The following is a 221,537-nucleotide window of genomic DNA, read 5'->3' as shown; positions in this document are numbered from 1 at the left end:
TTCAGAGATATGGGCCAAATGCAGGCAAGTGGTACTAGCCAGAGAAGGCACCATGCTCTGGATGGATGAATTGGCCTAAGTTTGCACCAATGATCAAGTGCCCATTTATACCAACTCTACACTAATCTATTTTATTCTCCCCACTATTCCATTAACTAACTTCAAATTATACCACACTGGGCAGATTTTACAGTGGGCAATTAACCTACCAAATGGCTGGTCTTTGGGATGTGGGAGGAAACTGGAGCATATGGGGAAATTCCCTGGATGGGTTGCAGGAATAAAGTATAAACTTCCCTCAGACAGTGCCCCGTCACTGAAGTTGTGAGGCAGCAATTCTGCCTCTGCGATACCAAGTGGTTCAAAGGGCCTACAAAAGACGGTGACACCACTAAATTGTGAACATTAGTAATAGAGAGCAAAAGTGCAAAATGGCTTTGAATTCTCCTGGGTGCTGACTGCAATTAAAGCACTGAGATCACATGGTCCCCGCAGTGGTATTAGTACAGAAGAGTTGCGTTCTTACCATTTGTGCCCAGATGAGCTCAGATGTACAAAAGGCAGCTCCTTCAACACTTAGTGAATAAGAACTCTTTGGGGCTGGCAGAAATCAGGAAGGCAGATTGTTAAATTTAGCTTTGATACCCATCTGTCAGGTTCTACATATTTTCTTTTTAAGCCTATTGCAGAGAACTGGGTAGCTGTATTTGCTCACATCACATCAATTTTGTGACACAAAGTGACTGCAACCAATTACCTCAATATTTAACATTGCCCTACTTGGTCACATCCCTCAGCTCAGAACCACAGCAATGAAAATGGTTCTCTTTTAGCCATGACTTCAGATATGGAGGGAGGTGGTCTTTTACCACTCTCCAGTGTTTGACAGGCAACTGAGTGGAGATCATGGCACAGAAGCTAGATCAATCTCTCACTGCTGTACAGAAGGGGGTTTATAATCTCATCACACAGTTAAAATCAGACCTCATTCTAACAGGCATGTCAACTGCTCATTGCAACTTGGGTGCATGGTTAGCATTAGAGGCTCTGACAATCAATTGAGGAAGAGTAGGATAGGACAGGATTTCTTTTGTTTCCCTGGAATGTAGGAGACCGAGGGGTGACTTTATAGATGGTGGTGCATATATGGAATGTTTTCAGAGGAAATGGCAGAGGTATGATGTTTAAAAGACATTGGGACAGAGAAATGGATAGAAAAGGCTTAGAGGAAAATGTGACAAATGGAACTACACCAGTTTGGTGATTTGGTTGGCATGGAAGATTTGAACTGAACAACCTGCTTCTGTGCTGTATAACTCTCAGAATTCAAGCTGAAGGATTGCTTACCTACCTTAAAAACCAGTCATGATCTGTGGCCAGACCCAGGCATAGAAATCAAATGTTTAGTACATGATTGTACAATGTTGTTTATTGAACATCTTTAAACATTTTGCAAGTTCCACAGATGGCTAAGCAGCAGTGAGCCAGCACCAAAATTGGAAATCTGATACACCAGAAGAAAAATTCTGATCAATGTAGAGGCTAAGTTTAACTGTCCCCTAATTGTAATTCCTTGAAATTCAAAGACTGGGCATATTTTAATTATTTTGCAGTGCATATCGGTTGTATATGGAAAAAGGTCCAACACATGTCTGTTATACTCCATGTGCAAGTTGATAAAAATCATAAACACTAGTCCTAATCTGATGAGCTAAATTTACAAGCTGGTGAAAATCTCAAATTTTCAAGTAGCTAAAAACTGCAAGGTATTTATTATAATTGGCAACTCTTTCAAGATACGAGCAAGTCAGTAGCTTATCACCAAAACTATAAAATTATCCTTGAGGAACATATGAAAATTCTAAAACTAGTAAATTTGAGAGAAGTGGAAAATGTAACAGTATGACACTACAAGAACTGATTTGTACACATTGCCCAATATACTAAATTATAAACATTTAGCTATAGATTATTATATTGCTCAAGTATAGTTACAGCTTGAATTGTAAATGCAAAGAGCTGACTGTTGTGGACTGTTAGAATGAATATTATTTGACAATGGCAATAGGCAAACAAAAGATGCTTTTTACCACTTACATTGGTAGCAGTTTAGACTGGAACCGATATTCATTCCATTTGGTTTGTCTCAACCACAGGTCAAGCCAACTGATTTGTTTTAGCTTTATAGTTCTTAATCAATAATTCAGTTATCGTAACACACAAGGAGTTGGATGAAGGTTCATTTTTTTCACCTTGACAATGCACCCAATGGTAGGATTTAGAGTTATCTCCTCTTTTGGTCCTCTCTGCAAGACTATATGTGGAGATGAATTCCGGTCATCCTGTGAAAACAGTCTGCAGCTCATATAACAGTGTGATATATACAGTGAGAAATAGTTTCTGGGAGCATAGAAAAATTAGTGGATGATCATCAGTCATCTGCAGAAACACTGCACATCACCTACACTGGAGTTGGTAGCCCATCCAACACACAAAGAACTTGCAAGCCTTGGCGAGGAGGCACAACGACAGGTAGGCCAAGCAAACAGATAACACATTTCAAACTAGCAATACAAAAAAATACTAGGTGCACATGCAACACAAGGGGAAAGCTTGCAGGTCCATGGGTCAGTACACTTACACAATTTGGGAGTATTGATGGAGACCTTGGAATCGCCATGATGGTTTACTTTTTCTCTTGTGCTTGGAGAGTACCCAAGGATTTCTCCTTGGCATAGCTCATAATGAATATGAGCAGGTGTATCAACCACACATCTTATATTTGCTGCTACGGCATAGATAGTGTAAATGCAAGGCGGCTTTTTCCACTTTGGTTGGGTGAGACTACAACTAGAGTCATGGGGTAAGGTTGAAAGGTGAAATGTTTATGGGAAGCACAAGGGGGAACTGCTTCTCTTAGAGGGTGGTGAGAGTCTGGAATAAGCTGCCAGCGCAAGCAGTGGATGCAGGCTTGACTTCAACATTTAGGAGGAATTTAGATAGATAAATGATGGGAGGGGTACGGAGGACTATGGTCAGGATGTAGGTCGATGGAACTAGGTAGATTAATGGTTCGGCACAGACTAGATGGGCTGGAGGGCCTGTTTGTGTGCTGAGTTGTATGGGAAATAGTCTAGCCCAATGAACTGGTTGTTTTCCCAATGAGTCCTTGTGCAAGTGGAAATAACAAACCACGCCTTCTTCCACAACTCTTTCCAACATCCAACTCCACAGACCGGTTGTAGTTGGTAACTGTGCAGTACTTGTGAGCAACAATCTGCTAATCTGCAAACATTTATAAAGCCACATGAATGTGACGCAGTATTACAACATTGAAATGACAGCACGAAGAAAGTGATGCCACTCATCTAAAGCACAAGGTGTCATCCTATCATTAGATCTGTAAGGCGACACAACCAAATCTAAAGACACTGCATTACGCAATGAAAGCACAACTGTGTCTGCTATAGTTCAGATTTACTGCATCAGATTCTCCAAAACCCTGGTTGAAAAGAACAGGTAATATGTATTGACAACTGCTAACTGTAACTGTAATTGTAACTTACACGTACATCCACATTATAAAGAATACAGCAGGGATAGAAGGGGAGTATCAAATTCATATTTTCTCCCATGTTTCAGGAAGACATGCAACAAGATACAGAGTTAGTCCTTTTATTAGAAAACAATTGGCAAATAATTTACATGCAGTTACACAAAATATTATGTAAACTTGCCTTCACAGTGACTCTGATAGGAAATGCTGATGCTTTACTTTCATCTTTACATAACAGTAATTCAAAGGGAGTTGGTCAAAGATTGGTATGTTTTGCATTCTAAACCATCTGAATATCAAGATTTCACAATCAGTGCAGTATCTTGGATAAAGATTTAATGTGCAAATTTTCACTAAGCTTCTTAAGAAAAATGCAATTTAATCTCATTAGCCAAGTTTTCTCCACTTGATCATACTAACTCCTACACAATCACTGGCTTCTGTCACTTTGATTTCACATTGCTGTTGCAAGATTCCATATTGATATATTTTGTTACCGTCTTTTCCTACCTGACAGCAACTTCCTTCAAAATAATCAACTGTTCAAAGAGTAATTTGACAGGAATGAGTGGGTAGGAAATGCTTGAACCAACAAGATCAGAGTTGGGAGTTCCTTAGTCCATTAGGACTTCCATCTTCAAAATGGACATTCAACTGTTTGAGGTTGTATCTCCAATGGGTACAAGGCAACAAAAGTACAATCAAATCTACTAATATGATACATAGTAAATTACAAAGTTAAATGCTATCCATCAACCTTTTGGAATTATAGCCATAATGGCCAGTAGCCAATGACTTATTTGTAACCAACACCTTAAAGCTATGGTTTTAAAGAAGAGGCTGATACACATCAACTTCCTTGACTACAACTGGAGCCTTGATATGGCAACTAGTCACTTGATGCTAACAATAGCAAGTGTAATCATTTAGGAACAGCTCCCCCACCCCTCAAATCCAGCCACTGTTCATTGATCAAATAGTTTAGAATGATGACCAGCTTGTTTTTGAAATCATATAATTAGCACATTATATGGGCTGGCTTTGTTCTTTGTTCAAAGGACTCAAAACATCGCCTTGTTACCAGCCCAAGTTGGATTCACCAGATAGATGAAAAACACATGGCAAGTGTGAAATTGCCCCATAGTGCTCATTCTAACTGGATAACCCTTGCTACATTTTCACTATCCCACCCTTACGATTTCTTTTAAGTATACAAATTAATCTCAGTGCCTAAAATTATTTACCTAGGTTTTATTAGCAACACAGGGAGAGATACTGGTAAACAATGAAAGAGAGGGAGGGAGGGAGGGAGAGAGACATACAAGCATGGAGGGACAGTTTAGGTAACAAACAAATGGCCTTTAATCACTGTGACACTTTGTCCCATTAACTACCATATGAACAGCACCATCTTAACGTATTCTGGATTTGGCTGCCTGGAGGATCTCTTTTGACAAGTTATCAAAGCTGAGCTTGAAAGCTGGTATTGTCTCACTTTCTGAGCATTGTGAACAGTTTTGGGTCCCTTGAACCAAAGAAGGATGTGCTGACATTGGACAAGCTTCAGAGGAGGTTCACGAGAATGATTCTGGGAATGAGAGGGTTACCATATGACGACTCATTGATGGCTCTGGGCCTCTACTCACTGGAATTCAGAAGAATGAAGGGACGACCTCATTGAAACCTGTCGAATGTTGAAAGGTCTCGATAGAGTAGATGTGGAAAGGATGATTCCTACAGTGGGAGAGTTTAAGACCAGAGGACACAGCCTCAGTAGAAGGGTATCCTTTCAGAATGAAGAGGAGGAGGAATTCCTTTAGCTGGAGAGTGATCAATCTATGGAGTTCTCTGCCACAGATGGCTATAGAGGCCAAGTTATTGGGTACATTAAGACAGAGGTTGATAAGATTCCTGATTAGTCAGGCCATGAAGGGATACCGGGAGAAGGCAGGAGATTGGGGCTGGCCAAGAAATGGATCAGTATGATGAAATGGCAGAGAATCTTGACGGCCAAATCGCCTAATTCTGCTCCTATGTCTTACCTTTGCCTTGAAGCAGCTGCAGAAGAGAGGAGCAGGACGGGGAGAGGGAATGGAAATGGGTAAGAAAATTAACAGCAAATAGTAAAACCAAACATAAAAGCAAAAGTCATCAAATTTATCAACAACTGATGAGTTGAAATAGAAATCCACATCGGGATGGTAGTGTAGTGGTTAGCTCAACGCTTTACAGTAAAGGCAACCCAGGTTCAATTCAGGCCACTGCCTTTAAGGAATTTGTACGTTCTCCCTGTGATCACGTGGGTTTCGTCTGGGTGCTCTGGTTTCCTCATACAGTCCAGAGATGTACCGACTGGTAGTTAATTGGTCATTTTAAATTGTAACATGATTAGGCTAGGGTTACGTCGGGGGCATTGCTGGCAGTGTGGTTTGAAGGGCTGGAAGGCCTATTCCACACATGCAGCTCAATAAATACAGTTTACATCATTTCACAGCAAGTCTTTGAATGACAATGCTCTGACCTGAGATTAGTTACACTTTCTAAAGATTAATTAGAAAGAGTGGGTTAGTAACTAAATATAAAATGGGGGTAAGAAGACGGACTACAAGTAAGAATTGACACTACAGGTAAATTATGTCTTACTTGATGAACAAGGGAAATTTCCTAACATTTCACGTGAGCTTGATAAAATATTACCTTAAGCTCACCCCAGAAACACATAGTTACAGGGTTCAGCAACTCTCAAGTAACACTTTTCATATCAATCAGAATAATTCTAAGGAATTTTACTGGGGTAATACGAGCATATTGGTGTATTTTCAATAGACACCTTTATGAATTCCAAACTTCCAGTGAGTGCCCACCAAATCACATGATATCTATTTGACCCCATACTGTTCTAAAAGCTTCCTTGGCTGTATAACAAGTGTTCAATAAGTATTCCTCTGGTATTTTAAATGCTGAATTATGATAATTACATTTATGCATTAGAATGAAAACACTGTGAACTAAATGGGATTTGTGATTTAGTCAAGAACAGATCACAATAAAGGAATCAATTAGAGCCATTCTTTTTGTGCTTTATAATCAGCATTAACTTCATTCACTAGGGACAAGTGGCATCCAGTTCAGCTCCCTACACATGAAAGGGCAACACTGTCTATAAAAAAAATCAAAATGAAATATCAGTTCCTTACATTGACAATAACATACTATGTGCTAATTTGAAATGGAAATCAAACAACAATAAATTTACAGTATGCTGTAATTGTTTATACACTTTTAAAGTTTTGGATGATTGTTTTGTACCCAGATTAAGCATTTCAAGTCAGGCATTGTAAGGATTAATTAAAAGGTCCATCAAGCTCATTTTAATTACCTGAATCTCACAGTGACTTCATTCCCAATATTAGCATCAGCCAGATTTCTTGAGTACACACCAACACAATTCCTTGCCCACTTCATTTCCAGCGTAGCTCCGTTGTTCCAAGCCAATTCTATCTATCTCATGGGAACTGATTGGAGATTTAGGTTTAAATTCTGTCTCTTCAAGAGTTCAATGCCCAAGGAACAATGCATGTAGAAGGCATATGCTCTTAGATGAATTACCATTTTTTATGCAAATGACTATTGATAGAGAGCTTCAAACAATAATATCTATTAATAATTTATGACTACTACATCACCACTTGCACTACAGGACAGATGTGAAATAATTTGCTGATATATATTGATTATATATACACAATATTTGCACTTTAGTACATTCAGCTATATACATGTAACCCCATCCAAGCACGATTCAAACACACATTAAAGAACTCATGTTGCACTCTTATTTATCAACAAGTGTGAAACCTCACAAGTGTCAGAAGTTAACAGCATTTATATTAATTTTATATTAATAAAAGTTAACAGCAGTAACGTTGTTCCCATCAATGATTTTCAGATGCTAATCCCAATGATACCAAATCCAAAACTCAAGAGTAGTAATTGTTGGGGGGAGAAAAGGCATGCTGGTCAGTGTTAAAGTTGCTCGATAAATGCAGTGAGTAGAATTCTGGTTAGACACCTACACAAGGCTGTAATGGAGCAAAACCATTTCCTAATAATTCCCATTATATTGAATTTATTGTGTGCTGTGCTATATTTGAAAGAACATTGCTTTACTGTAATAAATAGAATGCCAATTTTCCCTAGAATCAGTTACATAGATGGCAAAATAGCCTTTGACAGTCCAATAGTTCCCAGTCATTGTTACTTGGTGCCATTTTCTTATCTAGAGTGCACAGAAGTCCTAAAGTGTGAGGTGCCTTGGCAAAATGGGTTCTGTATTTAATTAGGATTCCACTAAAACAATGCAACACACCATTCAAGTTACCCACACAGCTACTGCATTTTGGTCATCAATAAAGAGGCAGCAAGTCTGAAAATAACACTGAACATTGCGTAACACGCAGCTTCTTCAGCTTTCTGAAAGCAAACTACCAATCTTTGACCCCAAGCATACTGAAAACTGTACAAGTGCAATGGAGAAACAAGTTTAATTTTCTACTCACAAACCTAAGACCCTGTGTGCCAAAGACTAATTATTATACATTCAAGAATGCAAACTTAGTCCAACAATATCTACTTCCTTCAAGTCCAAATTGCAAATGAAGTTTTAACAGAAAAGTAGAATAATTGTGATTAAAGGAATGCTTCATTTTCCAATGTGATAAATCACAGCCAGACATACTAAATATGTTTTTACTTTCTCTCTCTCTCTCCCCATCATCTGTTGAAGGAAAGAAAATTCTTAATAGTGTCAGCAAACTGAGACTTCAATAAAACATCACCATATCAAAATGGGTGATACAATTCCTGGCTAGTTGATGTGTAGGAAGATACTAATATCACTGCATAAAGGTCTTTTTATTGCATCTGCAATCCAATCATTAAGGAGAGAAAAGGAAGACAGGCATTCTATATCAATTCTGACTGCTCTTTAGCTGCAACTTATACCATCACTATTAATAATTGTGATTCCAACTTGGAAATCCTTTCACTATTAGTAAGGGCGTCTTCTACCCTTCCCAAGACTAGCTACAGCTGAACCTTAACATGCAGTGATTCAATCCAGGTGGTGCTGCTGGTTATATTTTTAATAAACTGAAGTATAACAGCGTCTTTAAGGATTTTTGGATGATGTGACCACTTTTTACATCCAATGTGGAAGGAAGGTGTGGGCGGGGAAACAAATAAAAAAACATACTGGACCTTCACCATGTCCTTGTGTAATACATCTGCAAGTTCCGTAAGTTTAATGCATGATTATTTCAATTGATTATCCAGCTACCTCTTTCTAAAACCAATGATTACAAAAGGTGGCAGATACAGATTTGCTACATCTTCTATTTTTAAGAAACTTTAGGGTTCTTCATTTGCTTTACCATTTGAACACCAAGGTAAATAAGAATATTTAACTATCCTATTCTGTCCCCAAAGATCATCTTCCTCTTGAACTTGAAAGGTATTCATGATAAATGTGTTCAACTCTTAACCAACAGTACTCACTGCACATGGGCAAAACCTTCGGAGAAGAGAGGAAACGTTGAGGTATAGCCCATTGGGAATTTCAGCCTGTGATCCTCTGGGCAATTTCCAGCTCAGCCCAGCTGGTTGACTAAATGGAACTAATGCTGGTCATTTTCTTTTCAGCCTGTGGTACTCTCTGTTTCGTGCTTATCTAACTTTACAATTGTTTTCAGATGTATGGTAACTGAATTTGTCTGTGATTGCATTCTTATGTATAGGAAACACCAAGTACAGTCAGAACCAAGAACTTGCTGGATTTCCACTCTTCTACGTAGCTAAGAAACAATCACACAGGCACTGAAAACTTTTAAATTTGCTGGGGAAACAGCAACAAAAACACTGGACCACTTTTCTTTAAACTCTAAGTTTAACCACATACTTACAAATACCTGTACAATGTTAACATACTTATTTCTTCACATGATCTGAATGAATAGGAAAGGTATGCTAATTTCCCCCCCCAGGAATTTTTGAATAATGATTCTTTTTCATCACGAAGGATTAAAAAACATACAATGTCCACCTTTCTCTTTCTTGATTTCTCTCTCACACACACATCCCTACCCAGCAGCAATACATGTGCTTATGTAACCAGGCTCGACTGCTCATTTCCCATTCTGGTGGCAGCATTGTTTTCTTGGACTAATGTTAAAGATGCAACTAAGATAAATGGACATGGCGGCATACGTTTGGCCAGACAGGTAAAATGATTAGCTATTTTCTTTCCTTCCAGCTTCACCCATTTACATTCCAGTTCTATAGTGTTCCTCCCATCAGCAGAACAAATACAAGTTTAGCAATTTGTATTGTATTGGTATAGGCTACACAGTACCCAGGACGATTAATTACAGTCTGGAGTTTCACTGAACCTGTGGTGTCCTGGTTCCTGGTCCTAAACTGTGCACTTATGTTTGTTTTTTAAAAAAAGGCTCCTCTTGATTTTCCACTAATGATGAACCTCGTTTTCAATAAGACTGTCTTCACAGGACTGGAACTCTCCTTCATTAATCACTTCCTTGGTGTCCTTCTGTTCATCATCATCTCCCGAGGCCTCTGACTGAGGATCCTGCAATACCTGGGCAATGTATCTCTGCAGACAGAAGGATTAGCCAGTTAGCACTGAAGCATTTCACAGAATACCACAACTGCAAGCTTACCTTGCCATTTTTCTCTCTGACTGACTGTCCAAGTCTTCCAGTAGTCTAATGTTTTGCTCTAAATTGTCACAGCACAGTTGACTTTTCCACTGACTTGGATCTAAATCGCATTCTTTAAAAAAATAATTTCTGCCAACTTGGCAACTGTGGCAAGTCCAGCGTTTATTTCTCATCTCTAACAGGTCAAGGTGATGGTGGTTGTGAGCTGCTTTCCTGAAACACTTAAGTCCTTCAGGTGAAAGTGCTCCCACATCACTGCAGGGACAGGGGATCTAGGATTTAGATGTAGTGACAATGAAGGACTGGCAATACAATTCCAGTTTAGCATGGCGCCTAATGGAGGGTAGTACTGCTGCCCTGAATATGATGTGCTTGTCTTTCTTGATGCTAGAAGTCATGGGTTTTGGGAGGTATTGTCAGAATAGCCTTGGTGTCGTGCAACTTGTAGATGGTGCACACAATCACTGTGGGCTGGTGGTGGAGGGAGTGAATGTTTAAGGAGATAGATGGGGTGCCCAACAAATGGACTGCTGTGTCCTGGATGGTGTTGAGTTACTTCAGTAGCTGGCATGACACTCATCCAGACAAGTGCAGCGTATTCAATCATACTAGTGACACGTGGTGTAGATGGTGGAAATGCCTTGGACCGTTACGAGAGTTAGTTGCTGTACATCCATCCACAGATTTTTTGACTTGCTTATGCAACCACTGTATTTGGTCCAGTTCAGTCTGTGATCAATAGACGCATTTCAAAAAAAGGGTAAGAGCAATTCAAGCTGAGCCCACATAGCAAATGTGTGAGAGGAAAAAAACGACAGCCAAAGAGAATGAGAAAGGAGTTGTTGTTTAAAGAACCGTAACTGATAGAATAATACACATATGAGCAGGAGAATGATAGGAATTAGACTGGACGCAAAGACACAATGAAAGAAGAACAGTTAATTCTGATACATGTTAAAAGAACAGCTTGAAAAGTAGTGTAAGAGTTTTGGGACAATTGTTGCACAATGCTTTAAAGTTATCAGTCATTTTAAACTAGTGCAATGATATTGTGCAACCACGTGTTAGCCTGTTCTTGGGGTTCTGACTAAACTCCCACAGAAACACCAAATTACACAAACACTACGATAACATTAGGAGCATAAACCCACATCACAATTCAAAAGCAAGGGCCCACAAATAAACTTGACTAAGCAGGTAAAACTGGATTCTTTCCCTGCTGAAAGAGGCAGAGCAATGCAATAACACTGTCGGTGATGAAAGACAACTTACTGTAACCTTTGGTGGGGATGAAGTGCCGTCCCTCTGCCCGTTTGCTTCAGCAGTCCCATCCACTTCACTACGATCAATCTGAAAGTGAGACCAACACCATCTTAATGTATGTCTACCCCACATTCGAAATGAGCAAAGACCGATCAAATCCAGGCACTACTGAAAGCGCGTACATCCCTATTGCTTTGTTTGCTGATCTATAAATATTCAATTGAATGTTCCTTGATCCCCAAGAGAAAATTCAACCATAATATCTACAGATCCTTTCATGCCCCTTCCCACCTCTGTTATTTCAAAGTGAGCTCAGGTGTAAATATTCTCAGTGGGTTAAATGTGGATAGTTATTTAATTATTATATAAATGTGGTTAAAATTGCTAAAAGAAGAAATTATTTTGAGTGTTCAGAGTTGTGCATAATTAATGATCAAATATATTCATGACAGATTAATAATGGCAATAAAGGAATCAAGTGATAAGGAAATGTGTCATGCAACAACAGATTCAAGGAGCTGCATGAACTGCTGATTCTTTTTTGGACATTCTATTGATCTAGGGGAAGTACTCCAACAACTTCAATCGGATGGAAGTGTCAAAGAACACGACTGGAGATCAGCAATCTGCTTTCATAGCTAGGGCAGAGTTTCAACAACAGGGTTGGGTTACATTTATTTTCAATCCCCTTTTGCTTCCTGAAGCTTTGTGGTCTTTGTGCTCTGACAATAGTGCTAGATAAAGAATGCCAGGATATTAAGGAGTGGGGGCGGGGGTGTACCGGTGTCATGATTGTGCAGCAGTTAGCATGAATGTATCAGCTCCAGGTAACCCAGGTTTGATCTTGTATGGTGGTGGGAGAATATGCTGTCAATGGAAATGGTCCTCACTCTTCTCTCATATAAAATATTTAAAATCATGATGAGAAAGTTTAACCATAGGAGGACATTTGTCCCATATACATGCTGCCTCAAAAATGGAACAATTTAATCCCATTTCTCAGCAATGGCAGTGCAGAAAACGCCTGGAGTTATAATAGCATCCTGACAGTCTGATAGGATAAAGGTATCCGGAAGACAGCTGGAAGATTTCTCTAGAGAACATAACCATCTCCTTCTGACCAACAATTAATATCCTTTCTTTCAGGCATGACTTCAACCTTTTTTTTCTTTAAAAGGCATTAAAGATAGTTGTTTACTTTTTTCCTACATTTCAGTCCAACTAATTTATCTCTGGTTCCGCATTCAACACATGTCCATGTCTCAATCAGGCTTGTGATGAACTCTGGTTCATCATTCTTAACCAAGCCTATGCTGGACAGGTATGACAAGTAACTGGTGCTTGACTACTGACATTATTTTAAAAGAGAAATGTGTTGGGATCTAAATTTGCATTATATTTGCTATTGGACCAACGAGAAGTGATTATGGAATAGTATTAACAAGGATGGGCCATGACCTTAATTAATGCTGGAGCAGGACTAAAGGGCCAAATGGCTGTCTATTGTTATATATATTACACACACACACACACACACACACACACGTAGGAAATAAGGGTGCCCAAATTTCGTAAACAGAAATACCAGTGCTTGTGTGCTGCATACAGCTCCTTTAATCTGCACAACTCAACTAAATGTAAGTTAGCTCGTTTCTGGGAAGACCTGGCAGCATAATAGAGAGCAATTTGAAAGAAACTTTTCCTATAAGAATTCCCCATGTGAAATGGAATGATAGGAGAAAGACCCAACATGCAAAAATCAAGTCAAGGTTTCAAGTTTGATTGTTATGTATCATCATAAGCTGCAAGAATGATTTGGTAGAATTAGTCAGAGTTAATACCCAAACACTGTGGTGAGAATTACCAGTGTCCTGTAACAGGAATCATCCTTGGTACTTATTGCATCTCCTCGAGTGGAGGTTTGCTGAAAATCAATAGGGAAGGTTAAATTATCTGCAATTGGAAAGAAGTTCTACTAAGGGTCATTTTAATATTAGTACCAAGAAACTTAGATCCCTCTTCTATTAAAAAAATGATTTCAATCCTGGCTCTTTTACTAGAATACAGATCAGCACAGTACAGCACAAGAACAGGACCTACAGCCAACCACATCTGACATCAATACAAACTAATCCCATCTGCTGGCATGTAGCTAATACCCTTCCATTCCCAGCCTGCTCACATGCCTGTCTAAATGCTGCTGTATTTCACATCAGTTGTGTTCTGGGAAAAAGATAAAACACGCCAGTGTTTCCACTCCAGTTACCGTTACTCAGTGGAAAGTGAGGTTGAGCCTTATTGCAGAAGGACATGCCACAGACATCTTCCTTGGTTGAATGTAGAGCCTGATGGTACCCTCACCCTTTGAGATCAGAGTCAGTGAGCATTGGGGTGCTGTCCCAGATGGTAGATAGATGGATCAAGAAGTGCACAAGATGCAATTCTTTCAGAGGGAGGTAAATATTGCCGCAGAAGTTTCAATTACTTGAAACCAAGGAGAGAAACAACCAAAATAATATATATGTTAGGAGTGGTAATATGATAGTAACAAAAATTAACAGCAACTCCAGAGAGTACTTGAGGAGTGGATAAATCTCTATGGTAGAGTGCCCCTGATCTATATAGAAAGATAGAAAACCTATAGCACAATACAGGCCCTTCGACTCACAAAGCTGTGCTGAACATGTTCTTACCTTAGAAATTACCTAGGGTTACCCATAGCCCTCTATATTTCTGAGCTCTATGCACCTGTCCAGGAGTTTAAGACTCTACCGCATCCGCCTCCACCACTGCTGCCGGCAGCCCATTCCACACACTCACCACTCTCTGCGTAAAAAACTTACACCTAATATCTCCTCTATACCTACTTCCAAGCACTTTAAAACTGTGCCCTCTCATGTCAGCCATTTAAGCTCTGGGGAAAAGCCTCTGACTATCCACACGATCAATGCCTCTCATCATCTTATACACCTCTATCAGGTCACCTCTCATCCTCCATCGCTTCAAGGAAAAAAGACCAAGTTCACTCAACCTATTCTCATAAGGCATGCTCCCCAATCCAGGCAACATCCTTGTAAATCTCCTCTGCACCCTTTCTATGGTTTCCATATCCTTCATATAGTGAGGCGACCAGAACTACACATAGTACTCCAAGTGGGGTCTGACTAGGGTCCTATATAGCTGCAACATTACTTCTCGGCTCCTAAATTCAATTCCATGATTGATGAAGGCCAATGCACCGTATGCTTTCTTAGCCATTGAGTCAACCTGCGCAGCAGCTTTGAGTGTCCTATGGACTCGGATCCCAAGATCCCTCTGATCCTCCACACTGCCAAAAGTCTTACCGTTAATACTATGTCATCATATTTGATCTACCAAAATGAACCATCTCACACTTAAGTGGGTTGAACTCCATCAGTTACTTCTCAGCCCAGTTTTGCAACCTATCAATGTCCCGCTGTAACCTCTGACAGCCCTCCACACAATCCCAACCTTTGTGTCATCATATATATTGCAGACTTGAACTTTATGAATTAACATGTTCCACTGGAGAACAAGTAGATTCAAGTGGCCTCAACATATCCAGGGTAGAGAAGCTCAAACAGCTCCTCCAATGATTGACATGGCCAATTGTCCATGGATCCTCACCAACTCATGTGAAACAAAGGAAGGCAAGGTTACCTATAGAATTCTAGCCCAACCCTGAATCATTCTATGAAAAGGATCAGGAGAAAGAAATGATCCTAACAAATGGAAGATGATCCAGCTTCCCTTGACCATCTCCTGCAGACCCTCTAAAGATGTGGAGGTCAATGCTAGCTGAACTATTGACTGGGCACTAATACCAGATGAGAAGGGGAAAATCAAAGTCTCCATTGGCTAACTTCAACAGCATTTTAGTGTACATTATGTACTGAATGATGCATTATTCTATTATTGAGGCAAGTCTGCCTTTAAGGTTATTTACATGCCGGTGCAGTAAACATGTACATTTGTGCTAAAACACAGCAGCACGTTTGGCTCATCATCAAACACTAACTAACTTGTACAGATGTCGAAGGTATCCTGACTGGTTGCATCAGGGCTATTCAAATATGCAGGAATGTGAAAAGCTGAAGAGAGTAATGGACTCTGCCCATGCACTACAGGCACATCCCTCCACACCACTGGTAGTACCTACATTAGGCACTACCTCAAGAAGGCCACAGCTAATAAAGATCCACACTATCTGGGCCATGCCATCTTTGTGCAGCTACTATTGGCCAGATGGTACAGAAGCCTGAGGTCCCACACCACCAGGTTCAAGAAAAGCAAATTCCAGAAAAACATGTGACATGGGAGCAGAATTAGGCCATTCAGCCCATCAATCCTGCTCTGCCATTTCATTATAGCTGACCCATTTCCCTTTCAACCACATTTTCCTGCCTTCTCATAACTTATCATGTCCTGACTAATCAAGAACCCATCAACCTTTGGCCTTAAATGCACCCAGTATTTCAGCCTCCCCAGGCACGCATGGCAACAAAAACTCCACAGATTCACCACCCTCTGGCTAAAGAAATTGCTCCTCATCTCTATTCTAAATGGACACTCCTCTATTAAGGCTGTGCCCTCTATTCCATCTGCCACCTCTTTGCCTATTCTCCTAATCTGTTTACGATCTGCTGCTACTTCTCTGCTTCCTCAACACTACCTGCCTTTTCATCTATCTTCCCTTCAACCACTTAGTTCTTAAACCAAATGACAAAAACCCAATCACCACAATTTAGCAACACTATGAACACTGAAATACTTTGTGTTCTAATTGCGTTTTCTTACAAAAAATTGTGCATAATTTATATTGTTTTTCTTGTGAATGCTGCTTATATGATGCTATGTGCCAATGATGCTTCTGAAATTATGTTTTTCATTGCACCTGTACTTGTGCACATGACAATAAACACCACTTTAATTTTGAACTCCAGAGCAAGGATGTTGTCAACTATAATTAGCATAGTTTTCCTGTTTAGCCTACTTAATGAGTGTGAAGTGAATTTAAAACATACAGCCAGATCAGTAACTGAACATCAGTATCAAGGTTACCAAACATTCAAGCCAGATGAAAAGTTGCTTACCTTATAGTTATGAGCACTGAGATATTTGAAATGGCCAAAACAGACGTGAGAGAGGCAGATAACGATAGTGACCACCAGCACAACAAATGTAAACATGGACGTAGCAGCCAAGAATCCTGAAAATAATGATAAATTATTTAAGGTTATTATAGCGACATAGTGTATCTTCAATAGTGGCACCCTCAACAACAAAGTACTCCAAGTGAAGTCACTGCTGCAATAGGGAGAGGCAAATACTTGTAGGGATTTTAAGACAAGGATTCAAATTTTTAAAACATCAAAGCAATCAGTGATTAACCAGCTAGGTCAGAGCCCATGGGAAAGATGAGAAATAAAGATACAAGTGCACTTGGTTATGCTGGAAGCAGATGTTAAACTTTACAACTGCAGTCTTAGTTGAGGAAATAACTTGAGCAATTAACAAATTGTTAGTCAGTGCACTTCAGTCTAACAAATTGATTTGTTAGACTTAATTACACTGTACTTGATATCTGTGGCAGTGTTCAGCTATTGCTAGTTAGCTCTGAGATGTGTGAACAAGCAATCCAAGCTGTACGCCAAAATGCACAGAACCACTACTCAGACTTAGCATTACAAGTGCAGGAACAAGAATGAAAGTGACAAGTTACACTAAACTACATTATGTACAATGTAGAAGTATGGAAAAGATAGACTGAATTCTTAACACAATGGATTTGTAGCCACAATCTACTAACTGCATGGACACTCTTACTGATGATGTTCTCATATATGAATGCAAGCCTCATTCAAATTTGCAAAGTCCAGTCTTCTGAAAACATCCATCCACTCAGAAAGATGAGGTCAAGCATGCAAACAGGCCCTTCAGCCCAACTCATCCAAGCTAACCAAGATGCCCATCTAAGCTAGTCCTATTTACCCAAGTTTGGCCCACATCTCCCTAAATTTATGTTTTACCTGTCCAAATGTCTATTAAATGGTGTTATATCCTCCTTAGCCAATTCCTCTGGCAGCTCATTCCATTTACTCACTACCCTCTGTGTGGAGAAGGTGCTCCTCAGGTCCCTTTTAAATCTCTCTCCTCTCATCTTAAAATTTTGCTCTCAAGTTTTTAACTCTCTTTTACTGGGAATGAGACTGCATTCTCACATTCAATCTCACGTTTATTTGACCCAGAATTAATTGTGGTTTGCGGAAGAGGGCTTCAAATGTTTGCTACCATTCATTTGGTAAGATACTGCCTACTTCATGCCTAAAAGGGCAGGCTTCAATCTGTAAACTTTGCCCCAGGTCCTCTTCTTCTTAAACTGCAGAGATTGTGTTGCTATCTCTTCTATCAATTCCTTTTTGGCATCTGGAAAGCATTAATATCAAACTTCTGAATTCTAGACAACATAAAATGGCAGATTTCTGGGAAATGTAATAATAAGTGGCTGACTGAGGATTGTAGTGGTTTATCATCCAGTCATGAAGACAGGAGATGGGGTTTAAATAAAAAGAGGAGGGAAGAGTTTAAGTTTTTGTTGAGTTTTGACCTGTTTCTGGTATCAATCCAATTAGACTAACCAAGGATTTGGGAAAAAAAAGCATTAGGAGATATTGTGGATGCAAAACCTTTGAGACGGTCACTCTTATTATTTTGTAAAGATGGTCAGCAATTTGAGAAATCTTGGAGGTTAGAAGCTGTGGGAGGAAGGAAAGTACAGTAATTCCAATATAGACAATTCTTAGAAAAATAGAGGGCTATGGGTAACCCTAGGTAATTTCTAAGGCAAGGACATGTTCGGCACAGCTTTGTGGGCCGAAGGGCCTGCATTGTGCTGTAGGTTTTCTATGTTTCTATAACTCCTTCTTTCCCCCACACCCTCTGGTAAATGTACATTGTACTCCCTCTAAAGCCATCCTGTCGGTCTCCATGTCACAATTCTTTTGTTGCTTCTTATTTCTTAACATCCATGTTTCTCTCTGGCTCTCTATCCGAGCAGGGTGGAAATTGATTTGGCATAAAATTACATGCTTCTTTGAGCACCTTCTATTGCTTTACATCATTTAAAGAAATTTGTCCAGTTTACCACTGCCAGTCTCATCCCATAAAATGTTGCCTGATAATTCTATAATTTGACTATATTTCATTGACCCTTTGGAAACTATGACATTAAGAGATTTCTACACGTATCATAGATTTCAATGGGTGGCAGAGCAGTTAGCACTACTGTCTTATGGCTCCAGAGATCTGCATTAGATCATGACCTCTGATGCTGTCTGTGTGGGGTTAGCACACTCTGTGACTACCAGATTTCCCTGGTTGGCTCGGTTATCCTCCCATGTTCCAAGGTAGTGCTGCTAGATTAATTAACTATTGTAGATGACCCTCAGTAACCATATAACAATTACAGCATGGAAACAGGCCATCTCGGCCCTTCTAGTCCGTGCCGAACGCTTACTCTCACCTAATCCCACTGACCTGCACTCAGCCCATAACCCTCCATTCCTTTCCTGTCCATATACCTATTCAATTTTGCTTGAAATGACAATACTGAACCTGCCTTTACCACTTCTACTGGAAGCTCATTCTACACAGCTACCACTCTCTGAGTAAAGAAATTCCCTCTCATGTTACCCTTAAACTTTTGCCTCCCAAGTCTTAACTCATGTCCTCTTGTTTGAATCTCCACTACTCTCAATGGAAAAGGCCTCTGATGTCAACTCTATCTATCCCCCTCATAATTTTAAATACCTCTATCAAGTCCCCCCTCAACCTTCTATGCTCCAAAGAATAAAGACCTAACTTGTTCAATCTTTCCCTGTAACTTACCGGTAGGTGCTGAAACCCGGGTAACATTCTAGTAAACCTTCTCAGTGAAGGAAAAGATTCAAAAACAATTTAAAGGACATGCAAGATTAAGTACATTGCAAGGGTACAGAGAAAAGATGAGGGAAATTTTTTCCTCGGGGTTGCTAGGCTGGAGCCAACACAATTCCAATGGCTTGTTTATGTAAAGAAGTATGTTTTTTAAAAACTAAACCTGGTTCATTATTTATTATTAAACCTCAAATTAACTGTTTTATTATTAACTCTGCACTAGCTTCTTTGAAGAGCAACCCAATTATTTACATAACTGAAAAGCCACTGTCCCTAGAATAATTTTACTTGAAATTTAAACATTTATAAACAAGGTAATCATTTTAACACAGTGAACTAATTACAGTGCCTGTCATGTTGGAGGTTAACATGTCTTAGCCATTAGTACAATAGATAAAGTACTTATCTATTCAAGAGCAGACAGACTCCTAAGTGAAGAATTCACAATAACCACTATCGTTTAAGGGTGTAAATACAAACACAGGTCCTCCCAGGTTACTGACTATGTACAGTCTGTGCATACAAATGAGAACTTGGGACGATGGGTGGGATGGATTTGCTGGCTGCTGCTGGGCTGCAGATATCTTTTGCCATGTGGGAAACCAGGTTAAGAACAGTTCACAGGAATGGAACCCTTCTGTAGCCTGGTGAGGACATGTATCAAGAACACAACCTTAACTATATAAGTCACTTCTTTGTCAATTATAAGAACACCTAGCTATTTCTGAAAAATAAACAGGGGTGGCACAGTGGTTAGTTCTGCTCCAGTGACGAGGATTTGACCCCGATTTCCAGTGCTGTGTGGAATTTGCATTTTGTCCCTGTGATCATGTGGGCTTCTCTGGGTGTTCCAGTTCCCAAAAATGTATGGATTGGTAAGCTAACTGGCCTCTGGAGTAAGTGAGCAGTAGAACATGGAGGGTGTTGATGAATTTGGGACAATACAATAGACTGGTGCAATGTGATGATTGGTTAGCCAAGGGGTACTTTGTGCCTTTGACTTCAAGATTTCATATTCTGATACACCTAATGACCAGTATGAAAGGAAGTTCATGTCTTTCAAGCTAGAAAGCACAGTTTATCAGCAATTTATCAGAGGCAAGATGGCACTGATAAGTGCGACTCTTTGAATGCAGCTCAGATGGGAATCATCAAATATTCCCCTCTTAGAACTACTACAGCTGAAATCCAGTCACAGCCATGGGAACTTCAGTAAGAAGCGTCATTTTAAGATGTCTAAAAAAAAATCTATTGATACTCAAAAATCAGCGGATACCCAACTGCTGACTGGGGTCACGAGTACAGCTCCCCTTTAAGGAAAAGGAAGTGTGGAAGAAACAATTGAAATGCAGATGCCTTAGACTCCCCAAATCCTGACTATCCTGCTGGTGAATGTACAGTCTCTGGAAAACAAAATTGAAGACCTCAGAGCAATTTTGTAGTATGACAGAGACTGCTGTGTATTTTGCTTCAAGAAACTTGCTGAACTAGAATGCAGTTGTGCTTGGAAGTGAGAATGAGGCACAGTGTAAGTGGCAAGCAGCAGCTTTGGTATTTGTAAGAAGGGGAGGACCTGTACTTTTATTTGCACCTTAGCATTGAAAGCATAGTGGTCAAGTGTGCTTGCTATTGTAGATACTTTTGTTTCTGGCTGGTGATGCGTGACAATCATCTCACCTGTTCTTACAGTGGAGAAGAAAAGCAGACACAGCAGGCAGAGAATGGGAGCCGCCACCACCTGATTCACTGCACCGGAATGGATCTTCTTATCCAGTTTAGCAGGCAGGTAGGCATAGTACAGATTGTAACGATCCACCAAATGTTTCAGAAGCATGTACATTAAACCTGATGGCAAAAAAAACACACCTTTGAACATACTATAAAATGAAAAATATATAGTCAGTACAACATTACCTTGGTTCTGTGTTGTTCTTGCATACAAATCTTTAGTACATAGAAACATAGAAAACCTACAGCACAATACAGGCCCTTCGGCCCACAAAGCTGTGCTGAACATGTCCTTACCTTAGAAATTACCTGGGGTTACCCATAGCCCTCTATATTTTTCTGAGCTCCATGTACCTGACCAGGAGTCTCTTAAAAGTCCCTATCCTACCCGCCTCCACCACCGTCACCGGCAGCCCATTCTATGCACTCACCACTCCCAGCGTAAAAAACTTACTCTTGATATCTCTCGTGCTAGTCATTTCAGCCCTGGGAGAAAGCCTCTGACTATCCACACGATCAATGCCTCTCATCATCTTGTACACCCAGCAATGAGGGAATACCTTTTAACAATGAGGGAATATTAAAAGTAGGGAGGCCGGGCAAAGTCTTAGGCATTGGGAGAGCTTAGCAGAGACAGGGGTAAAGATTTTTAGACTTTCGGCAAATGAAAGACAGACAGATACAGGTGGGAAAAGAGAGGACTGAGAAAACAGGCATGGTGAAGACGTGGCGATGAAATGCTCTGTAGGCAAACACAGCAGTGAAATATAACATCAGGAAAAGACCACCATTTGGCACTTCGAGCTTGCTTTGCTATTTCAATAAGTCCATGGCTGACCATACAACAGCTTTTTCCTTTCAAGCTTCCATGTCCCATAATTGCTCCAAAGTCCAAATTCAAATTGATCTCAGTTTTAGATGAACAGCTGCTGGGTGGGAAAATTCCAAAGATACAGTACGAGAGTGAAGAAATTTTTCTCCATCTCTGCCTTATAGGGCCTATCCCATTATCTGTGACCCTGGCTCTGGCACCTCATTTAAGGGAAACATCCTCCCTATATTTATCCTACCGAGTACTCTAGATTTTTAAAAAAAAACTCCAGTGGCTACCTGGCTATCTCGATCTCTCCTCAGATGACAGGCCTACTGTCCTAGGAGCCAATCTGGCTGAATGTTCACTGCACTCATGCTAAGCACATTTAATTTTGTTTCAGTAAAACCATAAATAATACACCAGGTTTACAATTACAAAGTCCTCTGTAATTGAACGAAGGCATCCCTAGTCTCTTATCTAATTCCTCCAGCAAAATTGCAACGTATCATTGCTTTTCTGAATGCCCTACCTGTTGGCATTTAGTGACCTGTGTACAAGGACACTGAGCTCTTTGAACCTTAAGACTTCCCAGTACTCTATCTGATTTTTAAAAAAATCTGAATATTCAGAATTCAAGATTAAAAAGCCAGGATGGGACTGGACTTGGAGGTGAAGTTCTTGGAGTACTCACTATCTTTTAGGTGGCAGAGGTCACAGGTTTGGGATACGCTGACCACATACTCTGTCTGCCAAGATAAGTGGGTGCTTCCTGCACTACAGGAATGCTCCAGTCCACCCTTGCACTAGCAGCAGCTTACTAATGTTAAGCTGACTGGAGATTTGTTGGAGGATTATAACATTATAGGAGGCATAGGTAGAGTAGACAGCCAGTATCTATTTCCTAGGATTGATGTGTAGTACCAGAGGTGAGAAGAGTAAAGTACAAGGGATAAGGTTGAGGCAAGTTCTTCCTTTAAAAAACGGAGTGACAGAGGCCTGAAATGCACTTCCAAAGGTGGTGGTAGGCCAGGTACCACACAAGGCTCTTAGATAGGCACATGAAAATGTAGAAAAGGGAGAGATATTTATTTACTACTGAGATACAGTGTTGAGTAGGCCCTTTGAGCCACACCGGTCAGAAATCCTCCAACTTAATGCTAGCCTAATTACGAGACAATTTACAATGACTAATCAACCTACCAACCGGCATGTCTTTGGACTGCAGGAAGAAACTGGAGCACCAAAAGGAAACCTATGCGGTCATGGTGAGAACATACAAACTCCTTGCAGGCAGCAGTGGGAATTGAAGCTAGGTTACCTGTATTGTGAAGCGTTGTGCTAACCTCTACGTTACCATGCTGTTCTATGGTCAAAGGTCAATGTGAAGGGAGTACAATGGAAAAGAGGAACCTCGAAGTTCAAGTGCATAGTTCGTTGAAAGCAGCGTCACAAGTAGTCAGAGTGGCCTTACGCTTTGAAGACTAAATAATAATTCTGTTTCACCCACAGTTGTCAGAGCACTGAGTATAGGAGTTGTGACATTATGTTGCTATTGTACGAGTTGCTGATGAGTGCGGAAAGAGGGATTAGATTAATTAGGAGTCACCTGTTGAATTAGTTTGGCACAACAACAAAGGCTGAAAGGCCTGCCAGGTGCTGTACTGCTCTAGGTTTTATGTTATCTGACAAGTGGTAGAATAAATGTGAACCTGAGGGACTGATCACGTGTAGACTAACAGAATAACACTGCAGGCAGAAGGGGTTGGCTTCTCCTATTTCTATGACTTATAGGCCACTTAAACTAAGGCATTACTCACATTTCATTAAAGCAATTTTATTTGGTCTCCCAAAAGAGATCTAGAAGATTATAAGGCTAGCAGAAATAAGAAGAAAATTAGGAAAGCCAGAAGGGGCCATGAGAAGGCCTTGATGGGCAGGATTAAGGAAAATCCCAAAGGCATTCTACAAGAATGTGAAGAGCAAGAGGATAAAACGTGAGAGAATAGGACCAATCAAGTGTGACAGTGGAAAAGTCTGTATGGAACTGGAGGAGATAGCAGAGGTACTTAACAAATACTTTGCTTCAGTATTCACTACGGAAAAGGATCTTGGTGATTGTAGGGACGACTTACAGTGGACTCAAAAGGTTGAGCATGTAGATATTAAGGAAGAGGATGTGCTGGAGCTTTTGGAGAGCATCAAGTTGGATAAGTCACTGGGACCGGACAAAATGCATCCCAGGCTACTGTGGGAGATGAGGGAGGAGATTGCTGAGCCTCTGGCGATGATCTTTGCATCATCAATGGGGATGGGAGAGGTTTCGGAGGATTGGAGGGTTGTGGATGTTGTTCCCTTATTCAAGAGAGGGAGTAGAGATAGCCCAGGAAATTATAGACCAATGAGTCTTACCTCAGTGGTTGGTAAGTTGATGGAGAAGATCCTGAGAGGCAGGATTTATGAACATTTGGAGAGGTATAATATGATTAGGAACAGTAGCAGATGTAGTGTTTATGGATTTCAGCAAGGCATTTGATAAGGTACCCCATGCAAAGCTTATTGAGAAAGTAAGGAGGCATGGGATCCAAGGGAACATTGCTTTGTGGATTCAGAACTGGCTTGCCCACAGGAGCCAAAGAGAGGTGGTATACAGGTCATATTCTGCATGGAGGTTGGTGACCAGTGGAGTGCCTCAGGGATCTGTTCTGGGACCTCTACTTTTCATGATTTTTATAAATGACCAGGATGAGGAAGTGGAGGGATGGGTTAGTAACTTTGCTGATGACACAAAGGTTGGGAATGTTGTGGATAGTGCGGAGGGCTGTCGGAGGTTAGAGCAGGACATCAATAGGATGCAAAACTGGGCTGAGAAGTAGCAGATGCAGTTCAACCCAGATAAGTGTGAGGTGGTTCATTTTGGTAGGTCAAATATGATGGTAGAATATAGCACTAACAGTAAGACTGTCAGCAGTGCAGAGGATCAGAGGGATTTGGGGTCCAGATCCATAGGACACTCAAAGCTGCTGCGTAGGTTGACTCTATGGTTAAGAAGGCATACGGTGTATTGGCCGTCATCAATTGTGGGATTGAATTTAAGAGTTGAGAGATAATATTGCAACTCTATAGGACCCTGGTCAGACCTCACTTGGAGTACTGTGCTCAGTTCTGGTCGCCTCACTATAGGAAGCCATAGAAAGGGTGCAGAGGAGATTTACAAGGAGTTGCCTGGATTAGTGAACGTGCTTTATGAGAATAGGTTGAGTGAACTCGGCCTTTCTCCTTGGAGCGACGGAGGATGAGAGGTGACCTGATAGATGTGTACAAGATGATGAGAGGCATTGATCGTGTGGATAGTTAGAGGCTTTTTTCCCCAGGGCTGAAACGGCTAGCACGAGAGGTCATAGTTTCAAGGTGCTTGGAATTAGATACAGAGAAGATGTCAAGGGTAAGTTTTATACACAGAGAGTGGTGAGTGCGTGGAATGGGCTGCTGGTGACGGTGATGCAGGCCAATATGATAGGGTCTTTTAAGAGACTCCTGGATAGGTACATGGAGCTTACAAAAATAAAGGACTATGGGTCACCCTAGGTAATTTCTAAGGTAAGGACATGTTCGGCACAGCTTTGTGGGCTGAAGGGCCTGTATTGTGCTGTAGGTTTTCTATGTTTTTATGTTCCACCATACTATCTAAACAGAGCCCAAGATGCAATGAATGCATAGGGAGAAGCAGAAATAGTTTGAGATGATTTCCACAACTTAAAGTCAAAACGGCTTCTATAGGGACTTTCTATAGGGGCACAATTATACACAGGTTGGGGCACCCTGGTTGGTATAGGGGCACCCTGGTTGGTATAGGGGCACCCTGACTGGCTGTATCACTGCCTGGTACGGGAACTGTACTTCCCTCAATTGAAGGACTCTGCAGAGAGTGGTGCGGACAGCACAGCGCATCTGTAATGTGAACTTCCTACTATTCAGGATATTTACGAAGACTGGTGTGTAAAAAAGGCTTGAAGGATCACTGGGGGCCCAAGTCACCTCAACCATAAACTGTTCCAGCTGCTACCAAGGTACCACAGGATAAAAGCCAGGACCAACCAGGACAGCTTCTTCCACCAGGCCATCAGACTGATTAATTCATGCTGACGCAACTGTATTTCTATGTTATATTGACTAAGCTGTTGTACATAATATTTATTATAAACTGCACACTGCACATTTAGACAGAAATGTAAAGATTTTTACACCTCACATATATGAAAGATGTAAGTAATAAAGGAAATTCAATTCTGGTTATAAATGACAAGAAGATATTGTAATTGGCATTTCTATAAACACATAATCATAGGTTACCATTGATGGGGATTTGCTTGAAATATCTCGATCCAATTAGAAAATGAGAGTTTTAATGAGAAATTTAACAACATGAAATGACAATTATTTTATAAATGCTGAAAAAAGTCTAGTTTCTTTTATGAGGCATCATTGCTACTTATGTATTTCAAAATTAAATAGAACCAATTACTATTGATAATAAAGTTGGAACATCTCCAGTGTGCATCACAGGTGTTCTTCCTGTGGTTGCTGAACTTGCATTATAAACTCTTCACCCCAGAAGAATCACCTCCCAAGCATGTTTTTACCCTCCAGCACTCAGCTTCCTGTTTATACTTAACATCTGAACAGCTGGACCTTCAAGCAGCATGAGAATTAAAATCCACTAGCAATGATCCAGATGCAAAATGACCTCTCTGGTGAGCAGAATCATTGTTTAGTCTTCACTTAGGAATGCTGCATGTTAGGAAAATGTGCTTTCAATCTCTAATCCAGAGAATGTAGGCTGTCATTTCAAATGAGATTACAGGTTGTTGAGAATATGGGAAAAATTTTTTAAAAAGGGATTAATGCAGGATTAGTGTAAATGGGTGTTTGACGGTTGGCATAGACTTGGTAGGTTGAATGGCCTGCTCCGATGCTGTACGATGCTGTGGTAAATACAAATTACTGTTCAGCTTTCACCACAGGCTACTTGAACTACTTGACAATACTAGACTCCATATACTGGTACCAATGCACATTAAACGAGCTCTGGTTTAAAATCGCGCTGGTGAAGCACAGCGACGACTTGTTGGAAGCAAACAAAACTACTAGCTACTTTATTAATTGTACACTTTCTTAAAAACAATCACTACAATTAATAGCCTGTAACTTCCCTTTTGGAGTTGAGCTTTTGAACTGCCTGTTCAGCAGTGTGAATTGAAGTCTTAACGGTGTGGGACAGTTGCAGTGTGGTGTGTACAGGTCGAATTGAGGTCTGAGAGTGGGGAATGAGCCAATGTTTGGAGTGGACAGCAGAACTGAGGCAATGCAGAGTTGAGACAGCGGGGCCCAGGCCCAAGAGTGAGGAACAAGCTGTTGTTTGACCGATTTAAGTGCAGGGGAAGAATGGAAAGGTCAGCATGGGCCAAATCGAGGCAGGAGGTCCCAGGTCTGAGAGCATATCAAAGTAGCAGCATTCCTTTAAATAGTACAGTAACACAGCAAAAAGAGCGTCAAAAAGCACATTGTACAACTGTTTCTAAAGGCCTGGAGAAGATTAGAGAAGTGCAGAGGGACAAGACGAAAAAGGGAATAGAAACTAAATTGAAAAGTTATGATTATATTTAACCAGCGGGATTGCATGCCTATGTATATGGGGCTGACAGGTGAATGGAACAGTGAGAGTCCGGACATGTAGCTGCTCTGTACACTTCAACTATTGAGCCTTGCCCACTGAAGAGATCACGCTGCCCTATAACCCTCTTTGAAAGCTGTCCAGTTACTTGGATCCCTTCTGCCACAAGGGATCTGCAAGAATTTCAAACATAACACACTTACTTATAAACTCCAATCCCAATGAAATATTTGCAGCATTAGTGAAACTGCTGATAGGCACCAAGGGACAACAAGTTCAGTGGTGAAACAATGCGTCTCTCGCACGGAGGGATGAAGAATTTCAGTGCTCTTATCATGAGGGTTATTAAGTTGAGGGAGGGTTTGACATTCAATCATCTAGTGGTGTTTCCCTTCTGCCTCCTAGAGTTTTCCCAGCACCTGATACGAGGTGCTGACACCTGGATAATATTCTGGTACAGCTCTACAAGTGAACAAGTGTCACCAAGCCAACTAATCAATGAGTGCATTATAACTGGGCAGGATCTTTTGTTCATCTTATTTTCCAGGAGATCCTTTGGGACACCTAGCCAATTCTTCGCTTCCTCGCGTAGAAGTACAGTAGCCATTTTAAGCTTGGTTGAGGTCAGCTTCTTTAGCAGTGCAGCATTCGCAGTTTCCATTCTCAATAACAGACCACGTTGTAGGAAGCTTGCAAGTATAAAAAAAATGAAGTGGAGGATGCTATTATGTCAAAGCAACCTCCACTGCCTGCACCACAAAGTGCCTTTAATTAAATGGGGCCACTAATGCTCTGCAACTAATACACTTTATTGTAGCTCACATGCATTCTGTTGAGAGACATTGTGATTAGCTGTAAACTAATAACTGAAAAATTATTTCATTTATAGTTACAATATTGGGAAACTAATCACGCTCATTACAAGAACCATGTCCTCACTGCATTGACGGTAATATTCCAGGAGAGGTCACTGTGAACCACATGAAAGCATCAAATGGGAATTGACGCTGAAATATTGGTTTATTATGGGCACAAGTATCGAGATATGACAGTCTCCAACCTGACTGCATCAACTTCCATTACTGTAGCTTCCAGTAGTTTCTCTCCCCACCTCCCCTTTTACCTCTGCTCTTCTCCTCACCTGTCACCTCCTGCCCTCCTTCCCTTTCTCCCACGGTCCACTGTCCTCTCCTATTAGATTCCTTCTTCTTCGGTCCTCTACCTTATCCACCTAACACCTCCCAGCTTCTTACTTCCCCCTTCCTCAGCTTCACCTGTCCATGGCCAACTTGTACTCCTTCCACTACCCCCACCACCTTAGTCTGGCTCACCCCACTTCTTTTCAAGTCGCGATGAAAGGTTTCACCTAACATTGTAAATCAGTGAGTTGTTTGTTATGTTTCTCCTCTCACTGTGAAATGGCGACACCTCTTTTTCCCTTATCAGGGAGAGAGGGAGCCTGTGGTATGTCAAATACCAGGTGAATGAGTAGTCTTTGAGGTGCTGCACGTCTGTGTCTTTACTGATGCTTTGTTGCACACTTGAGTGTTCGGTGAGGGGTGCCGATGCTTTTTTGCTGGTGGGGGTTAGGGGTTGTTGCTTTGTTGCTGCTTATGCGTGGAAGGGGGAGCTGGGGGGGGGCTTTGGGGTTCTAACATTTAACTGTCATTCATTCTTTGGGGCACTCTTCTATTTTTGTGGACGGTTGCGAAGAAAAAGTATTTCAGGGTGTATATTGTATACATTCCTCTGACATTAAATGTACCTCTGAAACCTTCGATACTGTGGATTTCCAGCTTTGGTAGAATTTCTGAAATATAGTGAAAAGCTTTTGTGTTGTCATCCAGACAGCACCAGCCATAATTATTTTTGAGGTAGTGAAAAGAAACCAGAACGTGGAAAAGAATGGAGGAGTTAGAGAAGAGAAATAAAGAACAAGGGCCACAACAAGGTACTTTGGGAAATCAAGGGCTCATTCTGTTCTAGAGTCTGTTAAGTGGGATAGAAGCTGTCCTTGAACCTGGTGGTTCATGCCCTTAGGCTTCTATATCTTTAGCCTGTCAGGAGGGGGAGGAGAGGGAATGACCAGGGTGGGAGAGGGCCTTGATTATGTTGCCTACTTTTCTGAAACGGTGACAAGTGTAGACAGAGTGGAGACTGGTATGTGTAACGGACTGGGTTGTACTCACAACTCAGCAATTTCTTGTGGTCTTAGGCAGACATTAGCTTTTCTGTTATCCTGCTCTGTACACAGGCCTTTCCTTCCTTTTTTAAAAAGCAAAGGCAATTGCATCTGGGATAACCTACCCACTAGATGTGTGAAACTGGGGCAACCCACTGTTCAAAGGGAGGGTGCATGCACCAGGGAAACCCATCGTCCATATCAGACAAAGTCCCCAAATACTGGAAAACCACATGAGAAGTCCAAAAACTCAGATGGGGATTTGACATTGAGATTGCTTAAACCAAGGGTCACATCTGAAATAAAACACTGAGCAGTTCTAGCACAATCGCAGCATCCAGTATAATGCACAGATGAATGTCAGGAACTGCATTTTAGACTATTATTATTCTGTATTTATTATTAATTAAGCACACTGTTAAATATGTTTTAAATGTTGCTGCTGTAATGCAAGAAATTCCCACTCATGATCAATAAAGTATTATTATTTATGGAAGGGGCTGCACTTTTGGGATAAACCAATCTTGTCCATTAAGCACTCACCAAATGGAACGATAATGGGACACGTGATGCTGTAGGTCATAACAACAGTGAAGACACACATCATCCACCCATAAGCTGCTCCAAACTGGAACTCGTACGCTTGATGCTGGAAGAACAAACAATGTACAGAATTACAAACAACAAAGAAAGGGTAGGCAATGAGTTAACTTCTCCCCCATAGTAGAGGTGCCCTTAACCAGAGAGTACAGGTTCAAAGTCCAGAATAAGAAGCTTAAATAGGATAAAAAGGAAGGCTTTTTTCCATGCAGAGGGTGGTTTAATTTTGGAACCTACTGCTGAAACAGTGGTGGAGGGAGACTCACAATATTAATTATCTAATTAAACATGTGAATCACAAGAAGCAAGATGTAATAAACTAGCTGGTGATCAATGGAATTCATATATATTGATACTCGATGGTTGCATGGACAGGGTGGGATGAAGGGCCTAGTTTTTAGTTTGTACTTCTATGGCTTTAAGAATCCCGCAGACAGACACATCAAACCAAACTTCAAAGCTCAGCAGTAATGCCTGCTAATCTTAAACTCTACAGACCAGCTGGATAGAAAGCAGCTAAAGAAGCAACGGCATTAAAGAGAGGCTTCTGTATGCAATTTGAGCTTAGCTCACGTTATTGAGTTGAAGTCAGTTCACTAACAGAACAAATATTGGCCTGAATTTAAAAAAAGCAGTCATAGTTACACAGACTGGAAACAGGATCTTCTGCCAAACTGAACCACGCTGACCAAGGTGCTTTCCTGAGCTAGTCCCATTTCCCACCAAAATCTTTCCTATCTGTCCAATTGTCTTTTAATCATAATTGTACCAATCTCTACAAATTCCTCTGGCAGCTTGCTCTATATACTTACTAATCTCGTGTGAAAACCTGTCTCTTAGGCCTTCTTTGGAACTTTCTCTTCTCACCTTAAACCTTTGCCCTCTAACCTGGAAAAAAACCGGTGACCATCCACTTTATCTATGCCCCTTATGATCTTATAAACCTCCATAAGGTCACTCCTTAGTCCCTTCCCTCCAGCGTTAACAGTCCCAGACTACCCAGTCTCTCCAAATAACTCATTTTTGAGCATCCTAGAGAATCTTATCTGCACCATTTCTAGTTCATCTTATATTTTCTATAGTATGGCAACCAGAATGGCACACAATATTCCAGGTGTGGTTTTACCAATATTTAGTGTAGCTGTAACATGATATCCCAAATCTTCTCAAGATTGTGTACACTGAAAACAAGGGTGCCATTTGCCTTCTTCACTACTTTGTCTACAAGTGTCACCACTTTCAGGAATCAATGTACCCACCCCTGGATCGTTGTTCTACTATGTTCCCCAAGGCACGATCACTTACTGAGCATGTCCTTCCCTAGTTTAGCTTCCCAAAATGCATCTGACAAATTTGCATTAGTCAGAGGTAAATACTGTCAGCACTTACTTAGCTCATTCTCTCAGCTGATCTAGATCTTGTTTGTAACCTTAGATAACATTCGCGCTTTCCTTCACACAACCCATTTTCGTGTCACTCTCAAATTTAATCAGGCCACCTACATTGTCATCCAAATGGGTAATATAAATGACAAGTAACAGGGAACCCAGAATAGATCCCTGTGCTATAACAAGAGACGACACAAACTTGGGTTGTTTTCTCAGAATGGTGGAGGCTGAGGGGAGATCTGGTAGAGGCATAGATAAAGTAGGCAGACAATATCTTTCTCCAAGGGTTGAAATGTCTAATACCAGAGGGTATGCATTTAAGGTGAGAGGGGTAATTTCAAAGGAGATGTGAGGGGCAAGATTTTTTTTTTAAAACACATAGTGTTGGGTACCTGGAATGTGCTACGTGGGGCGGTGGTAGAGGCAGAGACTTTTAAGAGGCGTTTAGATAGATGAATGTGAGGAACATGCAAGGATATGGACATTGTGTAGGCAGAACAGATCAGTATAGATTACTAATTTGTTTGGTACAACATTGTGGACCAAAAGGCCTGTTTCTCTGCTATGGTGTTGTAGGCACCACTGGGCACAGGCCATCAGTCTGAAAAACAACCATCCTCTATCCCATGACTCCCACATCAAGCCAATTTGTGACGAAGTTAATAGCTCACTGATCCCATGACATCTCATCTTCTAGACCAGTCTACCATGTGCGATTTTGTCAAGTCTTACTAAAGTCCACGTAGACCATGTCTGCTGTCCTACTCACCAATTCTTTTGGTTACCTCTTCAAAACGAAAAATCAAAGTTTGTGCATGGTGAATTCCCATAGACAAAATTATGACGTCTATTCCTAGTCAGCCCTTGCCTTACCAAATGCTGATAGATCCCATCTCTATGAGTCCCTTCCAGTAACTTACCCACCACTAGCGTCAGAATCACTGGTCTGCAGTTTCCTAACTTCTTACTGAAGCTCTTAGATTTAGACACAACATTAGCCACACTTCAGTCTTCTGGTAACTCACTAGAGCTAGGGAAGATACAGAAAACTCTGACAGAGCCCTTACATCTTACCTAACCTCCCACAATATCCGAGGATACACTTGGTCAGATCTCAGGCATTTAATCAGCTATGTGCTGAAAATTAAATCATCTTCTCTTCTGCAATTTTGTAAAACACCAGCATGTGAGAACAGAATAATCCACAGTGTTTTCACACCTCAACCTAGTTGCAGCCTAATCCACTAGGTTGATCTTTTCTGAGTATTTCCACCTGTCCTTTAACCATGGATGGTTACTCAGCACAAATCAACTCTCTGACACAAGGCACAAGTAATGTACAGATCACAAAAACATCAACGGCTCAAGCAGCGGACATTTTTCTAGGGCTAAGTATGCTGTACAGAGGAGAACAACAACTAGTCTACAATTTGTGATGTTTTGTTTGATGTTAAAACTGTCTCTTTGAAGTGGAAATATCCTGCCTATACCAGAATCCCACAAAAGGAAATAAAAAGCAAACAGAAAATATTAAACTGCACTTCACTGGTGCTTTTCAATTGATTTCAGTAAAACTGATTCAAAAACTATTTATTCATTGTTTTGTTATCTTATTTAGCTGCAGAAGCCAAATTAGTTCTTTCATAGAAACATAGAAAACCTATAGCCCAATACAGGCCCTTCAACCCACAATGCTGTGCTGAACATGTACTTACTTTAGAAATTACTTAGGGTTACCCATAGCCCTCCATTTAAAAGTCCCTATCATATTCGCCTCCATCACCATCGCCAGAAGCCCATTCCACGCACTCAACACTCTCTGCATAAAAAACTTACCCCTGACATCTCCGCTGTACCTGCTTCCAAGAACCTTAAAACTGTGCCCTCTCGTGTTAGCCATTTCAGCCTTGGGAAAGCCTCTGACTATCCACACAATCAATGCCTCTCATTATCTAATACACCTCTATCAGATCACCTCCCCTCCCCCGCCACTTCAAGGTGAAAAGGCTGAGTTCACTCAACCTATTCTCATAAGGTATGCTCCCCAATCCAGGCAACATCTTCGTAAATCTCCTCTGCATCCTTTCTATAGTTTCCACATCTTTCCGTGAAGTGACCAGAACTGAGCACAGTTATCCAAGCAGGGTCTGACAGGGTCCTTTATAGCTGTAACATTACCTCTCGGCTCCTAAACTCAGTCCCACGGTTGATGATGGGCAAGGCACTGTATGCCTTTTTAACCACAGAGTCAACCTGCGTAGCAGCTTTGTGTGTCCTATGGACTCGGACCCCAAGATCCTTCTGATCCTCTACACTGCCGAGAGTCTTACCATTAATACTATATTCTGCCATCATATTTGACCTACCAAAATGTACTACATCACACTTCCCTTGCAACACACAGAAAATTCTGGAGCAACTCAGCAAGCATCTATGGAAAACAGTATAGTCGAAGCTTCAGGCTGAGGCCCTTCATAAGACCCTTTGCCCTGATGAAGTGTCTCAGCTCGAAGTGTCGACTAAACTCTTTACCATAGATGCTGCTTGACCTGCTGAGTTCCTCCAACATTTTGTGCATGTTGCTTTTATTTCTAGCATCTGCAGATTTACTGTTTTTAGCTCTTTCTTGAGCTGTTGGGGATGGGGGGGGGGGGGGGGAGGAGGATAAAAGCTGGGGGTTAGGAAAGTTCTTTCAGACTGGGGTTCCAGAATTCTCAGAAATCAAGAGGCACATTAAGGGGATTCAAAGGCATAGCTCAGAAGATCAGATTTCCATGGGCTATATACAGTTGTCCCCCACTTTACGAATATTTGTTTTACGCCACTTCGCTTTTACAAAATACCTACATTAGTAACCTGTTTTCGCATTACAAAGAGGATTTTCACTTTTACAATATTTTTTCCCATATAAATTAATGGTTCTTTGCTTTACGCCATTTCGGCTTAAGAAAGGTTTCATAGGAATGCTCTATCTTTGTAAAAGTGGGGGGGAGAAGACACCTGTATATATAATTTTCAGGAAATTCCATCAGAAAAAAATGGATTTAAAGCTTTTTGTACTGTTGGCAATGGTGAAATCAGAATTTTACCTTGTATTTGGCACATGTGACAACCAAGTCCTGTATATTGAATGCTGATACTGGTTCCAAAGATGGGACGTATTTCACTCCTGGCACTTATACCCAGCTTCATATTTGAAACAAGACTCCATTATACTTCAAAAACTCAGATGTGCTGCTCTTTCTCACTCTCAATTGTTGTGGGTACACCAGTCTTGAGAAGAAATTCACATACTAATTCCATTTATGCACAAGTTATTTAAAGTGAACTTGTAAACAATTGTGCAACATAACTAAGGCAGTTTGCATCTGACACTTTAGCCCTGTTTGCCTTTTATTTATTGAGCTTTTAATCATCTGTTTTTCCCCTCTTAATGTACAGTTTACTCCACTTCTACTTATCTGTTCTTGCTTTCCTCCTGTTTCATTTAAATTTTCTCCTGTTGGCTGCTTTTCATTTCCTTTCTCACTTCCTAGGGATTTTGAGTAACGAACAGGCTGTGGTATTGCAGACTACCGGTGACTGGGCGCTCTGCTGGTGCAAAGTTGCACTATAAACAGGTATCATGCAGTGGTGAATCTATTCTTCTATCCATTTGTAATCAGTTTTCAGCATATACACGATAATCTGAGAGGGAAAGAACTAAACAAAAATATCACAACTGTAAATCTCTCAAACTTAGAAAATGGCTGGATGATATTTATTAATATTGATCATTATTGGTTTCTCAAGATCAAATGTGCTTAAACTTGTGCCTGGTCTTCCTTCAAGTTTCATCTTAATCCTGAATGTGACACTGTTTCCCAGTCATACTCCATGGTTAATGGCCATTTTTCAAAGTTTCAATGACTACACCAACATTTCTGCTGCATGATAACACTATCTTCTGTCGGACATTAGGTGCAAACAAGTGCACAAAGTAGGAGAAAAATGCTTTGTCACTGAGAAAATGGTGGGAAAAAAGTGAGGAAGTTTGGACTGCTGGAAGGAAGAGGGAGAAAAAGAAATGCTGGCTTAAGCCTGAGGTGAGAGGACGTGTTGAAAATCTTTTTCTTTTTTATTCCTTCAGGCAGTGGAGTAGAGACCTGCTTCCTGCACTCTTGGACATCAGCAGGTTAGCCTCAGCCTTCAGACTTGCACCTCAGCTCAATGCATGTGGTGGAATGATGCTTTGGGCTTCCTGTGGTGGTGTGGTTGGGGGAAGCTAGCTCAGAGGTCACACTGAACTAAAGATGTGTATAATCCATAGTTGAAGAACCAATGGTTGGGACCATTGTTCTGTTCTACAAGGTACAAGTGCTTCTCAACTCGCAGACAGCTCATCCCCATCTCAGATATCAATTGAATTTAGTTATGTTCTCAATGGAGACAGACATTGGTTAACCATCCAATAGAACAGATATCAAAACTAACCCAAGCAAAACTTTACTCTGCTTACCAGAGTGGAGGTGGCATTGATTTAACCAAGACTGGTCTATTTAGCCCAATCCAGGTGATTGAAATGATGAACATCTAGCATGCAACTCTCAGCCATAGCTTGGCTTATCAAATAGGTTTTAAATGAAGACTTGAAATCATTATTGCTACCAAATAACTTGTGAATATAAGGGATAAAACTGCATGATGCACTTTGGGATACTTACAGGTCTCAGGAGGAGATGCATGAAAACATGAAAAGATTTAACACATCTGAACTGTGTTTAAGCCTAAACCTTGCATTTACTCAATGTTAAGAGAAAGGGAAGGAGCTCAAATATGTGGAAATATCAGACATAAACCCATGTCAAATACTCTAAAGCCCAAGGGTCAGAGAGGAAGTAGTTTACATTTGAGAGGGATGTCTTAAATCCTGAAGGCATTACAGAGAGTGAAGAAACTATCTTCAAAGGCTGAAGCCTAGATAACCAGAGGGGACTGAAGTAAATAGATAAATAGTTGAAAAAAATGCAAGGATTTGGAAAAAGATGGAAAAGGAAGTATTGGTACAGACATGATGGCCAAAACAGACTCTTGTACCAGTTTAAAAATTCTACAACATGAAGTGCAAACACTACCACATCATGCTCTGCCTTTGAATTCAGTAAAATTGCAGTTGCATATGAAAATGTGTATTCATATACAGACTGCACTGGCAGCAGCTCCCAAGTACAAGGAAGATGGCCCACAACAGCCAGTTAAATAGAGAACACTTTATAAATTATGGCTGGAATATCAGCACTTGATTAAAGAGAAGTTTCTTCCTCTAGTTCTTTTGAAATAGTCACTCTTCAAATTCAAATTTTAATACCAGTCATCGGATAATTCTATCTTTATGCTATAATAGCTACATCAAAGCACTGCTTGGCTCCAAACCGCAGGGTTGGAGATGAAGGCAGAAAAGTTTTAGTCACTAAATCTGAGTGGGCTTTCCCCTTTCTGAACTGCAACATCCCCTCTATCATAATACAGGCAGTCCCTGGGTTACGTACGAGTTCCGTCCCGAGTCCGTCTTTAAGTCGGATTTGTACGGAAGTCGGAACAAGTACATCCGGTATTATTTAGCATCAGTTAGTCAAACGTTTGCCTTAGTATACAGTATATATTTTACCTTTCTATGCATATAAAACACTTAAGAAACGTATGTATTCCAATAATTAAACCACTGCGTTGCTTAGTAATAATTGTAGCTTTCATCGGGGCAGCGCCTTTCACATGCACCATTATTCTCACTTTATCCGTTATCCTTTAAAATTGTTCCGATCGTTGACCGACTGTAGCCTAACGCTTTTCCAATGACCGATGGCGTTTCAGCTCTTTCCAAATGCTTTATTATTTCCACATTATTTTCAATCGTGATCACTTCCCGTCAATGGAACAGAAACACTGCGGGTGGTGGGTCCTGAGTTGAGCCGGCTCCCGAGGTCCACTGGGTCCTAAAGAGCACCACACTGAGACAGGCTAAATAGGACAAGTGGGGGCTGTGCTGGGTGTGGGTATTTGATCCTCCACAATATTCCGCGTGGGAATTTAAACTGGAGGTGGCAGTTTTTTTTAACGAGGTCGAGTTTCAAGCTCAACATCAACCCGGCACGGATGGTACGGCAGTCACTGGATTGACATCAACCTGGCACAGGAGTGGTCTGTCACTGGATCGAACTCGAGCCCGACGCTGATCTCACTGCGCCACCAGCCGACAGGAACGGGGCGGCGGGGTCAGGGTGAATCTTACTAAGAAAAATTTAAGCCAAATACAAAGTTAAACACTCAACACAGTGTCAATGGCAACGATTTAAAATGGCGGACGGCATCATGATCGGACTTAAAATGGCAGACGGCGTTCTCCTTGCTCGGTTCGTAAGAACGAGTTGTCTGTAAGTCAGACATTCGTAACTCGGGGACTACCTGTATATGGTGCCCGTGCCTGCATCCCATCCATTTCCTGAGCCTCAGCACTAGCATATGTAGGTAGGCCAAGTGCACAAACACCTGACAAATAGAATATAGTGCGAAAAACTTCTGATTTTGGCAGGAAAATAAAAAGATGCTTTTTCTAAATGGAGTGAAGTTGCAGAGCTGAAATGCAGAGGGATCTGGGTGTCCCAGTGCATGTTCACAACAGCTATTACGCAGATACAAGTATTTATTGTAAGGGTATTGCTCTCCTTATTCAAGGAGGATGTTAACATGTGGATCAGAGGAGGATTATTTGACAATATGTGGAATGGACAGGTTGTCATTTGAGAAAGAGCTGGCCAGGTTAGGATCATCACACATCCATTGGAGCCTGGAATAATGAGTTACCTGAAACATACACATTCATGTGGGCTTGATAGAGAGGATACCTACTTGTGGGAGAATGTAGAACTATGGTCACTTTTTCTAAAAAAAGGGGATGCCCTATTTAAGAGCAATGAGAAAAAAATTCACTGAGGATTGAGAATGTTCTTCCTCAAAGGACAGTGGAAGCAGTGTCATTGAATAATGTCAAGACAGCAGTAGATAGATTTTTTGGAAGCAAGGAACTGAAAGGTTACCAAGGGCAGGCAGCAATACAGAAGTGAAGTTGCAATCAGATCAGCTAGGATTTCACTGAATAGTAGTGTACGCTTGAAAGACTATGGATTTACAATGTTCCTAATTTTGGGGTAAAATAGCATTGGGGTATGGATGGGGGAAAATGAACCCAGAACAAAAATATATGAAATAAGACAGCAAATATTCCCCATGGCCTACTGTGGCTCAGTTCTATATTGGAACCTTTTCATACCAAGTACAAACAGAACAGCATTTTGCCTGTAAATCCCTAAAAGTACAGAGATTAGGGCAAATCCAAAGTGCAAAAGGACGGTTTACAATCTAAAATAATGCAGCTCATAAGTGAGGTTGCCCAACTAGCATCTGACTTTTGAGATTATCTGTACGTATACAAGTGGAATTCCAATTAGTGGGGATTGGCTTGCTGATCCACAGGTGAATAATAAGGGCTGCCTTCATGGGAGCAGACTCTTCCATTGTGGGTAGCAGCATAGGATTGATAACCAGGAGAAAAGGATAAGTCAGTGAGACCTACACGTTTGACATTTTTCCTCTCGGCTGCCGATTTGGCCAAAGAGAGGCGGATCATGTACATCAGCAGGCCAGGGATGCGCAGCAAGTCCATGGCGTTTCCAATGAAGGCTGAAGCAATCACATAGTTCACAAAAAAAGCACCGTTATCAGGGAGAAAGACACACCTAAAATGGAAAAAAATGAACAGAGTAAGAACTAGTAGCTCACCACTTTATATAATATGCAAACTCATTCCAAGGCACATATGCAAAGCTGGGTTAATGAATGCAGATTACTGAGGAAGTGATGGTTATGGGGACTTGACGCAGCAGAGGCTAGTACAAATCACCATGATTGTATTGAATGCTGGGCAGATTTCCGAGAGCTGGTGGCTCATTCTGGCTCTTGTGATCTGGCATTAAATAAACTGGAGAGATAATTCTTCTTGAATAAATTTTCACTTGTATTGAGGGTCAATGTTGCATGCAGAGTACAGCACACATCTCGACAAGCATTCACATCAACAGTTATTTCTGCTTTTTACTGCATTCATTTATAGTAGACCATCTCTGATGAAAACATTTACCATTGTTTCTTGTGACACAGGATGGTATTTCATTCCACTCAGTCTGTGCCAGCTCACAGATATCACCTCCACCTCCACCAACCCCAATTATCCCGTCAACTCCTCCAGATTCTGCCAGCTGCCTATCCGTTAGAGGATAATTTACACTGGACAATTAACCTAGAAACTCGCGCATCTTTGGGATGTGGGAGGGAACCAATGTGCCCAGAAGAAACATAGTCACAGGGTGAACGTGCAAACTCCACCCAAACAGCATCCAAGGTCAGAATTGAACCCTGGTTACTGAAGCAATGAGGCAGCAGGTCCACCGGCTGGATCACTCTGCAAAAGTATAAAGCAACATTCCTGCTAAATCGTTCATCTGTTTCTCTCATTCCATTAGTCATTTAGTGAAAGACTATAATTGCAGGTTTCACTCTGAGCTGTTTGTAGACACAGATGCACCAAACCAATTATGCTAATTCATCCCAATAATTACTGCATATTAAAATATGGAGAACATTCAAATATTCCTGAACTTAATTGCCGGCTATATATGGTAACAATGTATAACCAGCCAAAGAGGAGATGACAGGGTAATTTCCTTGTGAATCCAGTCTGAGAATAAACTCCCAATAAATCCCCACAGTCAGACCAACCCACAGGACATTCAAGGAAGTTTGGAAAAAGTAGGAACTGGAAAAATTCCACAAATATTGGTCAATAAAGGAGCTTTGTTGTCAGATACTCACTCAAACCGTACACTGGCTTCTTCCAGGAACTTTTTGTCAAACAGCCAACGGAAAAACAGATCCAGACTAGAACCGAAATAAGCAGAGTCTTAGAGATTTATATATAGTTTACATTCTGGTTTGCTGCAAATTCATTTGGACTGGATCTGTTGAGTAACTATGTCACTATAGCAACTTCATTCTTAATGCACTTCTTTATCCATTTTCTTCCACCCCACCTTCAGACAACTGGTTTCAGAAAGGGCTCCTTCAGCAGCCCTTGCTGGATCATGGTGACTATGTTTTGGGAAGCAATCAATTATCGGTCTCAGTCTGTTACATAACTTCTGAAATGCATAACAGAAGCTTCATCAGGATTTCATCATGGCAAGTTTCACATTTGGATTTAGATTCTAATCTCAATACTCCAGATGGGCTGTCAAAAAAAATCCCCAAAACTAACAATTGTGAACCTTTTTGCAGTAAAAAAAAAATACACAGGCATTCCAGGGAAGATCAATGCAATAACAAATCCACAAATTGGAAATATAGTGAATACCATCTTCACAAACCAATTCATGGCAGCAATCTATTACTTCACCATTGGGTCCAATGGGTTGGGGAAACACTCAAGGATACAGAGAATTACAAAGTACATGGACAGCAGAGGTTTCTGATCCATTGGATACCGTAGTAAACATAGAAACACAGAAATCTGCAGCATATTACAGGTCCTTTGGCCCAGAATTTTGTGCTGACCATGTAATGTACTCTGGAAACTACCTAGAATTACCCTACCATATAACCCTCTATTTTTCTAAGTTCCATGTACCTAAGAGGCTTTTAAAAGACCCTATTGTATTCGCCTCTACCATCTTCACTGGCAGTGCATTCCATGTACCCACTACTCCCTGTGTAGAAAAACTTACTTTTGCCAATCCCCTTGTACCTACTTTCAACCCTCTAGCGCCTTAAAAATATGCCCCCTCACATTAACCATTTCAGTCCTCAGAAAAAGCCTACGACTATCCACACGATCGATGCTTCTCATGACCTTATACTCCTCTATCAGGTCACCTCTCATCCTCTGTCGCTCCAAGGAGAAAAGGCCAAGTTCACTTAACCTGCTCTCATAAGAACACTATCAGACTATACAAACGTGAGAGGGGATTGGGAAAGAAAGTATTTGAACAGTTGATGTGTTTGCACAGCCTGATATCTTCTGCAATGTATAATCTGAAAGTCCTATGCTGGGTGTCACTAATACGTTTTACTCTCAAATCAATACACTGCACTAATTATCTACTTACTTTCTACAAAAGATTAGCACAGCTTTTCAGTGGCATAGGACACACGCTTGCAGACTGAATTATCTATGTCCTTAAATTTAGCCAACTCACCTGCTGAGACCCAGTGACGGCAGAATTAAGACCATAAAGATAAGGAAAGTGTAGCATTTGTGCATTGTTGTTCGATTTTCCCCCGACCTGTAAGAGATGGAACAGGGATTACACTTTGAACCACCAATGGAACTTGTAGATCCTCGCAACTCCAAATGCCAAGGCTTCAAGTGATTTTTGTAGAAACCTATAATCAGGGCTTAAAAAAAAGAGAGCAGAGTGTGTTTTCTTTTGAATAAGATACATTCTAAACCAAAAGATGGTATTGACAACATTGAAAAAGAATTCTGCAGATACTAGTAATCTAAAACAAAAACAGAAAACACTGGAAACACTCAGGTTAGGCTGCATCTGTGGGAACAGTAACAGAGATATTGTTTTAGGTTGATGATCTATTAAAAGCTCTTTGACTTGAAACATTAACGCTGTTTGTCTTCTGACAGGTGCAGCCTGACCAGCTGCGTATTTCAGCATTTTCAGTTTTTCCAGAAGGTGGCATTGATCGGCTCAACACAAAAGTAGAGAAGCAAGTAGAGTACATATCCTTGAACCAAGATGACCCTGAATTAATAGTTTGAAAAGATTAATCTTATTGCTATTTCTCAAGCTTGTTATTCATAAATTGTCTACCATTCCACAGTGATGACAGCTTGAAATAATGTGACCTTCATTGGTGCTATCACATTCAAATAGCTAACAGGTTTAACATTTATATGGTTTTATTCCCAGTGGTAGTGGGGCAGGAGTGGAAGAGAGGAAATACCTTAAGTATATTCACCCCTATATCCCCACTCTTTTACTTGGTCAGCTTAGTCAACATATATATTTCTGTGAGGGACTCAAATCACATATGACTTTGTTGTGCTAGTTGTGGTTGTATCAAGCCAAGGGTTGGGGAGATGTCCATGAAAAGCTTAGTGGCTGCAATGAATGGGAGAGGAGAGAATGTCGGAGGCTTTGGATGGGTTAGATGAAGATGTAATGAACATAGCTGATATGCTTAGAAAGTATGCAAAATGGTAGCTTTATTGATAGTGAAGTGGCTCATCTTTGGCTACAGGTGACACTGATGAGTTGGGATGTTGGACAGAGAAAAGACAGGAAGTGTACAAGATTGAGAGGAATGGATTGGTTAGATCATGACAAATATTGCCACTGCAGCAAAGGGTGTCTTTTCATAATATTATTTAAATCCCTCTTGCTGAATTAGTGACTCAACACAAATGGAAATGTGAGAAAGTTGGAAAGGTGGGCATGGATTTGGGAGGCAAATTAAAGAGAAGGATACTGGAGATAGGATGATAGTTTATAGAGAAAGATGTGGGATTATATTTTTTGTAACAGGATGTAATTAAGGTGAAAGGAATTAATGCAGAAAGACAAAAACCCAATTGCAGTAGCACCTAGCATGGAAACCAGGAAGAAGAGAGAGAGAGGGGGGGGGGGGGGAAAGAGTAAAGGATTGAAAGAGGTCAATTCAGTGGTTAGGAAACAGTGAGGTTCTGTTTAATGGGCAAAATGAAGAGTGAAGTTTCAACAGAGCTGAATGGATAGCTTTAATTTCTGTGCAGAAGCAACACTCTGTAAAATCTCCAGTGTTTACAATAAAATGACTGCACTTGTTTAAGGTGAAAGAAGAGAAATTTAATCAGTAGAGAGGAGATTCTCCACAGGGAGTACTGAAGAACAGAGAACCAGAATACAAGGCTATAGATAATTGAAGTTTGCAAGTCAGGTAGACAATATGGTGAGGAAGACATGCAGAATACTGGCCTTCATTAGTTAGGGTCTGAATGCAGAAGCAGGGAGGATATGCTCTAATAATCTTGGTCAGATCTCAGCAGAAGAACCGTGTGCAATTTGGGTGAGCAAGTTAAAGGAAGGATGTGATAGTGCTGAGGGTGCAGAGGAGATTCATCAGGATGTTACCTGAGATGGAGCAATTCAGTTACAAGGAGACTGGAAAGACGAGGATTGTTTGCCTTAGAGTGGAGAAGGTTAAGGAAAATGATAGAAGGATACAAAATTATGAAAGGTATAGACATTCAGAATATTTTCCCCAAGACAGAAATATCAAATACTACATTTAAGATGAGAGGGGGTGAGATTAAAGGAGATGCGCAGGGGAAGTACACAGAAACTGAAACGAGCTGACAGTGGTACTGGTGGTAGCAGTTTTAATAATGTGTTTCAGAGGGTGTTCGGTAAACAAGAGAATATGCAGGGAATGGATGGCTATGGATCACATATAGCAACCTTTAATTTAATTCAGCATCTTGATCAACACAAGAGCTTGCTCCTATGCTAAATTGTTCTATTTTCTATAATACTCCAAATGTGTCTTAATCAAAGTTTTATACATCTGCACCAAGATTTCCCAACCTTTATTCTCAACAGTCTAACCAATGAAGGCAACTATGCCGTACACCACTTTTTCTACTTGTGTTGCCAGGAGCTATGGACTTGAACTGCAAGATGCCTTTTACATCAATGCTCCCAAGGATACTTTTCTCTTAAATATGACTTTCTGGTGTGCAACACCTCACACTATCTGGATTAAATTCCAACTATCATTTCTCTCCCCACAAATCCTATGGGTCTATATCCTGTGGTATACTTTGTCAACAGCTGGGTAAGCAAAATTACACACTAACTAGTGACACACAAAGCAACCTCATAGGTGAACAGAGAAATAAGTGAATGCAACAAGTTGCAGAAGGGCCATTAGCAGATAACTTCTGCCTCCTCCTCCTCCTCTCTTTCAGTGCCAACTGTGTTAGTTCATTTCACACTCAATCTCACTCAATGGGGCAAATAATGACAATCTGATGATACAAGATCAGAAAGAGATCAGTGAACCAGAAACCTAAGTGAACTTCCTAGAAGACGGATAGTGGAGAGTTTTATTCTGGATCTTGTACACTAATTGCATTCTGACATATCAGAAGCTTAGTACATCGAGTTTCTCAGCATTACTTTATATACAACTTCCCTGTGCTCTACGTTTGAACGTTATGAAGTGTACCATCTTTTCAGAAGCACTCATTATGTGCTTAGCAAAATCACACAAGAAGTACTTGGATGAATGGCCTGCTCTTTTGTTGATATTCAGTACATCTTGCTGTAGTGCTTCTTTGGACACTGATATGACGCTGTGTATTTTAAAGAATTATTCCTACAATCCAAATTGTTGGAAACTTAAATTAAGATATTATTGATTGTAAACCTAAAGAACATTTTGTATCCTGGCTCAAAATTTGTGACGACAAAGCACTGCTCTACACTCAAATCGGTCATTGTTAAATCCATGTTCAGAGAGTTAGCCAGCAAGTATTGGTGTACAAATAAACAGTACTTGTAAAGAAAATCAACAAACTTCAAAACAGATATATACAAACAAAAATACCTTGTCCAATGTGCTTCAAAAAATCCTGAGTAGTAAACTATGGTTGGGAGAAGAGCTGAGAAACTCCACAGCAGGAGTGTTGGGAAAAACTGTGTTATAATGGGGTTCTGGCAAGAAAAGAATGGAAAAGAAAATTAGATTTGTTGCTTGGTATTAAAGAAGGTGAAACACCACAATTCAGAACTGTCAAGTTGCAAATAAGGTAAGTGTAAATTCTGATGCCAATTACAAATCCCAAGGCATGATTCCTGTAAGCAGATGAACCAAAGAGGAATATTTGCTTCAACTGCACTTAGATAATTCTTTCCTGTGTACCCGATTAGGGATTGGGGTTCATTTGATTAATAGCTACTTGCTGACTGTAGTTGTCTTGGGAATTGCAGTTGGAAGGCATTAAGGTATTAAAGAGCTTCATTTCAATACACACAATTGGCTGAACAGCCCTAAAGTATTACGTAACTTCTAGTTTGCTTGAGTGTCATGATCCTCCTGTGTGAAGAGGGGAGATTTTAAAAAGTTGATAATCGAAAAACATTATGCTTGATATAAAAAATGGACTTAGTCTCATAGGACAATTTGCTTTGAACATTTACAGATTTCATGGACCTGTGAATGAAGTTTAATGAAAATTTGCACTTTTGTGCTCATGCAACAGTGAAAATTCTAAGCGGACAATCACAAAGATATTGACCAAATAAACTACATCACAGGGTTCCGAAAGAGGTAGCTGAAGAGATTGTGAAGGCATTAGTGGTGATCTTTCAAGACAAGGTCATACGACAAGTTTTTTTGATAGCTTGTGATAAGCATTTGTACACTTATGGGCATTCATAAAATGGGACTGGCAAATGTTCTATTCTTGTTCTTTCTGAATATTTGACTGACAGCCAGCTTTGCAGACTCCAGTGGGATTAATTTCCCCTGCCATAGATGAGAAGCTTCTTTATCCTGTCTAAGAGTAGTGTGGAAACACATTTGCTGTGCACTTTCATGAGAAAATGATAGATTTTGGGATACTTTTATTGGAACAAATATATGGGGGCAAATCAAAGAAAATGGTGCTGAGTTAAAATGTCGACCATGACCTTAGCAAATGAGAGCACACGGTAGCCTTCTCCTTATATTCTTATTAATTAAATTACATTCTTATTATTTTTCTCTCATTGGCAAGGGGATGGTGAAGCAAAATAAAAACGATGTTCCTTTTAAAGAGTTGAAATAGCACCACTCACGTTTAAATACTCAACAGGTTTTGTAACATTGAACTTGTCCATCGTTGTAATGATAATGGCCGGGGTGGTCAAGAAGAAGAGTAGAATGAAAAGGATACAGTTGATGATGAAGCAGCGTAGCCACCATGAAATTCCCCTCACTGACAAGTGCTCCCTGTGCAAATAATAAAGTTCCATTTATCATAATGATTCTATAATACTCAACTACCCAGTCCAGTAAATGCCCAGGCAAAGAAAGAATGTTGGACAAGATTCATCCACATTATATCCCAGCACACTAAGTGACCAGCAGCATATTAGATTCTAGCAACAAGCCCAGCCCAACTGTGGCAAAAGGAACTGTGTCAATTTGAATATCACCATTTCTGGTACCTTCAACCTGCTAAAGATGCTCTAAACCTCTCACATGGAAGGTCAACAGTACTGTGTCTCGGTCAACTGGGATTGGACATATCTCTATTGATGCAAAATAATAATCTTAACTCCAGTATCAACATCTGTTTTTCACCAACTGGAAACTGTTTTACAGGACATAGTGGCTTTCATTTTCATAGTAATTTTGCTTGTCAAGCTATGGTGCTCCTCTTGGCTGAATACACATCATCTTGCTCCCAAGATATTCAACATAACTCAGGGAAAATGTTGTACGAAAACACAGGGGTAACAATAGATTGACAAACACACAGATGCTGCTGTGCTTTATTTCACACTCATCTACTTATCTTTAACTTATGTTTCAGTGACTGACTGGATGTGAATTTGCACCTGTACCTAGTACACTGCCTGAGGTTCAGCTATGGCAGAACAGGGTTCTCCAAAGCATCAACAATACAGCAACTTTGAGTCAGAGTCATAGAAAAATACAGCACAGAAATAGGCACTTCGGCCTATCTAGTCTGTGCCAAACTATTTAAACTGTATATTCCCATCAACCTGAACTGGGATCATAGCCCTCCATACCCCTACCATCTATGTACCTATCCAAACTTCACTTAGATGTTGAAATTGAGCTCACTTGCATCACTTGCACTGGCAGCTCGTTCTCCACTCTCATGACCCTCTGAGTGAAGAAGCTTCCCCTTATGTTTCCCTTAAACTTTTCACCTTCCACCCTTAATCCACGACCTCTAGTTATAGCCCCGCTCAATCTCAGTTAGAAAAGCCAGCTTGCATTTACCCCATCTATATCTCTCATAATTTTGTATACCTCTACCTTAATCTTCTACATTCCAAGGAATAAAATCCTAACGAATTGAATCTTTCTTTATAACTCAGATCCTGCAATCCTTGTAAAATTTCTCTGTACTCTTTCAACTTTATTTACATCTTTCCTGTAGGTATGATATTGTCATTTAAAGTAAAATTGGATAGGTATATGGACAGGAAAGGAATGGAGGGTTATGGGCTGAGTGCAGGTCGGTGGGACTAGGTGAGAGTAAGCGTTCGGCACAGACTAGAAGGGCCAAGATGGCCTGTTTCCATGCTGTAATTGTTATATGCTTATAGGTAGGTGACCAAAACTGCACACAATACTCCAAATTAGCCTGTAGCAGCGTCTTATACAACTTCAACATAACATCCCATCTCCTGTACTCAATACAACCAACATGCACAAAATGCTGGAGGATCTTAGCAAGCCAGGCTATGGAAAAAAGTACAGTTGACGTTTCAGGGCCCAAAACATCAAATGTACTCTTTTCCATAGACGCTGTCTGGCCTGCTGAGTTCCTCCATCATTTTGTTTGTGTTGATTAGATTTCCAGCATCTGCAGATTTTCTCTTGTTTATGATCCTGTACTCAAAACTTTGATTTATGAAGGCCAATTTTCCAAAAGTTTCCCTTATGACCCTACCTACCTGTGATGCCACTTTCAACAGACTATGTACCTGTATTCCCAGATCCCTTTGTTCTTCTGCACTCCTCGGTGTCTTACTGTTCACTGTGCAAGGCCTACCCTGGTTGGTCCTGGCAAAGCGCAAACCCTCACACTGACTGTATTAAATTCCATCTGCCATTTTTCCAGCTGGTCCAGATCCTGCTGCAAGCCATGAAAGTCTCCCTTGCTTTCCACTACACCACCTCGCCCCCAGTCTTGGTGTCATCTGCAAATTTGCTGATCCAGATATCCAAATTATTACGCTGATCATTTTTATAGATGACAAGCCACAAAGGATCCAGCACCGATTCCCGTGGCAGTCAGTCACAGGCCCCCAGGCAGACACAACCATCAACTACCACATTCTGGTTTCTCCTCTAAAGCCAGTCTAATCCAATATACCACATCATCCTGAATGCTGTGCGACCGAATCTTTCCACATCTACTCTGTCCAGGCCTTTCAACGTTCAAAGGGTTCAATGAGAAATTCACTCAATCTAGACCTTTCAGTATTCAATAAGTTTCCGTGAGATTCCCCCACCCCCGCTCAACCTTTTAATTTCTAGTGAGTACAGACCCAGAGCCATCAAACATTCCTCGTATGATAACTCTTTCATTCCTGGAATTATCCTTGTAAATCTCCGCTGGACTCTCTCCAATGCCAGCACAGCTGTTCTAAGATGAGGAGCCCAAAACTGTACAAAATACTCAAGGTAAGGCCTCACCAGTGCCTTATAAAGCCTCAACATCACATCCCTGCTCTTGTACTCTAGACCTCTTGAAATGAATACTAACATTGCATTTGCCTTCCTCATCACTGACTCAACCTGCAAGTTAACCTTTAGGGTGTTTTGCACAAGGACTTCCAAGTCCGTTTGCATCTCAGATTTTTGGATTTTCTCCGTTTAGAAAATAGCCTGCACATTTATTTCTACTACCAAAGTGCATGACCATGCATTTTCCAATACTGTATTTCATTTGACAGTTTCTTGCCCATTCTCCTAATCTGTCCAAGTCCTTCTGCATCCTACCTATTTCCTCAACACTACCTGCCCCTCCACTAATCTTCGTAGATCAAATATTGCACACTGTCTCATTGGGACTTCTATGTACTAATGAAGGAAAATTTCCTGAACACATTTGGCAAACTCTATCCCATCTAGTCCTTTTACAGTATGGGAGTCCCAGTCAATACTTGGAAAGTTAAAATGATCTACTATAACAATGTTATTGTTCTTGCAATAGTCTGTGATCTCTCTACAAATTTGTTCCTCTAAATCCCCCAGACTGTTGCATGGTCTGTAATATAGCTCCACTAATGTGGTCATACTTTTCTTATTCCTCAGTTCCACCCATAACACCTCACTAGAAGAGTTCTCCTGTCTGTCCTGACTGAGCACTGCCGTGACATTTTCCCTGACTAGTAATGTCATCCCTCCTCCTTTAATCCCTCCCACCGTCAGGTCTGAAACAATGGAATCCTGGACTATTGAGCTGCCAGTCCTGCTCCTCCTGAAACCGTCCACTAATGGCTACAATGTCGTAATTCCATGTGTTGAGGCACGAGCAGATGAAGGAGCCAAACTGGAGACTCCAAGTCATTAGTCCTAGTCTTACCAAGAAACTGTGGAGGTCAATAAAATCTTGCGATTTTGATCCTTATTATCAGAAAACTCACCATGGAAAGTTAACTACTGAAGACCATTGAAGAAGGGAATCTACCATCCTTGCACAGTCTAATCAACACCTAATAACAGCCCAGAAGATGTAATTGCTTCTTCATAGCCTTCAAGATATCTTAAAAAGACATGAAATCAGCCAGAACAGAATTGAAGAAAAATACAAGATGGATGTTCTGCTAATGGCTCAGGCATCTGAAGGATACTTGGTTCTTCTGGCTCATTTCATCCTTATAAATCCTTAATTGAAAAACCAAAGTATCATTAACAATTTGCCAATTGGAATCCCAGCTCTATGTTATCAATTTGTAGCAATAAGGATGAAAGCATCAATATTATGTAAACATCAGCTTCAATTTTTCCTACTTGTCACAAAATAGTTCATGAATGGTATGTCAAGTGTTGTACAATCACTTATCTAATGAAAATGCTACATGTTATCTGCTGGTTCTGAACTGTTTGATCACCCAGTGATGATTTCTGATTAAGGATCTTTGATCTGAAGTACTAACTGTTTCTCTTTGCACGGATGTGGTCTGACCACTTGAGTATATCAGGCAGTTTTTGGTTTTTACCCTGTGGTGAATTTGGTTTACAATTCAGGATTATAAAGAGGTCCATTAGATAATGAACAGAACAGAGCAGCAGCTTACCAGTAAATGTTGTGGGGATCAGGGGCATAGCTCACAGTCCAGCTTGAAACATGAAGAAACCCACTGTTTGAAGACTGCTGTGGCTCTCCCCTGAATATGCAGCCCTGACACTTACAGGCATTGAAGTCTCTGAGAACTCTGTGGGAACAAAATTTAAAATCATTCCTGTAAAAAAATCTGTAAAAGAAAAAGTGTGTTCCAGTTAACTGAGCCATCTGTTAATCAGGGCAGCCACTTACTTGAGACAACTCAAAGAAAAACTAATCGAGAAAATAATCAGGATTCCTTTTGTTTATTTGGGACACTATGCCACTAAGTTGGAACAGGGGACTTGGACATTACACAGTGTTTAGAACGAAGTTTTAAAATAGTATCAGTTGCATGTGTTTGTGTTCAAAAAGTAGTAATTATTGTCTTGATAGCTGGCGATAAATTAGCAGTAAGACAATTCAGAATCGTTTTGTTTACCGCAGTTTCAAATATTCAGGCTTGGAGATGCCAGAAACGACCGAGAGTAAAAATAAAACAATTTCACTACTTCAACAAATTAAAAATTATGGAGAATTTGAAGGTAATGACAAACATCTTGAATATTACAATAAAAATGAAAATTCGGAGGATACAATCATCAAAAGTATTGCATGAAGGCAGTCCATTATCTTCTCAAAGTGTCTGCACTAGTTTTGTTCATTAAGTCAATCAAAAGAACAAGGCAGCGTATACTGGATGAATTCCTTCATCGACAACTATTAGGAACTAATACAGTTTTATAGTACTTTTTTTTACTAGCATTCTAATTTGTTCTACATTTCATTTAATTACATTATTTGTCAGTCAGTTTGCCTTTTTAACTACTTACATGAAATTTCAGCTAATTGGGGCAGTTGCTTCATTGGGCCAAAATGTATTGGCCCCAGTGTGTCCCAATTAACCAACCCCACTGTAATTTATTTTTCTTGTGAAAACTTATTTTTCATGCTTATTAAATTGGCTTACTATTATTTCATATGTACTGGGGTACGGTGAAAAATTGCTATATGCCATTTATACAGATCATTTCATTACAACAGTGCTTTGAGGTCATACAAGGGAAGATGAGAACAGAATAGACAATAAAGTGTTAGTCACCGAGAAAGTGCAGTGCAGGCAGACACCAAGGTGGAAAGCCATTGCTAGATCCGAAAGAAGATTTAAAAGAATTTTATTACTAATCCCAATTCATAAAATTTAGATGTAAAAAGCATAATGATTATAATAGAGGTAATGAGTAAATCTTCAGAGAGCAGCTTGCAGTGAGTTGCCACACTTTGAAGCCATCTTGCAAATATGTGTCTGTGATGCTGCTGTACGTTGTTCATTGAACCTATGAATACATGTAGTTTTGCACAGGATAACTGAAAACTATTCAACTTTGACTTTGTTAAACATGAAGTTAAATCTCCCCATTATGAGCAGCCAAAGAAATTAGACAGTATATTCTGTAAGTATACAGTATATTCTTTTAAGTTTAGAAGAGCATAAGCTAATCACTTGGAAAGATAAGATCCTGAAGTGGCACAACTGTATAAACATCAAGATATTTCCATTAGTGGAAATATTGCAAATGAGAGGACGTAGTTACAACCTTATTTTATGTATTTATTTTTTTATTTAGCAATACAGCACGGATTAGCCCCTTTGAGCCCTGCCACCCGAGCAACCCCCTGACAAACCTGATTATCCCTAACCAAATCATGGGACAATTTACCATGACCAATTAATCTACCCAGTACGTCTGTGGACTGTGGGAGGAAACCTGAGCACCTGGAGTAAACTCACATGTTCCATGGGGAGGATGTACAGGGAATCCTTAAAGATGGTGCAGGAATAGAATTATGAATTCTGAAATGCCCTGGGCAGTAATAGCATTATGCTAACCACTACACAAGGGGGTGGGTCACTTAAAACTGAAGCACAGAGGAACTTTTCACAGGAGTTAGTGAGTCTCCAGAATCATTGGAGATGTTTGTAGTAGGGAATAGGTTTTGTATTCAGAGTAACGGGGGACAGAAAAAGCTCATGGCAGATCAGCTATGATCATATTCAAGAGCTGGGCAGGTTTGTGGAGTTGAGCAGCCTACTGTTGCTATTTTCATACGTTCTTACAGCTAGCCTACTCCAGTTTACAACTGCAAAATTTAAAAAATGACTCACCTCAGTTCCTTAGACTTGTGTGCTTGGATTTCCAACTCTTTAGCCACTAGATAAACCTTCTCATTAGATACTCTATCATGTTGAAGGCTTTTATTAAATATTCATAATCTTCAAAGCTTGAGATACATGCTGTTCATGAAAATGAATACCCTGACTCCTGGAACGATTCCAGTAAATCTCCTCTGCACCCACTCCAATGCTCTGGCGTCCTTTCTCTTTGTGGCACACATAATTTGGTATACTATTTCAACTGTTTTATAAAGTTTTAGCAGAAATTTCTTGCTTTTGTAATTTGTATCCATTTATAAAGCTGGTCTGAAACTATCAATGTATTATCACTTTCAAAAGCTGCGTTTCTGTACATCAGGGAGGCTGTGGTCCTGGAGTTCCTTTTAAGTTAAATTTACTTTATATTACTGCTCATACTTAAAATGTATGACTTAACTCCTTGTGACTAAACTAGACAGAATTAGTATAATTTATCACAGGAACAAGCCCTTCGGTCCACCTAGTCCACCACGACCATCAAGAAGGCATTTACACTGATCTCATTTTATTCTCCCCGAGTTCCCATCAACTCTCCCAGATTCTAAAATCTACTTACACAGTAGGGACAATTTACCTTAACCAATAAACCTACTATTCTGCACCCTTCTGAACATGTGAGGAGTATCCAAAAGAAACGCAGGTATGCATAGACAGAATGTGAACTTCACACAGACAGTACCAGAGGCCAGGCTTGAACATGAGTCACTGCTGCTGTGAAGCACCAATTTTAGTAGTTGCGCTGTCTCTGTCTTCCTGAAGGGTGCAGTTGTTCTCTGCACAGGCTTATAAACCTCCTAATATCATATGATCTGTAATCTTCAAAAATATCACCTGGATACTCAAGCCCAAATCGCAGAAGTACATGTAACTTATACTTGAGTATCCAGGGCGTAATTTCAATTTGTTTGTAGCCATGAGACAAATGGAAAAATACAGTCAGCCCTCCTTATCCGCGGGGGATTGGTTCCGGGACCCCCTGCGGATACCAAAAAACACGGATGCTCAAGTCCCTTACTTAGCCTGACCAGTGAGGTGGTCTTTAGGACCCAGCGGAACCCCGGACTTTATTTAACCTGTCTCAGTGTGGTGAACTTTAGGAGCAGGTGCAGCTCTGAATCCACAGTGTTTCTGTTCACGAAAATAATCACAGTCACAATTGAAAATAAAGTGGAAATAATAAAACGATTGGAAAGAGGTGAAACACCACCAGTCATTGGAAAAGCGTTAGGCTACAGTCAGTCAACGATCGGAACAATTTTAATGAAGCATGTGAAAGGCTCTGCCCCGATGAAAGCTACAATTATTACTAAGCAACACAGTGGTTTAATTATTGAAATACATATGTTTCTTCAGTGTTTTATATGCATAGGAAGGTAAAATGTATACTATATACTAAGAAATGTTTGACTAACTGACGCTAAATAATACCGGATGTACCTGTTCCGACTTCAAATCCGACCTAAAGACAGACTCAGGAATAGAACTCGTTCATAACCCAGAGACTGCCTGTACTTTTAAATCATCTCTAGATTACTAATAGTACCTAATACAATGTAAATCTATGTAAATAGCTGTTATACTGTATTGTTTAGGGAATAATGACAAGAAAAAATAGTCTGTAGATGCTCAAGCAACAAGTGCTGGAGAGAGAACTTCCAGGTTTTCCCGATCCGCGGTTGGTTGAATCCGCACACGTGGAACCCACGGATAAGGAGGGCCGACTGTAAATCTAGTTTTTAAAAAAAATTATCCACATCAACTTGCCTTACTTCTGTTAAAATAACTTTACTATATTCATCCAACTCCCTTGTTCTCCACTGCTTGGCTTGCTGGTTGCATCTCAGTAATCCATCCTACTAGTCTCTGGGTTATTTCTACAGATGTTGAATTATGCAGTCGTGGACTGAATCAAAGGTGACGATGAATCAGCATATAGAAGGGAGATTGAAAATCTGGCTGAGTGGTGCCACAACAACAACCTCATACTCATCAGCAAGACAAAGAAGCTGATTACTGACTCCAGGAGAAGGAAACCAGAGGTCCATGAACCAGTCCTCATTGCAGGATCAGCGGTAGAGAGTGGCAGCAACTTTAAATGTTTTAATGTTATCATTTTGAAGGACCTGTTCAGGGCCCAGCACGCAAGAGCAATTACGAAGAAAGCATGACAGCGCCTATACTTCTTTAGGAATTTTTGAAGATTTGGCTTGACATCTAAAACTGTGACAAAATTCTACAGACGTACAGAGGAGCATACAATGGCATGCAAAAGTTTGGGCGTGCCTGGTCAAAATTTCTGTTACTGTGAATAGTTAAGTGAATAGATGAACTGATCTCCAAAAGTCATAAAGTTAAAGATGAAACATTCTTTTCAACATTTTAAGCAAGATTAGTGTATTATTTTTGTTTTGCACAATTTTAGAGTGAAAAAAGGAAAGCACTATGCAAAAGTTTGGGCACCCCAAGAGGCTTAAACTCTCAGATAACTTTTACCAAGGTCTCAGACCTTAATTAGCTTGTTAGGACTATGGCTTATTCACAGTCATCGTTAGGAAAGGCCAGGTGATGCAAATTTCAAAGCTTTATAAATACCCTGATTCCTCAAACCTTATCCCAACAATCACAGCCATGGGCTCCTCTGAGCAGCTGCCTAGCACTCTGAAAATTAAAATAAATGATGCCCACAAAGCAGGAGAAGGCTATAAGAAGATCGCAAAGCATTTTCAGGTAGCCGTTTCCTCAGTTCATAATGTAATTAAGAAATGGCAGTTAACAGGAACAGTGGAGGTCAAGTTGAGGTCTGGAAGACCAAGCAAACTTTCTGAGAGAACTGCTCGTAGGATTGCTAGAAAGGCAAATCAAAACCCCCGTTTGACTGCAAAAGACCTTCAGGAAGATTTAGCAGACTCTGCAGTGGTGGTGCACTGTTCTACTGTGCAGTGACACCTGCACAAATATGACCTTCATGGAAGAGTCATCAGAAAACCTTTCCTGCATCCTCACTAAAAAATTCAGCATCAGAAGTTTGCAGAGGAATATCTAAACAAGCATTTTGGAAACAAGTCCTGTGGACCGATGAAGTTAAAATAGAACTTTTTGGTCACAATGAACAAAGCTATGTTTGGAGACAAAAGGGCGCAGAATTTCATGAAAAGAACATCTCTCCAACTGTTAAGCACAGGGGTGGATCGATCATGCTTTGGGCTTGTGTTGCAGCCAGTGGCACAGGGAACATTTCACTGGTAGAGGGAAGAATAAATTCAATTAAATACCAGCAAATTCTGGAAGCAAGCATCACACCATCTGTAAGAAAGCTGAAGATGAAAAGAGGATAGCTTCTACAACAGGATAATGATCCTAAACACACCTCAAAATCCACAATGGACAACCTCAAGAGGCGCAAGCTGAAGGTTTTGCCTTGACCCTTACAGTCCCCTGACCTAAACATCATCGAAAAACTGTGGATAGACCTCAAAAGAGCAGTGCCTGCAAGACAGCCCAAGAATCTAACAGAACTAGAAGTCTTTTGCAAGGAAGAATGGGTGAAAACCCCCCAAACAAGAATTGAAAGACTCTTAGCGGCTACAAAAAGCATTTACAAGCTGTGATACTTGCCAAGGGGGTGTTACTAAGTACTGACCATGCAGGGTGCCTAAATTTTTGCTTCGGGCCCTTTTCCTGTTTTGTTATTTTGAAACTATAAAAGATGGAAATAAAAAAGTAATCATGCTTAAAATATTAAAGAAATGTGTCATCTTTAACTTTATGCCTTTTGGAAATCAGGTCATCTTTTACTCGCTTAGCTATCACAGTAACATAAATTCTGACCGGGGTGCCCAAACTTTTGCATGCCACTGTATATTGACTGGCTGCATCACAGCCTGGTAATGGAAACATCAAAGCCCTTGAGATAAGGCCCAGTCCATCAAGGGTAAAGCTCTCCCCACCACTGAGTACATTTACACAAAATGTTGTCGCAGGAAAGCAACATCCATAATCACCGGCCTCCACCACCCAGGACATGCTTTCTTTTTGCTGCTGCCATCAGGAAGAAGATACAGGAACCTCAGGGCCCACACCACTAGGTTCAGGAACAGTTATTACTCTTCAACCATTAATCTCTTGAACCAAAGGGGATAACTTTACTCAATTTCACTTGCCCCAACATTGAAATGTTCCCACAACTTATGGACATACTTTCAAGGATGTATCATCTCATGTTCTTGATATTTATTGGTTATTTACTTATTATTATTTCTTTCTTTTTGCATTTGCACAGTTTGTTGTCTTTTACACACAGGATGAATGCCTGGTGCTGTCTTTCATTGATTCTGTTATGGTTATTATTATTCTACTATGGATTTATTGAGTATGCCTGCAAGAAAAACAATCTCAGGATTGTATATGGTGACAAATGTGTACTTTGAAAATAAATTTAAGTTGAACTTTGATCATAATATCATAGAATTCACCCTACAGTTGAGAGGGAGAAGCTGAAGTCAGATGTATCAATATTAGCGTGGTGTAAAGGGAATTAGAGGCATGAGAGAGGAGCCAGCCAAAGTTGATTGGAAGGGGACACAAGTAGGGATGACAGCAAAACAGCAATGGCTGGGGTTCCTAGGAGCAATTCGGAAGGCAGAGGATAGATACATCCCAAAGGAGTATTCTAAAAGGAGGATGACACAACTGTGGTTGACAAGGGATGTCAAAGACAGCAAAAAAGCAAAAAGAGTGGACATATAATAGAGCAAAAAATAGTGGGAAGCTAGAGGACTGGGAAGCTTTTCAAAACCAACAAAAGGCAATTAAAAAAAGTCCTAAGGGGAGAAAAGATTAAACATGAAGGTAAGCTAGCCAATAATATAAAAGAGGGTACCAAATATTTTTTCAGATACATAAAGAGCAACAGAGAGTCAAGACTGGATATTGGACCACTAGAAAATGATGCTGGAGAGGTAGTAATTATGGACAAAGACATGCCATATGAATTTATTAAGTATTTTGTGTAGGTCTTCACAATGAAAGACACTAGCAGAGCGCCAGAAATTTGAGCATGTCAAGGGGCAGAAGTGAGTGTAATTGCTAATTCTAAACAGAAGGTGCTTGGGAAACTGAATAATCTGAAGGTGCATAAGTCACCTGGACCAGATGGATGACACTCCAGGGATCTGAAAGAGGTAGCTGAAGGGATTGTGCAGGCATTAGAAATGCTCTTTCCAGAATAGTTAACTTCTGGAGGACTGGAAAATGCGTATGTCACTTCATTGGTTGGGAAGATGTTGGAGTCCATTATTAAGGATGAGGTTTTGGGGTACTTGAAAAAATAGGCCAAAGTCAGCATGGCTTCCTTGTGGGGTAATCTTGCCTGACAAATCTGTTGGAATTCTTTGAAGAAATACAGACAGGATAAACAAAGGAAAGTCAGTGGATGCTTGCTTGAAGTTTAAGAAGGCCTTTGACAAGGTACCACACATGAAGCCACATAACAAGACAAGAGTCCGTGATGTTACAGGAAGGATACTAGCACCGAGCTTTTACTGGTTGGCTGCCGTTGACTACTGGTGTTCCACAGGGGTCAGCACTTCTTTTTATGTTATATCTTAATGATTTCGATGATGGAATTGATGGCTTTGTGGCTAAATTTGTGGCTGATATGAAGATAGGTGGAGGGGCAGGTAGTGTTGAGGAAGCAGGGAGTCTGCAGACGGTCTTAGATAGATTGGGTGAATGAGCAAAGAAGTGCCAGATGGAATCCCATGTAGGAAATGGTATGGTCATATGGTAGAAGGAATAAAAGGTGTAGACTATTTCCTAAGTGGATGGTATCCCTTATCTAAGAAAAGATATGCTGGCATTGGAGAGGGTCCAGAGGAGGTTCACGAGAATAATTCCAGGAATGAATAGGTTAACTTATAAGGAGAGTTTGATGGCTCTGGGCCTGTACTCACCGAACTTTAGAAGAGTTGGGGGGGGGGGGGGGGGTGTTTGGATCTCACGCAAACTGAATGTGTAGAGGACATTTCTTATAGTGTAGGAGTCTATGACCTGAGGTCATAGCCTCAGAATTGTGGGACGTCTATTTAGAATCGAGATGAGAAGGAATTTCTTTAGCTAGAAGGTGGGGAATCTGTGGAATTCATTGCCACATATGGTTATGGAGTCCAAGTCACTGAGTACATTTAAAGTGCAAGTTGATAGGTTCTTGATTTGCAAGCGTGTCAAAGGTTACAGGGTGAAGGCAGGAGAATGAGGACGAGAGGAACAATAAATCAGCTATGATTGAATCGCAGAGCAGACTCAATGGGCCAAATTTTGCTAGTTTGCGAAAATTAGCTAATTTTGCTCCTGTGTGTTATGGTTTAATTATTCTTGCCACGTGCTATCATTTGTTTCCATGTGACATTTACATTTGAACAGCTCATATTTGCAAAGTACCCGGAATGTCCCTACAGATGCAAAGGTGGGCTCTGCACATTCATAAAGTTGAGATCTATAAGACTGACTTACCGAGCTGCTGCTGCTTCATCATGGAACGTTACAAAAGCCATGCCGAGTGGTTTCTCGTACACTTTTCCCTTCTCTTTTATGTATTCCTCATTCAGTTTCTGTTCCAATTTGGTGTAATATTCCACTGCATTTTCCTGTAGAAAGAAAATGTTTGCCTTAACTACAGACAAGAAATTACTGTTGGAAACAAGTTCCTGAATACTTTGCTGAATGTAAGTTCATTGGCTTTGCATTCACATATTAGTAATGCCATTAATTCATACAAGGAACACCAAGGTCTCCTATTTCACGAAGGTTATCGACAGTGAAAAAGAGCAGCAGGGATTAAATGCAATTTGGAGGGAGTATCCCTTCTTATAAGTAAAAAGGCACTTAAATAGGCAGTACTTTCAGACATTCATAGCACAGATCAGCCCAATATAAACACACACACATTGTCATCTGTTGGTCAGTTAATATTTTATCATCAGAAAATGCAAGTTCCACTCAAGTTATTCAAATGTAGAAATCCATGCAGATATATTGGTTAAATATAGCTGTCTGTGCTCAGATGGATGCAACGGGTCCCGTGGAACTCTTAGAAAGGAAAGCAGACATTTTGCCTCGAGTACCCCAGAAAAAAATGAGCCCAACTTCTTATGTGCAAATTGGCTAACGAAGTTCCTTAAGTACATGGAGCAAATTTATGATGGCACTGGAGAGGGTTCAGAGGAGACTCACCAGGAGGTTGTCTGGGATGGAGCACGTCAGTTTGAGGAGACTGGATAACTTGGGTTTGTTTCGCTTGGAGCAAAGGAGGCTGGGGTGGGTTGTGTGGGAGGATGGTGATATGCAAACTGATAGCAGGCGGTTTGTGTTCCATTTCCAAGAAAGTGGTTATAGAAGACGCCATGTGGTGAAAAGCCAACTATCTTTCAAGGAGAGGAAACAATCAATTCACTTTGAAGCTATTACTGTTCAACAAGATCTGACAAAGGTCAGCAGCTTGCCTAGAAATGCATACACAATTTTTGGGAGGTATCACTGGACAGTTATAAGGTGCAGAAAACCTGGTTGCTTTCTCTTCCACATGGCAACAGGATCACATTCTATACTGATGCAACATGAGGCCAGTCTTTCTAGAAGAGTTTGCAGAGAAAGAACATTTACAAGCAACAAATAATGTGCCAGAGGAATTCAGAAGGTTGAGCAGCACTTGTGTGAGGAAAGGGTTAGGACAATTCCTCTCTTCCACACCCCCCCCCCCCCCCCACCACAAGTGCTGCTTGTCCAGCTGAGTCCTTCCAGTACATTGTTTGTTGTTCCAAATTCCAGCATCAGCAGTCTTGTGTGGCCCTCTCTAACAAATTTACAAAGTAGTTATTGACTCTTGCCTAATGCCAGCACCAGCCCATTTTCCTATAGAGTACGACTGAGATTCTTCTCAAAATACATCAGTTCAGTAAGAACTGGCTTCTTGTCAAAACTAGTTCACCTACCTGCTCACAGCCTTTGACAACACAACAGCATAGTTGTCCACAGGGCTTGGGATTAATCATGACTGGTGTTTCCTCTTTAGAATAGTACACTCTGCTACGCTCAGCTTTTTTCCTGAAGTGCAGAGTAGAACAAACAAAATGAATAAAGTGAGAGTGTACATACAATGGCATAGTAGGACACACCACCATAACTTAGAATATTCGCAACATTAACATCTGTCCATCAACTGCTAACCCTCGTTGTGCAATGCATTGGGATCTACAATTCATGGAATTTGCTCCACAGAAGCAGAGTAAACCTTCAGAAGCATGGGGCCTGCACAAAAAAAAAATCAATTATGTTGGACTGGTCACCAAGGCAGAATTCAAATTCCACCATGCAAGTTGGGAAAGTCATTATAAGAAGCAGGCGGTTTGTGTCCCATTTCCAAGAAAGTAGTTATAGAAGTTGCCATGTGGTAAAAAGCCAATTATCTTTCAAGGAGAGGAAACAATCAATTCACTTTGAAGCTATTACTGCATAATAAGATCTGACAAAGGTCAGCAGCTTGCTTGGAAATGCTGGATGTCCCCGACAAAATGGCTGGCACTTCTCAATCCAAACGCCACAGTTTTAAGACTCAAGGCTACCACATCGAACATGGCAAATACATAATACAATTGAACCTTTGTATTAAATTGGCTCATTCATATCTTGACATCTGATGGCATTTCCAAATACTATGGCTCAGGAAGATCGTTACTTGACTGATTAGACATGTAAACTACAAGGTCTGCTACACAAGATGTTTCCTTAAATCTGAACTATTCATAAATGGCATTAATGACTTGCACCTAAAGAAACCGTTTACATCAGATTTCTTAGTCTTATTAGGTTTAAGGATGACTTGCTTCAACTCTGACCTTTTAGCTTCTGAGGTAGCTAATGAAGACAATGTGGGGATTTCCAGAGGACAAGCGGGTAGGTTTGTGAGGTGGAGTCTTCCTTCTGCCTCTTCTACATGGCTTCTGTGTTCTTCTGCATGGCCCATCATGGGCCCTGATACCACACAGAACACTGACTTGTTACTGTGCACTTCAAGTTCAAACACACGAGGTAATTACCCCCACTGTACTTTAAAAATGTGATCCAGAAGCAATGCAAGGCTGGCCATGAGAGAGTGTTAGGTGGGCCTTGTCGCTTGGTACAATGAGTTCAGGCACTGCTGGGGACTAGCAGCAGCTGTTCTGTGTTGCCAGACTGCCCATCCCACTGGTCTCTCCAATCTCCTCCTGTTTTATGTGACAATAGATCTTGTCTCATCCTCTGTTTTGCTTTATAGCTCTCTCTTAGGAATACTTTGCTGAAACACACTCTCAAAAGCTAGTAAATATTGTTGAACATGCCACTACAGGGAAATCTCCAGGCTGGGAAGAGCCGTGCAGCCATGTAGAGGAGATGGCAGGTCCCATCACATCCCACAAGTGGTGATCAGAGAGTCTGTTGGATCCGGATGGCCTATTGACAAATAACTGGGTGCTGTCAATTCCAAAAATGGTCCACACTCAGTGCTGCCCAGGGTCCAATGTTGAGTCCTGTATTTCTTTACTAAATGGCTGCATTGCTGACCATAATGCTTAACAGCAGCCCTAAACAGGTAACCTCTCTCCACACAAAGCACCGGAGTAACTTATTACAGCTGTAGGGTGGGGTGTTGTGCTAGGCTGCCTGCAGAAAAGCATACAGAAAGGGGAAGCACAGGGGCTTGCACCAGATCCCATACGCAGTAACACCATCTGTAGCAACATCTGTATTTGGGGCGGCATGGTAGTGCACTGTCTGTAAGGAGCTTCTTTGTTTTCTTCTTGACTGTGTGGGTTTCTTCTTGCTGCTCTGGTTTCCTCCAACATTCCAAAGATGTATGGGTTAGTAGGTTAATTGGCAAACCCTGTGTATATTACTACAATAACTCCCTTTAACCCTCATGCTGTTAGTGCTCCCATGCCAGAGCATGCATCCTGAGTGCAAAGCAAGGTGCCAGTATACCACGGCCACCAAGTGACAACTGGATGTTTTTAGATTAATTTAAATGGTAACATGTGATCTGGCACATAGCAAAGTAACAGATATCTAAATATATCTTCAGAAACCAACAAGTTTATAGTTCAAATAAACATATCAAATAGTAATTAATACAAGAGCAAGGCAGAGAATTAACTACTGTACTATCAGAAGAGAAAGATGATAAGTCACTTACCGGTCTGCATTGAGACGCATTAGCTTTGCCACATTATAACAGAGACGGACTTCATAAACTGGACAGTTTGGGTAAGCTTCCCTGAAATACAACACAGCATCAAATCATCTGAGGCAAAGATCATTGTCCAATTTATTGTTTTAAATTTCAAACCAACTATCTGCACCAACTTTTACACTCCTGATTCATGAACTAAAATAATTAGTTCAATCTCTCATTCATTTCCATTTGATTGGGAAATCTTTTAGACTGAATCAACCCGAGAAAATGAACGGTCTACACCTATAGTGAAGGTTATATCAGGTCTGATCAGATTATTTTTGTATGATGAGACAGAGAGGGTAGCTGCCAGCAATGCCATTCACGCATGTATGGATTTTCATAAAACATTTCATTTATCACTTAAGCTCATCAATAGTAACAGTTGAAATTGTACTTACTGAAAATGTTGTTTTATTTTCTCAGGTTCAGCATATTTTGATAATCCATTTATAAATAAAGTGCGTTTTACCTACAAAAAAAGACACTTAAAATGTCACTTTTTTCAATTCTATTGGTCATTTCAAACAGCAGTTTAAAACTACATTTCTTTGACCTCTGATTTAGACGTGGCACATCACAAACTGTAATGGCAATTGTGAAACCATGGATCTCCTTTCTCTGGGAGAATCAGATTACTGCACATTCTTATAACGTTTACAGCCCTCTGGAGGTGTGGGTGCCCTCCAGTTTTCAGCTGTTCAGGCTTCAGGCAGTGGAATTCCTCCCTAAATCACTTACTGCCTTTCCTAAAAAGGGGTACTTAAATGGCCTCATGCAACTAGCCCTTTTCCATCAGGGTCAAATATGATCACTCCATATTAAAAACACTTTGTAAATGATAGCTGTTGGCGCTAGATGAAGGAAAAGAACAGAAGTTATACATTTTCCATAAATGAAGAGTTCAGAAGGGAGGCAGGCTGAGTAACTATTTGCAATTTTAGAACATTGAACAGTGCACCAAAAGAACAGACTTCTTGATCTACAAGACTGTGCTGAACTAACTAAACATATTGCAATGTTCTAACTAATCTCTTCTGCATACATAATGTCCATATCCCTCCATTCTCTGCACATCCATGTGCTTAAACACCTCTATTATATTTGCCTCCACTATTACCTCTGGCAGAACATTCCTGGCACCCACCTCTATGTAAAAGTCTCCTTTGAACTTACTCCCTCTCAGTTTTATTGCATGCATTCTAGTGTTAGACATTTGACCTTGGGAAAAAGTTACTGGCTATCTACTCTATGCATGCCTCTCATAATCAATACCGTCGTTGATGTACAGTCCAAGGGTCGCACATATTAATATTTAGTTTAACTAATAAAGCTATGGTCAGGAAGAAACCAAATATTTCAGCTTCTGCTTATTATGTTCAAATGTTTGAAACAGCAATGGAGCCCAAGGTTATCTCTCGAAAAGTGCTCCAATTAACTCACAGAGTCTGTAACCAACCAGTGAAGGCTCAAGACTTTATATTTCGTAAATTTGAGAGACGTGCTATGGTAGCACTTCAAGGATTTGGGCCCGATTCTGATCTTAGATGCAGCGTGGAGCTGACATGTCCTTTATGTGTAGGTTTCAAACGGATGTTCTGGTTTCCTCCCACAGCCCATCAGCTGATAGGTTAGGAGGCTACTGTGGTCTGCTTCTTAGTGTAGGTAGATGGCAGGAGAAGAGAGAGGGAGGGAGAATGAGAGGGGGAGGGATACATATACATGTTGGAGGACTAAGGGAAAAGGGATTGATGGGACACAATGGAAGAGGGCCTCCTATGTTGTTACAAACTTGTTATGTGTCAAGTTAGACAGCAGGATGTGCCGCTGAACACATATTTAGACTACCCACAAGAATCTGTACCTAATTGCTTGCCTGGAGGAAGCAGGTTAATTTATAATTTCTCATACTTTCAGCCTTTTTATCTTTTATCAAATATTTTCAGGAAAAAAAATCTGTCTATTTGCAACTCTGCTGAACCTGCCTGAGAGCATTTCCTCCTGGACCCTTCCCAAGCCATAAACAACACCTGCCCTTCAAATTAACGACTCCCCTTGATTTGCACTGGATACTGTAGGAAGCATAACAGTTGGGCAATTGACTTCAGTTGTCAAATGGAGACTCAGTTGCAGCTATTGATTTTTTAATGTACTGGAGAAACCAATAATGCAACAGAACCTGACCAACCAGATCTCAATCAATTGGCTAATAGCAACTGGCCCATTGCAAAAGTCTAATGGTTTCAAGAATACTTCATCACAATTCTTACCAAATCATCCTCTCTGTAGTGCATTTTTGAAGTGTGTCGCCTCATGCTATAGACAGTGAGAAGCAGATACACAAAAGAGAAGACGGTATGGAGCCAGAGCAAATTATTCCTTTATTAAAAAACAAAATAGATTACAGGGATGAGTCAAAGGAACATGCAATGCCAAATAAACTGATTGAAATACCATTCAAACTCAAAACAAAATCCATAATAACCGAACAGGTCAAGGTAGCAAAGCTATTTTTAAATCCATATCCTCACCTTGACATTGTGGTTGTTCATTAATTTTTTTAATTTTAAATAGAAAATTTATTTGTATTTTCCCCAAATACCAGGCTGCCTCTTTCCCAAGATGTTTCGGTTCATTCTGTACTTTAATTAACCCCTGATCCCAATTTTAAATCAATGTTGGGAGGTTGCACCTGAAGTAGGTGGCTGGGATGGATGTCTAATGTTTTATTCTCAAGGCTGGAGCAGTTAATTGAATTGAATCAATCAACTTTATTTCTTAAGTTCTTCACATACATGAGTAAAAATCTTTATGTTACATCTCCATTTAAATGTGGAATGTGCAATCATAGCAATTTATGATAAATAGAACAGTCAATGTAATATGGAGTACAGTCAAGTCAGCTTGAGTTCATCAGTCTGATGGCCTGGTGGAAGAAGCTGTCCCAGAGCCTGTTGGTCCTGTCTTTTATGCTGTGGTACTGCTTCCCGGATGGTAGCAGCTGGAATAGATTGTGGTTGGGATGGTTTGGGTCCCCAGTGATCCTACTATCAGCTAACCTATCAGCTTTTTACACAGCTGTCCTTGTAAATGTCCTGAATCATGGAAAGTTCACAACTACAGATGCGCTGGGCTGTCCGCACCACACTTTGCATAGCCCTGCGATTAAGGGAGGTACAGTTCCCAAAGTGATGCAGCCAGTCAGGATGCTCTCAATTGTGCCTCTGTAGAAAGTTCTTAAGATTTGGGGGCCCATACCAAACTTCTTCAATTGTCTGAGGTAAAAGAGGTGCTGTTGTGCATTTTTCCCCAGCTGGTGTGTACAGACCACGTGAGGTCTTTGGTGATGTGGATGCCTAGGAACTTGAAGCTTTTACCCTCTCCACCCCAGATCCATTGATCTCAATACGGGTTAGCCAGTCTTCATTCCTCCTGCAGCCCATAACCAGCTCCTTTGTTTTTGCAACATTAAGAGAGAGGTTGTTTTCTTGACACCACTGTGTCAGAGACGACCTCTTCCCTGTAGGCCACCTCGTTATTGTTTGAGATAAGGCCAATCAATGTAGCGTTGTTGGCAAATTTAATTAGCATATTGGAGCTGTGGGTGGTGATACAGTCATAGGTGTACAGGAAGTAAAGGAAGGGACTCAGTACACAGCCCTGAGGGGCTCCTGTACTGAAAGTCAGAGGGTTGGAGGTGAGGGAGCCCACTCTTACAACTTGCTGGTGATCTGACAGTAAGTCCAGCATCCAGCTGCACGAGGCAGGGTCAAGGCTGAGGTCTCTGAGCTTCTTGTCGAGCCCGGATGGAATTATGGTGTTGAATGCTGAACTGTAGTCCAAGAACAGCATTCTCACATAAGCATCCTTCTTCTCCAGATGTGTAAGGACAGTATGTAGATTAGTGGCTATTCCGTCATCTGTCGATCGGTTGTGTCGGTATGCGAATTGTAGGGGGTCCAGTTTGGGTGGTAGCAAGTTGCAGATGTAATCCTTGACCAGCCTCTCAAAGAATTCACTTATTATTGAGGTCAGTGCGACAGGATGCCAGTCGTTCAGGCATGTTACCTTGTTTTTTTTTTGGTACAGGGACAATGGTGGATGATTTGAAGCAGGAGGACACTACACTGGGTGATGGAGTGATTAAAAATGTCTGTAAACACACCTGCCAGTTGTGCTGTGCACGTCCCAAGTAACGGCAACAGTTAACACGAGAACAGGGCCATTACTGGATCCAACAACATTAATAGCTCATTGAGTTATAACGTAACTCATGGGGAGGATAGACTTGTAAGGCACGACTGTCAGAAGTATAACTGAACTTTACTCCTTTTTATTCAGTATAACAATCCCCAGATACATGAACTCAAACCTAGCTCTTCTTTTCAGGAACACCTCCTCCCCAACTACGGTAGCACACCTATAACCTGCTATTCAGCTGTATGGAAATCCCAGATGATTGGCATCCAACTCACCAGGGCACCATTCCCATGCCATTGGAGCTCTGCTGAGTTTAGAAATGAGTGTGGGGAATGGGTGGGGGGTGCTGGTGATCTTACATCTCCCAGATTTCTCTCGTTCTACCTTTAACACACTGGGTTCATGTATTAAGACAAGGTATTAAGACAAGGTATACAAGGTAGTTTAATAAAAAAGGATTGGTCAATTAATCAGAGTAACATCCAACAGGCATGAAAATTTGTTTGCAGGAAACCCCTGAAGATTCCAGATTTTTATTATACTGGGTGTCCCTTTCCTTGGTGTTAATAATGATGAGAAAAATGTTATTGCTTTACAGTGAGTTTTTAAAAAAATGTTATGCGTGTTCTCATTCCTTCCCAAGCAAACTGCTTATAGAAGGACTAATAGAAACCTCTTGTGCAAGTCTAGGTTACTCCAGTGGCTTGTGAATTTGCAGGGCAAGTAATACTACAAACTCTACTATGGACAGGAAGGTTTAGAAGGGTTAGCTTAGATGAGCATGTTGGTCAGCATGGACCAGTTGGACCAAAGACCCAGCTTCTGTGTTGTATGACTCTATGATGATCTCCAGGCTTCAAAGAGGGAGGTAAGTGGTAGGTAAAATCAGCCTAGGCAATCACTCAAAAAATGGCAGTTAACCCTCTGTGTAAAGTGGACAAGCTGACAAGGACAATGCAACTAAACAGCTCAGTTAGCACACTGTGACTCTGAACTACGTATGCTCATGAAACATTAAATCTACGATACTTACCCAGAATTCAGGTTTCCTATAGTTGTCCGGCCAAAGCTGTATGCATTATTTTCTGAAAGAGGCAGAATTTTTATTGGTTACATCATGGTCCAAGAGTAAAAGTTGTCACCAGAAACATTATAATAGAAACTAAGAACGATAAGCTTATATGACAGTATCTCAGAGACAGTTTATATTCTATCTCTACTCAATATATCATTTCAGGCACAGACTGATTAATTCTGACAAAGCGTACACCCTCTCCTCACCCAAACAATATCAATTAGCTCCTGTATTTTCTCTCTTCTTACTGCTCCCTTTAGGCAGAAGATACAAAAGCCTGAAAGCATGTGCCAGCAGGCTCAGGGGTAGCTTCTATCCTACTGTTACAAGACGTGAATGGCTCCCTGGTATGTCAAAATGGAGTTTTGACCTCAAATTGACTTTGTTATGGACTTGTACCTTCTTGTATGACTGCACTGCAACTTCCTCTAACTGTTACACTTCGCTTTGCATCCTGTTTACTACCTCAGTGCACTATTGTACTGAAGTGATCTATATAGATGGTGTTTGCTCTGGATTTCCAGAACCTTGCAGAACCTTGTGTCTATGACAAAACCTGTGCTTTTATTTGCTCACTGAGATTACTCAAGTCTACAGCCAAATCCACTGGTACGTTCTATGTACACAGTTGTATTATGGGGATTAGGCAAGAGGCCAATGACAAGATGAGCCAACAGAAATGCAAATGAAAACAAAACAATAGCATTCATAAATTCAAGTTTAATTGTCATTCAACCCATACACGAATACCCATGAATACAGCCAAATGAAACAGAGTTACTCCAGGGTGCAAAAACACAATACCAACAGTCACACACAACACAAGGCGAATATAGCACATAAGATATCAGTAAAATACAGTCACACAAAAAAAATATAGTCCGAGACCCTGAGTCCTTGAATGTTGTGGCAGTCTGCAGTCAAACTGCAAACTGCATGTCTTCCGCTGAGCGAACACTGGGGGCAGCACCAACTTCAGCATGGACGCTGCACCACCCCATCTCTAGTGGAGTGCACTGATTCTGATGTCTCTCTCCTGGCCAGTTGTAAACAGGCAATATCATGGCTTGAGGCCTAATCCTCTTTAAATCTGAGGCCATGCAACTCCCCCCACTGTCTGCCAATAATCAGTGAATCGGACTTGCAGCATTCCACATTAACAACGTCCAAAAGGGTCTTCCAATTACAAGAAAGGTGACTAAGACGGTCTTCTGCTATTAAGATGCACACTGCCTTTGTGCACAGACTCCTCTGATGCCTCTCTGACACAGGCAGCACCACAATCTTTAAAAAGGACAGTAACATCTTTGGTTGACCCCATAGAAGTTGCTGTGATTGAACATGCTGCCATCTTACCAGAAGTCAGTGAGTAAGCATTAGTGATAGAATGGTCAACTTGCTCGTTTTCATTTGATGCTAACACACTCATTCAGACACAGGTCTTGGCAATCAACCATTCTGGGTCTGGTACAAATTGCACCCTTTAAAATCCATGGAACCATCTTTTAAATTTGAATTGCAATTGGTTTATTATTGTCACATGTACTGAGACAGAGTGAAAAGCTCATCCTTTATACTGTTCAAATCATTACACAGTGCATTGAGGTAAAACAATAACAGAATGCAGAATAAAGTGTAACAGCTACAGAGGAAGTGCAATGCATGTAAATAATAAAATGTAAGATCATAAAGAGGTAGATTGTAAGGTCAAGAGTCCATTTCATCTAATCTCGATTATGCTGATCTTGGATTTTTTTTGCCCAAGTATATCCATTCTTAATTGAGGAAAACGTGGTGTTGGGTCCATGTTTCTAAGTAAGCAGTTATTGTGGCCAACAACCTAGAAGAACACTACAGTTTTGCTCTCATTCATTTACATTAATTATTAGCTTATTTCTCAAGCCTCTCAAATGGGAAAAAAAAGCCAAAGCTATATTGAATGGTCAAATGGTAACCAAGGTTTTGAACCCAAATCAGATCTACCACCCATTATGATTTAAATACTGTACACTAAAAAATGTATAGAATGGAACTGCTCAGATTGTATTCAACTAATAGGCTCAATTACATCAATCCAGTCCAAACTTTACTTTCTGTAACCTGGCTACTGAATGGTGCTACTAGAGTCAGTGATTTAAATTTGGCCCATTACACTTTCTTTGTAAGAACATACAGCCCAAGGTTTGGTTTAGTTTCCTTCCTTGCCATTATCTCAAATTGGTATAAAGTTGAAATGACCATTCTTCTCTAGCTTTAGCCCAAACATGACTAAGTCTTAGCTGTTGTCCTTTATTTACATCGCCGAAAGCAAACTGCCTTCTATTTTAGCTCTTCATGAGGTGTAAGAGACCAGCTCAATGAAGCTCAAGTCAGCAAAATGAAATGAATCTATACTCTTCTGTACTGACTGATAAGATGCACTGCTTTAAAATTAGGGAGTCACTTTAACAAAACGTTGGTTTAAAGTATTGTGTGCAACTATGGTTGCCTAGGTTGGAGAGAATGGACAGGCTGGGTCTGCATTCCCTTGAGAGATGAGCTTGAAAGGTGACATGACAGGAGGTATATAAAATTCAGAGCTGCATAAGGGAGATGACCAGTGTTCATTTCCCATAGTACAGGTGTCTAAATCTGGAGAACACAGGTTTAAGGGAAGATAGAAGAGGATAAAAGGAGATCTGAAATCTATATTTATCACAAATAATAGCTGGATTCTAGAATGAGCTGCCTGAATGACCAGAGCAAAGAGGGATATAGAATTAACGCAGGCAAGTGAGATTGGTATAGAGAGGCATGATGATTTGCATAGATGCTATGGGCCAAAGGGCCTGTTTCTACAAACACAACTCTATGACTAAGGTACAGCAAAGTGAAGAACTTACCAAGCAGATCTCCTGAGAAGTTCACAGGCAAGATTATACCCACAGAGAGAATACCAATGACTACCAGCAGCCCAATGATGTGACGCTGAAAGGATAAATAATGGACGGCATCCTCGCCACATTTCTCTCTGATCTCTTCATCTCTGAGAAATGGAAACAAGTGAAATCATGCATCATATTTTATTACTTCCTCTATTTCTTCCTCAAGTACTGTTGAAATAAAGGAACTTTAAATATTTAAAGGGCACTAAATTAATTGGAGTGGTCATAGGAATTCATCAGTTGTAGCAAAAGTGCTTCAGGGAGGGTTATTCATATTTTTTTAAAGCACAGTTAGGATTTCTCTTGTCACCTTTCAAAAAAAATTTAAATAAAAGCACAGAACACCCCCCAAAAAAAAGATTTAGACAAATTTTGGATAAATGTACTGATAGGAGAGTTTCAGAGGGATACGGGTCAAGCACAGGCAAATGAGATTGGCATGGATGAGTGGGCAAATGGCTTGCTTCCATACTGTATTTATCTCTGACTCTATAAAACCAATACACTGCAAAATGAATTACAACTCTCAGAATGTATCAGTAAAGCAGATAAAAAGTGACACAGTGGCAGGGCAGTAGTGCTGTGGCTGTACATCTCCTGCAAATTGGATTCTATCAATGGACCAAGTGGAGTTTGTACATTCTCCTTTTGATTGTGTGGAATTTGTTCAGCTGCTCCAGTTTCCTCAGGCATGCCAGAGACATGCTGGTAATTTACTGCTGTACATTAGGTGGCAAGAGAATTGGTGGACATGAGAGGGAAAGGGATTTTCAAGGGAATGGGATTGGTCAGCACTTCACAAACTTAGTCCCAGACAATCTTACAGAAAGAAAACAGGCCCTTCAACCCAACCTATTCATGCTGATCATGTTACCCAGCGAACTAGTCCCATCTGCCTGTGCTTGCCCCACAGCCTCTAAGCCTCTCTTAAGAAAGTCTTTGAGGCTTAGTGTAGCTCACATTCTCAGAGGGGAGGTTTGACCACTGAAATACCTGCAGGGTTGATCATCCATATGGATAACAACACTCTGAGGGAGCAGTTTTGGGTTAGAGACTCCCCCAAGATACTTGTACACAGTATTTAAGCCATACTAAGGGAGGTTGTACTGTCAGGATGAGATCTCAAAAATTAGGGACACTAAAACAGAAACAGAACACTTAATACCCCCCCTCCACAAATCACATCCTATGAGATGGGAAAATATGAAATAAGAAATTATATTTCAAAACTGTTTTAGGAAGCAGGTTAGCAAGAGAACAAAACATGGGTACAAAGTAAGTGGTGCATCTCACAAATATACTACTTCAATGTGTCGGCATTCAAATGGAAAACATGGTCAAATGACTGCTCTCAGCACATCAGTTTTCCATATTTGTTTACTAACTGGCAACCTACTAAATGGGTTTTATTGTAACAGCACAGCTTACATTCCAATAACTGGTACATTCCATGTCAAGGTAGGCTAATGTACAGTAATCACATCTATACAATTGCCCAAGGTCAGAAAACATTAACATTTTTAGTGGGACACTGCAGTGCCAAATCTCAGCTTGGAATTGATAAAATTATCAATGGTTCTTGGAAGCACATGCCACTCTGCAGAGACTCTCCACACTCATTTGAAAATCATCAAGTTAGCAACACTGGGGGTGGGGGGAAGTGAGACAACAGGGTCTGCACAATGACTTTACTATTTGTCAGTCCTGCCTGGTTGTGATTAAATCCACCACCAGACATTCATCATAAATGTCATGCCACATGACTAGGTATCAAATGAAGTATAAAATGTGATATGGGGCTTTTGTCCATGCCCAAGGAATGTCAACTGGTTTACATATCATGTCACGAGGATATTCTCAATTTCACTCATCACGTTAAAGATGCACTAAAATTCTTAAGGTAATTACAAAAGGAGCTTGGTTCATGTGACATGTTCACAACTACAGTACTTGGCTTCACCTTAAGTCTTGAATATCTATCATTCAATATAAATTATGGATTTGTTTTTAGGATGAGAATACTCACTTTATTCTAAATATAGCAGTCAACCATGAACAGAAGCCCTGTAAACAAACATTAGGATGTTAGAATAGTATAAATTAGTAAATTATCGCTGTTGTTTCCCATATTCAATTAACAAACATTTTTTAAATGGACATCACATCAGAGAATCAGAGAGACTTCTGAAACCAACTCCAGAATCCTTTCATTATTGAGGAAATCTTCAAGAGGCAGTGCTTCAAGAAGAGGACTTTCATTGCTAAGGGCTTACAACATCCAGAACATACCTCTCATTACTACCATCAGGGAGGAAGTGCAGAAGCCTAAAGAACCAAACTCAATAATTCAGAAAAAGATTCTTCCCTTCCACCAACTGTACTGCTGTTGTAAACAAATTTCATATCATCCAAGTCAGTGATAATAAATCTGATTCTGATAAAGCTACCTGATGGCTAGAGTACACAATTAGATTGTGAGCTAATATGACAAAACTGAAGGGGAAATACCAAGAGAACTAGCTAATGTGGAGGTTTGAGCTGAGGATGTAAATGTAAATTTGGGTAAGAAAAGAATCTCAAGATGAATGAAGGCTTAGGTGCAGCATTCCATGTATTAAATTTTATGCATGAACCCTTTAATACTATTCATGATTTATAATACTAAAAAAACTGAGTTCCTCTTTGCATCTTAAAATGCAAGGAAAACCTAATACACCATATCCTCGTTATATGCGTCTTCAGACTATAAGGATTCACGGTTATGCGAGGAACCTATTTCTACCAACGTCTCCTTATATGCGTCCAAAACTCACAGTTATGCGAGGAGCACTGCTTTCCCACCAATTCAAGACGCATGCTCACGCCTCACAGTCTCACTCCTGCGAGTCTCGCATTGTTTTTGGCAAGGTATGGATGTGCGATCTTGCGCTCTTATACTTTTGTTGGTTTTACCTACGGTGCAGTGATTTTGTGCTTGAAATATTTAACTATGCCTCCTAAGTGTCTGATATCATGTCCTGGGCCATCAGCCGAGCGACAGAGAACTGCTTTAACACTTGAAAAAAAGTTGGAAATTATAAACAGCGCAGCATCAGGTGAAGGGAACACAGCTCTGGGATGCTACTGCCAGGAACAGAATCTTGCCTTTAAAGTTCTTTTGTTGCTTGACAATGCGCCAGCCCATCCTAAGCATTTGGACAGCATTCCTCCTAACATAAACAGTGCGTTTCCTGCCACCTAGCACAACATCACTGATTCAGCCACTCGACCAAGGTGTGATCCACATTTCAAGGTGTTTTTTTTATGGTGAACTATCTCTCAGATGCTGCAACAGACGATTTTGAAATTCCCGGGAGTTTACCAACGGTGAGGGAATGGTGGAAGTTGGAACACTTGGCACAAATGGCGATGGACATGGACTCAAGTTTAGAACGGAGTCAGCATTTCAGTCGTTCCCTGCCATCAACCCTTCTTCCCTACAAGTAAATTTATGCCGAAAAACAAAATGCTGCCAAGCAAACAACCCTCACCACTTTCTTCAAACCAGTGTCATCGCCTGCTACCATTCTGTGAGTCTTCCTTCACCCCTATGATCCCAACACCACAACAACCACTCATCTCCCGGAGCGAACACACTTGCCACTGTTGGTGAGTACTGTACACCCTAGTATGCTAACTTTCTATGATTTATTACTTTGAATATTACCTTAAATTGATGAAATATAATACGAATGTTGCCTTTGTGGTACAGCTTTTGTGTCGTATTGATATGAAAATGTGAATAAATTACAGATAAAACATATTTAGGAAGCCCTCTGGAATGCATCCCTATTTTCTCCATTTAAATAATTATTCATATTATGCGTTGACTGCGAGGAACATATCCCCCGCATATAACAAGGATAGGGTGTATTTTGTGGATGGGACCCAAGTCTAAACATAAAGTCCATTTACATTACATACACAGCTTATATATATATATTCAGAAGGTAGCTTTATGTATATTTTTAATAATTTTGTACATGAACCATCAGAAAGGTAGGCTATCTATACCTTAGCTGCCCAGGTGGACAGTCACCAGCTGTTTGGCACCGCCATCATTCCTAACTCTGAATTTATGTATGTGCTACTGGTAAGCAGTCTGTCTTACACTGCTCATCACATACATATACTGACACAGCCATTCAACATGTTAGATTTTCATTAGTGATGATCAATTAATTTCTCTGCTGCTTCGTGATCACCACAAATTTTTCAAAATATAATTCCATTCCTTTTCTTAAATTTCTGCAACCAGAATATTCAGTTACCTTTCATTTTCAGCTCGCCATGATAGATCTTTCTTTGTTTCGTGATCAGCATACTGTTAAGCAGCATGTTCACTCTGGTGCTGACGAGTCCACTCTCTCAATTCACGATCAAGATCTTCATTTTTCACTTAATGCAGTGTTTTTCCATTTTGTATTAACTCAATACATATGTGAGGTAATTTTTCAGAACCGCCTGTGGTGTAGAGACCTGCGCATCACCTGGAAGCCTTCCCAGTGCCTTGCAGAATTTTTCATTTGTGATATTTGGTCATCACTCAGAAAAAAAAACTGGATTTCAGAGGTGTTTGGACTTTGGAATTTTGGATAAAGGGTGCTCAACCTGAATAATACTTCTTTTCTAAAGATGTGTGGTTATAGGCTATAGACAAAATGCAAGTGCAGCAATGTGAGTGTATGGACATGGAAAGACAGACAGGTAGGAGCTTAAAGAAAGTCACTGAGTCACTGACTACAAGCAGAGATAAAAAAATTAATCAAATGTGAACAAAAGCACACAGGAAGAATAACGTTAGTTAGTCAGGAACACTGCGAACAACCCTTTTTTGAACAGATGGATTGTTGCCAATTTTATATGGTATGGCCAAGTGCTGATCTCGTATGGATAGCCTATCCAAAACTTTATCTCATTTTGAGACACAGAGGCGCATGACAAGATTTCACATGAAGTCCAATGACTAGTAAACAAGTAAGTGGCAATTCTTTGAAGCCATATTATGCTAAACTGTTAGAGCTATTAAAAACAAAATCCTTTTTTCATTCTTCAACTTTCTGGCATTCCATTCCATTGAAATTGACAGTAAGATGTAAATTCAGTCACTGCCTTACAGGAGAAGAATTTCACAGCTTACTGCCAGCAATCATCAGTCACCTCATGGTGGGATGCTTCAACTGTGCACTGGGAAGGCATGTTTGCAATGCCATCACTAAATAATTGTTGTGCTGCCCTGACATTCACAAAGGCGAACATTTACTTTTTTGCAAATGAGGGAAGGCTTGGAAAACAAAATTCAGAAGATGAATTGGGTTTAATTCTAATGGATTTGTCACTGAATCTGCTGTTTATCTGCCACATTGCTAACATACTTTTAAACATTAAACAGAATCTTGGTGTTCAGTTCCCTGGAAACAGTACCTTCCCCAAGGTTTCCATTACACAATAAATGCATACAACTACTAAATTTCCAGAAAGCCCTATGTCTACTTTGTTAGTCATGTGGAACTCTGCTATATCTGTTATGTAATCTTTAGACACAAGTTCTGGAAGTTATTTGCAAATTCACACAATTTCAGAATTGCCTAGCATTATAATGTTCTAACTAAGAGTCAGCAATGTAAAATGCTAATATTCTATGCTTCTCATCAAGCAATTAGAGCTTCTATTTGTATCATATGACCATGATCTTAAACCGGCAGGTATAACTACTGTGCTAAGATCCTTTATCTCATTTGCTAAGATCACATGCTCCTCAGCTGTTACCAATACCAAGAGAACAAAGATCAGCTTGTGTTCACAGAAACAGAAATATGTACCTTATAGGAAGAGGCTATTTGACCCAGTGTGTTCTCACTAGTGAGAAAGAGCTAATCAGCTCAATCCCAATTTTCACAAGTCCATAGCTCTTTAAAGGTACATTCAGGTGATGTTTTTAAAATGTACAGAGGATGTTTTTGCTTCTTTCAATTTTCAGGCAATGAGATTTAAGCACTTTCTACTAGTTAGAGTCAATGTCATACAGCACAGGAACAGGTTCCGTGGCTCCTCATGTTCAATCCAACAACTATACCCATCTAAACTAATCACATTTGTCCACATCAGCTCCAAATCCTCTAAATTACTTTAAATACATGTCCTTTGGGATAAGGTTCTTCTAACAGCCTCTACATAGGACCCTCAGTTTTATACCTTACAATAAAGTCTCCATTCAAACTCCACTGTTACAATAAGGGCAACACCATCCATTCTTTCTACATTGCAACAGTGTTTCGGTCCTTATAAATCTCTGCACCATCAACAATTCAGTGACATCGTTATTCTAATATAGTGGTTCCAAAAGAGGGTGATATCATCCCCCCCCCCCCAGTGTTTCCAAGGGCCCCATAAAGATAAAGGAGGTTGGGGGGTAGTAAGGGAGGCAGTTGAGGGATTACAAGCTTAATTTAAGAATTGAATTAGGTAATACTGATCATGTAATCATCTCATCTCTTGCTCACCCACCATTCTCTTAGACTTTGTTCAAAGTGTGTTATCGATGCTGATAAGCAATGTGACACTTCTGTATTTGGCATGTTATGAGAAATCTGGACTGAAGCAATTGTGTTATTTCCGACTCTGACCTATGCATTATTGCCATTTACTACAGTGCTAGCCAGTACAATCCCCAAACGTTATTCATGCAGTGATGCAATTCCTGTGAATTAGGGTATGATATTCAATGGGGGTAATGTTCAAAGTCTGCCCTTTTGGATGGTCTTGACAGCACTTCCCTAGCCCACAGCCCAACCAAGATATCGCTGCCCCGCTTTATGTACCTTCCAGCAGACAGTCAGATTTTGCCTGTGCTATGACATCAGAACTTTCCCCTTTATAGATAGATAGATAGATAGATACTTTATTCATCCCCATGGGGAAATTCAACATTTTTTCCAATGTCCCATACACTTATTGTAGCAAAACTAATTACATACAATACTTAACTCAGTAAAAATATGATATGCATCTAAAATCACCCTCTCAAAAAGCATTAATAATAGCTTTTAAAAAGTACTTAAGTAGTTTACTTAAATACATTGAGTCCTAACCCTGGCACTTTAACATATCTTACTCCTGGCGGTTGAATTGTAAAGCCGAATGGCATTGGGGAGTATTGATCTCTTCATCCTGTCTGAGGAGCATTGCATCGATAGCAACCTGTCGCTGAAACTGCTTCTCTGTCTCTGGATGGTGCTATGTAGAGGATGTTCAGGGTTTTCCATAATTGATCGTAGCCTACTCAGCGCCCTTCGCTCTGCTACCGATGTTATACTCTCCAGTACTTTGCCCACGACAGAGCCCGCCTTCCTTACCAGCTTATTAAGACGTGAGGCGTCCCTCTTCTTAATGCTGCCTCCCCAACACGCCACCACAAAGAAGAGGGCGCTCTCCACAACTGACCTATAGAACATCTTCAGCATCTCACTACAAACATTGAATGACGCCAACCTTCTAAGGAAGTACAGTCGACTCTGTGCCTTCCTGCACAAGGCATCTGTGTTGGCAGTCCAGTCTAGTTTCTCGTCTAACTGTACTCCCAGATACTTGTAGGTCTTAACCTGCTCCACACATTCTCCATTAATGATCACTGGCTCCATGAGGCCTAGATCTCCTAAAGTCCACCACCATCTCCTTGGTCTTGGTGATATTGAGACGCAGGTAGTTTGAGTTGCACCATATCACAAAGTCCTGTATCAGTTTCCTATACTCTTCCTCCTGTCCATTCCTGACACACCCCACTATGGCCGTGTCATCAGTGAACTTCTGCACATGGCAGGACTCCGAGTAATATTGGAAGTCTGATGATGAAGTCTTATTGATCGCAGCGCTAGAGGTTGGATTTAAACAGTCAGTGACTGACCTTGGTTGTTAATCCTTTGCAAAAATGGCAGAAGCAGACCAAATAAAAAAGTGTCGCCAGTACAGTGTGGAGTACAGGTAGTCCCCGAGTTACGAACGTCCGACTTACGAACAACTCGTACTTACAAACCAAGGAAGGAGAACGCCGTCCACCATTTTAAGTCGGATCGTGACGCCGTCCGCCATTTTAAGTCGTTGCCATTGATACTGTGTTCAGTGTGTAACTTTGTATTTGGCTTAAATTTTTCTTAGCAAGATTCATCCTGACCCCCCTCCCCTTTTCCGGTCGGCTGCTGGCGCAGTGAGATCAGCGCCGGGCTCGAGAACGGAGGTTCCTGAGTTCGATCCAGTGACAGACCGCTCCCGAGCGCGCCGGGTTGATGTCAAGCTCACAACTCAACCTTATAAAAAAAAACACTGCCACCTCCAGTTAAATTCCCACACGGAATATTGAGGAGGATCAAATACCCAAACCCAGCACAGCTCCCACTTGACCCATTTAACCTGTCTCAGTGCAGTGGACTTTAGGGCCTGGGGAATTCAGTGTGGTGGTCCTTAGGACCCAGCGGAGCTCGGGAGCCGTTGGAGGTTGGAACCTGCCGCCCGCAGTGTTTCTGTTCCATTGATGGGAAGCGATCACGATTGAAAATAAAGTGGAGATAATAAAGCGTTTGGAAAGGGGTGAAACGTCATCGGTCATTGGAAAAGTGTCGGTCAACGATCGGAACAATTTTAAAGGGTAAAGGATAAAGTGAGAATAATGGAGCATGTGAAAGGCCCTGCCCCGATGAAAGCTACAATTATTACTAAGCAATGCAGTGGTTTAATTATTATTATAATACATACGTTTCTAAGTGTTTTATATGCATAGAAAGGTACAATATATACTATATACTAAGACAAACTTTTGACTAACTGACGCTAAATAATACCGGATGTTCTTGTTCTGACTTACGTACAACTCCGACTTAAAGGAGGACTCAGGAATGGACCTCGTTCGTAACCCAGGGACTGCCTGTATCTGAAAAATGGATTTATACCAGCACGGAGCAACCTGCAGGAGGCCAATGTGTTTGATATGTGAAAAAGATCTTTTCAAATGAGGAAAATAAACCATTCAGGCTCCTTGAACATTTGGAGAGAATACACAAGAACTTGACTTCTTTTCAGTCACTTTATGAAAACTTTCAGAAACAGAAAACACTTCAAACATGTTTGCCAGCACTTCACAAAATTGTGATAGTATGCATACTTTGTTTAACATTTCATTGCTCATCGCTAATTCTGGAAATCTCCATTCAATTGGAGGAGAACTGATTCTGTCTCCAGTAAGGGAATTTCTGAGTATGGCTTTCCACAAGTCACCACACCAAATAATCAGAGCAATTCCACTCAGAGACAAACCTTATTCAAAAATGAACAGGTGAAATGTCTGAGAATGTGGAAGACACATTGTGCAACATACTTCAAATAACAGAATTTGCTCTGCAGTTGGATCAGTCAACTTTGCCAGGCAGCAAAGCTTTGCTTCTTAGACAATAGACAATAGGTGCAGAAGTAGACCATTCGGCCCTTCGAGCCTGCACCGCCATTCTGAGATCATGGCTGATCATCTACTATCAATACCCGGTTCCTGCCTTGTCCCCATATCCCTTGATTCCCCTATCCATAAGATACCTATCTAGCTCCTTCTTGAAAGCATCCAGAGAATTGGCCTTCACTGCCTTCCGAGGTAGTGCATTCCAGACCCCCACAATTCTCTGGGAGAAGTTGTTTTTCCTTAACTCTGTCCTAAATGACCTAACCCTGTATTCTCAAACCATGCCCTCTGGTACTGGACTCTCCCAGCATCACCTCCTAAGTGTGTAAGATCAACAAAACCCCTTCATTTCTGGTTCTCCTGTGATCAGCACTGGAATGTTCTGGGCTGCCAATGACTCCCCCTGCCCCCCCCCCCCCCCCCATCCCCAGATCATCCACTGAACAAGAAGCAAAGCAAAAAGTAAATGCTATTATTGAGTCAGTGAGCTGGGTCATCCAAAGTCCTGTAATTGAGGGCCTGCTTGCCCAATGATCTGGCATTTGTTCCAGCCTGACCCTGCTATGGCTCCAGCACAAGGGCTGTCTTTGAATGGTTTTGGCATCCAATGAGGCCTATTGCTTGTTCTGGGCAGTCACAGTTGTCAGTGTGAGGGTAGCCACTGAATGTTTGTGAACATTGTGACATTTACAAGTACTGTATACAGCAAAACAACTGAACCCAAGTTATTGTCTAAGTGTCTTGAAAATAGTTATTGTTCATGGAGTCACAGAACTGAAGACAGAAACAGGTCAATAGACAATAGACAATAGGTGCAGAAGTAGACCATTTGGCCCTTCGAGCCTGCACCGCCATTTTGAGATCATGGCTGATCAATTCCTTATCAATACCCAGTTCCTGCCTTGTCCCCATATCCCTTGATTCCCCTATCCATAAGATACCTATCTAGCTCCTTCTTGAAAGCATCCAGAGGATTGGCCTCCACTACCTTCCGAGGCAGTGCATTCCAGACCCCCACAACTCTCTGGGAGAAGAAGTTTTTGCTTAACTCTGTCCTAAATGACCTACCCCTTATTCTCAAACCATGCCCTCTGGTACTGGACTCTCCCAGCATCTGGAACATATTTCCTGCCTCTATCTTGTCCAATCCCTTAATAATCTTATATGTTTCAATCAGATCCCCTCTCAATCTCCTTAATTCCAGCGTGTACAAGCCCAGTCTCTCTAACCTCTCTGCGTAAGACAGTCCAGACATCCCAGGAATTAACCTCGTGAATCTACGCTGCACTTCCTCTACAGCCAGGATGTCCTTCCTTAACCCTGGAGACCAAAACTGTACACAATACTCCAGGTGTGGTCTCACCAGGGCCCTGTACAAATGCAAAAGGATTTGCTTGCTCTTGTACTCAATTCCCTTTGTAATAAAGGCCAACATTCCATTAGCCTTCTTCACTGCCTGCTGCACTTGCTCATTCACCTTCAGTGACTGATGAACAAGGACTCTTAGATCTCTTTGTATTTCTCCCTTACCTAACTCTACACCATTCAGATAATAATCTGCCTTCCTGTTCTTACTCCCAAAGTGGATAACCTCACACTTATTCACATTAAACGTCATCTGCCAAGTATCTGCCCACTCACCCAGCCTATCCAAGTCACCCTGAATTCTCCTAACATCCTCATCACATGTCACACTGCCACCCAGTTTATTATCATCAGCAAACTTGCTGATGTTATTCTCAATGCCTTCATCTAAATCGTTGATGTAAATTGTAAGCAGCTGTGGTCCCTGTGGCACCCCACTAGTCACCACCTGCCATTCCGTGAAACACCCATTCACCATTACCCTTTGCTTTCTATCTGCCAACCAGTTTTCTATCCATGTCAATATCTTCCCCCCAATGCCATGAGCTCTGATTTTACCCACCAATCTCCTATGTGGGACCTTATCAAATGCCTTCTGAAAATCAAGGTACACTACATCCACTGGATATCCCTTGTCTAACTTCCTGGTTACATCCTCGAAAAACTCCAATAGATTGGTCAAGCATGATTTGCCCTTGGTAAATCCATGCTGGCTCAGCCCAATCCTATCACTGCTATCTAGATATGCCACTATTTCATCTTTAATAATGGACTCTAGCATCTTCCCCACTACTGATGTTAGGCTGACAGGACGATAGTTCTCTGTTTTCTCCCTCCCTCCTTTCTTAAAAAGTGGGATAACATTAGCCATTCTCCAATCCTCAGGAACTGATCCTGAATCTAAGGAACATTGGAAAATGATTACCAATGCATCCATAATTTCCAGAGCCACCTCCTTTAGTACCCTAGGATACAGACCATCTGGACCTGGGGATTTGTTAGCCTTCAGTCCCATCAGTCTACTCATCACCGTTTCCTTCCCAATGTCAATCTGTTTCATTTCCTCTGTTATCCTATGTCCTTGGCCCATCCATACATCTGGGAGATTGCTTGTGTCTTCCCTAGTGAAGACAGATCTAAAGTACTTATTAAATTCTTCCGCCATTTCTCTGTTTCCCATAACAATTTCACCCAATTCATTCTTCAAGGACCCAACATTGTTCTTAACTATCTTCTTTCTCTTCACATACCTAAAAAAGCTTTTGCTATCCTCCTTTATATTCCTGGCTAGCTTGTGTTCGTACCTCATTTTTTCTTCCCATATTGCCTTTTTAGTTAAGTTCTGTTGTTTCTTAAAAATTTCCCAATCATCTGTCCTCCCACTCACCTTAGCTCTGTCATACTTCCTTTTTTTTAATGCTATGCTGGGAATGTTCGCTTCATAAAGGATAAAAGCATGATTCAAGAGTTATTATTTGCAAGGGAACTATAAACAGATACACTATTTCAGGTTGTTGAGCTCCTTTTCCAAAGAGAATGATATTCTGCTCATCAGCATTCCTGCTTGTGCAATATATGGGGGGGGGGGGCATCAATTATAGAACATCACCGTGGGTTATTACTTTCTTGAAAAAAGCTGTAGCTAACATATTTTCCATTGCAATTCTTGTTGCAAAAAAAAAACAAAGTGATGATCAGCTACACACATTATTAAATACTGTTACTCTGTACTCTGATACTCTCCGTCTAACGCCATGGCCTTTTACATTTTTAAACTAGCCTGCCACGTGGGACCCTGTCAGAAGCCTTGGCAACATCAATATTGAATACACCCTATCCGCGTTACATGCAGGGGATACATTCCTCACAGTTGACGCACAATGTGAATAATTATTTAAATGGAGAAAATACAGATGCATTCCAGAGGGCTTCCTAAATATGTTTTATCTGTAATTTATACACATTTTCATACCAATACGACACAAAAGCTGTACCACAAGGCAATATTCGTATTATATTTAATCAATTTAAGGTAATATTCAATATAATAAATCATAGAAAGTTAACATACTAGGGTGTACAGTACTCACCAACAGTGGCAGGTGTGTTCGCTCCGGGAGATGAGTGGTTGTTGTGGTGTTGGGCAGCTTTACATGGATAAGGTGGACATCGAGCACAGCAAAGGGTGAAGGAAGACTCACAGAACGGCAGCAGGAGATGACACCGGTTTGAAGAAAGTGGTGAGGGTTGATTGCTTGGCAGCATTTTGTTTTTCAGCATAAATTTGCTTGTAGGGAACAAGGGCTGACAGCAGGGAATGACTGAAATGCTGACTCCATTCTAAACTTGGGTCCATGTCCATCGCCATTTGTGCCAAGTGTTCCGACTTCCACCATTCCCTCACCGTTGGTAAACTCCCGGGATTTTCAAAATCATCTGTTGTTTGCAGCATTTGAGAGATAGTTCACCGTAAAAAAAAAACAAAAACGCCTTGAATGTGGATCACCCCTTGGTGGAGTACTCATCCCACGACTGATGAAGGCCAATGCATCATATACCTTCTTAACCACAGAGTCAACCTGCGCAACAGCTTTGAGTGTCCTATGGACTCAGACCCCAAGATCCCTCTGTCTTGCCATTAATATTATATTCTGTCATCAATATTTGACCTACCACAATGAACCAGCTCGCATTATCTGGGTTGAACTCCATCTGCCACTTCTCAGCCCAGTTTTGTATCCTATCAATGTCCCGTTGTAACCTCTGACAGCCCTCCACACTATACCCAGCACCCCCAACCTTTGTGTCATCAGCAAATTTACTAACCCATCCCTCCACTCTCTCATCCACATCATTTATAAAAATCAAGAAGAGTAGGGGTCCCAGAACAGACCACTGACCTCCAGGCAGAATATGACCCGTCTACAACCACTCTTTGCCTTCTGTGGGCAAGCCAGTTCTGGATCCACAAAGCTATGTCCCATTGGATCCCATGTCTCCTTACTTTCTCAATAAGCCTTGCATGGGATACCTTGTCAAATGCCTTGCTGAAATCCATATACACTACATCTACTGCTCTACCTTCATTGTGCTTAGTCACATCCTCAAAACATTCAATCAAGCTTGTAAGGCACGACCTGCCTTTGACAAATCCATGCTGACTATTCCTAATTATATTATACCTCTCCAAATGTTCATGAATCCTGCCTCTCAGGATCTTCTCCATCAACTTACCAACCACTGAGATAAGACTCACTGGTCTATAATTTCCTGGGCTATCTCTACTCCCTCTCTTGAATAAGGGAACAATATCCACAACCCTCCAATCCTCTGGAACCTCTCCCGTCCTCATTGGTGATGCAAAGATTATCGTTGAAGCTCAGCAATTTCCTCCCTTGCCTCCCACAGTAGCCTGGGGCACATCCCAACTGGTCCAGGTGACTTATCCAACTTGATGTTTTCCAAAAGCTCCTGCACATTCTCTTTCTTAATACCTACATGTTCAAGCTTTTCAGTTCGCTGTAAGTCATCCCTACAATCACCAAGATCCTTTACTGTAGTGAATACTGAAGCAAAGTACTCATTAAGTACCTCTGCTATCTCCTCCGGCTCCATACACACTTTTCCACTGTCACACTTGATTGGTCCTATTCTCTCACGTCTTATCCTTTTGCTCTTCACATGTTTGTAGAATGCCTTGGGGTTTTCCTTAATCCTCTCCGCAAAATCTCCTCATGGCCCCTTTAACTCTCCTAGTTTCTTTTGTCAGCTCCTTCCTGCTAGCCTTATAATTTTCTAGACCTCTATCATTACCTAGTTTTTTGAACCTTTCATAAGCTCTTCTTTTCTTCTTGACTAGATTTACAACAGCCTTTTTACACCACGGTTCCTGTACCCTACCATCCTTTCCCTCTCATTGGAACGTACCTATGCAGAACTCTTCGCAAATATCCCCTGAACATTTGCCACATTTCTTTCATAACATTTCCCTGAGAACATTTGTTCCCAAATTATGCTTCCAAGTTCCTGCCTGATAGCCTCATATCTCCCCTTACTCCAATTAAACGTTTTCCTAACTTCTCTGTTCCTATCCCTCTCCAATACTATGGTAATTGAGATGGCATTGTGATCACTATCTCCAAAATGGTCTCCCACTGAGAAATCTGACGCCTGACCAGGTTCATTTCCCAATACCAAATCAAGTACAGCCTCTCCTCTTGTAGGCTTATCTACATATTGTGTCAAGAAACCTTTCTGAGCACACCTAACAAACTCCACCCCATCTAAACCCCTCGCTCTAGGGACATGCTAATTGATATTTGGTAAATTAAAATCTCCCACCACGACAACCCTGTTATTATTACACCTTTCCAGAATCTGTCTCCGTATCTGCTCCTTGATATCCCTGTTACTATTGGGTGGTCTTTAAAAAACACCCAGTAGAGTTACTGACCACTTCCTGTTCCTAACTTTCATCCACAGAGACTCCATAGACAATCCCTCCAGGTCTTCCTCCTTTTCTGCAGCCGTGACACTATCTCTAATCAACAGTGCCATGCCTCCACCTCTTTTGCCTCCCTCCCTGTCCTTTCTGAAACATCTAAAGCCTGGCACTCGAAGTAACCATTCCTGCCCCTGAGCCATCCAAGTCTCTGTAATGGCCAGAACATCATAGCTTGAAGTCCTGATTCACGCTCCAAGCTCATCCGCTTTGTTCATAATACTCCTTGAATTAAAATAGACACATCTCAAACCATCGGTCTGAGTGTGTCCCTTCTTTATCACCTGCCTATCCTTCCTCTCACACTGTCTCCAAGCTTTCTCTATTTGTGAGCCACCCACCTCTTCCTCCGTCTCTTCAGTTTGGTTCCCACCCCCCAGCAATCCTAGTTTAAACTCTCCCCAGTAGCCTTACCAAACCTCCCCACCAGGATATTGGCCCCTCTGGGATTCAAGTGCAACCCGTCCTTTTTGTACAGGTCACTCCTGCCCCAAAAGAGGTCCCAATGATCCAGAAATCTGAATCCCTGCCCCCACTCCAACCCCTCAGTCACACATTTATGCTCCACCTCACTCTATTCCTATACTCACTGTCACGTGGCACAGGCAGTAACCCCGAGATGACTACCTTTGTGGTCCTGCTTCTCAACTTCCTTCCTAACTCCCTGTAGTCCCCTACCTGCACTGCAGCCCCTCCCACTACTTGCCAGTTAGCTGACAACATCATGGTGCTGGTAGAGTTTAAATGTAGCATGGGGTAAGCAGAAGATTTCTTTTCGCTTTCTAAGTTATCACAGACAGATGGTACTGTGGAAACAGTAAACAGTGGAGGTGTGCTGCAGTAAAGACGGCCTGGGTGCACATTCTAGATTAAGTATTTGCCACAGTGTGTACATGTAGTATCTGTTTTGTCCTGCCACTTCAGGCACAGGAGGATGGGGAGGATGAGGAGGATGGGACAGATGAGGAGGATGGGGAGGATGGGGATGGGGAGGATGGGGAGGATGGGGATGGGGAGGATGGGGAGGATGGGGATGGGGAGGATGGGGATGGGGATGGGGAGGATGGGGATGGGGATGGGGAGGATGGGGATGGGGATGGGGAGGATGGGGATGGGGAGGATGGGGATGGGGAGGAGGAGGATGGGGAGGAGGAGGATGGGGTGGAGGAGGATGGGGAGGAAGAGGAGGAGTCCCTGTGCCGAAGAAGTCTTCAATGTTCTGCCTCAATGACTACCGTCCCGTTGCACTCACATTCGTCATCATGAAGTATTTCGAGAAGCTCATCATGAGGCACATCAAGACCCTGCTGTCCCACTCACTGGACCCCCTGCAGTTCGCGTACCGTCCCAACTGTTCAACAGATGACACCATTGTCATCACCCTCCACCTGGCCCTAACCCACCTGGACAAAAAAAGATACATATGCTCGACTGCTGTTCATAGACTTCAGTTCAGCATTCAACACAATCATTCCTCAGAAACTGATTGGAAAGCTGAGCCTACTGAGCCTGAACACCTCCCTCTGCTAAGGAACCAGTGGGTTGGGAGACAGGTATAGGCAGAAGTCAGGGGAGCCTCTGCCCACATAGTTGCTGAGTATCTGGGATACGGAGAATGCTAGAATGAGTTTGTTCAATAGGGAGATGGGTGAACTGAAGGGTGGGTGTCTATTATCCCATCATGGGATTAACGATGCTCTAACACTCTGAGATTGCCACCTACCTCTGATGGGGGTGATGAAACTCTGTGGGGCAGACTGATAGCGTCAGTTACGGTAAGGTATACTTCACTCTTCAAGTGGGATTTATAGTCTTGGGAAGGGTGCTGCACAGTGGAGGAAGGGACCAAAGCCCTTCACCAGAGGGCCTTGGACACAGGTGCATACGATGGTGGTGGTGACTTATCAGAGGGTCATACGTTAACCTTGACTAGGGGGCTATGCTTACAGAGATTATACTAGCCTGCAGACTGAACACCACAGTCTTGTGTCTCTCGAGGGATGAAATGCAGCCAGAAGTGTCAAACTGAACCACTCATCAAAAGACTCTTCCCCAGTAAGAGGCAGGAATTGGCCCATGTAAGAAGCATTACAGACCCTCCCATCAGCTGTTCATTCTCCTACACTCCAGGGAATAAAGTTCTAACTTACTGAACCTTTACATAAAACTCAGGTCCTCAAGTCTTAGCAATATCTTTGTAAATTTTCTCTGCACTCTTTCAATTTATTGATATTCCTGTACGTATGTAACCAGAACTGCACAGAATACACTAAATACGGCCTCACCAATATCTTATACAACTCCAACATAACATCCCAACTCCTGTACTTATAAAGGACAATGTGCCAAAAACTCTCTTTACAACCTTACTTACACCTGTGACACCACTTCCAAGGAATTATGGAAGATAATTCCCAGATCCCTCTGTTTTAATCATTGCCCTACCATTCATTGTGCATTTTCTATCTTGTGCAATACCCAACACTTGTCTGCCTTAGATTCCATCTACCATTTTTCCAGCTGGTCCAGATCCTGAAAGCTTTGATAGCCTTCCTTACGGTCCACTATGCCCCCAATCTTGGTGTGTCTGCAAATCTGCTGATGCTGTTTATCACATTGTCATCCAAATCAGTAACATAGATGACAAACAACAACATGCAGGACTAATCTCTGCGGCACTCCATAGTCACGTACTATGCCTCACATTGTCAGTGAGGCAACTATTTAATACCACTCTCTGGTTTCTCCTGCACAGCCAATGTTGAATCCAATTTACTACTTCATCCTGAACTGTGATTGAACTCTCTGGACCAGTCTCCCAAGCAGGACTTTCTCAAAGGATTGTTGGTTCAGTGATGATGAACGGTAAGGCCTCTGTCACAGGACATTAGTATGACTTTACAATAACAATTTAATATTGGTTCCTCGTATTTCTTGAGGATACATTCCCAGCTTTTACTCTGTGGTTGCCAACATTGAGTGCACTGTCAGTAAATTGTAGTAAGGAAGGTTGACTGGCTAGCAGACATTTCAGCATCCTCACCAGTGATAGGTTAATATAAAGGGATCAAATATAGTCTGGTTAGGTTCCCAGGAATAATGAACATGTTAGCTTCTTTCCTTTAATGATCACTTCTCTTAAAACTACTAACTTTCAAAAAAGGAAGCGAACATGCACTTTAAAAGATTACAGGCCCATGGGGAGGAAAATAGGCACAATATAGCTCAGCTGTAGGTAGAGCACTTTAGCCTTAAAAGGTGAATGAGAAACAACACTGGGGGAGTTAATCAAATGACCATTAACAAAGACAAATGCACACCAGCATTACACGGCAAGCTAAATCAATTTGAACTCAATACAAACTGATGAATCAGTTTGTCAAATGCCAAGAGGAATAAAACAATAACAAATAAATTGTTCTGCGATTAGGCTAGGATTAAACAGATGGATTGTTGGACTTGTTCGACAAGAAGGGCCTGTTCTGTGCTGTATCCTTAAGTAAATAATGTTGCACTATTTCATAAGACCATGAGATGGAGGAGCAGAGTTAGGCCATTCAGCACATCGAGTCTGCTCTGCCATTCGATCATGAATGATTTATTATACCTCTCAACCCCATTCGCCTGCCTTCTCCCTGTAATCTTTCATACCATTACTAATCAAGAACCTGTTAAGCACCACTTTAAATATACCCAATTACATTAGCCTCCATACACTTTCTTACACTATATTCCATTTGCCACTTCTTTATCCATTCTACCAATCTGTCCAAGTCCTCCTGCAGACTCTCCGCTTCCTCATCATTACCTGTCCCTCCACCTATTTTTGTATAGTCTCCAAATTTGGCCGCAAAACCATCAATTTTGTCATCCAGATTACTGACACATAATGTGAAAAAAAAGCTATCCCAACACCAACCCCTGTAGAACACCACTAATCATTAGCAGCCAACCAGAAAAGGCCAACTTTTTTCTGATTCTTTGCCTCCTGCCAGTCAGCCAATCTTTTGTCCATACTAGTATATCTCCTCTAATGCTAAGGGCTCTTATAAGACCAGAAGACACAAGATATAGGAGCAGAATTAGGCTATTTGGACCATCAAGTTTGCTCCACCATTTCATCATTTTCCTCTCAGCCCCAATCTCCTGCCTTCTCTATGTCTCCCAATCAAGAATCTGTCAACCTCTGCCTTAATTATACATAATGACTTGGCCTCCACAGCCAACTGTGGCAAAGAATTCCACAGATTCACCACTCTCTGGCTGAAGAATTTCCTTCTCACCTCTATGCTATAAGGACACCCCTCTATTCTGAGGCTGTGTCCTCTGGTCTTAGAGTCTCCCACCATAGGAAACATCCTCTCCACATCCACTCTATCAAGGCTTTTCACCCCTCATTGTGAATTCCAGTGAATACAGGCCCAGAGCCATCAAATTATCTTCATATGACAAGCATTCAATCCTGGAATCATTTTCGTGAACCTCCTTTGAATGCTCTCCAGTTTCAGCACATCCTTTCTAAGATAAAGGGCCCAAACTGCTCACAATAGTCCAAGTGAGGCCTTGCCAGTGCTTTATAAAGTCTCAACATTACGTTCTTCCTTTTATATTCTAGTCCTTTTGAAATCAATGCTAACACTGAATGTGCCTTCCTCACCACAGACTCAATCTGCAAATTAACCTTTAGGGAATCCTACAAAAGGACTTACAAGTCCCTTTGTGCCTCCGTTATTTTGTATTTTCTCTCCATTTAGAAAGTATTCAACCTCTTTTCTTCTACTGAAGGACATGACCATACACTTCCCGACACTGTATTCCATCTGCCATTTCTTTGCCCATTCTCCTAATTTGTCCAAGTTCTTTTGTAGCCTCGCTACTTCCTCAAAGCTACCTGCTCCTCCACCTATCATCATACTGTCTGCAAACCTTGCAACAAAGCCAGCAATTCCATCATCCAAGTCATTGATGTATAATGTAAAAAGCTGTCCCAACGCAGACCCCTGTGGAACACCACTAGACACAAGCAGTCAACCAGTAAAGCTGGTTTAGTCTCTTTAGTCTCACTCTTTGCTCCTGCAAATAAGCCATTGCTTTATCCACACTAGTATTTTTCCGGTAAAACCATGGGCTCGTAGCTTGTTAAGCAGCCTAATGTGTGGCATTTTGTCAAAAGGCTTCTGAAAATCCAAGTACACAACATCAACCATCTCCTTTGTCTATCTTGCTTGTTACTTCTTCAAAGAATTCAAACAGATTTGTCAGGCAAGATTTTCTGTCGAGGAAACCATGTTGACTATGGCCTAATTTATCATGTGCCTCCAAGTATCCTGAGACCTGATCCTTAACAATTGACTCCAACATCTTCCCAACCACTGAGATCAGACTAACTGGTCTATAGTTTCCTTTCTTCTGCCTCTCTTCCTTCTTGGAGTGAAATTTGCAAATTTCCAGTCTTCTGAAATCATTCTAGAATCTACTGCTTCTTGAAAGATCATTACTAACGCTTCCACGATCTCTTCAGCCACCTCTTTCAGAACCCTTGGTTGTACATCATCTGGTCCAGGTGATTTATCTAATTCAGGTCTTTCAGTTTCCTGAGAATCTCTTCCCAGTTATGATAATTTCACACTTACCTTGTTAAGCAGCCCAAGGTGTGGCACCTTGATAAAGGCCTTCTGAAGATGCAGTTAAAACATCCATATTTCAAAACTTGAAAGGACAGAATAAATAGCAAAAATCTTTGTAATCATTCAAAATATAGTTGCATTATACAAGCAGGATGAAGACTACTCATTATTTGGATGGACAAGCCAAGAGGGCTTAGAAGAATCTTTCATGTGCTTCTACCCTGCAAAGTGAATGATTAATCATACCCTCAGTTCCAATCAACAAGATCCAAAACCTGGGCTTCTAACTCCCTCTGCAACTGGATCCTGATTTCCTCACTGGAAGATCACAGTCTGTGCAGATCAGAATTATCATCTCCTCCTTACTGACAATCAACACTAGTGAACCTCAAAGATGTGTCCTTAGCCCACCACTCTGTTCTCTTTACACCCACAGTTGTGGGGCTAGGCACAGCTGAAGCACATTCTATAAATCTGCTGACAATGCAAATATTGTTGGCAGAATTTCAGATCATGACAAGGTAGTGTACTGGGGCAAGATACATCAGCTAGTCGAGCAGTGTCGCGGAAACAACCTTGCACTTAACTTCATTAAGACCAAGGAATTGATTGTGGACTTCTGGAAGGGGAAGTCAAGGGAACATGCACCAGTCGTTATCGAGGGATCAGAAGTGGAAAGGGTGAGCTGTTTCAAGTTTCTGGGTGTCAACATATGAGAATCTATCCTGGGCCCAACATACTGATGCAATTACAAAGATTGTGGCTATATTTCATTAGGAGTTTGAGGAGATTTGCTTTGTTACCAAAGACACTTTCAAATTTCGACTGCACTGTGGTGAGCATTCTAGTGATTGCATCACTGTATGGTATAGAGGCCACTGCACAGAATTAGAAAAAGTTGCAGAAAGTTGTAAGCTCAGCCAGCTCCATCATGGGCACCAGCCTCCCCAACATCCAGCACAGCATCAGAAGGCAGCATCCATCATAATGACCTGCATCATCAGGACACACCCTCTTCTCATTGTTACTACCAAGGAGGTGGTATAGGAGCTTGAAAACTCAACATTTCAGGAACAAGATCTTCCTCTCCACTAACAAATTTCTGAATGGACAATGAACCCATGAACATTACCTCAGTATCTTCCCCTCCCCTCTTTTTTTACACTACTTCTATAACTTTAAAAAATGTATAATTATTGTAATTTAGTTTTAATCATTATGTATTACAATGTATTGCTGCCACTAAATAACAAATTTCATGACATGCCAGTGATACTAAACCCGATTCTGAACTACTAAATGACTTTCAAATGCTTGCCAATGTAGCCCAGTGGAGACACTCATACTGCTCAGGATTAAAGTGTTAGAAGTTAAGACAGGACATGTTTATCATGATTCATACCATTTAACAGCTATCCAAATGGTACCGGACATTTGATGACTGGGTGCATGTAGAGTCTGTAATGAGGGTGTGGCTCTCCAGTAATCTTTAATCTACATTGTTGAGCTACATTTAAAGCATAGATAATGTAGGAGAATCACTTGTGATACAGGAAGATTACAATAAAACAGATTTACAAATAGAACATAGAACAGTACAGCACATTACAGGCCCTTCGGCCCACAATGTTGTGCTGACCCTCAAACCCTGCCTCCCATATAAACCCCCCACCTTAAATTCCTCCATATACCTGTCTAGTAGTCTCTTAAACTTCACTAGTGTACCTGCCTCCACCACTGACTCAGGCAGTGCATTCCACACACCAACCACTCTCTGAGTGAAAAACCTTCCTCTAATATCCCCCTTGAACTTCCTTCCCCTTACCTTAAAGCCACGTCCTCTTGTACTGAGCAGTGGTGCCCTGGGGAAGAGACGCTGGCTGTCCACTCTGTCTATTCCTCTTAATATCTTGTACACCTCTATCATGTCTCCTCTCAAAAGAGTAAAGCCCTAGCTCCCTTAATCTCTGATCATAATCCATACTCTCTAAACCAGGCAGCATCCTGGTAAATCTCCTCTGTACCCTTTCCAATGCTTCCACATCCTTCCTATACTGAGGCGATCAGAACTAGACACAGTACTCCAAGTGTGGCCTAACTGGAGTTTTATACAGCTGCATCATTACCTCACGACTCTTAAACTCTATCCCTCGACTTATGAAAGCTAACACCCCTTAAGCTTTCTTAACTACCCTATCTACCTGTGAGACAACTTTCAGGGATCTGTGGACATGTACCCCCAGATCCCTCTGCTCCTCCACACTACCAAGTATCCTGCCATTTACTTTGTACTCTGCCTTGGAGTTTGTCCTTCCAAAGTGTACCACCTCACACTTCTCCGGGTTGAACTCCATCTGCCACTTCTCAGCCCACTTCTGCATCCTATCAATGTCTCTCTGCAATCTTCGACAATCCTCTACACTATCTACAACACCACCAACCTTTGTGTTGTCTGCGAACTTGCCAACCCACCCTTCTACCCCCACATCCAGGTCGTTAATAAAAATCACAAAAAGTAGACGTCCCAGAACAGATCCTTGTGGGACACCACTCATCACAACCCTCCAATCTGAATGTACTCCCTCCACCATAACCCTCTGCCTTCTGCAGGCAAGCCAATTCTGAATCCACCTTGCCAAACTTCCCTGGATCCCATGCCTTCTAATAGCAGACAGCATTTGTAGAATCAAATCTATTAATGGGCAGCAGGCCTTTTTGCCAATAGCAATTCCAAATAGTCTCTTTCCTTTCTCTTGCTTCCCATTCCTCAAAATATTTCAAATTTTTAATCCAACTGAAGACTGGGCTTTCCATTGTCCTGATAGGCAGCAATTTCAAACCCTAACTATTAACACTATAACTGAACTATAACCCTAACATACAGCATGCTGGCCTTCATCAGTCAGGGCATTGGGTATAGGAGTTGGAATTGTAAAAGTTGTAGGTTAGGTCACACCTGGAAAAGTCTGTGCAGCTTTGGTCATGTTTTTATAGTTAAAAGGCAAATAAGATTTGAGGATGCTATCGGGGCTAGAGGGCTGAATTGTAGTGAGAAGGGCATCAAAGGGAGTGGGGTGAAGGCAGGGGAGTAAGGATGACTGGAAGAATTGGATCAGCTCATGATTGAATGGTGGAGCAGACTTGATGGGCTGAATGGCCTACTTCTGCTCCTCTATCTTATGGTCTAAGTTGGCAAGTTGGCAAAGCTAGGTCTTTATTAACGTAGGAGAATGAGGGGCGAACTTACAGTAAATTTTAAGACTAAGGGAGGCATATGTAAGGTTGATGTTAACAGTATTTTCTCCAGAGTAAGTAGGGGCATAGATTAAGGGTACAGTGAAAGGTTTAAAAGGGACCTGAGGGTAACGTTTTCCATGCAGAGGGTGGTGAGTATATAGAATGATCTGCCAAAGGAAGTAGTTGAGGCAGGTACAATAGTACCATTTAAGGATTATTTGGATTGGTGCATGGAGAAGAGGGATTGCTAAAGGATATAAATGCCTGTTCACTTCTACTTAAACCAACTATGCCCTTGTACACCTCTACCAAACCTACTACTGCCGCATAAATGGAAGGGCAGAACTGGTACTCGCACTGTTAATCACCATAAGGTCATTAATGTTTGGATAACGTTAAATGATGGTTAGATGCCAAGGAATTAAAACTAGAAGGGAGGAAGGGGTTGGGATCGGGAGAGTTTAAAATTCCCACAAAAATACTGAAGATATTGTTCAATGTAAAAACAAAAAAAAAGGACCTTACAGAATAGGAGGATGTCACTCAGCTCCGCCTGGATTTCATGGCTGATCTGCCCTATATATTTCTTGTGTTCTGGTTCCCCTCAATTCTTCGATCTTTCAAATGTATTATTTCCTCTTTAAATACTCCCAACAATCCTGCCTCCCAACACTCAATCATTTCCATTACTGAACAATGCAAATTTAAAGAGAAATATTCTGATTCCTTTAACGTTCTCTCCAAGAAGCATTCTACCTAATACTTAAGATTGATTAATAATATACCTACATGATACTTAGATTAATCTTTGTACTCTTGGAAAACAAAATGTGATTGCAGATGGTGCATGTGGTGACCTATGTAGATCTATAAAAGGAATCTAGACTTTTCATCATCAAGTAGCTATCATGCATTTGAGCCAAATAATGGAGTTCAATGACCCAGTAACACGCCTTTATTATGGTTTGAAAAGAAAATTATAACTAATGTTTTAGAATTACTGCGTTATTAAAATAGCTAACAGCACTTAGTCTTGTATCAAGGTCATTTCCTAGAACAGGAGGCTGGGGAGGGCAGAACACTAATAAGTTACAAAGTCAGCGTCATGCAACACAGAGATAGGCCATTCAGCCCACCATGCTTACCACCAACTACCTACATTAACCTCATTTACCAGCTTTCTATGCCTCAACAGTTCAAGTGTGCGTCCAAACACTTTGAATGTTGTGAGATTCCCTGCCTCCACCACTATATCAGTACATTTCTAGATTTCAACACCCTCTAACTGAAAAATAAAATTTTCCTTAGATCCCCTCTAAATCTCCTGCACCTTACCATAAACCTACATTTTGCATTTTTAGAAAACTCTGCTATGGGCAGAAGTTTTCTTCTATCTACTTTATGTTTTGTGCACATCAGGTCCCTCTTCAAGGAAACAAACCCCAACCTATCTAATCTTTCCATCCAAGTGAATCTTCTGTGCACGTTCTCCAATGGATTCAAGGATAAAGGAGAGAATTTGCGCTTGGAGTCAGTATGGGGGTGATACAAGTACTTTGCATCAGTATTCACCAAGAAGGTTATAGAGATTAGTGAGAAGTGTGGAGCATGCTAATTTGCTAGGGCATTTTGAGATCAGGGAGGTGCAGGGTCTCTTGAAGAGGATTAAAGTGGTTTCGTTCCTAGGGCCTGATGGTATATATCCTAGGTTACTGAAAGAGGCAAGACAGAAGACTGCTCGGGCCTTGATCAAGATCTTTGTACCTTTATTAGCAACTGACAAGTCTCTGGGGAATGGAGGATACCCAATGTAGTTCCTCTGCTTGAGGAAAATAGGAATAATCTATGAAACTATAGGCGAGTGAGCCTCACCAGAATGGTAGGGAAGCTATTAAAGAGAATTATTAGGGAATGTGTGCATTTGGAAAGGCATAGCCTGATTAGGGGCAGTCAACATGACTTGCAGGTCATGTCATAAAAAACTTGATCAAAAATTTTGAGGACGTGACAAAGCTGATGAGGATAGGGCACAGGATGTCGAATGCATGGACTTTCAGACACTTGACAAAGTTCCTCTTGGTCACCTGATTCAGAAGATTAAGATGCATTGCAACTTCAGGATTAACAATCAGCTTATCCATAGAAGACAGAAGTGGTAGAAGGGTGTGATTCTATCTGGAGGTCTGTGACCAATGGTGTTCCAAAGAGATCAGTGCCAGGACCTCTGTTGTTTGCAATTATTTATACATTACTGTATGAAAATGTAGATTGTTGGGTTAGGATTTTTGCAGATGACAAAGAAGGAGAAATTGTGGATAGTGAAGGTTGTAAAAGGATATAGCAGAATACAAATCAGTTCCAGAGAACGGTGGTAAAATAGCAGATGGAATTTAATCTGGGCAAGTGTCACATGTTGCAATTTGGGAGGTCAAATGTAAGATGAAAGCATAGAGTTAATGGCAGGACTATAACAGCAGTGATGTAGAGGCATCTTGTGGCCCAAGCTCATAGAAAGAAAGAAAAAACGATTAGCTTCGTCACAAGTACATTGAAACGTACAGTGGAATGTGTCGTTTGCATCAAATCAAATCAAGGATTGTGCTGGACATCCTGTAAGTGTCACTGCACTTCCAGTGTCAACAAAGTACGTATACAACTTACTAACCCTAACCATACATCTTTGAAATGTGGGAGGAAACTGAAACACCTGAACTCATGGGGAGAAAATATGAACTCCTAACAACTGCAACGAGAACTAAATTCTGATCTTACTACTGGCACTGTAATAACATACTAAACGCTGTGCTACAGTGCCAATCTTTCAGCTCCCTGAAAGTAGTCACACAAGTAGATAGGGTGGGACAGGTGCTTGGCATGCTTGTCTTCATTGGATGAGGCATTAAGTATAAGAGTGTATAAGTAAGGAAGTTATGTTGCAGCTGCTTTGAAATCTAACACTGTCATCCTGCAACATAATATCCTTAATCCAATTTTCAGCAGACCCCTATCAACCTTGTCATTACTCCTGACTTTGTAAAGACAAACAGAAAATGAAAATTAAGGTATCCACATCAGTATATTGTATATACCTTTCCTTAAATCATGCTCGTATAACATACAAGATTATCTCAGTAGAGTCTACTGAAGTACTGGCCATCCCAACCTATTACTACAATATACTATGTGCATTCAAAGAGTACAACAAAGGAACACAGGTACAGAATGGAGACAGGTAAGGTGACAGAGCTTAAAGCAGAAGAGGCCTTGGAAACTGAGCTGCCATGTGAATATCAATGCCATTTTATTTAAAGCAGACTCCTAACTTTTCCCTTCTGCACATTTGGCTTTACTTTAGAATTCAAGGCTGGTGATTAGACGTTTGGGAAATGCTGATCAGGACATCAAAAGTTCACTGTCCTTTCATTTTCTACTTCATCTGTGAGTCAGCGTTATTATACCATTTGAAAAAGTTAATGATTTTCAATGAATCATTCTATAAATAATCTTAAAAGCAGAAGATTTATTCTCTTTTCAATCAGCAGTATGCTAAATGCATTCATCAATTTTCCTCAAAATAACTTTCTAAACAAAGAACAGTTGGAACCAGTTGGTTCCAAACACATCACAAATACATCCTGGATATAAGCAAACCAAATTCATTTTAGTCTTCTTCAAACATTTGATTAGTTAAGGCACTAACAAGGATCTTCAGCAAAACTTTGGCCAATACAGCAAACCCTTTTGCTTTGTTAAAATGTGATAAACTGGCTGGAACAACAAAAATCCTTGCAATAAAAGGAAACATCCTTTGTTAAACTTCTCCAGACATTCAGGCAAAGTTACTCACCTTGTCCCTCTGATCATAGTCAACTGAACTCGACACTGAAGTCAGACGTTCATATCTGTCATGGTTCTCCGAATGCAGAGCCGAAACCACACTAAAGGACAAAACAAAAGAGTAGAGGCTATATCAGCACACAAGCGCTCTACTAATCCCAAGTAAACTGGTATCAGTGGCATTAAATCAGTGCAGAAGGCCTCACTGAAATGTTTGTGCTTTAACCAGTATTTGCTTCAGTGCCATTTGTTAAATTTCGATGAGTGGAATTCGACAGGGTTGTCTACTTGCAAACAGTAATTTGCACTTTGTTCAGTAAACACACTGTAGAAACATATAATGGTGTATTTTCTGTTTTGGTATTGAAATACATTTTGATTATGTAGTTTTAAAGATTTACTTGTTTTATCACCTCATCAGAAAGTGATGAACTACAACAGGAAATTCAGCAGTGTGTTCTCTTCATTGGCCTATTCATATATTAAACAAGTAAGGCCCACGGACACTTGAGATACTGCCACTTTAGCACAAAATTACTTTCCCAATCACCACCACCAACTCCAGTAGTTTCATCTGCCAGCAGCATATACAACTTGTAAAGGAAGAGAAAGGTTAAATAGTGGTTAAGATTCATGGACCTTTGCAAATAGTCATCAAAGAGAGAATGGAAAGAAAAGGTGATGTTCAGCTGGTCCTTCCTAACAAAATAAACAAGCAACATTCTGCATCTCAAGGCTTGGTAATATTGGAAGAATTTGCTACAATGTCCAATAATTGAGAAATTCCTGATAACAGTTGTGTCTAGAAATACTAGGACGACTGTTAGATCATATTTAATTCCAGCAGATAATTTATATTCCTTAAGCAGAGAATCCAATATCTCATTGACCAGGATGGCCATTGATATTTAATTGTTATATCCTGGGTCTATGGTGGTGTGCCCACCATTACAATCAGTACGATTGTTTTATGCCTTTCCAGGTCCTGGTATGCAATTCTTCATTGCAATACCAAAGGATTGTTGCAACTGAGGTACTCTCTATCAGAGGATTCATTGAACTGTCAGCTTTTATGCAGTAGGACATAAACATGGCTAAAAACAGGGTGGCCAATTATCTATAACTACACTGTTGTGGAAGCTTTTCCTTCATTGTCCTGCATTAAAAACAGTGGCTGCATTTTCAATGCATTTAATTAGCTGTGAGGTGATTTGGGATATCAGCAGGACAATGATAAAATCTCACAAATGAGGACACTTCCTTTAATCATTTTCATGCTCACTGCAACCAGAACCAGGTCCTTTCTTCCTCAGGGAGAAACCAATTTTAATGGACTGATTTTGATGGAACAGTTCTCTGTCATGTGATGAATCTGCCAAAAGTCAGGGAACCACAGAAATCTCAAGGATAAACGATGGAATCCACCTATTTATAGTTGAAGTGCAGCTATTATGTAAAGTCAGATGTACATACAGAACATAAAAAGGTATCTGAAGGAGTCCCACAACAGAATCTCAGTTAACTCATGAGATTTATAGCTTACAGTAAGTGACTGGAGGCCAACTAGGAAAAGGTTATGCACACGAAGCTTCTCAGTCTGATATGGATATGATAGAATTTAGTTCCTCTCAAGCTGAGTAGGAGCAGAGGTAATACTGCCATTGTTCCATTTTGGAGTAATGTTTACATGTATGGGGTATGAGCCTAGTTTGGATTGAAAAGGACTTGCATTTATGCATAATCTCAATTTCAGGATTATCTGATGCAATCTATAACAAAATTAATTTTCCCTCCAAAATTAAATAGAACTACAATTTGTACATAGCAAGATGCCACAAACAGCACCAGGAAATGAGGTTTTGTTTGACGTTAGCTGACGGCAAGTATCAAGCAGGGTGCTGGGCAAGTTTTTCTGTTCTTGTTTGAAAGTGGCATGCAGCATCCATGGAAGGAGGACGGGCAGGGCCTGTTTCTTTTGAGAGATGGCACCCCCCCACCCTCAGCAGTCTGCACTGAACTGTGAGGCCAGACAAGATATTGTGCTGAAGACTCTAGACTTGAAACCAGCACACAATCCAACTAAAGAGGTGACAATGCCACCATTCAAACCAGATCCAAAGTCTTAAGTATTAAACGAGGGCAACAGTGGGCTGGGATTTATATTCATCATGTGGGCCTATTTTACTGCTGTAATACTGTACCCAGAAGACAAATGATTCTAATTTCTTAGCTGAGGTGGCTGCACAGAGCTAATTCAACCAATTCATATTCAATAATTACATCTAGCCTTGCTGTTAAATTGCAGGAAGTCCAAGTGAACATCATTGACTAAGATCATTTAACATGTTTCAATAACAGAAGGCCATGCAATGTTTGCACCATGTGAGAAACTTGAACTTCGCACACAAATCCAGGATTATTCAGTAAATTTAAAGACAAGCACAGTGACTGAATAGATATTTCCAGTGGCAATGCTTGTATGGTCTGATAACAGCACAAAATCCCCTGTGCCTTCATTGCAGCTTTTATTGTCCTCCTCTTTCCCTCACTATTTTTAGCCAGTCACAGCTTTGCTTCTCTTTCACCCACTGTATTTCTTATCTCTTCCACTATTTCCCTTAAGCTCAGCTTTTCCGCAAGACTCACCTCTTCCATTTATGGATGAAATAACCTTTCATCCCTCCTTCCAAAGCCTATTCTTAATCCACCCATCTTTCTTGAATTTCATTTTACACTATGCCCTTTAATCAGTCTGATTCCTGTGTCCCATCTATTTAACCAAATAATCAAGTGCTTCTGCCATCTTCACTACAGCAATACAGCAATGGTGGTGGACTTTAGGAGATCTAGGCCTCATATGGAGCCAGTGATCATTAATGGAGAATGTGTGGAGCAGGTTAAGACCTACAAGTATCTGGGAGTACAGTTAGACGAGAAGCTAGACTGGACTGCCATCACAGATGCCTTGTGCAGGAAGGCACAGAGTCGACTGTACTTCCTTAGAAGGTTGGCGTCATTCAATGTCTGTAGTGAGATGCTGAAGATGTTCTATAGGTCAGTTGTGGAGAGTGCCCTCTTCTTTGTGGTGGTGTGTTGGGGAGGAAGCATTAAGAAGAGGGACGCCTCACGTCTTAATAAGCTGGTAAGGAAGGCGGGCTCTGTCGTGGGCAAAGTACTGGAGAGTTTAACATCGGTAGCTGAGCGAAGGGCGCTGAGTAGGCTACGGTCAATTATGGAAAACTCTGAACATCCTCTACATAGCACCATCCAGAGACAGAGAAGCAGTTTCAGCGACAGGTTACTATCGATGCAATGCTCCTCAGACAGGATGAAGAGGACAATACTCCCCAATGCCATTAGGCTTTACAATTCAACCGCCAGGACTTAAGAACTTTTTAAAAGCTATTATTAATGCTTTTTGAGATAGTGATTTAGATGCATATCATATTTTTTACTGAGTTAAGTATTGTATGTAATTAGTTTTGCTACAACAAGTGTATGGGACATTGGAAAAAAGTTGAATTTCCCCATGGGGATGAATAAAGTATCTATCTATCTATTAACAGAACTTCTCAATCCGTAAACCAAATTTTAATGCTCTCTTCTAGTGCCATCAGTGCAACATTTTGCCAAGCATATCTTTTTCATAAGCAAGCCCTGCTCACTACTCTTAACTTGAATAACAGTCCCATCTCGATATTAAATTTAAAAACCACACTTCTGTCTTTTAAGCAGGATTTAACTCACTTTTGTCTGACAAAATTTTTTTTCTCAAAAATTTATCAATTCCTCTAGCAGTTTTCCTTAATTAATTCTTGCTTTGCCTTGCACATAAAATATTCCAATACAAGCTGCATTTAGTTTTGGACAATGGAGAAGCTTCTCACATGGGCAGCAGACAGCAAGCAGTGACAGAACATCAGCAATATTACAGAATCTATACAGTGTTCTTGCCAAAGAAATATTACACACAGGCAGCACCTTTACTGAAGAAACATTAGTATCAATTCAACCCAGAGAGCATGTGAATGAAGAAATTGTTAATGCTACCATAAATCATGGGGGAGAGATCTAAAATGGTAAAATAAACATACTATTCCCGCTCTTCTGTTTGATGTTTTCCATGTCTCTTTCTAAAAATGCAAAAGAAAAACCTTAAAATACAAATTAAGAAATCCAACTTTACCTCAAATGAAAGCAGACAGCGGTGGCTTCTCTTGCCTTGTAATGCTCAAGACTGCTTGCAGAGACTTCAATTAATATCCATGAAAATAGTCCACCAGGAAAGCTGAGAATATTGTAATTGGCCACAAAAAACTGCTTCACAATAAAGATTGTGTGCCCAGTATATTATTCAGATCATCTGTTGTATCAACTTCATAGAATGAAGTAATACAACACAGGAATCTGCCCATCAAGTGTATTCTAGCTTTTTTGGAAAGCCAACTACTGCCATAACTAAATGCTGATCCTTCACAGCTATCGTTTTATAAACTGAAGTACTGGAAAACTGAGCAATTATCTGCTCAAATATACTGCACTTGGTTCAGAGCAATACAGGTCAAAATCAAAATCAAATCAAAATACAAAAACTTTTCACCCACTGGAACTCTACAGAAGTTCACCCAAATCACCAAGTTCAATGCTGCTTTTACATAAATATTTTTGTTTGAAGAATCAAATGTTCAACTTTTTGACAACCTTAAATCAAAATGTCTTTTCCCTTGGGAATTCAACAGGTCACGTGGCTGAGGGGTGAAAATTGCAGGTAGGATAGCATGACTGACAAAGTTAACGGAGGCATCTGAAAGCTGCAAAGGGATTAGATATTTGACAATATAATACTAATATGATCAGGCATCTTTTTGCAGTATTAAATCCAGCTGGTTGTTTACAAGTGTTGGAATTATTTGCTTTGATTGAACAAAGTTAATTTTGGCGCATTAGTGCAAATAGATGGGAGTGATGCCTGTCTGGGACTGAAGAGTAGTCTGGTCATTCAACCTGGCCATGTTACCTCGAAACTCCAAACTCCATTTTACTTGAAATGTTCCCATGACGTTAACTAAAACAGTAATATCAAGCTATAATCTGGGCTCAAATTAAGCAGTAACTGAGCTCAGTCTAGCTTTGGTTTGGTTCTTATTACTTCAGAATGTTAGTATAGGTGAATTATGAAAGAACGAATACTATTTTATCTCAGCCATAAGGTGACAGGGCAAAGAGGTGAGCAGGGAGAGAAATATAACTAGATGCAATGAAGCTCAAAGAAATGGAATAGTGTACTAGTACACAGAAGGGTCACACAGACTGCAGAGAATGTGAACTTGAGTTATTACCACCCAGCAGATTTTTTAAAATTCAGAAGTGGAAACAGAAAGAAAAGCCAATAGAAAATTCACTGAAAAAAACATTTCACCGGGATTTGAATCGCTTAGGTGTGCTGGTATAGCAGTTTGTGTGGATAGCTAGAATATGATTTATGAAGTATATCAATTCACATCAATTTTCACATAATTCTCATCACATTTTCTGTTACAACTGTCACTTAAAAATAACAAAGTGGATCTGGTGGTAATTAAAAGAGCAATTTAAAAATCGAGTATATCAATTTCATTTTACCTATAAAACGCAATATGTAATCATTACTTCCACCCAAATCTGTGCTAGATGTGAAGAGTGAGATAATTTTTTTTTATTCAGCTATCAGTACATCCATCTTTACCGACAAAGATGAAGAAACTTGTACAATTCTCTTGGTGAATAAACAAAGATTTATAGCAACCCATTAAAACCCATTGCTATTGTAGAAAAGTAGAAAAAAGCAGTGAGCTCCAGAGCACAAAAATATAAAATTGCTGACAGAATGCTAGAAATACACAGCAGACCATATTACACCTCTAATCTTCTATTAACCTACCAAGTTCCACAGTTAAGTGGCTATACTATCTCCCACCCAGTTTCCTGTGAGGACGCCGTCCCTTTTTCTCTCTCCCCCGAGCTCCCACAATTTCTCCTCCAGCATCTGCTTTCAAGATGAAATTTCTGCTGTTAAATGTTCTTTCCCAATAATGTTACTTCTCTGCCATTGTTGACAGATTGCTCACATGCATTTCCTCTATGTCCTGTACAGCTGCTCTTCTCCACATTCCCACCACCCCCACAATCTACCTCCAGCCATAACAGCAAGAGTTCCTCTTGTCTTCACCTTTACCCTCCATAATTTCTGCCAGCCCCATTGTGATTGGTGTCACAACAACAACCTTGCATTCAACATCAGTAAGACCAAGGAATTGACTGTGGACTTCAGGAAGAGGAAGTCGAGGGAATATACACATGTTCTCATTGAGGGATCAGCAGCGGAAATGAGTAATTACAAGTTCCTAGGGAATCAACATCTCTGAAAATTTATCCCAGGCCCGACAGACTGATGCAATTACAAAGAAGGCATGACGGGCTATAGTTCATTAGGGGTTTGAGGAGAACTGGTATGTCACTGAAGACGCTTGAAAATTTCTACAGATGTACTGCGGAGAACATTCTAACTGGGTGCATCAACGTCTGGTATGGAGGTATGGAGGCACAGGATCAGAAAATGCTGCAGAAAGTCGTAAACTCAGCCAACTCCGTTACGGGCACCACCTTCCCCAGCATCGAGGACACCTTGAAAAGGTGATGCTTCAAATAAGTAGCATCCATCATTAGTGACCCCCATCACCCATGACATGCCCTCTTCCCATTGCTATCAAGGTGGCTGTACAGGAGCCTGAAGACACACACTCAACTTTTCAGTAACAATTTCTCCCCCTCTGCCATTAGATTTCTGAATGGACATTGAACCCATGAACACCACCTCACTATTTCCCCCCCCCCTTTTTTGCAGTACTTATTTAATTTGCAATATACTACCGCTGCAAAACAAGAAAATTCATGATGTATGCCAACGATATTAAATCTGATTCTGCTTCTGATCCCACCACCAAGTGCATCATCCCCATCCCCCTCTTTCTGCATGGAACAATTCACTACTCTCTGGTTCACGCAACCTTCCCAACCCATTCCCTGGAACTTTCCCCTGCAACCACAGGTGATGTAGTACAATACTTCTCTCTTCACCATCATCCAGGAACATAAACAGTCTTTCCACATCAACCTGGTCTCCCACAATATGGCCTCTTCACTGGTGCAAGAGCAAATCATTTGTTGGACCACCTACATGTTCCTTTATCACAATACATTTCAGCTTTCAGGCACAGTTTAGATCACATATAGACTAAAGACATCTTTATAAATGTAATAACACTGGGATTTTGTGGATGAGATTACAGGTTATTTCTAACCTCCATAATCAATAGCTTTAATATTCACACACCACTGTTTGCTCTCATCTTGCTGAACCAAGATAAAATATCCTCCATGTCCAACCAAGTGATGACTGAGAACCCACATAGCAACTCTCAGCAACTCTCTACATAATTTAGAGTGCATCACCCATTACAGGCAAGAAAGAGGTAGGCTGTGGATGGCACCTCATTGGATTTGATGAACTAATTCAACCCCTTTCATATGCGAAAACACGCCTTGGCTTATATGAACAAATCTGCAGTTCTTCTGGAGATGTTCACTGAGGGGAATAGCTTCTCAATCTATACATATTCCTATTGGATCGCCACACTCCATTCCAGACCAAAACATTCAGTTTAATGTTGCATTTATTACCTTCTCTGATAAGCCTGTTTGCTTTTTTATTGTAATTTATTTTTTTATTGAAGTTCATCATCAAACTAACATTTCCATAAGATGTATTTCAGATTATTGTACATATATATCATATAGTCATATTTGCCACAAATCTCTATATAATATTTATCTGAGGTATACACTTAGAGAAAAGAGGAACGAAAGAACAAGCAAAAGGAGAAAACTATGTACAAATAGGGAGTGATTTTTTTTTTTTAAACAACATGTTCATTGATTTGTGAGAATAAAATCAGGCCTATGAGGCATTATGTAGTTAAACCATTTTTCGCAATGAATCAAATTGTTCCAACTTATGATTAACAGATGCTGTTACCTTTTCCATTTTGTAAATGTCCATTGTAATTTCCATCCATGCATTTAAGGTTGGACTCTCCTGTGATAATGATTTCCTAGCAAGAGTCTTTTTACCAGCCATCAGAAATATATTCATTAAATATTTCTTTTCAACCATTCTTGAGGTATATACCCAAAATATATGGCCTTACTTTCTAAGGGTATTTCACATTTAAAGATGTCTTGTAGGGCATTGTGTATCCCACTCCAATAGTCTTTGATAACAGGGCATTCCCAAAAAATATGATAATAGTTTGCATTTTGATTTCCACAATCTCTCCAGCAAACAGGGATGTTACTATCATAACGGGATTTCTGAGAGAGTGTAATAAAATAATTTATCAAATTTTTCCATCCAAACTCCCTCCATTTCTGGTACACTTCCATTGATACCTCTATATTATTGTCCATTCTCCTTCAGATATAATTATCCCTCCTTCCTTCTCCCATTTTGTTTTAATGTATGAAGTCGAATGTGTTTTAAGATTTGACAAATCTTTATACATGCTTGAAATGATTCTACTACCGTTATCTGAATTATATGCTTTTCTAAAGAGCTCTATCAAACATGTACTTGCCTTGGATAAATTTTTAACTGTCCTATTAACATATTGTTACATCTGTAAATTCCAATAAAAGTCTTGTTTCTCTAATAAGTATTTCTCTTTAAGCATTTCAAAACTGAACAGTATTCCTTCTTTCATTATATTGCAAAGAACTGTTTTTCCTTTAGCTGTCCAGTCCTTAAATCTAGCATCCAGTTTATTTGGCGTAAAATCCGAGTCATATGCACAGCATTTAAGAATTGCAATATCTCCCTCTAGTTTTGGGCAAATATACCCAAATATTTGAAAGACTCTGTTTGCCATGCCCAGGGATATCTACTGTCAATTTCTCTTGGTGGGCTATGTTATATGAAAGTAATTGGGTTTTATCTATGTTGATCTTGTATCCTGATAATTGACAATATTGTTCAAAGGATTGCATCAATTTAGGTAAAGAGTATGTTGGTTGCCCTAGATAGATCAAAATGTCATCCGCGTAACAGGCCAATTCATGCCCTGTCCCTTTAGTAGTAATTCCCCTGATATCTTCATTTTGTCTGATGTATTGAGCTAAGGGTTCCAGATATAATGCGAAGAGTAGCAGGGACCATGCACAACCAGGTCTCGTGCCCCTTTCTAAGGTAAGACTATTTGATAAATATCCATTGATTTTAATCTTAGCAGTAGGGTTGTCATATAGTGCCTGTATAGTTTTAATAATTGTATCATGGAAACCAAATCTATGTAAAACTCTGTAAAGTCCAATTAACCGAATCAAATGCCTTTTTAGTGTCCATGCTTATCACTATTGCTTCAATTTTATTTTTTTTGCATATGATCCATAATGTGAAGTGTCCTTCATATATTGTCTTGTGTTTGGTGATGCTGTATAAAACTTGTCTGATTGTTATGTATCAGTATGGATAGAAACTCTTCTAATTGTTTGGCCATGATGGAGGTAAATAATCTATAATCTACATTAAGAAGGGATATTGGTCTAAATGACCCACCATTCCATTTTATCCTTGCCTTCTTTCGGTATAGCTGAGATTATCGCTTCCTTCCAGCTGGGTGGCATTTGTCCCTTTTAAGAGCCCAGTTCAGTGTGGGGAGTAAGACTGGAATTAATTCCTTTTTAAATTCTTTGTACCACTCTGTCGTATACCTATCTGATCCTGGTGACTTGCTTAATTTAAGCCTACTAATTGCAGCTTTTAATTCAACTTCAGTTATGTCAGCAGTCATCCTTCTATTTTGTTCTTCGCTTAAAGTGGGTAACTCTAGAGAATTCAGGAAGGTGTCAATTTGGGTTATGCTTCCCCCTGGAACTTTGGAATATAAAGTTTTGCAAAACACTTCAAAAGCTTTTTGAGTTTCACTTAGCTTATTTTTTTTTAATCATTTTTGTTCTTGGATCCCTAATTCTATGAATTGTATTTTCTGCTATCTTTTTTTTCAGTTTTCATGCCAGTATTTTCATAGACTTAGATCCACTTTCATAATGTCTCTGTTTCAGAAACATTAAATTTTTCCTGATTTCTTGCATATCCGAACTATTAATTTCATTCCTAATTTTTAAAATTTCCTCTAATGTATCCTCTGCCAAATTCAATTTGTGTTTTTTTCTAGTTCCTTCAGCCTATTTTATAATTCCTCTAATGTCTTATTCCTTATTTTTTCTTATATGAAGATATCGCTAAAATTTTCCTTCTTAAAACAGCCTTCAGAGTATCCCATAGAATGGAAGATGAAACCTCTTCATTATCATTGAATTCTAAGTAAAGACCAATTTCTTTTTTAATTTGTTCCTTAACGTAGGGATCATTGAGTAGATTTGAATTTAGTTTCCAAGTAGTATTCTTTGGTTGTAGGTCAAGATCAACAGATAAATATATAGGTGCATGGTCACTTACATCTATTGTCCCAATTCCACAGGTGTTTATTTTGTCTGTCTCTTCCAAATGTTATGAAATAGTCTATTCTTGTATATACAGAATGGGGGGCAGAATAATGAGTGTAATCCCTTCTGTTGGGGAAAAGGTCCCTCCATGTATCAATTAAACCAGCATCCTCAAAAAGTGTATTAACTTTCTTATGTAAAGAGCTTGTTTCATAGGTTTTTCTATTGGAAAAGTCTAACTTTGGTTGTAATTGTAAATTTAAGTCTCCCCCACATATCAGGAGACCTTCTGTTTCTGTTACCATAATATTAGTAATTTTCTGAAAGAAACTAATATCACTTCCTGGGGGTGCTTATATATTCAATAGAGTAACTGAATTTCCATCTATATTCTCCCTTACCAGAATATATCTGCCCTCCTTATCTCCCATTTCGAATACTTTTTCAAAATTTAGCTTGCTTTAGATAAGAATAGCAATTCCTCTCCTATGTCCTGATTTATATGAAGAGAAAAACAAATTAGTGAAGCCCATTCTCTTTAGTTTTCCATGCTCATTATCACTAAAGTGAGTTTCCTGTAAATATACTACATGGGCTTGTTCTTTTTTCATTTTGGATAGAACTTTACTACATTTGATTGGATTTAACAGCCTATTGACATTAAAAGAAATGAATTTTACTTTGTCCTTAGCCATGTGTATTTATCTGTCAATATATCACTGAAATTAGCAGAATAAAACTTAATCGATCTACTCCCTGAACAAATAAGAACCAAGAAATGTGAATAATTAAAAAAAGGCAACGAAGGTGGGATTCCAAGGCTGAGGTCTCTAGTAGATGACCCTGGGTTGAGCTAAAGGAAATGTCTAGCTGTGGGGGGATAGCCCCTCCTACCTGTGAGTTGATGGCCCCCATTGCAGTACCCATAAAAGTAAGTGAACAAATCTATGTCCATTACAGAGAAAAGATTTCCTTGTTTATTCCTCCTATATATTTATTCTCATTTAGGTGGGGAAAAAGGAGTGAATGAATAAAAAAGAATAATTGAGTAATATAACATTCATATTATAATAAGTACTTCTTAAGATAGGTATAGCACCGTCTATTTTTGCTTCCATTTAGCTTATCAACATTTTTGAAGTTAGCCAAACCTTATGCCTCTTCTGGAGGGGGTGAAGGCTGTCTTTGGAAAACTCCCAGTCTTTTCCTGATATATTTCTCTTGCCCTCCTCCTGTCCCCTGCTTTCTCGATTCTCTATTTCCCAAGCAGATCGAGATAACTGCTCAGCCAAGCTTTCCCTCGGATTGATCACGCTGACGGGCAACCCTCTGGCCTTCATGTCTGTAGTCGCCTCTTCCACTGTCTGATACAGTTGGATCCCATCTTCATTAAACACTCGCAGTTTAGCAGGGTACGGAGTTTGGAATCTAATCTTTCCTTGCTTTAATATTCGCTTTACTTCATAGTATTCTTCATGTCTCTGCAGGGCTGCTGGGGGGGTAATCTTGATCGAAATATATTAATTTCACGTCCAAAAACACCCTCTTCTTTCCCCAGGCCCTTCGTAGAATCTCCGCCTTGGTATTTTATCAAAGGAATCTAATTACTATTGAGCTTGGCTTATCTTCTCTGTCTCCAGTAGGCTGCGGAGCAATGCGCCCTCTCAATTTCAAGCTCCATAGTCGAAGGAATCTCTAGCGCATCCCGCAGCAACTTTCATACAAACTCCATCATAGACAAACCCTCCGCTCCTTCGGAAACATTGTATATCCTGATATTTTTCCACCGTGATCTTCCCTCTTGGTCAAGCAGTTTACTTTCTTGTTGATTTAATATTTTTATCATTTTACATTCCATGTTTTGCACGCGATCTTCCACCTTCTCAATTCATGTCTCTGCCACCGCTACTTTTTGATTGATGTTGGCAAGCTCTGACTTGATATAATTTAGAAGCTTTTGGAATCCCCGTATCTCTTGCAGAATGTTTATCATATTTGCCACTTCGCCTGAACGAGGCCCATTGTCAGCCTCGCTACCATGTGTTCGGGTAGGAGAGCCGCTCGCTGCACCCCTCTCTCGTCCACAGGCTCCGCAGTGATGCTTTTTTTATCTCCATTCTTTTTCCCCATTCTTGCCCCCCCCTTATCAATTCAAATCTTAATGGATTAATGGGGCAAAATATGCATTTTTTTCCAGAGGAGGCACTGACTTAAGCTGCCATTCTGGACGATGACGTCACCGGAACCAATCTGCCTGTTTTCTTGGAATAGCAGCGGGGCTAGGAAAAGGAAAAGGAAGAAGGGAGAATATGCCAAGAAGTTTCTTTTAAAAAAAACTGTGCCTTGGAAGGAAGTGGACCAAAAATCAGCATTTCATACTGAACAGGCATTACTTCATTAAGCCAGCATTGCTCAGAAATAAATCTATGAATCTCCAGACAGCCACTGCACGGACTCCACCTCTGAATCATGACAGGCTAAATATAAGGTTCTCAGCCTTGTACTCAAACAATAATCACCAAGACAAGAGCCAAGCCAAATTTATGCAATGCACTTCCACACTCGAGTAACAGCTCTCAAACTAGGCTCCAGAAGGACACAATAGGAACGTGCAACATCAAATACCAGAGACTTTTGAATGAAAAATGGATCTTGTACAATATTGAATTACAAGCTCCAGCATTGCCTTTTTGGTTAAAGAAATATGGGGGATCATAATAGCTTCCAAGAAAAAGATTCTATTAACCCAATCACTCTATGCATATGTGAGCAGATGGGGATAGAATCAATTAAAAGTTTTAGAAACAAGTTTGGTAGAGTTAGCTGTAAACTACTGATAATTTACATCGGTGGGTTACTGAAGTTGAGACGCAGGTCAGCATGATTTAAGGCTACTGTGCAGCCATGACCCTTCTGAAATGTTGCCTGGAATCTGGTAGTCAGTTAGATGACCTACAAAACCCTTTTGCACACTCATCTAAAACTAAAGTGTAGGAGATGAGGCTAAGCTTACCTGAGATCTGCAGGTAACAAGCTTCAACTTCAACTCCTACAAGACAGGTGTGGGGTGAGAGATTGATAAAGTGAGCTAGAGTCTTCTGAAGAGAACTAGGATTAGCTTCTTTGGACTGAGGACTGGGGCTCTGATCCACTACACAGTCCAGTCTCTGAAAGGGCAGTAAGATGATTTCATGCTCATTTTACTGCAAATGGAAACAGAAAATGCTGGAAGCTCCAATTGACAAAGCTAGAAATAATAAAGGATCTTCAACCTCAAACATTCACTATTACTTTTCTGCAGATACTATATGACCTAAGCATTTACAGCATTTTTCATTTCATGTTTCCAGCATCTGCAGGTACTTCTGATTTTTCTCCACCCTCTCAATCATACTTTTCAAACTCCTGCTCTCGTCAGTCAAACTGCAACTAAAATCTCTAACAATTGATCATATTATTAGTACAATGGTTATAGTTAACACAACCAAAGTGACAACATCATTTTTACACATTATCCTCCATCTTTCATACCTTTGCCCATTCTGAGAACACTTCTTCTCACCTCCCACTCAAACCACCTCATAGACCACAGCAAACTTGGATATATTACACACAAGCCCCTCAACACAATCAGCATCAGTTGTGAACAGATGCGACCCAGAACTAATACCTGATATTCCATGATCAGAGCCTCCCAATTCAAAAATGATTCTTTAAATCATCTTGCTTTCATCCATTAACCAATTCTTGCACCATTACTATATTACCCCCAATTCCATGAAATAGCTGGTTTCAATAACTTCTTGTGGTTGACATGGTGAGCAACAAAGTAGTAGAATTGGTACCTCACAGGTGAAGTGATTTGGGTTTAATTCACATTCTCCTTGTGACCATGTGGTGGGAAACTCCAGTTTCCTACCACATCCCTAACACATGTGGGTCAGTAGGTTAATTAGCCACAGAATTGCCCCAATTATGTAGCAGAGTAGTTTAGGGTTGAACTTGATGGGAATGCGAGAATAAAATGGGTCAGAGCAAGACTAATGTAAAAAAAAAATGGGTGCTGGGATATCAGCATGGAACGACCTGTTTTTGTGTTGTATCTTTATGACTATGAACTTATTGAAGGAAAGTCTTAAAGCATCAAATGATTCACCTTTATCTGTTCTGGTAGTTACAACCACAAAAAAATTCCAAATGATTTGTCAAACAACAATTTTCTTTCATTAGAGAGTGTTGACCATGTATAATACTGTTATTATTACCCAAATGTCCTGGTACAATTCCTTAATAATACGTTTGCAACACCACTGATGCAAATCTGATGTCAAAGCTCCAGCTTTCTCCTCCATCTCCTTCCTTAAATAGTTGGGTTGCAATTGTTACTATTAAATCTGTGTAAATTATTCCAGAAACTACAGAATTTTGTTAATAACATCTCCACAGCCATTTCTTTCAAAACTTAGCGATGCAAGTTATCAAATCCCTGGGATTTATTACTTTGCAGTCGATCTCATTCCTCCAATTCTATTTTTGTGTTAATTTGTGAACTCACCATTATAAACCTATAATCCTCCATTTATTTCAAGATTTTCAGCATCATGTGTATCTGTAAAAGGCTGATAGTTCCTAATTTATCCAGTAAGTTTCCTACTTTCAGTGTGTAGAGTCCCACATAAGCCTTCATTTTTACTTTCCTACTTCTACTTAAATGTTACAATTATGATTAATGTATATTGTGACACTATACAGAAATATTCAATTAGGGCATGGGATCAGCTTTAGCCAAAAACTGATTCAGATACAATGGCTCAGACAGTAGGCACGGTTGTGAATTTCAGTATATGGTAAAAGTATAGTTCTGATGAAGATCAACCATTTGTTTGAAACTTATGCCACAACAGCATAAGAAGTGGGATTCCTATACAGCTTAATTGTTTTCCAATATGGACACAATGGGCCAAATGTGACAAATCTCTATCATTCAAGACATCTCCCCCCCCCCCCCCTCCAATTGTGACTCACAAGACAGTCACACTTTTGACAACCTAGTTTACAGCATTCAGCCAAGGGACTACAAGAATACCCCATATTCCAAACTTAGGACCAGAGGCACATAAATAAACCTTTATGGTTTTTGCATCAGACCAGAATTAGTTCTGGTTAAAATCTGTTGGGCCAGTCAATAATAGCCACATTGAATAGGTGTGCATGGGAGGAGATCATTCAGTCATTGTGCTTGAATTAAATTTCATCTTTCATTCACTAGGTAGTTTATATCCCCCGATGCAAATTGTCACTGCATAGCATCACTTGTTTTGTATTAACTGCAAAACTTGAAATCCTGCATGACCCATTCTCAAAGAATATGTTTGTCGTTATTCATTACTGCTGCCTCCATAAGGAGCTTTTTGGTCAGAATGCTACTGTCCCATTAATAACACCAAGAAAAAAAAAGCCAATTATTTCTCTCCTCATTTTTTTTAAGTTATCCAAGATCACAATACACAAAGACAAACATTAATCTTAGAGTATAATTAATGCCCAAATATTAGGTGGTCCAGGAAAGGCAATTATCACTAATTCATGTCCTTAACAAAAAAATGTTAAAATATAATGAGCACCAAGTTATAATCGGGTGTTGGTTAAGCTAAGAGTCAGTCTTCTAAACAAGAAAGGGATTGTGAATGGTAGAAGCATGTTTGAATTAGGAAGCAAATTTTAGTTGGTCTGATTTTGGTAATGGGCTTCACAAAGATATTGTTTCTTGCTGTGTGCAAATTTTAATATTTCAGCTATATTTTAGTTCCTTGGCAAAGAAGCTCACTTCTGTTCCATGGAGACACAAGATACTACAGATATATATAAAAAAACAAACTGCTGAAGAAACTCAGCAGACAGGCAGCATCTGTGGGGGGAAGCAGACAATCGGTCTTTTGAGTCAAAGCTCTTCATCAGTGCAGATTTTGTTGCTTCATTGTTAATCCAACCTAGTGAGGAATTATACAAATTTTGTGTCAAAAATTAGTTGGTTCACTTTTAAACAACCAGTAAAGCCACAAGGAACAGGAAAATGAAATAAGCAGACAGCTCCAATGATGGAACAAGTCTAATTTCATTGTAGATAAAATGATGGATGCCAAAGAGGAAATGTGTGACGATGTTTTGGACCACACACAAATTAACAGCAAAATATGACCTGAAAGCATATCAAGATCAATAAATCCCCGGAGTGTAAGGTCCTCAGACCTTATTGGAAACTAGGGAAGAAATTTATGAACTTTATGGACTTCAGTAAGGCCTTTGACAAGGTTCCGCATGGAAGGTTAGTTAGGAAGGTTCAATCGTTAGGTATTAATATTGAAGTAGTAAAATGGATTCAACAGTGGCTGGATGGAAGATGCCAGAGAGTAGTGGTGGATAACTGTTTGTCAGGTTGGAGGCCGGTGACTAGTGGTGTGCCTCAGGGATCTGTACTGGGTCCAATGTTGTTTGTCATATACATCAATGCTCTGGATGATGGGGTGGTAAATTGGATTAGTAAGTATGCAGATAATACTAAGATAGGTGGCATTGTGGATAATGAAGTAGGATTTCAAAGCTTGCAGAGAGATTTAGGCCAGTTAGAAGAGTGGGGAATGGAGTTTAATGCTGATAAGTGTGAGGTGCTACATTTTGGTAGGACTAATCAAAATAGGACATACATGGTAAATGGTAGGGCATTGAGGAATGCAGTAGAACAGAGTGATCTAGGAATAATGGTGCTTAGTTCCCTGAAGGTGGAATCTCATGTGGATAGGGTGGTGAAGAAAGCTTTTGGTATGCTGGCCTTTATAAATCAGAGCATTGAGTATAGGAGTTGGGATGTAATGTTAACATTGTACAAGCCATCGGTGAGGCCAAATTTGAAGTATTGTGTACAGTTCTGGTCACCAAATTATAGGAAAGATGTCAACAAAATAGAGAGAGTACAGAGGAGATTTACTAGAATGTTACCTGGGTTTCAGTACCTGCTACAGAGAAAGGTTGAACAAGTCAGGTCTTTATTCTATGGAGTGTAGAAGGTTGAGGGGGGACTTGATAGAGGTACTTAAAATTATGAGGGGGATAAATAGAGTTGACGTGGATAGGCTTTTTCCATTGAGAATAGGAGAGATTCAAACAAGAGGACATGAGTTGAGAGTTAGGGGGCAAAAGTTTAGGGGTAACACGAGGGGAAACTTTTTTACTCAGAGAGTGGTAGCTGTGCGGAACAAGCTTCTAGTAGAAGTGGTAGAGGCAGGTTCGATATTGTCATTAAAAAAAAAATTGGATAGGTATATGGACAGGAAAGGAATGGAGGGTTATGGGCTGAGTGCAGGTCGGTGGGACTAGGTGAGTGTAAGCATCGGCACGGACTAGAAGGGCCGAGATGGCCTGTTTCCGTGCTGTAATTGTTATATGGTTATAATCTGTGGAGGCCCATTTGCTTCATCTTTAGCCACAGGTGAAGCTTTGAAGACTAATGTACCATTATTTAAGGGCAACAAAGAAAAGCCAGGGAACTACAGGTCAGTGTGTCAATCATCAGTTGTGGCAAGTTATTGCAAGGGATTCTGAGGGATGGGATTTATCAACTTTTGGGTAGGCAAGACCTAAGGAGGAATACTCAGCATAGCTTTGCACTTAAGGAATTGTATGAGACTAATCTCAGTTTTTCAAAGAGGCAACCAAAAGAACTGATGAGGGTAGAGTAGTGGATGTTCTTTTCATGGACTTTAGCAAGGAATCTGACATGGACCTACATGGCAGACTGGTCTTGAAGGTTAGATCCAGGGAGATATAGCTAATTAATTCATAATTGGCTCAACAGTAGGAATCAAGGGTAATGGCTAAAAACTGTTACTTGCACTGGAGGCCTGTGACTAGTGGGTGTGCCACAGGGATTGGTGCTGGGACCTTTGTTGAAGCCTAATGTGCCACATGCCTTCACCAATCTGACACACTTTTCAGCCAACACGGCACTTGTTATCCTTGATCCCTCTGTGTTACAACACTCCCCAGGGCCCAAGAATCTACTGTACAAGTCCTACCTTGGTTTGACTTCCCCAGATGCAGCACTTCACACTTAACTGAATTGAACACCATTTGGCCCACTTTCATAGCTGATCCCCCATACCTAGAGGTCCCCTGTAATATTCTTCATTGTCGATGATGCCACCTATTTACCCAAAGATATATTCTTGTACTATTCAATGTTGCATATAGAGTAATGATTCACCAGCCATCTTTAATGATTATAGAGCAGACAAGTAGAAAAACTGAAAAATATGGAGCATACTATGGATTAGTATTTGTAGGGTCATCATCAGTAAATGATCTGTCACACCTTAGCAATGCAAAACTATTACAATCAAAACAAAACTGGAACCAAATGATTGTAAGACAGATTTAAATGACACATAGCCCATGATGATAAGAATGGGCTTTTTAGAACCAGTTACATCAGTGGGCCGTTTCATACAGATTTCTGATTAGCATCTATGAATTAAATATTGTTTAAAATTTAAACAAATACATATTAATATAAAAACATTACATTAAAAAACATCCTTTTCTTAAAAATAAGATGACAACATAATAACTTGGAACAATGGTGATGGGATACAATGAAGTGTGACGTAATGTTATATGAAACACCTTTGACAAGACTAAAATCCAGAGGTCAAATGTTACAGAAACTGATAAAATACTTATTCCTTCATCGAACACTTTTAGCATCCTTATATTGACGCTGTTAGAAAAAATTGATTTGATGAAAAGCAAATTTTACAAGATAGCTGCTTGGATTACTGGCAGGCTCCTTTTTAATCAATTTAAAATTATTGACCAATGATAGACCCTTGAATGATTAGCTCAGTTTATTGAGAATAAACCAACAACGAGATAATAATTTGAACCACTAAATAAAGTAACCCAAGTTTAAAAAAATTAACAACTTATTCTAGAAAGATCATCTAAATTAGGGAGATCAGGAGGTGGGGCAGAAAAGTGAGTCAGTGCCTACTTTAGAAACAAAAGTTATAAATTAGGAATCATTTCAATTATATGCAGAGGTACTGTTACAGCATGAATTGCAAACTACAATTAGTCTCAATGATGCACAGAAATGGATTTCAGTACCCTGAACTGATGAGTTGCTTAAAGCATTCTGGCCTATGAGAAATAAACTCACAGGTATCCTACGTTAATTCCCACCTATCATGTGTTTTGATTTCAACTTCCCCAACCCAGTCCCTTCCCATTCCACCCCCTCCAGCAAAAAGTACTTCAAAATTTCATAATTTAAACCGACTGCTGTGACATTTATTTGGAAACCCAGGACAAACATACAGTAGAATATACCTTGATCAACAGGACATCCTACAGGATCTCATGTGCTCACCAAAGATAATGTTAATTTTAATGAAGGGTAATTTGCACATTTCTTTGGATGACATTATATAATGGACTAGATTGCAAGTTGGTCGATGTAAATTGCATTAGCGATAGTGATAAATTCAGTGATAGGTAAACAGAGTCAGAATCAGGCTCATTATGACAGTCTTGAATGATGTCAAATTTGTTTTGTGGCAGCAGTACAGTGCAAAGACATCAAATGATAAATTATAAGCTATATAAATAGCAATGCAAACAGGAGTGATGAGATAGTGTTCATGGACCAGAAACCTAATGATAGTGGGGAAGAAGCTGCTTCTGAATCATTAAGTGTGGGTCTTCATCAGGACTGGTAAAGGAGGAGGCAGAAAGGAGAATAAAGAGGTGAAAGAGGGTGCTAAACGAGGACAAACTGGCAGGTGATAGGTAAGACCAGGTGATGAGAAAGGTAGGAAAGTGGAGGAGGGGATGAAGAAAGAAGTTGGGAGTTGTAAGAGGTAAAGGACTGAAGAAGAAATCTAATAGGAGAAGATAGCAGACCATGGAAGAAAGGGAATGATAAAGGAACCAGAGGGAGGTGATGAGCAGGTGAGAAGACAGGGGTGAAAGGGTAACCAAACTGGGGAATAGCAAAAGAGAGGTGAGCAGGTGTAGTAATTATCAGAAGTTAGAGAAATCAATGTTCATGGCATCAAGTTGGAGGCTATCCAGACAAAAGATGAGATGCTGCTCCTCCAACCCCATTGTGACAGTAGAGGCGGCCATGGACACAATGGGAATGGGAATTCGAATTGAACGGAGTACACGTGCTCGATAAAGCAGTACCTCAATCTGCATTGAGCCAACCACTGGCATGCCTCCTGCACTGCATTAATTCTAGAGTAATACAACATTTAACTGCACTGCATGCAATTCAGTGTGGTATTACTCTAGGATTTTGATGGAACACTGACCTATATGTCATGTACCAATATGAGAATACAAAGGTGATGTAGAATACTGGCCTAATCCTACCTGCACGCTATTGAATTGAATTGACTTTATTACTTACATCCTTCATATACATGAGGAGTAAAGATCTTTACGTTATGTCTCTGTCTAAATGTGCAATTTATAGTCATTTATAATAAATAGCATGTACAACAGGACAGTCAATATAATATAGAAATACAATTGAATCAGCATTAATTAATCAGTCTGATGGCCAGGTGGAATAAGCTGTTCTAGACCATGTTGGCACTGGCTTTTATGCAGTGGTACCGTTTCCCAGAATGTAGCAGCTGAAACAGTTTGTGTTTGGGGTAACATGGGTTCCCAATGACACACCAGAAGGGATACGATGATTTTGAGGGAGTCCTCAATTCATTAATGACCCAGGGCTTAAAGGATAGGTTACAGAAGCAGTGATTCATTTGAATTACTTTATAATAGCGACGGTAGTATCTACTATTTAAAGTGATAACAGATTTCCGTTGGATGCTGAGAACCTGTTGCTGCAAGTGGGATAGACAGAAGAGGGTGTAAAATCTTAGATTATTCTGAAATTAAATCAGAGACTTCACTCAAACATGCAGAATCTGAAAATCAGTCTAACAAAAAAAAATTGTTAAAGGTTAGGAAGTACTGTGGTCCTTCAATATTACCTAATAGCAACAGAAATACTAACACAGAAGAGTACTTCATGCTGTTTACCTGTCAGCATCCGAAACCAGTGCAAGGCGCCCATAATCCCAGGCCAGTTTCCGTAGAACAGAAAACACAAACAAGAGTACCTAAAATAAAAATGAAAGAGATGAAAACATAGCTAATATGCAACAAATCTATACTATGCATTCCAAGTTCAACAATAGCAATGATCTTAATTGATTTACTCTGTGTACCTGATCTTGGACTTGCATATCCCAGCAGAGCTGAATAACCCAAGTAATAGAGGTACAACATATTTGTCATCCTTCATTTACTTGCGGCTGCCCAGAACGTCAAGATAAGGGAATATCATGAAGGAAATTGGCAAGTAACACACACAAAATGCTGGAGGAACTCAGCAGGCCAGGCAGCATCTATGGAAAAAAGTACTGTTGATGTTTTGGGCCAAGACCCTTCAGCAGGACTGGAGAAAAAATGCTGAGGAGTAGATTTCAAAGCTAGGGGAAGGGGAGAGATAAACACAAGGTGATAGGTGAAACCTGAAGGGGGGGGGGGGGGAATGAAGTAAAGAGTGGACTGTACTCTTTTCCACAGATGCTGCCTGGCCTGCTGAGTTCCTCCAGCATATTGCATGTGTTGTTTGGATTTCCAGCATCTGCAAATTTTCTTTTGTTTGTGAAGGGATTCGACAAGATCACTTTCATCATGCATTTCCCATATTTCTGCTCTCTTTCTTTCCCCTCCAGGGGAAAATTCTCCTGACCTTCACCTTTTATCCCACCAGCTCCTTTTCATTCCTCCCCCACCACCCCCAGGGGTGGAGAAATTGTCCATTCTATCCTGCTGCATGTCTTCAACTCCTACATTCTTTTGTTTGTGCTCTCACTCTAACTGCTTCCATTCATTCATTAATTAGATAATCCTGTTTACAGTTTATCTCCATGGTCACCCTGGTTTTACACTATCAGAATTGTTCCCCTGCCTTTCTATTGATGCAACCCAACCTGCTGAGTATTTCCGGCATCTATTTTTGAGTGCTTCCTTTCGGTCAATGTTCTGTACATTTCCAAATGACATGGATGTATTAGTAATCGTTCAAAGGAAGATGAGGAAGATAATTGATTTGAATTTGGTAAATTCAAATCATTTAGCCCTTAGGTCAGCTTTATTTTTACAATGAGTCAATGCAATACCTTGTATTATTTATAATTATTCTTTGGTTGCAATATGTCATACATACAATTTATTCCGCACAAGAATTGACAGCGTGCATAAACTGAACGGTGGGCCTCAAAGTTCACTACATTTGGATTTATTTTTTGTCGTGTACACAGCCAAGTTTGGAAACCTGGAACACGAAGAAAATCACAGGAACAGAAGGCCACTCATCCCTTCAAACTTAGAGCGATGGGATTGCTACTTTGCACATGATAACAGTGCTGGATTACGCAGATCAATATTCATGACCTTCTACAGATGCACAGTAGACAGCATCATAACATGCAGAACATGATCACTGCATGGTACAGAAACTGCCCTGCAGTAGACAGGAAGGCTCTACAACAGGTAGTCAAAACTGTCCAATGCATCACCAGCACCAGTCTAACTGCCACCAAGGACATATATACTGAAAGGTGCCAGAAAAAGGCCAGCAATATGATGAATGATACCACCCACCCTGCTTCATGGACTGTCTGTCCCACTCCCATCAGGGAGGAGGATATTTAGCATCCAAGCCAGGACCACCAGACTCAAAAACATTTACTTCCTTAAGCAGTAAGGATGATCAACATCTCCACTCAGCACAATGACCTGATTTCATATCAGAATCACCTTATGTAGTCGTTTTATGCACAACGTCTATAAGCTACTTATTGTTTTTTGTTGTTGTGTTCCTATCTTAGTGTCTTTTTGTGCTCCATTGGATCCAGAGTAACCATTATTTTGTTCTCCTTTACACTTGTGTACTGGAAATGACGTTAAACCATTGTGAATCACTTTGTGATTTCTGTTTGTTTTAATATTCATATCAGTGCTGCTGAGCCTTTGCAAGAGATTCCCAAACTTTTCTTTACTGTGTATCCACTTCCAGATTTTTAAATATATTTTAATCCCTTACTATCTGCTCAAGTTCCAATCAATCGATTAAATGCAGTAATGTTGCAGAGTCAAATGTGTTAAACCTACACTACACTCCTGGAACACACACAAAATGCTGGTGGAACGCAGCAGGCCAGGCAGCATCTATAGGGAGAAGCATTGTTGATGTTTCGGGCCGAGACCCTTCGTCAGGACGAAGCAGGCCCAAAACGTTGACAGTGCTTCTCCCTATAGATGCTGCCTGGCCTGCTGCGTTCTACCAGAATTTTGTGCGTGTTGCTTGAATTTCCAGAATCTGCAGATTTCCTCGTGTTTGCTTTTTAACTACACTCCTGGATACTTGAGATTTCTGAAGCTTTTCTAGCTTTGAGAACATAACATTCAGAATACTTCCAAAGCCATAAAGTTGGGATGTATGAAGTCTAACAGCTTTGTTCATTAAAATAAGTGAATTTGCACACTAAGCTTATTTCATTTATCAGATATTTAAATTTTCCAACATCCTGAACAGTTACACAAGAAAGTATGAACTTTAAAAAGGCAATGAACGAAAGTGGCAAATGCTAGATTTGGTTAGGATTATTTTTCTTCCTTCCTCTAAATCACAGTTGTCCCTTTTAAAAACTGCATTTGTCTCTTTGACATGAATTCTTGCAGGCAAAGATTCCAGCATTTTTGGAGAGAGACAGAAAACAAAAGTAATGAAACGTGTAGTTCAAGACAAAGTAGATGGTGAAAAAGCCAAGAATGGGGGAAAGAGTCACTAAGGAGGGACATGATAGGCTGGGCTCCAACCCCCTTCCCCCCAAATTTATATAAAAAGTGTTTTTTATATACCTTATAGAGGTAGTAAAAAAATCACAAGGGACATAGATGAGGTGATGGTCAGCGTTCCTCTCCCCCACCAAAGTAGGGGAGTTTGTGTAAGAGGGCATAGTTTAAGGTGGGGGTGGGGGAAGGAGTTTTGAAGGGACCCGAGAGACAACTTTGTCTGCACTGAGAGTTTGGATATATAGAACAAGTTGCCAGGGGAAGTGGCAGAACAATGTTTAAAGGCATTTGGACTTTTATGGATATGAAGGGTCTAGTGGGATATGATCCAGTTGCAGGTAAATGGGACTAGCTCAAGTAGGTAACTTGGTTGTCATGGACAAAGATGGGCTGAAGGACCTGGTTCCATGCTGTATTACTATGACCAACTTCCAGAATTTTACCAAAGCCCCCCCTAAGATTAGTTACATTGCTCTGGATAATGATTATCAGGCGAGGAACTACTTCTGTATGTGAAGGGGAGGTGTAGGAATAGTGGTGGGAGGAGTCAAGTTATTTTGCTACTTGTATATTACCAGAACATATCAACTTCAAACATGGGCTTGTGATCCAATGCAAGGAAGCTTTAGGAAGCAGGTGGATATCAGGCTGTTTTCTAACCAGCAAAACATTCATTGTCAATACAACTCAACTAATTAAACATTCTGTTAGCTAGATAATAATGGAATGCATTCCCTACCACTTAGTCTTTCTAGACATTGTGCATTTCTTTGCATTGTGACAGCTGACTACACCCAAATTCATTAAGTGCCATTCGGAGATTGACAAACTGAATTCATTTTTCCGCCCAACTGATTAAATCTTCCTGCAGTCTTAAGAATTTTCCCTACTATCAACCACACTTGTGTATAATTTGTAAACTTCTGCAGAATGCTTCATAGATGTGCTTAAAAGCTAGCAGAAAGACCTTGGACTTTGAGTAATACATCTTCCAATGACAACATTTTTGAATCCACCACTTTATCATCAGCTCGAGTACCTACGGTAATTAAAACCCAACGCAACTCAAGCTGTGGCTGTGGCCAATTTTATCTATAAATTTATTCAGGGGATATTGTAGCCATTGGTAAGGTCAGCACTAATTGTCAACCTGTGGCGACCCACTTTCTGCGCAGGCGAACCGGCTCACAAATAGCCAGCGCGCGGGGGGAGACTTTGGTAATGCACCTCTGACGTCATTTCCGCCCGGAGAGGGCGGGCGCTAGGGATTTAAATGCCAGCGCCGCAAAGTTCGAATAAACTAGTCTCGAAACGTCTTAGCGACTGCGTGTCGTTATTTCAGCGCTGTGTGTAGCACATCACTACAAACCCTTAATTGTCCTTGAGGTAGTGGTACTGACTTAGTAATCTGCTGCAGGCTTTATGCTGCTTAGTAAGGAATTAAAGAATTGTATACATGTCAATGAGATACTGGCACAGTTGGACAAGGAAGACACTTGTGAGCTTAGACTAATGTCTTTAAAAAGCACTTTGCCTGGAATGATTAAGGCTTTATTTTCACTGGTGCATTTATAACCCCCAGCAGTTACCTCTGTGAAGGCAGACATGACAGTGCAATTCCCTATTGTTTTCAGCATGTCAGTTGCCAGATGAAAATGTATTTAAAGATCAAAACTCATCGTCTACCAGCAGCAGATATCTCTAGCCTCCTACATGTGTTACCTACTACAGGCCTTGGAAAGACAGACTAAAGATTTCGCCACAAAATGCCCAACATAGATTGCTAACATCTAAGCTAGTCATGGAAGAGATTGCTAGATGGATGGAGGAAAAGGAGTACTGAGTGCTCTCAAAGCCTACTCTGAAAACTGAACATTCCTACTAATGCCTAAAAATTACTGGCCCACCACTGCTCAACATGGAGGTACAGCAACTGCACACAGTATTGAGACTCCAGCCTAATTAGAAGAAAAGCGCCACATCAAACTACCCAGTGACCCTGTCAGGCATTCCTGACTCATTGGTGGAAGAGTCAGAAGTTCCAACAATGGACTCCCAAGTCATCCCAGCACCAGGAGGGAAGCAAGTCCCCCTCAATCCCCAGGGAATGCTCAAGACCATACAGAATTAGTAACTGGCCTCTGCCTGAAGTATTTGGTACCATTTGTGGCATCATCCTCATGGCTGTCTTGACAGTAAATCCCAGGTATAACCCATAAACAGGAACAAGATTAGCAGTAGCTTTTGAATTAAAAAAAAGTTGACAAAAACATGGAAATAGTAACATGCTGAACATACAAATCCAAAAATTTACACATACCAAAAAGCACATAAAGTCTAGTGCAAGCACAGTGGGAACGCCTCCAAAAGGCAAGCCTTGCAGCACAGTACTTCTTATCCGAGCACTGTAGCAGTAGTCCTTAGTTGAATTAGAATTCACTGTCACACTGGAGCTGATGGTTGACTCTGAATTAAATGACATCTTTATTTCTTCATTATCTTATCTGTAAAGAAAAGAAAGAAACCACTAAGTATTTATTACAGCTTGTACAAGTGTAATGACAAACAAATTCAACAAGTCCATCCTTTTTTGGCTACAAATCTACATTTCCATTAGATGCAAAGTAATAAAGGACACACAATATGGTTGGGGTTGGAGGAAGGTATTTACAGTTTTTAATCTGTGAATGAAATCACTTGCAAAAGTGAAATGATACAAGGGTGTCCATGTGATACTGACAAGATGAACAGTTGTACATTTGATACAAAAGGAAACCACACGCTTTTCTTTCTCTACAATTCTGCCAGGAACAAATACATCAAGAGGTGCAGGTTGAATGGAGGGAAACAAACCAAACAAAGGTTCAGGGGACAGACTGAAAACAGGAAATTGATACTGAAAGTGTGTTTACATCATTACCAAACTAATTGCTAATAATTTCCAAAATGTATTCATGACTGTTATGGTTTTCTAGGACAAACATATTTATTTGATTCTCTGAATACAGTCAGACAGTTTACTATACCTAAAACTAGAATGTTTAAAATGTGGAGAGTGAATTTTTCTACCTTACAGTTTCATACTGTAAAATACCTCGCCCAAGCCACTAGACACAAGTAAATCAATGTTTTCTTCTTACAGAATCAGAATAAATATCACTGACACATTGCAAAATTAGTTGTTTAGCAGAAGTACATTGCAATACATAAAATAACCTGTTAATTACTATATATAAATATATATATGATGGCATAGTGGTTAGCACAACACTTTACAGTTCCAGTGACCCAGGGTCAATTCCTGCAGCTGCCTGTAAAAAGCTTGAATGTTCTCCCCGTGACCATGTAGGTTTCCTCCGGGTACTCCGGTTTTCTCCCACAGTCCAAAGATGTACCAGTCGGTAGGTTGATTGGTCATTGTAAATTGTCCTGTGATTAGACTAGGGTTAAATTGGGGGTTACTGGGTGGCATGGCTCAAAGGGCTGGAAGTGCCTTTTCTGTACTGTATGTCAATTTAAACAATGATAAAATATAAACATATTAAAATATATAAATACATACAAATTAAATTCTAAAAATTAAATACCTGACTTGGAACACTTTATATATCAGTGTCTGTTACTAACTTTCCAGTTGGGCAAGTATAACCAGAGAACTGTACACATAAGCCCACATTAGTGTTTTAAGTTATTGTCATGAGATTCTGCATGCATTAAATGCTATTATTAAAAACATGAAAAGCAATCCAATGAGAAAGCAAAATAGCAGGAATTTATCCTGATGTGGTGCATTCTAGATTCCAAGCTCAGGCTATTTAAAGTTTTATCATGTAACAGAATGCTATCCTTTTTTATTTCATACCTGTGACTAATAGTCCTTGCCCTTTCCACTGGAACAGCTGCCCCCATAATTGTCAAAATCCTTCACTGGTACATTTCTCACTAAATGAAACAGCCCAGCCTCTCCAAGTGCAATACACCCCACAAATGAGAAGAACCGATTCAGTTAGGTTATGTCATGTCACCTAGGGCTCAAAAAAACAATAATTAATGCAGTATTTATGTGACTGAAACAAGAGAGTCTTTTCTCTGTTGATCAGTGTCAAAAAAAACCCAAATTACATCTACTGTGATTCAATGTTGGAAAACAATAAAACATGAAAACTTCTGGATATATGAGTGCCTATAAAAAGTATTCACCCCTCCCCCCAGATGTTTTAATGTTTTATTGTTTTACAGCATTGAATCACAGTAGATTTAATTTGGCTTTTTTTTACACCTATCAAAAAATTCAGTTGATTTAACCAAATACTTTCTGCCTCTACAAATCCCAACTCAGCTTGAGTATTTGTTTTCTTCCTCCAGTCATTGTTTCTAAAACCGTGTTTATCATCAACATTACACTCACCAGCATGTAACTAATGAGAACGTCCTTTTGAACAATTAGTTCCGCTTACAAACCTGTCATTTTTTCCTGCTAAGGGAGGGAAACTGCAACCTTCCACTCCAAGTATTGATAGTGGCACTGCTGATCAATTAACCTTATCAATGACCCCTGCCATTTCTGTTTTTGTTGATAATTTTCCATATTTCAATAAATACTGCCATTTGGAACTAATTATTCTACTCTCAACTTGTGTCAATTTTTGTCTAATATTCTATTCTTAGTACCCACAAATGACTTGCAATCCAGAAGTTAGTTTCTCAATTCCCCTCCATGTTAACCATCATTGTCTCATCATATTTTGCCTCTCTCACGTGCTCTCTTACTGAGTCTGGTTAACCTGGTTTTCTCAGAGTTCTCATGGTACTCATCCTACTGTTAGAACAGCTCAAGCCCTCACAAACCACATTTTCTCAGAGTTCTCATGGTACTCATCCTACTGTTAGAACAGCTCAAGCCCTCACAAACCACATTTTCTCAGAGTTCTCATGGTACTCATCCTACTGTTAGAACAGCTCAAGCCCTCACAAACCACATCAGTGAATATCCTGAGCTGAGGTGCAACCCATTCATGTTAAAATTTTTACATCTCGTGAAGGGTCACATTGTTCAAGATTAGGGCATGTGGCCAAGAGAAAAATATGCAAATTGTTAGGATCATGAAATATTAAAAGTTCCTTGTACGAGTTGCCACAAGCAAGAAATCTTTATATACTTAATTGATTGTGCGGACGATAATCACTAAACCGAATATTCTATCTGTTACTGTATTGTAGTTTTATGTACTTTCAAATGATAGAATATGCACAGAAACTTTCTGCTGAAGACAGCAGGATGATTCTAAAGTAGCTGAAGATAGCACAATGATTCCAAAATAGTGTCTTTCGCATCAGACTGCATTTTAAGCTCTATTAGAAATGATTCAGCATTTAAGTCCTGACGAAGGGTCTCAGCCCGAAATGTCGACAGCGCTTCTCCCTATAGATGTTGCCTGGCCTGCTATGTTCCACCAGCATTTTGTGTGTGTTGTTTGAATTTCCAGCATCTGCAGATTTCCTCGTGTTTGCTCAGCAATTAAGTCATCAGTGTGACTCAGCAGCGGGCAGCAAGATTTAATATTGGGCAACAACATACTGTAATGCTATCATATGCAAAATGTTATCAAAACAAGGCTGGAGCTAGAAGTAGAGCGACAGCATATGTGCACAAAAGGAATGGGTGGGGTAGGTGGCGATGGGCTTTGGTGCTCCTTTTAATTAACATTTATTAAGAAATGGTTCTGCTTCCATAAGGAATAGTTCCAGAGGACTGAAAAATTGCAAATGTCACTCCACTCTAAGGGAGGGATGCAGATGAAAATAATTACGTCAGGTAGTCTGACTCCAGTGATTGTAAAGATCTGAATCCATTATCAAGAATGCGATTTAGGGGCACATGACAAAATAAGCCAAAGTCAGTTTGGTTTCCTTCTGGGGAAATCTTGCCCGGCAAATCTGTTGAAACTCTTTGAACAGAAGAAAGTCAGTGGATATTGTTTAATTGGATTTTCAGAAGACCTTTGACAAGGTGCCATACATGAGGCTGCTTATTAAGAGTTCACTGTATTAAAGGAAAGATACTAGCATGGATAAAAGACTGGTTGATAGGCAGGAGGCAAAGTGTGGGAATATAAAGGGGGTCTTTTCTGGTTGGCTGCTGGTGACTAGTGGTGTTCTGCAGGGATTGGTGCTGGGAATACTTCTTTCCACGTTATATGTCAATGGCTTGGATGAAGGAATTGATGGTTTTGTCACCAAGCTTGCAGATGATACAAAGATAGGTGGAGAGGCAGGTAATGTTAATAAAGCAGAGTATCTGTAGAGGACTTAAGACATATTGGGAGAATGGGCAAAAAAGTGGCAGATGGAATATAGCGTAGGGAAATGCATGGTCATGCACTTTGGTAGAAGGAATAAAGGCATAGACTATTTTCTAAATGGAGAGAAAATTCAAAATCAGAGGTGCAAAGAGTCTTGGGGGTCTTGAAGGGTTAACTTGCAGGTTGAGTTGGTGATTGGGAAGGCAAATACAATGTCAGCATTCATTTCGAGGACTCAAATGTGAAAAAAAAGCAAGAATATAATGTGGAGGCTTTGTAAGGCAATGGTCAGCCTGCACTTGGAGAATTGTGGATGTGGTGGCATTGGAGAGGGGCCAGAGGAGGTTCATGAGAATGATCAGGGAAGAGATGCAGAAGCATCAGGACTAGTACTGCTGCACTGGGTAATAGCTTCTTCCCTCAGGCTGTCTACTGTTTACCTGTGTTGCACACTACATGCTTTTGAATTATAATGTATTAACTTATCATTGTAACATTTTGTCTTTTGTGCTATGTGTGGTATATGTTTTGTGGGTACACTGTGGTCCAGAGGAACATAGTTTTGTTTGGTCAGATGTCAATAACCTTGAATTTGAACATTATTGTATCATTCCCATTGTAATGAATACATCTGGAAAAAAGATGATTAAAACCAGGAAAAATCCTAGTCTTTCCAAAGTATTTGAGTTGCTTTCTAGTAAAGTTTGTAGATGTAGCTAGTGAGTTATAGCCATAGTGGTAGTTGGCCAGCAGTTTCTATTGGATCAACTTAGGCTCACTTTAACTATGGCTGACAAGATGCTATTTATAGCAGCTTTAATTAACAGCTTCCTCTCTCTCATTATCAGTAATGAAAGCCTCACTTCTCATTTCATGAGCTAACATAATTATTTAAAGAACAAGACTGAAATACTCTGAACATGTTCCATACTGAAACTTTGCTTTGTGGTCAGTAGTGCATGGAAATCAAGTATCTTTAATTGGTTTTAAAATGATTATTTAAAAAAAAACAATTCAACATTAAACAGGTAGGATGCAGCCTGCAACAATAGAGAATATTTCACAAATGACAAATCAAAAATTCATTTCTTCTTTACAATTGTAAAGAACATGCCTAGAGAAGAGATGACTGAGAATCAGGAGAGATCTAAGTTTTTCAAAATAATGCCTTTGAATGCCCATAATCAATTTGCTTGTTGTCGGCTTTTGTTCATTCAGCTGTTCACCCTTCACATAGATTTTCTGGATGCAGCACTAATCTTGACTTCTCTTCTAAATAGGAATACATTTCAGTGCAATCTAAACAGGGACCTTTAATTTTCATTCTGCTTTAAAGTAGAGGGATTCGTTGATACATAAACGCAAGTTTGGAATTTAAAAGATTAGTGATGATCTTGTTGAAAACCAATATCCTGACAAAGCGTAACATTCAGTCCTGAGAGTACATTTACTCGAAGAATTTAGAACTGATAGATAGTTTTCAGAATAAAGGGTTCACCATTTCACTACCCTGGACATTCGCTTCCCGCCCTCTCCCACTGAGTAGAACATACAAAAGCCTGAAAGCACATACCATCAGGCTCAAGGACCGCTTTTATCCTGCTGTTTGAAGACTATTAAACAGTCTCCTAGTATGATAAGAGGGATTCAACCTCATTATAGCCTTGCACCTTAGCACCTGCCTGCACCGCACTTTGCAGTAACTATATGCAGCATTTTATTATTACTTTTCCCATGTACTATCTCAAAGCACGATGTGATAAAATAATCTATATGGATGCCATGTAAAACAAAGCTTTTCACTGTACCTTGGTACATGACAGAAAATAAATAAACCAATAAACCTGGGCGGAGCTTTGAAGAAATGGAAGATTCTTGCCTTCTGTATATGAAATACAAGATGTGAAATGTCTTAATTTATTCATAGGATATGGATATCATCGGCAAGGTTAACATCAACCGACCATTTTCAATTGCATTAAGGCAGTGAGCCAACTCCTTCGATGACGGAAGCCTTTTGGTAAAATATTGGCAGGTGAGGAGATCCAGATTTTGGCCCAGTATTGAAATTTCTACGTCAGGAACATCTGAAAAATCTTTGAAAGTACTCTTGATTGCCTGTGTTTTTTTTTCTCCTCTAATTATCCATTCACCATTTCTAGATTCAATTTGTAACCATTTTACTACCAATTATCACTAGACCCTCTGGAGAATTGTATCTGATTCACATTCACTACAATTTTACTGGGATTCTCCAATATAACATTTGATCTAACAACACACACAAAGTGGTGGAGGAACTCAGCAGGCCAGGCGGCATCAATGGAAAAGAGTACAGTTGACATTTCAGGCCAAGAGCCTTCAGCAGGCCTGGAGAAAAAAAAGAGTAGATTTAAAAGGTGGAGAGAGGGGAGGGAGAGACATCAGGTGGTAGGTGAAACTGGGAGAAGGGGTGAAGTAAAGAGCTGGGAAGTTGACTGGTGAAAGAGGTACAGGGCTGGAGAAGGAGGAATCTAATAAGAGAGGACAGAAGGCCATGGAAGAAAGCAAAGGGAGGAGGAGCACCTGTGGGAGGCGATGGGTAGGCAGGGAGAGAAGGTGAAAGAGGGAAAGGGGGATGCAGAATGATGGAGTTAGGGGGGGGGGGAAGGGTATTACTGGAAGTTTGAGAAATTGATGTTCATGCCATCAGGTTGGAGGCTACCCAGATAGAATACAAGATGTTTGCTCCTCCATCCTGAGTGTGGCCTCATCATTACAGTAGAGGTGGCCATGGATTGACGTATTGGAATAGGAATGAGAAGTGGAATTAAAATGGGTGGCCAATGGGAGATCCTGCTTCGTCTGGCAGACGGAGTGTAGTGGCTCAGAGAAAAGGTCTTCCAATCTACGTCGGGTCTCACTCATATACAGGAGGCCACAATAGGAGCACTGGACACAGTTTATGACCCCAACAGACTCACAGGTGAAGTGTCACCTCACTTGGAAGGACTGTTTGTAGCCTTGAATGGTAGTGAGGGAGGTAGTGTAGGGGCAGTTGCAGCACTTGTTTCGCTTGCAAGATCAATCATTGCTCGGATAGTAAGCTTTTTCTTTGATAAGACTTGACTTCACATTACTCTGGTTACTATTCCAGTGATTCAGAATAGGTATTTGCAGCAATAATTGGCTGCATTTGATGTCTGGATTTTTGTTGTCTAGGGAACTATTTCCTTACAGGTGAATGCCAGTGTGTTGGAGTGACTTGTTGATAAGAGCAGCAAGTTCTGGAGTACAGAGTCTGAACACCACAGTCAGGATACTGTCGGGGCCCACAGTCTTTTATCAAAATGATTTGGTATGGCAGGGTGATCTGTAAAGCAAATCAAATTGGCCGAAAGCATACAAGATTCTTGTGGTGGTAGGAACCTTGCATCCATTCAGTATTTCTGCCTGGAAGATGTTACAATGCTTTCGCGTTCACTTTGGCACTGAAATATGGTGGTGTTCATTGTGCACCTGTTGTAATTGTTCACCACCACTCATGGTAGGCCGTACCAGGACTGTACAGTTTTGATGCGATTCACTTATTGTGGCATTACTCAAGTCTACAGAATACCTGTTAAGCACATATGAAAACCTTGCACAGATTCACCACTTCATTTAAGTTCTCATTTCTCTACACTTCAATAAACCAGAATTGGATTTCTTAGCCTCATGGCAATGTGAGTACTGACCAACCCAACACAAGACCAAGGTGGAATACTACACCTGGATAAGGAAGGAGATTGTATTAACAAGAAAGGAGGTGCATTGGAGGTAGTATGGAGAAGATGCACTAAGTTAATTCCAGTAATGAATGGGGTGATTGATGAAGGTTAAGCAGGTTAGGCCTAAATCCACTGCCTGCTCTTCTTGTTAAACTCCAACCTTATTGAATCATCTAAGAGTTTGAGGGGTACTGACAGGATTGTTAGAGCATTTTTCCTTAGCTGGATGAATCAGAACAGCAGAGGTGGCATGGTCTCAGAATTAGGACTTGTTTATTTAAGAGAGATGAGAAGGAATTTCTCCTCTCACAAAGTTCTGCATAGTTTCGTAGCTCTTACTAGATAATTTGAGGAGTCATCGAATATATCCAATGCATAAAACTAACAAATGCTACCAGGGAATCAAGGTGTATAGGGAGGAGAAAAATGGTTGAAGCCAAGAATGGATCAGCTATGATCTTACTAAATGGCAGAGCAGAATCAGAGGCCAAATAGATTATAGCTGCTCCTATTGTAGAATACAAGAACACAAGTAAAAGCCCCTCTCCACTGTATACATCACCTGCAGCACTAGTCATAGACTCCAGCACAGAAACAAGTCCTTCAGCCCATCTAGGCCATGCTGACCCATTTATCTGACTAGACCCATCTACCCACAACCCTCTCATCCATGTAATTCTTTCTTGTTGCAGTAGTAATATAATTTCATTTTCAATCCCAGCTGTTTCTGACAACTCCAAGTCCGAATGCTTGAAAGCAGAATGAGCAAAACAATTTGAAATCTGAAACAAACACACACACAGTGAAAACAGATCTCTACAAAGTGATCCAAATTAATTAAAAGTACAAAACACAATAATTGGTTGCATAAATATACACCCCCTTTAATATGACACACCAAATGGTGTAGCAAATGGGTTTTAGATAATTAGTAAAATGGAGATCACCATATGAGGTCAAGGAGGTTCAATTGACTGTAGTAAAAATACACCTGTATCTGGAAGGTCCAACTGCTGACGAGTCAGTATCCTGGCATAAACTACACCAAGACGACAAAGGAACATTCCAAGCAGTTCCATGAAAAGCTTATTGAAAAGCACATGTCAGGAAATGGATACAAGAAAATTTCCAAGTCACCCAATAGCCCTTGGAGTACAGTTAAGTCAAACATCAAGAAATGGAAAGAATATGACACAGCTGTAAATCTGCCTTGAGCAGGTCATCCTCAAAACCGACTGACCGTGCAAGAAGGGGACTAGTGAGGGAGGCTACCTAGAGATCGATGACAACTCTGGAGGAGTTACAGGCTTCAGTGGCTTAGATGGGAGAGATTGCACATACAACTGTTTCCCAGATGCTTCACCAGTTGTAGCTTTAAGGGAGAGTGGCAAAGAGAAAGCCACTGTTGGAAAAAAAACCTCAAATGAAATCTTGGCTAGAGTTTGCCAGAAGGCATATGGGAGACTCTGAAGTCAGCTGGAAGAAGGTTCGATGGTCTGATGAAACCAAAATTGAGCTTATTGGACATCAGACTAAACACTATGTTTGGTGTAAGCTATCCGCTATGTTTGGCATAAGCCATACACTGCACATCATCTAAAACACACCATCCCTAGCATGAAGCATGTTGGTAGCTGCATCACGCTGTGGGGATGCTTCACTGCAGCAAGCCCTGGAAGCTTATGAAGGTAAAATGAATTATGAAGGGTAAAATGAATGCAGTAAAATACAGGGAAATCCTGGAGGAAAACCTGACGTAGTCTGCAAAATAACTGCAACTTGGGAGAAGATCTGTTTTCCAGCAAGAGAATGACCCCAAGAATAAAGCCAGAGCTACACAGGAATGGCTTAAAAACAACAAAGTTAATGTCCTGGAGTGGCCAAGTCAGAGTCCGCACCTCAATCCATATGAGAATTAGTGGGTGGACTTGAAAACAGCTGTTCGCTCACAATCCCCATGCAATCTGACAGAGCTTGAGCAGTTTTGTAAAGAATAATGGGGAAAAATTGCAGTCTCTAGATGTGCAAAGCTGATAGAGACTTAACCACACAGACTGAAAGCTGTAATTGCTGCTAAAAGTGCATCTACTAAATACTGACTTGAAGAGATTGAATATTTAAGCAATTAATTATTGTGTGTTATATTTGTAATTAACTTGGATCACTTTGTAGAAATCTGTTTTGACAGACACAAAAGAGACTTTTTCTGTGATTTTGTAAAAAAAAGCTAAATTAAATCCATTGTGATTCAATGTTGTAAAACAATAAAACTTCCAAAGGGAAGTCTTTATAGGAGGTGTGTGTGTGTCTGTGTGTGTGTGTGCCCCCCCACACACACAATGTACATATGCTTATAGTAGTTTGATTCTTAATAGGTTTAAAAACACAATGACATATTTACCAAGCAATGTTTAACCCACTGAATAAATCACTGGTCCTTGTGCAATCATTGGCCCCACCCCAACACCCTCCTATACCAATGTTCAAAGGTTACACGTTGCAGCAAAAGAATGCTTTATTCAAAACCAGAGGTTCCCTTTGAATTAGTATTCATGGTAACTTTTTCCACAGTTAAGGAAAATTGGACTCAGCTGGTTTGAACTGTGTCACACAAGTCAACTGTGTTAAACTGGCAAAACAAAAATCAACTGGTTTTTATTGAAACGGTGAAAGGGAAAGTGACCACTACTGATCATATATAACTCTTTCTAATATATAAAAAAACTATGTCTGAATTTTTTCCAGTTTTGTATCTTCCTCCATTTAAAGCAGGGGTTACTAATCTTTTTTATGCCATGAACCTGTACCATTGAGGGGTCCGTGGACCCCAGGTTGGGAACACCTGATTTAAAGTTAATACATGTTGCTTCCAGTTGGGTATTTTAAATCTGAATAACTATTTGAAAAATAAAGTTTCAAATTTTTGGGTGTCATCATAATTTAAGAGCCTCTATTAGATAATAGTGGAAGCTGTTATAATGAGCAACCCTTCACTCCCCCACCCCTGAGAGCTTCTGGCAGATCATGTATTCCTCACTTTCTCCTACACTATAACCTTGTGCCATCAATTCCTCTGCAACAATCTACACTTATGTGCAAGTTACAGTTTCTAAATCTTTGGATGACATAAACTTTGTAGTATTGTGAATTCCAAAGCGGTTAGTAATGCAGCAAGATATAAACAGCCTGGTAGAATGGGTGGTTCAAATTTAAAGCACAGAAATGCTAGTGGATAGATTTTGGTAGAAAGAATGAGGAGCAAAAACAAACTTTGATATTGGAAATCCAACTACTGGGAAATCCTGATGGTTTAGCACCTGACTCACTAGATAGTATTTGCCACACTCAACTCACTGGCATCCAGTTTCCACACTTTTTAAACTTTTCTGGTTAACTGGAGAAATTCATAGCAATTTTTAAAAAGTGTATTGCATACTAATCAAAATAACATTCAAACGTAAGGAAAATCTGGCAACGTGGCATCAAAATTCTCAGTCAACTGTAGTTTAATTATAGAATAAAAGGAGGTGCAACATCAGGGGTCCTGGAGTTTTATGTGCAGTCACTGGAAGTGGCAAGACAGATTTGGAAACATACAAAATTCTAGGCTTCATGAAGAGGCATGGAACATTAAACCAGGGAAGTCACACAGATTCCTTGAAAGTCCAGGTTTAGCTCAAGTTCAATTCTTGTTGGCGTGTCCTAGGAATATTGAGACATGGAGGTTGCACGGGTGATTTATTAGAATGGTTTTTAGGATAAGGGGCCATAATTGTAAGGGTACTCCAAGAGGACCAAAACCTTGTTGTGGTTTGGAGGCTTCCATGCCTCAATGACCCAGAGAGCTATATTGGCTGGAGTCAGGGCTTTATACTTTGGCTCTTCATAGGGTCACCCATACCAACAGGTCGAAGGGTAGAGGCCAGACTAAGAGCGGTCCACCAGTCCTCCAGGTTCAGGGGTTCAGCTCAGGGCTAACAACCTTGATGAATGGTAATGTAAAACAGTTATGGAAACAGCAATGAAGAAAATGAAGAATTCTTCTACATCTTGGAGGTCCTTCATTGCTGCCCTAAGTGCCAGCAGGTGTAACAGGCAGTAAGCAAGTAAGTTACAAGGATAGATTGGAGAGAAGCAATCTTGATGAAGGTTGAAAGGAGAACTAGTAGAAGTATAGATAATAGTGAAGTATCAGGACAGAATGGACAGTGGGGGGGGGGGGGTGCATATCTATTAGTGGCCAAGGATGAAAAGACAATGGTATAAAATAATGGATGAGAATGACAGGCAAAATTAAGCATGCATTTGGAGAACTAGGTCTAGAAATAATAATGAAGTAGGAAAAATGTCTGAATAGCTGATGGGCAGAGCTGCACAGTGCTATGTAAAGGATGATTTTAGTGACAGTTCAGATGTGGTCCAAAGCCCAAGATAGCTATCAATTACAAGGGATGGAGTTGGTGGCTAGGGAGAATTTGTAATGAGGCCACAAAGAATAACTTTTTTTTTTTACAATATTTAAATTGGAAGAAATTTCCACTCATTAATTATTGACATTGGTCAGTTTGATAGTATGATGATAGGGAAAATTCAGGAGGGTTGGTGGGGACCAATGTCCTTGTGTGCAGGTTTCCTAGAGCTGTTGGGGAGGGTTTAAACTAATTTGGCAGTTGGATAGGTTGTCAATGGCACATACATGAAGTTCTGGTCCAGAAGACAAATGAGGAAAGAGGCAAATAAATGTTAAATAATAATTCTTTGAGTTCACTACAGGAAGTGGATGAAATGAGAAAATTTTGCTGTTGATTCCGTGGCTCCTTTTGGGAAATAAAAAAGAGTTGCTGTCTTCTCATCAGAACAATGGCAGCACATCATGCAAAGGGGGTGTTGAAATACATCATTTTTAACTCAGCACTGGTACAAAGGGGGGCAGATGTCCTATATAATCAGTATAGGGAGTTAGGGAAAAGGCTGGAGCAGAACCTCCAGGGTAGTAATTGCTGGATTACTCCCCATATCACATACCAGTCAGGGCAGGAATAGGATAATAGTACAGTTGAATGAGTGGCTGAGTGAGTGGTGCAGGCAGCAAGGTTTCAGATGTCTGGATCATAAGGATCCCTTCTGGGGAAGGTAAAACCTGTTACACCTGAATCCTTGTGGACAGGGTTGCTAGAGTTGTTGAGAAGGGTTTAAACTAATTTGGCAGGCAGTGGGAACCAGAGATAGGGCTGAGGATGAGGCAGTTAGTAAACAAGTCAAGGCAGTATGAATAAGACTGAGGAAGGACAGACAGATGATAAGGCAAAATAGCAGTCAGTGGGATGAGTTGAAGTGTAACACTGGGGCAAAAAAGAAAAGGTTGATGAATACAGAACTGAAGACTAGGGAGAAAGATCTTGGGAAACTGAAAAGTCTGAAGGTAGATAAGTCACCTGGACTAGATGGTCTACACCCCAGGGTTCTGAAAGAGGTGGCTGAAGAGACTGTGGAGGCATTAGTACTGGTCTTTCAATAATCACTATTCTGGAATGGTTCCTGAAGACTGAAAAATTGCAAATGTCACTCCATTCTTCAAAAAGGAAGAGAGGCAGAAGAAAGGAAATTACAGGCTAGTTAGTCTGACTTCAGTGGTTGGGAAGATGTTGGAGCTGATCATTAAGGATATTGTTTTAGGGTACTTGGAGACACATGATAAAATAGGCCAAGTTCAGCGTGGTTTCCTCAAAGGAAAACCTTGCTTGACAAAACTGTTGGAATTCTATGAAGAAATAGCAAGCAGGATAGACAAAGGAGAATCAGTTGATGCTGTGTACTTCGATTTTCAGAAGGCCTTTGACAAGGTACTACACATGAGGCTGCTTAACAAGCTATGAGCCCATGGTATTACAGGAAAGATTCTAGCATAGATAAAGCAGTGGCTGATTGGCAGGAGGCAAAGAGTGGGAATAAAGGGGAGCCTTTTATGTTGGCTGTCAGTAACTAGTGGTGTTCCACAGGAGTCTGCATGGGGACTGATCCTTTTTACTTTATATGTCAATGATTTAGATGGTGGAATTGATAGCTTTGTTGCAAAGTTTGCAGATAGTATCGACGATAGGTGGAGGGGCAGGTAGTTTTGAGGAAGTAAAGAGGCTACAGAAGGACTTAGATTAGGAGAATGGACAAAGAAAGTAGATCGAATAGTGTCGGTGAGTGTATGATCATGCACTTTGGTAGAAGAAATTAAAGGGTTTACTATTTTCTAAATGGAGAGAAATTACAAAAATCTGAGGCACAAAGGGATTTGGGAGTCCTTGTGCAGGATTCCCTGAAGGTTTATTTGCAGATTGAGTCTGTGGTGAAGAAGGTAAATGCTCTGTTAGCATTGATTTCAAGAGGACTAGAATATAAAAGCAATAATGTAAATGTTGAGACTTTATAAAGCACTGGTTAGGCCTTACTTGGAGTACTGTGAGCAATTTGGGCACCTTATCTTAGAGAGGATATGCTGAAACTGGAGAAGGATCAAAGGCAGTTCGTGAAAATGATTCTGGGATTAAACTGATTGTCATATGAAGACTGTTTGATGACTTTGAGTCTATATTCACTGGAATTCAGGAGAACGAGTGGGGACCTAAATGAAACCCATCAAATAGTGAAAGACCTCGATAGAGTGGATGTGGAGAGGATATTTCCTATGATGGGACGGCCTGAGACCAGACAACACATCCACAGAATACAAGGGCATCCTTTTAGAACAGAGATGAGGAGGATTTTCTTTAGCCAGAGAGCAGAGAATCTGGAATTCATTGCTGCAGGCATTTGTGGAGGCCAGACCTTATCTTAAGATATAGGTAGATGATCTTGTTGCACTGTTAGAGATTGACAGGTATGACGCTGTGGGCATTACTGAGTCACAGCTGAAAGAAGATCATAGTTGGCAGCTTAACATCCAAGGATACACATTGTACTGTGAGGTCTAGCAGGTAGGTAGAGGGGTTGGTGTGGCTCTGTTGGTAAAAAATAAAATTAAATCCTTAAGAAGATGTGATATAAGAAGATGTAGAATGGGTAGAGTTAAAATTGAAGGGGTAAAAACACCCTGATGGGAGTTTTATACAGGCCTCTGAACAATAACCAGGATACAAATTACAACGGGAGATAGCAATGGCATGTAAAAAGGGCAATGTTATAATAGTCATGGGGGATTTCAATATGCAGGCAGATTGAGAAAGTAAGGTTGGTGCTGGATCCCAAGAAAGGGGATTTGTAGCATGCCTACAAGACAGCTTTTTAAGAGCAACTTGTGGTTGAGCCCTCTATGGGAAAGACAACTCTGGATTTGGTGTTGTGTAATAAATCAGATTTGATGAGGGAGCTTAAGGTAAAGGAACCTTTGGAAACAATGACCATAATATGATAAAATTTATCCTGAAGATTCAGAGGCAGAAGTCAAATGTAACAGTATTACAATGGAGTAAAAAGGGAATTTGAAGGATGAGAGAAGAGCAGGCCCAGGTAAGTTGGATGGGGGTTCTAGATGACGGCAGAAGATCAATGGCTGGAGTTTCTGGAGAGAATTCTGAAGGTGCAGATTCCTACCGATGAAGAAATATTCTAAAGGGACACGACCTTGGTTGACATGGAAAATCAGACAATATAAAGATAGGTGGAGGGGCAAATAGTGTTAAGGAAACAGAGAGTCTGCAGAAGGACTCTGACAGATTGAGAGAATGGGCAAAGTGGCAGATGGAATATAGTGTAGGTAAATGTATGGTCATGCATTTTGGTAGGAGGAATAAAGGCATAGATTATTTTCTAAACTGGGAGAAAATTCAAAAATCAGAGGTGGGAGGGGTCTTAGGGGGTCCTTGTGCAGAATTCCCGAAAGGTTACCTTACAAGTTGAGTCAGTGGTAAGGAAGGCAAATGCTATATTAGCATTAATTTCAAGAGAACCAGAATACAAGAGCAAAGATATAATACTGAGGCTTTGTAAGGCATTGGTCAGACCACACGGAGTGGAGCAATTCTGGACCCCTAATCTACAAACCCCATTTCCAGAAAAGTTGGGATATTTTCCACAATGCAATAAAAACAAAAATCAGTGTTATGTTAGTTCACGTGAACCCTTACTTAACTGACAAAAGTACAAAGATTTAATAGTTTTACTGACCAACTTAATTGTATTTTGTAAATATACACAAGACTCCACATTAAGCAGGCTAATTGGTAGCAGGTGAGGTATCATGACTGGGTATAAAAGTAGCGTCCATCAAAGGTTCAGTCTTTGCAAGCAAGGATGGGTCGTGGCTCACCCCTTTGTGCCAAAATTCGTGAGAGAATTGTTAGTCAGTTCAAAAGGAACATTTCCCAACGCAAGATTGCAGAGAATTTAGGTCTTTCAACATCTACAGTACATAATATTGTGAAAAGATTCAGAGAATTCAGAGACATCTCAGTGCGTAAAGGGCAAGGTCGGAAACCACTGTTGAATGCGCGTGATCTTCGAGCCCTCAGGTGGCACTACCTAAGAAACCGTCATGCTACTGTGACAATTATAGCCACCTGGGCTTGGGAGTACTTCGGAAAACCATTGTCACTTAACACAGTCTGTCGCTGCATCCAGAAATGCAACTTGAAACTGTATTACGCAAGGAGGAAGCCATACATCAACTCTATGCAGAAACGCTGGCCAGTTCTCTGGGCCTGAGCTCATCTCAGATGGACCGAAAGACTGTGGAACCGTGTGCTATGGTCAGATGAGTCCACATTTCAGCTAGTTTTCGGAAAAAAACGGGCATCAAGTTCTCTGTGCCAAAGATGAAAATGACCATCCTGATTGTTATCAGCGGAGGGTGCAAAAGCCAGCATCTGTGATGGTATGGGGGCGCATCAGTGCCCACGGCATGGGTGAGTTGCATGTATGTGAAGGTACCAGTGACTCTGAGGCGTACATTAGGATTTTAGAGAGACATATGTTGCCATCAAGGCGACGTCTCTTCCCGGGACATCCATGCTTATTTCAGCAGGACAATGCCAGACCACATTCTGCACGGGCTACAACAGTGTGGCTTTGTAGACACAGAGTGCGTGTGCTTGACTGGCCTGCTGCCAATCCAGATCTATCTCCTATTGAAAATGTATAGCGCATCATGAAGAGGAGAATAGAGGTTGAAAGGGATAATGAATCAACCATAACGGAAGGGTCTGATGGGCCGAATGGCCTAATTCTGTTCCTCTGTCTTATTGTCTTATGACAGATGGAGTTTATTCTGCCTGAAAGTTGGTGAATAGTGGTATTCTGCAGAGGTCTATTCTGGCATCCTTTGCCCTTTGTTTTTTTTTCCTAGATGACTTTAAAAAGTGTAGCAATAGGTTTGCAGATGAGGTTACAGCAACATATATACAGGATGCAGAGTTGAAGAGAGGTGACAGATGGAGTTCAATCTGGTAAACTATGAAGTGATACACTTTAAGATCAAACTTGAATACCAAGTTCAAGGTTAATCAGATCAGATCAGATTCAGTTTATTGTCATTTAAAAACCACAAATGCAATGCAGTTAAAAAATGAGACAATGTTCCTCCAGAATGATATCACAAAAGCATATGACAAAACAGACTACACCAGAAAATCCACGTAATGAGAGTCCGGAAAGGCTGCTGCGTATTAATATCGTGCTACCGTCTAGCGCGTTCCCTGGAAAGGAGCTCCAAATCCACCAGACAAAAACAAGACCAAACACTAAAGCTACAAGACCTGCACAAAACCACATAATTACAACAGTACAAACAATAGCATAATTGATAAAAAAAGACTATGGGCACAGTAAAAATAGTCCAAGGTGTCAAAGGACTGTAAGTTCAAAAGAAATCACCACAGTTTCCACAAGTCCCCAGTGTCCCGACAGACTCGCCATCCCACGCCAGCGGCAGAAGGGAATACCCCCGCTATGGACTTCCACGGTGCCGCCCGACTCAGCCTTGCAGACGCAGCACACAATGAAAGCTCCATCGAACCCAGCCTTGCAGACGCAGCACACACCAAAAGCAACCCGAGTCCGTCGAACCTCTGAGCCGACGACCATCCCCTCCGGCACAGCTTCTCCGAGCACCATCCTCTGCCGAGCGTATTAAGATGGCCCTGCCAAAGGCCATTGGCAACGCGACCACGAGGACAGAGGGCCTGTTCTTCCCAGCAGAGTCCCGGACCTCACAGCAGCAACGAAGAAGGTCTTCCTGGAATTTCCCGATGTTCCTCCGTGCTCTCACGTCCGTTTTCAATCCATTATGAATGCGCACAGCACCCCACTTCACAAATAACAGATAATCAGTTCCGGAGTAGCCGCTGCAAGCTGCATCGCGCTGCCATTTTGGCATTAATGGCAGGATTCTTAGTGATATGGAGGTACAGAGGGATCTTGGGGCCTTGCATAACTTGATAGGGTGTTTAAGGTGGTGTTCATTAGTCAAGGGACTGAGTTTAAGAGCAGTGAGGTAAGGTTGCAAATCCATAAAACTTTGGTTAGATCCTACTTGGAGTATTGCGTTCAGTTCTGGTCACCTCATTATAGGAAGCATGTGGAAGCTATAGAAATGGTGCAGAGGAGGCTTTACCAGGATAAGGCACAGGTTTGGTGTAGAGAATGCAGGGCTTTCTGCAGGAGAGCACATTGGGGCAGTCTCCTGATGAGACTGACGACTTACAGCCCACTACTATTCAATATGATCATGGCTTAAAAGATTACTCAAATATGTTTGGTGTTCAAAAATGGGGAAGCAGTTTGGATGAAACAGAAGTCTTTAATGTAATAGATGTTCCGTCTCACATTCTCAATAGCCCTTGCACATCTGTGCAACGACAATGATATCTCTACATGATACAATCCTTTAATATCAAGAGTACAATGATTTATTTATTCATTCATTTATTTATCTATTCCCACTGTTTCATTACAGATATAAGTTAGGAATAAACAACTTCGGACATACTTGATGGCACAAGATGCAAATGTTCAATAACTAGCTAGAGAAAATCTACAGATGTTGGAAATCTGAGCAACACACACAAGATGCTGGAGGAACTCAGCAGACCAGGCAGTATCTATAGAAAAAAGTACAGTCGACATTTCGGGCCAAAATGCTTCAACAGGACTGGAGAAAAAAAAGCTGAGGAGTAAGTTTGAAAGGTGGGGGGTGGGGGGAAGCGGGAGAGAGAAACGCCAGGCATTAGGTGAAACTTGGGGGACAAGGGGGGAGGGATGAAGCAAAGAGCTAGGCAGTTGATTGGTGAAGACAAGAAGGCCATGGAAGAAAGAAAATAAAGGAGGGGGGAGGAGCACCAGAGGGAGGCGATTGGCAGGTGAGATAACACGAGAAAGTGACAAGAGCGAGGGGGGGGGGAGGAATTACTGGAAGTTTGAGAAATTAATGTTCATGCCATCAGGTTGGAGGCTACCCAAATGTAATACAAGGCATTGTTTCTCCAACCTAATGGACACATGGGAATGGGAAGTGGAATTAAAATGGGTAGCTACTGGGAGATCCCACTTGTTCTGGTGGACAGAGCGTAGATGCTCAGTGAAGCGGTCTCATAATCTACATTGGGTCCCACAAGAGGCCACACCGGGAACAATGAATATAGTATATGACTCCAACAGACTCACAGGTGAAGTGCTGCCTCACCTGGAAGGACTGTTTGGGGTCCTGAATGGTAGTGTGGGAGGTGGTGTAGGGGCAGGTGTAGCACTTGTTCCACTTGCAAGGATAACTGCCAGGAGGGAGATCAGTGGGGAGGAACGAATGGACAACGGAGTCGTGTAGGAAGCAATCTCTGCAAAAAACAGTAAGTGGGGGGGGGGGGGGGGAGAAAGGGAAAGATGACTTTTAACTTCAAATTCTACTATGGGAGCTAGAAATTCAAATTGAAACTACAGTTGTAAGAAAAAATCTGTAAACCCTTTGCAATTACCTATTTTTCTGCATTAATTACTCAAAATGTGGAATAATCTTCATCTAAGTCACAATACTGTAATATACAAATCATATACACATACTAATCATACATAAACATATATATACACATATATACATATACACATACATATATACACACATATACACACACATACTAATCATACACAAACAATAGTACTTTTCATCAAGTCAAATCTAGTCAAGTCACTTTTTATAGTCATTTCAACCATAACTGCTGGTACAGTACACAGTAAAAATGAGACAATGTTTTTCAGGACCATGGTGCTACATGAAACAATACAAAAACTGCACTGAACTACGTAAAAACACAGGAAAAAAAAAACTACACTAGACTACAGACCTACCAAGGACTACATAATGCGCACAAAACAGTGCAGGCATTACAATAAACAGGCACAGTAGAGGGCAGTAAGTTGGAGTCAGTCCAGACTCTGGGTATTGAGGAGTCTGATGGCTTGGGGGAAGAAACTGTTATATAGTCTGGTCGTGAGAGCCCGAATGCTTCAGTGCCTTTTCCTAGATGGCAGGAGGGAGAAGAGTTTGTATGAGGGGTGCGTGGGGTCCTTCGTAATGCTGTTTGCCTTGCGGATGTAGCGTGTAGTGTAAATGTCTGACCCCGATGATATTCTCAGCTGACCTCACTATCCGCTGCAGGGTCTTGCGATCCGAGATGGTGCAATTTCCAAACCAGGCAGTGATGCAGCTGCTCAGGATGCTCTCAATACAACCCCTGTAGAATGTGATGAGGATGGGGGGGGTGGGGGGTGGACCTTCTTCAGCCTTCGCAGAAAGTAGAGACGCTGCTGGGCTTTCTTTGCTATGGAGTTGGTGTTGAGGGACCAGGTGAGATTCTCCGCCAGGTGAACACCAAGAAATCTGGTGCTCTTAACGATCTCTACCGAGGAGCCGTTGATATTTAGTGGAGAGTGGTCGCTCCATGCCCTCCTGAAGTCAACAATTATCTCTTTTGTTTTGCTCACATTCAGAGACAGGTTAGCCGCTGCACCTCCTCTCTGTATGCTGACTCGTCATTCTTGCTGATGAAACCCACCACGGTTGTGTCATCGGTGAACTTGATGATGTGGTTCGAGCTGTGTGTTGCAGCACAGTCGTGGGTCAGCAGAGTGAACAGCAGTGGACTGAGCACACAGCCCTGGGGGGCCCCCATACTCAGAGTGATGGTGTTGGAGATGCTGCTTCCGATCCAGACTGACTGAGGTCTCCCAGTCAGGAAGTCTAGGATCCAGTTGCAGAGGGAGGTGTTCAGGCCCAGTTGACTTAGATTTCCAATCAGTTTCTGAGGGATGATTGTGTTTAATGCTGAACTGAAGTCTATGAACAGCATTTGAACATACGTCTTTTTTGTCCAGGTGAGTTAGGGCCAGGTGGAGGGTGATGGCAATGGCGTCATTTGTTGAACGGTTGGGACGGTTGTCCAGTGAGGGGGGCAGCAGGGTCTTGATGTGCCTCATGACGAGCCTCTTGAAACACTTCATGATGATGGATGTGAGTGCAACGGGACAGTAGTCATTGAGGCAGGACACTGAAGACTTCTTCGGCACGAGGACTATGGTGGCAGCCTTAAAGCACGTTGGAACGACGGCGCTGCTCAAGTAGATGTTGAAGATGTCAGTGAGAACATCTGCTAGTTGGTCTGCACATCATCTAAGCATTCTGCCAGGAATATTGTCTGGTCCAGCAGCCTTCCGTGGGTTGACCCTGCACAGGGTTCTTCTCACTTCGGCCACAGTGAGACACCGCACCTGGTCATTTGGAGGAGGGGTTGACTTCCTCGCCGCCATGTTATTTTCTGCCTCAAAACGAGCGTAGAAGTTCTTCAGCGCATCTGGGAGGGAGGCATCACCTGCACAGTCAGGTGATGTTGCCCTGTAGTTAGTGATGTCCTGAATGCCCTTCCAGATGCGCCGCGTGTCGCCGCTCTCCTGGAAGTGGCTGTGGATTTGCTGGGCGTGTGCACGCTTTGCCTCTCTGATGGCCCGGGACAGTTTGGCCTTGTTGTTGTTAGGGCTTCCTTGTTGCTGACTCTGAAGGCGGACTCACGGGTCCTCAACAGCGCACATACCTCCGCGGTCATCCATGGCTTCATGTCTTTATTGAACACATTGTTTAATCATTCACAGTCCAGGCTGGAAAAAGTATGTGAACACTTGTATTTAATAACAGGTAGAACCTCCTTCAGCAGCAATAACCTCCAACAGACTTACACAACAGTGAGAAGGAAGTACAGATCATTCCTCCATTCAAAACTGTTTTTTTAGTTCATTAATATTTCTGGGATACCTTGCATGAACAACCCTCTTCAGGTCATGCTACAGCATCTCAATTGGGTTACAGTCTGGATTCTGCCTTAACCATTCCAAAACATGAATTTTCTTCTTTTTAAACCATTTTGTTGTTGATTTACTCTTGTACTTTGATCATCCAACTTCTATTAAACTTCGGGTGAAAGACTACTACCCTGACATTATCCTGTAAAATGTCTTAACACAATTTTGAATTCATTGTTACTTCAACAATTGCAAGCTATCCAGGCCCTGAGGCAGCAAAGCAGCCTCAAACCATGATGCTCCTTCCACCAGGCTTCACAATTGGGATGAGGTTTTGGTGTTAGTGGACACAGAGACTTTAGCAAGTTCTGGAGATTTTTGCAGGTCTTTTGCAAAAGAACCCTTGGGTTCTTTTCCACCTCCTTCAGCATTGCACATCATTCTTTTGGTGTGATCTTTGCAGGATGCCCACTCCTAGGGAGAGCAGCAACAAAACTAAATTTCCTCCATTTGTAGAAAATTTCTCTTACTGTGGATTGGTTGCTCACTTGGGTCTTTAGAAACACTTTTGTAGCCTTTTCCAGCTTCATACATCTCTACAATTCTTCTAAGACCCTGTGAAAGTTGTTTTGATTGAGGTATGGTGCACATAAACAGATCTTTCTTGAGAAGACTTTTTTTTAAATAGGGCAAAACACCTTTACAATCCACACCTCCAATCTCATCTCATTGATTAGAACACCTGATTCCAAATAGCTTTTATAGAAGGCATTACCCCAGAAGTTCACATACATTTTTGTACCTAGACTGTGATTGTTTAAATGGTGTACTAAGTATTGACAAGAAGCAGTACAATTGTTTGTGTATTATTAGTTTAGGCAGATTGTGTTGATCTATTACTGTGACTTAGATTAAGCTCAGATCACATTTTGAGTAATGTAGAAGACCTGGTAATTGCAAAGGGCTCACAAATTTTTTATTATATATTGGCAATGATGCAACACACAAAATGAAGGAAAAAACACAGGAAATTGAGACTAGCTGAGTGGAAACCTTGGTTGACATGGACTAGAGTGGCTATAGGGCCTGTATTGCTCTATGACTATGTGAAATGGACAGTTACATCTAGCGTCAAGACATTTCATCTTTGTTGTGTGCACTGCTCCAGATTCCAGTATCTGTAATCTCCTGTCACGTCAACTGTATACTCTTCTGCATATATCCTTCCGGCAGCTCCTGCAGAGAAGCTGGTGCCAAACGTATTACTTCATAAGCTTTCCTCTGGACTACACTGATGAAGCCAAAAGGGGTACCTTGATGACTGGGCATCTTAGGATCTCCATACCTTCTGCCTAGGCTTGTGATGATAATGATGACATATTGTCCTTCAAGACAGATGGATGCCAACCAGATGCTGCCTGGCCTATTGAGTTCCTTCAGCATTTTGTGTGGATACTTGGATTTCCAACATCTGCAGATTTTCTCATGTCTTGTGCCTCTATATTAGTATTGATGACTAAGGACCGTTACAAGTCTACATCAAGCTCAGAAATATTATTTTTAAAGAGACTTGAATACAGAAAGGGATAGCAAATAAATAATGGTCTTGTCAACAATACCCACTATGAATAAATTTAATAAAATTTATAAATGGGCTCGCTACTTCAGAATTGTATTACATAACTAATTTATGCACAGCTGCTTCAAGATTTAAACTCATTTTATTCCCACAAAATAAATCTGGGAAGGGAGTGTGAATAAGGATGCTGGATTGGTACAGAAACAATCTGTTTACTGATGTTCATACCCAGTTTGTCTTCACAACAAATCCTGTGACAGCTACACAGGTTATACAAAGCTACCAACAATACACAAGATCAGTCTACCACCACTATAACAATAGGAAATTAATGCAGCGGGAATAAAACCAACACTAGTAGCTCATGGTATCATCAGGATATTGACAAGTATGGACTGTCCACCTCAAGTTCCATCCCATCCCCCATCCACCAAAGGAAACAGTTATGGGCAACACATCCAAAATGCTGGAGGAACTCAGCAGGCCAGGCAGCATCTATGGAAAAAAGTGCAGTTGACATTTTGGACTGCGACCCTTCGGCAGGACTGGAGGGAAAAAAGATGAATAGACTTAAAAGGTGGGCGAGTTGAGAGAGAAGCACAAAGTGATAGGTGAAACTGCAGGGGGAGGGATGATGTAAATAGCTGGGAAATTGGTTGGTGAAAGAGACAGGGCTGGAGAAGGGTGTCTGATGGGTGGGGATAGAAGGCCATAGAAGAAAGAAAAGGGGGAGGAGCACCAGAGGGAGACGATGGGCAGGCAAGGAGATAAGGTGAGAGAAGAAAAAGAGAATGGGGACTCATGAAGGAGAGGGAGGGGACAGGGGTAGGATGGGGTGCCATTACCGGAAGTTAAAGAGATCGATGCTCATGCCATCAGGTTGGAGGCTACCCAGACACAATGCAAGGTGTTGTTCCTCCAATCTGAGTGTGGCCTCATCATGGCAGTAGAGGAGGCCAGGATTCACATATAGGAATGGGAATGGAAAGTGGAATTAGAAAGGAATGCCACTGGGAGGTCCTGCTTGTCCTGGCAGACAGAGCACAGGTGCTCAGCAAAACAGTCTCTCAAACTACATCAGATCTCACCAATATACAGGAGTCCATACCGGGAGCACTGGACACATTATATCCTGAATATGGTGTTCAATATCTGTGTACTCTAGAACTTACCACCAAGTTGCTCCAACTGGACACAGTATATCCTGAATATGGTGTTCAATATCTGTGTACTCTAGAACTTACCACCAAGTTGCTCCAACTGGACACAGTATATCCTGAATATGGTGTTCAATATCTGTGTACTCTAGAACTTACCACCAAGTTGCTCCAACTGGACACAGTATATCCTGAATATGGTGTTCAATATCTGTGTACTCTAGAACTTACCACCAAGTTGCTCCAACTGGACACAGTATATCCTGAATATGGTGTTCAATATCTGTGTACTCTAGAACTTACCACCAAGTTGCTCCAACTGGCATTCACTTGCAAGGAAATAGTTCCCTAGATACCCTGTTAACAAAAGTCCAGACATCAAATGTGGCCAATTATTGTTGCAACTACCTATTCTGAATCACTGGAATAGTAACCAGAGTAATGTGAAGTCAAGTCTTATCAAAGAAAAAGCTTACTATCCAAGCAATGATTGATCTTGCAAGCGTAACAAATGCTGCAAATGCCCCTACACTACCATTCAAGGCTACAAACAGTCCTTCCAGGTGAGGCGACACTTCATCTGTGAGTCTGTTGGGGTCATATACTGTGTCCGGTGCTCCTGGTATGGCCTCCTGTATATTAGTGAGACCCAACGTAGACGGGGAGACCGCTTTGCCGAGCAGCTACGCTCCATCCACCAGAACAAGCAATCCATTTAAATTCCACTTTCCATTCCCATAGGTCAGTCCTAGCTTCCTCTACTGTTATGATGAGGCCACACTTAGTTGGAGGAACAGCACCTTATATTCTGCATGGGGAGCCTCCAACCTGATGGCATGAACATCAATACGCAAACTTCAAGTAATGGTACCCCTCCCCCCCCACCACTTGCCCTGTCCTTCACTAGTCCCCATCCCCTTTCTCACCTTATCTCCTTACCTGTCCATCGCCTCCCTTTGGTGCTCCACCCCCTTTTCTTTCTTCCATGGCCTTCTATCCCCACCCATCAGACACCCTTCTCCAACCCTGTATCTCTTTCACCAATCAACTTCCTAGCTCTTTACTTCACCTCTCCCCCTCTTGGTTTCACCTATCACCCTGTGTTTCTCTCTCTCCTCCTCACCTTTTAAATCTGCTCATCTTTTTTTTCTCCAGTCCTGCCAAAGGGTCTTGGCCTGAAATGCCAACTGTACTTCTCCCCCCCCACCCCCCCATAGATGCTGCCTGCCCTGCTGAGTTCTTCCTCTGTTGCTTGGATTTCCAGCATCTGCAGATTCTCTCCTCTTTGAGACAGTTATGGGATCAAGTACATTAGATCATGAAGGTAAAAAGTAACATTGAAGTCATAGTATCGCACTTCACAATTTTGATGTTAATGATATTCTGAGAGGTACTCACTGGAGAGTTTTAGTGGATCACAATCGATATCTCAGGATCCCACAAAGTTACACATGAGTTGACTCAACATAGAACTCAAGTCAATTAGATAATGGACCAAATAACTTCTTCAGAGGACTCACTGATTCAACCAAATCTTTCTTTATGCCAAAAATCTGGAATTCCCAACTTTTCAATGAGTCAATCATGCAAAGAAATGTTTTTACCAAGCTTTATTTCAGGGTGTGTTAGAAGTGGAAAATTATCCCCACCTTAAGCACTTGAAGATATGTAATTCTTCCTAATGCTATATACCCTCACATAGCACTTAGCTTAGCTGCAACAGCTTAAGAAATCTGTTTTCGCTCTGCTGTTGTTTCTAAAGTAGGCTTGCTTGGCTCATTAGTTTACCCCTAATTCAAGCCAAAGACACCTACTCAAAGACAGCTACTCATCTACTTAGTTTTGTTGTATCCTGCCACTCCACAGGTTCAAGTACTTGCAGGCTCCCCACCTATAATTCATAGCAAACTGAAGCCCGTGACACAAAAAATATCAAGATTCACTACAATTATAAATACGACTGTCATGTCCTAATTAACTATGGATTGAATCAACAAACATCGACTCCACAGCATTCTGGAATTTTCATAAGAATTGGCTCATTTACATTAAAAATAAACAATAAACCTTATAAAAATGTAGTCTATGCAAATTAAATTTGTAAATCTGACATCCACACCCTTCCATGAGATCATCATATACTCTTCCAGTACAGCCACACAGAATGATGCCGATGGAATCCTCTGGCTGTGGTGCCCATTTGAAGAGAGGTCATAAACTTTCTCCACCCACATAAAACATTAACTGGTTTGGTCAAAGCCATTTACAGACTTGTGATCAGCTGTCTGCAAAGGACTAGTGACCTCACAAGGTAATATTATATCCCTTGAAAGACACTTTATAAAAAGTGAAGGATTGCTCAGGAAATAATTTAAAAAACACAGTATCTGACTCACCAATCTAAAATTTGCTTCAAAAGGAAAACATTTAATAAGCTTAAGGCTAGTAATACCAGAAAAATTGCTAAAGTTACAAGTACAAACTTATATTAATAAGCTTTTAAAATCAGTCAAGTTCATTGTCTCATACACAAGAATGTATGCATACCTGCAAAGAAAAGCTTAACTTACAACAGATTCACGGCAATTTACAACAGTATCACATAAACAACAGCATTCACAACAAAAACAATTAACTATACACAATTCTTACAAGAACAATTAGCATAATAACAAAAGTTGATTTTAGTGCAAAGTGGTAAAATTGGTTAAAGTGCTGCTGAACTGTAGTGATTAGGGTTTTGCCAGTTGGTTCAAAAAGTTCAAATTAAATTTATTATCAGAGTACATACACGTCACCACATAAAACCCTGAGATTCTTTTTCTGCGGACATACTGAGCAAATCTATAGAACAGTAACTAATGGTTGAAGGGAAGTAGCTGTTTTTGACCCTAGTGCTGTGGGACTTCAGGCTTTTCTAACTCTGCCTGATGGGAGCTACAAGAAGATGGCATATCCTGGATGGTGGGGTCTTCTAATGTTATAAAACAAGATCTTTTAGCCTTTTGGATCCAGGCCAGTTCCCAGAGTAAATTTATCCTCTCGCATATGCCCACAATATCCTCTGATTTTAATTTTGTTTCTTTTACTTAGAGCAGATACTTCAATATTTGTGTCTCCTCCCTAATGTGCAATGTAGCAACTCAGCAAGCATAAATCAACATCACCCAGAGACCTGGCATACCAATGTAGATGCATTCAAAGCGCAGAACACCTAGGGAACTTAAGTTCAACAATCAAATGTGAAACAAAATGTTGGTATCAGTAATTATGCCATTGAATAATTATACTAAAAATGTAACTAGTTAATTACTTTCCTTCAGTGCAGGAAACCTACTACTTTTGCTTAGCCTATCCCAAAGTAATTGGCTCTTGACTGCCCTATAAAATGGCCTAAATCCAAGTTCAGGGGTAATAGGATGGACAACACATGGAGGCTTTAAGCACAAGCCCTACTACAAGAGCAGTAATTTCATAGCCACACATCTTGCTATTCTGTTAGCTCTGCAAACACTTTGAAAAGTAATGCTTAAAATACTTGGCTTCTTAGAGTCTCTGTGCTGAACAGTCTACTCTGTTATTAACTTGGGAAACAACTCACCACAAAAGCAATGCTTAATGCAGATCTAGCTGAGGATTGCAGATTAATTAAATGTACTTCCATCTGACTCAGTCAATTATATTCTGCTCCAAACAGAACCTTTAAAAACAAGTGATTACAGTCAGCCCTCCTTATCCGCGAGTTCTGCATCCGCGAATTCAACCAACCGCGAATCGAGAAAACCCGGAAGTGCTCTTCCAGCACTTGTTGTTCGAGCATGTACAGACTTTTATTCCTTATCATTATTCCCCAAACAATGCAGTATAACAACTATTTTACATAGCATTTACATTGTATTAGGTATTATAAGTAATCTAGAGATGATTTAAAGCATAGGTGTCAAACACAAGGCCCGCGGGCCATATCCGGCCCGCAAGATCATTTTAGATAGATCTATTATTTTAATTATTAATGGCCCGGCGATATGAAGCGCTGATAACACACAAACTACAGATCCCATAATGTAGCACAACAGCTGCCGATAGGCTACCTGGGAACGTTCCCGCGTTAAGCGTCTGTTGCTGTATACAACGCTATTCTGAAGTCAAAGCTAACCCCTAACAATGGCGAAGAGAAAAGTTGATTCTGAAAAAAAGTCTTTCCAAACCGATGGGTTGCTGAGTATATGTTTACTGACATTGCCGGTAAACCCGTGTGTCTTATTTATGGAGCTAATGTGGCTGTAATTAAGGAATTTAATCTCAGACGGCACTACGAGACAAAACATCAGGATAAGCTGAAAAACCTGAACGCAGAGCAGAAGCTACAGAAAGTAGAAGAGTTAAAGAAGAATCTGACATCTCAGCAGACGTTTTTTTACCAGAGCAAAATCACAAAGTGAAGCTGCTGTGAAAGCAAGTTTTATTGTGGCAGAGGAGATAGCCAAATCAGCCCGGCCATTTACTGAGGGAGAGTTTCTGAAGAGCTGCATGATGAAGGTGTGTGACGTCGTGTGTCCAGACAAAAAGCAGCTGTTGGCTAATGTAAGCCTGAGTAGAAATACGTTTGCTGATTGAGTTTGTGAGATAGCCACTGAAAACACAGTTGATTGAAAGAAGCAAAGACTTTATTGCATACTCGCTTGCTGTGGATGAAAGTGCTGATATGACGGACACTGCACAGCTGGCTATCTTCATCCGAGGAGTGGACTCCAATTTGTGTGTTACAGAGGAAATATTGAACATTAAATCGATGCACAGGACGACGACAGGAAAAGACATTTTTGAAAATCTATGTCAAAGTGTAACTGACATGAAATTGCCCTGGGACAAACTTATTGGACTTACAACAGATGGAGCACCGGCGATGTGCGGTGAAAAATGTGGACTAGTGGGAAGGATGTGGGTAAAGATGCAGGAGGAGAACTGTACTGGTGAGTTAACAACATATCACTGCATCATACACCAAGAAACGCTGTGTGGTAAAGTCCTAAAGATGGAACATGTAATGAGCACTGTAACACAAGCCGTAAACTTTATCCGAGCTAAAGGTTTAAATCACCGGCAATTTCAGTCTTTTATGCGGGAAATAGATTCAGAGTTTGCCGACATTCCTTATCATACAGAGGTGCGTTGGCTGAGTCGGGGAGAAGTTCTATTGAATAGAGTTTTTAAGCTCAACAAGGAAATCTGTCAGTTCATGGACAGTAAAGGAAAAGACTCCACAATTTTGCGGGATGAAAAGTGGAAATGTGAGTTGGCGTTTCTGGCTGACATAACAACACATCTCAGCGTCTTAAACCTTCAGCTCCAGGGACGTGACCGCATGATCACTGACATGTATGATGCAGTGAAGGCATTTCAAGTGAAGCTGCTCTTATGGGAGACACAAATGCACCAGTGCAACTTGCCTCATCAGAATCAGAATCAGAATCAGACTTTAATCGCCAAGTACCTATGCACATACAAGGAATTTACTTCCAGCAGATGTTGTCTCTCTGCTCATAACAATAATAATGATAAATATAAATGAAAATATAAATTATACATACAGGTAGTGCAATCCAAGTAATAGTTAGCCGACAGTTAACCGGCAGTTAACTGTTCAGCAAAGTGACCGCAGTAGGGAAAAAACTTCTCCAGTGCCTATTTTCCCTGTTGCTAAGTAATGTTGAACCAGGTCGGCGCAATGATGTTCCCAAATGCGCACTTTGCTGATAAACTGAGTGCACTTCGCACGGCACTTTGGTGACTTTGAAGCACAAAAAATTAATTTCGAGCTGCTTCGCAACCCATTTGCCATCAACGTGGAATCTGCACCTGTACAGATTCAGATGGAGCTGATAGAGCTGCAGTGTAATGGGACACTAAAGGCAAAGTACGACACTGCAGGACCCGTACAGTTTATTCGCTCCATTCCTGAAGCAATGCCTCAGCTCCGTCTACATGCGGCTCGAACCTTGTGCATGTTTGGTAGCACATATCTGTGTGAGAAGCTTTTCTCAGTGATGAAGATTAACAAAACATCACACAGGAGTCGTCTCACTGATGAACACCTGCAGTCCATCCTGAGAATCTCCGCAACACAGAACCTTACACCAAACCTAAACAAACTTATTGCCAAGAAAAGATGCCAAGCATCCAGCTCTGACAAAACGGCATAAGAGCAAAGAAAACTGAGTGTTTTGATTTGTTGTTGTTTAAACTTTTGCTGAAAAGCACAAATTTTATTTATATTTTCAGGGTTTTTTTGCAGCATGCTCATATTTCTAACTTGTATAATACTGACAGGAGATATTTTTATGGAGAGCAAAATACTTAAGTTATTTAAAGTTTTAGTTTATTTTTTCTGGAATAATATTCCTGTCTGTTTTTATTCATATTTATGTTCAAAAAATGTTTAGTTTTAGTGTGTTCAATAAATGTTTATCCTGTTCGGCCCGCAACCTAAAGTGTGCTTTGAGTTTTGGCCCCATGTGCAATTGAGTTCGACACCTCTGATTTAAAGTATACGGGAGGATGTGCGCTGGTTAACATGGATCAGGATTGAAAAAAATCGGAAGTTCTCTTACTAAGTAAGTCAAAACAGGTACATCCGGTATTATTTAGCGTCAGTTAGTCAAACGTTTTTCTTGGTATATAGTACATATTTTACCTTTCTATGCATATAAAACACTTAAGAAACATACGTATTTCAATAATTAAACCACTGTGTTGCTTAGTAATAACTGTAGCTTTCATTGGGGCAGGGCCTTTCACATTCTCCATTAAAATTGTTCCGATCGTTGACTGACTGTAGCCTAACGCTTTTACAATAACCGATGGCGCTTCACCTCTTTCCGATCGCTTTATTATTTCCACTATTTTCAATTGTGATTATTTTTGTGAACAGAAACACTGCAGATTCAGAGCTCCACCGCCGGGTCCTAATGTCCACTGCACGGAGACAAGTTAAATAAGGTCTGGGATTCCGCTGGGTCCTAAGGTCCACTGCATTTAAACAGGTTGAATAAGGGATTCAAACATCTGTGTTTTTTGGTATCCATGAGGGGTCCCAGAACCAATCCCTCGCGGATAAGGAGGGCCGACTGTACTTGAAAACACAATCTCCTTTTAGTCATACACCATACAATCTGAACCATAATTAAAAATAGGACAATTTACCACCTCCGTACTTTTTATGGAGTGGTTCTCAACCTTGACAAAAAGGATTATTTCCACAGATGTTCATGGTCTGTTATAATCTCTTGGTACACAGGAGTCATTAAAGTATTAGTTCTTGGACAAACAGCATGCTTATACCCAAACTTTCCTGCTTTAGTTTCATCCACCGTCAAATCAAATGTGGCACCTTAAAGTAAGCAAACCAGGTTAAATGGGTACCACAGGCATAGAATACTGATGATACTTAAATTTTTACAAAAACTTCAAGTAAAATGAATGTGTAATTATATCAGCTGAGACTGAAGAAACCCAGTTAGACATGTTCAATTCTGGGCAGAAGGAAGTGACAACAGCTACGTGGGCATACTGATAAAGATGGGATTATTCTCTTTAAAGCAAATGAGATTGTGATTTGATAGGTGTTCATAAGCAGAAGCAAGTTACAAGGAGAAATTATTTCCAGAGGTAAAATGTGCTTTAGAACAGTATCAAAGGTAATCAGAACACTTTGTATTGCCCTCTCCCCAAGCAAGTTAAAGTGGAAGCTTTAAAAGAATTCAAACTCCTGAAATGAAAAAGATGCAAAGTACAAGGGAATGAAAGTATTTGATAGTTCTTATAAAGAGCTAAAACTCTTAAAACAGCTGTAGATGAGTGTGTCCCCACCAAATTGTTCATAGTCTTCCCCAGTAGGAAGCTCTGGGTGAACCATGAATTTCCATATAAGAGGCATTCAAGTATGGAGGTCAAGAATGCTGCAAGAGGTGCAGGTATGATCTCTGGAAGCCACCTCACAGGTTAAGTGGAGATCCGGACCAAACTGGGATACTCGACAACTGTAGCAGGGTTTGAATGCTATAACCTCCTAAAAAGTTACAACAAGCAACATGAAGGATATCAGGGCTTTCTTTCGAGATGAGCTCAACGTCTTCTATGCTCGTTTTGACCATAAGAACATGGAGGAACCATTGTGCAGCTCCACATCTCCTGATGATCCCTTTACATCAGTATCTGAGATAACATGCGGGATGGCTTCAGGAAGGTGAATCCAAGGAAAGCATTCGGTTTGGACTGGGCATCTGCTGAGTACTGAAGACCTGTCATGACCAACCTACTGGTGTGTTCATGGATATCTTCAACCTTTCACTTTGGCAGTGTATGGTACTCACCTGCTTTAAGCAGGCTGCAATCATACAAGTGCCCAAGAAGAGCATGGTAACCTGCCTCAATGACTATTGTCCAGTTGCACTTACATCCATAGTGATTAAGTGCTTTGAGAGGCTGGTGTTGAAGCATATGGAGCTTCTGTCTGAGTTGTGACTTGGATCCACTCCAGTTTGCCTACAAAAGCAACTAGTCCACAGCAGATGCCATCTTATTGGGACTTTTCACAATACTGGAATATCTGGACAGCAAAGATGGATACATCAAGATGTATCAATTACAGCTCAGCATTTAAAACCATCATCCCCTCAAAACTGATCAGTATACTCCAAGACCTGGGCCTCAATACCTCCTTTTGCAATTGGATCCTGGATTTTCTCACTTGCAGACCCCAGTCAGTTTGGATTGGTAAAAATGTCTCCTCCACAATCTTTATCATAACTGGTGCACCACACAGCTGTGTGCTTTGCCCCTGCCTTACTCACTTTACACTTACGACTGTGTGGTTAAGTACAGCTCCAATACCATATTCAAGTTTGCTGATGACACCACAGTTGTGGGTCATATCAAAAGTGGTGATGAATCAGTATACAGGAGGGAGACTGAAAACTCCCTCCTGTATACTGATTCATCAACCTCTCATTCGATGTTAATAAGACCAAGGAAGGAATTATAGACTTCAGGAGAGGGAAACCAAAGATCCACAAGCCAGTCCTCATTGGAGGATCAGAGGTGGAATTTAAGTAGCTTTAAATTCCTGTGTCACTATCTCAGAGCACCTGTCCTAGACCCATCAGATAAATGTAAAGGCAAAGAAAACATGGCAGCACCTCTACTTCCATAGGAGTACGCGGAGATTTGGCATGACATCAAACTTTGACAAACTTCTATAGATGTGCTGTGGAGAGTATATTGACTGGCTGCATTACGGCCTAGTATGAGAACAACAATGCCTTTGAAAGGAAAATCCTACAACAGGTAGTGGATTTGGCCCAGTACACAGTGGGTAAAGCCCTCCCAACTACTAAGCATATTTACATGAAACACTGTCATAGGAAAGCAGCATCCATTATCAAAGATACTCACCACCCAGGCCATGCTCTCTTCTCACTGCTGCTATCAGAGAGAGCCCTAGGACTCGCACCACCAGTTTCAAGAACAGTTAATACCCCTCAATCATCAGGCTCTTGAACAAAAGAGGATAACTACACTCATCTATCAAGATGTTTCCACAACCAATGTATGTGGTGAGATACATGTACTCTGATAATAAAATTTACTTTGAACTTTGAGAGGCAGCACATATATAATAGCTCCACCAGCCTTTTCCCTGTACTTCTAATGAAAGGACGTGCCGCACAAAAGCAGCTGAGAGAATGGGGGCCAGCACGGATATTACCTGGTCAGAAATAGCTCACAGGAGCACTAGCACAGACATGATGTCACCACTATGTCTGCTTGCCTTGGGCTGCATGCATTGATTCAAGGGACCCGCAATCATGTGAACAGTAGAAACCATTGTACCAATCTCAGCAGCAGAAGGGTGGGGGGGGGGGGGGGGCCTGCCAAAGTGAAGTAGGGATGAATAAAACTTGGTGGAAACTAGGTAGTTAGCAGGAGAAAGTGTTATGAACAGTTTATAAATGTAATAAAAACACTTCTGCAAGTTGCATACATTTCAGCTAACAGTATTAAATAGGCTTCTTTAAACTCTGGCACCACTGTGACACTGGTTGAACAATACTTTAACAGTCAACATCCCTCACTAATACTCAGTACACCCCTATGGAAGGGCCAAATAGAATTGAGGCAAGTTTCCTATAGCAACCATTAGCTTCCCTTGCGACCCATGAAAATCCAGATCCTAGACTCAGAAGAGAAACTGGTTTGTATACACTGATTAGCATGGGAATAGAGAATACAAGTAACAGCATAATAATGCACAGAAACCTTAAGGTTTTTTAAAATTCAACTCTTCAGTACTGGTGATTCTTTTCATTGCTGAAGTCGCAAATTATGCAAAGTGATGTGTATAAGTACCAGATGTTGAAGCAATAGGGGGGAAAGTCTCATGAAAATGAGAAACAAAGAACAAATGAACAGGCCACCAATTTCGTCATACTCGACGATGCCATTTTGAGTCGGGGTAAGGAAGGAAACTGTGATGTTAGCATACATTTCAGGAGGATTAGAATACAAAAGGATGTGATGTTAAGGCCTTAAAGTATTGGCGAGATTGCCCTTGGAGTACTGTCAGCAGTTTTGGACACCATATCTAAAAGATATACTGGCATTGGAGAGGGTCCAGAGAAGGTTCGCAAGAAGGATTCTGGGAATTAGAGTTAACATATGAGGAGTGTTTGATGACCTTGGGCCTGTACTCATTGGAGTTTAGAAGAATGAGGGGAGGGGATCTCACTGCAACCTACTGAATACTGAAAAGCCAAGAGTAGATGTGGAGAGGATGTTTCCTACAATGGAGAAGTCCAGGATCAGAGGGTACAGCCTTAAATGAGAGGAATATCCATTTAGAACAGATTTGAGGAGGAATTTCTTTAGCTAGAGGCAGTGAATCTGTGGAATTCATTACCACAGATGGCTGTGGAATCCAAATCATTAGATATACTTGAAACAGAGGTTGATATGCTATTGATTAGTCAGGGCATCAAAGGTTACAGGGAGAAGGCAGGAGAATGGGGCCGAGAGGGATAATAAATCAGTCACGATGGAATGGCAGAGCAGACCCAATGGGCTGAATAGCCTGATTATGCCTTGTCTTCTAGTCTTATGGTTTTACTACATCCCAACATCACAGTTCACAAATGATTGTCTACATAGGTAAATACAGCAGTTAATGTGGAAGTTTAAACAGCTTGACGTTCACATGAAAAATCCAGACATTAAATGATGACCTAACACTGCCAAGTTACAAAAATTGATCAAACTGTTAGGAGAGCTCCTGGTTTTTTCAGTGTGGAATCATTAATATGCACCTTTGGCTTTCCATCTGAACATGTCCTTGAGCTCTAATCTGTCGGTCTATGTTCTAGGGCGAGTCTTAAATGCATAGACTGTCTTCTGGTATCGGCTGGTTACTTCCGGGGTACCTAGACGAGACTAGAGTAGCAGCAGTACTCTCAACGGATACAATTAAATATTCCCGTTTCAGCCTGATACAGCTAAAAAGCACAACTGCTTCCAAGGTCAGTACAGTCAAACATGTCTTAATGCTTTTTAAAAAACTATCGTTGCTTAAAACTGATGGAAACAACACCGATAGGGTTTGGAGGTACTCAAGTAGGATACCTTGGAGGAAGCGCAGGCGCAGAGCAGGGTTACAAGTGCGCTTAAGGAAATGGGGTTTTAAACTCCCTATATTGACATTCTTGCTGGCCAATGTGCAGTCTCTGGTGGATAAAATCGATGATCTCAGAGATAGGGTGCTGAATCAGAGGAACATTTGGACCGTGTGTCTGTTTCACAGAATCCTGGGTAACTCCTTCCGTATCAGATGTAGTGATTCAGATAGACAGGTTTATTCTATACCGTCAGGATAGATCGATAGAGCCTCTTAAAAGCAGAGGTGGAGGAATATGCCTCATGATCAACACTTCTTGGTGCACAAATATATCAGTGCTGTCCCAATTCTGCTCACCAGACCTGGAATATCTAGCAGTTAAGTACCGTCCTTTTTACCTATCACGGGAATTCTTCGGGGTCATTTTGGTAGCAGCATACATTCCACCTCAGGCCAATGTCAAACAGGCTTTAGATGACTTGAGCAATGGGATCCACATACGTGAAACAGCGCACCCTAACACATTCACCATCGTTTTGGGAGATTTTAACAAGACCAGTCTGAAAAAAAAAAATCACTAAGCAATTACCATCCACAGACCATTTGCAATACCAGAGGAAACAACACACTGGACCGTTGCCACACCATCAAGAATGCCTACCATGCTATTTCACGCCCTCACTTCCAGAAGTCTGATAACCTGGCTGTACTTCTACTCCCTGAGTATAGGCAGAGACTGAAGACTGCAGCACCAGTAGTGAGGACCAAGAAGGTACAGACAAGGGAAGCACAGGAGCGCATACAGGACTGCTTTGAATCGATGGACTGGACTGTATTCAGGGATTCATCTTTGAACCTGGATGAGTATGCTACAGTTGTTACTGATTTCATTAAAACCAGTGTGGATGAGTATGTGCCTACAAAGACTTGCTGTACATTCCCAGACCAAAAGCCGTGGATGAACCAGGAGGTACATCATCTGCTGAAGGTTAGATCTGTGGCATTCAGGCTTGTACCAGAAAACCAGGTATGATTTGTGGAGGGCTATTTCAAGGGTGAAGAGACAATTTCGAACGAGATGGAGGTGACATCGGATGCATGGCAACTCTGCCAGAGTTTGCAAGGCATTACTTCTTACAAAGTAAAACCCAATAGCATGAATGGCAGCAACACTTCACTACCAGATGAACTCAACGCCTCTATGCCTGCTTTGAAAGGGAGAACACAACTACAGCTGTGAAGATCCCTACTGCACCTGTGATCTCTGTCTCAGGGGCCAATGCTAGGCTGTCTTTAAAGAGAGTGAACCATCCCAAGGCAGAAAGCAAGGCTCTGAAAACCTGTGTAAATCAACTAGCAGGAGTATTCAAGGACATTCTCAACCTCTCACTGCTACGGGCAGAAGTTCCCACTTGCTTCAAAAAGGAAACAATTATACTAGTGCCAAAGAAGAATAATGTGAGCTGCCTTAACGACTATCACCCAGTAGCACTCACATCGACAGCAATGAAATCCTTTAGAGAGGTTGGTCATGACTAGACTGAACTCCTACCTCACCGAGAACCCGGACGATTGCAATTTGCCTATTGCCACAATAGGTCAATGACAGGCACAATCTCAATGGCTCTTCACAAGGCTTTAGACCACCTGGACAATACAAATACCTATGTCAAGATGCTGTTCATTGACTATAGCCTAGCATTTAATACCATCATTCCACACAATCCTGATTGAGAAGTTGCAGAACCTGGGCCTCTGTACCTCCCTCTGCAATTGGATCTTCAACTTCCTAACCAGAAGGCCACAATCAGTGCGGATTGATGATAACATCTCCTCTTCACTGACTATCAACACTGGCGCACCTCAGGGGTGTGTGCTTAGCCCACTGCTCTACTCTCTATATACACATGACTGTGTGGCTAGGCATAGTACAAATAGCATCTATAAATTTGCTGCTGATACAACCATTGTTGGTAGAATCTCAGGTGGTGACGAGAGGGTGTACAGGAGTGAGAAATGCCAACTAGTAGAGTGGTGTCACAGCTACAACCTGGCACTCAATGTCAGTAAGACAAAAGAGCTGACTGTGGACTTCAGGAAGAGTAAGACAAAGGAACACATACGAATATTCATAGAGGGATCAGAAGTGGAGAGAGTGAGCAATTTCAAGTTCCTGGGTGTCAAGGTCTCTGAGGATCTAACCTGGTCCCAACATATCGACCAACAGACACAAAATGCTGGTGGAACGCAGCAGGCCAGGCAACATCTATTGGAAGAAGCACTGTCGACGTTACTGGCTGAGATCCTTCGTCAGGACTAACTGAAAGAAAAGATAGTAAGAGATTTGAAAGTGGGGGTGGGGGGGGAATCCTAAATGACAGGAGAAGACAGGAGGGGGTGGAGTGAAGCTAAGAGCTGGAAAGGTGATTGGCAAAAGGGATACAGAGCTGGAGAAGGGAAAGGATTATGGGACGGGAGGCCTAGGGAGAAAGGAAGGAGGGGAGCACCAGAGGGAGATGGAGAACAGGCAAAAAGTGATGGGCAGAGAGATAAAAAAAGGGAGGGGGGAAATAAACAAATCAAGGATGGAGTAAGATGGGGAGAAGGGACATTAACGGAAGTTAGAGAAATCAATGTTCATGCCATCAGGTTGAAGGCTACCCAGACGGAATATAAGGTGTTGTTCCTCCAACCTGAGTGTGGCTTCATCTTGATAGTAGAGAAGGCCATGGATAGACATTTCAGAATGGGAATGGGACGGGGAATTAAAATGTGTGGCCACTGGGAGATCCTGTTTTCTCTGGCGGACAGAGCGTAGGTGTTCAGCGAAACGGTCTCCCAGTCTGCGTCGGGTCTCACCAATATATAAAAGGCTGCACCGGGAGCACCGGACACAGTATACCACACCAGCCAACTCACAGGTGAAGTGTCGCCTTACCTGGAAGGACTGTCTGGGGCCCTGAATGGTGGTGAGGGAGGAAGTGTAAGGGCAGGTGTAGCATTTGTTCCTCTTACAAAGATAAGTGCCAGGAGGGAGATCGGTGGGAAGGGATGGGGGGGGGGGGGGGGGAATGAATGGACAAGGGAGTCGCATAGGGAGCGATCCCTGCGGAAAGCATATCGATGTAGTCATAAAGAAGGCAGGACAGCGGCTATACTTTATTGGGAGTCTGAAGAGATTTGGTATGTCAACAAATACACTCAAAAACTTCTATAGATGTACCGTGGAGAGGATCTGATAGGCTGCATCACTGTCTGGTATGGAGGGGCTACTGCACAGGACCGAAAGAAGCTGCAGAGGGTTGTAAATCTAATCAGCTGCAACTTGAGTACTAGCCTACAGAGTACCAGGACATCTTTAGGGAACAGCGTCTCAGAAAGGCAGCGTCCATTTTTAAGGTCCTCCAGCACCCAGGGCATGCCCTTTTCTCACTGTTACCATCAGGCAGGAGATACAGAATCCTGAAGGCACACACTCAGTGATTCAGGAACAGCTTCTTCCCCTCTGCCATCCGATTCCTGAATGGACATTGAAGCTTTGGACACCACCTCACTTTTTTAAAAAAATATACTTTTTTTTGCACTTTTTAATATCTATTCTATATACATATACTGTAATTGATTTACTTATTTATTATTATTTTATTTCATTTATTATTATTTTTTCTATATTACGTATTACATTGAACTGCTGCTGCTGCTGCTGCTAAGTTAACAAATTTCACGTCACATGCTGGTGATAATAAACCTGATTCTGATTCTAATCTGGGCAGAACTCTTTGACTGCATTCCATCATTGATGGCCAAGATTTCATGAGTATGGATATTTCAAAAGATTCTACTCAACTCCACAGCAAATGAAGTATACAGCAACACCTAGACAACAGTTAGGCACGGGATGAAAAACAATAAAACAGACAATACAAAAAGTTACAGAAAGATTTCCAAAATAAACCTATCCATGTACACTTGACAGTCAACTACATTACCATCAATATTCTATTGATTACTACTGACCAAAAACTCAACTGGATCAGTTACATAAATATCATGCCTTCAATAGACTGGGTATCCTGTGGCAAATAACAATTCTCCTAAAACCCCAAAAATCTTTCTGTCAACGCTAACACACAGATCTCAGATCTGTCGTTATCACATACACCAGGATGCTGTACTTTTAATCCCGGTATACAGGCAGGACTAGTGACCTGGTGACAGTGGTGACGACCATGGAAGAGTGCTTACAGGATTGCTTTGAATTGATAGCCTAGATCACATTCAAGGACATAACAGTCATCCCCAACATCATCAAGACCTACTGTATGTGGATGAATGTGTGCCTTCAAGAATATACTGAACATAGTCAAACAAGAAACCATGGATGAACCAGAAGATTTACAGTTTGCTGAGGGCTAGGTCTGTGGTGTTCAAGACCAGTGATCTAGAATCCTACAAGTAGTCCAGGTACAACTAATAGAAGGCTATCAGAAGAGTGAAAATGTCATTCCATGTGAAGTTAGACACAATCAGCTACATGCCAGTTTTGGTAGGGTTTGCAGGCCATTACCTCCTACAAGGCGAAACCTACCACATAAATAGCTGTATGTTTCACTTGATGAGCTCAACACCTTTTACGCACACTTTGAAAGGGAGAATAAAATGACATCTGTTTGAATCTCCACAGCATCTGGCGACCCTATGATCTCCATCTTGGGAGTCCACTGTGAGAACATCCTTCAAAAGGGTGAACCCACACAAGGCATCAGGCCCTAATATTATACTTCAAAGGATACTGAAAATGTGTTAAACAACTCAATGGAGTGTTCAAGGATATTATCAACGTTTCAGTGCTGCAGTCAAAAATTCCCAACTACTACAAAAGGGCATCAATCATGTTACCCAAGTAGGGCAGGGTGATAGCACTCACATCTACTGTGATGAAGATTGTTAGTCACAGCTACAATAAACTCCTGCCTGAGCAAGAACCTGGACCCTCTGCAATTTGCCTACCACAACAACAGGTCTACAGCAGGCGCCATCTCACCTGCTCTCCACATGGACGATAGCAATACCTGTGTTTATTGTTTACATCTCATTTTTCAACACCATTATCCCCTCAGTACTTATCAGCAAGCTTCAAAACCTCCCTCTGCAATTGGATCCCTGACTTCCTCATCAGAAGACTACAAAGAGTGTGGATCAGTCCTCAGTGACAAACAAAAATGGCACACCAAGGATGTGTGCTTAACCCACTGCTCCAGGCTATATACGTTAATGACTCCGTGGCTAGGCAGAGCTCAAACAGCATCTATAAATTCATCGATGACACCACAGCTGTTGGTAGAACCTCAGATGACAATGAAGCAGTGTACAAGCTTAAGATGGATTGTCTAGTTAAGAGGTGTTGCAACAAAAACCTTGGACTCATCATCAGTACGACCAAGGAATTAATTGCGGATTTCAGGAAGGGGATGTTGGGAGAACACACATTAGTCCTCGTTGAGGGGTCAGTAATAGAAAGGGTGGGCAGCTTCAAGCTCTTGGATATCAAAATATCAAAGGATCTATCCTGAGCCCAACATGTTGATGCAATTACAAAGAGGCACACTAGCAGCTATATACATTTAGGAGTTGAGGAGGTTTGGTATGTCATCAAAAAACTCCAGTAAATTTCTACAGATGTACTGTGGAGAGCATTCTAACTGGTTGCATCACCGCCTGGTACGAAGGCTCCAATGCACAAGGCCACAAGAGGCTGCAAAAGGGTTGTAGACTTAGCCAAATCCACAGGCACAGTCCTCCTCTCCATCAAGGAGATCTTCAAGAGGTGATGCCTCAGGAAAGTGGCCTCCACCACTAAGGACATTCACCATCTGGGACATGTTCTCTTCTCATCACTATCATCAGGGAGGTGGCACAGGAGCCTGAAGACATACACTCAATACTTAGCAACAGACTTCTCCCCTCCATCATCAGTTTTCTGAATCATCCATAAATATTATATCACACTTCCTCTATTCTTTCAACACAAGTTATAGTAACTTTATGTCTTGCAGTTACTGCTGCCACAAAACAACAAATTTCCTGACTTATCAGAATCAGACTTTAATCGCCAAGTACCTATGCACATACAAGGAATTTACTTCCGGCAGATGTTGTCTCTCTGCTCATAACAATAATAATGATAAATATAAATGAAAATATAAATTATACATACAGGTAGTGCAATCCAAGTAATAGTTAGCTAACAGTTAACTGGCAGTTAACTGTTCAGCAAAGTGACCGCAGTAGGGAAAAAACTTCTCCAGTGCCTATTAGTCTTAGTCTGGAGGGATCTGAAGCGCCTACCAGACGGAAGCAGATCAAACAGTCCGTGCGCAGGATGGGAGGAGTCCTTTATGATGTTCCAGTGATAATAATCCTGATTCTGACGTCCTTGCTTGCATAAAACACAGAGTACACAGTATGTCAGTTGGTAATAAATTCAACAATGCTAAACAGATTGCAATACAAAAAGAAGTGCTAAAGCAATAATGGAAAGCTGTTCGAGTCAGTAATGTGATGGAATAACTCCTCACTGACAATCAACACTGGCGCACCTCAGGGATGTATGCTTAGCCCACTGCTCTACTCTCTTTATACCTATGACTGTGTGGCTCAAATATCATGTATAAATTTGCTGATGATACACCATAGTTGGCAGAATCTCAGGTGGAGACGAGAAGGCGTACAGGAGCAAGATACACTAGCTAGTTGAGTGGTGTCATAACAACTATCTTGCACTCAACAGCAGCAAGACCAAAGAGATGATTGTGGGTAGAGTGAGGGATCACAAACCAATCCTCGTGAAGGTATCAGAGTGGAGACAGTGAGCAATTTCAAATTCCTGTGTGTTAATATCTGAGGAGCTAACCTTGTCCCAACATATTGATGCAGCTATAAAGGCGGCAAGACAACAGCTAGATTTCATTGAGTTTGAAGAGATTTGGTTTGTTACCTAAGATACTCAAAAACTTCTACAGATGTACTGTTGGATGCATTCTGACAGAGTGCATCACTGTCTGGTATGGGGGTGGGGGGGAGAGAGGGCTACTGCACAGGACCAAAAGAAGCTACAGAAAGTTGTAAAATTAGTCAGCTCCTTCTTGGGTGCTAGTCTCCATAGTGTCCAAGATAACTTCAAGGAGCAATGTCTCAGAAAGATAGTGTCCATCATTAACGACTCTCATCACCCTCTTCTCATTGTTACCGTCAGGAAGGAGGCACACATTCAGTGATTCAGGAACAGCTTCTTCCACTCTGTCATCCAATTCCTAAATGGACACTGAATCCCTGAACACTACCACACTTCTTAAAGAATTTCTAATTTTGTACTATTTTTAATTTAAATATTTAATACCTATAGACACTTACTGTAATTGATTTACTTTAAAATATATTATCATGTATTGCATTGCACTGCTGCCACTAAGTTAACAAATTTCACAACATATGCCAGTCACATTAAACCTGATTCTGATTCGAACAGAATAGCCAAGAATTAAGAGTCTGAGAATGTAGATGCACCTTTGGGAAGAGGATGCAAAAAAAAATCTTGTTAGTTTGCAAGTCTGCTAACAGTATGGAAAAGCTGTTCCGAGTCAGTAACATGATGGAATATAACCAGATGAGTAGCAGTGCCAATTAAGTTCAAGCAGCACACCATCCAGGACAAAATACTCCACTTGATTGGGAAGAGAATACACTACAAATATTCTTGCCAGAAGGTATTTCTGGACATGCTGGGCTTATGGGAAGTGCTGCAAGCTGTTTATTGGTCTTTTGAAAAGCAATGCAGAAAAATACAGTGCCTACAAAAAGTATTTACCTCTCTTGGAAGTTTTCATGTTTTATTGTTTTATAACACTGAATCACAGTGGATTTAAAATTTGACACTGATCAACAGAAAAAAAGACTTTCATGTTAATGTGAAAACAGATCTCTATAAAGTGATCTAAATTACAAAATAATTGTACTCGCTCCCTTCAAGTCAGTATTTAGCGGATAAACCACAGGCAGCAATTACAGCCTTCAGTCTGTGTGGATAGGTCTCCAACAGCTTTGTACATCTAGACACAGCAATTTTTCACCATCTTCACAAAACTACAAGCTTTATCAGATTGCACGGGGATTGTGGTGTGAGTGAACAGCACTTTTCAAGTCCCGTCACAAATTCTCAATTAGATTGAGGTCTGAACTCTGACTTGTTTACTCCAGGACATTAACTTTGTTGTTTTTAAGGTTTTATGCTTGGGGGCATTGTCCTACTAGAAAACAAATCTTCTCCCAAGTTGCAGTTAGTTTGCAGACTACATCAGGTTTTTCTCCAGGATTTCCCTGTATTTTGCTGCGTTAATTTTACTCATTACCTTCAAAAGCTTTCCAGAGCCAGCTGCAGTGAAGCACTCCCACTGCATGATACAACCACCACTGTGATTCATGGTAAGGATGGTATGATTTTGATGATGTGTAGTGCTTGGCTTACATTTGCCAATGCTTAATCTGACGGCAAACCTCAATTTTGGTTTCATCAGACCATCAAACCTTCTTCCAGCTGACTTCAGAGACTCGCATATGCTTTCGGGCAAATTAGCTGAGACAGGACGAAGCGTCTCGGCCTGAAACGTTGACTGTTCATTTCCACGGATGCTGCCTGACCTGCTGAGTTCCTCCAGCGTGTTGCTCTAGCTGAGATTTTATGTGAGCTTCCCCCCAACAATGGTTTTCTCTTTGCCACTTTCCCATAAAGCTGCAACTGGTGAAGCACCCAGGCAATTGCTGTTGTATGCACAGTCTCTCCCATCTCAGCTTCTGACATTTGTAACTCCTCCAGAATTGTCATCGGTTTCTTGGTTGTCTCCCTCACTAGTCCCCTTCTTGCAGGGTCACTCAGTTTTTGAAGATGGCCTGCTCTAGGCAGATTAAAGCTGTGCCATATTCTTTCCATTTCTTTCCACTGTACTCCAAGGGATATTCAGTGACTTGGAAATTTTTTTGTAACCATTTCCTGACTTGTGCTTTTGAAAACCCTTTTCGCAGAGTTGATTGGAGTGGTTTTTTTTTAACCTTATGGTGTAGTTTTTGCTAGGATACCGACTCATCAGCAGTTGGACCTTCCAGATAGATATATTTTTACTATGATCAATTGAAATACCTCAACTGCACACAGGTGATCTCCATTTAACTAATTATGTGACTTCTAAAACCAATTGGCTGCAGCAGTGATGATTTGGTGTGTCTTATTAAGGGGGCGGGGGTAAATACTAATGCAATCAATTATTTTGTTCTACATTTGTAATTCATTTACATCACTTTGTAGAGAAACACACACAAAATATAGAAGGAACTTAGCAGCAAACACGAGTAAATCTGCAGATGCTGGAAATTCAAACAACACACACAAAATGCTGGTGGAACACAGCAGGCCAGGCAGCATCTATAGGGAGAAGGACTGTCAACATTTCGGGCCGAGACCCTTTGTCAGGACTAACTGAAAGGAAAGATACTAAGAGATTTGAAAGTAGGAGGGGGAGGGGGAAATGAGAAATGATAGGAGAAGACCGAAGGGGGTGGGATGAAGCTAAGAGCTGGAAAGGTGATTGGCAAAAGTCCTGACGAAGGGTCTCAGCCCAAAATGTCGACAGCGCTTCTCCCTATAGAAGCTGCCTGGCCTGCTGTGTTCCACCAGCATTTTGTGTGTGTTGAAGGAACTTAGCAGGCCAGGAAGCATCCATGGATAAGAGTACAGTTGACATTTTGGGCTGAAAGTCCTGCCGAAGGGTTTCTGCCTGAAACATCGACTGTACTTTTTCTTTCCCCCATAGAAGCTGCCTGGCCTGCCGAATTTCTCCAGCATTTTGTGCGTGTTGCTCGGATTTCCAGCATCTGCAGATTTTCTCTTGTTAGCACTTTGTAGAGATCTGTTTTCATTTTGACTCAAAAGTGTCTTTTTTTTCCTGTCGAACAGTATCAAAAAAGGCAAATTAAATTCACAGTGATTCAATGTTGTAAAATAAAACATGAAAACTTCCAAGGGGGTGATTTCTTTTTATAGGCATTGTAAACTGCATCAATCAGCATCAATGGGAAAATAAGACAATGCTTTTTACCTTTTGTTTCAGCAGGTCCAGGCAAGAACTGAGCTTGGGTGGTGTGTGGGAGAATGTGTTTTACATAAACCACTAAGCAGTGGAACTTTATATTATTTTAGTCTCCCATCAGAAGGCGAATCATACAAGTATATATGGAACATAAAAATCAAGGACAAACATGGAAAATCAATTTGAGAAGGAATGGAATGAGATACTGGTAGGTAATAATTGAATAAATCCTTTGTTTAGTCAGAGGCTCATTACCATCCAGAAACTCCTGTCACCAAGATGTTGGTCTCCTTTCTAACCTGAAAGGAAGGTCCAACTGCTGGTGAGTCAGTATCCTGGCAAAAACTACACCATGAAGGTCATTTTTATTCAGAAATTAGTTTATATTTCTAGTACTAGAGGAAAATAGTAGTATGTGCAATATTTAATAGGGCCTGGTTCGCTAAGTAAAACAGGTAGTATTACTGAGACTGAAATTATGTCAGTGGTGAATAAGATTGTAACTACATTTGGCTGATTTCCCACAAGGACACTCTGAATAAAGAATGCAATAATTAGATTTGTAATGAAAAGTTAAAGCTTTGCCCTCTTTAACAGCGACACAAGAACGCAGGAGATGTCTGAGGACTGGAAAATTGTCAAGTTAGCCTGACCTCGGTGGCTGGAAAGAAGTTAGAGTCAATTGTTAAGGACGTGGTGATGGAGTACTTGGTGACACAGGACAAGATAGTACAAAGTCAGCATGATTTCCTTCGAGGAAAATCCTGCCTGATAAACCTGTTGGAATTCTTTGAGATTACAAGTAGGATAGATAAAGGGGATGCAGTGGATGTTGTATATTTGGACTTTCAGAAGGCCTCTGACAAGGTGCCACACATGAGGTTGCTTACCAAGTTAAGAGCCCATGGTATTACAGGAAAGTTACTAAGATGGTTATAGCATTGGCTGATTGGTAGGAGGCAGCAAGTGGGAATAAAAGGATCCTTTCCTGGTTGACTGCCATTGACTAGTGGTGTTCTATATGGGTTGGTGTTGGTACCACTTCTTTTTATGCTGTATATAAATGATTAATATAATGGAATATAGATGGCTTTGTTGCCAGGTTTGCAGATGACACGAAGATTGGTAGAGGAGCAGCTAGTGTTGAGGAAATAGGCAGGATGCAGAAGGACTTAGACAGATTAGAAGAATGGGCAAGAAAGTGGCAAATGAAATACAATGTTGGAAAATGCACGGTCATGAACTTTGGTAGTAGAAATAAATGTGCAGACTATTTTCTAAATAGGGAGAAAATCCAAAAATCTGAGATGCAAAGGGACTTGGGAGTCCTTGAGCAGAACATCCTAAAGGTCAACTTGCAGGTTGAGTCAGTGGTGAGGAAGGCAAATGCCATTTTAGCATTCATTTCAAGAGGTCTAGAATACGAGAGCAAGGATGTGATGTTGAGGCTTTATAAGGTACTGGTGAGGCCTCACCTTGAGTATTGTGAACAGTTTTGGGCCTCTCAACTTAGAAAAGATGTGCTGGCATTGGAGAGGGTCTAGAGGAGGCTCACAAGGATGATTCTGGGAATGAAAGGGTTATCATATGAGGAACGTTTGATGGCTCTGGGTCTGTATTTGCTGGAATTCAGAACGATGAGGGGGGATTTCTTTGAAACCTTTTGAATGTTGAAAGGCCTAGACAGAGTAGATATGGAAAGGATGTTTCCCATGGTGGGAGAGTCTAGGACAAAAGGGCACAGCCTCATGATAGAGAGGCACCCTTTCAAATCAGAAATGTGGAGAAACTTCTTTAGCCAAAGGGTGGTGAATTTGTGGAATTTGTTGCCCTATGCAGCTGTGGAAGCCAGGTTGTTGGGTGTATTTAAGGCAGAGATTGATAGGTAAACACAAAGTACACTGTAGATACTGTGGTCAAATCAACACGTACAAACAAGCTGGAGGAACTCAGCGGGTCGGGACAGCATCCATGGAAACTTTGACTGCAGTCAAATGCAGCCCGATGCAGCCCGACCTGCCAAGTTCCTCCAGCTTGTTTGTATGTAGAGATTGATAGGTTCTTGATTGGACATGGCATCAAAGGTTACGGGGAGAAGGCCAGGAACTGGGGTTGAGGAGGAGGAGAAGAAGAAGAAGAAGGGGAAAAAAAAAGAAAATCGATTGACTGATTGAACGGCGGAGCAGACTCAATGGGCCAGATGGTCTAATTCTGTTCCTATGTCTCATGGAAATTAACCAAAATGATTTCCTTCTACATTTGCCACAAGTATTCAATAAAATATTGATCAACTGGAAGTGACTCAAGTTATTCGAGTCAGCTAAGAAAATATATATTTCTGAATATATTATCCAACAAACTTCATAAAAACTTAAACACAATGAGTGGTTAGTATTTAGAATGCATTACCTCATTGTGCAGAATAATCTTCCTATACCATACCACGGATTTTCAACCAGCCTCCAATATATATTCATTCAATAACCTTTAAAGGGTCCATCAACAGCCTGGTCACTATAATAACTATATATTTAACAGTTCTGTACGCTGTGAATGGTTTCTACAGAAACAAATAGCAGATTATGAAAACTTCATGGATATAAAATATTCTTCTGAATTGCTAAGGTAACATTCGGGGCAGACACTGCAGTCAGTATTCAGCAGTTTGGAAGTATTCTGGGGACTTCCAGATGTTGATTAGTACCATCGAATATGACAGTCAAGACCCAGTAAGTGGCAGAACCCAGTCCTGTCAGAAATTACACAGGAGAGAACTGCCTGCAGATGTTGGAGTTGGTGCAGGAATGGAGACCATGTTGATTTCAATGGATAATGAAGGGGTAAAATGGAAAACAAATTCCCTTCACAAATACAGTGGATTACAGTTAATTAAGGCACATCAGGACAAGTGGCTGCCCCAATTAACTGAAATTTCATGGAATTAGTTTAAAAGGTACATTTAAAAAAGACGCACAACCATTTAACTATGTAACAAATTATTTAAATGAAATAGTGAACAAATCAGAACGTTACCAATACTACTACAGTACAATCACTCCCTACTTGTACATAGTTTTCTCCTTTTGCTTGTTCTTTCTTTCCTCTCTTTTCTATAAGCATATACCTCAGATAAATATTATATGGAGATTTGTGGCAAATATGAATAAATGATATATGCACAGTATTTGAAATACATCTTATGGAAATGTTTGTGTGATGATGAACTTCAATAAAAAATAAATTACAAAAAAAACTATTACCAATGGAGGAAATTGTGCAGTGTACACTCTGCTGTGTTCTTTTGCTTGGCTGTAACTGAATAAAATCTCACTGACACCTAGTGCAGGTAATGGATAGCCTTCATACAATGCTTTTGACAATTGCATCCACCAAATTTTCATTTTATTGTAACATTCAGAACAAGTTATGATACCTTCAAATTCTTCATACTTCCTAAATTGAGGTAGTACAATCACTCCATTTTTACTCTGGCCGTTTCTGGCCTCTCCAAGCCTGAATGCTTGAAACCATAGTGAGCAAAACAGTTTTGAATTATTGTACTGCTTATTTCCCACCATCAATGACAAAAATCACTGCTTTTTGAATTCAAGCACACATAACTGAGCACAGTGTAGTGTCCAACAGTCACACAAGTGCACATGACTGATGCTAAACTACCGTAGATTCCGGATTTTAAGCTGCTACTTTTTTCCCACATTTTGAACAGCTTTGAACTCTGCGGCCTTTAATACGGAGCGGCTAATGTATTATTTTTTTTCATGCCGCCGAAAACATTTTGCCTCGTAACAGTAGACCAATAAAATTGATGAGTAGTTCACAGAGGTCCAATGAAATTGTACGATAAATCAAGCGCACTTTCACAATTAAATTATTGTAAATCAGTCATTTGTACTCACCCTCATCAACATGGAAAACACTCGAAGAAAAGCATTGTGCTGCCTTTATGGCAGTTATTTAGTTTATAATATTTTCGCTTAGTAATTCATTTTCTAGTTAAAGTTAGAACTGTTTTAACTATATTTGTTTTCTGTACTACATCGCGGGATGCTATGACGTCACACCCGGTTTCGCCGCGTCTTGTGGGATACCGGTTTGCGATAAACGGGACGGCGGGGGGGAGCGGCGGAGCGAAAACGCTGCTTTTAAGTTAAAGGCGATCAATAACTTTTCCTGGTAGGCTGCAGTATATATATTTTTTACCAGTCGTTAGGAGATATTGGAATGTTGTTCAGTAAAGAAGTATACGCAACGTATATTTAAAAGTAGCCGCGTTACGGGCACGGTTCGAAAAAAAGCATTTGCAATATGTATTTGTTTTTGTTACCATATGGATTTAATTAAAAGTTAAAAAATCCTCATGTGTAATATCTTTCTGTGTAAATATCTCATATTACAACGTGGGACACCTGCGGCCGAAAATCCGGTGCGGCCTAAAATCCGGTGCGGCCTTTACAAGTAAAAAATTGATTTTATTTCTAAAATTAGAGCCAGCGGCTTTTAATCAGGTGCGCTCTGTAGTCCGGAATCTACGGTAGTTAGAAAATGTTTGGCAAGTTTCCTGTCCCAATTAAGTGGCACAGTGTCCAAAATAAATAAAGGAAATCATGACTATTTTCTCAATTAGTCTTTGTTCTTTAAGAGTTATCCCAAATAAGCAGTTTCCCCAATTAACCAATGACTCATTTAACTGAAATCCACTGTAATTAAAAATATTAAATATTTTTAAATGATTATATTCATTGTTTACAAAATATTTCAATCCTAAAACAGTTATTTCAATTGTAATAGCTTTTAAATTGTAACTTCAGATATACTGTCAGCTTTTGGAGGCTATGGGTCCTCTCTGACCTACCATTAGTCACACCCTGTCATTGGAGGCTGGGATGTCTCAGGGTAGCAAGGTAAAGCCCTCGATTTACAAGTGGTTAGTCTGGTTGTAGGAGACTTGAAGGAGCGATTGCGGTTGGGGGATTGGAGCAATATCATTATTATAGGTACATTAATGTATTTGGGCCATTTTAGCTCAGTTGACAACAATTATATTTGTTTCAGGCACAAAGTGGGGAGTTTAAAAAAGGAAGAAGTTTCTTACCTCTGCTACTCTCTCTACAGTCTTCCCTTTTCCCTGAACTGCCTCTACCCCCACCGCCCTGGCAATTACAGGATGAACAGAATTAGACCGCACATATTGCAACCTCAGACACTGGAGAGGCATATGGGAACTGACAAAATTGGTAAAATCATCAAGGATTACTGCAGTCAATCTGGGAAGCCACAAATAACAACTGCTTAAAATAGCAATGTAATCAAATACACTCACATTAGGATGGTTCAATTTTGATTACCTGTGAACATTAAAGCAGGAAATGGGAGTTTTGGTATTCTGGTTATTACTGTATGTATTGCACATATCACCACATTAAAAACATCCTCTAAACTAAATATATTAGCCTATTCTTAATCACTATGACCACCTCTATTAATACACGTGCAATCCCAAGTGCAATATATGCATCAGCTAAAAACATGCACTTACCAGCACCTCATCATTGAGCAATTTAGCACATTTACACCAGATGCAACTAAGATGCTGACAAGCCCCTTATCCTTAAGCTCAAGTAATTGTGCAAGGGAAAATGTCACACTTGTTCATCAGTATCAACTACCTGTTCTGGTAGGCTTGCCCAAGTGGCTTGGACAGGGCATCATCATAGATGGGAAATACACTACTACTGTTATTGATATTCAGTTTTGAGTATTCCAAATGGATTAAAGATGCTCCCTACAAGTGACATAGTGGCTTCTTGACATATCCATAGTCTTTTGATAGAAATAACTTAGCTGTTAGCCTTAAAGACTTGCTGATGCATTAACCACATTGATCATGTAACATCAGAATCACTTAGCACATCCTCTTCTTTCCAGATGTGGGAGATCTGATTATCACTCTGCACCTAAAGTTCTTTATCAATATTCAGGAATTCTGTGGGAATATTATTTGATTTCTTGGCTTCGTCCATTTTCAGCCAACATCAGTATTTCATCTGATATAGCGATAAGCCTGGGCCAGTGTATTAGGAGATGGACCACAAAGAGTATGGGCACCAATCAACAACCGATAGCCTTTTCTCCCCCTTGTTCATGGCCCTCAGCGAACTGAACCTCAGATTTTGGGCAACAGATAGTTTTGATAGAGCAACACACAGAAAATACTGGAGGAACTCAGCATGTCAAGCAGCATCTATGGTTATGAATAAACAGTTGACATTTCGGGCCAAGACTCTTCATCAGGACTAGAAGAGGAAGGGGGAATATGCCAGAATAAAAAGGTTGGGGGATGGGAAGGAGGACCAGCAAGAAGTTGACAGGTGAAGCCTGGGGGGTGAATAAGGAATCTGATAGGAGAGGAGAGTGGACCATAGGAGAAAGGGAAGAATGGGTGACACTAGGAGGGGGTGATAGGCAGGTGAGAAGGGGAGGTATGAGGCCAGAGTGGGGAATGGGAGAGTGAAGGGGAAGGGGGAAAAATTACCAGAAGGAGACATTGATGTTCATGGTATCAGGTTGGAGGCTTCCTAGATGGAATATGAAATGCTGCTCCTCCACCCTCAGTATGGTCTCATTATGGCAAAAGAGGAGGCCATGCACTGTCATGTCGGAACAGGAATGGGAACAGGAATTAAAATGGTTGGCCACCAGGAAATTCTGCTTTTGGCAGATTGAGCGGAGGTACTCGACAAAATAGTTTCCTCAATTTACATCGTGTCTCACCAATTTCAACCGCATTGGGAGCATCAGATACAATAGACAACTCGCAGGTGAAATGTTGCCTCACCTGGAAGGACTGTTTGGAGCCCCAAATGAAGGTGAGGGAGGAGGTAAATGGGCTAGTGTAGTATATCTGTTGCTACAGATGTGCCAGGAGAGAGATTAGTGGGGAGGAACAAATGGACAGGGGAATCACAGACCCCTGCAGAAAGCAGAGAATGGGAGAAGGGAAGTAAAGATGTATTTGGTGGTAGGATCCTGTTGATGATGACGGAAATTGCAGAGAATGATATATTGGATGCAGAGACACAGGGGGTGGTAGGTGAGGACAAGAGGAACTCTAGTCTAGTTAAAGTGGTGGGAAGATGGGGTGAGCACAGATGTCGAGGAAATGTGGGTGAGGGCAGCATCAAAAGTGGAGGAAGGAAAACCTTGCTTTTTGAAGTACATCTCTGATGTCCGGGTAAGGAGAGCCTCATCATGGAAACAGATATGGCAGAGATGAAGGAAATGAGAAATGGCAATAGCATTTTTACAGGAAGAGGTACAGGCACAATAACCATGGGAATCAGTAGGTTTATAAAGGTGTTGGCTGCCAGTTTGTCTCCAGAGAGGAAGACAGAAATAGAGAAAGGTGAAGGAGGTGTCAAAAATGGACCAAGTGAATTTAATGGCGGGGGAAGATGGAGGCAAAGTTGGTGAAAATGACGAGCTCAGCATAGGTGCATGAAACAGAAACAAAGCAGTCTTTGATGTAGCTCAGGAAGTGTAGTTTTGATAACACTGAAGAATTTGCACATGTTGCATTGTTGAAACTGTATTCTTCCCACCCACCATTTAATGTTGAGATTTTGGTGGACCAGGGCAAGTTGGGAGTCTGAAGAGCCATTTACCTATAGCACCATCTCATCTAACCCAAGTCACAATGCAGTTTCTAATCAAACAGTACTTTGCATCTGAGATTAGTTAGTTCATGGATCTCCAGTTCATCCATGTACACTAGTCCTGGTGCCTTTTTTTAAAGGAAGTCAAGAGCTTCTTCACAGGAGTTACTTAGATACTCCATAGCTCCTGTTGAGAGACGTGAGCTTTGATGTGGGTCCTTAATGGTCCTCTGTACCCAGAAAGGATATCCTATTGTTAAAAATCAGATAAATATCTACTGTCCACTAGAATCTACACTGAAATCATCCAACCTACTCACATGTCAGATCTTTATAATTAGATACCTAACTTCCATGACTCCATTATCAAGTTTCCTGATGAAAACAAATCTTCCTCTCAATGTCAGCAGAACAAAAGAACTGGTCACTGACTTCAGGAAGGGGAGGGGCAGTGCACATGCACATGAAAAACATCCTATTCAGACACATCACGGCTTGGAATGGCAACTACTCTGCCTATGACCATAAGAAACTGCAGTTATGTCCACAGAAACCAGCACTGCTTCATGGACTCTATCTAAACTTCTCATTGCCTCAGTAAAGCAGACAGCAAAATTAAAGATCTCTCCCATCCCAGACATTCTCTCTTCTCCCCTCCCATTGGGTACAAGATAAAAATAAGCATGAAAGCACGTAGCTCCTGCCTCAAGGATGGCTTCTATCCAATTGTTAGATTATATACAGTTTCTTAGAATGATAAAATGGAGTCTTGGCTTCACTCAACCTCAATACAGCCTTGCACCTTACTGTCTACCTGCACTTCACTGTGACCATAACACTTTACTCTGCACGCTTACTGTTTTACTGTGCACTACCTCAATGTACTGGTGTTGGTTTATTATCACATGTACCAAGATACAGTGAAAATTTTGTCTTGCGTACAGATCACGCAGATCAAATCATTACACAGTTCACTTCAGCTACAATAAGTTAAAACAATAATGCAGAATAATGTGTAAAAGCTACCAAAGAAGAGCAGTGCAGTTAAACAATAAAATGCAAGATCATAACAAGGTAGACTGTAAGGTCAAGAATCCATCTTATCGTAAAAGTAATCCATTTAAGAGTCTGATATCAGTGGCATAGAAGCTGTCCTTGAGCCTCGTGGTATGTGCTTTCAGGCTTTTGTAATGTCTGCATGATGAAAAAGGGGAGAAGAGAGAATGTCCAAGGTGGGTAGGGTCTTTGATTGGATGGCTGCTTTACTTAGAGAGCTAGAAGTATAGACAAGAGTGCTTAGAGGGGAGGTTGGCTCCTGTGATGTGCTGAGCTGTGTCCATAACTCTGCAGTTTCTTGCAGTCACTTGAAGAGCAGATATCATACTAATCTGTCATGTATTCAGATAGAATGCGTTCTATGGCACATCGATAAAAATTGGAAAGGGTCGATGGGGACTTGCCAAATTTCTTTAGCTCCTGAAAAAGTGTTGGTCAGATTTCTTGGCTGTGATATTAACATTTTTCATTACTGTTGTAATGAATTGATCCTGTATAAACAGTAAGTTTTCACTGTATGTCAGTACACGCAAGGATAATAAACCAATTTATCAAGTTTCCTTACTGAACTACAAATAAAGCCACTGTCCTTATTAATCTATCACAAACCTATTGAGTTAGTTGAAGGAACAGGCTAAACAGGATAAAGGAAGAACCAAAACAGCCAATCACCACACCCTCATGTATTAATATTAAAACACTTCCATAATCAGTTGACAAACTGGCTTGTAATGAAAAACATACAACACTCCGACACTTGACTTAACTAGGTAATTAACTAGGTTATCATGGAATATCTGGTTAAACACTAACCTGTACAAATGCACAGCTGATCCATTGGGAAGAAGAAACACATAGGGTATACTGTAAACATAACTTCAAATTTCTCCAAATAAGTAACTGCACAGATTTTTCTGCACCACGCAGCAACTATAAGAGAAAACAAGTTATGAAGCAACAATTATAAAACCCTTCCAGCCACACAGAAATTAGGGTGGGATAAAAGAATTACTGAAGTGCCATAGAGAGCTAGAGAGTAACTTCAGGTAGATTTATAATCTGACCACTGGGAAAAGAAGGATCTCAAATGCTACTATAGTGACAAAGAAAGCAAGCAAGTTCAATTCTGATGGCAATAGAAGCATCTCCCTGCCATTTGTTGGGATCTTCTCAAACTCCCCGTCCAATAACCTTATGAACTACTTCATGAAAGTATCTCCAAATCTGTTATCTGATGACATGCAAGTTGGCATGACCTCTAGTTCTAATCTCACGCAACCTCAGTGGAAAAAAAAAACTTGCTTGCATTTACTCTATCTATAACTGCATAATTTTCTATACCTCTATAAAATCTCCCCTCATTCTTCTATGCTCCAGGGAATAAACTAACCTTTTATTCACCTTTTCCCTATAACTCAGATCCTCAAGTCCTGGCAACATCCATGTAAATTCTCTCTGCATTCTTTCAATTGTACTTATATCTTTCCCGAATGTAGGTGATCAAAACTGCTGATGTCCAGGCATAGATAATTAGTCCGATCCGAAGGACCAATTTTGGCTATTGTTATCCTTTTGCTTTTAATATATCTGTAGAAGCTTTGGGGATTCTCCTTGACCTTGTCTGCTAGATCAACCTCATGCCTTCTTTTAGTCCTCCTAATTTGCTTCTCATGTGTTCCCTTGCATTTCTTATACTCAAGTACCTAATTTGCTCCTTCCTGCCAATACCTGATACAATCTCAATTTTTCTTAACCAGGGCCTTAATTATCTCTTGAAAACCAAGATTCCCTAAAGCTGTTATCCATGCCTTTGCCTTTTATTCTGACAGGAACATACAAAGTCTGTACTCTAAAAATTTAAGTTTTGAAGGCCTCCCATTTACCAAGTACATCTTTGTCATAAAACATTATGTCCCAATGCACACTTGGTAGATCCTTTCTGATACCATTAAAATTGATATTTTTCCAATTTAGAAACTCAACCCGAGGACTAGACCTATTCTTCTCCATAATTATCTTGAAACTAATGGCATTATGATCACTTGATGTAAAGTGTTTTCATACACAAACTTCTGTCACCTGCCATCCCTTTCCCTGCTAGGGGGACCTGGTACCATATTCTCTATAGCTGGAATGTCTATATATTGATTAAGGAAACATTCCTGAACACATGACAAACTCTATCTCATCCAGCCCTTTTACTGTATGGAGTCTCAGTCAATACATGGAAAGTTAAAAATCACCAATATCACAACCTTATGTTTCTTACAACAGTCTGCTCCCTCTCTACAAATTTGCTCTTCTAAATCCCATGGACTGTTGGGCAGTCTATAATATAATCCCATTAACATGTCATGCCTTTCTTATTCCTTAGTTCTGCCATATTGCCTCAGTAGAAGAGCTCTTCAGTCCCCGACTAGTAATGCCACCCCTCCCCCTTTAATCCCTCCCATTATATGCCTGAAACGATGGAAGCCCAGAACACCGACCGAGCTGCCATCCTGCTTCTCCCGCAACCAAGTCTCACTAGTGCCTACAATGAAATATACGCAGCTCAGAACATTTGACCATACCCACTACCTCTCCTCAGCTATGACAACCTTAAGGAACTGGCAAAAATTTAGTATTTTGATCCCTGAATGTGTATGTAGGCTTAAAAGCACCTTTCTCTACAACCCCTCCACTATCCATTCTGATGCTCTGGTTACCATCCCCCTTCAACTCTACTTTAACACCCAGCCCCCCAAGCAGCACTAACAAACCTTCCCGCAAGGATATTAATCTCCCTCCAGGTCAGTTACAGATCACCCCTTCTGTACAGGTCCAAACTTCCCTGGAAGAGAGCCCCGCATGATTCAAAAATCTGACACCCTCCCTCCTGAACCATCTCCATCCAACAAAATAAATTTCTCATCTCAGTCTTAAATGCCTAAACTTTCATCTGGAATTGTCCTTGTTTAGAGGCTCTCCTGATTAAGAGGGCACTCAGTAACCATCCGTCTATACCTACATCAACACATGGTCTAAAATCTCTGGCCTGTTGTTGGTCAGCTCAGCAAAAAATTACTGCAATACCTCAGAGAATCATCAATCCAGAGTTTGAGTCACTCCCTCTATCTACACTGGTCTCACTGTCTTCTACTGGCAGTCACAAGTCCAGACTAATGTAAGCTCTGATTAAAACACTATTCCCATCCTAAAATATCTGTTTTTCCATCTTATCCAAAGAGTAACTGCAGCTGCTATAAATGACTTAGTTATGTACTCCGGTGATCAATAATGAAGCACTGCTTGCCCTTCACATCCAAGAGGAAAGCATTTTAATCAATTCTTTTTACAAACTATTATTTTCAAACTAGTTTTACTCAATCACCCTCCATTCTCCTTCTGCTCTAATAAAAAATATTTAGCCAAATACAACTGGGAAAAGGTAAAATTAGTATTATCACAAGATGAAAACACATTCAAGTTGAATTCTAGTTTTGGGAATTATTTGCTTGCTCTAGACTATAAGCCAAATTACTACTAGGCCAGCATAGTGCTGCATTTAGTTTGGAAGACAATTGAGTATTAGACAATAATTAAGCACTTGCTGACTACTTACCAAATAATAAAAGCATTTAATGCAAATTATTTATAAATTTTTGGCAACCCCGTTCAACTTCTGAAAATGGGTCTTTCCCTCTGGAGAGTCCGCATTAGTCTCATCGGTATGCAGAGGTCAAGTGGTGCTTGCTTGTGATGATGATACCAACATTAAAAGAAGAACCCCAGATCCAATTACTGGGCTTTTTTTTTTTTTTAAATTGAGGAATAGAGGAATAAAAATTCAGGGTTGTGCAAAGAAAATTTTAAATGTTGAAAAATTTATGCCAAAAACAATACAAGCCAAAGCAACTAACAAAATTATAAATGTGCATTTTCAGAGTCAAGTTAAAATAAAGGCAACTGTATCTGTACTTAAGTTCTTAAATGCACCCAAATGCCTCTACGGAATAAGACAAAAATATGACTTCAATATAATGACCTCATACCATTAGCACCTTGAAACTAACTGGACATTGTTATGGTAATGGCAGAGAAATGGTGAGTACTGATGCCTATAATACCCAAATCAAACATGGGGAGCTACTGATCATTGTAAAAGGGAGATGGATAAATCCCTTTGCAGAAAGAAAGAATATCAAATTTTAGTCTATAATGGAATCTAGAATTTTACCAATCACTGAGGGTAAAATTAGTTTCCTATTAGTTTCCCCTCCCAAATATCATATGCCCCATCTTTTGCTTTTATGTTCCTCGACTTTCTTTGTGAGCCATGCTTGCCTCATCCTCCCTTCAAAATGCTGCTTCTTGATTGGGGTGAAGTGATCCTGCATGTTCTGAATTATTCCCACAATCTCCTGCCATTGCTGCTTCTACCACCATACCTACTAAGTTTCCCTTCCAGTCAACTTTGGTTAGCTCTGGTCTCATGCTTCTGTAGTCACCTTGACTCAACCGTGAAAATGAGTTTTGCTTCTAATTGGTGTTTTATATCATTCAGATAAATTGGTACTTAATTGAAATATTATAACCTGTAGTATTTATCAGTAAATATTTAACTACAATAAAAAAACCTGCTTTAAGTTATTTTGAATAGATAATTAAACAAAAGGTTTGATGGTTAATGTCATCTTACTGTACAAGCAGAAGGTGAATTCATGGACAAATCCCTGTCCTGTCATCCTGGCTCTCTGCAAGGTCTCACTCCACAGACCATAAGACATGGGAACAGTGGGCCCATCAAATCAGCTCTGCCAAAGACTCAACCAAAGGTTTCTAACCACACAAACAAATTTTGGAGACCAATTCAATTTTGATGGAAAAGCCAAGAAATTCTTTGATATTGAGAATACAGGTGGAAAGTTGTTGTTTCCATGAGCAGCATTTTCTGACATGAATATGCAGACTTTGGTACTAATACTGCAACTTTCTATGTTCTGGCCCAATTTATTTCCCCCAAAGTGAATTTGTTTCGCATTCCTGCTCAACCCACTGAGTTCTTCCAGCAGATAGTTTTATTTTAAATTTATTGAAATACGGTGCAAAATAGGCCCTTCTGTCCTTCAAGCCATGCTGTCCAGCAACTCCCGATATAGTAGTCTGATTATTAGATCAGATGCCTTGCCGTTCAGCATGGGCAATCATGTCTCTCCATCCATCACGGTCCCTGACCCTCCAAATTGTAGTTGTTGCCTCCCCTGTTTCTAACCATGATGTTAATCCATCTCTCATTTTCATTCTCTGTCTGCCTCTGCTTCTTTTTCCTTCCAGCTTTCCAGTTGTAACTAAATGTTCTAATGTCTCTCCTCGCATGATGTGTCCAAAGAATTTTGATTGTTGTTTTCTGAGTTTTTAAAGTAATGTACATTTTGTTTTTGTTCTCTGTAGAACTTCGTTGGTTATCCTGTCTGTATACGATATGCATAGCATTCTTCTGAGGAACCACATCTCTGCTGCATTGATTCTTTTTTCCATTGCATTTGTGATGGTCCATGACTCGCAGCCATACATCAACATAGGAAGAATGTAGCAGCTGAGAGTTCTAAGGTGGATGTCAATTGCTATTTTCCTTTTCATTAGGATGTTTCTCATTTCTGTTAATGCTATCCTTGCCATTGCTATTCTTGCTTTTATGTCTGTTTTGCATTTGCCATCAGATGTTACCCATGATCCAAGGTACTTGAAGTTGTGAACTTGTTTCAGGATTTCAGTTCCCAGTTAGATCCTACAGCTTGGGTTATCAGGTTTCTTTGATACTACCATTACTTCAGTTTTCTTTTTGCTTAAAGTTAGGCCACTTCTTTCGCTCTCTGTGTTGATGGTAGATACTAGCTTCTGTAAATTTACTTCAGTTTGCTATCAGTACTGTATCATCGCATAGCGGAGGTTGTTGATATTGTATCCTCCTATACTTATTCCAGGTAGGTCTTGTATGGTTCTCATGATGTTTTCACTGTACAGGGAGAACAGGTCTGGTGATAGAACTTTGATATTGGCAACAACAACAAGGGCCCATCAACACTGAAAGAAGTGGAACATGCTATGAAGAAAATGCGAAAGGGGAAATTATCAGGACCAGATAACATTCCGGTTGAACTGTATGAAGTGCTAGATCTTGGTGTAGAGAAATGAACAAACTTATTGAATAGAACATACAACAGTGGCAAAGTACCAGAAGATCTTTTAAAGGCAGTATTCATTGCACTGCCAAAGAAACCAGGTGCAACAGAGTGTGGACAACACAGAACAATTAGATTAATGAGCCACCTCACAAAAATTCTACTTAGAATCATAGTACTCAGAATAAGAACCAAAATTAAACCAGAGATCAGTGAAGAACAGTGAAGCTTTGTCGAAGACAAGGGAACATCAAACGCAACTTATATTCTCAGGAATATTATCGAAAGGTCAATAGAAGTACAAGACCCATACTTCTGTTTCATTGACTACACAAAAGCCTTTGACACAGTGAAACACCAAGTCATCATAAAAATGCTCCCGATATAACCCTAGCCCAATCACGGGACAATTTACAATGACCAATTAACCTACCAAACAGTACGTCTTTAGACAGTGGAAGGAATCCACCGGAGCACCCGAAGGAATCACATGCAGTTACGGGGAGAAGGTACAAGTTCCTTACTGACAATGGTGGGAATTGAACCTGGGTCGTAGGTCTCTCTTAATCTTTCCTCACATAAGCATATAATTATGCTGAGATACATTTCTGCCTTTTTGGAAGTTATTTTTATTTAATTTTAAGAATCTATATTTTATTACTAAATTTGAAACAGGAAAAGCTAATTACAACATGACTTCTATTCAAAGACAATGGAGAATTTTAATCTGTCATTGGTTCAGCTTCCACATCAAGATGCATTTCCAGGAGGAACCAAAGAAAGAGATAATGCCCTGCCTTAAAGGAGTCATTATCAGATCTCTCATGTTTAAGATGGAGTTAAGAGGAAAGGCATGTTCTTTTCCTTCACTTCTAAAAACATTACCATAAAACTGAGTTACTGTAAAAGCTAGAATTCACCACTAAATTCTAACCAGGCCAGGTTCACTCAATAGTAGCTTCATAATGTTTGAACCATTACATGGTGGCATCAAATGCAACACGAGATACCTGAAAAATAAAAGATTCAGGATATACAACTAGTAGTACTCTCAACCTCTGGATGCTTTATAGCCACTTTCATGAGAAGTTCTTATTGTAAATTTGTAAAGAGAGTAAACCTATGTTCTACCCAGAAACCTCTTACAAATAACAGAATTGTAACTTATATTCACTGGATCATAACAGCTAGATACGTTCCGCTCCACTGACAAAAACAGACTAAGAGCGGATGGCACAATGGGAATTCTCAGAAAAATAACTCAAACTTCTTGAGTTCTAATATCAAGCTTTTAACACAGCTCACTCATCTCCCTGAGCATTAGTGTCCTTTCCTGAAGTATGACACTTGGAAGAACCACTGGAAATTAGCAAGGGTACAGAATGTAATCTGGACGGGGAGGATTGTGTAGGAATTGCAATGAGTATCACCAAGAGCAGCGTGGTAGTATGGACTGAAATGGCTAAATCCTGACAGATGATGCTGTAGCAGGCTCCGGGTTTGAGGTCGATGTTCTTGATCTGTTTTGTGTGGGGGCGGGGGGGGGGGGTTTATGTTTCACTCTGAATGATTTTCATGTCCTTTGTTTTGTGGCTATCTGGAGAAGACAAATCTCAGAGTTGTATATGGATACATACTTTGACAATAAAAGAACCTTTGAACTAACAGGGAGATGGGCAGGCAGAAAAAAAGCATAAGGTGTACCCAAAAATAAGCAGTAAATCTGAAAGCTGCAACACAGAACAGCTAAAATTGCATGTTCAAGCAGAATTCAATGATGGCAGAATCAAGTGATCAGTCTAAAGCTGATAATAAATGACTCAAGATGACAAAATTCATATATGTTCAACTCTCCAATGAGCAGTGAGTGGTACAAGCAAATGTTGGTTAGGACAAAAGATTTTAATGGGTACTAGGATGTCACAGAATGTTTGAGAAAAACAACAGTTGCCAGATTATGGAAAAAGGTCAAAGGCTGAGGTGCTCACAGTAAAACTGCTATTTTAAGTGAATGGGGAGATAAGTATTTTCCACAAATGAACTTGATGGATGTAAATGTACGAGAGATGTCCGTGATATTGGAGATAATAGATTACCGATGCAGGAATCTGAAGCATAAACAAACAGCTGGAAGAATAGAGTGTCAAACATTCTTTCCTTTGCCTCCAAAGATGCTGCTCACCTATGGATTTCTTCCAGTAGTTTACCTTTTTTAAAAAAAACCTTGTTCATTATCACAGGACTTCAGGGTACCTGATAAAGACTTCATGAGAAATGCAGTAACACACTAAGAAAATGCGGGAGGAATTCAGCAAGACAGGCAGCATCTATGGAGAGAAATAAACACTTGACATTTCAGATCAAGACCCCTCATGAAAAAGTAAGCAGGTCGAAGCCAGAATAAGGTGGTGGGGGCAAGAGGAAGGAGTACAAGCTAACTTACAGAGTTCCTCCAGTATTTTGTATATGTTGCTCAAGATTTCCAGCTTCAACAGAATCTCCTGTGTATATGTAAGTTATACACAGAAAAAAATGAGTTAGAAAGTTTAAAGAAGTTGTCTGGAAACACTAAAGCACTGCGTAGCAAATAATTTATTTATTTGATGCAGAACTGTACAAAGGAGGTAACTTTCATTTAATTAGACCATATGACAATGTGAAAACATGAAATGTGACAGGTGACCTGTTTTAACACTTTGGTTACATATAAAGAATCCACTACTCTTCTGATAATTGTTTTATGTAACTTTCATACCCCCTGAATAGGGCAAAGACCCCATTTAATGACTCATTAGAAAGGCAGCACTACAAGCAGTTAAACTCCAATTATCTCAGTACTGTTCCAATCTAAAACACATACAGGGCATTCCCAAGTAATGGAAGGGAATGACAGATACTCCCAAATTGGACAAACACAAAAATCACTTGACAGTAATCATGTATTAGTGTCTGGCATGGAGGGGCCACTGTACAGGTTTGGAAAAAGCTGCAGAGGGTTGAAAATTCACCCAGCTCCATCATGGGCACTAGCCTCCCCACCAACGAGGACATTTTCAAAAGGCAATGCCTCAGAAAGGTGGCATCCTTCATTAAGGACTCCATCACCCAGGACATGCCCTCTTTTCATTGCTATCATTGAAGAGAAGATACAGGAACTTCAAGACAGACACTCAAAATATTAGGACCAGTTTCATCCCCCCCACCATCAGATTTCTGAATTGACAAAGAACTCAAGTATACTACCTCAATATTTTCCCCTCTTTTTGCTCTACTAATTTAATATATCTTATTGTAACTATGATGTGGAGAGTTTTGGAAAAACAACAGATTTCCCCACATATTCCAGTGATAATTAAAACTGATGCTGACTCAGCTGTTTTGAAATTGGGATAAGCATACGTATTTCTGAATTGAATATTATGGGAAGTCACTCATTTATCAAGGCATCCATGAGTTGGGTGCTCGTATCTTTGACATAATCTTCTGACTGTGACTCAAGTAGTAACAGATGAGCTACAACCCAGCCAGCAAACCAATAGTAAAGCAAATTGTCAAAAATCAAAGATATCATATTTTAAGTCTGTAAAAATGTGACATTTGTTGACTGAGACTACAGTAATGGCGACAGATAATTTAAAAACAGATAGAAAAAAGAGCACAGAATTTTATTATATTGCAAACCTTGAAGGATAAAACTGTGCTATAGATCCCTTTATTTCACCAATTCATTTTTAAGTGCTCATTACATTTGAAGGATCAAATAGCCCAACACGAGTGAGGTGACACAGATGCATCTATGTCAGGAGTCAGCAACCTTTTTGCCTCTGTGGGCCAGACCGCGTATTAATCAGCGGATGGTGGGTCAGATAAATGCCATAAAAAACTTGAAATATGGGAATTATCCATTTAAATACATCTAGTTATGTTTTGCCTCAAATGAATGAATAACACATGCTAGAAAATCATTTGTGCTGTAGGCTGCCTACCCCTGATCTATGTCATAGATACACAGACAGTAATGGAACTGGTGTTACTCCTCCCACAATCAATAATCACTTATTTAGCACATCATTTGCAATTCTCTCTTTCTGATGTTTGTCTGATTTCATTTCCACTGGACAACATTGTTAATTTTATCCAACAAGTACTAACTGAGCACAAGTAGTAAAAGCTCACTCTATTAAGGAAAAGAACACTATCTCTACTATATTATATATATATATATATATAAATAAAAGCACAGACAGCAGGCTTGTAAGAACTGACAACAGACATTTGTCGCTCCTCAGTACATCACAGAAACTTCCTCTTTATGAATAATGAGCAAAACAGCACAAGGAAATACTTGCAGCAGAAACAACGATAGCTTCTGCACTGACTCAAACCACAGACTGGTGATTTGGTTTATTTAATTATAGAGATACAGTGTGGAGCAAGCCCTTCCGGGCTTTTGAGCTGTGCCACCCACCAAGCCCTGCTTTGACCCTAGCCTAATCCAATGACCAACCAACCTACCAACTGGTACGTCTTTGGATTGTGGGTGTTAGTTTGTGGCATGCCTCCCTCCGTTCAAAAGCAGCAGCATCAAATCCATACTACAGGGTATTGAAGTTGAAATTCTGCTGCAGTTCCAGGATTGGGTGAGAGAAGTTTTTGAATTTTTTATCCTTGTTCAATTGTATATCACTAAAAAAGTTAACCAAAAGACAAGACCAAAATTCTCAATACCATCAAAAAAATTGAAACTTTTCCTTCCATGTCAAGAAAATTGAAAAAATATCGATTCTACATTTGTTCACATATTCCTGTCTTCAAACAATAGGAAAACACTTTGGATTAAATTTGCTACATAAAAGCAAGTCATTCCTTATGATACTATTACTGATGTTAATGGCAAAGATTGCACTGATAATGTAAATCCACAGACATGGTTGAATGAGCAGCATCTGCATATTTTACAACAAATCCAATGTCACAAAACTAGCTCAAGTTATCTATTGGACTTTCGTTCTTCCTCCCCATTGCAAGATTTCTATTCCCTACACAAGCCTCATTTGAATGTAACTATTGTCTTATTTATAAGAAGTTTGCTTATGTGCTAAATCTTCAGATGAGGTCTGGAGAGACAATCATACAAGATTGGATAGAGTCTAGAAGAGTGAGGGAGCTTGATGGAAACTAAGGATTGCAGAAGTTCTCACCAGGGTGGACATGAAGAAGGTGAGGAGTGACAAACACACCTAGAATTAGTACCCGATGTTTAAAAACAGATGATGTAAGAATTTTTTTCTTGCAGAGAGTGGCGAGACTCTTTTTCATAGGGAACACTTCGAAAATTATTAAGGTAGATAGATACTGTATCCATAAGAGATAGACAGGAACATGCAGTTGAGGTTATAATCCAGTCAAACCATGACTTTATTGCCAAGTTGGATATGTTTTGGTAATAGGACTACCAACCTTTTGGAACAAATAAATGAACACATACATAGCAATGACCTGAAAATCCACATCACTGTCTACTATTCATAACATATACAGCAAATTTCAATACATCCCAAAGCATGTGTACCTAATTTCCAATTAAAATCCCCTTCCTGTTCTAATAAAGTGACAAAATATTCTGCTAGAACGTGGTAAATATTAAAACCCTACACCTCTCCACGATGCGTAGGAGAACCCATTTTGTAAATTGTTTCCCATTCTTCCAGGACCTCCTCCTACTTAATGATGACCCCAAAGGGAAGGAGCATACAAGATGTCGCCTTGAACAGCACAGAAGGGAAAAAAAGAGTCCTAAATTTAGATGGTGGACGACAGCATGGACATACATCCTCCACACACAAACTCTGGGTCTAACAAGATAAAGGAGTCAGATTTGACAGTTTCAATCCGTATCACGTGTTACTCCGTTACAATTTCATCATATAAACAGTCTATGTATCTTCATACGGTGTGAGTTAAAGAACAGGTTGAGAGCTAATCAAAACCATAATCTAACACTGATTAGATGTTAATCCCTAGGACATAATCAAAAACCAGTGAACGAAAAAACGATCCAAGCATCACAGGGGTTTTTATCTGAGGTTTTTTTCTTCTTAGCATATATCGCAAGCTTTCTATTCTTTACACAGCCTCATTTTGATTCAAATATTCATGTTTCTCCCTTTGCCGCCTCATATTTAATTCCGCAGCTAGCGGAAGAGAAACCGTCAAGATAATGAAATGCTCAACAGTAAAGCACTTTATCCTGGAGAACATTATATTAACATGCTCATTTCAGCTGACTGCGACATGAATTATTGAAAAAAATATTACGGGTTGATTCAGCCGCCAAATCTAATGGTGCATAAAATATTTCACGTTCCGTCGCCTTATATTACTCATCACCAATAGCTCAAAATGGAAATTACATAAATTAAGAGGATTAAATGCTGCTGATGTACACACGGCATTAAGAATTCTAGTTTACTAGTAAAACCATTTCCCTCTTTGTATTGAAAGTAATTAATAAAACTCACAAGCTTGAGTGCGCAAAATGGTATGATTCTTTATCCTTTCCAACCTTCATACACAGCGTTCAAGAACAGTTTTGCAAATCTATCGAAATCATTCACAGTAGGTGGCAACTCTCCTTTCTAATGCCTGGGTATTTAACGCTAAAACACGAAGGCCAGATTACATATCTTTTAAAAACAAATGCTGGTTTCTTTTTACCAACCTAACGATATGGAGAATTAGAACATTGAAGGAAAAAGATAAGCAGCGGTTCCTTTTAATCGCTGCATTTAAAAAAAAATATCGAAATTCCTTTTGCATTGGGGTGGGTTACATCCTCTGCAATTGTGCACGGGAGCGAGAGCCCGGCCTTTCCAGGGGTGACAGAGCCCCAGGGAACCCGGCGGCGGCGGCGGCGGCACCGGCGAGCCGTGCGCTCGCTTACCTGCACACGCACAGTCACCACAGGAGGCCCATAGCAACCACCTGGCCGTCGACCCCGGGCTCCATTAAAGCTCAGTCAGGCAGCGAAAAAAAACACGCCCAGAAGTCGGCTCCGATTCCAAATTCCGACGCAAACACACGCACTTATCTGGTGGCTGGAAGGGAACAAAATAAACACCTGCCACCGATCCGACCGCAGACCAAGGAGGCGGGGCAGCACCCGCCCCTCAACTCCTTACGTCCTGACGTCACCGGCGGCACGTCCCGCGGCTTCGGCCCCTTGCTTTCAGTCCCGACGGAGGGGATCTCGACCCGCCGACTTCTTCGGGCATTTTAGTGCGTGCCGCTCAAGATTTCCAGTTTCTGCAGAATCTCTTGTTGACATCCCCCCCCCTCGCTCCACCCACGGCGGGGTGACATCGCCGGAGACATTCCCGCCCACTCCGGCTTCCCTGGGATACCTCGCACATCACGGCGCTGTCTCCCTCGGGAAGCAGTTATTTTTAAAATAAAACCGTAAGGCATCATATCGAAGGCCGCAGGAAAGACGTGGGCTGCACTGATGGCAAAATTAAAAAGGGAAAGGCAGAGCGGCGTTGCCATGGTCTCCTTGCAGCGTATTGCGTCAGCGCGTTGGGCCGGGTTGCGTGCAGGAGCTGTGGGGCGGCTGCGTGGCCTCTGCCGCCGAATCTACACCCTTTTCCCCCTGCTATCAGGTGATTATGGACGGGATACGGCGTTACCGTGTGCGGTGCAGATGGGGGAGGAAGCCTGGCCAATAATTTGTGGGCCGGGCGTAGGCAGTAGTCCGCGTGGATACTTGGAGGCCGCCTGTCTCCACAACGTGGTTTCGGCTCCTTCAATGTCACCAGTCTGAAGTGTTTGACTTTAATGCCTCCGCGGGTGTAGAATGAGCTGCGGAGTATTTCCATTATCTCTTGGTTTTATCTCCCCATAAACCTGGACCTGTCCGGAGAAAGTCCTCTCGACCTATTGAGGTGCAATAAGAATCAGGTTTAAAATCACTGGCATGTGTCGTGGAATTTAACCTAGCAGTAGCAGTTCAATGCAATACATAATATAGAACAAGAAAAACAATAATTAATAAGTAAATCAATTGCAGTATACGTATATTGAATAGGTTTAAAATCGTGCAAAAATAGAAATAATGTGTATTTAAAAAGTGAGGTAGTGTTCATGGGTTCAACGTCCATTTAGGAATTGGTTGGTAGAGGGGAAGATGCAGTTCCTGAATCGCTGAGAGTGTGCCTTCAGGCTTCTGTATCTCCTACCTGATGGTGAGAAAAGGGCATGCTCTGGGGGCCCTTAATAATGGACGCTGCCTTTCTGAGACACTGCTCGTTGAAAGTACTTTTGTAGGCTAGTACCCAAGATGGAGCCAACTAAATTCACGACCCTCTGCAGCTTCTTTCGGTCCTGTGCGGTAGCCCCCCCGCCCCCTCCATACCAGAGAGTGATGCAGCCTGTCAGAATGATCTCCATGGCACATCTAAGTAGTGGGTGGGTGACTGTACGATATAGATACAAGGTGCCGTAGATACGGGAATCTAAAGCAACACACAAAAAGCTGAGGGAGCTCAGAAGTTCAGGCAGCATCTATGGAGGGAAATGGACAGTCAAAATGTCGACTGTCACTTCCCTCCATAGATGTTGAGTTTTTATAGCTTATTATGACTATGTGATTAGGGTATGGATTAGTTCTAGCATTGGCTGAGGCTACTTTCTCTCAAGGGCAGATGCCATTTTTCTGATGGAACATGGAAGCAATTGGAAAGTTTGTAACAATGTTTGAGGAAAATGGGATTTACCTTGAAATACAGTTTAAAAATCATTGCTGTCAATAACCTGTGATAAATTCCTGAGGCAAAGCTACATTTCATGGAAAGGCATTAACAAATTTAGGGGAAAATTAGGTTTTCTGTATGCCAGTGCATAAATTGAAAAAGCTACAAGAACAGTTCCTGAATATCCAAGGAGGCTGTTTAGGATCTGTCGCTGAGTATATTCAAGACAGATGAGTAGATTTTTACATATGAAGGGGCATAAAGGATATAGAATTAGCACAGGAAAGTGGCACTTAGGTAAAGGATCAGCCATGATGTTGCTGGACAGTGAACAGGCAGATGAGGCCATATGGCCTACTCATTTTAAAAGGGTAATTAGTATGAAAAGAGTATTAGGATGCATTCATATGATATTTGTGGGCAGGGCATACAGTTAGTTTGAGAACTAGGGAAGTCTCGTATTTGTCCTTGTTTAGTCCAGGCCAGGTTTTGTAACAGTAATAGATTGCCTTAAGCTGCTTTATTGCCTGTATCAGTAGGATGCTAAGATCTCTTTGAATCATCACCATGGAAGACAAATGTGGAAAGTGGGACTTGCACAGCAAATGTCAGGGCCCCAGGGAGTGTTGTAGAATGGAGCGACTTTGGAGTAGAAGTACATGATTCCCTAAATGTGGTGTTAGAGGTAGACAGTAGTTTTTTTTTTAAAAAAAGGCTTTTGGCACAGTGGTCTTCGTCAGCCAAGGCTCTGAGTATAAAAGTCAGGATGTTATGTTGCAGTTGTACAAGATGTTACTGAGGCGACACTTGGAATCAGTTTTGCGGTCAGTTTTGGTTACCCCGCTGGAAAGAATGTAGGACAGATTTGCAAGGGTGTTGTGGGAACTCTGGACTGAGTTATGGAGAGATGTTGAGCAGGTTGAGGCTTTTTTCTCTGGAGCACTGGAGAACAAGCAGAAGTGTATAAAATTGAGGGACTTCACATTCACATTTATTTAGCACATGTATGTTGAAACATACAGTGAAAGGCATCATCTGCATTAACAACCACCACATAAGGATGTGATGAACCTCTCGAATGTGGACACACATTCCAACACCAATGTAGCATGCCCACAATGATCAACAGAACAACAAGCAACAAACCAATCACAGTGGAATAGCCCTTTTCTTCCCTCCCTCTCACCCACACTCCAGGACAGGGCTCCAGGTTTTGGCCATCTGGCATCGACTTAAATGTGTGCGGTCTATTCCCCCTGGTTGGGGATTCGAGGACTTGGACAGCGTGAGTGTGCACAGTGGACTAGTTTGGATGTAGATCTGTTTCTGTGCTATATAACTAAGATCATTAATGGAGTACCAGGGTGTGAGATGGAGGAATTATCAGATAGTCTTAATCCGGTAGCAGTTTGTCTGGAGAAAGCAATAATAGAGCTGTTTAGTCAGACTGCCAGACTAAACATAATTTACTGTGATTTTTTTAACAAACTGATGAATTGTCGTTGAACTAAACGACTGATTTGTGTTTCTCTCAGCAGATGCTGCCTGACCTAGGCATTCCTTGTACTTTCCGTTTTTAATGTGGATTTCAAACGTCTGCAAGATCTTCCTGTTGTAATTATTGTTGCCTTTAATTTCGTAATGGCACTGTTCACAAAGGGCTTTGTTTCTTTGATTCGTACAACAGAAGCGATGAGCCGTATGTTCAGGTACTGTATCATTTGCGTAAGAACTCAAAACTTTCTGTTTGTAGACACATAATTATTTCACTCTTCTGGCTTCTCTCCATAACCTTTGCCCTCACTAATCAAGAACCCATCAATCTCTTTTAAATATACCCAGCAACTTGCCGTCCATAGTCGTCTGTGGCAATGAGGTCCATAGATTTACCATCCTCTGGCTAAAGAAATTCCTCCTTATCTCTATTCTGAAGGGACATCCCTCTATTCGGAGGTTGTGCCCTCTGGACATACAACACAGAATCAGGTCTTTCAGCCCACAATGTCCATGCTGATCATCAAAGACCCAATTTTTTTTATATACTCCTACCCTAATCCATTCTACTCTCTCTACATTCCTATCACCTTCTATTGGGGTCAATTTAGAGTGGTCTCTTAACCTACCAACTCATAGCTCTTTAATTGGCCTACATTTTGACTTTTGCATTTCCATGTTCTGCCTGTCTTTGTTGAAATCTTTCTGCCATTTACACACTGATTCTGCATTTAATAAGTGTGAGGTGTGATTCTCCACTGAGTAAATGTAAGCAGGAGTAGAGTAAGCTGCAAAGTAGTGGGTGGTAGAGGGAAGGCTTCAACCCTGATTGTGAGTGTACATTTTTATTTAGTATTTAAAGCCACTCTTCACTTCTGCCCTTCACTTTAGTACCTCGACAGTCTGTGGAGCTATACAGAAGATGACCAGGGTGCGGGTTGTGGACAACAGTTCCCTTGGCAACACCCCGTATCATAGGCCGCCCAAGTGCATTCATGTGTATACCAAAAATGGCATCGGCAAAGTAGGAGACAAAATCATGCTGGCGATCAAAGGACAGAAGAAGAAGGCGTTGATTGTCGGCCACAAGATGCCTGGACCTCGGATGACACCCAGGTTTGACTCTAACAACGTGGTGCTCATCGAAGACAATGGGAACCCAACAGGGACACGCATCAAGGTGCCTATCCCCAAAGCTCTGCGGAAAATGGGTGGGGAATATTCCAAAATACTAGCCATCGCTCAGAAACTTGTCTGATTGGGTATTACCAACCTTGTATTGTAAGCATCAGTCACTTCCTTCAGCTGAAACACCTTTCTATTTCATTCCAAGATTTGAAGATTGTTCAATTATATCAGATGTTCATTTGAATATTAAAAATTTTATGTCTTTGTTGCCTATGAACTTCTTTCTGTCACTGTGATATTTGGTCATGCTTTTCTCATTTCAAACTATGATATTAGTATTTCCATTTTAGTGTATTCCTAACATTGTGTTGTAGTTTCTGGTTGGAAGGTCTGTTTGTAATCAATTGTTGAGCCATGCAGCCCAGAAACAGGCCCTTCAGCCCTCCATGGCATGTTGGCAATAATTTACCCAACAATATTAATTCAATCCTATACATTGGTGATTCAAGTGCTAGTCATAGAGTAGCACAATATGGAATCAGACTCTTTGGCCAACCATTGTGCCCACCAAGCCAGTCCCATTTGCCTGTGTTTGGCCTATATCCCACTAGACCCTTTTATCCATGCACTTAACCAAATGTCTTTTTAATGTTAGTGTACCTGCCTCAGGTACTTTCTCTGGCAACTCTCTGCTCTTTCGATTTTACTTTCTCCTGCCCAGGGGGTAAAAGTATGTGCGTTCACCCTATCTATGCCTGTCATGGTTTTATACACCTCAGTGCCCTATGTGCCAAGGAATTAAGTCCTAGTATGGCCAACCTCTTCTGAATTCAGGCCTCCGAGTCCTGGCAGCATTCTTGGAAATTTTCCTTATACTCTTTTCAGTTTAATAATGCATTTTCTATTTCCAACTACGGTCTTACCAACATCTTGTACATCTGCAACATATGTCCCTACTCCTATGCTTAAGGCCAGCATGTCAAACACCTCCTTCACCACCCTACCTACCTGTAACATTGCTTTCAACCTTATCTCTTTAAGTAATTTCCTGTTTTATTCTTAAATCCTGTGAGAGTACCTGCCTCCGCCATCCCTCTGTAAACAATTGTGAATCTGGCTCAAGAGCACGCATTGGTCATGATCTTTCAAGAATCAATTGATTTGGGCATCATCCCAGAGGATTGGAAGATTGCAAATGTCACTCCACTCTTTAAGGAGGGAGAAAGGCAAAAGAAAGGAAATTGTAGGCCAGTTAGTCCAACCTCGGGGGTTGGGTAAGTGTTGGAGTCGATTATTAAAGATGAGGTTTTTGGTTACTTGGAAACTAATAAAATGTCAAAGGCAGCATGGTTTCTGTAAAGGGAAATCTTACCTGACAAATTGGTTAAGAGTTCTTCAAGGAAGTAACATGCAAGGTGGACAAAGAAGAGGCAGTGGATGTTATTTACTTTGATTTCCAGAAAGAATTTGATAAGGTACTACACGAGGCTGCTTAACAAGATAAAATCCAATGGCGTTACAGGAAAGATACTGGCCTGGATAGAGGACTGTTTGACGGGCAGGAAGCAGTGAATGGGGAAAAAGGGGGCCTTTCTGGTTGGCGGCCAGTGAATAGTGGTGTTCCTTAGGGGTCAGTATTGGGACCACTGTTTTTCACTTTGTCAGTGATTTAGATAGTGGAATTGATGGCTTTGTGGCAAAGTTTTTGGATAATACAAAGATAGGTGGAGGAGTATGTAGTGCTGAGGAAGCAATGCGATTGTAGCAGGACTTAGACAAATTGGAAGAATGGGCAGAAAAAATGACAGATGGAATACAGTTTTGGAAAATGTATGATGATGCATTTTGGTAAAAGGAACAATAGTGTGGACTATTGTCTAAATGGGTAGAAGGTTCAAACATCAGAGATGCAGGGGGACTTAAGAGTCCTTGTGCAAGAGTCCCAGAAGGTTAATTTACAGGTTGAGTCTGTGGTAAAGAAGGCAAATGCAATGTTGGCACTTATTTCAAGGGGAGTAGAATGTAAAAGCAAGGAGATAATGCTGAGCCTTTGTAAGACACTAGTCTCTATAAGCCACACAGAGTATCGTCAACAGTTTTGGACCCCATATCTCAGAAAGGATGTGTTCTCATTGGAGAGAGTCCAGAGGAGGTTCACGAGGATGATTCTGGGAATGAAGGTGTTAGTTAACATATGAGGAGCATTTGGCAGCTTTGGGCCTGTACTCACTGGAATTCACAAGCACGCATGGGGACCTCATTGAAACCTCAATGTTGAATGGACTAGATAGTGTGGATGTGGAGAAGATGTTTCCTGTGGTGGGGGTATCCAGAACTAGAGGGCACAGCCTCAAAATTAAGGGGTGACTCTTTAGGACAGAGGTGAGGAGGAAATTTTAGCCAGAGAGTAGTGAATCTGTGGAATGATCTGCCAAGGACTGCAGTGGAAGCCAAGTCTGTGGGTATATTTAAGGCCGAAGTTGATTGTTTCCTGATCAGTCAGGGCATCAAAGGGTATGGCGAGAAGGGGTTGAGTGGTATCCGGGATCAGCCATGATGGAGTAGTGGAGCAGACTCAATGGGCTGAATGACCTAATTCTGCTTATTCTTAGTCTTATGGTCTAAGAGGCTGTTTCTCTTATTGGAGACGAATGTTAATGAATGACAGATTTGGTAAATTGGGTTATGATTGTAACGTACTGAGGTACAGAAAAAACATGAATGTATACCATTCATACAGATGATTTTATTGCAGAAATGCATCGAGGAATAACGGAATGCAGAGTAAAGTCTTTGCTGGGGAAAAAAAGCAAATGTAATTTGGGGTAGGCGAAACAAAACGACAAAGATTGAAGTTGTGACCAATGCAATAATGTTTGAAGTTTATGAAAGCCCTTGATTTGGTATAGTAAAGGGAGCTAGTGAGAACTCCAGAACAAGTGGTGTTCACTGAAGGGGTAGCTTCTCTTTGTAGGATAAATGGACTATGTATAGTATTAATTAACAGCTGGATGGCAAGGGACCTGATTCTGTACAACTGTGTGAGTTGAACTTTATTGTAAGGGGAGGTCGTAGGACCAATACAAGTATGAGAAACTGACACAGTTCCCACTCACATAAGTGAATGGGAACAGGGTGCTGGGCAAGAGGGATAAATTGGTAACATTACTTTATTACTGTCACATGGTACCAAGGTATGGTGAAAAATTTTTGTTTTGCGTGCTGCCAATACAGATCGCTTAATCCCATGAGTGTATAAGGAATACACAGTAACAGAATGTAGAATAAAGTGTTCCAAAGAAAGTACTGTGCAGGTGGACAATAAGATGCCAGAATATAGCAGGGAAGATTGTGAGATCAAGAATTATCCAATTATACTAAGGAATTGTTCAATATGAGTCTGGTGGTTTGTGCTTTGAGGCATTTTCTTTATTATCTGCCCTGTGAGAGATGGGGTCCTTAATTATCTTGACTGCTTTACCAAGGTAGCAAGAAGTTTAGAGAGAGGCTAGTGTTCTCAGATGTGCTGTGTCCACAACACAGTAGTTTATTGCAGTCTTTGGCAGAGTAGTTGCCATACCAATCAGTGATGAATCTAGATATGAGTGGTGTGGCATAGAAGAGGAACTGGTGAAGTACCTTGCAGCTGATGGGGGTGTTGGCTGGCTCAGATTGCTTTAAGATGTTAGAACTTGGTGATGAGAGAACTCCAGCAGCAGGTGGATGGATACCTGTGCAAGCAACAGAGCTAATCTGTACCGCCCAGTGTTGTGACCCATGTGGTTCAGAGTGCTGTGCTGATGAAGACAATTTGTTTTGGGCCAGAATATTGAAAGAATAAGAGTTCCGTTCTGAGGAAATCTGTCTTGTCAGACATACTGTTGTGATGTCATTCATTGGGTAAAAGAAGGATGTAAAATTCAAAATAAAATTTATTATCATAGTACATAAATGTCACCACATACAATCCTGAGATTTTTTTTCCCTTTGGGGATGAATAAAGTATCTATCTACTCAGCAAATCTATAGAACGGTAACTGTAAACAGGATCAATGTAAGAACAAGCACACTGCAAATGCAAATATAAATAACAAGAGCATGAAATAACAAAGAGTCCTTAAAGTGAGATCATTGGTTGTGGATAGTATGTAAGGTAGGAGGTAAAAGCAAGTATGCCCTAGGGTTCTAGTGCTTAAGGGACTTATGTTCCTGTTGACTGTTTTGATCCTAAGGCATTCATTTGTCTTTCGTCAATATGTCTTTCCCAGGGAAAAGAAACCAGAAACTAGAGGGCATAGGTTTAAGGTGAAAGGGAAAAGATTAGATAGGGATCTAAGGGACAACTTCTTCCTGTAGAGGGTGGTGTATACTTGGAACAAACATATAGAGAAAATAGTTGAGGTGGATACAATAATGGCACTTAAAAGATACTTATACAGCTAAATATATACAGTAAATAGGAAAGATTCAGAGGGATACAGGTCAAATGTGGGCAAATGGACTAGATTAGGTAGGCAGCTTGAACAAGTTGAGCTAAAGGACCTGTTTCCATGCTGTATTAGTCCTTGTGCAGTAGTAATTGCGGTTTTGCAGATAAACACAGGAAGTGCTGAAGTTTCTCACACTGTGGTGTGTATAAAGGCCATACCCCAGTCATCTGACAGCTACTCTCCTTGTCCGACATTACAATGCCATTGTATAACTTGGCCTGCATCATTCTACTGGGGCAGAACCTTGTTTATGGGTAGAACAATGCAATGTTTTCTTATCACTGCCCAACCTGTTAAAGGAAATAGACCCTTTTCTATTTACTCCATACAGGCCTCTCTTAATTTTATTCTTATTAAATAAATCTCCACTTGGTGTTAATACCAACGAAAATGGCCCCTGCTGCAGCATCTTCTCATTAACAATAATTTTCCAGTTCTAGTCTTTGTGATTTTCTCTACATTTCACTAAATGTAATCATGTTGTTCTAATGTCATGGTAAATTATACTATAGCAGTCTGACTAATGTTGTACTGTTCTTGTGAGACCATGTTCTTGTATTTTATGCTTTGAGTAATAAAGGTAAATATCCCATATGCCTTAACCACCTAGAGATCTCTAAATAGTACACTCCCTCTATTCCTTTGTACTCTTGTTTGTTATTCCACTCCACACGTTGTGTCATATTGGGTGGCAACCTTGCCGTTTCTTTAGCAGTTTTTTTTTACGAGGCTGAGTTGCTAGCTCAACGCTCAACTCAGCATGGATGGAAAGCATACATGGAGCCAGCCAGATTTGAACTCTGGACCACTCTCCTCGAAGTCCAGTGCTGATGCCACTAATCCACCAGCTGGCTGATACCTCTGTACTCAGTATCATTAATTTGGACTTGCATCTATTCTAGTTTTAACATGACTGTAAATTATGCAGAATCTGCTGGATCTGTCACACTTGTGGGCAGGGGAAGTATGAAGGGGCAGGTGGGTGGGATGCTTAGGAGCTTCCTAGCTCTTTTTGCTTTGGAGTACAGCACAGAAGGTCATGCAGCCAATCATCCACTTTGCCTTTTTGAAAGAGTAGTCCAGTTAGTCCTGACTCGTGCTCTTTCCCTATGGTTTCTGATTATGTCTCCGGTTCACTTATAAGGCTATTTCTAAATTTTATTCCAAATCCTAGCCAATTACTGCAATTCCTTTTTAGTTTCTTGTCACATTGTAACCTCTGATCTGTCAGCTGTGATAAGATTTTTCTGTCTATTTCATCTTGATAATGCAGTTAAACTCCTCATAGCTTTCTGTTCTCCTTGAAGAATACACTCATTCTTCTCAATCTGTCTATAACTCCTTCATTCTTGAAATTACATTCCTGTACCCATTCTAAAGCCATAATGTTTCATTGTGACCTGAACTGGAATACTTTTGTATATTAAAACATTGAGTACAGGAGATGGGATGTTATGTTGAAGTTGTGTAAGACATTGGTGAGGCCTAAATAGGAGTATTGTGTGCAGTTTTGGACACCTACTGTACCTATAGGAAAGGTGTAAATAAGCTTGAAAGAGTATAGACAAACTCTATAATGATGTTGCCGGATCTGAACGACCTGAGTTTAAGGAAAGATTGAAAATTCCTTTGAACATAGAAGATTGAGAGGAGATTTGATAGAGATATACAAAATTATGAGGAGAATAGATGGGGTAAATGCAAACAGGCTTTTCCCTCTGAGGATGGATGGAACTGCAACTAGAAGTCATGGTTAAGGGTGAAAAGTGAAAAACTTTAAGGGGAAAATGAGGGGAAACTTCACTCAGAGGTCATGGGAGTAGTGGAACAAGCTGTCAGTGCATGTGGTACATGTGAGCTCGATTTCAGTGTGTAAGAGAAGTTTGTATAGGTATGTGGATGGTAAGGGCACAGATGGCTATAGACCTGGTGCAGGTCGATGGGAGTAGGCAATCTAAATTGTTCTGTACAGACTAGATGATCCAAAGGGCCTGTTTCTGTGCTGTACTTTTCTATGACCTCAGCTGTAGTCAAATGTGTTAGTATATCTTCCAGTCCCAGCACTTTATCCCTGCTTAGAAAGCCCTGGATCCCATGCTTTTAACCTGACTTGTTATTCATACAACATTTGTGAAACTTCAGTCTTTATTGCAATGCTTTTAAAATGTATTTAACACGTATAGCCTCTGCGTAATCTTCCTATCAGTGTCTCTAAATCAAGACAAGCAGGAGGTGGTTAAACTTGGTGTGGTATAGTAACTATGCTATCTGCGGGGCTTCTTTGTTAGATGGGGAAATGCCTCTGACACGGTAGCTCAGGTTTCCAGCAGACATTTGAATCACAATTGCTTGGTTGCCTCTTGCAGCAGAAAGGCAGTGGAGAGGAAGGAGAGGGGTTGGTGCTGAGGGTGGAGACATGGAGAGTGGGGTGCATGACAGTGAAGCTGATTTCCAGAGCAGGTACATTGCTGTCTGTGTTTGCTGTTTTTCCACAGACACTCACGATACGGCAGGGAGCCCCAGAGGAGTGCTTACAGACAGTCTGTGTGGCAGGTGTGATGACACTGACTGGTGTATTAATAACCTTGATCTCAGGCAACGAATGTTCTGGCAAACATTTTTACAGTGATTAACTGCTCTGTCTCTAGACAAGCCATATTACAGTACTCTGCAAGCATCTTAAGCATTTAAATATAGCTAGCACCCCCAAGACTTTTGCACAGTACTGTAGTAATTTTATGTATTGTACTGTACTGCTGCTGTTACAAAAACAAATTTCATGACATGAGTGATGATAAACCTGTTTCTGATATGGATCTCTTGTGGACTTAGTGGGACAGGGCCAGAGAGAGGGGGATCATGGTTGGGAGAGGGGAGAGAGCAGGAAGCACCAGAAAGACATTCTGTAATGGAGAAATCTAAAGTGGGGGGGTTATATGGGAGGCAGGGTTTGAGGGTTGGCACAACATTGTGGGCATGTAATGTGCAGTACTATTCTATGTTCTATGTAATGATCAATAAACCAATTGTTTGGAATCAAATGACCTCATACTACCTAACACCAAACTCCTGGTTCCCTATCCCATACTGCTTGCTTCTACCTTCTCCCCAAGATCTATACACCTGACTATCCAGTTAAGCCCATTGTCTACCTGCTCCTGCCACATTGAATTCATGTCCTCACACCTCGACTCCTTTCTATCCCCCTTGGTTAAGTCCGTTCCCACCTACATCCATGACATTTCTCATGCTCTCGATCTCCTCACTAACTTTTGATTACTGGATCCTGACCTCATTTTCACAGTAAATGTCCGGTCCCTATACATATCTATCTTCCATCAAGAAGGCCTTAAAACTCTTTGCTTCTTTCTCAATAAGAGAACCAACATCACCACCCTCCTGCATCTGACAGAACTGGTCCTCACCCTGCTGTAGGATTTTGGCCCGAAAAGTCGACTGTACTTTTTTCCATTGGTGCTGTTTGACCTGCTGAGTTCCTCCAGCATTTTGTGTGTGTTGCTTGGATTTCCAGCATCTGCAGATTTTCTCTTGTTTGGTCCTCACCCTCAACAGTTTCTCCTTCAGCTCCTCCCACTTTCTACAGACTTGAGGGTTAGCCATGGGCACCCACATAGTCCCAAGCTATTCTTTCCTTTTTGTTGGCTATCTAGAACATTCTATAATCCAGACCTACCCTAGTAATGTTCCCCAACTCTTCCTCTGCTACCATTGATGACTGCATTGGTGCTGCTTCATGCACCCATCAACTTCATCAACTTTGCCTCGAACCTCCACCCTGCCCTTAAATTCACTTGGTCAATTTATGGCTCCTCTGTTCCTTTTCTTGATCTCTCTGTCTCTGTCTCTAGAGACAAGCTGTCGACTAATATCTTTAATAAACCAACTGATTCCCACTGTTGTCTTGACTATACCTCTTCCCACCCAGACTCCTGTAAAAAGGCTATTCCCTTTTCTCAGTTCCTTTGTCTCCGCCACATCTGTTCCCAGGATGAGGCTTTCCTTTCCAGGTTTAAAGGATGGGGATTCTATTCCTCCACTATTGATGCTGCTCTCACCTGCATCTCCTCCATTTCCTGGACATCCACACTCACCTCATCTTTCCACTACCTTAACAGGGCTAGAGTTTCTCTTAATGCTTACCTACCATCCCATGAGCCTCCTCATCCAACAAGTAATTCTCTGCAATGTCTGCCATCTTCAAAGGGATCCTAGCACCAAACACATCTTTACCTCCCCAGCCCCTACTCTGCTTTCCATTTGTCCCTCCCAGCACTTATCCCTGCAAGTGGCCTAAGTGCTACACCTACCCATTCTCCTCCTCCCTCACCTCCATTCAGCACCCCAAACTGTCCTTCCAGGTGAGGCATCATTTCACCTGCAAGTCTGCTGGGGTCGTCTATTGTATCCAGTGCTCCCAATGCAGCCTCCTCTACATTGGTGAGATACATCATAAATTAGGGGACTGCTTCGTTGAGCACCTGCATTCCCATTTTAATTCCAATTCCTATTCGCGTTCTAACATGTAGGTCCATAGCTGCCTCTTGTGCCACGATGAGGCCATCCTCAGGGTGGAGGAGTTCTTAAATTACGATTGTGTAACGGTGACGGTCATTGGCAACACGGTAGCATAGTGGTTAGCACAATGCTTTACAGTACCTGTGACTCGGGTTTGATTTCCACTGCTGTCTGTATGGAGTTTGTACATTCTCTCTGTGACTGCTTGAGTTTCCTCTCACAGTCCAAGGGTGTCCCGGTTGGTAGGTTAATTGGTCATTGTAAATTGTCCAGTGAGGGTTAAATCAGGTGTGGTGTGGCTCAGAGGGCCGGAAGGACCTGTTCTGCACTGTCTCTCAATAAATAAATAAATGAATAAAACAAGCTAAATTCAAAGTACATGTGTGTTTTATTGGGGTGTGTTGGGTGAAGTGAGGAGAATGTAGTTGTAGTGGGCAAGAGCATATTTATTGTTCATCCCGATAAGCACTGTATAGTTTTATTCATCATCGTAAGGAGTATGACAGGGGAACAGGCCCTTCACCCCTGTCTGTGCAACAATCAACCACACATTAACTCCAGTCCTATTTAATTCTCCCCACATTCCCAACAACTCCCCAAGATTCTACCCCTCACCTATACACAAAGGGCAACTTGCAGTGGCCAATTAACCTACCAGCCCACACAGTCAGGGAGAAGTACAATCTCTACAAAGATGGTAGCTGGGTTTAAGATTGAATCTTGATTACTGGAGCTGGTAGCTGCTCTTTAGCTGCACCACTGTGACTTGGAGAGAATCATTGGGATTTTTTTTTTGTTTCCTTGAATAGGTCAGGAACACCCAAGTGTAGTCCTAGTGTATGATATCAAGGTCCGTATATTGCAAGCTGAAATCTGCTGACTACTGATCAGGTAAAGGTCTGTAGCATTTCTGGCTGCAGTAGCTTGGTAGATGCCAATACAGTGATGCTTAATGTATACCTGTTTAATGCCATTCTATCTGATTGGCAATAATAATTTCATGAGCAGTAGGTACTTAAATGTATCTGGACATTCTCTCTTCTCCACCCACCCCCCTCCACCCCAGTCAGGTAGGCCTTTGATGTCAGAAAATGAATGTTAAAGAATATACCTGTCCTACTGTGGAACAAAAATGAATGATAGAGATAAACGTTGAAAGTAGCCACTGATGAAAGTCTTGGAGCTCATAATGTTACACTATCCAGAGAGGAAATGTGTAAGTCAAAGTGTTATGAAGTATATATTCCAAATTCTAGAATGTAGTGGTAGACGCTGTCTTTGTCCGCTGTGGATGATAGCCACCTTATGAGTGCATGAGAAACTAGAGGAGAAGGTATCCGTTCAGCTCTTCACATCTGGTCAAGGTTGGTCATTTATCTTAGCGTACCTTCCTATGCTTTCTATATGTCTTTGTTCCCGGAATGTATAAAAATCTGCGCAATTTCCATCTCTCGTACTGGTAAATGAGACCCAATAGACTGCAAATGCTGGACCTTTGAGCAATAAACAATCTGCTGGAGGAACTCAGTGGTTGAGCAGCATATGTGGGGAGGAAGGAATTGCTGAAGTTGGGTTGAAACCCTGCATCAGATCAGGACTGGTGCAGGGACTTGACCTGAAATGTTGACGATTTATCTCTCCCCTCCCCTCCCACACACACAGTTGCGACTTAACCCACCGAGTTCCTCCAGCAGATTGTGTGTTACTGGCAATTGATTTATTATTGTTCTGCATACAGAGAAACAATGGAAAGATTTTGCTTACGTGCCATCCAGCCAGATCATGCCATACACAAGTACACTGAGGTAGTACAAAGGGAGAAAACAAACATAATTCAGGACAGTCACAGAGAAATTGCAGCTTTGGTAGACGATAAGGTACAAGGGTCATAATGAGGTAACTTTGAGAGAGCCAGAGTTCTCAATGACTCAATATACTCAGTGACTGAGCCTCCAAGGTAAGGAATTCTAAGCATTCATGGGTTAAGAAATAATCCTTTTTTAAGACTCTGATCTTTCACATCACCTGCCTTATCAGATTCCAGGATCTGCAGACACTTGTTGCCTTCACCTCGCTTTACAGCTTTTGTTGCTATGTCCACTCTCCCCTTCACCTTTGCATCTCCCGCTGCTCATCACCCCCTCTTCAGCCTAATAAAATATGGGCACATTGCTCCTCAGGATATATATCTTGAAGAGGGATGTATATTAGTAGTACCTACAGTGTATTAGTAGTATTTATAGGAGGAACTGCATCAAGAAGTGAACATCTACCATCAATGATGCCCATCATCCAGGTCATGCCATCTTCTCACAGCTACCATTGGGCTGGTGAAGTCCCTTACCACCAGCTTCAGAAACAGCTACTGTTCATCAACCATTCAGTTCTTGAACCAACCTGTACAATCCTATTCACTACAGTTTAGCAACACTATGTCTATTTTGATCACTTTGCCCTAAAATAGACTTTTTGTTCTAATTGTGTTCTTTATTGTACAAACTGTACAATTTATGTTAACTTTTTGTTGTTGTTCTTGATGCTATGTGCCTATGATGCTGCTGCAAGTTTTTGTAATGCACCTGTGAATATGTCAATGAAATTGACTTTAATCTAATTCCACCTATTGTCTCTGTTGCAACCTGATGTTTTTGATTCAAGGTTCTTTCAGAAGTCAAGAAGGAGGAATAGAAGTTGTTGCTCATGATGGCTTATTAAGTGGTAAGAGAACAAAGAAAAGATATCAAGAACCCCAATGCTCTGATCTTTTATACCATAGATAACAGGCATTCCAGTCAAAGTTATAGATAAGAGTTAACTAATCAGACAGCCCCTTTTCAAATGATATCAAAGAAGCTTCCAGAATACCAAAGAACTGCAATCATTAGGAAACACACTGAACAATTGCATACACATAAGTAATTAAATAAAAACACAAGCGAGTATACAGAAATTAAACTGTATAGAAAATAACAATTACACAGTCTAATCTAACATCTCCCAGCCCATGTCTCGCCCCTCCCTCTTGCCTCTTTATATTGGCTATCTTCCTTTTACACTCTCAGTCCTGATGCATAGTCTCGATCAGTAATGTTGACTTTTGCTCTCCCTCCAGAGATGTCTGACCCACTGAATCCCTCCAGCAGTTTATTTCCACATTAGTATCTGCAGTTTCTTGGATTTCCATTGATTTACTTTGACTCCTGGTTCTAGTCATCTCAGCAAGGTGAAACATGCATCTCCCCATGTCAGGCTCTGGAATAATTTAGTGTGTTTCAATGAAATCTTATTCTTCTACACTCCAAGGCATATAGACCTAAGTTATTGAAAGTAAACCATGAAAGATGTATTAGTGGCTGTGTATTTACATTATCAGAGAAAGTGCAGGTAATTTGTGTTGGAAGCCATCTTCTATCAAAGTCTTTATGCCTTCTGTCCCAAGCCTCTGTTTTGTTTTCATTTGCTCTATCCTGCTATTTGCTTTTCATTATCAGGGTTAGATGTAAAAGCAAAAATTGGGATGGTGGTTGGTGTAAGAAAATACAAATAGGAAGGTAGACTTGAAACTGAATGTCAGCTTTTATGGACCAAGGGGAAGAAGAATGATTGGAGTTTTATGTTTAATTTTGGCCATAAAGATATTAAACTGGAAAGAAGGCAGAAAAAGTTGATAAGGATGTTCCCAGGACTTGAGGGACTGAGTTATAGGGAGAGAATGAATAAGCTAGGACTTTATTCCTTGGAGCATAGGGGGATTGGGAAGTTGTGTTGAAGATGTGTACAACATCTTGAGGGGCATAGATAAGGTAAATGCAGATAATCTTTTTCCCAGGTTTGGGAATCAAGATTTAGAGGGAATAGGATTAAGATCAGAGAGGAGAGATTTAATAGGAGCTTGAGGTGCAACTTTTCTACACAGAGGGTGGTATGTATGCAGAATGAGCTGCCAGAGGAAGTTGTTAGGGCAGATACATGAATGGAAATATGGAAAGGAAAAGTTCAGATTTGTATGGGCCAAATGCTGGCACGGAGAACTAGCTTTAATGGGCATTTTGGTCAGCATGGATCAATTGGGCTGAATGGCCTATTTCCGTGCTGTATGATTATGTATAACACAATAGAAATAAATGTTTTCAGTAATTTTGGAATTAATTTCAGTAAAAGTGACCATGATCATCTTTGGGGGGAGGAAATGTATTATCTATACCCAGTTTGGCTTGTGTGAGTCACCAGACCCATTAATGCAGTTGATTCTTCAATACCTCCAGTTCAGGAGTTAGATATAGCAATAAATGGCAATGCTGAAGGCAGAGTCTACACTCTGTGAATAAGCAAAACAAAGTTGAGCGTTGAGAGCATGCTGAGGTTTCAGGCAGAGCCAAGAAGCTTAGCTAGCTGGTTAGAAGAAAGGGTGATTAAATATTTGATAGGCTACACCTGGAGTATTATGTGCAGTTCAAGATGCCACATTATAAGAAGGCTACAAGTACATGGGAGAAGTTGCAAAGATTCACAATGTTATCTGGATCTGGGTCAGAGCATTTGGTTATAAGGAGATATTGGATAGTTTAGGTTTTCTTATCCAGGAGTGTCAGAGGCTGAGCTACCTGATATATTTCTAAGTTAAGAGAGGATAGGGAGCAGGTTTTTTTCTCGAGAAAGCGCAGGTATAAAGTAAAATAAATAGAGCGTAGGTATAAAGTAAAAAAGCGAGAGATTTGGAGGGAACTTGAAGGGGTGGTTTCTTCACAGAGTGGTTAGAGTCTGAAATGTGTTGACTGAGGGTGTGGTGGGACAGGTATCACGCTATCACAGAATTTAAAAGGCATCAGAAACAAATTTATTATCACTTTCTTATATGAGCAGTGCAGAGCAAAGACAAAATTACAGTAAATTAGATAAATAATATAATGCAAAAAAAGCAATAATAAGGCAGTGTTTATGGACCTTTCCTAAATCTTATGGTGGAGGGGAAGACCACTGAAAGCCATCTCGGGTGCAAAATTGCAATTCCGGACCAAACTTGAATAAGGGAAGGATGTCAAACAACTGTGGGAGGGCTTGCATACTATCACCTCGTACAAAGTGAAACCAAGCAACAATGTGACAAGGTCTCCCTCCCAGATGAGCTCAATGCCTTTTATGCTTGCTTTGACCATCTGAACAAGGAAGCACCTTCATGAACTCCTGCAGTTCCTGACAACCTTGTGATTTCAGACTCTGTGGCCAAAGTGAGAGCATCCTTCAGGAGGGTGAACCATGGAAAGCATCTGACCCAGACAGTGTCCCTGTTGCTAATTGACTGGCTGGAGTGTTTACTATACCTTTATTCTCACTTTGGCAGTCTGAGGTACCTGCCTGCTTCAGTCAGTGTTCAATCATACCGGCACCCAATGAATCAGAATCAGGTTTATTATCACCGGCATGTGACATCAAATTTGTTAAGTTAGCAGCATCAGTACAATGCAATACATAACACATGACTATCATTCAGTAGCACTTCCATCCACTGGGATAAAGTGCTTTGAGAGGTTGGTGATGAAATATATCAACTCCTTCCTAAGGAGTGACACGGATCCACTCCATCACAACAGATCAACAGCAGATGCCGTTTCATTGGCTCTTCATTCAGCCCTGGAGCATCTGGACAACAAAGGTGCATACAGGATGCTCTTCGTTGACTAAAACTCCGCATTCAAACCATTATTCCCTTAAAACTAATCAATAAGCTCCAAGATCTTGACTTCAATACCTCCGTGCACATTTGGATCCTCAGTTTCTTCACTTGCAGAGACCCCAGTCGGTTCAGATTGGGAAAAACATCTCCATCAGCACAGCTGCAACAGAAGGCTATGTGCTCAGCCCCTACTCTACTCCCTTTACACTTACGACTGTGTGGCTGAGCACAGCTCCATTGCTATAATCAAGGTTGCTGACAACACCACTAATGTTGGTCAAATCAAAGGTGGTGACAGATCATTGAAAATCTTGTTGAATGGTCCTGCAACAACCTCTCACTCAACATCAGCAAAGCCAAAGAGCTGATTATTGACTACAGAAGGAGGAAACCAGAGCTCCATTAGCCGGTTCTCATTAGGAATCAGAGGATCAATAACTTTAAATTCCTCGGTGTTGTCATTTCAAAGGATCTGTCCTGAGTCCAGCACATTCGTGCCATTACAAGGAAGACGTGGCAGCACCTCTACTTTCTTAGAGGTTTGAGAAGACTTGCAACATTATCCAAAACTTTGACAAACTTTTATAGATACACAATGGAAAGTGTACTGACTCATTACATCATGGTCTGTTATAGAAAGATCAATTCCCTTGAATGAAAAGGTAGTGGATACGGCCCAATCCATCACAGGTATATCCCTCCCTACCATTAAGCACATCTTCAAGGAACGCTGTTGCAGGAAAGCAGCATCCATCATCAAGGACCCTCACCATCTAAGCCATGCTGTCTTCTCGCTGTTGTCATTGGAAAGGAAGCACAGGAGCTTTAGACCACACATCACCAGGTCAGGAACAGTAAATGCCCCTCAACTATCAGGCTCTCTGAAGTTATCCTGAGTAGATAACTTCACTCATCCCAAAACATAGACATCTACAGCACATTACAGGCCCTTCAGACCACAATGTTGTGCCAGCCATGTAACCTCCTCTAGAATCTACCTAGAATTACCATACCACATAGTCCTCGACTTTTCTAAGTTCCATGTACCCTATCTAAGAGTCTCTTAAAGTACCCTATTATCTGCTCTGCCACCTTTACTAGCAGTGTATTCCATACACCCACCACCCTCCGTGTGAAAGACCTCTGACATCTCCCTTGTCTTAGCCATTTCAGCCCCTGGGAAAAAGCTCTGGCTATCCATGCAATCAATGCCTCTCATCACCTTGTACACCTCTATCAGGTCACCTCTCATCCTTCATCGCTCCAAGGAGAAAAGGCCAAGTTTACTCAACTTATTATCATAAGACATGCTCGCCAATCCAGGCAACATCCTTTTAAGACCATAAGACATAGGAGCAGAATTAGGCCATCTGGCCCATCGAGTCTGCTCCACCATTCAATCATGGCTGATCCTTTTTTTTAATCTCCTCCTCAACCCCAGGTCCTGGCCTTCTCTCCACTACCTTTGATCCCATGCCTAATCAAGAACCTATCAATCTCTGCCTTAAATACACCCAACGGCCTGGCTTCCATAGCTGTATGTGGCAACAAACTCCACAAATTCACCATCCTTTGAGGTGTAAATCTGTTCTGCACTCTCTCTATAGTATCCACATCCTTCCTGTAATGAAGTGACCAGAAATGAACACAGTACTCCAAGTGGGGCTAACTAAGGTCTTATATAGGTGTAACATTACTTAACAGCTCTTGAACTCAATCCCATGGTTGATGAAGGCCAACACACCATACGCCTTCTCAACATTGTTACTGAGCTGATTTCAGAACCTATGGACCCACTTACATTGACTCTTCAACTCCTGTTCTCAATATTATTTATTATTTTTCTTTTGTATTTGCACAATTTGATATCTTATGCACATTGGTTGTTTGTCCATCTTTGTGTGTAAATTTTCATTGATTCTATTGTGTTTCTTTGTATTTTTTGTGAATGCCTGCAAGAAAATAAAACTTAGGGTGGTATAGTATATGGTGACATATAGAGTATACACTTTGAGAATAAATTTACTTTGAACTTTGAAGTTGTTTCTGAAATGCTGATTGTGGACCTTCAGGCTCCTGTACCTCCTTGCCATACCAAGCTGTGATGCACCATTCAGAATGTTCTCCGCTGTACGTCTTATGAAATTTGTAATAGCTTTTAGTGACACATCAAATCTCCTCAAATTCTTAATGAAGTAGAGCCATTGGCATGCCTTCTTTGTGATTGCATCAGTATGTTGGGCCCAGGATAGACCGTCCAAAATGTTGATGCCCAGGAATTTGAAGCACTTGAATTGCTAAGGCATAGAAGGCTATGGACCAAGTGCTGGTAAATGGGACTAGTACAGTTAAGGATATGATGGGCTGAAAGGCCTAATATTGTGCTGTACACCTCTATGACTGTATGGGGTAAAGAGGATAACTGACACAGACTGATGGTTTCTTTGGAGAGTTGTACTATCCAACTACTCTCAGGTCATATGCTAACCATAAACACAAGTGATTCTGCAGATATGGGATACCGATGTCCTCTGCTGGTCCAGTAGCATCATTACACTGAAGATCTCCCGCAATTTTAACAGGATATCCTGCCATTTAAGAATACATAACTTATGTAGACAATATTCAAAATTTCTGCTTAATATTAAGAGCATCTGAAGTTATTTTAGCTTTCACTAATTTGTAGTTTGGAATATACAGGAATTTTAACCTGTGACCTTCATCCTACCCACTTCACAGATATTAAATATATGATAATTGATTATAAATTTGTGCTAGAAGCTGGGTCAGTGCAAAAGGCCAAATCATTCCTATGTATTTAAGTACTGGTCACACAGATTGCTCCACAGAACCCAGTTCTTGACCTAAAACATTGACAATTACTTTCTTCCCTCAGTTGCTACTCAACCCATTGAGTTCCTCCTGCACTTTGTTTTTGCTCCATATTTCAGCACCTGCGCTCTCTTGAGTTCCCACTGTCCATCTGGCAGGGCTGGTGACTAAGTTTCTCCTCCTCTAGCAGGATCTGCTGTAGTTGGAACAGTTTCATAACCCATGTCAGTCACACATTCATCAGGGACCAAGAACAATGGAAGCTGCTTACAGTGTGGCACTATTGCTTTCCGAAAAATAAGACTCATGCGCACAGGATCAGCTGCTGACCCTAACATCGCAGGAGCAGAACCATGCCCCGAGTTTGCCTTTCACCTGTTCTGTCATGTTAATGTAAACTAGCTCACAGTTCAGTGAAGTACTGAGGCAATGTTGAAGGTACTGGCTTTTGAATGAGGCATTAAGCCAAGGTCCAGCTTACTTATACAAGAGGATGTATGAAATCCATTGCACTACAATGAAAATACAGCCTCATATTCAACGGGAAAGAAAACTGCAGCAAAATGCAAGGTGGCATTAATAAATTTGTAGAGCATGTGTGTGAGATACAATGAATTTTACTTCAGTTAAGTCTGAAATATTATACTGTCGTGGGAAGAATTAATCATACAACATAAAAACGGGTATTTCTCTCTGTCAAATTCATGCTGGCCAAGTACCTAATGTTATTTACCAGTCGATGTCCTGTAGCTTTTTGTGTCTGTGTGGATGGATCTCATTGAAGCCTACTGGATATTGAAAAGCTTGGATAGAGTGGAAGTAGGGAGTGTGTTTCCTTTAGCAGAAGGGTCTAAGATCTGAGAGCACAGCCTCAGAATAACGAGATGTCCTTTAGAGCTAAGATGAAAAGAGATTTCTTCAGCCTGATGGCAAATTCATTGTTACAAAGGGCTTGGAGGCCAATTCATTGGGTATATTGATTGGTAAGGGGGTTAAGGGTTATGAGGAGAATGTGGGACAATGGAGTTGAAAAGGTCAGCTAATGTTTGATAAGCAGATGGGCTGAATATCCTAATTCTGCTCCTATGTCTTAATGTCTTATGGTCTTTTGTGCACTTCTTGTCAGAATCTCTGCCTCTCCCTCGTTTATAAAATTAGAGGACATAGTTAAGTTGCAGTTTTTCCAGGCTAGGTGAGCCCTAAAACTATAGGGCATGGGTTTAAGGTAAGAGAGGATGGATTTAATGGAAATCTGATGGACAGGTTTTCACACAGAGGGATGTGAGTATATGGAATGAGGTGCTGGGCTAGAGGAAGTTGTAGAGGTGGGCAAGATTATAATGTTTTCAAAGGTATTGGGACACGTTCATGGATACGAAAGGTTAGAGAGATATGCACCTTGGTTTACATGGATGAGTTGGGCCGAAGGCTTGTTTCTGTGCTGTATAACTCTGATTCCTTGCGTATTACACCATCCCCTCAGGCAGTGCATTCCAGATTCCAACACCTTCTGGCTGAAAAATTCTTCCTCTTAACACCTCCTTCCTTAACTTTAAACCTTTCCCTCAGGCTTTATGCATCTTGGTTATGGGGAAAAGTTTCTCACTTACTACCCCACTTATGTCTGTTACAATTTTGTTATTACTGTAATGTCTCTCCTCAGCCTCCTTTGCAAAACCCAGTGTCTCCAGTTTTTCCTCATAACTGAACTGGTCCACCCCAGCCAACATCCTGGTGAGTCTCCTCTGTATCTTCTCCTGTGCCATACTGCTATAATTAGGGAGGGTAACTGGAGCAGAGCAGTAAAGGGGTTTAAAGGGATGATTACTCTGGGTACTAAAGTCAGCAAAATGGTATGTGCATAATGTACATACACTAGGACTTGTACTGTATAAATTGAGAGGACAGGAATCAGAAACAGAGTTTTGTTAAGCAATTGTCAGATCTTGATTAGATCACCCCATGCACAATCTTTCTATCTATTATCTGTATATAAATATGACACAGAGATGTTAAAGGTACAAAAATAGATTCACAAAGACAAAAAGAAAACATAAATGTCATGAGAGGCTACACAGGCTCGAAGTCTCTTCTGTACAAAAAGAAGGTTGAGTAATGAGGGATTGTACATATTCAAGATTGTGAAGAAGTTTGAAAAGCTGCTTCTGGGTTGTCCAGTGGTGGAGTCTGTGAGTACAACAGAGTTGCAAATTCATCCAAGTACAACAGAGTCATGTATTAATCCAAAAGGAAATTCAGGAAATTCAACTATATGGCACTCACCCTACCATGTGTGGTTGAGTTGAATGGCTTGGTGCATTTAAGGGGAACAAGACAGATGGTATTAACAGTACAGCGTAGAACAAGCTCTTTCGCCCATGATGTTTTGCTAAACTGTTCAAATCAATGACTCTTAATTAATCCAATCCCTCTTCCCCACTCATTGACCATATCCCTCCCTTCTCTGTATATACATGCACCTGTTTAAATATCTTTTAAATGTACCTATGCTGTCTGTCTCAACTACCACTCCTGGTAGTGCATTTAGGCTCCCAGCATTCTGTGTAAAAATCTTGCATTGCACATCTCCTTTCACCTTAAGTACATACCCTTTCCATCCAGTGTAAAAGATTTCACGTCATCAAAGTCAGTGATAATCAATCTGATTCTGAGTATGTGGGGAGAATAAATTGTTAGCACAGGATTAGTGTAAAAAATAGCTACCTGATAGTTGGCACAGAGTTAGTGGGCTGAAGGGCCTGCTTGTTTGCTATCTCTTTATTTCTCTGTACAACAGTAAATGGGATGTGTTCTAATTATAAGCCACTAGTGGGCACCAATATGCTCTTAATCAAAATGCAGCACAAGAGGTGCCCTGCTGTATAGATTATCTGGAACAATGTGCAGTTGATAACTTCACTTACACTAGACATGAACCTGATTAGGAATCTCTGTCTTATATCTGTTGGAATGGCACCATGTACTCAACGGGACAACCTCTGTTTTGTCTCTACAATTAAAAGCTGAGCATGACTGCATCATCAAGGAATTTTGATACCATTCTTCATCCCTAACTGTTTCTGAAAAGGTTGGGGCAACCCTGTGTATTGAATGGTTGCATTTTTAAAAGGCATTCTTTTGGACATTGTTGGTAAAGTTGCTATTCATTGTTTGACCCTTATTAGCCCCTGGACTGACGGAACTGCTAAGGGCAGCCACATTGCTGGCCTGGAGTCACAGGTAGACCAATCCAAGTGAGGAGAGCAGGCATCTTTCCTGAAGAGCATTAGTGAACCAAATGGATTTTAATGACAGGCCAGAATTTTCATGGTTACCAATGCTAAGACTAGATCTTTATTCTGGAGTAACACACACAAAATGCTGAAGGAACTCAGCAGGACAGGCACCATTTCAGGCTGAGACCTTTCATCAGGATTGTTTAAATTAATTAAATTCCCAGAGAGCATGCATATGAGGTGAGGTGGTAAATTGAAATGTGCAGCGTAGATATTTTACACCAGAAATGGCGGGTGTGCTGCCAGAGATGATAGTGGAGGCAAACATGATAGAGTCATTTAAGAGACTCTGAGATAGGCACATGAATGTGCAGGGAATGGAGGAATGTGCACATTATGTGGGCAGAAGGGATGAGTTAGGCTTTTAATTACTGGTTTAATTAGTTCAATTAACATTGTGGGCTGAAGGGCCTATTTTGTGCTGTACTGTTCAATGTCTTATGACCCCAGCCCCAAAGCTAGGCAGCTGGTTAAGTTGGAGGGACACACACGAGACTGCAGATGCTGGACATCTGGAGGGAAATGAATAGCCATGTTTCAGGCTGAGACCGTTCATCAGGGATGGAAAGAGAGGGAAGAAAGAACAAAATGGGGTGTGGAGGGGAAGGAGTATGAGCTGGTGGTGACGGGTGAACCCAGGTGACAAGGGGAGGTGGTGAGGTGGGAAAGACAATGATGTGAGAAGCTTGGAGCTGATAGGTGGAAGAGGCAAAGCACTGAAGAAGAGGGAATCTAATAGGGGAGGGCAGTGGACCATGGAATGAGACAGGGAACCAGAGGGAGCAAGTTATGTGATGGGCAGATCATGAGGCGGAGGAGTGAAAAGAGAAGGGGCAAAGGGACAAGAGGGCTAAGGGAAAGCAAAAGCGGGGTGGGTAGTTCTTGAACTTGTGGTAACCGCTCCTGGCCATCCTCCTCTTTTTGATTCCATTTGCCATTCCTGAGTAACTTGTCTAGCTGATCAAGATTCCCCTTGTAATTGATAACCTTCCTCATTGTCCACCTATTTCAGTATCATTTGTAAACTTACTAACCATGCCTTCTACATTCACATCCAAATCCCTATGAATAACAAACATCAGAGGTCACAGCGCTGCCCCCCCCCCCCCCCAGCATCTTGTTGGTCAATAGTTCCTTAAGGGTAAAATAAATTAGTAAATTAGTTTATTATTCTCACATGTACTGAGGTACAGTGAAAATCTTTGCTTTGCATACCATCCATACAGATCATGTCATCATGTAAGTCCAAGGGAAAATCCATAAAAGAATGGAGAATAAATAAACACAAGAGGTTTTGCAGATGTTAGAAATTCAGAGCAAAACACACAAAATGCTGGAGG

General features: G+C 40.8%; 2 protein-coding genes across 8 annotated transcripts; one reads left to right on the top strand and one right to left on the bottom strand.

The window, feature by feature from the left end:
* Positions 1-3,661: 3,661 nt before the first annotated feature.
* Positions 3,662-195,174, bottom strand: LOC140733155 (CSC1-like protein 2). 6 transcript variants are annotated; one of them, XM_073056084.1, is made up of 26 exons: positions 194,944-195,174; positions 182,650-182,766; positions 126,569-126,752; positions 121,423-121,502; positions 103,869-103,907; positions 99,785-99,875; positions 73,753-73,790; positions 71,685-71,827; positions 68,761-68,812; positions 65,798-65,906; positions 63,929-63,999; positions 63,489-63,569; positions 61,252-61,363; positions 59,774-59,907; positions 51,023-51,160; positions 46,814-46,967; positions 45,582-45,688; positions 42,176-42,262; positions 40,797-40,862; positions 39,502-39,664; positions 30,448-30,553; positions 21,187-21,354; positions 16,668-16,783; positions 13,418-13,477; positions 11,563-11,640; positions 3,662-10,223 (listed from the first exon to the last, which is right to left on the bottom strand). In XM_073056084.1, the coding sequence occupies exons 3-26, from the start codon at positions 126,728-126,730 to the stop codon at positions 10,080-10,082; spliced, it is 2,499 nt and encodes an 832-aa protein (XP_072912185.1). In that variant the 5' UTR covers positions 126,731-126,752; positions 182,650-182,766; positions 194,944-195,174; the 3' UTR covers positions 3,662-10,079. The 6 variants fall into 6 exon arrangements, with proteins under 6 accessions (XP_072912185.1, XP_072912184.1, XP_072912183.1 ...); XM_073056083.1 differs by lacking the exon at positions 182,650-182,766 and adding an exon at positions 169,317-169,407; XM_073056082.1 differs by lacking the exon at positions 182,650-182,766.
* A 136-nt stretch (positions 195,175-195,310) lies between these two features.
* On the top strand, positions 195,311-199,646 carry mrpl14 (mitochondrial ribosomal protein L14). 2 transcript variants are annotated; one of them, XM_073056099.1, is made up of 3 exons: positions 195,311-195,658; positions 198,286-198,456; positions 199,133-199,646. In XM_073056099.1, the coding sequence occupies exons 2-3, from the start codon at positions 198,389-198,391 to the stop codon at positions 199,497-199,499; spliced, it is 435 nt and encodes a 144-aa protein (XP_072912200.1). In that variant the 5' UTR covers positions 195,311-195,658; positions 198,286-198,388; the 3' UTR covers positions 199,500-199,646. The 2 variants fall into 2 exon arrangements, with proteins under 2 accessions (XP_072912200.1, XP_072912201.1); XM_073056100.1 differs by having other exon boundaries at positions 198,283-198,456.
* Positions 199,647-221,537: the final 21,891 nt, after the last annotated feature.

The sequence above is a fragment of the Hemitrygon akajei genome, chromosome 9 (genome assembly GCF_048418815.1).
Source record: "Hemitrygon akajei chromosome 9, sHemAka1.3, whole genome shotgun sequence".
NCBI lineage: Eukaryota > Metazoa > Chordata > Chondrichthyes > Myliobatiformes > Dasyatidae > Hemitrygon > Hemitrygon akajei.
This window is presented reverse-complemented; position numbering and strand designations above follow the sequence as displayed.

Coding starts and splice junctions, on each gene's coding strand:
- mrpl14 (XM_073056099.1), top strand. CDS start 198,389: ATGGCACTGTTCACAAAGGGCTTTGTTTCTTTGATTCGTACAACAGAA. Junction 198,457..199,132: donor GCGATGAGCCGTATGTTCAG/GTACTGTATCAT, acceptor CCTTCACTTTAG/TACCTCGACAGTCTGTGGAG.
- LOC140733155 (XM_073056084.1), bottom strand. CDS start 126,730: ATGTCATTTAATTCAGAGTCAACCATCAGCTCCAGTGTGACAGTGAAT. Junction 99,876..103,868: donor CAAACAGAAGAGCGGGAATA/GTATGTTTATTT, acceptor TTTGTCCTTTAG/TGTGGTTTCGGCTCTGCATT. Junction 51,161..59,773: donor GATGAAGCAGCAGCAGCTCG/GTAAGTCAGTCT, acceptor TTGTTCCCACAG/AGTTCTCAGAGACTTCAATG.